We start from the raw sequence: 286,633 nt of genomic DNA, 5'->3' as shown, positions 1-286,633 counted from the left end.
GATGCCATTTTTTCCACTATCACAATGCCACTTACTAAGCAATGATCTGCTGGCAACTTGAAGCACTGCACAGCCTTAATTATAGCAGGTTAACACTGGCTGCAAGTTACCTAAACGAGTCTCTGATGAATAGATGAAATCCACCCGAGTGTCATCTGAAGGCATGCTTCAAGGAAATATGACCTCAAAGGAGTTAATTTGGTCAGTGCCCCACATTTGCTTATATTTGATTGCTGACCTAGAAATAGTGCAGAATCTTAAATATTTCTACGTCATTTTACATGACATAAATTCTTGAATTTTTAAATGTTTCTGAATCCTTAAACGTTCTGATTATTCCCAGCTTTACATGAAAATATTATAGATTTTCAGTGCCTTCGGGGGCCCACTGTATATTTATGTTTTGCAATATGCAAGCCTAAATTATGCACAGGCAACACAACTAACACTAGACAAACATGATTAACCAGTCTATTTGTGAATTCATCTCATCACTAACAACGATATATGTAAGCCTGACATGAGCTCTCATTGATACCAAAATTATTTTTATAGGGCCTCACCTTTTTTGCCAGTCTTTCTCATACATAAGGCATAAAGTAAGGTTTCCCAATTTCATTTAATGGCACTACCAAAAGCACTTACTTCACTTACTTATTACTACGGTATGTTAGAAGCTATGCCGTTTTAAGTATTAAAAAAAGATGACTGAGAGGGGAAAAAACAATCTGTACAAGCTTGACTGAGAGGCTATTTATAGTTGTGTGCGTCCTTTTCTGGGAATAAAGCATTCCTATTATGCTATCTAAACCATCACAATGGCAGCTGTTAACGCCTACCTCCTCCATTGAATTTATGCACGAAGCCAAGTCCTTGTTTACATTTGGCTTGACGTCTTCAGCCATGTGTGTAATTAATTACAATTTTCCTACATTTTAATATCGCCTGATCAAAGAGTAACCCCTAAGAGAGAGAGCTAAAAATAGTGTTGAAGTCACGTAACTTGCAGTCTGTTTTGCTGTTGTAGAGTAAACGTATAAAATATATTTTACATTTCTCGAGGTTGTGATTTTCTGCTGCACTTGCTGCTGCGCAGTTAAACCGCTGCTACAGACAGATCACCATGTAAACACACCCTTATAAATGATTGGTGGAGAGGTTTTAGCGCGGCGTACCGTAGCCAATCAGAGGATTGTTTTCCTTTCACGTCGGTGCACGGATAGTAAGCTAACGGATAATGCAAACACAAACTAAAATAAACAACGCAGATTGTCCCTAAAGACGGTATAGCACGGGAAGGTTTTACTATTTGTGCCGACTCTTTCTTGTTGGACTATTATTCGTGGAAATGTGATGCAGCCATCGCTGCGAGGACACACGCATTGGGTAACGTGAGCTAACTGACGTTAGCAATAGCCTGCTAATTGTTAACGTTCCGCAAGGCCGCGGAGACATAGGAGTGCTGCTTCCTCCTCCAGCTTCACTGAGAATGTAGGTAACATTACGACCCAAGGAACAAAATTACAACTAACTAACTAGCTAGTTCTGTTGAGTATTCGATTGCATTTACGTTTGTTTTAGCTGAGCTTGCGGGCTACCTAGCTTGTTAGCTATTTGGCTAGCTAGCTAGCATGAGTGAACTGACGGACTGCAAACAGTCCGCTGACTCTGCATCGAGGAAACGGTGTCCATCACCCAGCCAGGATGAAGGCAGCACGATTCCCAGCAAGTCCTCAAAAGTAAGTGACGCATTAAATGAAGCCGGGGTTACTTCGGAAAGTCGCAAAAACAGTGAAGCTGAGAGTAAAGAAGCAGCTGAGAGCGAGGGCCAGTCAAAAGATAGCTTGGAAGAACCAGCTGCCGTGCAAGCGTTTAAGGGTTCAGTTAGCACGGGTGGTACTAGTACATTTCCTGTCAACAACTCCAATGCTGACGGTCACGATGCCAGCAACAACGATAAACCACAGTCCTCAGGTGCACATGGATTTGCTGACGCAAAGGAAGTTGGAGAGAAGACAGCAGGATCAGAGCGGCGTCCCATTGCTCCTCTGGACCAGTCCGACTCAGCAGCCATAGCAGCTGCTGAAGCTCTCGCCAGTCTCACAGGGGGAGACGGTGAAGACAGTCAAGAGACTCCTTGCTCATCTGAAAAAGCTAAACAGGTTAAACAGGGGAGTAAATTCAAACAACGTGGGGGCCAGCATTCCTCCAAAACAGGCTCTAAAACGCAGGCAGCTGCAGCAGATAGCTCCACATCTGTGCACAGTACTGATAGAGAAGATGCAGATGATGTGCCTGAAGCAGATGAAGGTGATGAATCCATATCTGGATCTTCGTCCACGCCAAGCTCCTCTTTCCCATCAGACAATGAGGACAACGATGATGGGGAGTGTGCCATTGTGTCAGTTAAGATGGCCCCTGAGATGAGACAATCAGTGGCTCTCCTGGCACAGGTACAGATGAGACTGGAAGCCCTTGAGAAGAAAAGCGCCCGGCTTCATCAACGGCTGGAGCTGAAGATTAGTCGTCAGCGGCGCCCACATCTGGATCAGCGTAGCTCCATTACAAAAACCATCCCTGGCTTCTGGGTGACAGCTGTATCCTTAAAATGAAAAATGTCCTTCTTTCTCCATTCCTGCTTTGTGTTTGAGTGTTTAAAATGAACATATAATGGGTCTTTTCTTAACTTGAATATACCAGCTGTTGAACCATCCTCATCTTTCAGCTCACATTGACGAGACTGATGAAGATGCTCTTAGTTACATGACTGATCTTGAGGTAGGAAGTGTTGATGTTTGTTCTTACAAAGTCTGGCTGTTGTATATGCCTAGTAGCATAACTCAGACTTTTCCTTGTGCCTTTACCAGATCGAGTCTTTCAAGAATAACAAACTGGGCTACAGGATTCGCTTCCACTTCAGACGGAACCCATATTTCCAGAACAACATCATCATGAAGGAGCTGCACCTTGGGATGGGAGGTAAAAATGAGCATGTGGTGATAAAGTCATTTATATGTACATAGTTCTCATTCTCAATGAATGCATAGTGTTATCATAGTCAGACTTTGCATCTTGGCACTATTAATTCATTGTGTACAGGGGATAATCTGAATTCTGTACCAAAACCAAAATATTGTCATTTGCTACACACAGTTTGTTTTTTATTTGGTATTAGAAAGCGGCAAACCCATCTAAAACAATAAATTCCAACCAGAGGACATTAGGTCATATTTTGGAGTAAGAAAGTTAAATGGCAACACATTTCAGGGAACAACTATTAAAAAGTGCTGAGCGTGAAGAGCAGCTTGCCAGAAAACTGAGGAAGTTGGATTGCACTTGTTAACTTCACACCCACAATCGTCTAACAATGTAGCTGTACAGTAAAAGCAGCAAATAGAGGATGTTGTGAGAATATTTTAGTTGCTATTGCACAAACTATGGTCTCAAAGTGATTTATATGCTAATGTAAAGTAGCATATAAACTCATGTAAATTTTTATGTGATCATACACCTAACTTGATTAGCAGTGAGTATAAGAGGACAGTGTTTTATTACAGACACATAATATCAATCCCCTGTTTGCAATGACAAACAAGTGGTAATTACAATTTGAACTGTGCAGCAAAACCTAATATTTTGTCTCTCAAACTGATAGAGCAAGCTCTGACAGTACTTTTCATCTAAGGATGAGTTTTCGTTGTAATTTGAGGCTTCCTAAAAGCAACACGTCCTTTAGTTTCTAGGTCACCTTCTAATCCTGGGTGCTCATGTTTTCAGGATCCCCCATGTCCTTCTCCAACCCCATCCTATGGCATCGTGGACAAAATCTGACAGCCCACAGCGAACCCAGGAAATCGACACGTGGGGTCTATCAGACCTTTTTCAGCTGGTTCAGTGACCATAGCAACCCAGGACAAGATGATGTAGCACAGGTACAGATGACTGCATCCTCATACCAACATGGGCTCATGACAGTAGCGCACAGAGATCAGCAGGTTAACACTGCCATATTTAGAGGTTTGATTTGTTACCATTTTAAACAGTGTACTACTCCGGTGACATGTATTTTGTCAGTTTTATTATGATATGTAACATTTATGCCACTAGACAACAATTAATTGCACCCTTTATATGCCAGATGTGTGCTTGATGTTTTACTATTGCTACATACCCAACATTAGCATTAACAGCTGTTTACTCACTAGTTTAAAAGAAACATTGAGAGTTCAGCATCAACCTTCATTCCTTTACTCGCCAAGAGCTGTCTTCTATTTCTATCACTTCTTTTCCTCTACTGAAGTTAGCATGCTAACTAGCTAGTTTCAGCCTGTTCGGACCGTCGCGTCACTTTTCCGATATCGAGTCACTGTAGCGTCCAGTCTGCCCTGAAGAAGTACCGCTGCTCAGAGGACCTATTCTAACCTCTTGTATTGTAAATGCAACGATGGCTGAGGCTCTTGGCAAGACTGGTAAGTAAACAGCTGTTAATGCTAACGCTGGCCATGTAGCAATAGCTACACTTACAAACAACTCTTTTAAAGTCTGAATGGTTTAACAAAATGTAATTATTTCTTCATTTATTCAACTTTCGTGTTAGTTTATGATTAACAAACGATTCAGGAATATGCACAGATTCAGATTTTGTAATCACAAATAATAGAAAAAAAATTTTAAGGAATACAATTATGACACTTTTACCATATGTGCTACATGATACTCATACCTTTGTCTCGGTTTAGCAGGACTATGTATCGTGTATTACAACACTTAAAGAGAGCACATGCTCCAAACATATTTATTTATTTATTTGGATCCCCTTTAGCCACTACCAAGGTAGCAACTACTCTTCCTGGGGTCCACTCTGATTTCAATATACAGTGTTTTGCATTATGATGAAATTTTTACTTGAGTTTGCAGAAAGACAAAAAAATGTGAATGTATTGAAATAATCTCTGTTCTGATGTTTAGATACTTAAAGACGACCTGTACAGAGATCCACTGAGATATTACCTCACTCCACTCTGGGAACCGAGGGAGAATGGCAGGTACAACAAACACATTGTCATAGCTGTGTACATAAGGTGTAGTAACCGGGACAAACCACTAATTAAGCTATAAATTCTAGAAATATTCTCAGCCCCAGGGCGTTGAAATTATAGTTCATGTGAAAACTTTAACAGTTTCCTGACATTTTTTTCCCTGCTGGTGAAACCAGGTGGGATGCATACCGAAACAATGAGTGTGTTTACTGAACGTATGTATTTACATTTTTTTCTCCAGTAGTGGCAGCGGGACTAGAGCAGCTGACAATGGTAACGGTGATGAGTGTGTGGTAATATCCGACTCAGATGATGAGCCTGGTGAGGAGACTGGTGAGGCTGAGCAAGGCCACAGTAGGGAGGAGGAGGAAGATGATGAAGAGGAGGAAGAAGAAGAAGAAGAGGAGGAGGAGGAGGACAGGGGGCCAAGCGCAGGTCAGTGGTATAGTAGAACTTAAAAAGACAGCTAAAACCCCAAATTATACAGATACACATTTCTTGCATTGCATTTGATTTTATACAGAAATTATTTTAGCTTTTAACATACTTTGAAAGTTAGATGTCAGCAGATAGCTGTTGTAAAATGATTCTGTGTGTAAAATCCACAGTATTTGCTGTTGTTGCTCGTGTTGTGAATGAGAGGCCCAGGGCTTGTTAGCATCAAGCTGACTTGGTTGTGCTGTAGCTGAAATATAAATGTTTGAGTAATGCAGGCTAAACTGATTAGACTGAAAATATCTCCTCCTCAGATGAGAGCCCAGGGGAGGAGGATGATGGTGGAGAAATTGTGATCGACGGTAAGACACGACTCTCAACAGCAGCGTTGCAAATTCACCACGATCACAAACAACCAAACAAAGGGATAACAGTTCATGGTTTTCATATTTTCTACTTTTTGATTTCTGATTATCTTGTGTGTGTGTGTGTTTGTCTTTGTCTTTGAGGAGTAATTACAACCTTACCTTGAAATTATAGTTGTCTTACTTTTGTCCTGTAGGCTCTGATGACAGTGACCAGGAGGAGGAGGAGGAGGAGGAGGAGGAGGAGGCCTAAGAAGAAGTGAGGAGGAGAAGGTGGTATATGTGGAAGAAGGCGAGTCATCAAGGGACCAGAGACCAGGAAGATGAAGAGGATGCTGAGGTTGACTAAGAGTACCAGAGCAAACATTGAATCCTTCTTCCTGATGTTAGTCATTTTTATGCACAGAATATCAGTTTTTGGTTTTTTTATACCTAAAATACATAGAAGCATTTTAAATCAGGGTTCACTGTAATAATAAAGCCAAGGCAGCACGTCTCCCCTCTATTTTTTACATTCGGTACTGTGTATTCTGATGTACTCTCACCTTTTTTGCAAAAATTTGTTTTTTTTTTTCTACAACAGCTTCACACAAGTAGTGTTCTTCTATTTAACGAAGAACATAGAATGACAGCCTACACATACACACACACGCGTAGGTTAGATTTTGATTGCCGCTACTTGCTGGCATTAAATCTTGCATTTGCAAATCCTTCAAACGAATAACACTGAAACCTTCCGAGGCATTATTAGTGGTCATTTCAAGACAAAGTTTTGGCTGTTTTTAGAATTGACATGTGGTGAGGCCAACGTGTCACAAGCTGAAATTGATATAATGACAGTACATTTCAGATGCACTGAGTACTGAACCAAAATTTGTTCTCAGGGATGATCATGGTGGTAGTTTTATTGAAAGAACTTTACTGATTCTCAGACATTTACACTCTCTGGTTATTGTTGGCTGTGTATAAGGAAACGTGTACTCTACTGTAGTAAATAGGAACAGATATTGTTTTAATATAATACCTGTGTTTTCCCCTCCTCTATGTTCAGTCTTGTTATACACCATCCTCCAGCCCTCTTAACAATCTGTAAACCATCTCTGATGTTTAAAATCATTGCGTAGTTTGATCAATGTTTCTGTGGATTCCTACATTTTTGTAACACACTCCTACAATAAGTGGCTGAGTTTTGTATTTTTTTTTCTTTTCTTCTTAAATTGTAACTTAATTTGAATTTGCTTTCTAAATCATTTAAGGTTTGTTTTTGTGTTATGTGTATTAGGATTTGTTATCCTCTTTTTAAAAAGATGATATTTATTACGTTGTTTTTCTACACGTCCACATCATGGCATGCCTGTGAGCATGAAATATAAGTCAGGATGATTACATTACTTACAAGGCTGTCTAGAGGAAATAATTTGCGGTGCACAGTTGTCGAGTAAATGTCTTTTAATTCACAGAAACATTATGGGGTGCACTGTAACAGAACTAGTATTTGTATTTGCTTACTTTTCTTAGCAATGAACCTGTAAATAATATTTCAGCATTGTCTTTTGGATAAGACAGTACACATGTTTAATCCATGGATAAATTTATCAAATAATCTGGAGTTTTTTCATAAAACATGATCAGAAAGTTATATTTTGTGTGCTGTGTTTTATAGAACACTGTAGTTTAAAGAGACCTAATTGTTTGTTGCTTTGGTTAATTTTGTTTGCTTGAAGATAAATGTCCACCTTTTGACTTAGACCTAATAAAAAATAGGCAGTTGTTTCACTTTTGCTGTCTGTTGGTGCATTTACATACACTGTAGCTTACATATACTGTAAACTACATTTGTATATTCTCTCTAAAGTGAATTGCAATTTGCCACAAGATGGCAGTGTAGCTCAACTTACTCTCACACCTCTTGTTAGACTTGAAGGTGTTAATTTTGGTTATGTGTGAAAACAGAATGTCCTAAAGTGCATTAAATACTTGAGTACCAGTATTTAAACATTCACATCTGCAGAAATTAGAAGGAAAAAAAAGCTCAATCTTGCCTTTACTCAGCTGTTTCAAATCTTCAGCTCTAATAACAAAGCACATGTGTGACATATTTACATAAAAGTCACCTCTCACATGTTTGGCTGCAGCGTGCTCTTGAAGGAAAGAATCAAACAAAACCCGCAGAGATACAGCTGTTCTTTAATGTATTCCATCTCTGATATGACAGCAGTGTGTGATATCACTGACATTTTGAATGTACCACTGCAAATAGCCCTGGGCAAGACATTTTTGGACAGGCCCAGACAAAGGAACAGCAGTGGTGTTGCAATGGTACACTTAAACCCTTGATTCCACTTTTAATGCACAGCTATAAATATTCCTCTAGCAAAAACCTGTCCTGCTGTGGGCCCAGCAGCACCCAGGGTATGCAATCTAGGATGGGCATATACTATTAATACTGATGATGGAAACACATTATACCCCGTGAAATGATCCCAAGTGAAACACAGTGTTTGTCTCCTCTTTGAAGCGGCTTTATTCAGCCTACCTCAGAGCGCAATGTTTTTATAACTATGAATTAATAATGGGCTTGGTTCCTACAATATTGATCGTGACAAACTAAGTACAGATTGCTGGGACAACAGAACTGTCCTCGGGCTGCTTTGTGGTCTGAGGGTTGTCTGTGAAGCCTTTGTTATGTATGCGGTGGCAAAACCCTAAATGGATTCCCCACTGTAAACTACACTCCCCTGGGTTGAGCTGGTGTTGCTACTGTACACAAATCATCTTGTCATGCTGCTTCATGCTCTCACGTTTCACAAAGTAGTTTGTTGGAATCCGCTACTCAGACTGATTCACTGTAGACTGAAAAATGAAAAGATAACACACACAGGCTCATTCTTCATCTGTGTGACTGATGTCGGGAGTGTAAACGAAAAAGGGCTTGTGCTGCTTTCTATAGCGAGTAATGTGAGAGATTGAGGTAGTGCCCCTGAATACCAACTACCTGTCTGCGTATGTGTGTGTGCGTGTGTGTGTGTGTATGGTGTGCGTGTGTGTGTGTGTGTTTCTGCACATGTGTACATGCTTGGTGGTTTTGTGAAAGCTTGCATTCTTTCCTGCACCTCCATGCATGCATGCACATTTGCAGAAGCTGCGTGTCACACACGCATTTGCAGCTTTTGTGCACGTACGCGTGATCGTCAGCTTGTCGGCTAATCAAGATGAAGCACAGCATTTGAACTGTGCAGAGGGGAAAACAGAGAGGGATGGGGAAAGAGAATAGAGTGAGCATGATTGAGGGAAATGGATGAGTGCAGTGATAAGCAGAGCTGCCTGGGTCCTGACAGATACACACAGCAGATGGATGACTCTTATCTGGGAGATCACAGAGTGCATACTCGCGCCTAGGCCCAGTTACAGAGAGCCACGATCACACCAGACAGATGAATAGGCCTGCCCCCCACCAATCACACTGCACATACTGTACACACATGCACATGAGCGCACGCACACACCTACACACATAACCACTTGACAGAGTGAACAGATTGCAGAGCTTGCGTTACCTTCCTGTCTTTGACATTGAAATTCACCTGGAGTCCGGTGTCTCAAGGATGTGCGCAAGAGAGAGGAGAGAGCAAGGGTAGGGAGAGAGAAATAAGATAAATCAATTTAATTCTAATCCAAGCAGCAGAGCAAGTGCATGTGTGTTTGTGCATATTGCACACACTATACATGTATGTTGGCATACAATTTTGTCTGCCAGCGAGAGAGCCACATGCACTCTATTCTCACTTCTTTCAGCATGACAGATTTTTTCCCCTGATTTTCTGAGCACAAACAATGTCTGTCATAGAAGTTAAGATGGAGCTGAAGTCACACACGCTCAGAACAGAAAAAAACATTTGGGACTATTTGCACTGGGACACTTAATCGTTAACTGGCAATTACCAAAGGCTTGTGCGAGAGTGCTGACAGATTTACCTTTTAAGACACTGTACTCTCATCTGCCTCACATCCTCACCATCCTCCCTTTTCGTGTGCACGAGCTCTCACTCCCTCCCAACACACACCCCTTGTTGTATGGAAGGAGCTCTTCTTCAACAGCTGTTGATACTCCCAGCTGCATTTTATAGCAAGGGAGAGTGCCAGTCTCGTCTTCAAGGCAGATGGTGGCTGACTGGATGGTTGGCTGGCTGGCCGGCCTGGTGGACACGTGGCATGTTGGACGACTGCAGACGGTGCTCCATCTCATGGGGAAGCTGCAGTTACGGTATGCCTGTGCTGCGTTCTCTATAAAAACCTGCAATCACCTTACTTCCAATACAGAGTGAGGCGAGCAGGCTGCGACTGGAATGTGCGCCACGTACGCGCCCTTCATGTCAAAGATGTTTTCCAAAGTTGCTCTCCTTTGATAATCATTGGTGTGTGAAGTTGGTAGATGACACACGCCGCACCTGTTCCCTTATCTTACATTTTGATGTTTACATTTTTTTCCGACCTGTAAGATAATAATTAGAGGACTTGTAAAGTCATGTGAGAGGAGCCGTGGTTGGAAATAGAGAGCAAATAATCCTGGTGAATACTGTACCTTTATTTTCTCTACCCTATAATTTCCTCTCAAGGTCATGGTAGTCTATGGTGACGCCCTGGACTCTCTGTAGCAGGCATGTTCAAACACTCTTCGATTCATCAATACACTGTAGGAAAGACCATCAGTGGGTCAAATAATGGGTTGCTTTTCCTCGAGGGGACAATACCCTGCCCTTAGTATTGTCATGATTGATGTGTCTGGGGGCCCCAGGATTCATCAGCCTTGGGTTGGCCTACAGGGATAAACGTCTACCTCACTTTTCAGTTTACCTATCCATTAGACGAAAAGATCCTCCTGACAGGGCCCTTTGTGGTCCAAGAAAACACACTCTGTGTTTGTTTTCTAATCCACAATGTCTGTCTTCATGATACAAAATCCATCCATCACATATCCATCCATCATATTGGAGGTAACGGGCCTCTTCAACCACTATTTCCTGCTCCTTTTACTTACATAAATGGAGCAAAAAAAAAAAAAAAAAACCCTTCTAATGGCGAGTAAAGAGCTGTTGCTATCTGTAGCATGTTGAGGCAGTAGTGGGTGCATGCTGGTCAGATAAGACCCGGGCTGGAGGATGGTTCAGTGACAGATATGGATGACGTTAGTAGGTGCTTATGAAGCGCTGGGAGCTGGTCAGTGTCCGCGTGTCCATGGTCAAAGTTGAGCGCACACGGAAACTTGAACTTAGCACACACTCGTGACTCATTTCCTCAGCTGGAAACAGTGGGATGCGTCCTGTGGGGTGGGAAACAAAGACTCCCTCCTGGACACATCTTTGACACGTCACTGCTGGTACATCACATCTGGCTGATACCCAACTTGAGATAAGGTCGTTGCTTACATACTCTGCCTGTGCGCAACAATGAATCCAACCCAAGAATGTGCGTTAAAGATAAGTTCAGAAAGTTAGCTTTTTAAAGCCTGTCTTTGGATTGCCTGGGACTGCCCTCCTCTGTGACCTTTTCCAGACTGGCACACTACATCACCTCATGTGTTTAATTTATTTTACTGTCTCGCAGGGCCATTGCTCAGAATACATTCACCCTCTGCTTTTGTGGTTCTACCGCGTCACAGCTCACCACAAAGCCAGTAAGGCTGAGAGGCGCTCTAAAAGCTGTTTTAATTTCAAGCTCAAAGCTCTTTTAACAGGATGGATGTCCTTTACATCCAGTGCCCCCCCCACCCACCCACTCTGGTTGCTTTGTCACCGTTGTCATGAGCGCTGGAGCCAGCCACACAGGAATCTAAGGAATCTTTTTCGCCTGACCTGGCTCTCATGTAGAGCTAAAGAGTAATGGTGACATGGTCCAAGTAGCAGACCTCCTCTCCCTCTGCTCCTCTTTAATAGTGAATTTCAGCCCCTGCATCATGTATTAAGAATAGTCTCTAGCCCTTCCCAGTGCATGAGAAAAACATTCATATAAAACTGTGGCTGCACGCCCATCACCATTTAACTGAATTATTCAGGTTAAATAAACTTCGCCAGGAGAAAATGACTGAGCTGAACAACAGTTCACAGCAGAGTGGAGCAGTGTGCTGAACTTACCAGCAGTGACAGGGTTAATCATACCCATATGGTGTACCAAGAGGTTTGGTCCAATGCTGCTGTGGGCCAACAGGAGAGGGAAGGCTGGGTGGGGGCAGAACAGAAGGGAGAGGACAGCGGGGCAGACATTCTCCCAACACCTGCACCTGGTCACTAGATTCACACTCAAACAGCCTCAAACTCCCTTTTAAAGGATCCGCGGACACAACATCCTGCTCGCATCACGGTGATGGTCGCTGCCTTCCAGGCGTAAACTTTTGGATAGAGTGGAACAAGCGTTCAGGGATCAGCTGTGTGTTTTCCCCTTTTTCTTTTAATGTTTCATGGAAGAAATGCAGTCGGTTCTGGCGACTGATTAGACAGCGTTTTATTTATTTTTTCTTCTCTGGGGGAATTTGCAAACCTATCGGATTGTTTTGTGCCTGCGCAGTGCTGCTGAGAGAGATTTTTCCAATCCAGCTCCGAGGCGCAAAACGCGGGGAATGCAGCGGTAACATCCCGCAAGTTTTGGATCAGAGAGGCTCAGCGGCTGTCGAGACACTCAGAAAATCAAAGGTAGGACATTTAACTTCTCTCCGGTTTAACTTTTAACTCATGTTTAGTTACTCTGTATGGCAGTCTGAATGGAAGGTGACTGAAGTGCACACATTTGTTCGGTTCCTATTTCTGGATGTTGAGTTCACAGGTAAGTGCGCACTCCTCAGCGGAAAAAAAAACTAGGTTATAGAAATCCTATAATTATTTTTTAAAGGGGAAACCATATATTATTACATCAGAACTTTACTCTGTCCTGTCGTTACCACCCACCACAGAAAACCAGCAGAAACACCGTCATTCATGCAAAACTATACAATCAGGCCATCACACACACACACACACACACACACACACATATACAGCCCCTCAGGCACAGTATAATGTTTTAGTCATATTTTCTAAATGTCGATTTTAGATATCTAAAAGATATTTCAATTGGAATACTTACCTTTACATTCTTTTGACATAGATCTGACATAGATTCACCAGGCCATGGATATTTTGCCTATTGTTTAATCATTAAAAAAAAAAAAAAAAAAAATCAAGTAGGGGCTGAAAAAGTGTCTGTGGTGTTCATATTGCCATATGCCCTTTTTAACATGATTAGTTGAATAACATTTTATTCAAATGTAAATGTATTTATGTAATTTATATGAAGTCAAAGTGATCCGGAGCTGTTTTAATGAGTGATTCTTTTTATGCTGATTAATACCTGTGAATCATCATGGCAAAAAAAAGAAAAAAGAAAAGCATGTCCATATCATTTTGATTACACATCTCATGGTGCTTACATTCTATGAACAGCACTTCTACAGTGTTTTATAAGAGGAACAGAGATCAAGCCTCCCTGGTGAGAAGATATATGGCAACTGTGTGATTATGCCAGGAAGCCATGTGAGGCGTTTCCAATGGCTTCTGTTTTTAATTTCCAAATGCTCACCAAGCCAGTCGCTGCAGTTTCATCAGAATGTTCAGATTTTTCATGGGGACATATTTTTTTTTTACAGAATGTGTCACACGTGAATATTATTGTGAAATACAATGAACATTTTGTGAAATCTCACTAGTTTTTCCCCATGAATACCTCTCCCTAAAAGCCTTGTACCGTGTGCCACCAGAGGCCTTGCCTACATGGATGTCATGAGAAAAAAGGAAAAGCCCGTGGGATGGCTTATAGCCTGAGCAAAGCACACCTTCAGGGAGACAATTTAATGGATGTTATGGACTCAGCTTTTAGTATTCATAATTTATATGGGATCCTCTCCAGCAAAGTGCAGATACATAATGAATGCAGAGTTAAGGTCTAACAGTTAGGCTACGTTTCAACACCCCTAAACTGTCAGAGATGGTTTCAGCGACGACTACCTGTTTCTTTGAACTGTCATGTATTTCACTCGTCAACTTCTGAAAGTACGTAGACGTGCTTTGTTGAAAGACGGAGAGAGAGGCAGAGGGAATCACTGATGGGCATCGCGGTCTTGTTTTCATACAGCTTTCTATGAAAATGTGGATGAATTATGTACTTTAAGAAAATATAACATGTTTAATAAAATGTACAAGATGATGACAAAATGACATTGAACTTGTTTTTCAGACTTTTTTCCATGTGACTGTGCTTGCAAATAACATTATAGAGTCTTAACACATACCTCACTACATTTACACTTTAAATAAATAATAGGGCTGTCATATTTTCCAGAGCAGGTGTGAAGATTTTGGACGTTGTTCTCTCCTGCCAGACTATACCTCTCGCCTTGGAAGGCTTCAGGCCAAACTTCTGATCAGAGAGATCAGAGAGAGAAAGAGAGAGAGAGAGTCTCTTGCCTGTCCTTCCTTCTTTTTCTGTCTCGTATTTCTCATGGGGCACTCTATAATAATAGTTCACTCCTCTTTCTTTTTTTGTCCAGATTTAGATCTCTGTGGGCTACCTGCATGACTGTTACCATGACAGCATCTGGAGCCCAACTCCTCCTGTTAGCCTTGTGTGTTTACAGAGGCTCGGGCCTGCAGCAGTCTGCTCCCAGGGTTCGCCTCTCCTTCAAAGGTGAGCTCATACAGATTAACCAAAACTCCCTCTGACAGCAGGGATTGCCATAATAGTTTCTTTTACTTGGATGGTGTCTCCCACTAAGTCACACAAACTCACGCACACACCCACACACGTATCCACACCACCGGTTATGTTTCCTCTTCATACATATGTAAAGAACGTATTTCCTGCCACATGTCAAACAGTGCGACGCTGAAAACAAAAGGTGGATATTACGTGTGGTTGGTCACTGGTAGTGCCCTTCGACAAAATTTCTTCCCACACCCTAAACCCTCACGCACACTAGTCTGACCTGTCAGTTCTTCTTTGTTTTTGATGTCTGACACGGTGACACAAAAAGGAAACACCTGAAATCTGATCAGAAGAGCAAAGTGATATTTTAGAAGCGTAATGTTTTGCCTGCGAGGTGTAGATTCATGAAGGGACAGTGTTTTCAAATCCTTTTTTTGTGGGCTTTTTGGGATTTTCCCTGTCATCATTTACTCTAATAGTGAAGATTCATGTTACAGATGTGTGGATGACACCTTTGATCAAAACAATGCTGGATGATTACAGTTATTTCTGCATCTCTATCATGTCACTTCAAGTGCACCTGTGCATGTGGACGTGTACACTCACAAAAACACCCCCACGTCACACCTGAAGTACCTGTAAGTGAGAATTAGAGGTTGGAATCAGATTTTATAACATTCCTCAGCTCTTTGATGTGGAGGTGATTCAAAGCGCTCTGGTCCCGGGTCAGGTCTAGGCGGAGTAGACGTATCTCTGTCTTATCTTTTTTCTTTTTTTTTTGAACTTCCATAATTTAATGAGAAACATTTATGATTTTGTACATTGTAAACAAGAGACATCTGAAGCAGATTAGAGGTGAGCTATCATGAGGTCTGTGCTTAATATTTTCTGGCAGTCGTCATGCAGTGTTGTTCTGAATACAGAAAATTTTGTACGACTGAAAACAGCTGTGTACATGCAGTTGATGGTTGTTGTATACAGCGATCATTCCATTTGAGGCTTGAGAGGGTAATTGCAGTGCATTTTTATATGACCTTTAACACTAATACCCTTTCGGTAAACAGCTTATACACGCCAGTGCGTTTTCTTTTTTCTTTTTTTTTTTTTGCAGCAGGGTGCATAAAGTAACAGTCTGACCAATTACACAAGTTTGGTCTTGAACTTTATCATGTTCCTTCCTGTGTAGAATTCAGGAATTCACATTTGTACAGAGCTCTTCATGAGAGATTCATACACCGGAGCTTGTGTAAAACAGCTGAGAGGTGTTGAATTATTAGATTGTTGGTGAGCTCCTACAGGCCCCCGGTCACCCTTCCCCCTAATGCCAAACAAAAAGGAGAAAAGTTGGATTTACTCCCCAACTGTTTTCTGCCACTCCAAGGTTTTATTGTTCATTGTTTGTGACAGCGAGTCTCTTTGTTCCCTGAGGCGCCTGTGGAGGAGGTTTTGGGGCGGCTGGAGGACATGTGACTCCTGTGAGCGAATGAACCGGCCATAGTGACACTCTGGGGTGCAGGAGGCCTGCAGAGGATAGAGATCTCGTATTGTTTCCTCTGTCGCTGGGAAGTTGTGTCAGTTGTGCGCACTTCAAAGGGATTGACTGAGTCTCATTTGATAGAATTAGTCAGCATTGCTAGAGAGCAAAATGTGCAGTGTAATCGAGCCCATGTTTTAGGACCCCATGCCCTCATGGTGCTGTCACCAGTTTGTTCATGCTTGAGATAGGGCTGGGACTAAACAGCAATGGGTCATTAGTGCCTTAGTGACAATATGTTGTCAGGTTGTAACATGAGAGCTTATAGTGGCCCAGCTGAAGCTCCATACTTGAATCGTATGTCCTTCCCAGTGTTTCCCTATCAGTGTCAGAATGTTGTCAGGGGATAAGTGTTTGCTGAATGTTTACCAGATGATGGCAGTACATTGTTTGCTATTTTTGGAGAATGGAGACATGTATAGGGGTGTGGTGTTTCTACATTTAGCCTCTTCAGTGAATCCACTATGGCCCAGTGGAGCTCGGCCAGAGGCTTGTTATCCTGTGTTTACCTCTCAGGAGCAGAACCGGGCCTTGTCCCACCTCGGAGGCTCCATCCCGTGTCGCCCGGAGATCCGATTGCATCGCTTATTTTAGTGGCACCTTGACTGCATCCTGTTAACATTGACCTCAAAAGGAAGATGGCAGGCCCTTTGATGTAAATAAAGATTGCGCTTCCTCTCGAATCCCTGTAAGCCGGCTTCTGAGGGTCTGTGTGAACATTTGTCATTATATAAGCCTGCTGTCTTTAACATGCCTCCACCATGTCGCAGTGTGCACATATGGTTGTCAATATCTTGCACACACCACAGATGTGTGTGAGTGTGTGTTGTTTTTTTATGTGTGTAAAATGATGCAATGAATTTTTTGGATGGCAGAATGGAAAAAAAAAAAAAAAAATCACACTCAGAGGCGGAGTGCTGTACAGAGTCCATTTGTCTCGCAGCAGATGAAAATTGTTCAATCAAAGCTTTCAAGAGAACAAAAAAAAAAAAAAGGAGAAACATTTTCCACTGCAGCGTGTCTTAACAGGTTATGCTCTGCTGAACACAATCCTGATCTTAAGAATTAGCAGCGCGTTCCACTGACCGTGTTTCCCTAAGGGACCGGCTTTTCGGTCTCCACAAGGCATGTGGTGCCTTAAACTCAATCAGACAGTCAGGACACATAAAATATTGAGATCTTAAAAGCGAATATGTTTCCTAAAATGCTCTAAGTTGAGTTATATTTAATCAGTGACACACATTTTCCAGAAAAGAAGTGAGAACATCGAGGGACCATAAGTTCATTCAAGTCAGTAATGAAACATGTTAAAGGCATAAATGGAATGAAGTGAATAGTTGTTGGGAGGTGAACTTTGCTCCCCCTGCTGTTGGTTTTCCAAATAAAGTGATGTTTTCTTAACAGAGCTGCTGCAAACTTTTTTGTCACACAGAACTGATGGACACTCGGGCAGCACGGCCCTTCAGTTTCTCCTTCAACACCAGCGACTACCGCATCCTCCTGATGGATCAGGATCAGGGCCGTCTTTACCTGGGCAGCCGGGAATACCTGGTGGCTCTGGACATGCACAATGTCAACAAGGAGCCACTCATTGTGCGTTGCTTTTTCTTAAACCTAGTCTGCATTACATCTCTAAATGCAATGATCATTAATAATCCAGTATTTTTGGTGTTTTTTGAAAAAAAAAAAAAAAAAATAGATCCACTGGCCAGCGTCTGCTAAGAGAAAGGGAGAATGTCAGATGACAGGAAAGGGAAGACAGGTGGGATCATCTGTTTATATCCTGCTCTTTCAAAAAGAAAACAAAAAAATCACAGACCTGTTCTTTCATGCCGGGACGATGACGACAATGATGTTTGAATTCCATTTGTCTTACTCCTCTTTGTCCAGGGAGAATGTGCCAACTTTGTAAGGTTGATAGAACCGTGGAACCGCACCCACCTCTACACCTGCGGAACGGGGGCGTACCAGCCCATCTGCACATTCATCAACAGAGGCTGGAGGGCAGAGGTGAACACAGAGACGCTTGCAGTTCCCTGAGTGGGATTTACAGCAAAAAAAAAAAAATCCCTGAGTTGTAGGCCTGGAAAGATTTGCCCTGCTAAATATTTCAGGACTACAAACTGGGACACTGATTTGTTTATGATTTCCCCATGCTCCCATGTGACGTCTATTATTATGCATATTCTCCCTGTCTAATCTGCCTCTGCAGGACTACCTGTTTAGGCTGGTCCCTGGGTATGTGGATTCAGGGAAGGGAAAATGTTCCTATGATCCCACACAGGAGAACATTGCGGTTCTAATCAGTAAGCCATGCTTCATTTACAGGCGGAAAAAAACATATATATTTAAATCTAAATGTCTTTAAATCTAAATGTCTTATACCACTGAATCACAAAGTCTTACCTCTCTGTTCTCTCATTGGCTCACCTCTGCAGATGGTAACCTATATGCGGGGGTCCACATTGACTTCATGAGTACAGATGCTGCTCTGTTTAGGACCATGGGAGGGAGAACAGCAATCAGGACAGAGCAGTATGACTCCAGGTGGCTCAACGGTGAGTAAGTGTGGGTGTGAGGAGGTAAATGTTGCTGATTACAGGTTATGGTTCCTCTCATTTTATTTGACAACCACTTGCCTCAATCCTCTTTCTGCTTATCTGTTTTTATCCCACTAGAGCCTGTGTTTGTTCAGATCCAGCAGATCCCTGACAGTGCAGAAAGGAACGACGACAAACTTTACTTCTTTTTCCGTGAGAAGAGTCTCGACTCAAGCGGTGGGGCGAGCCCCAGCGTTTTAGCTAGGGTGGGAAGAGTGTGTCTGGTGAGCCAAACTGCATTGTGCATGTAGTGGAAAGATATACAGCGTACCTTGTAATGTGAAACGTGTTGTACATATTGAATCATGACCTAATTTCCTTCCTGTCTAGAATGATGAAGGAGGGCAGAAGTCCCTGGTGAACCGCTGGACGACGTTCCTGAAGGCTCGTCTTATCTGCTCAGTGATAGGAGAAGATGGAGTGGAGACACGGTTTGATGAACTACGTGAGGCCACGATAAAATAAGCACCGCGCTTAAACTGATTGCATTTTAATTGCAACCGCTTTTACACAGAGTTATTGAATTTGCATATCATTCTTCTTCCAGGGGATGTGTTTATTCAACCCACACAGGATGAACGAAACCCTATGGTGTATGCTCTCTTCACCACAGCGGGGTGAGTCGTTTTTAGAAGCTTGGTTAATTTACACCTCACCCAACCTCATCAACTCACATTTTTGTAGACGATTCAAGTTTTAATTTTAGGAGTTGGGTGCGAAGTGTCTCCAAATGCTGTCTCTTACCTTCACTGTTTCTGTTTAAGCTCTGTGTTCAAGGGCTCAGCAGTCTGCGTCTACTCAATGGCTGATATCCGCAACGTTTTCAATGGGCCGTTTGCCCACAAACATGGTCATAATTACCAGTGGACAGAGTACACTGGCAAGATCCCCTACCCAAGGCCTGGAACAGTATGTCTCAGTCATGCGATATGATCCATTCATACATAAACCTTTTTTAAACAATTTAAACACATATGTACATAAACAAACTCCTCCTCTTCTGTCTTCCCATCCAGTGTCCAGGAGGAACCTTCACCCCTGGCATCCGCTCCTCCAAGAACTTCTCAGATGAGGCTGTGGATTTCATCAGAGCCCATCCCCTCATGTTCCATCCCGTTTATCCTATCCACCGCCGCCCCCTGGTGGTGAGAACCGGCGTGGACTACCGCTTCACTGCCCTGGTGGTGGATCAGGTGGATGCTGTGGATGGACGCTACGAGGTGCTCTTCTTGGGGACAGGTGAGACAGCTGCAGGACTGGGGGCGGGAGGATTATTTTGGCAAGAAAAAGTAGGACTTGAATATAATTTCTTTCCCTTCTAGATCGAGGCACTGTGCAAAAAGTTATTGTTTTGCCCAAGGACCCGATCAGCATGGAGGAACTCACTCTAGAGGAAGTGGAGGTTTTTCGGGTATGTTTAGATGTGTGACGCTGAAATGACTGAAAATTCTCTCATTTCAAGATAAAATCGTGTTGATTTTTCTTTTTATTCATTTACAGACCAGGGCTCCTGTCAAAACAATGAAGATATCTTCTAAAAGAGTAAGTAAATTCCTCTGGAACATTTACATTTCAGTGCCTACTTCGCAACAGCTTCTTCACAGCCTCACCGAATTGGTTTTGTTTTGCTTGTGTCACCATAGCAACAGCTGTACGTGTCATCGGACGCGGGCCTGACCCAGGTGTCGCTGCACCGCTGTGGTGTGTATGGCAGGGCCTGCTCTGACTGCTGTCTGGCCCGGGACCCCTACTGTGCCTGGGATGGAGAGAGCTGCTCTGCCTTCACCCCCTCCACCAAGAGGTCAGGGACGCCCCACAGCTTCCCAGTGCACTTTTTCTAGAGAATAAGGACAGGATGTGTTGAGTCAACTTCATTCTTAATTTTTTGTCTCAGGAGGAGCAGAAGACAGGACGTTAAACATGGTGACCCACTGAGGCAGTGCAGAGGCTTCAATGCCAAAGGTGTGGCAATTTTTTTGTGTGTGTTTAAAGACCACATGTATATCTTTTTATTTCAAGCGATTGTCACTGTTTCTTCTGTGTCTCTTTGCAGTGGAGAAACGTCTAAGAGAAACAGTGCAGTTTGGGGTGGAGGGCAGCAGTACCTTCTTAGAGTGCCAGCCTCGCTCTCCTCAGGCCACCGTCAAGTGGCTTTTCCAGAGGGAAGGAAAGAGGAAAGTGGTGAGGAAAAGCATTAACAGTTTGGGAAGTCCTGCAGTTTGCATTCTTGCAGAGAGTTAGCTGAAAAAATCGCTACCACTCGGTATGACACAAATATAAGTCTTGTCGGCAGGAAATAGTCTTGTCGGCAGGAAATAGCACATACTCCCAAAATTTCAACCTGTTGTTTTTAGACTTGAAACGTTACAGATGCCAGCAGATGAATTTCAGAGCCAGACTGACTGTTTCCTGTCTTTATGCTAAGCTAAGCTAACCAGGTGCTGGTTATAGCTTCCTGTTTACTGTCAGATATGAGAGTGATATCAAATCTTCTCATCTAATACCCTGCAAGAAAGTGATTAATGATGAATGAATTGCTTTAAAGGGATCAAACACTTGCCTACACGTATTCTGTGTACAAATTCAAACACACACCTCCCTCACTTAGACTTTCTGCTTATTTTATTCTTTTTTCCACAGCTCAACCGTGTGGGAGGTCTCCTGAAGACCAACCACGGCATCCTCCTGAAGTCTCTCAACCAATCAGACGCGGGTCTCTACCACTGCCTCGCCACCGAGAACAACTTTAAACACACAGTGGCCCGCGTGGCGCTGCGCATCCTGGATCGAGACATCGTTTTAGCTCTCACTGCTCAAGATGAGGACGAAGAGCCAAAAACTCGCCAAGCGGGAACGTATCCACAGTCATCCCTCGTCTCCACGCCTTTCCCGCCTGAGATTAGACTGATTAATCAGTACTGCCAGTCCTACTGGGAACAGCTTAGTCCCAAACAGCAGCAGCAGCGCAAGCGAACCAGCCGCAGACACACAGAGAGCCAGGACCAAGGCCTCGGCTAGAGGACGGGGCTGACGCTGTCCAACACTGGCCTGTCTGGACTTTATGGTGGACTTTTATGTTTGACATGCATGTTTTGGTGTTACCTCCATTCATTAGGCTGGTGATGCTGTCATGCTGTCGTTAAAGAACTATATTGGTGGTTTTGCAGGTGTCAGCCTAAACACAGATTTTGTATGTTTTACATTACTGATGACCACTTTTCAAAGAATACTGTATGTTTCATTCGGGTATCGGTTCATGTTAGTTTGACAATCAAATCAACTCACAGACTTGATATTTGATTGCATATCATAGGGATTGTTTTAAAACTTTTTCTTGTTGGTACATTCAGGTGACTGTAGGAAATCCCAGCGTCAGTGACTTGAGAATCACTGTGGAAGATCAACATTTTTAGTGCAAGAAACCAAAAAAAAAAAAAAAAACACACTTTTTCACAATGTCCATGTTTGCTTATTATTTTTCTTTTAAATTGATCCCATGACAAAATAAAAGTTTCTGCCACTGATCATTAATTGCCAGATGTTGGATGGTCCTTGAAAGCACCACAAAGGAAGAGTTTGCAAAACACAACTGGATTACCAACTGTAATGTTACTGTGACAAAGGAAAAAAAAAAAAAAACATGCATCACATATTTCAGGCAAGTTTGTTGTTGTTTTGGAAAATGTTTGAATGTCATGTAAAGTCAATGCAACATGTAGTTAAGAGGCTACAACATGCAAAACCACAAGTATGGTCTTTTTAAGTATCTTGAAACAAAAATGTAATATATTGATTGTGAATATAATATATATGGTCATGATATGGTCATTGGATTACTCTTGTATTGTATGAAGATAGTATGATGATATAAATGCAGATGTTGCATGCTGTTGTATCTGTCGTTGTTTGTTGCAAGTTGTACATTTTACTGTTCTGTTTTCAACCTTGGTGTGTTATGATGTTTGTAAGGTGTAATGTATTCTGTTAAGCTAATTCCATTGGATGTTGTCATATAATGGCTCCCTTACTGTCCCGTGCTCTAGTGACCTGCAGTATGTGAGTGTTTAAGATATGTATAGCATACAGTGTTCTTCCAGTTATGCACTTTGTCGGTGGCGGTATTAGAGGGAATTTGGGGATCTTTGCACAGATGTATGAGAAAATGATACAGGAACATAATTTTCATGTACAGTATGTTATTACAAAAATGGGAATGAAACTGGCTCAGATTTAGTATTTGATTGGTGGTGTTCTGTCATAAGCTGTATTTACTTCTTTTTAAAAATGGCTCTTTTCAATGGAAGCACAAGGAACAATATATTTTCCAGTCAGAGCCACCATTCACCTTCATTGTGAGTAACACAGTGCTACGTGCTGTCATGCTGATCAATCCTACACTGGAAATGTTTGAACAAATATATAAACATTTCAGAATTCTCTTAAGTGTGTCCTTCACAGTCCTTTACGTTAAATGACTTGTTTATTTAATCGCCTACAGTTTGTCTCATATACAACTCATATTCCAGTTTGCAAAATCCAAAAATGTTGCTACCCAGAGTTTTCGCCCTAAAAATCACAGTTGAACTAACGTCAAAATCTACACAAACAAGAACCTCTGCATCAGTCGTCCCATTCGTCGTCGTCGTCGTCTTCATCTCCACCCTCTTCTTCACTTTCATCTGAAACAGAGGACAAATATAAAAATATGGGACTTTGTTTGGTTCCTCTTGGTTCAACTCATGCATGTATTTTTCTCTCTTTGCGTAAAGATGTAATTCATGTCTAATATTTACCAGAGGAATGGATGACTTTACTCCTCTTCTGCATGACACTCATGAGAGCACCAACGATGCCCTCACCTGATCCTGGAGACGAGGATGGAGCTGGATCAGGGCTCTCTGTCACCTGTAACACACACCAGGATGGGAGGACAGCATTTAAACATGAATGTCTGTAAGCAAAATTTTAATTATGACACATTGTAGCATGACAATTAAGACCCGTGTAATTATATATAGCATATGTGAAATGTTTTGGAGAAAAAGGAAGTTGCTTTACATTTCTGAGCTTCTTCCCCAGTCGGATCTGATCCAGCAGAGCTCCTCTGCTGTCTCCTCCTCCCGAGGATACAGGGGCAGGTGGTGCTGGGCCACCGGAGGGGGGAGGAGGTGGTGGGAAATCTGAAGAAACAGAAGCCTGAGGAGGTGGAGGAGGAGGGGGTGGAGGAGGAGGTGGAGCACCTCCTCCTCCTCCTCCGCCCACTCTGCTGGGTGCAGATGGGACTGGAGGAGGCGGAAAACGCTGTTGGCTAGATGGCGGCGGGGGAGGAGGCGCGTGGTGGGAGGACATCGGAGCTGAGGCAGTAGAGAACTTTGTGGAAGGTGGTGAGGACGCCGAGAGTGCAGGTGGCGGTGGTGGTGGAGGTCCGCCTCTGTTTGTTGGAGGGGGCGGGGGTGGCACACCTCCACGTGCTGAAGGTGGGTGAGCGGATGGGGTACCTCGTGAGGACTGGCCTGGGATGGGAGGCAGGGGGCCGGAGCGGCTTCGTGGAGGTGGAGGGGTCGGGGCAGAGAGAGTGGAGCCTGGCAAAGGAGGCAGGGGCCCTTGTCTGCCAGGTGGAGGGGGTGGAGGTCCAGAAGCTGTAATGCAGTGGAAGAAGATACTCATCACAACTCAGCCCAGGCTTTAGGCCATTACATCAGCCTGTATTGAGCAGTGTGATTGATAAGTAGGTAGAAAATGATGCTGTCTCACCTCTGTTCACCTCCCGTTTGACGGCCTCCATGCCTCCAGACTGCTCGATGACATTATAGATGAGCTGAGAGGTTTTTTCATCCCTCATCTCAGCTTCACTGATCCCAGCTTGGGAGAGCAGCTTCCACAGATCAGGGTCAATGTTGTTGGGATCCCACCCGACATGACTAACATGCCTGACATGAAGGAAACAAAAAGAGATATGATATTGCAAAACAACATCCTGTCAAGATATTTATCAAACGTCACTGCCTCAGAGATCAGAGGCAACACATTCATCGGCTCAAACACTCACTTAAATCCACTGGGTGCTCCTATGTCTGCTTTGGAGAGTTTGGGGCCCTTTTTCTTGTTCTTCTTGTCCTTTTTCTTGTCTTTGATGCTGAGAGATAAGGAAGAGGTTGAAGGTGTCGTGCGGTAGCGTGAAGACTGGATATCTGGGTTCTGGATGTCCACCGTGGCCATAGGAAAAGATCCAGGGCTACCAGATGATGCTTTTGGAGGAGATACAGAGAACATACAAGTTGGCACTTAACCTCAGGTGGTGGTAAAAGTCGAGTTATAGCTGAGACATGTTGAGGAGTCACGCACCTTTTTCAGGCGGGAGTCGAGGCAGGGAACCTCTGTCTAGAGTGACAGGAAACGGGAAAAGAGGAAATACCTATATTTACTCATACAGTTTGCTATACATGTAGATACAACAGCATGTTGCTGTGTTGAAGTTAATTACTATCTTACCACTAGGTGGCAGGGGGCGCTGTTTCTTGTCTGTCAACAAAGAGAAGAGAGAGATCAGTTTTCACCATAATCCAATATTTAATATATAAATAAAATATATTTAAAATACCCTTAAAACAATCATGTATTGTACCCCTGAGCCCCAAGCCCGCGCATGGGATCGAAAAACCACCTTTCTTGGGAAAAGCGCCTTAAATAAACCATTTATCACAGCCAGAAGCTGTAAAGACTGAGAGAATCGTCGGATTTTGAACTTCCAACTTGGACCGTGAATTAACCAGGTGTGACATACGCTTCCGTCAGAAAATGTGGCAGAATTTAAGCTTCAAATTGCAGTCTTTCCTCGAAATCGCTCCAGTCTACATGGCTTATTAAAAAAAATCCCTAAAATAAACGGTTTGCTCTAACTCTAGCTAAAGCATTTAAAAAACGGATAAATCTACGCTTCTCATCGCATCCACGATGACGTCGATGTCAGGTGGTCACGTCACACTAACGCACGGAAGTTGCCAGCATTTGTTTACAAAGTGCAGAGCGTGGATTAATAGGGAGACAAACACACACAACACTTAAAAAGTTTGAGTTGTAAAACAAATTTATCATGACACAAAAAGGATAAAGACTAAATATAGACTGAAGACGGTTGTTAGTAAGTTACTGGAAGATAGTTTGAGCTGCGAGAACGAATTAAACAACCGGATTTCCAGCGACTCCAGGCGAGGATCCCGACCTGTCTTGATCCGTGTGAGTAAGGCTTTTATCATCCTGTTTCAGACCTGTTTCTTTTTCTTTTAGCATGCTGTATCTCTATGTGTCTGGGTTATATTTATAAGTATTATAATAGCTTCTCACAGGTTTTCAAGACAGTCAGAGGGATTTGAGGAAGGGAAAGACCCATTTGAGGACATGTCAGTAGGTCTATATTTCATCATATTATCGTATGGTATCTCTAAAAATGTGGAAAGGTTGTATTTATACATATTATAATAGCCTGTAAGGTATTATAATACTAATATCACATATAATAAATTGTAATAAACTATTTATATTATAATATTTACAGTACAATGTCACCTGGAGCAACAGATTCTGCTTCTAATATATATTACATTATAAATACCTTGTATACATACATATATAAACTCCTGTGTGTATATATATGCATATATACATATATATTAGTGCAGAAAGTGTTGTGTGGCACTGTGACTGCATTAGACAGGAACTGATGCAGACTGGCATGACTATGGTTCCTCTGCATACTTGTAGTAGTAGTGTTGTATATAGTTGCTTTGAATGATATTATGGCACTATAAATATGCTATGCTGCACATTTAAAACTCTCCCTTCTTCTAGCCATTGTTGTGCTGTTTCCATTGAGGTACAGGACTTTATATTGCTGTGAAAAATGAGCCACAGTGGGTAAAAATGTGTAAAGTCATAAAAACGCCCAGAAACTGCTTGGGGTACAGGGGGTTAAATGAAAAAGTATGTATTTATTTATCAATTATGATTTATCATTGCACCAGCATTCTCACTTTTAAAATGATCAGAATTTGGCAAAAATCACCTCATTAAAGTGGATTTAAATTATTTTTTTTCCAGTATATATTGCAAACAATATATAAGCCCAAGAACATTTACAAAAACATGTTGTAGTGGTAAAGCTATGAATCATTAAAAATGTATTTCATGCTCTATAATTCTAAAAATAAACATTTTTGGTTATGACCTCACTGACCGTGACGGTTGTTTCTTTGGTCGATTTTCTCCTCCACAGCACTTTGGAAGGCCTCTGCTTCCTGTTGCTCGGCAAAGTTCAGTCCCACTTGACAATCCTGCATTGTTTAACGAGTGAACACGGAGTCAAACGCACACATATCTCAACCAATATTTCAAAGATTTGTGACCTGTTGATGTTTTGAACACAGATATTTGAAGGGAACCACATCCTATCAGTAATAGACAGTGATCAAAGTTGCAGGAAGAGGTGGAGTAAGGGTGTGCTTACATCTGCAGCAAAGGTATGAAAGTACGACTGTGGCGAGGAGTAAACAATTTGGTTGTAGAGCTCCTGCTCCCAAACCTGCCGCCCTGCCTGTGAAAAAAAAAAGTTAATATTCCACTGTCTCAATAATACTCCAGATCTGACCCTGTCTGGATTTGAGTCAGTCTGACAGGTTTGTAACGTTTCAGAGGGTCAACATAGACAAAGTGATTATCAGTCTGAAGAGGGCCTGAATATTCTTATGTCGGCTTGCAGTGAAATTCTTGGTACAAGGGCACCACTGTGCAAGAGATTACCTTCAAATCAAACATCCGTATGAAGTAGGAGCGCTGAGGGTTGTCTTTGACGAAGCACACGACTCCAGTGTGCTGCAGACTCCATATGGATGGACTGTTAGGCAGAGCCATGTGCAACTGTGCTACTGCAGTGGCCATGGACTGAACACACACAGACAACACATGCATGGAAAACAGTTCAGTGCTGATAGGACACTTGAGATCATTTTATGGCCGTTCACATGTAAATCTGGTGTTTTATGGTGATATTTTTAATTTGCCACTGCAGGTGTACAAGTCTTTAAAAAAAAAAGTGCAGTTCAAATTAGATTGTTTTGTTGTTGGTACAGCTGTGAACTTCAGTGACTAATACAGAGTCAGGAATAAAGCAACTTCTGCTCGACAGAAACACTAGACCCAATGATAGCGTCTAATTCTGACAGAGAGGAAGAAATGGTTCAGCCACCATTTCCTGATACAGCTACCTCCTTTTTTGATGACCTAATGTCAGCAAGTCTTTTCAAACTGCATTTGCATTAGCGCACAGTAAATTTTATGTGTTAAAATAAGACTTGAGTTCTTAGTTCTTTACCTGAATATATGTAACAAAAAATAAAAAGACAAGCAAATAAAGTAACGAAAAGCAGATCAGACAAGTGTGAATCTACATTACTGTTGTTACTGAAGTTAAATATATAATGTAAAAATCCTCAGCTGAAGTTTCAACTGTCAACTGTGTTCATTGAAATTCAGGATATAATGTTTAACCACCAAAGGCGAGAGAGAGAGAGCGAAAGAGAGGTCTTGAGGGCTGAAACAGTTTACATTGTTCTGTAGCAACCAGAATAACCAGAAGTATCTTGGATACCTTTTTCTTTTACTTTTACAATAAACTGTTCCACCAGAAAGGATACAAGTCAGGACAGACACAGATAGAATATCACCCCACAGTGGGCAACCCCCTCTCTGGTCAGCTCAGAACTTACAGCACACCTTCTGCCCAGCAGCTCCTCCAACTTCTCATTCTCCTGCAGGCTCAGCAGAGGGCTGCGGGCGTTCTCCATTTTAGTTTTAGATCCACGACTCATGGTCCTCTGATAAATCTCCTGCTTTATCTTAAGTGAATGTTTTACAGCATTTGAAAGAGCGTCAGCGCTTACAATAACGGAATACAAAGCTCTACAGTCAAGGAAGTTTCTCTTCTCTGTTCTGTGCACACATCATTTCAAAGCAGGAAATGGGCAACCGCACTTCTCTAACCCCCACTTTTCTTCTTTCTCTCAGACGCAGAGCACAAATGAATGTGTTACTTCCATTTTCAGAGGGAGGCAGTGCACTGTGAGTACTGAGATCACTTCTTATGCAGACTAAAAAGCAACTCAATACATATGTACAAATGAAAGACATATTTTATTGACAGGTAACAACATTCAAGTTAATTTAAAAATGTACAGGATGAACAGCAAATTTTTAAAAGACAAAAAAAAGAAAAAAAAAGTATCCATTTTAACTTGAATTCATAGGTCATTTTTCACCACACTGAACAGTTTCTGGGAGTGCTAAAAGAGACGCAGCATTTGTAACACTGGATTTTTATATGAGCAATTTGTAACTGGCCTTTGCCGAACGTGGTAAAAAAAAAAAAAATAGTGGGTTACATCCCATCTTAATGTGACACAATAAATATATTCTTTGGTTTGTAGCTATGGATGTTTTCAGGGACACAGAAACTTCAAAACTGGACAAACCACCTCTCTGTGTCTTTCTGTGTACGTGATTGTCAGTAACTGGCTGTCTGACCTTCATGAATAGCAGCAAAAACCCCACAAACTGCACCGTCTCCTTTTGGATTCCTTACGAAAGGTCATCCTGGACTCAGCTTTGAAGATGATAACCTTTATAATAGTCAAGTGTCAGAATATATTAACAAAATATCACATTAAACACAGTAATTCAGCTCCATAAACATGTCAGTGAAAATTGTAGTTTGGTACATTGGAATGGTTAGCGTGGAACTGAAGACTTAACCCTGGCTGGTCACATTGAGCTCACATTGAGTTTTGAAATTTGGATTTAAATGTGGAATGAAATAGTAACTGTTCAATGAACGAACTAAAATGTCTTCTTTGTGTTTGATAGAAAGCAAACTCCTGGGAAAAGGCAAGAACCTGCCTTATCAAATTTCTGCTGTGTAAACTCTGAGATGGTAGGGAAGTAGATTGGAAGGATTTTGGCAGTGACTGAGCTGTTCCAGGGAACGCTACACATCCATACTCTAAAATGGGATTTCCATTTGACTCATGTTGTTCCCATTCATCCTTAATGCTGTTACTCCTTTCCTCTCTTTTGCATTTCTTACACATGCCTCCAATAAAACATCCGTACTGCGACCTGTGACACAGGTTTTATCCAGTCAGAACACATTGCTTTGTGTTCTCACACATCCGTGTTTCCTCCTCCATTACAGGACCTTTTGTCTGCCCCATCACATCTCAAAACGCATTCATCTTTTCTTTTTTTTTTTCCTTTTTTTTTTTGTTGTGGTTGTAGGCGAAGGTCCTTCGCATATCCTTCGTCTTGTGCAGCCAAGCTTTACTGCTTTGGATGAGAACTCGGCAGATAAGGGGTAATTTAATGACAGGGAGTTTTGGTTGGCATTCTTTTCATGGTATCTGTGTTCAGTCACGGCAACTAGTGCCCGCCGACGCTTCGGGACTCTCCGGTCGACCAGTCAATGATGATAAATGACAAACTCATGATCATGAAGACGAATCCCAGCGCAGCAAAGCATGCGGCCTACAGGAGTGGAAGGAAATAAAAACAATATCTGTGTCAACAACACATTAAAAAATACAATGAAACAATGGATGACTAAGAGGAATTTAAAGTATCCTTAATAGCTGAAGGAATCAACTTGTACCTGAATCTTGGGTCTGGACAGAAAAGGCTCCTGTTCTTCAGGAACAATCCGGACGTAGAAGATTCCCGGTAGGATAAAGATGAGGCTTGGGGCGGATGTGGCTCCTACAGAAGAAGGTGGAGAATAGAGACGAAGTGAGTTTATTTAAGGTTGTACACGGGAAGTGATAACAGAGTTTACAGATGATGTAGTTGACAATACAAAATCTGAAAAATTTCTTCGTGTGTAAACATACCGATGAGGCCAAAGATGTCGCGGATGGAGGGCACGAAGATAACAAGTAGGTTGACCACGAAGATGAGACAAAATGCAATGGCAATGTGTCGGGCCCAATGGAAAGGCTTGTCAGGGAACAGGATCTGGAGCAAAGCCCTGCGGATCTGTAGAGGGAAGGAAGAAGTAAAGGAAGAAAGAGAGAATATTGTTTTTCTTTACAAATAAGATAATAACCATCAGGTTTGATAAACAAAATTATATACAAGTAAAGGTAGATCTACCACTGCAGGTAACCGTCTTATAAAACTGCCGTTTAGAAACTGTTGATCAGGTGTGTATGTCTAAGATAAAACTCATTAGCTTGACTCCAGCCCAACTAGCGGACATTTTCAGCGGGTATTTTCCATCACCGGTGAAAGGCAAAACATTTGCTGCGATACGTTAAAAGAGAGGGACATTCAGCAGCAGCTTTCTTCTCTCGGCACAGTAACACAATATTAAAGGAATAGTTCAACATTTTGGGAAATACACTTATTTGCTCCCTCTGGAGGAGTAACGCGACAACATGGATACCCCTGTCATATCTGTTGGTTTATGAAGCTGGAGCCAGAGTTAGCTTAGGTTAGCTTAACTTATCTTAGCTTATTTTAGCCTGGAAACAGCTAGCTTGGCTCTGTCCAGAGCCTACAGCACCTGCTCCCAGCCCCCTTGCCCCCCTTGTAAAACCAGAACTTGTTGTTTTTAAACTTTGGTTTTTGCACAAATTAGACAAACAAAATATAATATGTTAATTAGTAAACTTTAGATGTGCTGGTAGATGGATCTTTTAACCTTTGGACAGAGCTAGGCTAACTGTTTCCGTCTGGTTTCAGTCTGTATGCTAAACTAAGGTAACTGACATGAGAGCAGTATCAATCTTCTGTATCTATAGTATACAGAAGAAGTAGTATCTATCTGTCTGCAATAGCTGAAAAAGCATATTTCCCAAAAAGTCAGACTATTTCTGCAATCTGTAAAAGGTTTATTACTACAATATGTGTTTGTGGATAGTTTCCACTCATTTTAAAAACTGATGTTTTCTTGAAAAGCTAACTCTGGTCCCTTTTAGCATCTATAGATCATTGTGAAGTCTGAAGGCAAATGCTGAAAAGGCTCCATACAGTCAACACACTACTGAAACAGAAACAGCTGGTTTTGCTCTCAAATTCTGAGGCATTTTCAGTGCTGATAGACCACGACTCTATTGCGACTGTATCTATGCATAGATCCCTTTGGCAGCATCAGTTATGTGGTGTTGATGCTACATTAGTAGCATTTTGTTACACAGCATCCACAATGGCTTACAAATTGCATTTATTTATTGTTAATAAACATAATTATTATAACTACAGTTCATCTTTTAGAGACATTCACTTAGGTCAGGCCCTTCCTTTAAAATAAGGGTTGATTTAAAATTTCTCACTGAACTAGCATGATGGATATCTTACCGGGAAAAGAACCACAGGGACAGTCAGAGTGACGGCCACCAGCACGGCCAGACGCACACAGAGAATCAGGACATCCCGGGAGCCCACACGACTGTATGTGTGTAACAGCTCCGACTCCACAGCACCTACCCACAGCAGAAGCAGACACCCCTTAACATACAGTGTTTCACATGGTCCAGTCCCTCATTCACAGCATTGAAAAATGCATATGGGCTCTGGGTACAAGTGGGTCATTCATTTGAGATCTTGACATTCACAACATCAGAACAAAGCGACCTTTGAGTTTCAGGAGTAAAAAGTATCGTACCGTAAAAGGTGAGGTAACCAAAAAGAGCAGTCAGCAGGTACATGACAAACATGGCCAAGATGGAGATATTGGCAACACCTTGCATACGTTTCTTGGTGGGACTGTGGGTAAAAGCATGCAGAAAATGACATGAGCTTTATTTCTGCCAATTCAAAAAACACATTTGAATTTCTTGATATAGATGGCATTCTGACTTACTCTCGTAGTTCAGTGTAGATTGGTAGCACCTCTGGGTGGCAGACAAAAGCAAAGGCCAGAATTGGGATGGTGTATGCAGTCTGAAAGCCAAACACACCGAAGGTCAGTGAGTAATATGAGATCAAATGTTTATTTTATAACCAACACTGCTGTTGACACAGCAAGCTCTAGTACAGGACATGAGGCAGTAAATCTGCCGTGCTAACAAAGAAATAGGAAACTAGAAGCAGGCGATGTGAAAATGTTTTTCCTCTAACCTGCGAGTTGATGGTAAATAGCTTGGCCTCACAGAAGTCCTCTGTCACATTAATGGCAGCGTGGTGGTCGGCATGAGGAGTACTGTTATGATGTGTAGTGTCTTCGAGCGGACACAAGGTGTTGAATTTCTTGTAGATAACCTGTGGAGTCACGTCTATTGGTTAATCAAAGATAATTATTTTATGGAGGAACAGTTGGTCATATTGCATGTATGTTTGCTGGTTCTTTGCTGACTCACCGAAATGAGGAAAAACACCATGCAAGAGAGGGAGAAGCCACTTGTGTAGCCCAGGTAACCTGGATTGCAATGATAACAAGATGTTGCAAAATGATTTATGGGCACAGACAGAAGACAGATTCTGGGAGTGATGATACTTTAATTTCAGGACAGGACAGTGAACGCAACAAAAACAGGTAGTGAAGACATGATGTCTACATGAGAGAGTAGGGGGAATTTTTATAAAAAGAAAATGTGATGACAGGATGAAAAACATACCAAGTTGTTTCATGAGTGCTAGAGGAAGGATGATGAAAGCGCTAACAATGATGATCAAGACGTTTCCATTCAAGAACCACTCTCTAAGAAACAGTCAAACAAACAGATAAAAAAAAAAATTAGCACTCCACAAAACTAAAAACAGAAACTACCAAACTATGCATAAAATCAGAATAACTTGGACACTTGGACACTCACCCTTTGCTTTCTTGGTCATCGAGGAAAGCCTGAATAACCAGTGGGAGCTCAGACTTGATGATGAAGAGATAGCTGGACATCGCTAAAAGGAAGTGAAAACTATTTTAGGTTGTGTTACTTACGCATGTTTAATCTTATCTGATGAAATATACACGCTTTCACTGACAGATATCAGATATAAATATAAAAATAAGAGGTGAAAATGACATGAAAATACCTCCAATGTTGTGTATTGTAATAACACAGGCAGCCAGCATTTTTCCTGGGTGGCCGAAAGCCCGATTCCCAAGCTGCTCATAAGCTCGGATCCCTGAAAACACAAACATTATACATGCGTGCGATAAGTTAGGGATGCAGTATTGCCTCTGTGGCTACTTATGCTAAATGAGACCAGCCATGCCTCACCAACAACTCCAGCACTTTTCAGCAGGAGGTGAATCGAATATGCAGACAGAATGGCAATGAACACCAACAGGATTCTGAAAGACACAAGAACGAACAGAGATATCTTGTAATTCATGTCTGAAAATGACATGACAGAAAGGGTCTGACAAGTTTGGACATTATTCTGACTAGAGTTTAAACTGTGACCGAAAACTAAATAAAGAAAGAAAGAGAAATATAGTTGTTCTTTAGAAAGTACCTCAGAAACTAATTTCTGTGAATAAGCAATTCATGATTGTCATCATTGTTGTTTTTTCCACCCACACAAGAGAGAGTCTGGCTTTGAGAGACTGGCTCTCTCCAGCCACTCTCCGCCTCCTCCCCTCCGCCACATAGCACAGGACTGATCCAAGCAGGCAAGTCTTGGATCTGATCACTAGTGTCTATATTTAACTGCTCAAATCTGATTTAGAGAAGCTGCGTGTGTATGAGCTCTAATGTACATTGTGACAGATCAGGCTTTGTACAGTAGCGGTTGTGTGTACAGTTTTACACCTGCGGCTCACGCAGGTACAGACAGACGGAGACACGCACATATTCCAGCACAGAGCTCATTCCCCTGCCACCACACATACCTGTCCTTACACAAACACCACACTGACAGTCAGACAGATGATACACACACCGCTGTGGTCGTACTTCTAGCCTTATAAGGACCCTGTATTGACTGTATCCAAACTGTAACTGCTAACACAAACCTTAACCTAATCCTAATTCTGATTCTAACCTTAAATCAACATTCTAACCCCAAATAATGATTATTGATCTGTTTATAGGGCACTTTTCAAGCAAGAGGCACAAAGCTTTACAGAGTTAGGAAGCAACACACAAGCAATGGAAAACAATTATAGAACAGAGTAAAATATATAAATAAGTTAAATTCACACTAAAAGAAAAAAAACATACATAAATATTGAAATTAGCTATGCAAAAGCCATCTTAAAATAAGAGATAAAAAAAGTAGTGGAGAAAAGCTTAAGAAATGGCCGAAATGACTTCATTTTGCAAACATCTCCACTGGGTCGGTCCACAACTCATAAACTCAAACACACACGCCAAACAGCCCTGCTTTATCCTCACAACCGCAAGGAGTGTGCACATTTGGCTTTCCCCGAATACTAAATATACTGAATATAGTGTGTCCTCTTTGCAAAAGAGGGGACAATATTACAACTCAAAGGACAAGTGCTGTGAGCAAGTTCATGCATCTACTCCGGTAGATGCATACACAAACACACACACACACACACACACACACACACACACACACACACACACACACACACACACATTGACAAATACAGTCAGGCACATAGGGACTGCGTGTTTGGCTTGCATACTCACAAAAACAGAATGATCCCAGTGTTGGACATTGCAAAAGCCAGTCCCAGAATTCCACTGCCCATTATGGCGTTACTGAGGTTAAAGATGGACATGCCGAATGAAGTCTTTCCCTCGAACTGCAGAAAGAGATGTAACACAAATCGATTCATGAACAAAGATCACATGAACAGCATCAGTAGTATTTACTGTATCTGACTTTACCACAGCAGTACAACAAAGTGAGGAAAATCACTCACATCTGTGAAGTGGATTTCTTTCTTGCCACCAGTTTTATGTGGGAGAAACTCCTCGTGTTCAGCCAAGGCATCCAGCCCGTCAAACCTATAACAGAGGAAAACATTAGTGTACAACTCCTTTACTGTGATATGATGTAAATATCATTCATTACTCTTAATTTGTGAATCTTACCCCTCATCCCTGCTATGTCCATTCATCTTCTGAAGCTCCATCCTGGTTGCTGGGGTTGTGACTTGAGAGACTTTAAAGATCTACTTTTGCTGCGCTGAAAGAATCCTCCTCAAATTCCTCTGGGAGAAAGGAGACAACAACTGTTTAGTTTGTAAATTACTCGCTTACCAAAGTCCCCTGCAAATGTGTCCATTATTTATGCACTGCGAAGGTTTGATGTCAGCTGGGGGTTGGTTTTCCAGCCCCCCTCAGGCAGAGGTCTTGCCAACTTTCCATTATTTGTGAAAAAAAAAACCAGCAAGCAGGCTGACCTCAGCATGTGTCATTAGCTGTTATACATTGCTTCTGTATGCATCACTTTTTCTGAAATCGTGTCTTAACTTGTATCAAGTGGGACAAGATCTCAGAATGGCTCTTCCAAGGAGCTGTGTTGTAATGTAATATGTTGTAATACTTTCATGGGATGGCATTGGCTGTGGTCTCCAGTACAATAAATATAGATTAAGGTAACAGTGGCAGACTGGCAAGGTGTTTAAATACCCTGAGCTGTTTAAAGGTAAACATACTAGTTATTTGTACTTCCACAGAGGGAAGCCACAGCACTCCAGAAACAGTGAATATGACTAGTGCAATACAAACAGAAAATGCTATGTGGCCTCAAAAGGGCAGACCTATTTATAAAGTCTTGAGACACACCACTGTAATTTGTCTCACTTGCCAAATACAACAAGAATCTTGCATTTATGATGTTTTTTTCTTTTGGCATTGCAAAAATCCTTTGCCACTGCTTTATTTTGGAGTTCTGCCCCATACCTCAGATATGAGGATAAAGAAAAAAAAACAGTGATAGTTCACAACATAAAAATCCTGCAAAACAAATGTACAATTTTGCTTTTGGATCTAAGTCCATTTAAAGCTTGTGTGACATGAAGGGCTTTAAATAACAAATGTTGTCAGAGGACTTATGTTGCTCTAATCTGCCGTGGGCCACACAAAGCTGGCATGGACAGGCTCTGGGAATGAGCGTAGGTCTGTGCTGCTGCCACGGGGTCATGGGATACTTCCCCTCTCTGTGGGTCAGACTGCCTTCAGGATTTTCACATCTGACCCCTAAGGACACACTTACACTACATTGTTGTGCCATTCCTTAAGAGTTTTACACAAAACCAGACTTTTTGTATATTCCTACGCTCATCACTGAGCGGGCCTGTTGAAGTACAACAATCCATACAATCTGGTGCTTGATAGCAGTGAGCCACAGAGACAAACAAAGGGTTCCTGTGTAAATGGTGCTATTTAGTCTAAGTACAGAGTAGCCCTTTCCCTGCATACTGGCCTCAGGTCAAGTTTGGTTAGAGTAACTTTCTTTAGCTACATACCCGATGACTTTCCCATGGTCCACGGCCAACACACACACAGCCAACAAAGCATAGACTAAATTTCAGGAATATTTTGTAATCTAACTTTCATAAAAAGCCAGTTTCTATGGATGAATCACCTCCCTTACATTGTAAAAGGCAGATTTTCCAATTGGGTGTCATTTGCATTTTAATAGGGGGAGCTGAAGAAACTACACAAACCTGGTTAACTAGAAACTTGCTCCATGTTAGATATTTCATTGGCCACGAGGGTAGCTCTTAGACAGTGGAAACAGTAAAAAAGAGTGGAAAAAAGTAATAAAAACCAAAAGTGCTCCTGAACTTTCCATCAGTTTATACACCCATTTTTCCCAACAACCTACCCTGGTGCTGTTTACAATGTGTTCAATGTATCGTAATTAGAAAATCTCTTTAAACAATACATTAGATAATCTATATAATAATCCTGCCAATGAACAACACATGTGAAGTACAACACAATAGATATTAGTGTAGCCTTACTATGCACACCACATGGCTCTTGTCTGACGCAAGACCAGCTCACTATTGACAGTTAGCCCTTCCCTTCTCTTCCTCAACCTCTAAAACTCAAGGAAAGACACACACACACACACACACACACACACACACACACACACTTTTGTGCAACTTACCCTGGTGGTCACGCCTAGTTGTCTTTTCTGGATATTGAAATAATAAGTCCTTGTGCAAATTCACTCAGTTTTCTAATGCCAATGTTTATATATAGCTCTGCTCTTAGGAGTCTCTCCAAAGCTCCTTGGTAGTGAAGAGAGGAGAGAGTGAGAGAGATTAGAGGCTGGGAGGGAGTAAGCGGGAAATGGGAACACCCATACTTAACCCTTTGTTAAACCAGTTACAGGTAGTATCACAGTTACAAAGACACTGTAGGGATCCACTCACCAGGTGTCTGCATTGAAAAGGTGTGAAGACACATGAGAGCATAAACTATGGAAATGAATTGCCTGTAGTTTTCAGACAGTCTGCAGCTCAAGGCTGCAGGTAATCCCAGGAATCCGTCAAATCAACAGGGATTCTGGTGATCATACTGGAGACTAATTACCATGTCATTACGGTGTATGCGAGTTGAGAGGAGGGGCGAAAAAGTGAGTGTCATATGAGGTGGGCTTTGTTACAGCGTGGGCGGATACTCACTGACAGTTCGCATCCTGCTGGAAGTCACAGTGATGGTAATTAGCTTAGGAGATAAGTGCTTTTTTAAGATTGCCAACATGTGATGGTGTTTAAGACTGGAAACATTGTGCATGCTTACAAGTTATCATGTGCCTGATCCAAAACAAACAGAAAAGGCTGAGCTGACACGTAACAGTAGAAATGAACATGTCATGCAACATTAAACAGATCCTTTAAATATTGTTTGGAGTTTTCTAACATTTCATCTAGAAGACACCTCCATATTTAAACATCATACAAGGAGATGCTATGCAGCATAGCATGCTTCCTGAATCCAGCAACAAAAATGTGTACGCAACCTGCTGATGTGTCATCAGGCCTGAAATGTCATCCACTTCTCACAGAGGACGTTTCAGTTGGATGATAAAGTGCAAGTTAACTGAGATAGAGGGATTTGCTTGCCCACCCTAGAAACACCCATATGCTTTTTTCTTTATCTCCCTATGAGACAAAACGTTTACTGGAAATGTGTCTTTCTGTGCTATAAAGATATCATGTAGTGGAGTGCACACACTGACGGCAGATTTTTTTTAACACCTCTTATATAAGGGTTTGTTTCATTGCATTAGAATTAAAACGACATCACTTCCACATTTCAATAATTCTGTCAGGGTCAGGCTATTTGGAGAAGTTTGTCAGAAAAATCTCACAATGAAAGTTTTGTGCAGATTGGGGGAATTTGAATAACAAAAATACAATGATGACCTCAGTCACCTTAAAACTTAAACTTGTAAGTTCATCATGTGATTTGAAAAAAAAAACAGAACTAATTAACGAAGATACAACATAACATATATTTGTGAAATATAACTCATCAGGAGACATTTTGTGTCACGTGTCAAACACTTAATGTTATTTTAGTAACAAACAGTATGCCAGCATTTTCAGCCAAGATGATCTCTCATTTCAGTCATTACAATCCCCCCTCTTTGCTCTGGATACTGCCAGCATGTCACTAAAGGCACAGACTGGGAATGGGAACATAGATATATTCTCAGCTGAAAGGTTAAAGCAGAAACCAGCTGACAGGAAAAGAGTGTCATCGTAATTTCAACTGTGAATATACAGCACATAATCAGTGGAGATGGTGACAATAACTTTTGGCTGTATCTTTCCACATGTATGAATGAGAAATTGTGATGTGGGTCAAATATTGGAGCGGATGAAGAGAGGAGGCCTGCTCTATACGGACCTTCTTCTGGTACTCACCTCTCTGGGCAGACAGATGGATGTCTTCAAAAGTTAAAACTTGTTGGATGGTTCACGTCCAAAATCTGCCTTTCACAGAGCCATGGAGGTTTTTGCAGCTGTGGGAGAGAGAAAAATGGGGGAAGGAGGGAGGTAGTAATTGCGCGCGCTAAGAAATTTCCTGCCATGTCACAAGCCAAGCCCCTCCCCGTTCCTTCAGACTGATCAGGCCACGTGGTGCTTACTTTATGAAGTAATGTCATCTAATTGCATTTTTCTGGATATTCCCAGCATTGACCCTAGCTTTTTTTTTTTTTTTTTAATTTTAATGTAATGTAAACAAAGCTGACAAATAAAACTACATACTGATGAAATATACTCTGCTCAATACTGGCCTACATAACAGTGGTTATTCTGTGGCTGCGCAGCTGGTAGTGTCAGTAAAATGTGTCGCTGTGGAAAGTTACTTTTCATTTCTTGTCTGAGCTTTAGTTTTGTGTCACCATCTAGTGGACAACAACACTAAGGTGACAAAAAAAAATCACTCATCAGTAAACAACGACCAATAACAGCATCCAGAAGTGATCATTAAATGACATCTTGGAAAATCAGAGGCCGTATGACGTAGGGCAGTTTCATACTCTTAATACAGTATCATGCAATGACAACAAGTAGGACTGCAACTGACAATTATTCTCAGTCTCACGATTAACTGATTAATCTTTTAATCTGTAAAATGTGAGAAAATAGTGGAAAATGCCCATTTCAATTTTGTCAATCTATTTTTTGTTTTAACTTTGTTGCCATTTTCAAATAGTAAGCAATTAACATGACAGAACAGAACCACCTCGAGATTGGGCTTCACCTTACATATATGCACCTATGCATTAGTTGGAATAGCACCTTGAAGGAGTAGGACGTTCACACAAATACCTCTATTCCAATACGCATAAAAATGCATACACATCCATATACTCGCAGTCACGTTCATACATACAGGCATACATCCATACAAATATATCTACACACACATACACATATATACAGATACACCTACATAAAGTGAATCAATAGTGAGTCAATAACTGGTGCCCATCTTCCTCTAAAATTAGGTGACTGTAGCTGTAGCTGGGGAGTCATGTGTTCCATCATATAGACATGTTTGACCTTTTCTAGCCACTGGTGGATTGTGGGAGAGTTGGGCTTCATCCAATTAACAGTAATTGTTTTTCTTGCAACCATCAACAGAGCATGCAGTATGTGACACTGATGTGTATTAAATAGATCTTCAGGCGGTATTTCCAGTAAAAACAATAGTGGGTCCATGGGGATGTCCTTCTCCAAAATTTTCTCAAATTCTTCTTTGATGTTTTTCCAAAATGTCTCTATTTTCAGGCAGTCCCAGAATACATGGGTATGGTCCCTGACCATACCACAGTTTCGCCAGCATTTGTTGGTATAATCTTTTTTAAAGGCAGAAACTATCAGCGGGGTCCTGAAGAATCTCATTTTGACTTTCCAGTCAAATTCTTTCCATAGCTGGCTTCCAATCCCTTTGTGACATTTTTAAGCGCATGTTTTCCCAGGCATCATCGTCCACTATTGTTTTCAGCTCCAGTTCCCATTGTCCTTTAATATGCAGTGTGCTCTCAGATTTGTCCAGCAATAACTTTTTGTACATAAGAGATATTTGTGTTTTTGTTGATGTGGGTGTCAAACATAAATATAAAATGAGCCTCCATATTGGTTGATTCTCTCTCAATGATTTTCTAGTCTGCATTTTATGTGATATAATCTGTATATCTGATTTGTAGATATCTAAATAGGTAACTCTGCGGCAGGGCAAACCCAGCCCGGAGCTGCGAGAAAGATTTAAACATATTTCCATCAGACAATTGATTGATTGTTTTCAGCCCACCTTCATTCCATGTTTTAAAAGCATTATCATACATAGTGGAAGAAACTCTACATTTCCTACCATGGGCATGACTCAAGACAGAGCCATAGACCCCTTAAGTTGCTTTTGGACTGAAGTCCAGACACTCAACATATGCATGATCCATATGTTGTTTATTTTCATTTTTCTCAGAGACTGTTGCCTGAGAATTGGAAGTATAGCCAGTGGTATCCCTGGTAGTGAATTCTGTTCAAAAGATACCCACCCTGTCTCCACATCCCTGACAATCCACGCCACCACAGCTCTAAGCTGGGCCGCCCAGTAGTATAGTCTTAGATTGGGTAAACCCAGACCTTCTTTCTCTTTGGTTGACATCAATATTTTCAGCCGGATTTGTGATCACCCCAATGTGCATTGGGTTGGGTCTTTTTTTCTTTATGAATAACACTTATTGCTGCTTCTGTAGGATCACTTTCTGCTAGGGCAGTTATAGACTCTGCATTAAACTGGAGTTAACTAATTAACAAATATTTTATAATATTGTCCAGGGAAGCCATCTACCCCTGGATATTTGTTATTTTTAAGTTTAAGAATATTTTCTTTAATTTCTTCTTGTGTGATAGGAGATGTTATCATGTCAGCCTCCTCCGCTGTAAATGTAGTCAGATTTATTGAGTTAAGAAAAGATTCTGTCTTTTCTTTTTTATGAGCCTTATCTTCCTCTTTGTACAACTTTCTGTAATAAGTAGCAAATGCCTCTGCGATATCCTTTGGTTGGGTTAACATCTGATCATTACTTGGACATTTTATCATGTGCACTATTCTGTTGGATTGGGATTTACGTAGCTTGAAAGCCAGTACGCGGCTGGCTCTTGCCCATTTCGTAATATTTCCTATCAACGAATTGTAGATCTCCCTCTGCTTTATAAGTTAGTAAATTGTCCAGTTTCTGTCAGTATTTTCTGATTTTTGGTGCTCTGCCAATTTCAATTGTCAAGGGAACATCTGTAAATTCCTTGTTTTGAACAACCAACAACCCAAAACTCTAAGATGGTATTCAATTTACAATAATGTAAAACAGTCAAAGGTTTCAAATCCTCACATTTGAGAAGCTTCACCATTAATTAACAAAATTGTTTCAGCTCTAAGAACAAATAAAACCAAACAAAATAATAGAAAACTACTGTCTTTTATTATTTAGCTAAGAAAAACACACAGTTAACAAATTAAAATGTGTGAAATGATGAGCCTTACAGTACTTGTTTGAGCAAGAGAGACTAACGACTCAGGAAAAACAAGTTGTGGTCCATGCAGTGAACATGTCACTTTCCCTTCTCAACCCAGGCAAAGAAATTACATCGAGCCTCAGGGTTGGAGGAATGGCCCTGAGGACGAGCGCACACAAAGAACTGTTTGCCCATGTTCGGCCCCTCTTTTTTTACAGTACGAAGGACACAGGGTTCCCCGTGGACCTTACAGGAGGGTGGTGGAGGTGGTCCATGAAGCACTGACTTCCAAAACACAAGTGATGCCCCTTTGTTACTGTTTGAGTGTCCCACACTGGGCTGAGGGGTTGAATGTTTTGTCTTCACCTGTTTATCACATGTCTCTGTGGTGCTGCTGGTACACATCTGTGTGGAACCCTCAAAGATTGGCTCTGTATCTTCAGGTAGTCCGTCTGCGACTGAAGACACATTTTCTCTAGTTGTGGACGCTTTCTGGGAGTTTTGTGTTGGGGTCATTTCATCCAGGCTGAGTATTTTTTCACACTGCCTAACAGGCGCTTCAGTAGGGGGAACAGCATTTGTGAGTTTAGGTTTGAAAAAGGAGAGAAGGCTGCCTTGTGGCTTTGAGGAAGTGTTTACTGTCTTTGTCTTTTTCCCCTTTGGGACAACAGAATCTGATGTTAATACCCGTTTTTTACCAGAGACATTTCCAGCTCTGATTGGGTTTAAATTCTCCCTCCTTTCCTCCTCTTCTTGAGATCCAGGTAACACATCCCTCCGCTCCGACTGAACTGATTTTTGGTCCACCTTAACAAGGAAGCGGGACAGTTTCTGCTGCTTGCCAGCGAACTCTGGGAGGTAGCGAGTGCAAATGGGAGGAGGCTTGGAGCTGGGCAGGAGAGGGCAGCTCAGTTGCCCCCATACAGGGCAGTGGTCCGACCCCTCCACCTCTGGCATGATGTCTGCTCCCAAAAACTGATCCTTGGCTAGCTGGCAGTCAGCGAATATATAGTCAATGCGTGTGCCATAGTTGGTCTGCCGTGCTCCAGTGAGAGTGGACCAGCATGTGAATGCATTTGTTCGAGTTGGGTGGAAATAGCGAAAGGTATCCACAAATTTTCCACCGTGGATGGGATCTGTTTCAGATATCTCAGATTCTTCATCAGGTTCCTCCTCATTCTTGTCCTCTTCTGGTTTGTCACTGTGCAAAAAACCATTCAGCCATTTCCTCCCAGGGTTTTCACCAAAATCATCCTAAGTAATGAGAAAAACAAAGTCGGTAGCGTGTATGAATATGTGCGCAATACAGTGTGCAAATTTGGCAGAAACAAAACACTGGCATTTTAATGTAATATTATATTATTCCATCATATAAAAGAAAAAGTTTAATATTTTGGGAAACACTTATTTGCTTCTTGCTGAGACTGTTTTCACTCTCATGTGTGTTTGTTAAAAATTGAGGCTACAGCCAGTATTATAGCTTATTTTCCCATAAGCAAGGGGTAACCAGCTGGCACGTGTACAGTGAAATGTGTTTTTTCACATCTGTTCTTGTATGGATTAAGCAACAAGATTTTATGTGTTCATTAGTGAGCGTTACATGTGCTGGTGGTCATATTTTGTCTTTATGCTAAGCTAAGATAACTGGCTTCTGGCTATAACTTTCATTCATGTAACAGCATTCTAACATTTTACTTACAATATCACTGGGGTCACAGTGGTCTATTGGCCGGTGGGATGTATTTACATCTCCTAAAACGATCACATAGCTGAAAAATAGAACAGAAAAAATTAACTTCGATTGCCCATTTTTTTCCCCCTTTCAATTGTAGAGAGAATAATAGAGTTAAGTTAACATAACAATTTCATGATAACTGCATTTCAAATAGTTTTAAGTTTGTCTAAATTTATAAACCTGATATGAAATACATGTCAAATTGTATATAGCTGAGATTTTTTCACAAATAGACTGCAATAGAAAATGTAATTTTCTAAGCTAAAACAGTCATAAAGCGGTAAAAGGCTGAAATTTGAAAATCAGAATAGTTTCATAGGCAACATGTCTGTGATAAAAGCAGGATACACCTGTGTTTCATCTTTTTTTTTTCTTTCTAAGCACTCACCTGCCATCTTTCAGTATAGCTTCGGCCCGATACTGAAGCAGCTTGTAGAACTGCAGTTTGAACTGTTTTCGCTCTGGCTTTTCAGGGTCAGCCCGTGGACAGTACACATTGATTACCGTAACAGTTTGCACTTTGTTTTGACACCTGTGTGGGAAAAAAGAGGGTCAAAAACAGAACAGACGGTATAGATATCTACAATTTCAGCTCGACTGAACTGATGAGAAATCTATAATAGACTGCAAGAAAGATTGCATTGCGTATGTAGTTGCTCAGTTTTCTTTAATGTGAACGCTGAGATATAGAATACCCAATACAAATTATTTTAATACAAATACAAACTCCTCACAGAAACCTCAAAGTAGAATATTCTTTTCTCACATGATCCTGTGCTGTGTGATGACAGCTCGTCCTTCATTGTCCAAAAGCTGCAGCTCCTCACTTGAAAACTCAGTGTGGTCACCGTAGCATCCAACTGCCCCTTCGTGGTTGGTCAGCAAACCTGTGAGACCCTCCTCAGCAGCAAAAGGAGTAGCACTGTCCTTACAGTAAGTGGCAACCCCTGTGCACAGAGCAGGTGTAGTGCAGTGGTTACAGGGATCTTATGTTCAACTAATCACTAAGTGTCCATTCAAAAACATCAGTCAATCTTTTATTAATTAGAAGAGTGTGTCCTCTCGTCTGGGCACATTGAATGCAATTGATAAAACACAATGAAAGAAGGAACCACACTGTCATGACTCAAGGACACAAAATGAACTGTTATGACTATGTACTGAACCTGAATAGCCGCTGCGTCCTCGACTGTAGCTGAAATAGGAGTTGTAGCCGTCAACAATTGCAGTTCTTTCATCAAGCAGGTCTCCTGTGGGGGACAAATTGGGATTCAACCTTTTATTACTTTCATAACAGACTAGCAGACATACCTGGCTGGCACGTTGCATGTCAGCCCCCCTCTTTTTCCAAAACTCCTAAGCTAACAACTTACTTGTCACTTTTGTCTCCTGAACACAGATAATATCTGCGCCCAGTGAATCAAGAGCCTTTTTAATGCCGCCTCTGAAAGTCCTTATGCCATTTATGTTCCAGGTAACGATCTTCATTGTGAAAAACAGCAGTTGTTTGACTGAATGTGCACATTCGGAAGTAAAACGGAAGTAAAGAAAACAACGAGCGGAAGTGTATTTTCCCTAATCTTTCGTTATTCCGTTCACATTTAGTGTTTGTTGATAAATTATTATTATTCGATTTTTTTCATTATTGTTACATTTCTATGTCAGGATACCCAACATACACCGTACCCACGTAAGTGCAGAATGCAAACATATTTCTTAGTGTAATTGCATTGCGCTGTTGCCTAGCTAGAGGGAGTAAAAGTGCTTTCAGGTTTTCGGCGCGCTTTTGACACTCGACCTCCCGTGAAACGAGAGAACCGGGTGGGAGGAAGGGAAGCGGCTGTTCACACACTACCGGGCTGGTACCCCTGGCTACTAGCGTGATTAGCAACCGTTGCTACTGACAGCTCCCGGAGGACGTGCAACATTAACGTTTGCGAGCAACCGGCAAGCCCCATCTTTGAAATAAAACCAGAGGGTAAGTACATGGTTTTGTTAATGGTGGCTGTCTAGCGTTAGCTAATTAGCTTGTCTGAAAGGACCCGACTGGCGTTACGATAGAACGACACCATGAGTTGGGTAGTGGATGTCGTCTATACCGCTAAGCTTGTGTAAATTTGATTTGGCTTGTTACAAAGCTAGCTAGCCAGCTCACTAGATTCTTCAAGCCGAAGTTGCTAGTAGCATTGTGGTGTCATTTGCTGTGTGCATCAGGCTAAAGCTACTCATGTTAGCTGTCCGGGGCCGTGTCCTGTTTCCAGACCCGGTGTCGTCTTAGATTTGGACACGTTATCCCTGTCAGAATATTTTTCACCCTCTAGGAAGCAGCTTACTTTGGAAACAGGTTCACAATGTAGGCTGCCACAATGCTCAGGAAATCCTGTAATTTACTGTTATTTAGTACTATGAAGGAGTGGTACGTGGGCTAAGAGAAAGGGATGCATACGGGACACATCTTTTGGCACCAGGTCAGCCGGCGCCTGGTCTTTCCATCTTCGGGCAGAGAAGGGGACATGAGGAAATGAGGGGAACTCCGCCCCACCCAGTCAAAACGGGTGGTCAATGTAACATTAATCCATATTGTGTCGATGGATATTTTGTGGAGGACACTTGGGGATGTGACGCCAACATACTGTCTCATCTGTGTAGCCAACATTAGTAACTATCTGCATATTGTGATAGATGTAACGGCGCTGATGTTGAAAAGCAATAACGTTGGCCAGTGATATGTGGATCCCAGTTTAATAGTGAAAGCCTGCTAACTGTGGCGAGGTTTGGAATCATCATCAACGATATTTAAATGTCTTTGGCTAATAAGAGTATATTTAAAGGTGAATAGAAGCAATGGCTAGATATAAGCCCAAATTATTTATAACTAGTGGAGGAAGAAGTACACAGCCATTTTACTTCAGTAAAAGTAGCAATATCTTAGTGCAGAAATACTGTTACAAATAAAAGGAACTGTATTATCATCAAAATATAAGTATTAATAGTGACTCATTACACAGAGTGGCCCATTTCAGAATAATGGATATTATTTGAATATAAATATTGATGCATTCATGTGTTCATCACTTAAATGTTACAACTGGTTAATGATGAGCTAATTTTATTAACAACTTCATAAACTGCTGGGTAGTCTGTGAAGTTTTATCTTATCTCAATTTATAATAACTTATCTGCTGATTATATCATTGTATCACTATTCTGCATCTGCAAAGCAATTACTAACTAAGTTTATCAAATAAAGGTAGTGGAGTAAAAAGTGCAATATCTTCCTCTTAAATGTACTGTAGTAGAAGTATAAAGTAGCAGAAAATGGAAATACTCAAGTGAAGTACAAGTACCTTAGAACTGTACTGAAGGACAGTACTTGAGTAAATGTACTTAGTCACTTTCCACCATTGGTTATAGCAAATAAAATGGTAATGGTCTGGTAAAATATCCAGAGTTGAGATGGCTAGCTGGTATTCACGGGTAATACTACATTTGCAAACTGTATCAGTTAGGGAATTTATGGCTTGGATTTGCGTAGTGGCCCTTTTGGCCTTCTGAGCATAAGTAGAAGTGTTTTCTCATTCACCCAATCCCAAATTTAATCCTTCCCCATGCAGTTTGCTTAGCTGGTGTCACAATATGAATTATACAAAACCTCTTTGCTGGCCATTGTTCTAAGCAGTTTGTATAACCAGTAACCGCATCTTTGTGTTTTGTTTTTGCAGTGTGTAGTAATGAGAGAGGAGGAGTGAAGGAGGCAAGTGTCCCAGTGGAACATTGGCAGACAAGTAGGAGGCCAGGCAAGGATGCTGGAGGCAGATGCAGACCCAGCAGGTGCAGCAGTGGAAGGAGAGGGGGAGGCAGAGATGGGGAGCGGAGACTTGAAGGCTGAGGTGGTACGGCTGTCTCTGGAGCTCCAGGAGGCCACAGAGGAGAAGCTCCAGGCAGCCCGTTATGGCCTGGTGGTGCTGGAGGAAAGTTCTGCTCTCAAGATGAAACACAGGCAGCTGGAAGAGGAGCATGAAGCCCTCAAAGTGGAGCTACAGCAACTCAAAGAGGTAGGAACACCCAAGGCCTTCTAGTTGCATTTACACATTTAGACAACAAATGCAGTATAGATTTTTCTTCTACGCTTGTGAAGATCTTATTCTGCCATTTTGCAAGTGGTATTTTCCAATAACACACTACTGATTTGTGACCTTTGTTTTTCACAACATATTTCTTTTACACGGTATTAATTTGATTTATTGCCTTCATAAATACTCATGATTATTTTTACATCAAACTAATTTTGCTGTAATGATGTAATCTTTCTAACTGAAACAAGCATTTCTTTTATTCAAATTCACGGTGACTGTCTGATTAATACTAGTTGAGACCTGAGATGTTCCAAAAAGCTGCATTTCTCATGTTGACAGGTCTGATCAGTGTTATCTGGCCCAGCATGTATATTGTATTTTCACAGAACGTTCTTGGATGTCACTTTGTTCTCTCTTTGTTCAAAGAATACTTCAGGAGGAATGAAAACAATATTGATTGCTGTCTTTTTATATTTCAGAAACATGCAAGCAAATGTAATATACTGTTGCATTATTGTGAGACACTATAAACCATATACAACGGAAGAGTACTATCCTGTCTTTTTATAGTTTCATCTGCTTTACCATTGTCCAAAAAAGTCAGTCAACATTTCGAAGGGTGATATTTTATAAAGACACAAATCTCTCTGCTCATGCTGCTCATTTTTGATTAACAACTGAGGAGCTGCCTTGCAGTGTACCTGGTAGTCCTATAAAGATACCATTGTTTTCTCTTTATATGTACCAGTCAGCTATGACATGAATTTGATTACTCATCCCTTCATTGGTCACTTTCGGTAGCTGTCTTTCTGCTACTACAATATGCGTTCTGTTACTGATTGCATGCTAAGTCGGTTTTGTTCTTGTATACCATCTGATGCCGATGGCGTCAGAGAGAGAAGACTGTTCAGTGATTAAGACAGCCTCCACAGGATATCCAGTGCTTTCAACATGCTGCATTTTCTCTGTTCACCTTAAGTGATTTTGATACTTAACTGCATAGCATTAAGGATTGAATTAGGTTAGCACTGGATAGTCAAGATAAAAAGATTAGACCAATATGTCAAAGCACAGATTATCATGTAATCTATGCCTTTCACATATGTATTATGAATTGTGACATATGCCCCTCATTGCCTTCAAATTTTTAAACAAACTATGTGCTTCCTGGTAATTTTTTTAATTCAATCATTGTGCAGTAAAGCTGTCAACCAGAAGTAGTACAGTTTGTACTTGCAGTTAAGGTTTCTTTTTTAAAACTGCAGTTTGTGGAGAGTTGGTGGCACAAGGATTGAATATACACAAATTAAATTCTTGTGCCATCCTTATGCTGACATAGTGCCGAATGACTGTGTGAGTAGTTTATATTGTTTCCTGATGTATACATTGTCACAAGTACACCAGTTTGGCATTGGAGGTATTTGTATTGCTAGAACAGGCTTTCTAAAACTGGTTTATGTAAGAAGATAATCCTCTAAAATTCAATCCTATCATGTGGGTAGATTTTGCAATTCTTCTATCTACCTGTTTAAATTAAAGGGGAAATCATGTTTAAATCCTGCTTACAGGCCAGTGGACATGTAACAATAAATCTGTGCCAGAACAACACTAAAATTGGTCCACCCCAATGTTTTATAATCACATATTGAGCAAAGCTCTTTAGTTCTGAAGGGACATAGTGGTACAGAATTTCAGCTATTTTATATAATCTGCATAAAGCTAATTTCTTGGCTGTTTACCTACCTAGGCTTTGGCAGGGTTTTAACAAAGCTGAGTGGACTCATGTTGAAAATTAGCATCATTATATAACTGCACCATGATGTTCAGTTGAGCGTGTTTAGTAGCATTTGATTTCACTCTTGATTTTACTCCTTTTTTTTTTCATCAGTACTCACTGATGCATAATGTGTCAAGGTTACTGATTATGGCAAGCTGTGAAGAAATGCATGTAACTACAGTGTTAAGTGTAATGTATTGAGCTCATATAATCACATGGGCTACATAAAAATACACTGTGAAATGTGTGGAGGCTGTTGTTAAGGTCTAAGGTTTCTTGTTACCGAACCATAATGGGTATTTCCTCGTTGTGGTCAAGTTTCAGCTGATGGTTGCCAGGGAAGTCCTATTTCCTTTCCTTTGTTAATGACATTCCCGGTCTTGATATGAGTAGCACAGCATGATTTGTTTGTCTTGAAGCAGTGCAGATGTTGTTCCAATGTGTAACATCCTGTAGCCTGGCAGCTACTGCAAGTTTTGCCCATTCCTTGACCTGTTTTGTTTGTGTAAAGGCATTTGCAGATTCTGTGAGCAGCCAGAAACGTGCAGCTGCTGATGGAGAGTGCCGGGAGGAGAGCCTGCTGCAGGAGACTGCCACTAAGGAGGCTGCCATGGCAACCCGCATAGAAGAAGTGCAAGCAGAGCTCAAGCAATCACGCCTAGCTCTGAGCAATGCTCATGCAGAGATCGATAGACTGGGGGTGGTCTCCAACCAGCTGAAGAAGGTATGGTGTACTCAGTACACCTGTATAATGGTGTTTTACTGTAAACTATCATGCCCATGTCTTCATGATACATAAGCGCGAACCCCTTAATCACTTGAGGATATATTGGCTGTGCAGTTTCATTCTCAATGTATAATTAAATGTGTATGACATGAGTTTTGCTAGGTCTGCAGTTAAAGGTTTGTGCTTTGCACTGATTTGACAATGGGTTTTTTCCCACAGGAGTGTGAGTGTCTGGAGGCCGAGAAGGGTCATCTGAGGGATGAGATGAAGGAATATAAAGTACGTGAGCTACGCCAGTTGCAGGACAATGGCGAGCTTGAAGAGGAAAACATATCTCTGCAAAAACAGGTGTCTGTACTGAAGGAGAACCAGGTCAGTTATTACTCAAGCCACAACATTACACATTACATTGAAGTTCTACCTACTGGCTGTAATTGTAAATGAATGAGGGGTTAAAGAATAAAAATTGTAGCCATCCAGAGGAAATAAAATTTAACCTAAATATTTGTACAACTGTGTAATTAGGTGGAAAATAATTTTATGTGAACACTGAGCCATTCCATTGTGTTTCTTATTTAGTTCCATAGATTTGTTTTTCGAATTATACTGTTTACTTTTTGTATTAGTTAAGTGCATATAGGTGGGTGTAAGATTAAACCATATGTCAGTGTTGTAGTGCACTACCTTTTTCAGTTACATTTCCTGAATGAGAGTGAAGATCCTCTGCATGCTACAAACTTCATATCTCCCCCTCCCTGTTTATTAACAAAAGTTCACAACCGAGTGACAATTTGGCAAGTGTTGAAGAGACTGCCAGTTGCTGGGTGATTAATATTGTTATTTTCAGAAATCGAAGTAGCTTCCATAGCAGAGGACAATCATTCTTCTCCTGATTACCTGCTTTTTTCATTTGTCAGTGAATTCCCAGAATGGCTGCCTCCCTTGAGAGCCAGATACCATGTCCAATGAAACATTTTGCTGGCTGCAGAAAATAAATAATTATAGTTGCAAGTAGCATTATGGTGAACAGGTCCCATCTAGTAATTTCATGATTCACAAGCGATTGCAGGTCACTAAATGTCAGAATATTTCTTATGTTCTGGATGACTTGGAATGCGCTGAGAAATGATGTATTGGCCCAGAAATGTATTATTTTGTTTTTGTACTTTTAGCTGAGAGGGAACTGTCAGTCAGAAATCGTGAAGCAGTCAGCAACTGACAGGGCCATGTTCAAGACCAGAAAAGCTTCAAATGCCTGTTAATGGGTGAGATTCTACAGGCAGTGCTTAGTTATGTTGATGCCATGAACGTATCACAATGTTGTGAGCTACTGAACATATGTCACATGCATGTAATGTTAGCTTGCCTGTGCCGCATAGCACTTAACATAGTTAAAATGCTTAATGACACAACTGGTACAACTGAAAGCTATTAAGAATGCCACACCATCAGAGCAGAATATTTTTTGGGGGTGCCTCACATTTTAAGTTACACATATAAATCTTGTATTACAGACCTAAATGCTGCTCACATTTAATGCTATGTAAGTGTTTATGTGTCTTAAAACCTCTCCGCATTACAGTTCTTTCATGTAGGTCCATGTAGTTACCCATTTACTACGTACAACAGGATGCTGTGCAGGCAACATCAATTTCTTCTGAAATCAAAAGATGTCAGGGAGTTATAAAAAAAAAAAAAAAAAAATCTTATGCTATATGCTCGAAATGCTCCATAAAAATGTTGTGCTCGCCATAATAAAGGATGTTCAGAATTCATGTGGGTTGTTATGTAAAGTGGTTATGTGAAACTGTCATTGTTTAGGATTCTTGAGGGTGTGAGACAAGTGCTTCTAAATGCAGATAGGCTTTCTGTGTATATTGCAGCTCTGCCAAGTCAAATTGTCCATGACTACTTCTAAATGTAGCAGAGGTTTGTTTGTGTGTTCATGACCTGTTGACTTTTAGATAGAACCTAGTCTTACCTCTACAGTCTCTGTCAAAAATAATTATTTGTTGTTTTAAATGAAACCCCCAAACGATCTAAGTACTTTCAGTCATACACCATCAGCTTTAATGTTACATGTTGATCTTACTTCAAAAGAAAAAACGTTTATTGTTATTTACGATAGTTTATGTAAAGATTCAGGCCAACTTAACTACTGAACTTCCTTTATGAAATAAAAGTATTGTTTAAGGAAAACATACAGTATAGAATTTAAACTCTACATCAGTGGAAGAAACTGTACATAACATTAACAAGGGAAATTTTATCGGTGGTGATCATGAAATTATCGCCACCAATTATGATTTCTTTCTTGGAATTGCCATTTGTCTACTGAAGCCATCTAGGTGTGTGGCTGTGACATTATTATACCGAATGCATTGGTTTATTTGCATGTTGGGGCTAGAATTTGCAAATATATCTGTTACATGAAAACTCTTACATATAGACTTTCATGCAGTCATGCTCCTTATCACATTTCAGGTTGAGTTTGAATCGATAAAGCTGGAGCTGACCCAGAAGAACGAGGAGCAGGATGAGCTTCGAGCTCAGATGGAGGAGGCAGCAAGGCTGAGAGAGATAGCAGAGATGCAGCTGGATGAGGCCCTGGAAGCCCTGAAGGAGGAGAGGGAGCAGAAGAACAGTCTGCGGCGAGAGCTCTCTGCTCTGACCCTTAACCCCTTTGATGCTGTGGGGAACCTGGAGCTCCACTTGGAGCAGCTGGATGACAGCCAGGAGGAGGGCCAGAGGGGAGAGGGTGTAGGTGAGGGTGAGGGAGAGGACCAGGACAGTGGCTATAATAATGGTCCTGGGTCTGCTCCCGGTTCTGCTCACCCTCCTCACTTGGGGGGCTCCAAAACTAATGGCCTCATCCATCGCTGCTCTACTCCACACAACAGTGACGTATTCCTGCGTGCTCCAGCTTCTGGGCTGGTGTCGGACCTACTGAGTGAGCTACACTTTTCAGACAGTCAGAAACTGAAACAGCAACTCCTGCAGGTAGGCAACAGGACAATATGTGCCACTCTTTTAAATTTATTAGTATGTTTAAATTGTGGAAGTGCACCAAAAAGCTTGCTATGAATTTTTGCTCAGAAAAATTCATAGCAAGCTGCCTGTTTGTTTTGTTATGGGTTACCTTGTGTGCAAAGGTGACAGTTTAGAATTTGCAAGATAAAAGATTTTGGAATGGGTTCACCCCCTAGGGTGTATTAACTTTCACTAAGTTCAGTAATACAACAATCAGGTGTGGGTCACGTGTAAGTAAAAAATTCAAATGTCAGCATGCTTATTTCTGCTTCAATATAAAATGAATATGAAATAATGTACATGAACTTCTTTTGGTGCCAGTTAGCATTTTAGCACTAAGAAGACTTTTAAAATAATGTGGTAGTTATCATTTATTTATTTTTTAAATGTACTTGGAGCTTTAGACAGTGATGAATGAGCACAAAATGGTTTCTTCCTAATGGTAATGTACTATATATAGCCTGTACACTACTACTAACACTATTTACTCATTAACAAAGAACACAGTGTATATTGAAATTAGTCTTAGATGAAAGCATCTGTTCTAACCAGACTAATTAGATACAACCTTTTGTTAAGCTGAGTAGTGAGATTCTCATACAAGTTAGATTGTGTGACAAAACTGTTGACAGGGATTTCTGCTGCTTCCTGCTCTAGACCACATCCGTTGTATGTTAGTGTGTTGGCTTGTCTATATTAATAAAACCCACCTGGCACCACTTTACATAATCTACTTAACCAAGCGATTTAGTCAACTCCCACTCGATACAGTTATGCTTCACAAATTATAGGTAGTCAAGAAAACTGAGGATGTCTTGAACTGTCATGCCTGTCTGTCTGAAGGAAATATATTATTTATGATGCACTTAAATTGGGGGTTGGGTAACCCTACCCACCAGATGTTGAGAGTGTCGAGCAGAATGGGGTCAGCCTCTTAAATATGCATAAAAAATGCATTAAGAGTAAAGGAGGTTGGGGGGGGGGTTGTTATAGAAAACTGTCCTTTTGTTTTATGTAAAATAATCAAGAATCAATATAGAACTATTGCCCTGGCTTACAACTAAAATTGTTGATCAAATTTCATCATATTTAAGACATATCTGTTCATACCTCTCAAGAGTTTCATCTTTTGTGTATGTGTGTGTCTACCCAGGCAGAACGAGAGAAGTCCAGCCTGACTAGCAAAGTGGAGGAACTGCAGATGCAGCTGGTAATGTCCAAACAGGCACTCAGTCAGCAAGAGGACAAGGTTGGCTCTCTCACCCAACAGCTGGAGGCTGTGCAGAGCAGCCACCAGCACAACCAGGATGCAGACGACAGGGGAGATGATGAGACAGAGATTGGAGACGGTGACAATGGCGTCTTTGACTATGAGGTAGACACCAAGAGCAAGGAGGTACTGGAGGCGCGCATGCGTTCAGCCAGCGAAGAGCTTCTAAAGCTTCGAGATGAACTGTCTCAGGCAGGAACTCGTTATAACACTCTGGAGCAGCGATACAAGCAGGAGAAGGATCGCTGGAGGGCAGAGGCCCAGGAGCTGGCTGACAAGATCCGTCAGTGCATCAAGTCCAGTAAACAGGACCAGGAGCGTATCAGTGAGCTGGAGAAGGAGATTGGAGCCACACGGAAAGTGGCAATTGATTCAGAGGGCCACTTGAGTGTTGCCCAGGAAGAGCTGCTGGCCTTCTCTGAGGAGCTGTCCAACCTCTATCACCACATCTGTGTGTGCAACAACCTGACACCCAAACGGGTTACCCTGGACTATTACCGTGATAGCGCCAGGGCAAGTGGTGCAGGAAGTAGTGCAAGAAGATCACACCATGTCTATGCCCAGCACAACTCCCAGAAGAAGCCACGAGCCAATGACATGTTCATCTCCAAAGCTGCTGCATTGCAGTTTATGGGGGAGGTGGACAGTGCAGGAGCCAGCGCAGACTCTCCTAATTGCCCTGGCTCCCCCACCCTGGATTTCAGGGACCCTTCCAATGTCCGCAACTTGGTAGCAGTCATCCGCTGCCAGATCAAACACCTCCGGGTAAGAAAGTACTGCTTATCACTGAGGGCTATTCTACTACTACTTGATTGTTTGTGAACTGAAAGTTATAACCAGTGCACATTCTCTAACTCCCTCATTGTAGCCTGATCACTGAAAGCCTAGCTTTTGTTCTGGGTGAAGGCATTTCCTCCTGCACAAATTTCTCGCTGAACTTAATGCTCAGCTCAGACTGTTAAAAGTAGCTGAGTAGCTCCCATGTCTGCACAAATCCATTGCCTGGTGTGGGCCTTGTTGACACGTGCGTGTGGGTTTGAATCGATTGGATTATTAGGGGTCAAAGTTTAGTTGTGGCGTCTACGACAGACGGAATACTTTCAGAAAACACAAGTGTCTAGAACACTGGAAAGTTGTGTTTTCATGTTGCCAAACTCATTTTAAAACACATAGTTTGTTTCTTCATTTCTGAAGATGAATTTCACAGGTAGAATAATACTAATGTTAAAAAAACAGACTAGTTTAGACCATTTTAAATAATTTGTTTGGTTTTTGCCATTGTTAACAGTTTGATTTTTGGACATGCTGTGTTGGAAAAAAAACACAGCAAAACTATTTACTCTTTATAGAACAAATAGTTTTCCCATGCTGAAATTACAACAAAATTTTTTTTACCTAATTTTACCTTTTACTCGCTTATCTCACTTTTATGAATAATTTACTTTATATTCTTTCAGGTGGCAGTGGACCTGTGTCGTCAGAGGGGTGCAATGCCTTACTCAGGGCTCAGTTGCAGCGGAGAGTCAGAGCGGGATGCTGAGAGCCTCATGGAGGAAGTACTAAAGCTGAAGTCCCTTCTCAGCACCAAGAGGGAACAGATTGCTACCCTCAGGACGGTCCTCAAGGCTAACAAACAGGTAGGTCACAGTAAGCACTGGCTTGGTTAAAATGTTGCCAGTATCGATGCCAGCACGTTTTTTTGAAAGTTACGCATTTCAAAACAGTGACGTCAAACTGATGCATCTACGCTGGTGGAAAAAGGGGTCATGGCGGAGAGGAAGAGTTACATGTCCACTGCTTCTACACTGTTCGGACTCACAGATAATAAAACAGTTGCCTTGATGCCAAAAATCTGTGTGGGTCTGCTCTTTTCCCACACAGAAAATTGACCAGTAATCATGAAGGAAATTTATAATGAATTGGAGCAAATAAGCAGAATCGATAATGGCACTGGTATCAACCTGACCTATCAAGGATTTTCCCTACAATACACTCCTCTAATGTCCAAGATCAATGTGCATTTTATTTGTAGCTTGCCATTAAAACAAGCTTTCCTTTTTCCATTTTGGTTTATTCTGAGAGTCTTCAATCGTTTCTTTGTACATACAAAAAATCCAGAGAACAGCTACCTTAGTACACAGGGATTGTCTGTTGTGAAATTTAGGTTTTCCTTCTGCTGCCTCCATTTTTAACAAATTTTTGAAAAAATTGGTTGAATTCAGTATTTTTGATATTAAGGTGATTGTCGGGATAAGGTAAAAGAGCAAGTCTTCTTCAGTATTATCCATGGATAATCTTCACATAAGCAGTACTGTTGATCTGTATCATCAGTGTCCTGTCTAGACAATCCATTGTGCTCCCATGTTTCTGCACCTTGAGTACAGTGTGAGGTTGAACTCCTCTTCCCCCTCCTCTTTCGTGTGCCTCAAGCACTGCATGACCTGCTTCTGTCTTTCCCTGAGCTCTCACTCTCCCTTTTACACACACACATTAACACTCAAGGTAATCTGCTTGGCAGAGCCATCCTCACATACAGTAGTTTACCTTCTCAAGTCTGTGCATGTGATGTAATTATGGCATTTACATGTGCATTCAAGTCACAGACACGCGTACAGGGTGATCACACGAAAGGGGACAAACTGGGCTGAGGCCTTCAGCCACATACTGTTATCATAATCTAAGCAATGTTTTTTCATTGACCTTCCAAACTCTGATACAGATCTCTTTTAAACGGAGGACATGTTGCAGTCACATAAAATGGGATAACAGAGACACTAATGATGGCAGTTATACTGTAGCTTGTTTAATTACTAAGGTACACTCTTCAACACTATTCTCTCTAGAAATTCTGTGTATGATGGTGCTGTCGGTTTGAAATATGTTTATTGCTAAGATATTTTGTCTGTTCTGTACAAATCATGCAATTCACCCCACTCTAAAAGACTGGTGATGGTAGCATATTAGAATACAATGGTGTAAATGTATTTTTTTGTCAATGCAGACTGCAGAGTTGGCCCTGTCCAATTTGAAGACCAAGTATGAGACGGAGAAGAGCATGGTGTCAGAGACAATGATGAAACTGCGGAACGAGCTCAAAGCCCTGAAGGAGGATGCCGCCACCTTCTCTTCTCTCCGAGTCATGTTTGCCAGTCGGTAAGATTTTTGTTTTTAATTTGTGACAAAACTGCTCTATTCAGTGATGTTTTAAAGGAAAGAACGACTTGCATTCATTTTGTCCCGTAACAAAGATGATTTTTTTATTGCTTTTAACTTTCTTTAAATTAAAACATGTTAATTAGCTCTTATTGTCTGGTCTTTGCATCTCTGCTAACGTTATTCATGCTTAGTAATGGTGCTCTTGTTGTGGTACAGCCTTTGCTACCACTCATGTAATAAGCTTAACATGCTTATTACGCCTTTGGACAATCCACTGGTTCACGTGAAGATTACGAACCACATGCTCTGCCCTGTGCCGACGGGGGAGGAGGCAAGGACAGATTTGTCCCATCAAGCCAGGTCACCTTAAGGAAGGAGAAGCCTAATGTTGATGGGAGATGGGTGGGGCATTAGATGGAGTGGAAAGGTGTTATCAAGGGTTAAACCTCACTGACTAATCACTAACTTCTTCTGAGCATCAGTTGGCATGGTAATTGTTTGGAGGACTGTTTTTGTAATGTGTGATTGAGCTAATTGTCTGCAGTTGTCAGCAGAAGTATTTGCATTTTTGTTTGTTATTAAATGCTAGAGAATCTTCTTAGGCATGCATTAGCCTGTCTAGGCCCTCTCCAGACAGTTATGAGCTGGCATTTGATTATCCTTAAGAAGGATTGGAGAACAGACAGTGGTCAAGGACTGTCTGTTGCAACAGGCTAAAGATTATAGCTTAAAAAGATCCCCCTTGCTTATAATTAAGTTTAGTGGTGCCATCATGTGGATAACTGGGGTGACTGCATTTCTACTGTATATGAAGGCACTAACAGGCGGACCACAGTCCAGATCCTGACCGAGACACCATCCTATCTGGACCTGGACCTATAACCTATAAATCATTGAGAACAATACAATTTTGACGAAGTGTTTTTATTTTAATTGGTGCAGCTTTTCAAGTTTATTCGTACCGGTCATGTGATGTGACTGGTCGTGTATGTTCTTATTGCTGTCAAATTCACATGCGCCCCTATGTTCTTGCTCTCAAAATTGTTATTAGTAGTCAATCAATATTAATTGCTCATATCTCTATGTAATTTAATGATTACGTTTTTTTTTTTTTTTGGCAATAGCTTCTCAAACGTTGAGTATTTATGTATTTTTCTGTGTGATCCAAAAAACATAACCAGTGTTACTCAATTTGTCCGTTGGTAACTTGTGATTGTATTTGGTAATTATTTCAGTAGATTTAACAGGTAATTCATTAATTTAAAAACCTACTAGATTAAAAAATAATAAAAATAATCTTTCGTCGCAATACTAGTGTTTGGTCACAACTGGTGTTAAAAAATGTATGGCCTAGTCCACATGTGCACAGCTATTTTTCAGAACATAGCTTTTTCTGTGTGTTTTGTCCTTTAGTCCACACAGAAACCGCAGGTTAGGTCACTGAAAATGGACCTTTTGCAAAACTCTTTCCAGGGTGAAGATGTTCAGAAACTCTGACATGTAGACTGAGGAAAAGTTTTTGGTTTGTCATGTCATTGTTGAACCAGTAATAACTTTTTTTTCAGGCTTCTGATTGATCAACCTGGCTTCACAGTTAGGGTCATTTGCTGCCTGTTGGTTTGGCATGCTGTTGACAGCTCTTGACAGCGTGTTTTCATGTGAATTTTTTTTTAAAACGCCAGGAGGAAAATCACTGATTTAATCAATACCCTTGTGTGTGTGGCCTAGGCCTACGAGTCATGTTTAACATGTGTGTTGTGTCTCTGGTTTTGTGATTTAATTTGGTCTTGCCTGCTTGTGCATGTTGCACCTTTTGATTGTGTGTGCATCTCTCAGGTGTGACCAGTATGTCACTCAGCTGGATGAGATGCAGAGGCAGCTGGCAGCAGCCGAGGATGAGAAGAAGACACTGAATTCTCTGCTGCGTATGGCAATCCAGCAGAAACTGGCTCTTACTCAGCGTTTGGAGGACCTTGAGGCCCCTCTGTCTCCTCACAGCTTGAATAGCAGCCCTCGTCGCTCCCGGGCCAAAGAACTGGCCACCAAGTCAGGCAGGGCCCCTCGGAGTCCTCGAAGCAGTCCGGCACGGCCTCCACTGAGGAGCAGTCCACGAGCTAGCCCCGTTCTTGGCAGCAGCGTTCCCGCAATGGCCACACACCACCTGCGAGCTCTAACACGAAGCCTCCACACAAGCCCTGTAAGAACCCCTCTATCTCTTTGTGCTGACAGCCATATCCAGACAAGCAGCCGGTCTCGTAAAGGCAAGGGTCTCCCGCGAGACGCCACTTTCATTAGAAGTCTAAGTGTCAATGATGTTTTTAATGCAGAGTTGAGTCCTGGCTACTCCCTGACACGTAAAGGTTCCACCAGTTCTGTGAAAAGTGAAGTAATGGTTAAAGCACAAATTGGTGATTCAAGAAAAGGTGCATCAGGCCGGAGGGCTTCAGTCCCTGCACGTCAGGACACCTTCATCACAACTCATGTTGTATCTGCCTCGTCCACCAGGCTAAAATCTTCTTTGTTTTCTTCATCCACAGATAAACTAACCTCTTCCAAAGCTTTGCGTGTGTATCCTAACACATCTGAAGCATTGAGTGAAATTAAACAAAAGCCTGATCTAAAACCAAACTTGGATACTTCTGTGCGAAGAAAACAACCATTGGCTCACAGGTCTAATTCTGTACAAGCAGCAGCTGCATGCCGTAACACATTTCAGTCAGACTCTGTCTCTTCTCACTTGAGTGCTAAATCTTCAGTGCCCCTGACATCCACATCTCCCACTGTTCACAATCCACCTGGTAAGACCAGGATGACTGGAGTGTGTAGAGAGTCGAGACGTAGATCATCCACCTCCACAAATAGAACCACTGAAGAATCACACACTAATGTTAGTAAGAGTTCTGGTAATAAAGCTCAGGCCACATCTGGCAGGGCCCGGAGCTCACACTCGAAATCATCTCGCAGGCGATGAGATAAAGTAGCTAGAGGATTTATGCTCTATACTAAACTGCTTCATCTATATCTATAGATTATGTTAAGAAATCTAAATAAGATATATACTTATTATATTAAATATCTAATAGGCTATCATTAATATTTGGAACAATCACTTGTGTTTTTGCACAAATTTATTTTAGTACTAATTCTTATTGGGGCTAAAAAAGTTTCTTTACTTTTTTTTAATTATACATCTTTCTTTAATCAAATGCCCCTAATTTGCTGGTCCTTTATATGTTGTATTGATCTGTTGATCCTTATAAATTACCCTCACCTTTTTAAGTTCATTTTTTTGTTGGAACTAAATGTTTTCTTTTGTCTCTGTCTCACCTTGTCTCTGTAGCGCTGAAACACTCCTTCCATTACTCCAAACTCCCTCTTCTCCATAAGGACCTGTCTTCATGTTGACTCCCTGGCTCCCTCCTCCTTTCCTGACTCAAGACATCCTGTCCATCCCAGATACGATGCTACATTCCCCACTCTACCCACCAGAACCATGGAAAAAAAAAAAAAAAAAAAAGTAAAAAAGAAAAAAAAATTCTCTCATCCCACCCTCTTGGTCTTCTCTGCTTGGAGCGGAGAAACCTGCATGCAGCCTGGAGAAGGATGAAGAGACAAATGTGCTGCTCATTGCTCTGTGAAGTCATTAACTGTGTCTTGTCCAAAGTGGTTTCAGCTTCATCTGGTCTTGTTCAGGGCTTTGTGTTGTGGGGAACCACTGACAGTATTTATTCCAGAATGAGACTTTTCCTGTACAGTATTACTGTCTTTTGATTCAAGGCTATGATCTGTTTTAAGGCTGTATATCTTTACACTCTTGCCTTTAGTCTGGCATCCTAGTCAGGCCTGTCCTGCGTCTTTTAGTGTCTGTAAGCTATTAAATCATCTGTGATAGATGTCCCAGGTAGTGATTTTATAGAACAATGCAGCCTTACTAAAATAATTGCTATCCTAAAAGTAAAACGTTTGCTATAGTCTTGAGGTTTCTCCCTATTACTGGTGGTGCAGTTACATGCCCTTTTTTATCCAGTGACATGTCTGGCTCTATGGCTTCAGCCACACCCTTTAACTAGAGGTCAGTAAACACGCCATTTCATTGATGGAAATAGATCAGCCATAAGTTCACCACCTCAGGTCAAACACCGAGTATTTAGAGACATGATTTGGGAGATCTTTAATGTGCATCTTACTTTGCAAACTATGCAGACCAAGTCAGAACAGTGCCTGTATTCTTCCTGCTGTTCTTTAGAATCAGGGTGGGTTTTGAAACTTACCTTCGCTTCCAGTCAACAGTGGCTGGCTGCAGTAATTTTACAACAGCCATTTAGCATCTCTCACAATAATTAGCTTTGGGAATTCATCTGGGGGTGCATAGTGGCACAAGTGCAAGCATCCCATTGGCTAATAATGTACTCATCTGCGTGTTTAGCTGTGGGTTTTAAAAGACACTGTCTTATATAACTCAAGAATTCAACTGGCTTGGTTTTCCTTAGAACTAATACTAACCTGTTGGGCCATGCTCATTTCTGTCAATTACAAAGTTATAATAAGTGTTCCCATTCTGCTTCTGCTTTTCTCACTCCAGCTTAGCAACGATCCTCATGTTTTGTATATCATCATTTAATGTCACCATACTCATGTGTGCTACCAAAGTAAGCATGTTGTAATGAAGTAGTGTTACCGACAGCAAGCTAGTTTCTTCTCCTGTGGCTAAAGCATCCATTGTTTTCAGTTAGGAATGCTAATAGTGCTGGCAAGCTGCTGTTAGGGTTGCTGCTTATGAAATGAAATAACAATAATGTCCCATAATTGTTAAAAGCATTACACAGTGCTTTACATCTAGCAACCCACTATAACTTACAACAATAAATAAATAAATAAATTTAAGAAATTAAAACGTTTCAAAACAAGAAGAGAAACAAAAGAAAGAAAGAAAAATACACTTTTTTATTGTGGATGTACGCACATGTTCGATGATAGCCAGAACATGGGTCGCTTATAGAGTAGTTTGATGCCAGGCTTTGATTTGAGGACATCATTGCATATGTCAACATTGGCACTGTAACAACACCTGTCTGATTGAGTGCAGTTTAAATTCAAATTGAATTGATCTGATGTGATCAATCATGATCTTTAGAACACATTTGGAAACGGATGTTTGAAAAATCAGAACTGAAGAAAATGTTGGCATCACTTTTTTTTTAAAGCTCAACTGTCCTGTGGTTTAGTAAAAGGGGCCACATCCTGCTGATTGATTTCTTTTTTAATTATTATTTTTAGTGCCTTGGTTTTGATCTTGTCTGTTGTTTTAGACCACATCACATTTTCTAAATAGAGGCTACTTCAACACTGTAGTTGTGATTTCTTTTCTTTTTTTGAAGGTATGTTTTATCTGCTTCTGAGGAAACTCGCTGAGCAGTGTTAGCACTGAATAAAGGGATATCTCATTTTGGTAAAATATTTTCACTTTTTAGCTAGCATGCCTTGTATGAACTCATTAGTATTAACTAATGAATAATTTGACATGAGCTTACTGCTGTATTAACGGTCACCATCTTTATTTATTCTAGAGAACTGAGACAAGTTACTGTATAAATATTATGAATACAGAAAGCATAACATCAAAAAGTATGTACACTGTTACAATAATGTTTTAAAAATGATAATATTTGGGTCTTCAAGGGGGAGCTAGACTGTTTATGGTTGACTGTTCATTAACAAATAAAAGTGAAAATACTTTAACCTAATGTCATATTGCTTTGAAGGTTGTAAATGGATTTTTTTGGTCTATTTAATTCTCTGTGCAGATGTGTGTATAATTTAATTACCATTGTTGTATAATATTTTAACTGTATTTATGTGGTCTGCATACTGTGTAAATTGTTCTAGAAGACGACATGCACACACTCCGCATAACACATTTGGTGGTCCTCAACTTTTTATGTGTATGCAAGTTGACCTTTCATTGACCTGTGAACCACTTTTGTCATGAAGAATAAAAACAAGCCAACACTGAGTGAGACTGTGGTCTTTCGAGTTAACACGCAGCATTAGTCGTGTAACATAGATTTCTGAGATGCTTTCAGGTCATTATATGGGATTGTACAGCAGACTGCTATTCTTTTATGTAAAGTTGCTGATAAATACATTTGCGCTCTGTGGTGTGTGATGGTAAGTGCCCATTCTAAAATCTTAATGGATTATCTTCTCTAGTAGGGAGGAAAATGATAAAATAAACGGCGCCCAGTAGTGCAATTGCTACCTTCAAAAACTGAATTAAGCAGCATACTGCATAATTAATTTCAGTATACACCAGCATTGTTCATAATTAACTGCTTGACTGTTACACAATAATAAGAAATTTGCAGAAGAATTAATGCTATCAGTTAAAGTATCCTGAGAAAACAGACTGCGCACCAAACTAACCCCACAGCATGTGGACATGTTGCTGTTTCTGAATAAAAACCAGTGGACAACCTGTGCTGAGGACTGAGGTAGACCTGTTTATTTTATCTTGAAGTTTCATGCCAGTCCAACTCTGTTGTGCGAACAGTGGCCTGGCTGTTCACATCAAGTGTATTTCTCCGCACCGATCAAGAAGTGCTTCAGCTCCTCTGCTTTTTATAATAACCTCATGAATTTAAAATAGTATCTTTTAATCTTGTCAGTTAACAGTTAATGGTTGGTTAACAAGTGGTGGCTACCAGTCTACAAGAAGAAAAATCAAAATGAAGATCCCTACTGCACATTTTAAATGGGCTTTGTTGTTCAGAGTCATATAAATGTGACTCAGCTGAGCAGTTTGATGACTAATAACAGAATTTCCATCCTGGATAGCTAAACTGTGACACAACCAGATTATCGGATGGCATGGGGTGAGGACATGATTAAACTTGCGCAAATCTATGATTCATTTTTTTTGGGGGGGGGGGTTGTTTTTTTCAATCCACTGCAGATAATCTATTCTAATCTAAAGATACAGGCCCACAAAATAATAAAAACAGCACTCTGTACATGGATACAAGAGCCATCTTTTACACATTTAAAATTTTAAAACAAAAAGTAATCAGACTTAAATTGCAGGTAAACAAAGCAAAGAATTAACCAAGTGCAACACAATGCAAAGTTAATAATCACTCAAAGTATAACCTCTTGTCTGAAATATTTACAGCAAATATTGAAGCCCAAAATGACTTCTAAATTTCTCCAAAGTATTTAGAGACATCAGACTATCAAGCTTCTTTGTCTGTTGTAGAGCAATTCCTTGAGCATGGAATAATGTATTTTTCAGCAGACCTTCCAAGGTTAGTATTTACTTGGGCCTGTGTCTGCAACCAGAAGATAGAGCAGGTTTGATAAACTCCAGAGCTCCAGTCAGAAGTTAAGATAAATATAACAGCAGTCTATTTAGAAACCTTTGGCCATGAAGTATGTGTTCTTACACATTGCTTTTTAACTTTGTCAGTTCATACACATATTTAATAAAGGTTTCATGAAGAATGACAATTTTCAAAATTTCCAAATAGAGACATTTCATTGTTCTTGATTTAGATGGGAACATTTTGTTTTATCCACTGAAACTAGTTTTAGTACTTATGGCAATTCAAAATGTCAACTGAGAGTGTTGGAAGTCAATGAGAAGCAACTAAGGGATATATCACATTCAGGAATTTGCTGAGGATCCCAAGATTTCTCGTGTTGACAAAATGGCTTTAGCATATCTTCTTTTAGAATTTCTAGTACAGGCTACCAGGTACTACAACTACCCACTAAAGCTCTGTTTTTCTTGTGTGTTTCATAGAGTTAGATGAATGATGGTTGATGTGTGAGGGTTTTTAAAATCTGATCTGGTTGGTTTATTTATTTTTTTTTTTTTATAAAAACAAAGGTCTTGAGTATCTCAAAGACCACCTTCATAGGATTGTGGGAATTTATGCCCATCACACTAGAACTCCTGTTGTTGAGGTTGACTATTAACATGGGCACTTATCCTTCAGGTTCTGTGGAATTGGAATTTTGTAACCATTACACATTAAAATAAGTAACCAGTACAATTAATAAAAAAACGTGTGTGATTTAATGTCCTGTTTCTCACAGTGGTGGAAAGTATATTTGACTAAATGTACTACTACTTTACTTGAGTATCTCCTTTTTTTATTACTTATACTCCATTACATTTCAGAGACAACTATTGTTGTTTTCACTCCATTAAATTCAACTTGCATCTTTAGTTACTAGTTACTTTAAAGATTTTCCAGGAAAACATGTTCATAAAATTTTATGCATTGGTAGAGATTAATCTATCAAGGAGTAGATGAAGTAGAGTAGTTCCATCATGAGCCACTGCTAAAGTAAAATGCTATAAACACTCACAGTATGGTACTCACAATATAACACACACAGGGACTCTTTCTGCACTGAGTATTTTTACTTTTGAATACATTTTGCTAAACTTTCTTAAATACTTTTACTTTGTTACTTCGTACTTTGTAACTTCAATGCAGGACTTATACTTGTAATGGAGTATTTTTTACAATGTGTTATTGAAAACAAAGAAGAAAACACTCGTCCCATGTAAATAGGTATCCGTTATGATCACAGATATCACTATTATAATTGTTTACAGGAACTACAGACCCTCCCCTTTAAACCCTGGGGCGTGGTTACGATGGGCGTGGCTACATTGAAGACAAGGGCATGTTTTCATGCGGTCATCAGAGACGGTCTGCCGCTGCAGCAGTTTTTGAACGTGTTTACTTTATGCAGTAGAAATGTCTTTGAAGACAGTGGGCACAGCTTTGAGCCGCACTCTGTGGACTGGAGGAAATAGGACTCCTCCTGTTGCTAGAGCCACTAAAGTTAACAGACTTTCTACCTCAAGCAGGGTGCCTGGAGGAAGACAGCAGGGCACCGAAAAAACAAAAGAGCAAAGTTGCGGCTCGGACCCAGACAGGCCGGGTGACGACGTGCAGCCACTCAGCGAGTCTCCTCACAGATGTACGACTGGGGAGAAGAAGAGATCCAAGGAGCCTGTGCGCGCTCCTGGTGTTACCGGTGTAAGAAGGCGCTCATACACTTGCACCGCAGCTCCGGTGGACCAGAAGTCCTACCTGTGGGCTCGTTACAATGACATGAAACGGCTGGTTCACGGTAAGCAGAGGTTGCCCCCTCCTCTTGTTCCCAAGTCCCCCCCCATTCAGCAGCAGCATGTGAGGCCATCCACGTCACCATGGCTCCCTGTTCGCAGCACCAGTGGTGTTTAGCCGTTAGAGAGAAACATTTTGTTCATCTGGGGTTTCTTGTGCTCATTCTGTTTGCGAAGAGCATAGTCGATAGAGAGATGGCACATGAATGCTGTCGGTTTTAAGAAGTGTGAGCAGTTTTAATACGACGACAAGTCAGCAACAAGACAGGATGAAGTCTTCCTCTGTTTCGACGTCAAACAGCCCAAACTCACGTTAGCTTTCGACAAACACTACCTTGTAGGATACGTCGCAGTCGTTGCCAGCAGTTAATTTATCTTATTCTGAAAGAAGTCAGGTTCAGCAGTTCACCAGTTTAGTATCATTGCAAGTCATGTCATCCACATTTGACAGAAAGTTGAGGAGTTAGCTGTTTTGACATAGCAGCTAGTTGGCTACTTAGCCAAATGACAGTTTCCTGCAAAATGAAACGTCGAAAATACAGGACTTTTATTTGAAACATAAAGTGTGATCAAACTTCATAACAGCATTAAGTTAAATGGTGTCAAGTTGCTTACTGAACAGATGACATTGCAAAACTGTTCTCTGAGTTGGTTGTTGTTGTTGTTGTTGTTGTTTTTGTTGTTGTTGTTCTGTTCATATGGCCCAGCTCTACTTTTAGTGTTTTTACAGTTGTGGAAGAAATAATCAGGTTCTTATCACGATCATCAAGATAAGCATAAATACTTGTACAACTTAAATAAAAGTAAACAAAGCAAATAATTAAAATATAGTGGGGTCCAAAAGTCTGAGACCACAGAAAGTGGTCTCAGTACTTAAAAGTATCAAAAATAGAAGTTCTTACTATGCAGCAAAGTGGACCCTTTATTGCCATTATGATGTGTGAATTTTATTATTACTGATGCATTGTCATTCATCAACAGCATTTTAATGTTGTAAGTGGTTGAGGAGCTCATTTAGCTACTTTCTATACACTTAGATGTTTAATGTGTAACAATGCATGAACATTTGTAAACGTATCATGTGTTTTAATGTAACATCTTAGTCTGTAAAGTTAGTATTAAATATATCTGTAGGATAAATGTAGTGGAGTAAAAAGCACAATATTTTCATCTGAAATATTGTGGAGAGGAAATAAAAAAATGCGTACTTGGTTGCATTTCACCACTGGTTATGTTGTATATTCGTTTTCACTTTTCATTCTGCACTTTTTTTCTCCTTTAGTATTCATATGAAAGTTTTTCTCTGAATAAACTGCCAAAGTGCAAAGCATGAATTCTCCACCAATGGGTTTTAATTAAAGCTGTTCTTGCACTTTCGGTTAGACAAGTAATTTCATAGGTCTACGCTTTTGAAATGCGACTCAGCATGGAAAACAGAGGTATTTCCAGCAGCAGAGGCTGCAGGGAAACTAATCACCGGGTTGGTACATGCATGTCTGCTGTCCAGCTGCAGCCCTCATTGAACAGTCCCAGGACAGAAGGCCATGGCCCACTTTTTCCTATAGACAGTGACATTGTCCTGCGCTCATATTCCAGCCAGGGTATTAGAGACTCCAGACACAGATTGTGAACTGTTTGTTTAATCTGTGTCCATGTCTTTGCTGCGTGGCTGTTATCAAAATAGCGGCTTATAAAACTGACAAAGTAAATAATGACAATGACCTCTACTACAAGGGGTAATGAATGTTCTGCTTCCCATTCAGCTATACAGTTTATTAAATACTGTTGATTTTAGGTCTGGACAAAATGTTCTTTTTGGATCAACTCAGTTCAATGCAGAGTCAGTTGCCATCGTAGGAGCGCACATTATGCAACCTCCGGTTAGCCTGCCAGCCTCTCTAGATTGAAAACAGCCGTAGAATGACTTCTTTCCTCTGTAGAAGTGCGTAATCAGCAGGTTTCATCATAACACGGATTTTCTTTTACATTAAAATATGAGTCAGACAATGTGAATGGCCTAATCCTTAGTTACCTCAAATAAAAGTTTTGTCCCCTCATTTCGCTTACTCACTGGTATCTGTCTGATGTGATCTGTATTTGACTTGTATTGGGTTCATTTGAATGAGGGTGTCCCCATCTGCTCTCCCTGGCTCAGACCTGATCCCACCAGGTGCGTGTAACCTCCTTAACTCCTCCACCATCTACGCCAACAACGAGGTCAACCTGGCTGAAGTGGACATCTACGGCTTTGACTACGACTACACGCTGGCTCTGTACTCCAACGCACTCAACACAATGATCTACAACACAGCCAGAAGCTTCCTGATTGAACACTTCAAGGTGTGTTGTGCACTAGTTCCATCAAGCCTGTTGGAATCACAGCTGCTTTTAGATTCAGATGAACTCACATACTTTGTCCTCCTGCTTGTCAGTACCCTGAGGACATCTCCAAATATGATTACATCCCCAACTTTGCTGCTCGGGGTCTTCACTATGACATCCAAAAGGTAAATTCTTTTAAATCACAAACGCCCCATTGCAGGAAGAGAAGTGTTTACATTTTCCTGAAGAGATAGTCACAACTGAAACCCCTTTTTTTTTTTTTAAATCTTACAAAAGGGTCTTCTGATGAAGATAGATGCCTTCCATTACATCCAGCCAGGAACAGTGTATCGGTAAGAGGTTGATGCTGTGCTGAAAACTAGTCGGCTACACCGAAATGCTACCCACCAAACAATCATGACCATAACCTTTAATTGTTGGTTTGGATCCATATGTGCTACATTCATTTTATTCAGCTTCTTTATCTAAATCCCTGCTGCTGCTGCTGCTGCTGCTGCTGTGAGCAAAATCACTAGTTGCACTGTCTGATAGTGTTATGTGTGCTTCTAAGCTGTAGTGCATTCATTCATGTTGGATGTTTCCAGGGGCCTGAGCCCGGTGCCAGATGAGGAGGTCCTCCAGCTCTTTGGGGGGACTTACCATGTCCCCCTGCAGCAGGACAGTGGCTTCTATGGAAAGGTGAGGTGGATGGGTTTTAATTTTTGCAGAAACTATATCAGATATGTAAAATATCAGTGACTTTGAATGTTTGTAAGGTGGAGAGTGCTGCCTGACATTTATCACAGTTATTGCACTCTGCTCTCAGATATTTTCTGAATGTTTGTTTTTGGTTTGGCACAGATGAGAAAGACCTTCTTAACACTGAGGGCCCAGCACATCTGTTATAATCTCATCTGACCGCTCTCAAACAGGGACGTAGTTCAGGATTAAATCTGTAACCGTCCACAGAGATTTCAAATGTCAGGCTTTGCTTGGCTTTACTATTATATAAATCCCAATGGTGAAGTTTGTAATCTCATTTGTTCCGTTGTCGTCATGAATCAGCTCAAAGGCAGTGTTCCACTCCCTAAAAAACTGACCATGTTAACTCTGTGTCCAACAAACTTGTTTGTTTTTAAGTTAAGGCTTTTTACAAGTTGTACCCAAACAATTAGGAAAAGCACAACTCTCTATTGAGTCTGACGGTCACAAAGGGGAATCTGGCCTGTTTCCTAATTAGGAGCATTTTGGGGTCAGATGTTTTGAACATAATGGTTTTTGGTTTGTCAGGTCTTTTAAGTGTTTTCATGCAGCGGGAAGTATGCCTCTCCTTCTTCTAATCCTCCTTGAAGCAGTCCCATTAAAAATAATTTTGGCGTGGCTCTAATCTGATCTGGGGACTTGGCTTAGTGGGTAGAAGTTGTAGTGAAAATGTTTTTAAATGTGATTAAGAAGTCATTCAAAAGAGCAGAGAGGCACAATAAATGTTCCTTTTACCAGCCTTTACTGCCTCCCCTCTGAGACGAGCAGGAGTATTTATCAAGCATTAAAATATATTTTCTATCACAGGGACCAAAGGTGAAGCAGTTCATGGACATCTTCTCCATCCCCGAGATGACTCTCTTGGCTGTGGCGAATGATTTTTTCATCACCAATGACATTGAATATGATCCGGTTCACCTCTTCAAGGACGTCTCAGTGAGTGTGCCCCCTGTCTCTCACACTGTTTAATGTTACACTCCCATGTTTTTAGTTCTGTCCTCACCCTGTAGCTCACACTGAGAAACAAACAGACCTAGTTTATTACACAGTTTTCACATACTGTGATTCTTCAGCTGGAGTCTCGCGAATCTGCTGAGCTCAGTTAAAAGCTTGCAAAGGACTGTCATGGGTAGAACAAAGAACAATAACTGCCTCTCCTCTTGGTGCTGAGGTTTCCAGTTACGGGGCTCTACAGCGTGCAGTGCTGGGAACTTACTTTTGAAATATAATAGAAACTTTTTACTGAAAAGAATATATTCGGATGTAATTGCCTTTGTAATCACCTACATCTTGATTAGCAACTGTAATTTAATCACATTTTTTTTCTTTAACTGTAACAGATTACAATTACACTTATTTTGTAATTTAATTACATACCCCTGTTACATGTAACTAGTTCATCATAATATATGAAATCTTGACGCCAGGTTCTTCAGCATTTTCACATAATTATTTCTGAGCAACTTTAGTTGGGAACTAACTCTCAGCAAAAAATGCTCTTGATGTTAGATTGGGCAAAGTACCGTGAAAGTGTTGAATAACACAGATCTGCTATGAAAAACTTTTACCTCTGTCTAACACTTATTTAATCCCCAGGAAGCAATTGGCATGGTTCACCTCAAAGGCTACATGTACAAATGGGTCATGCAAGATCTGAGTAAGAAATCTATTTCTTATTACTGTCGACTCTGAATATTGTCTCACGTTCAATGACATTATCGTTTAGACTTCCTTCCATTTCTTCATAGATAAGTTCATTCTGAGAGGAGAGGAAACAGATGCTGTTTTACACCGACTGGTCAATCAAGGAAAGAAACTCTTCCTCATCACCAACAGCCCCTTTAGCTTTGTGTAAGTCTGATCTAAGGTCACTCTGACGCATAATGAGAGAAAACAGTTCTACTGCAGTCTGTTACACCAGTGTGTTTTTTTTTTCTGTCCACAGGGATAAAGGGATGATTCACATGGTGGGAAAAAACTGGAGAGACTTCTTTGACGTTGTCATTGTACAGGCAGACAAACCTCACTTCTTCACGGACTGTATCAAGTGAGTAAATGTTTTGGAGAAAGAAACTGATGAAGAAATAAGTTGGAAAAAGTCCAAAAGTCAAAACTTAGCAGAGCTCAACAATCACATCACACTCGATACATTCACTTCAGTTTCTTGGTTTGGAGAACAATCTCTGACATTGTTACTCTTACAGACCTTTCAGACTCCTGGATGGTAATGGAGACCTTCGCTGGGAAAAGATAAAAAGTTTGGACAAAGGGAAGATCTACAAACAGGTCTGTGTTACTGTCTGACTCCTCTGAAAACAAAGTTTCCTTATGTTCGAGCCTCCTCCTGGTCCTTTAATCCTAAGCCTTTTTTCTCTCCTTAGTTGATAGCTGTGTTTATACATGTTATAAGTGTTCCATGTTTTTACTTGTTGTATTCTGTGTCTTGATGAACTAAAGAGGAGAGCCGGTGGTGTGTGGTTTTTTCTTTTGTGTTGCAGGGAAACCTGTTTGACTTTCTTAGACTGACAGGCTGGCGAGGATCAAAAGTTCTTTACTTCGGAGACCATCTTTATAGTGACTTGGCTGTAAGTGTCAAACACAATTCTGAAAATTTCTGTTGTGGTATTTGGGTGTGGCCAGAGGGCGCTGCAGGGTGAACATTTCAGACACCAGATGGCAGTACAGACTGCCTGATATTGTTTCAGAAATGTAGAACAAAAGACATAGATTAACGACTTAAAAGCATGTATGTTCTTGAAGTACATTTTTGTGTCTAATCAGCAAGGAAAGCAAGGCAAGGGAACTTTATTTGTACAGCACAGGCAGAGTTTTTTTTACATAAAGCAAAGAAATGCATTAGAACAACATTTAACAACAAAGAAAACATAATAAAATCAGTCAAAACAGAGTTAAATGAGATGTAAATACATATAAATCTTAATTAACCATAAATGCAAATAGACAAATATGATAATAGACCAAAGATATAATCCACAGTGCAGTAGTAAAATGTAATAGCCGAGTTTTTAAATTAGATTAAAAAAATGTGTGGAGCACAGTAACTGAAAAAAAACTTCACAGTTTTTACATCTGAGTTGAATTTATTTTGGCTCAAGGTTGTTAAGTGATTTATAAACCAGCAGTAACACAGTCTATTCTTGAACTAACTGTTTCACTCATGAAGACATCCAGAGTGGGTGAAATGTAAACTGCCTGGTGATGAAATGTGTTCCTGCTCAGTAGATTTGATGTTTCTCCTCAGGCACATTAAATAAATATGCAGTCTAAGAGGGCTGACTGGTAATGCATCCCACCATAGGAACCAAATATGTTGCTATGGCTAAACCCCACCCCGGTAGTTTTCTGCTGTTTCTCTCTTAAATAAAGGTACTGTATGTAAAGTCTGTACACTTCACACACTGTATAAAGTTTCTCCCCAGCCCTCGACCTCATCTGGAAGCACGGCTTACTTATTTTAACCTTAGTGCTGACAGAAGATGCTGTGCTACTTGGTCTGTCTGGAATCTTTTGTTATGCACATGCAAACTTGTAAAAAGCCAGTTAGAAACCGGGTTAATTGTACGCATGAAAATCTAGCAAGGATTTCTTTTTAGAAATCGGCTGACAGGAGAAAGTTGACTGTAACCTGGTTACTTAAGCACATGTAAACACGTTTCACACTTTATTGCAGGACCTGATGTTGCGACATGGCTGGCGTACGGCAGCCATAGTACCTGAGCTGGAGCAGGAAACCAAAGTGGTGAGCACAGACCGGTATGCTCAGAACCTCACCTGGCTGCAGGCTCTGACCGGCCTGATGGAGCGTCTACAGGTGAGGAGTTAAGCCCAGGATTGTTCAGAGTTTTTATCATGGGCAAAAAAAAAAATAATAATAACAATGATGACACAGCAAAAAAGAATTGTCAGAGTTTTAACCAACACCAATCCAAATGTGTTCAGGGTAAAAGACTGTTGTTGACCTGCAGTTACTCATGTTTGCTAAACCTAAGATTGCTACATGAACTGACGGCAAAGCACAATCTGCACTGATGTTTGGTTCCAGCTATTTGTAATCTGGCTCTTTACTGGTATGATGACATGTTGACACAACAGGATGTCAAAAATGATCCATTTACTAAACTGCTTCTGAGTCCATGTAACTCATGTTTACAAGCCTCTGTTGGCCTGTAACTGGGTCGTGTGATTGAACAAAGTACAAAAATACAGCAAAAACAACCTTTCACTGTTGTTTACACCAAAGACTACAAACTGTGTGTTCACACCTTTTAAAGTGAGGATCAGATTATTCTTTGTATATGTATGAATAAATACTAGGTTTTCCATTAAATCTGAGTGTAGTGCAGTAGCTCTTGATGTGTTCATAGTGTTGTTTTTTTCATTATCTTAGACACATCGGGACCTGGACTCTAAACAAGTTTTTCAGGAATGGCAGAAAGAAAGAGAAGAACTCAGGTGAGTGTCATGAGGTGCCTTCCACTTAATGCGCACCTCTGACTTATCATGATGTGTGCTGGACTTAAAACAATGCATGCTGGTTAGATGTTTTGTCCGATTTTGGCCTGCGTGGCAGAGCGTCACCATGTCACATGACATTAAAACCTCATGGGAGTAAGACGGATGGAGTTTTCTGAGTCGGGCGTTGCTGTCAGAAGCACCTCTGTGATGACAGGATGTTGCCCTGATTGACTTACGGCTTCATTGACATGCATGATGTGTTCTACATTTTTATTCAAAGCACTTCAGATCCTTTATCTCTCCCAAGGGGATGCAATTTATTTGATCTCCTCCTTGTGGCAGCTTGTTTTTTACTTAAGGGCACCGACACTATAATTTTAATTACCACCAAGAGAGCTGTAAAAACAGTTTAGTTCAGGAGTTTGTTGTTGTAAAATAAGTAATGCCTTTGTGGGTCATATTTTTATATGTTAGATTTCTTTCTGCAAGATCAACCATTGTTGTGACCTCTCTGACGCAACGGGAAATAGAATGTGTCCAACTTGACGGCAGTCTTTTTATACTCCACCCCGTCCAGTCATGGGCAGTTTCGTTGACCCTCAAGTCAGCTGCAGTTGAAAACAAACTGATCTATTATGTTAATCTCTCACTCAATCTTCAGCACCTCCCAGTGAACCCAGTGACCCTGCTGTTATCATGTATATACTGTGGAACATTCATTAAGCACTCGGCTTAAGTAAAGTTCTTAGGTGCTCGTACTTTACTCGAGCTTTACTTTGTTACTTTGTACTTTGACTCCTCCATATTTATTTGACAGCTATAGTTACTTGTTACACTGTGGACTAAGAGTTTATCCTACAGGCCTATAATGAGCATAAAGTATTTATGCTGTTTGATTAAATTAAACTACCCAACTGTATATAAAACAGTTAGAATTAACTTCACCTCGACCAGCTGCAACATTCAAATGCTGTTTACATGTTCATGCATCAGTAATGATAGTTGAAGAACATATAATAATGCAGTCAGAGGCCATTCTGCTGGCATTATTTACTCTTGAATCCAAGACATTAACTTGTTAACTTTGTGTTGTTGCTGCTGTTACTTAACTAAAAGATCTCCATCACTAGGTATATGACTGCAGTCATACTTAAAATCATATTAACTTTCACCCTAAATCTTTCTGTCTCAGGGTAATGACAAAGAACTTGTTCAACCCTCAGTTTGGCAGCATCTTCAGAACATGCCACAACCCCACCTACTTCTCCAGACGTCTGTGTCGTTTCTCAGATGTCTACATGGCCTCCCTGAGCTGTCTTTTGAACTATGACCTCTCGTACACTTTCTACCCCCGCCGCACCCCTCTGCAGCACGAGGCTCCTCTGTGGATGGATCAGCTTTGCACAGGCTGCATGAAGACACCTTTTCTGGAGGAGATGTCTCACATACGATGAGAGCTGTGCTCTCCTCAGTGACTGATAGGATTTCATATTTTAGGCCTGGTGAACACTTGAGATAGATTGAGGATTTGTCTCATATAGCAGGGTTTCTTTGTTGCCAAGAGGGTGCTCAACATCTCCTTCTACAGAGCTAAGCAATCCTGTTCCACGTAGTGACCCACTTACCCAGTGAATTCACTAGAGGGTGCTGTAGAATTATCTGCTGTCTGGATAGCATGCAATTCAGTTAAACATGTGGTACAAGACTGACAGACACTCTGATTTCTCCCTCAGTCAAAGTGTTATGGAACTGCTGATCAATATTGAGCTACAGTCGCACAAATACAACAAATAAAGAATTAAAATCTGATATCATTTTGTGTTGATCTTTTACTAACCCAATTATACTGTACACATCACACTTTTATGTAAACGTAAGGAAGTTACATGGAAGCAAGTTACTTCAACATCACTGAATCATGAATAGAATCAGTACAACCTGAGCCTGAGACTAACCTTCAGTTATTAATTAAATACATCTTATGAGTTGTGCATATTTTCTTAGTCAGATTTCCTTGCGTTTATTTCATTGGGGGTTTGGTTGCTAGGCAGCGCAGCATCCATTCATCACCACTGTACTCAGCATCACATCATCATCAACTCATTCACTCCCAGCCGCCGGACTGAAGACGACAGCCAAGGTACTGTACTCTCTGCATGCTACAACCCGGGGGTTTGGCCACTGATATGTTCATGTAGAATGGTTGTTATTATGTGACTGTGGTGTACGGTAGTTGCTGCTCAATTCAAACCGCTGGAGCTGAGACAGTATCGCGGTCTTGATTAAGTTTTTAATGAGCTGTCCCGCGCAGGGATCGTTTGTGTAGCTACTGCTTAGCATTGCAGTGAGTCCAGTTTCGCTACATAGGCGCTTGTGTTGTTTGAAACGCTGTATTTTTGATGAGGCTAATTATTAATAAACACATCGCTCTCGACGCATGAAGTCACTCGATAATGTGTTGGTTGTTGCGTGGCAGAAGTCTTTGTTGTCGTCCCTTTGTGCATCTTTACTCCCACACTGCACTGTGACATCCAAAAGTTTGACTGCACGAGTCGCCATTCCAATCATGGTCTTTACAAGTCAGCTGTGAAGTTTTTTGTTTTTTTTCAAATTTGCATTTTATTGAAGAAAAAAATCCTTGTGTTTTCCATAATGTGTTTCTGCAGATGTGTCACATGTGGCCCTTTTTCACCTCTTTTTCAATAAGTATGGCTGAGTAATGTTTCACTCTTTACAAATTCTCATATCTGCATGTTGAAGTTCACAGTTTTATGTCTAAATAAAAGATAAGTTACATTCATAGGTCCATATATATATATATATATATTACTTCTAGATAAAGAGCCCTCAAGTGACATTAGCCAACACATTATTTTATATATTTATATATATAAATATAAATGTTTGTATATGTATACAAAAAATATAAAGTACATACGTATTAAATGATTAAATAAATGATTAAAACTTAGATCATTGGGCCTGTATTATTAAATGCAATTTCATCATCAGGGAGTTTTATTGGAGTTCATTTTTATTTCATAATAGTACAGAATAAAAAGGATTCTGAAATAAAAGATTTCCAGAATCCTTTTTTTAAGTGTCATACTTTTATTTCAAACTGTTTCATTACACTTTCATGACATTCAAGTCTTATTTCATAATGTCACTTTTTATGACAGTTGCTGCTGTCTGCAGCTCCTGCAGCTGTGCCTTCAGTTTATGATGATTATGATTTTTTTTTTTTTTTACCACTGTTTGACATTCAGTGATTAACTGCACCTCAACAAGGTTTTTAGAGCTGTGTGACCTTTGATGGCAGAGTGACATTTTCTGTCAATTTAAGTCATGCACACTATTGATCCATTCCTGGTGAACATGAGACAGTTTTCCTCTGGGGACTCGCAGGACGTCCTGTTTCCTTAGCAAAGCCCTGAGGTTGTGTTGTTTGACCCTCAAGCATGAGTAATAGACTGCATCTTTCTGCCCGTCATCACCTCTTCTGGTATACTGCTTGCTGGCTGCATATTGCATCCAGAGTTGAATACTCTTTGGGAGTGTTTTTTAGGATGAAACGCAATCTTCACTGTGTTTATTTATTCAACTCTCCCCCTCACTATGTTAGAGAATCTAACCTAAACAGTTCATTTTTTTCTGTTAGTGAGATATCTCATTCTGAGGTCAGACTGAGAAGGGGTATCAGTTTGTCTTTTTTTAGTGTCACAGGATATTCCTTAGTTTTCGATTTTAGTATTAGATCATTTTCCCTTGTGTTAAACTCTGTGATACCCACCGCCAGTGCCGGTATCAGGCCATATTGATTTCTCATGGCTGATGCTCAATTAACATAGTTTTGAATTTAAACACATCATAAACACAAGTGCTATGAGATGTGTTTTGCCTGTTTGAAAATGCTGCAGTGTTTGTTTATTGAATGCCTCACATATTCTTTAGTGATGCATCTGTGTTTCTGCAGGGCTGACTGGTGTTTCAGTCTATTTCATGGCTCTGTGCCTTCAGTGAATAAGCCTGCACCTGAGTAGCAAGAGCCGGCAGGACCAACTTTTTTCATATCTGCTGACCTCTAAAAATGTGTTTCTGTATTTGGAAAGAAAGCCTAAAGCCTCAATTTACCGAAAGACAAAAAGGCTGGAATGCATACATTTAATAAATCCTGTTTTTATTATATATTGTGATATAGACTTGCTTCAGTTGATAGAGGATCTTCTACAGGACGATCCGTAAATCAAATGATTGGACAGATTTTAGTTTCTAAAATCAGTCTCTCCCTGACCAGCGAGCTTAACACCCAGTCCTTGCAAAACTTTCATCCTTCAATGCCTCCATCCTGGATTTCTCTAGCCACACCACTCCTTCCATTTGCAGTTTCTTTTCTGCATCCGCTCCCTTTTATCTTTCTACCCTCCCCCTTTCCCTCCTCACTCCTTCATTTTCTCACCTCTAAGTCTCTCCATTCCTTCCCATGCAAGCCTCTCTTCCTTCATTTCTTTGCTTCCAGTTGAGTGCCTCTGTGTCTGTCACTATGCTGGCTATGGGGGGGGGGCTGTGCACTCAGAGGTTTGTGTGCTGTGGCAGCCCCCCCCCCCCCCCCCCCACACACACACACACACACAGCAGCCTCTTCTATTATTAAATGTAATGCGACTTTACTTTTACAGCTGAGCAATGTTAGGATCTCTGCTCAGTGCAGGAAGATTTCCCTGTTGCAGCTGATACATTATTCCTTCATCTGGCTTGAAAAACTAAAAGAACAGAGAGAGAAACCCCGCGGAGAAAACACAGACTTACATTGTTTGTTTGTCCGTATTATCATTCTTGTTATTCTACAAAAGCATTATAAAGCCACAACATCGTTGTTTATTCATGAAGATTGTATTCCATTTGGCCAGCCAACAAAGAAAAAGCAGACGGGCTGGGCTTACTCGGTTTGGAAATATAAGTGTGGGCCATAACACAGTCAGGGAGGATGAGCAGTGGAGAGAGGCCTCAAGACAACGGCTAATTGGCCCTTGCCAGTGTCCTGGAGTGGGGCAGTTGGTGTAATCACCACATGATGAGAGCAATTAGTCTGTATGAATAAGGTTAAATCATCACTATCACAAATTGGTTTTGTAGCTATTTTTTCTTTAGGGTTGTATCAAATGAATAACATGTCATACTCGTAAGGATAACTGATTCATTTGAGTGGCAGTGATTATGCAGATCTCAAAACCGGATGTGCAGTCATGAAATTTATATTTGGAGGTTTCAAATTTAACATTACGTAAATCTTTCATTATTGGTCTTTATTTGCATAATTATGATATCACATTAGAGAAATGAGAAGCACAATATATTAGTATATATCTGTTTCATGTACCAAACTTTACATCTATTCTACATGTAGGGACTTAAATGTGCAAAAATACACTTAATGGTTTAAATAGTAAAATGAAATTCCTATCAGATGGTGTAAGAGCGGTATGATCATATGATTGTATGATTGAGTGTATTAAGTGTTTTCGAGCATATCAAATTGTTTTAAAGTAATAATTTTAATAAATAAAAAGTGAAATTCAAACAATAGTAAAATCTTTATCATAGGCCTTAGTAGGTAAATTCCACCTGTGTCCAAACTGTTATTACAATATATTAAACCTGCTTCAAGACAGAATTTAAGTGTAAGTGTAAAATCTTATATAAAATCTTATATATCAATCACATTTGTTTCATCTCAGGCAAATTGCTGCAGCTGTAAGTGTTTTGCATTTCAGTGAGACACACATGTATTTATCTTTCCTTAACTTGACTACTGCTGTTTACCTGCTTTTACTGTGAACAGGCTCTACTGTGCTGAAATGCTGCAGCAGGCCTGTAACCAAAAATAACGGACATAACCATTTCTCTTTTCAGTGTCACTTCACTAGTTGGGTCTTTGTTTTGAAAGTGACCTTAAAGTTTAATTGATTACTTTGCAGTCTTTCCATGTGCTGGTGCGTAATGACCTACTTCAACTCATGATCTCGCAGGGTCCTTCTGACTGTCCCTATATTTCCCGGATAATTGTATTTCTGATTCACAGTCACATTTTAAATCACTTGTATTTATTATAAGCCCCATCTGTGGTCTTTGGCTTTTATTACATTTTTCCTTATTGTTCTGTTCAGTTCTTCCAGCTTCATTCCTTCATCTGGGACTCTTTGTTGTCTTTTGTTTTAGTCACTTCAACAGCCTCACAAAGGTGTGGAGAGCCTCACCCAGTCCGTTTCTACACACGCTTCGCCAGATTTCACATGGATTATTTATATGCTGGTTTATGTGAGGCCACTGGCTGCTCCTGACACACTTTGCTCTCTCATCATCATACATGTAGGAATGCCCCTTTGGCACTGTGTCAAACATGCAAGTCTGTGATGCACTCTTCGGTCCCTGCTGAGTTGCTGCCCTCTTATGCTCTACAGTCCTGGTCAAAATGATTCTTCATTCATTCATTTCTTCAGAAATAAATGCAAATGAACTTTGTTTATCTTTACTAAAATCAGGGGATCCAATAATTTTGACCTGGAACCCTTTTGTAAATTACAGCCCTGTCTGTGATCTCTGAAATACAAGCCTGTGCTGTAATTAACATAGTCAGCGGGCAAAGGATGAGAAGCTGTAATAAATGAAGGCGTATTGTGTCATTGTGAAGCCGGGGAGGCCTGTGTGACTGATTGGAACATGGAGTGAGAACGGTTTATGTGATTTGAATACAGCGATATTTTTTATTAGCAACTGGATTCTGCTTATTATCTTGTTTTTCATTTGCCCCCCTTCTTCGCCGACATAGAAAGTGTTGTACTTTCTTATGTGATATCCTAATTACAGAGCTATCCCAGTGCTTTCGTAGACACAACTAAACAAACAATATTTAAAGCTTCTTGTTGATACTTAAAGGCCTTTTTTTAGAAATTGGATGCATCATTTTCCTGCCTGTTGAATTATTCATCTGCAGACTGCATTTATGTGCGTTCTCTGCTCAGGGGAGGATGTCAGCTGGACCACTGCAAACAGCTTATTAAAGTGAAAGTGTACTGTCTCTTTGATGGGCTTTGAATGAGTCACCCACTCTCTGCCTCTGTATCTGTGAGGCGTCTATATTTATTCTTGATTTTCATCACATTTCCTTTGTACTGTGTTTCCCATTTAGTAGTTTCAATACCTACCCCGGTGTATAGGCATAATCACTGAGCTGCATTTGAAGTGGTTCACTCCGTGCTATACCTCACATCCGCACGCTTTGATGTTATTAACATTCAGCAAAGTGTCTTGTCATATCTCAAGTATGTTGGATTCAAGGCTCTGGTTTTTAGACTTTTATTTTACCTCTCTGGAGAAAAACAAAAAATCTTGTACGAAGCATCTGTCCTGTTCATCTTGCTTGACTGAGCACAGTAATCTCTTCATTAAATAGCTTCAATTAGATGTATGACTATTTTATGGTGTGTGAAGCTAGAGAAGCATTTAGATTAAAAGAATTGGTACACTATAATATTTAATAGCCACATTTAAAATACAGGGAATGTAGTAGAGTACTGTAAAAGTAGGCTTACTATGCTGCAGTACTGGGTTTGTATGAGCAAAATTTGCAGTAGTGCTTGGAAATACAAATGGAAACATGAATGATCCGGTCAGCTGCAGGCTACTATTCACGGCTGTTGAGATTGGATTGCTTTACACTTGTTCTTTATCGTTTTTCTGGAATTGAATGTATCAGATTTCAGCTTTTCATCACCAAACTATGAAAATCCAGAAAGTGTCTCTAAAATATGTAGAAATATTACTCAGGGATTCGTGGAAGAGTGACTTTCCGTGATCACATGTAGCACTTAAAGCATGTTAAGGTATAGATTAATACAACTTACCACAATTTAGCATGCACTCATCATCCGTAACAAATGGCCCACCTTCCTCAGATAGTATGAATATTCATGAACCTACAGGAAAAGGTTAAGCATGAAGTCGACATAAATTACGAACACTATGTGCTGTTCCTCTCTGTAATGATTTCAGATCATTTCTTCTCTGCACCACTAAGCTGTGTGACGGATAGACAGGGAATAGATACAGGGGAGGGGACCCCACACAATCTGGTGTGTGGGGCTCCAGTAAAGATGTTTTTTTTTGTTTTTTTTTTCCTGTAGTAAAATGGCTGTTAAGCTGCCATTATGACCAACGTGGAAGGAAATTTGCAATAAACTGCAGATCCAGATTTGGTATGGCATGACTCACATTTCCTGACTCATCAACACTCCTGCCCTCTGTCACACCACAGTGTACTTTTTCTGGGTGACACATGCAGAACTTTGTCTCTATTTGTGGAGACACCTGCTGTTCCCATGCAGAGGCTCTACCCCCCCGCCGCCGCCCCCACCACCACACAGCACTCCTCACTCCATCAGGTCTATATCTAGTTGATAATAAAAATAGACCTTACAGCAGACATTATCACAGTGTCAGGGTTTAGGTGATTTGGGTTTAATTCGGACCATCTTATGAATTTGTGAGCACAAACTCGTTTTTTAGTGAAATTAAAGCTCACCCTCAGTTCACAGTCTTCTCCTGGTTTCCTAAAACCTAACCTAAAAGAAAAAAAAACCAAACGCAGTGAAACCATGCATGAAGAGAGCATAAAGTTGTTCAATAATTTAAATGAGCATGTTCAATGACATTAAGGCACTCTGTCTGCCAAGTGTAGTAGCATAACATTTGTTACAAATTTCAAATCCCACTACAGCCTTTAGGACCAAACAAATGATGTAAAGTACCAGCTAAAATAAACAATGAAAATCCTAATTCTGATGTCCAGAAGTCAGATATATAAGATAAGAAATTATTTGTATTTTTTTTTTTTTTTAGGAAAAATAGATTATAAGTTTTAAAATACTAACATGATGAACAATTTCAGCTGTTAAAGTAAAAGTTGATTACACAGTTGACACCTGTGTAATCTCCCTAAGAAGAAAGTCACAAATTACAAGACATTAAGATTTGCTCTGGTGTAAATTGTTTAGCTGATGACTGTAATTTTTTCATCACAGTGTCCAGGAGAGGGCACTGTTACTCTTCCTTCTCCTGAGCACTACCTACATTGCAGTAATAAATGCACACTCATGTGGACTTAACTTTCTCGCAACATAAAAATCTCCACTTTGTTAACCAACTTTCTTATTGACCTTTTTCGGTGCAAACGTTTCTTGAATCCACAAACAGCTAATATTGAATTTGTCAATACTGCCGCACTGGTTAGTGGAAATGAAAGCTATCAAATTTACTATTCCCACTGTGAGTTGAAAGCAAAGGGATTAAAAGTTGCCCTTTAGCTTTTTGGCATTTCTCCACCTGCCAGAGGGATTTAAAGTTGAGTGCTGTCAGCCTGAGTCTGTCTCTGCTGTGGCGAGTCATCTATTGATCACCTGGCATGAAGACAAAGTCCTTCTTAGTTGCGGAGAACCATCCATCATGGAGCTGCCTGGGACACAGTGGAGCGATAGCATGGCGCTGAGGATCCATTATAACTGAAATAGATATTTTGCTGCAACAAAGATCAATGAGCAACACATCCCTGTAGCTGTTACCTTCGTCCTGCATCGGGTCATGATAGTCTGAAGAAGATGGACTGCCATGATTAACTGATCTCCAGACCAACACTTTGTTATTAATAACCTCCTTTATTAAGTTATTGGTAACTCTTTAGAAAATTAAAGCCGATGCCATTTGTCATTCAAAAAAATGAGGTAGATTGATGAAAACAAAAACATGAATAATGACTTTCTCGTCACCTACTGATGGTAGCCAGTCTCTCGCTAATCAGATGAGATAATGGGCACAATATAGGGAACTGATAATTGCATTCAAACCTCAACAGAGCAGAATATAAAGTGGGAAAGGCTCATTCGATTGGAGCACGTTGCAACAACACCTCTTTTCTTCTGCCGTGTCCACCATAATATCCTGGCCCTCTAATGAGAGGCTATGAAAGGCCACAGTGTGTGTGTGGCGTGTGTGTGTGTGTGTGTGTGAGACTGTTTGTAGCAGCTCTCAGGGGCCTTAGGGGCACGTGACCTCACTGGGAGGAGGACGGTTCAGTTGGCTCGCTCCACTCCTCCCACTCAGATAGTCAACAACCCTTACTGTAACTTCTTTTCAACGGTGTTATTTCCAGCCGTCCCACTCTCCATGTGTGTCTGAAAATCCAGGAGAGGATGTGAAACCGATGTAAGTTCTGTATTAGCTGAATAAAAAGTGACAATAAATGCTGTGTTACAAAGCAAATACAACACTAAATGTCCCTTCAGCTCCCCTCAAGTGGCAACAAAGTAAAGTGAAGTAATAGGTCTCGCTCTGTTCAGTGTGGCTCGACAGGAACCGTCCAAAACTAACAAATGGCCTTAAATAATTACATGTGCTGTAGCTTCAGTCGTGCCCTCTTGCGCTCAGTCACCCGCTGAAGCTGGTAAAGTGTAATGAAAACGAAATGCTCATAGAGATAAGGCTCAGCTTATTTCCTTGTGCTTCAAAGCACAATTGCCCTTTGAATATTCGCCCCCTTCAAATATTTGTGTGGCACCCCTTCCTCCGCAAACTCACCCTCTCCAAATAGCCCTGTCTATGTGTACTCCTTGTTCAGTCAAGTATCTGGAAAATATTTACAATGTATACAGCGGCCATAGGCACTGTGTTCATCATGATACAGTATAAATATTGTCACATGATTAACCTCGTTCTTTAAGGGGCTGTTCACCAACTCAATTTCTCCCTTTTTAGAGTGGAGGTGCTCTCCACACCAAAACGTCCACAGCTTTGCCCCTTCACCCCCAACATTAATACTTTATAAGAATCCCTCATAGATGAATTTAAGGAAAGATGCCTTTAGAATATGTAGTTGATTTTTGATCATCACACAAAATAATTACTTATGATTTCATAGGTTTGCCATAACTTCAGAAACTGGGAGTTTAAATAGGACTACTCACAGGATCTCATAGGATCACTCAATGCTCTTTCAGGGCCTATAAGTGGGTTATTTATAAATATATTTTGGGGCCATACAACTTCCTGCTGTTCTCAGTTGCTTCTGCCACTTCTAGCTGTTATAAACTGAGGATTATTGCTCTTTTGCACCTTGCTCGAAAAAGGCCTATTAAATAAAACTGTATTCATATTATTTGGTGTAAGAAATCATTAAGGCAGGGAAGGTTTTTTTCCTAAGTGGCTTGTGATGAGCCCTGCGCTGAAACCAGAGCTATACTAGGAGAATAAATAAATATTAATGAGAATAAAGCTGTATTGTTTCATTGTTATCTATTTGCATAAAGCTTATGTTGAGCCAACTTTGCGCTAAACCTCCTGTTGCTTTGTAGCAAAGTTGATTTATGATGTTTGTCCAGCTTCAAACTTATCAAACCCCTACATATAGAAAATTCAATTTCTATTTAAAAGGACTGAAATGATAAATTGCGATACACCTCCTTAACAAAAGGCCTCCACACATGTTTCATCAGGCGGGCACAATGCTGATTTATTCCTCAAGAGCAAATTTCCTGCCCCCATGAAAGCAGAGCTAAGGAGGAATGAATGATCTTTGCTCCGTCCACTCCTCGCTCCTCATAAACCACACACCAACTCTGCCTCCACATCCCTGTCCACAGCTGAGACTGGAGATAAATTATTGCGTTTATGGGGCCGTGCCCATTCACAGAACCAAGTGTGAGGAGACATAATAACATACATCAGTGTTTGTTTTTGGGATAACAATGTTTAGAATTTTAAGACCATGATTTTGATGTTGTTTATTCTAACTGCCATACGTACGCCAGGAAGCGTGAACTATATACATTTATCTTTGGGAGACAGAAGAGCTTTTCTGTGAAAGCTTATATGTAAACACAACTGTGTGTTGTGTTTTGTTTTTCGTCTGGATTTATGTTTTGTTGGCGTTGCAGTATCAGTGGTTTCTGTGGGTCTGACGACGTGGATATCGGGGAGGGATCTCCGCTTCTTTTGTCCTCTTAAGAGTTTTCCTGCCCATCCACTTCCTTTAAGACAAAAGAGGAGCCAGAGCTGCTCAGAGGACTGGGGCCTTGTTCCTGAGGTGATATGATTAAAGGCTTGTTGTCTGGACTGCACCCATTCAAATGCCTCGCACACGCCACAGCTGCTTTAGTTAATTGAATTGTCAGGAGAGCAGAGAGGACTGAAGGTATAGCACCAAGACTGATGCACTGAATCAATAGTGGCACTTAAATAAAGCTGGTGGTGCCAAGGAGCTGAAAAGTTGGCTGTTTGTTTAGATAAAACAAGTGATTCCTGATTTCAGCTAAGTGAAAGTAACTGAACTGCGTATTCGGTTGTAGATTTCTTTTTGCGATGGGTCAGATATCTACAGATTTTGTGCAGAGAACATGTTCACAAACAGCAGCTTATGGATTCTAATGAACTATCATGTGTTATACTGTGGCATTTTTCGCTGGTGGATGTCCATGGCACTATTTATTCATATTTATTTTGTTGTATTTGTGAATTCTATGGGATATGTTGTTTTATTCTATTTTTACGGTGCCTTTTTCAATATCTGGCCAGGAACACAGATGATAAATAAAACACTAGAGCACAATCAGTAAACAAGAGCCTACAGCCATGCTAGTGGGTGTCTGACAGGCCCAGCGGTGCTTTGAGCTAAATGCTAACATCATGCTCACAGTGACGGTACTGATAAATTAGATAAAATAAGATTTTGACGGTTAAGTCAACCGCGTGGTGGCACTAGAGGGAAAGTGAGGGGATCATCAAAGTCAGTCGGCTTCAAAACTTCACAGCAATACATCCAATAGTTTTTTTTTTAATTTTTGAAAAGTGATGGACTGACCGACCGACGGACAGACGGACAGACAAATGCCACTAGCAAGGTTAAACACAATTTGTCAGAAATGTCAATTAATCATAATAATCAATAATGACTATAATCAATGAAGACTATATGAGCCAAAGATCTGTCCAGTCAGATAAATTACCACATTAGACAAAGTCTGGTCCATTACCAACAAAGTCAGCCAAGGACTGATGCTGTGGTGAAATGTTTTTAGAAAATTGCAGTCCCAGAGGAAAAGGGGTGATGTAATTGTGGAGAGATGATGTAATTGTCTATCAGGATGATTGTGCTTGTTTGGTTGGCCCATTGATTAATTAAGTGCCTGTCTGCTCAGTTACTATGAGTGCTTTGCAGTTAATGTGATGAAGACATCATTGGCCCTCGGGGAGATCATGGTCCTAGCCTGGTGAGAATTTTATCGACTCATAATTTTTGGGTAAAATGAACTGTTATCAACTAAAAACTTTGCCACTCCCGTCTACCGCAGCTGACTCCGTCCTGCCTAACACTGACCAATGAAAACAGGAGTCTGTGTCATCCAACATAGTGCGGATGCTTTGGAAGTGAATGTCTATCAGTTAGCCGGCTGACGCTCCAGACCGCGATCCTCCTTTATTCAATAATCAAGCAGCAGCATTAATGCATTGTTGTCACTGCTGCCAGTTTATTGCACTCGACAACCTGCTACAGGAGAGTCTGTATGTCCAGACATTTACTCTGTTTAATCAATGCAGCTAATAGTATTGCAGGGAAAACTGTTGTGCTACATTAACCTTGTGTTTGTGTGCATACCAGAGGTGATGGGCTTACAAAAGAAAGAATTAGGAGGGAGATGAATGAACAGATTAGAAACTTGTTCAGAGGTCACCACCTACAGTATGCTAACCCAGGGCAAGGCTCTGTGATTAGGACTTTTGTGAAGAATGATGAACTGTTTGTCTGACGACTGCAGCTTGTTTGACCAGCTGTCTTCCAGCGGCAGAAAGAGAGAGACAGAGAGAGACAGAGAGAGAGAGAGAGAGAGAGAGAGAGAGAGAGAGAGACAGAGAGAGAGAGGGAGAACTAGTGTTACAAGTCTTGTTCAAAGCAAACTCTAACAATGCCAAGTGTGTTTTGCCAATAGCCATTTTTTAAAATGATCAAGTAACCAAGAATTTACTCGTGTGACTTGTGTCAGTGCTGTGTGCTTTTAGGGATTATGGTAAATTTAAAAAGAAAAAAAAAAAAAAACACCTGCCAGTGTGTTTTCTGTAAACTTGGTGCATGAGAGTGATGATCCAGCCTGTATACGTGAGACAGGCGGCCACCACACTCCTGGTTCCCCGGGAGACTGGCATGGTCAGCAGCAGCCCTCCCTCCAGCCCCCTCCCCCCACTTTCCTCCCGCATCCTCTCTCATCCTCTTGCCGTTTCTCCCCCTATTTGTGAAGGAGGCGTGCGACTGAGGAAGAGGCAGGGCATGTTAGCCAAGGCTGGGGGAGTGGAACTCATACATCAGGCAAAGCGTACAAACACACACGTTCACACCCACACCCACACACACACACACACACACACACACACACACACACACACACACACATGCTCAGTCAGCGTAAGTGACACAAGTGCTGGCTCCATTCAGCACTGAGTTGACTGACTCACTGCTATCCATTAGCCGGTATGCCGCAGAGAAAGAGGAGTTTCACTTTTGGAGCCTATGGAGGGTAAGAATGAATTTCCTGTAATAATCTGCTGAGAAACTAAACCTCTCCACAGCTCACATTTGTATGGTTGTGAGTGTTTGTTTGGTTGTCTGCCTCTGTCTCCCTGTTTGATGACTGTGCAGATTCTCTGTCTGTGTTTCTGCCTGCATGTTTGCCATGATATTTATCATAACAGCTTTTGTCTTAAATGTCTTAGTTGATATTTTTGTGGCTTTCTATTATAAATTGGACACGATAATGCTGCTGTTGCTGCTTGATGATGCATCACTAACAGCTGCATTCTGTACAGTCATGGTGAGGTATCAGACGTAGAAGCATAAACAAGATAAGGTGACAAAATTAACGGAGAGAAAAGTTACACAAGGTTCATGTTACAGGAAAGTTATTAGTGAGGCTGTGACAGAGGTGATGTTTGATGGTTGTGAGGCGTAGCAAACTGTACATATACTATAAATATATGCTGTCAGTCAGACATACAGCACCCAAAACACACACACAAAGATGTCACTGCATAGTTTGTTTCATGTGAATTCTCCATGCATTAACTTCTTTCTATGCTTGCCTCTGATATAACGTTAATTTACCGTTTATTTGGAATAAAAAAAGATACGTGCTGCATAGTTCACTGCGGTATGTATCTGCATTTGTGTGGCCCACTTCAGACTTTCCAGCAACTTAACAGTAGACACGCAGTCAGCAGAGTCTTTTTTTAATGGTCAAAAGGTGAACAGGTGCCCTGATGCGACTGCATGCCTGACTGCCTTTGCTCAAGGATATGTGTTGGAAGGTAGCCTCAAGAAAGTCTGGAAATATAACCATTAACTAACAACTAGTGCAGACACTAGTTACAGCTGGGTTGGGCTGTGCAGCAGTTTTAGTGTAGTAATTGATGTATGTATGTGGGCTGCTGGCCAAGTGGCGCCGGAACACAAATGCGCATGAATTATGGGTAGGAAGTGCATTCACAAGTGAGAGAACTTTGATAACGTTTTATTTCATGGGTCCACAGATTCCTAATAATTTAATGGGAAGTTTCTTGAAAAAAAAGTATATTACTTACTAATAATAAATGTTTAACTGCTTCACTTCATTTGCAAATTAGCATTGTCTTTAGCAGGCTTCCAGAGAGTCGACTTGAGCGTCCAATGACTTCAAGCCCTCTAATTCACCTCTAATTTAGCTGTTGCCAGTGCTAGCTGAGTTTCTGTCTTGAGTGAAGCCACCTCGTCCTCATTTGCAGATGTCTTCAAGCATGTTGCATTGGGCGTTAGCTTCATCTGTGTTACTGAATAAGCTAGCAGTTGCTTTGTTTGGTTCTGGTGGCATGATAAATAGAAATTAAACACACCCAAATGTAAAATAAGCCATATATAACTCAAGCTAAAATATTAAATCATAGTATTGCATTGGATTAATCAGTGTTTGAAGTATTTGTACTTGTCACAGACTTGCATACTCCACTGAAAGCCCCCTAGCCCCTTTAGTACACTTCTGATCTGTTAGTTCTAATTAATTTCTTGTTTAACCTGACTTTTAGTCAGTGCACAGTAGCTCAACTGGATATTACATACATATTACATATGTGAAGAATATAGTTTCCAATAAAAAAGAATAATTAATGTACATTTACTTGGGTTTTAAAGGAGGTTTTCTTTCAAGTAAATTGTTCCTATGATAAGAACCAAATTAAATATTTCTTTCTAGCAAACATCCTCGAAAGTGATTGAGAAATTGGGGAAGGTCTACATTAATGTTTTGGCATGAGCAGTTCTATTGGGCCACCGTGTCTGGATTCATCCTCCATTGTTTATCTCATAGTGGAGCAGTTGAGGAGTTGACAGTTTAAACCTCTTAGGGAAGCAGATCCACTTTCTATATGAAGCAAACAACTTTTCTGTTTTGTGTTTAGCAGCGGCCTTAAATGCCATTGTACTTGGCATTTCGATAGGTCAGCGTGATTGCTCACATCAGCGGGTGATCTGTAATACACTCTGCCCCCTGCATCACATTGGCATTCACTGAAGGAAACGCAGACCCTCTGTTCTCTGCAGATCGCTCTTTCTTTGACACAGCATGCTTCATAATTTTGGCATCAACTATGAATGGGGCTGCCACTCAGTTTGAACTGTTATGTGTTTGTGGGTTTTGTTTCACTTTTGGTTGGTTATGGTTCCTTTTCCTATTGCAGTACTTTTAACTGGCTATGTTGGATACTGTAATTTACCAGCAGAGATGTTACTTGGACAAATGTGACCATGATGTGGCAACACTGAGCTTTCATATCCTTTTAGTGACAAGTATGTGAAGTATTCCTGCTGCTTTTAAGAAAACACGCCTGTTGTCACATGAGAGATACTGTAGCTACTATACGTATTCCTGTTTGTCTACTGTGTAGCTCACAGTGACTACCTCCCCATAAACCATGAAATCATGGAACAAACACAGTTACAACCTGTGTGTTATAGACAAACTCAATCTCCCAGTGACAAGACCTTCAGGCAACGTGAACAATGATTCTGTATGTTATAGTGTCCCATAGAAAGACTGGAAGAATGCAGGTCAGCTCTGTTCAAAAACAACCAAGTGGAAAGCCCCATGTTGATGTAGTTGTATATGGCATTCTCTGGTCAGCTGATTTAATCACGTCATTTTTTTCAAGTAAACAAGACGCCAGCCCAGTGTTTCCCATTGTTAAACAGTTAATGGTAAATGTCCATAATAACATTGTCTGTATATATGAACAGATTATGGGTCATCTTTATCTCACGAATCAAGAATCCCCAATTGACTGTATCTGAGGTTGTTTTGTTTAGCTTGTGGCTCCCGCCAAATGGCATAAGAAATGTTTCATCGTTTGTATAAAATTATGTCTTTACGCTAATGAAATACTTTGGTTAATCTCACTCCTAGTTGTTTGAAGTTTTTTGCCTCTTTTTGATTTTGGATGATCTTGTGTCTAAGGCTTATTGTATTGAATGCTGTTCCATGGACAACAGGAAGAAAACACAGAAAGGGTCTTTTTGTTTGACAAAAGCAAATGTTTGCATGACAAAAGATGATTAGAGTGCAAGGCAGGGCTACTTGAGAACAGGAGGCCATTCAAGTACCTTTCCAAGGGCAGTGGCAAAACAAACAGGAGATGTAGGGCAACCAGAGGGCTCTTCAATTCCTACTCAGTCAGTTCACCTTGCATATTTACTTTGACATTCACATTCATATTCACAATAGCAAGCCATCTACGAAGAAGACTGGGGAGGGAAGGCATTGGGTAAGCTGCAGTTAATTATCTAATGCTCACCGAGCTGCCAATCGTTAACTTAACTTTGCCCTGATAAAAGAATAAAAACATAAGGGGTGTTTTATCACAGTCTTGCTTTTAAGTCCCCCTGTGCTCCATAGGTCCAGCTTGGCCTGCTCTGAACAGGTGTGTTGCTGCAGTCATGTCACATGGTTTAACTGCAACTTCATGCTTCATGACACAGTAACACCACAACAAATGGTGTAGAAAATAACCAAAAAGAGAGAAAAAGATGGTTCACTAGGTCACAATAAAGTAATTTATCTGGACACTGGTAATATAAGCCCCTGTAAAGTCACAGTATCACCAGATAGCAGTAAACAAGTCCTAAAGTAAAGTCCTTACGGAGGACATTTATTTAGGTTTGAATTTTTTTCTTTTCAAATGGAAATGAATACCTATAGTATCACCTGTTCTTCATCTTGCCAGTTCATCCGTAGTTGCTTCATTCTTAAGAAACAATTGGCCAAAAATATTTATATCTTGATGTGAACCAGATGATGTGCATTCAAACATGCAGGTCACAGTGAGTCATCAGCCTGACTCTGTCAACAATTCCTTTGACTTAACATTTACACACATTAACACAGTAATTCATTACAGATATGATGGCATAGCAAAATAGAGCACATTATGACACATTCCTAAATAAAAGTAACAACAGAAAACAAGGAGAGATACTCCAACACCTCCAAACTCCCACGTTAGGAGCAATAAAGGTACTGAAACCTGCACTAATTACACCGTCCGAATAACATCATTCTTCTGTGAGTCCACACATTTAAATAAGAAAATGACATCACATTTGTATTTAACTGGTTTAATGAAACCACATTGAGATAAATTCCATCACAAAGTAAAAGAACACTGATTGTGACACTGACAACAAAACAACAAAAAATAACATGTCATGTTTGTTTGTTTATGTAATAGACATTGCGCATGCTTGTCTTACTATATTTGTAGGGTCTCAAAACTCCCACTATACTTGTGGGGTCTTTACTTGTGGGGGTCTAACAGCATTGTGGGGACCGAACTACCGGACCCCAAAAAGTTTAAGTGGTTGTTTGAGGGTCAAGACTTGGTTTTAGGTTTGGGGTTAGAATTAGGTTTAGGTTAGGGTAAGCCATTCAGTTGTGAAGGTTAGGGTAAGGGGCAAGGGAAAGCATTATGTCAGTGACGGATCCACACGAATATAGTAAAACAAGGATGTGTGTGTCTTTTCATACACACTGTATTCTACTGTACTGTAGCTAAATGAGGACATTCAGCTACTTCATGCTCTTTTCTCTGTCAATGGGCTCATTCAGCCCCCACTGGGCTCAGATACATGATACAGTCTAGATCTGGTCACGTTCAGTTGTTTGACAATGTTTCTTATTACTACCCCGAGTGTTATTTTTAAAGAAATTGTTCAGTATTGCTCAAGGCCTTGTGTGTCTCTCTGTTTTTGACAGTACATTCAGAATGGCTAACAGCAAAGAATATGTGTTAATGTAGGTGTTAATGTGAGAAAGACCTTATTCTGAATAAAGTGAAAGGCACGTGTAATGTATCCATCCAGACATCCACCTTTCTTGTTTTTGCTGAACCAGTGTCTGTTTGGTCAGTCGTTCCACCTCTTTGGTCCAGACTGAAATGATGGGTTTCCCCAGAGGATTCATCCTACCGACTGGTGACCCCCGATTTTTCCTTTTTTTCTTTGCCTTTAGTAAAGTATATGGATGACAACTGGAAGGATTGCCAGTGAATTTTGTACACACATTTATGTCTCCCACAGGATGAATTGTAATTACTTTGATGATCCTTTAACTTTTTATCCACCGCTGCTAGAAACTCTTGAATCTAGTTTAACCCAAGTGGATTTTAATGCTATGATAATCTTCTAATGGTTATTTTCCTAGCTTTACTAGTACATCCAAATTTCGAATCAAAAGTGTATTCTACACTGGGTTGACCACAGGTAGGCTGTGTGACATTTTCACCTCTGTTTTAGTTGGAGAGTATTAAGCTCAAACTGAACAGCAACAAAGAACTTAAGTCAGCATGTTCTCAACTCGTGCTGGGTGAAATGGGTGTAACACTGACTGCTACTCCACCAGAATTTATTGTAGCTGTAGGGAAAAGAAATAATTTCTGTGCAAGCTGGGTTCTTGGATCATGTTCTTACCATTATTTTCACAGCATTAGTTAATACAAATGACTCTCATTTAAAACTTCTGTAATGCTACACAGCAGTGACCTTATACTTTTGTATGATGCCTCTTTTTCTAATGGATATTAATGTCAGATGGATATTTTCCAGTGTGTTTACATTCTTTAGTGTTTTTCTACTGGTGAGGGATCCTACAGAACGTAAATAAAACACACAGCACTTTTAAAAAGTGGCATAGTGAGAGTCTGTGGTGAATGGCTGGTCTAAGTGATCTTCCAGGTATGGTCATGGACATTTTAAGGTCAATTGGTAAGGGCTGTGTTGTTCTCCATTGGAATTATCCTAAATTTAGAGTGCTTCTTATATTTCAGATATAGAATTAGCACTGCTGCAGATTGGTGGCTAAACAACAAACTTGTTTGCTTTAAGCTGGATTTCCTCTGCCCTGCCTGGTGACCTACTTGCCACAAGCAGTGTTGCTGACTTCATGTGCACCACAGGCCTCAGCTCATTTCTGAAGTGAGGAAAATGTTTCAAAGTTTAGCAGGGGAGGAGGAAATTACGGGGCGCACTTAAAGTCAGATTAAGTTGAAAGAACTAATTGTGGCACGACTGCTGACACGGTGATGGCCCAGGGTTTCTGAGACCCGCCTTCAGCCTCCTTATCCCTCGCTGATGATTGTGTCCATGGCAACGAGCTTCTTCTTGATACCTAGCTGAGAGTGTAGAGGAAGCATGAAAAACAATTTGCCAGTATTTGGCTACCACCTACTGAGCTGTAAATCCTCTCCGCCATGTTACGTTTCTAAATGCATTTGTTTATCTTGTCTTGTCTTTTTTTTTTTTTAATAAAAACTAGGCCACACACTGTTTTCACTGTGCAAACATGAGTCATAACCAACAAATTCATTAGCACAGGAAAATTTGTTATAGCCTACTTTTGTCCACTCCACCCGTTGTTCTCCCAGAGAGGGACAGAGCATTCTTTGTCCCGCTGATAAGGTCGAGAGTTTTTCGCATCTCGCTGTTGTCAGCTCTCCCGCTTCTTCTTTATCTGTGCGCTGTCCAGCTCAGTCCAGGTTTGCTTTACTTTCATAATGAAATGTCTTTATGTCTCCCAGGGTTGAGTTAGATTTCCTGTTGATGGGAGAAGTGGTAAAGCATTTGAATGATTGTTGAGTGTATGACACATCTTTCCTGATCCCACTTGACACTTCACAAAATGTTTAGAAAAATTGAATTGGAATAAACAGTGACTCATACGACTGAAGGCGAGCAGGTTTACTTGTGGCTTCCAGCTTCTTCCTCCATGCTCTTGTCCCTTATCTGAAAACAACGGTCATCACACAGCTAACATACCCCTTCTTTAGCCTGTAGCAAGATGTCAGCCAAGTACAATATTTGTACGAGTGTGTAGACACATGTTTTAGCAGCTTAGCACAAAAGAGAATATAATGTTCATTTCATAATCTTAACAAATTGACCCCTTATCTGTCCCAGTATGTTGAAAGGAGGTCTCAGCTCTGGGGTATCATATTCTGTTTTGCTTTATTGCAAATTTCCTGTATTGGTTTTGCTATTTCAGTTTGGAGTTTTTATCCAATAATCTCACCACTCCCTCGTTGATTTCATTTTATGGGAATTCCATGAAACCTGAGAATGGGTGAGCAACACAGGATGAGGTTTAGAAAATGTTATTCTTAGTGATGCAGTACATATGAAAACAGCTTTGGCCTCCTCACACTCAGCTTCGCAAGAGCAGAGCCGACAGCCCTTAAGTATTTTGGCTCTCTCCTAAGGACCAGTATGCATTCCACTTAACTGCACACACATGACACAAGTCATCCTCAGTGAAACACTCAACACTGGTGGAAGATTTGAGATAGAGCTGCACCACCAAATCTACTTCACTGTCATTATAATGTCACATGGAGTCTTGGGGTTAACAATAAATGAGTGATCTTGAGCACTGAGGGGAATCAGGCGACGACCTACTGTAACAACATAAAGTCTGTTGGTTTGTGACTCCACTGTATAGTGAACAAATAAACCCCCCACAGCCTGCTTCCTCTCACCAACACCGTTTTCTCAGAAGGAGGAAGCTTAAGGCTTTCATTTATCTTTTGAGATTTTCTCACAGCAAAAGAAGAAGTACTAACGTTTTACTTTTGGTCCTAATGTTACCTCTTTGGGCATTCCCTGTAATCAATGACATTTAGAGGCATTTTTTTCATATGAATGAAAACAGAAGCTCCTTCTGTAGTCTAACTCGTGATTCTTCTGGCCATGACTCCAGGTCTGGCGATATCTGCTTGTCCATCATTTTGGTCCAAACTGAAATATCCGTCTGATGGATTGTCATGAAATTGTGTAGATACAATCTGGTGATCCCCTGACTTTTCTCCTAGGCGAGTTGGAGGTTTTAACTTTTAGTGAAACAACTACTGGATGAATTGCCATGCAACTGGGTTTAGACAGTCATGTTCCCGTCAGGATGAATTATAATAACTTCAGTGATCTTCCGACTTTCTATCTACTGCCACCATCAACTCAAAATTTCAATATTGTCCAATACTTTTGTTTATGCCTACATACCTGCTCCGTTAATGACACTCTGAGTTGTAGTTTGTGGTTAGCACACTGTGAACGTGATAGACGTTATACAGTACTTGGATGTTAAAGGGACTATTTGTAAGTTTTCTCTGCTGCCGAACAAGTTTTTTTGCTCAGAGCGGGTGGTGGTGATCACATGACAAGAGTTTCAGCCACTGTTGTCTTTATACTACAAGAAGTTATAATATGTCCTTTGAGCAGCGTTACATCTTCAGGGCAGAATGGAGGCTACAGTGAGTCGCTATCGGAAAGTGACAAGACGGGCCAGAGCTAGCTTGTTAGTGAGCTACTTCAGTCGAAAAAAAGACGTGATAGAGACAAGAGTACTAACATTGGCGTTGCTTTGCTGAGTAAAGGAATAAAGTTTGATGCTGAACTTGCAACGTTTCTTCTAGACTGCTATGTAAACAGCTGTTAATGCTAACGTTGGCTATGTAGCAATGGTAAAACTTACAAATAGCTCATCTAACATTATCATTGTGAGCATGTGATCACCCTGGTACATGCTTGTAGACTTTTAATCTTGGTTTTGGTTTTTACCCATATTTCTAATGCAGCAAGAGTGACACCTCTTTCCAGAATTGGTTGTTTGATCCTTCGGGTGTTGCTGCATCATGCAAGCTAATCATGTCCTGGAAAAGATGAGTAAGAGGTCTGAGCTCTGTCGGTGCTACAGACAGACACAGGGTGGACAGCAGTCTGAGGCCCCAATGGGGCTTGAAGGATGAATACAGTCATAGGAGACAAAATCAACACCATAAGAAAAAAAAAAACAATGTAAAATCAACTTAATAGCTTTGGGATTGTTTTTATTATGTATCTCCTTTCTGCTGTTTGGTGGTGTGTCAACCTGAGAATTTCTGAGAGGTCAACAAACAGCACCAGAGGCAGCTGCAGGAGCCCTGAGACACATACTAAACATTCCCATTCTCGTGTGTCACCACCACCAGCTATCACAAGGGGCAGGCCTGCAGCCATGAGTCACTCACTGGACAGCAGTTATCAGTGTCAAATAACTTTTGTCCCCAGAATCGTGAGGTAAAAATGCTGCATCTCAAGAGAAGCGGTGGCATGTGTTTATGTTTGTGATATTTCCTCATTAGCAGGGTCCTTTTTTGTGTGTTGGGTTGTTATCACCCTGTGTGGACTAAATATCATGATGAATGGCTTTCTGGTTGATGTTTGGTCCGGTAGTTTGTCGTGACACGAAGCTTGTATTTCTTCTGCACACACAGTGCCATCTGTTGGCAGAAACAGCATCCTGCGTTCTTATCTGTGGCACTCCCAACACTGCATCATCTGGCTATTGTTTCCACTGATTACCGCTCAAATCTGTTTATCCAGAGTGACTTAAGGAAAGATGATAGTTTATTCTCGACTGCTGCTGATTAATGAGACTCATAGCGCAGATTCAAACCAGGATAAGATTCATTTTGTCTCAGGAAACACAAGGCCAGTAATCATCCTTTCATCCTTGGAAATGCTACTTCAACAGATGGCAGGAGTTATTTCAGGGTAACCCAGCCCACTGCATATAGCCAACCTCTCTCAGTTCAGTGGACTTTTTATAAGTAGAGAGGATGGTCCATTATCCCTCTGCACTGTCCACACCTAAATTAGTCTGAGTAAACTTAGATGCATGCAGATAAGAACGAGGAAACTGTAAGTAAGTGTGGGAAGCAGTCATATGCCACCTGGTGCTGATGTGTTAGAATTTGTCATGTCTTTCTTGCTAATATGACTTATTGTGTTTTTTTTGTGATGTTGTTAGCATTTGGCTGACTTTTGATGTTGTATTCCTCACCTTGTTCTCATAGACTTTGAAATGGTAAAATTTTTAGACAATATTATTTTTTTTTGACACATTAACTCCAAACAAAGACAATTTGAATGTCATGACATTGAGTTTTAACTCATAGGTAGTTAGTACTGTTTATAATAGCTGTTTATCACTGTGTTTTTTTCCAGAGTGGACAAGACATTCTCCAAGGCCAGAAGCTTATGGTGAGTTATTCTGTGTCTGTGTTCTTTGAAAATCTAAATTATGACACAAAAGCACTTAGAGACTAAATTGTCCTCTAAGTTGTAAATTGCCTAAAATTCATGGGTTTTTTCATTTAAGTAAACACTTTGGACTACAGTTCTCTCTGGAGTGGCGTTCAATGTCATTGCCTCAGACTGGCCTTGTAGGTGTTAAATGTGTGAATCAGTCAACTGAGTAGAATGTAACTAAGATGAATGTGCCAGTAAAAGGTAGAGCAGATGGGCAGCAGTGGGGAAACAGATACCCACTCCATCCTGCCATTTCTGCAGTGCTGGCAAGGTTGACGTACTGCTGTGTGTGGCACGTGCAGACAGGCAGGGAGCCGAGCATGCACACCTCCTGCCACTGCAGATAGACCGCTCTGTTTCTGAGAGCTATAGGTGTGGTGGCACGAGAGTCTGGCCCTCAACCCCCCCTCTCTGTCTGACTGCAGCAGGTTAAACAGTGCTTCGCTGCAGTATCATCGGCTCCTTCCCTCTGGAATACAGATACAGGGGGATCTCTTTTACCAGCCAGGCCTGCGTTACACAGCAATGACTGGGGCTTGTTTGCGGAGACTGCAGATTGACTGTCGGGCTACTACTGCAACAAACCGCACCTCACGGTAAAGGAGAAGACAAGCGATACTGGCGGGAAGTAAAGATGAAGAGGAGAATCTATAAGAGGATATAAAACAGCACAGGAGAGAAAAGACTTGTGGGCGTGAAGAGGAGGAAGAAGGATAAAGGAAGTGAGTGGATGAGGTGACGTGACAGGAAGAGAAAGAAGAGAATAGTGAAGTGTGATGTCTGCAAAACAAAATGCATGCAGTGTTCAACAGAGTCACATTTGATCTTCTCAGCCATGTTCAAACAAGGAGGAATTCCACAGCTTGATGAATTTGGAGGATCCTTCCCACTGTTAATAGAACTTGAATTACATCACATAATCATCTGTGTTCATGCTCAGCAGGACAGATCAATTTCTACAGCGCAAGTGGCATCAGATATTTCACAAACAGCTGTTTTTAGAGACGATTCTTTGCTATATTTAGCCTAAGGACAGAAGTTAGATTAAAAAAAAAAAAAAACTAAAAAATCTACAAACTTGGAGAGCCAAAGTCAAAATCTTCCTTCAGGTACTGTGTGTTGGACAGGATGTGACTGGAAATTAGAGCAGTGGGCTAAAATCTCCCGACAGCAAAACTTTAACAGAGCAACCCTGCAAAAATGCCGTGCTCCCCTTTCCGTATTGGAAGGCCAAAAAAATTCTGGTGAGTTTCCTCTTAACCTGCCTTAAGATAGTTTTGATGATAATTGCATGACCCTGCAAGGAAACGGAATAAGGATGTAATGCACCTGCCCAATGTGTGCACTCCTCCGAAACTGTCCCATGCCAATATTCAAGAAATGATTCATGAGGCCGAACTTTGTGTATCAGCAGTATACTAAGGATTATCTATATCATTTCATTATCCCACTTTTGCATTGATGCTTTGTTTGATCATTTAGAGGTAATACGTTGTCAAAACAATGTATATGTGCCCCGTGAGCGATGACACCCAATCTGCTTCATGTGTTTGATGTTTCGGTTTTTATCCCTCAACTCTTGTCGTTGATTAAATGTTAAATGATCATCTTCCATCCGGTCATTGTGGGTCATACACAATAAACAGATGATCCTCAAGCCACGTCTCGGCTCTCTGCGGGGAAGGCCTGTAATTGGTTGTAATCCTGTCTTGCTAAGCTCCCCTGATGGGTGGAAATAGGAGAGGAGGGTTTGTGTGGATAATGGCTATACTGAGATGTTGTATAAGAGCCTCTCTCTCTCTCTCTCTCTCTCTCTCTACTACACACATGGAAACATATATCCAGACACAAAGTGCACTCTGCCTCTTTGTCCCCGCAGCACGATGGATTATTGTGGCAGGCTGTCCATTGTATAACTTCCTGCCCATTCTTTGAAACAACTTGGCCACTGATCCCACAGCGTTATCCACCTGACCTTCATGCAGGACAGGTCTGCAGTTTTGAACCACTTTTTTTTCCACCAAGGAAGAATTCAGGCTAGATGTTTTAAAAACTTGAAAACTTGAAAAGAGCAAGGAACCTTTTCTCTAAACTATCACACTAATTTTGTATCTTGAAAAAAAATATGTGTTTTTATTAAGAGGATGGTTGTGTTGGTGTTGGTTCATGACCTCTGCCCTCTAGTGGCAAAAGGTGAGAACATGCATAGTGCAGGTGCATGTGTATAATTTAATAATTAAATAATAATAATAGTAATAATAATAATAATAATAATAATAATGAGGTTGGATTAACTGGCAAATGCAAAATCTCAGAGACTTTTCCTCATGTGGCAGTTTTGACAGTGTTCCTTTTTTCTTTCTTTTACAGTTTTTTCTCAGTAGATAATGGCAGTCCAAAAACAGGTTATTTTAATTCTGATGAATGACCTTGCTATTTATTCCAAATTGTGTGATGTGACTCCTCATTCTATTTTTATAAAGCTGTCTAAATTCTAGGCCTATTTCATCCTTTGTGTCCTGCCTCTGCCCATAAACACTTAAGAGGTGTCACTGTAAACACTCCTCTGTTTGTGTTCACTCATTTCCCATGAGATGTCACTCTGCATCGTCCTCAGTCTGTCTCGTCCGCACATGCGCTCACCCTGCTTCGTAAACACGAAGCCGGCCCGGGTGTCAGTTTGCTTGTGCACGCTCATCTGTGTACGTCAAGCTGAGTTGTCTGGAAAAGCGGACATAGTGGGATAGCAAACTGTCAAGCCCAATCAGGCTATACTGGCTCTCTGTGAGTCTCCTGCTGTCTAACTAAATATAGCGCCAAAGTGACAAGCTCGCCCCTGGTTCTACCCGTCTCAATAATCCAAATCCTAACATGTCATCCACCATCCCGCACCGGCACAAGATGCCTTAAAAAACATAAAGCTCAGATGACAGCAGACCGTTGAGACGAGTGCCTGGGAAACGTTGACTGGACATTTCTCTTTTATTTACTTTATCTGATTCTTGGAGCTTTTCTGTGGCAAAGTTGTTCTGCCAGCTTTTTTTTTTTTTATTATTTTCTATTTTTTCAAGGTTCACTCCTTTTCCTTCTGTTGCAGCTGCAGGATCTTCTGGTTTGGAAGACAGACAGGGCTTCAGGTATTGAAGAGGAAGCCGAGGTCTTTATTCCGTGTGTGTTTGTGAATGGGTATATCCCTGAGTATATATCTGGGGATGTGTGTAACCATTGTGGAGCCTGTTTATTGACGCTTGTCATGCAGAGGATGGTGTGTTAAGCCAGTGTGAGGAAAAGGGTTGAGTCCAGGATTTTATGTACTGTGCTCGCATGTTGCTTTTTCTCTCTCATGGGAGAGGAAATTCTTGCCTGGTCAAAATCTTTTGAACTGCTCTGTTGGTTGTTCTCATCTTGATTGATAGGAGGGACGTGCACTTCATCAAACCGTATACACCAGTGGCTCTAATACCAAACACAAAAGAGCTCAGAATGATCCCACGGTGACTTTCTGTTGTTGAAATGGCACATCTGCATTGCTGTGATTTCCCCAGGGGGCTTGTTTCCAAGGAAATCTGGACAGTGATATTGTGAGAGATAAGCAAGCCAGGAATCAGGAACTATTGGTGGAGTGGCCATGCTTTATTCAAAAAGACCTGCTGTGCCCGGCCTTTTAATGCATACTGAATATGGCCAGCTGTGAAGGGAGATGTGAGCTCCAGAGAACCCATAAAGGAATCTGCTCACGCGTCAGATCCCACAGGCATTTTATTATTTATAATTCCTAGCATGTAGCATTTGATTGTACAGCCCTTTTGTTAATTATTACCTTGAATACAGCCCGATGACATAAAAACATGCTCATATCTTCATGTGAAAACAGCCAGTGTTTTCTAGTGTCTTGATAAGAAAAGCTAAATAGGATTTCCATATCTGCCTGTTTGAATAAAAGGACTTTTAGAGGTACAGTTCCCTTGGGAACAAACAGCCTCTCGCACTTATCTGCTTTTTGAATTTTGTCCAGTATTTGCGTTTGCCTTGATTGTGGCAGCACTAACTTTTATGGTTGTAGGACAAAAGGCCCTGATGGTGCAGCGTTTTCCAAAACAGACTGGGGAAAGTCATGAAGTTGTTTTTTGTTGCTTCCCCCTGCCAGCCAAATGGAGACCGACTCAAAAGATTGTATAAATGTTATGTTAAATACTACATACATTTATCTAGCAGACGCTCCACCAAAATAAAAGACTTTTGAGAGGAAATCACATCTTTTCATCTGGAAAGATTGCCTTTGAGGGTCAAAGTGCAACCATATACACTCAAAAAAAAGTAACTGATGCAAGCGTCACTCAGAGAGATGGTTTCACAGCAGGGACAATCATCCTCCCGTTTGTGCTTCAGGTCAGCGTGAGGGGGTTGGGAGGGATGGGGCAGAGAACAGGGCAATTCCAGGGTCTATTTATGTGATAATTCACAGCACATGTGTTCCTTGTATCTCAGGCTGTTGGAGAACTGATGACAGGCAAGGCAGCAGGTGCTGCTACTTCATGATGAATTTGGGAAAATCGGAACAAGGAGACCGGCTCCTAATGTGTCAGCACTTCACTGTTATCATTGTAATATATGAAGACACAGGGGGAACAAGATCACGGAGCAGCATAGCTGAAGGTGCTGGTGTCCGACCGCTGAAGCTAAATTTCACACATTTTATCAACAGTCAACAGTATAAATAAATTATGTTTGGGGCTGTCGACAGCGCTTATAAATTAATTGAGGTCAAACCTGCGGTTAGGCGGTAAGTAGGTGGATGCTGACATGGAGGTGAAGTTATATTACTCAGACACCATGAGAAATATCCATTTTAATTTATTCCCGATACAGAATTTAACCTTTTATAAGTCACACCAGTGGCCTGGCTCTGGGGATGGCAATGTTGGTCACTACTTTGGTCCAGACTGAAATATCTCAACTATTGAGTGGATTGTGCTGAAATTTTGTATAGAGAAATGTACTGACTTTGGTGATCCTAGTGCCACTATGAGGTTCATGTTATTGGTTTTTAGTGAAATATCTTGACAACAATTGAATCGATTGCTGTAAAGTTTGGTACAGATACTCTGGGGTGCCCAGAAATTTTACCACCAGCAGGTTGGCATTTTTGTTTTATGGTGAAATGGGAGAAAAAATTGTTGGTTGAATTGCCCTGAAATTTAGTTCAGACAAATATAATACATTATGTTCCCCTCAGGATGAATTAATAGCCTTGTCCATCCCTTTACCTTTCAACTAGTGCCACCATCAGCATAAGTGAATATGGTAAACATTAGTTTAATTTAAATCAAGATTCAAAGGCTGGTATGACTCTGTCTCTGTTTAGTTGACCCACCAGCAGGGGAGAATCTACCGCGAGAAAAAGAGATTGTAGTTAACATCATCATAAACATGCTCATCTGTCATATCTGCTTTAAGGCCCCCCTCTCATGTTGCCCCATTACCCAGTTCAAAACAAGGCATTTAAAAAAAATGCTGCATGATTATCAAACCAGTTACAATCACGGTCACAGTGGGATTCAGGTGTACTGCAGAGAAATCATGGTGGGGATGTAAAGTTTCTTCAAAAGTTAGGAAGCAGTTGGCACTCCTACTTTGCCTTGCAAACAAAGCTTGGGCTTGATTAAACACAGCCAATTTGTTTAAGAGTGACTGGGGGCGGGTTTTAACAAATCTCAAAACAGCAGGAGAACGTTCAGACCCACTATGTCCAACACTCTAAAATCTTTCTATTGCTTTAATTGTTTTATTTACTTCAGTGATAAATCAAAACGATAGAAACATTTTCACTGTAAAACAAAGAGAGTGCACAGTCTGTGAAAAAAAAGTAAGATTCGTCCCTATTTAAAAATGACTAATATGTTTTTATAATGATTATTTGTTCCTTGTGTCTGTGGGAAAATGCAGTTTAAAGCGAGGACAGTAAAGTCTGCTGGAACGGTGACTTCATGTACAGTCACGAGAGAGCTCATAAATTCAGCGTTGTTTTGCAGTCAACTCCTGCGGCTGCAGTTCCCCGCCCCCCTGTCCCCTTCACCCCCCCCTCCATGAGGTCCACCACCGCTAATTAAATCTCAACCTGTGGGAGACACTCAGTGGTTATGCATAAATAACCATTCATTCATATTTCAGAGCAGCAGCCATCTTGCCTGCCGGAGACCTCTGACATGCTGCGGGTGTATAATGTGTCTGCGATTGGAGACCTGAACCTTGAACTGGCCTTTGTGGTCACTGGCTGGTCACACACTCAGCCTCCCACTCACACACACGTGATGCAGATTACGTTCTTTGCTGCTTGCTGCATGGGCTTATTTTGGATCTGAAGGAACTCTCACTTTTATTTGTATAAATTCAAATGTATTACTGAAACTTGACGAGCAATGGACACATAGTTGCTGACTCTTGATTTTTTTGCTCTAATCCTTCGGGAATTACAGGATCCAGGTAACTTTGGCCATTATTCCCGCTTGTGTCTCGAAGGGTGTAGTGTTATTATTTAACTTGTCTTGGGTGAGAAATAGCTGCTAAGAAGCTGAAATTGAGAGACTGTGGGAGATGGGGAAATTTCAGGACAGCAGCAATTCTCAGAGGACATGGTGTGAGGGCAGGAGGGGAGGGGGCCACAGGCCATTTCACCAGGCTAATGGGATGGGAATCCCTGGCAGCGGGGCCGGTCGGAAAGGGATTTACTGTGGGATTCTGCAGGAGACACTGGAGCAGGGAGGACACTATCAATTTAAAACCAACTATCCTCCTCCACACGAGATAAAAATAAAGCTCTTCGTGGCTCAGGATTTATTCTTGCTCTGCTGTTGTTGTGTTATTTCATCAGCATACAAGAGTCCTCAGTGAGGTCCCAGACTGTTGTTCTAAATGCATGTGGCTTTGATTTGATAGGAACCAGCTGCAATGGGCCATGTTAAAACGCCACTCGGTGCTAATCAGATTTTAAGCAGGACATTTAAGCGAAATCTGCCTGCTCTTATCCGATAATCTGTTTTCATCTATAAGCACTATTGACAAAGCCCTGACAGACATGTTCTTTTTTTTTTTTAACCCCTCACTTCCTGGTTCTCAGCTCTTCCAAACAAAACTGAACCCCATATATACCATCTGCAGCTCAGGGTTAGAGACTATTGTCTCATCACAGGAGGACGTCTCAACAAATCACTGCTAATCTGGTCATTGTTAAAGTTTTGTTCAGTGACATAATACAGTTTTTTTTACTAGTAAGCTTTGGACAGTGAGAGGATCATTTGGGTTTGTTTATCACAATACACAGCTCTTGATGGTGCACAGTATGAGGACTGTGCTGTAATCCCTTGTTATCTTTTCATGTCTGACACATACAGTACACACACACACACACACACACACACACACATACACACACACATGCACACAAATACACACGCATTTACTTTACTCCTAAGGTGTTCTCTGAGAAGCTGTCAAAGGAAAGCAAAGATGAGGCGACGCTCTCACTGCATTAGAGTATTATTTAGCAGGGATTTAACAGGAAAAGGCGCTACTAGTGACAGTAGTCACAGGTCTGCTGGGAACTGTAGATGGTAGCTTAGTGGAACGCACATGTTCACTGGGGATTGAATGAGACTCATTACAGTAATTAAAAACCGTTCCACACATGCTTTCTCACCCTGCACAATGAGCACAATGAGCATTAAGGAGGTTGTGATGTCTGTTCATCTTTGGGAGTGTAATAACCTTGTTCAAGTCATATCATAATGAACATGAATGTGCATGTAAGTGTTTGTTTTTTTTTTGTTTTGTTTTTTACATGTGTGGCTGATGTGGTTGCCACAACAACAGCCCCAGCTGGCTCGTGAGGCTGGATTGAAGGCAACCCCCGTTACCCTAATCCTCCCCGCTTTCCCTTCTCTTTCTGAGCGGCAGACTGAAGTTGTCCCCTAAATAAAGGGTGGGGGAGGGTCTCCTGCTTTCACGGCGATAAGCATGGTGTGCTGGTGGTCGGGGGTCGGTGTGTGGTTTAGAGTTCGGGGGTCTCGGACAAGTAGCCTACCGGATCATGTGTGTGTGAGGTTGAGAACAAGAGACATAGGGGATGCAGATGGAGGAAGTGACAATTGAAGAGCGCATATGTGTGAGAGAGAGAGTGAGTGGGAGGAGAGAGAGAGAGTGAGGGAGGAGAATCAACGGCAGAGAGGATGCTCACTGAGAGTGTGCGACGGTCCGAAGAGCTGAGAGTGAAGCCAGCAGGTGAGCGACTGATGGGAAGCAGCAAGTGAGCTGACTGGACTTGCAGAGAAAGAGAGAGAGAGAGAGAGAGAGAGAGAAGAGTGGACGGAGAGAGAAAGAGGGAGTGAGAGAGGAGATAACTGTGAACGAGAGAGGGAGAAGGAGGGGGAGAGAGGAAGTGAGACGCTTAAGTAGAAGAGAAGCGTAGACTGTGAGTCATCTGCCTGAGTGCTGGTCACTGTCCGGACTTCCCAGGGAGCACCCAGCGCACGGCTGCCTCTGTGTGAGTAAGTTTGCCGCTCCGCTCCACGCAGGACGTCAGGTCATCCACATGACACGCTGTGACTTCTTCACACAGCTGATTTCTGTGATGCGTTGCTAACCAGCTGGGGTGTGTTATGTAATTTGTTGTGGTGTTGGGATGAAGCCGTGGCTTAGTGCTGCAAACTGATCTGGAGGAGGGCTTACATGGTAAAGCTACACAGAGGAGGCAGGTGTAAGTAGTGCACCACATGAGGAGTTTGTAATGGACAGGACAGGACATTTCCTCCTTTGATGTGTTTGACTGCTGCTTATTCTTTGCCGGAGTGGGATATAGGTTTGTGTCTTGTCACCAGTTTATGCAAATTATTATTTACTATGTTTAGTACTGTATCACTCTGGGCACAACACATTAAGAGTCTTTTGTAATATAATGCAACATCTATCTTTAAACCAACTGTTAGAAAAGAAAGCATTTCCCTTCTCATAAATAAGTCAGTGTGTATGTCTTGTGTGTGCCCTGCATCCATCTATTGTGCATCAGCTCTAATTAAGAGTTCAGGGCAGCTGATGCCTTATCGTGTCCTGCTCTCCCACGGGAGAGCTGCTGCTGAGGCTCCTCACTTTGCCTTGTTCATGTTTATTGAACCAACTGAGAGAAAGGCTCGTAGTCACTATTGCTCCCGGTTACATTTGGATGATGCAGGACCTTTCCTTGATTGAAGATCCATTTGTTGTGTAATATCATTGGTTAATGATTCATGCTTCTCTTTTTATATTTGACTCACTGAGTAAGTCAGCGAACATGAAAATAGATTTCCGTCTTATCCTCAGCACCAGACCAACAGACCTCCATACATTCACTCATATAAATAAATGCTGTGTCAGTGTAGGCAGACTCATTTCACTACTTACCTTAGAAAATGATTCGTTTTTGAGTTCAAAGTCTCATTGAGTAATTAAATGCACTGAACAATATTTCTCTATACATGGAGTTTGATGCCTTTTGCCCCCCCCCCCCGAATACACAGCACTCTTTAGAGCACAGAGATACGAATCATATTTCACTATGGCTGCTGTAGTCTTCTTCGACCAACACAAACAGCAATATACATATTTCACTGTGCATCGTCGCAAAGCTTCATGACCATCTCAGGTCCACTTTCATACTGATCGATCACTTTGTGTATTTGAAAGAGATTGAATTAATCAAACAAATTGAAAGCCTGCTGTGCAAACCAGCCAGTTGTCAGTGTCAATAGGGCAGCATATTCAGCTTCGATCAGGGATCCTGTGGGGATAAAGCCATCCTGGTAGAGATATTGAGTTTAGAGCAAAGGATGCGTGACAGTAGTGTGGCGCAGTTTTTCATTTGCAGCGTGTTACTCTCTTGGGTTCGAGACAAGAGACGCTCTGTTTGAATAATTGTGAAACTAAAATCGTGCCCCTAGATCCCCGAGGTGTTGGTGATTAGCAGTTGATGCAGTAAAAGAATTGAAGAACCTCCACAGTGGAATATGATTTGACATCTTCTGGGAATTATTTTTCCAGTCAGATATAACTCGCATGTTCCTGCTCAGTTATGAGAGGGAAGATTTTGGACTTGACATGAATGAACTTTGAAGTGGGGAAAAGCATCTGGGCAGTAGGTTTAAGCCTCTATCACTACGGCAACTGCATATTAGACAAAACAGTCAATTCCCTGTGAGAAAATAAACCATAACTACAGTTCCTGACTCAACCAATTGCATCTGTTGTCTGCGTTTCAAAGTGTTTTAAAAATTTCACTAAAACTAAAACTTTTCACTTTCTAGAGACACATAAAAAGAACAGATCAGCAGCACTGAAGATCATTTAGTTAATGAAAAAAAAAAGAAAAGAATAACAAGAGACCCTCACTTTCTCGGCTTAAGGCCATTGCAGCGCCTCAGACCACCGGTCCATACAAATGAGACCAAGAATATTTCCTGAGGCATTAGCTTTTATTGTCCTCTTGCTCCGTCTCAGACTGAGTGACCTTTTCTGACTGAATCTTCTCTTGCATCTGTCTGATTGTAGGAAACATGATGGGAGTGACCCCCGGATTTCTACAACACTAGAGCCCCAGCTGTTCCAGCCTACACTCCCATACACCACCTCACCATTCCACAAGGTAGGAGGAGAACGAGGGGGTGGAGTTGAGTTTACACTTTAACCCCTGACCTTATCGCGTGGACCTCTGTGTGACCTTTGTTTCTGTGATCTTTGTCAGGGGTCTCTGCTCATCTTGTCTCTACACCTGCTTCTGTCCGAATGCACTCGCACGGTGCTCTGTCTGTATTTAATCTCTCATGACTGTATTAGACCCGGACTTTCTCCATACAGTGTTACTTTGATTCTTATTCTTGTCTTCTTTTGTTTGACTTGTGTAATTAGAGTGCACAGAGCTCCGTGTCTTGGATAATTATGTTTGCCTGATTCAATTAATAGAAATCTATTTTTAGCTTTTATTCTGACAATTTCTCAACCGCAGCCTAACAAGTCTGACTCCATCAAAGCAAACAAAACACAGCATGTCTGAGCAAGTGTCGTTCTTAAACCGAAAAGGCAAACTTCTTCGCCCCCATGATCATCCAGGATGTGTCACCAAATTGGAGAATTGGTAGGTTCAATTGTTATCCAGCTGTTTTTATGTCATCATCCTAAAGAAGGAGCCAGCTTTACTTCAGTGTCAGTAAAAAATAATCAACCTGAAATCTTTTTTCAGGATTTTTATAAAGACAAGCTCAAATTTGCTGGTTTCTGCTTCCAAAGTGTATTTTTTAGCTTGCGATACATTTTCTGCCTCAGACTTTATACGATTCACTGCAAGAGGGTCTCACTCAATTAGTCTCCAGTTCACTAAAACAGTTTTAATGATTTTTCTGAGATTTTCAGTATTTATGAAGCAGCTCTGTTATTCTTCCTCTGCAGTGGAAAACATAAGAGGAAAGTGCAAGCTGTGATTTTAGACGCAAAATATAAAGGCTAGAAAATGAATTTGATTGAGGAGGAAATCATTTCAATCCATTTGGGCTGCCACAGCCTCTATCAAGTCCATCTTGCTGTCAGAATCTTCATGCCTACCTTTGGCATGTCTTATCATTATAAATGAGCCACTGGCCTGAAAAACCTGCCAGGGATATTTTGAGAACTTAGAGACTGAACAAAGCTGCGCTCTGTGGTGATTAAAAAGTGGATACAATCTCACTCATGCCAGATTGGTTTCATAAGGTCTCTCACACTTTGGACGGGGGGCTTAAACTTCCCCTCAATCTGACTTGATCTGAGTAGAGCAGAGGGAGTTGGAAGAGAAAGGGATTAAAGGAGAATTTGGAGAATGGGTTGTTTAACTGTCACTCCTGATCCCTGCAGCACACACCATCTGTAGGTGCCTCAGACTTACTAGTTGCAGCTAGTCAGACATGAGGAGAGGATTTGTGACACTTGTGTGCGCCTGCAGATTTCCATGACATGGAAGCCAAATATAGCCAGTAAAGGCACCGCTGAATTCATGGATCATAGCATTTTACCCTGTTTTTCTGCACATCCTAGAGGAGTAAGAGCGGGAAAAATGTATTAAATGTGGATTTTATAGTCAGACAGATGAAAACACTTGACTTTCCTGCACTTTAAAGGGTGTCAGCAGCAGTTTAAATACAGTCATATATAATATTAAACCTACCTCTTTCACCCCATTTTATTCAACCCCTTCAATTTGGAATCTAGAAAGGGGGAACATATCTGATGAGGATATTGAGGGACATCATGATAATGTGATGTACTGTAGTATAATAAGGGATTAGTGGGGCAAGACTCAGAGGAACGTATCACTTTAATCAGAGCCCTGTGAAAACCAGGTCAATCTGCAATTAACCCCACCAGGTCTTATGGTCACTGCCTAATTCAAACAACACTACAGTACTGTCATATTAATAATGCTGCATATTTCTGAGAGAAGTAACACAAACACATCATTTTCAGAGGATCCTGCATAACATACTTAAATCAACAACTGCGGTATACACACACATTAACCTTTGATATAGCACGGTCCAATGCTCATGGACAGTGTTTCCTCACTTATAGTAGGGAGGGGTTCCTAATGCAGACATGCATGGTGCTCATTCAAACCATAAATGCCAGCAGGTGAATTACAACCTGAGGGGAAAGTCATACGGACTCGGGATACAAGCGAAATCCTAAACAAACTAGCTGGAACCGAAATGCAGAACTAAGACCCACGGACCTACGGTGCATGAAAGAAAATGAACAAAGTAAAAGCCCCTGGATCCATCTGAAACATCTCTTTATTCTGTTAGAGCTGGTCAAAGTTTTTAATGAGCTCTGTGAGGATGCACAGAGTTGCAGCTGACAAGTCTGGAGGAGAGAGGGGATCTTGCACATTTAATTTGCCTCTTGTGATAATGACGATCCTATTAGCTCGCATAATGAAGGGTCTCAGCTTTAACACCTGCACATGTGTGCCAGCCTGACCCCCTGCGGATTCCCAAACCTCCTCCACTCTGGTCATTTCTACAAAATGTTTTTTTTCTGCTGAAATTAGACGACTTGTTTTTCCTCCATAGGTTGCTGCTTCGCTTTTTGTTTCCACTGCAGTTTGCATCTCCTTATTGTGCACGTAATTTTTGTTCACAGTTGGTGATCTCCTAATTTTTGAACATCATTTGTAGTCACTCTATATTTAGGACTGCCCATGCAGCTTGCCTGTGAGCAGGAAGTAGTTGAAGGACTTGACTATTAGAGTACAGGAGCTAGACTCCACCTCTGGCCATCAGCCTAAAGTCAAGATAGGATTAGTGATAAAGAGAGATGTGGACATATGTGGTTTGTATTTCCTCCCACAATACTTCATTCAGAGGATTACGGCTCCAAACTTCAAGCAATAACAGCTGCCTTTACGTGCAACCTGAGACATACACTTGCTGATAATCTTGTATGGATCTTTTCTCCAACCGTGTCCGATCCAACACTGTGCCAGTCATGGTTGCAGTTAGCAGGGAGGCAGCTTTACCTCGGGTGTCACAGTGGGACACAGTCGACTGTCTACCGTTGGACAAAGGCACAGCAGCCAGAGAGAGAGTTTGATCCGAACCTGTTGAAGTCAAGTCAAGTGGACACATCGTGTGATGCTGCAGTGCAGGACGCCAGTTTATGGGCAGTTAAAAATGGCTAAAAATCATGTCAACTACTTCTATGCTCCAATAGTGACAAAGACACACTGGAAGAAACCCAACCATGTAAGTAGCTTTACCTTAGCAATGCTGGATGGAAAGCATCGCTAGACGGCAAACTAAAGAGGGAATTTGGCAGCATTTTTAGCAGAGGCTTAGACAACTGTCTCTCCGAAGTGAGAGTCGAAAGTTGTTGCACAACCTGACAGGTCATATTGGTTGTTTATTTAGGAAATATGTCTGTATGTTTGTGGAGGGACATTTCTAGTTCTAATATCAGGTGTTTCTGTTAGCGTAAAGAAACAGATAGGACCTGATCTTGTCATGTATATGTCCATACGCATGGACATACAGTTTTATGGCTAATGGTAGTTGTTGTTTAAGCCCAAAGATAACATGAGGCTCAACTCTAAAGCTCCTCTTATTCTAATCTCTGGTTAATATTGTTGAAGCTGCGGTTATTTACTTTCAGGGTTTGTGGCAGACTTTTGTTTGCACATGGTGGAGGACTTTACTCATACTCACACTGAAAGCTAAGACACAATTGCTCTGTACACAAACTGTTTGACTATGTCAGGCTTTACTGGCTGAACCTTTCAGCCTTCACTTGATTACTCCAGACCGATGCACCCGTGGACTGTTGCAGTTAAGGATTTTCTCCGGTAGTTAGACTCGTCATGGTCAACGGATACATGCAAGTTTTGCATGTGAACATTTAAAGGACAATACCCCAGCAGTTTTGGTGGGGCTCTAAAGAATTGTAGGTAGGTGTTTATCGTGGAAAAGCAGGTCGGTCACACTTGACTCTGTAATAGTGTGACAAACCAGAAGGGAGAGGCAAGAGATGACATGCAGCAGTCAGGTAAATTGCTGATTCAGATAAATATGAATCTAAACTTTAGCAGTGTTTCAATTCATGGGAACAGCTGACAGAAAATATGTGCTTTACCAACTGAACAAGCTTTACTGTACAGCTCTGAATAATGGGACAACACTTGTCCTGAATGAAAACATTTGACAGAATTGTCTCAAGCAGGTAACCATAACTTTCTGTTTGGGGTCCTGAAGAACAAGAGCCATGTTTAACAGCTTGATATTAATTTTCCTCATTTCCAAATCAGCAAATTGCCGATGGACCAAAATTTGAGTAGTTGATGTTTCAGAAGCCCACTACAGAAAATGTTACATTACTTCTGTTTGGGATCTCAGAGATAACAGTTGTTATCACACAATTTTAAATACAATAGATTTTCACATGCTGGCAGAACTTTCTACACAGCACTAACTCTTCAAAGTCTATTTGGGTTCCTGTTTTTGGAGTTTTATAAGTTTGTTTATAAGGAGTCTTACAGAGAGTTTGTTACTATGTAGGAGAACATATTGTACATTTCTTTGCATGTGAATGAGTTTCTGGCAAACTAAACAAACTTATATATATATACTGTATATATATATATAAATATGTGTGTGTGTTCATGCATAATCCATATAACATTAAAAAACAAATATGTCTTTATTTGGTGTTATAACAATGCTTTATGCTCATCAAAAGTCCAATTAATGGCAAAGTGAAGAGTTCCCATACAGTATATTGTATTTAATAAGGTCAGAAGAGAAAAGAAAACTAATAAACTGTGATCTTGCAATTATTATCTTTTTTTTAATGCATACAGCAGTGCGGTCCCCGTGAGAATGCAGCGCAGTGACAAGAAAACACATGGGTTAAATGTGTTCTCCTGTCAATAGATGGAGTGTGATGGGGCTCCGAAAAATAATTGTTGTACTGTAGTTATCAGCCTCACTGCTGTAGAAATACATTAACCTCCACACCCAACAAGTGAACTCAAAACATTTTTATCTCACTCTCCTCTCTCCAGACCACAGATTTTTTTGAAATGATTGAAAAGATGCAGGTAAGATGATGCATTGATCTTTGTATTTTGTCTCAGGTTTCTAAGCTATATACTCACCAAGCAACTAACCAGTCAGTGTGTCTCCTAATGCTGCAGCACTTTGGCCCTCTCCTTGGCTACAATACTTATCTTTCTGCACATGAGATGGATATTGAGTCTGGTGATTTTCAGAGGAGAGTCGTCAGAGCGTTATATGTGTGTCTCCCCCGTCTCTGTTAACACTCTGGTTGTAACACTGTCTGACAGCACTATGAGCTTATTATCTCACTTCAAAAAAAAAAAAAAAAAACTGTGTCCTGGCTTCTGAAGGCTTTGGAAGGATGTTTGTTTAAACCATGTGAGTTTAAACACATTAAGAGTTTGACGATAGAGCTTATCAAAACTTGTCATCATGATCTCAAAGCTTTCAGTATCTCCAGTGTGTTTCATGTCTGGCTGCTTATGTCGGCATAAGTGACTATTTAAAAAAAAGAGGTATGGGATGTGATGCAGGACTGTGCTGCTTCCACAGTCAGACGCTTGGTGTGATGTATCGTCTTCTTTGACGCCAGGCGCCATCACCTATCCCTTATTTAGTGTCACTGCATCTCTTTGTCTGCATCTTTCCCGCTCACTCACTCTTTCACACATACACATATACACACACACACACACACCTCAGGTCCAATGGGTGTTTGATAGTAGGAGTGTTACTTAGCTCTGCATCTTTTTAATCCCCAGGGTCTTATTACCGCACGTCTTCTGTGTGCTAACAGACTTTTCAGTCACTCCCAAACGCCTGCTCTTTAGCATCTTTTAATTGTCTTTTGGTATCTGTGCTCCCAGTGTATCTCTATGTCTCTATGTACCTTTCCATCTGTCCCTCTCTGACTATGCTTTGTTGCCTGCCGCACATCTCCTGGGAAAACTGTGTCGTTATGTAATGAGGTTGATAATTTTCTCCTAGTCTATTTGTTTTAGTTGTTCATTTAGAACATGATCATCACACTGTTTATATCGTTCTTTTTCTTTCTTTTTTTTGTATTTCTAATCAATGACAAGTGCTTGAATTTAGGTATTTGTGTTGATTGCAATACCAGCTTCTGTGTTGATGACTGAGCATGACCCTTCTGTCTCTCTCTCTTTCTGGTTTTCTTATCTCATCCTGTCCTCTCACAGGGCAACAGGATGGATGAGCAGAGATGCACCTTTCCTCCCCCACTCAAGGTGCGGTTCTCCATGTAGAGACAGAGCGTTATTCACATTATGCGGTCATTGTGTCACGACTGCTCCACCATATCTTGCTCAGCCAGACAGGCTGATTACTTCAGCACAGAGTAGCACAATATTATTCATAATGCAGTGAAATGCTCTCAAGAGTTATTCAGGAGTCAGTATCATACGATGATACTGATGTTATGCTCTGCAGCCTGAATTGCTGAAATCTTAGTAACAAAGAATTTAACAGGATGACGATGATGTTAATGCATGATTTAAAACGATCAATGTGCCCAATAGTGGTTAATATGGATATGTACATGAATAATAATGGTTTTTGATCAAACATGCATTGATAACTAATTCCTATAGTTTCTGAACTGATTTTCATTGCATAACAGTTATGCAACTACTCTGAAACAGCGTCCTTTGGGATTATAGAGTTGGACTGTGTGGCTATTTTCTTCTTTGATGAGGAACAAACAGACAAAGCTTTTTTTTTTTCTCTCTCTCTCTATATATTTTTTCAGACTGAGGAGGACTACATTCCATACCCAAGTGTCCATGAGGTAGTGTGATGATTTGCTGCACTAGCATTTTTCATCTTTAGTGTTTGTGCGTTGCTCAGACATCAGTCCAGTTTCATTCCTGTCCTGACATGACTTTCCATCGTTCTGTGTATCAGCTACGTTGCTATTTTGCATTTTGGGACAGGTGCTGGGCAGAAAAAGCCCCTTTCCTCTCATCCTCCTGCCTCAGTTTGGGGGATACTGGATTGAGGGGACCAACCATGAGCTGAGTGACGCCGTGGACGCAGAGCAGCTGCAGCCCCTGTCCCCAAACACCCGCACCAAGCTGGAATGTAACACAACAGCCACACTCTACCGGAAACACTTCCTGAGCAAGGTTAGTCACAGAAAGAGATCACTAGATTTTTTTATTTTTTTTTTTTTATTATACTTGATCTTTTCATCTTGAAAAAGCAATAAACTGAAAAAAACAATATTTATGACAATGTATCCAAACCCAAAAACAACCTTTTTATAAAAAACTAAAAACAAAAACAAGAGCGGATTATGGGGGTGAACCAAAAAATACAATACACATTCATTTCGTAACACATAATTCAGTTACAATTTAACGCTTTAACTCTGGGCAAAATCTAAAAATATGACTAAATGAAGCACGGTGAAACATATTGATGTCTCTGCTAAGTTACATTTACCTTGTTAGATTGCTATGATGAAATAGCAGAAAATTGGATGCAGTCGTTGTATGCGTTGTTCTCTATATCCATCTTAGCTCGGCTTGTACATTTTCATCTTGTCCCTGCTTTTGATTTGTTTTTGTTTTTTATTTTTACCATCAGTTCATTCATAGTTTTTTCCATGTGTTTTTTTATGGTTACAATCATGCAATTAAGTATAGATAAGAAGATCAAATAACCATGTTTATTTGGTAGTAAAGCCGGATCTACTTAAAGAAAAGGTGTGTTCTGATACTGCTCATATTACAGAAGTCATAGTCATGAATATCCTCATTATAACAGCTTCCTTCCTCCTTAAATGAGCTTCATTACTCTCATAGAATATTCCACGATCAATTTCACTTCTTGCTCATTATAGTAATGAAATGAATCTGCAATAAGCAAATCCCAGTGGAGAAAACCACTAACAGTAACCAGCCTCACTGTTTGGCACCTCATACACTGTTGCTAATGAAGATGCATTAGGCTTTGCCACCTGTTCTTACACACGCATATAACACGAACAAATTTGATCTGCCTGTAGCAGAAGCGCAGCAACAGAAGAAAAGGCACTCAGATTGGAAAGATATGGGAAATGACCGCAGCGCATACACATGTGTCCTGCACGTGTGTGTATGTGTGTGTGTGTGTGTGTGTGTGTGTCTGTCTGTTAAGGGCAGATACTAATGGCCGTGTCCCTGCACTGTGCCCTCAGGAACACTTTAATTACTATTCAGTGGACAGTGCTCTTGGACATCTGGTGTTCTCCCTCAAGTACGACGTGATTGGTGACCAGGAACATCTCCGGCTAATGCTCAGGTAACGCTCATTATGCATACATAGTACAGCACAATGCTGCTTAATTTACAGAGAAAATCGAATCTTTAAGTCTGAATAGTGCACATCAGCAGCTGAAGTAATGAATGTGCAGGCTTAGACAAAATGTCACCTCTTTCATGATCAACATGAAATAGATACAGAATAATCTTTTTTGTTGTTGTTGTTGTTGTTGTTCCTGAAATGCTGGGTATTGACTGGATAAACACATCCTCCCAGCACGGGTGTTATCGCAAGAGTCGTAAAGCGAGAGAGAGTGTCAACAGCACTGTCATTTCCACAGCAGAGTAACAGATGGACTATTTAGGCCAGCGAGTGGGTGGAGAGGGTGGGGAAGTTTGATGATGGTCCACACCGGATCATCTCTTCCCCATCTGATGAGGTTCTGAGAAATGTTGCCGCACATTATATGGCTTTCAGACCACACTGATTGTTTTATGACTTCACCAGGACCAAACTGAAAACCTACCATGATGTGATCCCCATTTCCTGCCTGACAGAGTTCCCCAACGTGGTCCAAATGGCCAAGGTGAGACGAGTTGTTTTCATTTTGCAGAGATTTGTCTGTTGTGACAGTGTCTAAGCACATTCTGACATTTTTTCCCTCTGTTTTTTTTATTTTTTTATTTAAGCTTGTCTGCGAAGAGGTCAACGTGGACCGTTTTTTCCCTGTCCTTTATCCAAAAGTAAGATCTGTTTTTTTTTGTTTGTTTTATTGTAGCTGCTTTACATGTCCTTTCCAGTCTCACATGCCCATATGAAACACTGTTTGGGGAAAATTTTGGAAGATACCCCTTTTAATTTTTTGTCTTAAAGTCAGACAGTTGAAGCCTCATATTAGCTTCAGATAAACCTTTGAATACATTTTTGCATAGAATGAGGATTGTGGATTTTGTCCCCCATCACTTTCGATGGAAGCATGTCAGCAAGAGATCTCTTAACAGCTGGTTTGAACAGTAGGAGTTACTACAAGTCAAATCATTTTCAATGTTCATATGGGCACCGGACTAGAAAAACTGTGAACAGATCTTTTAAGATTTCTTGTTTTATCTATATTTATTTACAGGCTTCAAGACTTATTGTCACCTTTGATGAACATGTGATAAGCAACAATTTCAAGTTTGGGGTCATCTATCAAAAGTTTGGACAGGTGAGCTTTAAAGCCTGGGTTTAAGTTAACAGGAAAGTTTCTTGTGCATTCATCCTTTACATTCATTATATCCAGTCCAATAACAATTAGCATGTACTATACATATACACTGTCATTTCTGATATTCTCAAGGAAACTGATTATGCTCAGTCATCCCCAGTCTTAATTATGGCTTTCGGTCTGGCCCAGTCACTGTGGCTGCCTTCAACACTCCCTCTCATTTACTGAGGCAATCACAGCCCTCTTGTTTACTATGCGGCGGGCAGACGACCTATTGAATGCTTTGCTGAGGGCACTTGTACCTTTGAATGGAGACCTCTGTGTGTAGAGACCTGCACTGTCAATCCCTGAAAGCCCACAGAAGTTTAAAAACACTGTTAAATACATTGTGAATAAGCCAAGGGGCCATCTCAGGAAGGCAGTGAGGACCCTCTGCTCACCCTTCAGGACATTTTCTATTCAGGAGGTGGTGCTAAGCAGAGAAAGAAGTGATGGTTAAGTAGGCATAGCGCATACGGGAATAAAACTGAAACACTCAATAGGCAACAGAAGCTTCTTCTCAGGCATTGTTTCTATGTGTTCGTGCTGAGGCAGGCTTTTGTGTTCACATCACTACTCGACTGGCTGACAGTACACAATCAACTCTCCATCACAAATGATCATTATTGCACAAGCCTTTCTTTAGCCTGTCTCTACACCTCCTGTCATACCTACTGCTTTAATTGATCGAAGCCACCTTTGTCATCTCAAATGCGAATGCAGAGTGTTTGGACAAGACTGCCAAACACACATCAGATACACTTTACTTAATGGCTTCCAGTTATTGACCCCAATGATCTGTTGCTGTAAAAAACACCTTATGTAAAATACTCATTGCACCACTGGCAGTCTAGTATGTAGTTTTCATTCAGCTTCTCAGCCATTGTTCTTAATGCTTCTTTATTTGTAATGCAGGAATAAATGGAATTATTATTAGCATTTTTATTGGCCTCTACTGTACAAACCATCTTGAGTATTTTTAGCTTGTAGCTGCTGACATCATGTGGTCTTCTAAGCCTTGATGTTCATGAGGGCTTTTTACTGGTTACAGACTTCAGAGGAAGAACTGTTTGGCAACAGCGAAGAGAGTCCTGCCTTTGTTGAATTCCTGGAGTTTTTAGGAGAGAAAATTGAGCTGCACAACTTTAAAGGGTAAGGACCTGACTGTGTTTGCAAGGCAGTGTATATACTCTACCACACATTTTATAACATGAAACCAATTGCAGGTTACATGATATCAGGCTAGCTATAGGAATCATGGTCATGCCACTGCAGTAATGGTGGAGAACATCCTATTAGACATGGGTCTGTGTGCTTGCAGTTTCCGTGGAGGGTTAGACGTGACTCATGGGCAGACTGGCACAGAATCTGTCTACTGCAACTACCGCAGCAAAGAGGTCATGTTCCATGTGTCCACAAAGCTGCCTTACACAGAGGGGGACACCCAGCAGGTACTGTAATACAATACCAGACTAACACACCTTTTATGATTCACAGCAAGCGGTCAGACAGGTTCCCTCCGGGTATTATAGTACCATATTTTGCATGTACCTTCCTGTTGTGCCAAACAGGCGCAGCACATACAGTGGGGTCCAAAAGTCTGAGACCACTTTCCCATTCAAGTGATGGGAAAGTGGTATCAGACATTTGGACCACACTGTATTTGCAAAATAAAAAAACACTATAGTAAACATTAATCACATTAAATTTATGACTTATGCCTGCATATGTGAACAGCAGTCCTCCCTCACAGTGATTTAAAGCGGAGATGCAGCACTGCATTGCTCAGGCAGCCAAGTACTCCTCCTCCTCCTCTGTCTGACATATACATGCAAACACTGATTAATTAGCACACGCTTGCACACCATTTGCTACCCTGGTTTGCACAAACACAGATGAGGCAATGTCTATATGTTCGGTTTCCTGTGGTGGGTGTTAAACACTGGCTCCTTTGAGCCTATCAGTGCTTGTTCAAGCTGTCATCAGGGGAAACAGCACACCCTGGTGGTATTTCATGAACTCGCATTGCTTTCAGCTGTGAGACAGAGAGAGGGATGAATGAAGAGTAAGCACTTCCTTTTAATTATTTATAATTTTATAATTTCTGTACTCTGTACACAATATGAAAAGCAATGTGTATACTATATATATATATATACTATTTTTCCTATACTGCCCCTAAGTAATTTTATATCATTTATGAGCTGTTGGAAATATGCCGCTTTTGCAAGCACTGTGCCATCATTGGCATTAAAGAAGTGTGAAGTATTCTTTTAATTAGACAAGGCTTTGTAAAAAAATTAGTTGGAACTACAATAGAAGGAATTTTCATATTGTCTTTTAAATTCTGTTCCAGGCAGTATTAAATATGTTCTGAAAAAATCCTAAATATAGCTATCTGAAACCTGCAGATGACCAAATAACATTCACACATGAACATTCTTTCATTGTACCATTACTGTCTTGAGGGAAGCATACTCACATTCATTTGTCTGTAAATTAATTTTTTAAGTTGCTATGTGGCTATTGTGTTGCAGTTACAGCGAAAGAGGCACATAGGGAATGATATTGTGGCCATTGTATTCCAAGAGGAAAACACTCCCTTTGTACCAGACATGATTGCCTCTAATTTTCTCCACGCCTATGTTGTGGTCCAAGTGGTCAACCCGTGCTCTGACAAAGCTCTCTACAAGGTGACCTATTTTTCCTCTTCCTCTCCTTTACTCTGCTTCCAGTGATAAACGGTAATGATACTTAATCTCACTCTCTTATCATTAGGTATCAGTGACAGCACGGGATGATGTACCTTTCTTTGGCCCAGCCCTCCCAAACCCAGCTGTCTTTAAAAAAGTAAGAGAAAGACCTGAATTACAGCATTCTCTAGCCAATGCACTTCCCCCCTTTCTGTACTCTTTTAGTTTCCAACCTGATGTCTTGTTTCTCCACTCCTTTCTTCCCAGGGCCCTGAATTCCATGACTTCCTTTTTACTAAGCTCATCAATGCAGAGTATGCATGCTACAAAGCTGAGAAATTTGCCAAACTGGAGGTAATTGTCCAAGAGCTTCTTTTATTTTAAAAAATTCTGTCATTTTGTCATTGGCCAGAGCCATATAAATTATCATTTGCTTCCATTTGTTTCATGTCCCTTTTTGTGTATGTATGTGTGTGTAAGGAGCGAACGCGGTCGGCTTTGTTAGAGACCCTGTATGAAGAGCTCCATATGAACAGCCAGGCCATGATGGGAGTTGGAGGAGAGGACGACAAACTGGAAAACGGGAGTGGAGGAGGAGGGGGCTTCTTTGAGTCCTTCAAGGTAACTGGAGAGGCAGCAGCAGAGGCTGGGGCTTCAAACTGACAGCTTTACTTCCTGCAAATTGCTTCTTCAATGGAAAAAGTTTGAGAAGCTTAAATGAGTTTGCATAAACAAAGTCCTTTGTAAAGATTTAAATTCTATACTTACGTCAGCACTAAGACAGGAACACTGTTTTCACATGGACTGAAACTTCAGTTCAAGCTCAGACTTATCTCTATTAAAAGACTTTTGGGAACATTTGGGACATTTGGGAAATACGCTTATTTGCTTTCATGCCAAGAGTTACATGAGAAGATTGATATGATATCAAGATTGTGGATCTGTTAAATATTAAGCGATATCAAGCATCCATTCATTCCCTGCCATTTATCTGGGGCCGCGTCTCGGTGGCATGTTAAGCAAGGAAGTCCAGACATCCCTCTCCATGACAACATTTTCCCGCTCTTCCTGGGCATCCTGTGGTGTTCACTAGCCAGATGAGATATATAATTTCTCCAACATGGTCAGGGTCTACCCCAGGGTCTCCTACCAGGTGGACATGCCCAGAAAACCTCCAATGGAAGGCACCAAGGAGGCATCTTAATCAGATACCTGAACCACCTCAACTGACTCCTTTCTACCTATCTGTAAGGGTGAGCCCAGCCACCCTGTGAAGTAATCTCATTTCAGCCACTTCACGATCTCATTCTTTCGGTCGATTAGGGTTGGAATATAGATTGACTGGTAAATCGAAAGCTTTTTCTTCTGGCTCAGCGCCCTCTTCACCACAACGGTCCAGTACAATGCATTACTGCTGATGCTGCATCAATCTGCCTGTCAATCTCAAGCTCCATTTTACTGTCACTCGTGAACATGACCCCAAGATAGAAACTCCTTCACTTGAGACAGAAAACTCAGCAGAGAACCACGGCCTTAGACTTGGAGGTGCTGACTCTCATCCCATATGCTTTATGCTGCAAACCATCCCAGTGCATGCTGGAAGTCATCATCATCTGCAAAGATCAGTGACAAGGGACAACCCGGGTGGAGGCGAGCACCAACTGGAAATACACTTGACCTCCTGCCAAGAACATAAACACAACTCTGACTTGGGTCATATAGGGACAGGATGGCTCATAGTAACGGCTCAGTATCAAAAGAGTCGGTCCACTGTTCCAGGCCCAGGTCAGAATCTGCATTACACCTCCTGGATCTGAGGTTTGACAATTGGTTGGAGTGTCCTTTTGGGCACCTAGTAAAAGCTTTCCCAGGGAAGCTGAGCAGTGAGATACCCTGATTACCCTAATTGGCTTCAGGAGACTCTCAGGTCAATCGTGCCCTCAACTTCAAACAGCCCTCTCTACAATGGAAGCACTTAACATTGCCTACTCAGATTCAATGTCCCCAAACTACTCTGAGATGCATAAGAAGTGAGAGGTGGAGGAGGTGAGAATTTAAGGCCTCACTGACATGGGTCCCAGACAGGACACCATCATTACACGTTTGGGTTTACCAGGTCTACCAGGCCGGGCAGCCTCCCCTGCCATTTGATCCAACTCAGCAACAGGTAGTGATCAGTTGACAGGTCTGCTTCTCCCTTCACCTGAGTGTCCAAGACATACAGGCGCAGATCTGATGATACAACCACAAAGTCGATCATCGATCTTAAGTCTACGGTGTTCTGGTTCTAGGTCATTGCCCACGTGAGTACTGAAGTCCCCCACCAGGACTACTGAGTCAAGAGGTTGTGTTCCAGGACTCAGAGACTGCAAGAAAGTGGAACACTTCGAAGTGCCATTCGGTGTATAAGCACAAACAAGAGTCAGAGCCTTGATCCCAACAACTTGCTGTCACATAAATGACCCTCTCATACTCATGAGTATCCGCACATCCAGATTCTGGGCTCTAGAAAAGTAGAGAGTCCAGCCCGTCTCCTGGAGTTTGATCTAGAGCCAATGCTGTGTGTGGAGGTGAGTGCAACTATATATACAGCAGTTGGGACCAATTCACCACCCCCTGCACCAATTCAGTCTCCTTCCCCGCCAGAGAGGTGACACTCCACGTCCCTAGGACCAGTCTATGATGCCATGCGCGGCACGCCTAGGTCCCTTCCCTTGCCTGCCACTTGTATTGCATTGCACCCAACCCCAATTCCTATCTAGAATAGTGGGCCCACAGGGTGGTGGCTTAATGTTCGTTTATTCGAGTTCCTGAGGGAGCTAGGAGCTGGGCTGCTGCTCCTGCTCGAAAGGAGTCAGTTGAGATGGTTCGGGGATATGAACATGATGCTTCCTGGATAAAAATCTATTGGAGGTTTTCTGGGCACGTCCAACTGGTAGGAGACCCCAGGGTAGACCCAGACCACACTGGAGAGACTTTATATCTCATCTGATCTGGGAATGCCTCAGGATCCCCGGGGAGGAACTGGAAAATGTTGCTGGGGAAGTCTTGAATATCTTGCTTAACCTGTTGCCACTGCGACTGACTCTGGATACATGGCAGGAATGGATGAATGGATGGATCTTCTCATCTAACTCTTGCAAGAAAGCAAGTGTTTCTCTCAAAAATGTCAAACCATTCCTTTAAGTGTCATTATAAGACTAAAGTATTATAAGTATCATAAATGAGCCTGTAAAAAATTGGCATCTACAGTAGTCGTAGTAGCCACGTTTTGTTCCAGCTGTCAGATGTTTCCTATGTGGAATTTTCTTCTCTCTAGTAGTCTTTCAGGATTCTTGTCTATATGCAAGCTGTGAGCTGAAAGGGCTTCATCAATCTCTATTAATCTGAATGAGGAGAAGCTCTGCTGCTCTTTCCTGCTGGAACACACCACTCTTGGCTTCCCAGCTTTTCTTCCAAATGCTTTCTAGCTGTTTTTTGCTGCTGTGTTCTCTGCATGCTCCAATGTTCAGTCATTAGTAACTTATTTATATAAATCGGTCATCCTTGAATGTCACGATATCAAGGAGAATGGATAGTTTTCTTTCACCATCAGATGCCTCTGCGTCTCCACTCTGTTCCATGCCTGCAAAAAGGTGCACTGGGCTTTAAACGTCTCCTGGCTGTGTTTAAACTCAGTGTGGTGAGACATCTGCAAGCCGCTTGGCCCCTCTACTTCCCCTCTCTTCTCTTACCACCTATCTAAACATAATGACTCATCTGAACCCCCCTCCGGGCACTAAAGCTTAGCAGTGTTCTCTGTCGCTTCCTTGTCTGTCAGGATTAGCATCAGGCCAGTGCTCTCTGCCTGTAGTGGTCAGTGTTCAGGGACAGCCCCGAGGCTCCTCTCAGCCTATGAAGCCAAACAGCAATGCTGAGGGGTCACAGAGGTCAGCGCCATCTGAATGTATCTCCTCCTCCTCGTCTCTCTCTGTAGCGGGTGATCCGCAGCAGGAGCCAGTCTATGGATGCCATGGGTCTTACTTTCAAGAAGCCGCACACAGTCTCCACTAGCCTGAGCGGCAGCTTTAACCACAACCCCGCAGAGAGCCCCAAATTCCCAGGGATAGTAAGTACAGTCCCACTCCTCCTGGTCTTGAGTGAAGCGAGTCTCGCTTCTTCTACCTCTCCCCCGGCAATTCTATTGCGTTCATGCCCCCTCTTCCCTCACTTGCCTGCTGCACTAACTTCTCACGGAGAAGGTTGCACACTCGGTCCAGTGGAGCATTAATGCCTGGGTCTTAAACTTGGCTCTCACATTGCAACGGTTGCACATTGTCTGCCACCACAAGATGGAGTGACACATAGAAGTGAATAATTATAGGACACGAGGTGAATTTCTTCCCTGGGTTAAAGCTGCTTCTAATATTTATTTTTTTTCTTGAGTTCTCATTATTTAAATCCCCTGTGCATCTGCACTGTTTATAAGTGCTCTCTAGAATTCTAATGAATGTGGGTTGAGTCCTGTGTGTGTGTGTGTGCGTGCGTGCGTGCGTGTGTGTGTGTGCATGACTCCCATCAAAGTTTTGGTGATCACATAATTGTAATTATGAACAAATTAATATTTCTGTCATCAGGTGAAAACCTTGTATCATCAAATAAAATTTTTTTGCATTCTCAGATTTATATAACTTGTTCTGAAAACACAAAAGCACCAAATTTTTCCAACTCACAGAGGAGATAATCATTGTTCAGCTGAAAGTGAAACAAGAAACTCACCTAAACTTGTAGTTACAAGGTCTTCACTTAACAGTGACTGTGCACATTGTTGCTTGTCTGACATGTACTGTATATTTGGGGGCTGTGGGTGTGGTATTTTTTATGGACATTCTCTGATTTGTATGGAAATCATTATGAAATTTCATTTTCCTCTGTGCTGGGCACTGAACAGGATCTTTAGTCTTGTATGTGCAAACAAACATATATCTCTATACATTAATATTGTATTACTAGATCACATTCAAGATTACCTGCAAAACTAACTAACCCTTATTATTAACCAAAATGCTTTGTTAATGAATGTGACTGAAGCTTGCTTTTTGCCCATGACCTTGTCTTGATGTGAAATCTAATGTATAACATGCTGTGTGTCCTCCTCTGTTGTTTTTATCTGTTCTTCATCCTCTCTCTCACAGGCATATGGCCCCCATACTGTAACTGGCTCATCATTTCTCTCTCCCATTCAGCTGCCTGTGTTGCACCCATGGAGCCAAAAAATGTCCCTCCTTGTATTCTCCAGTTAACACGTGTTTTGTATTTTGTTTGAACATGACTTACTGCATGGAATCTCATATATATTTGTATATATCTCATGTTTTCTCTTCCCCTCCCTTTACCCTCTTCCTTTTGTTGTCTGTCATCATCACTCTGTTTCTTTCTTTCTTACTCTCTCTCTCTCTCTCTCTCTCTCTCCCTCTCTCTTCTTCCTGTGTGGTTCAGTCATTGCTTGTCCCAGGCAAAAGTCCCAGTAAATATGGACGTCGAGGCAGTGCCATAGGGATAGGAACAGTAGAAGAGGTTCATGTCTAATTATAACTTCTCTCTAACGACTCACTTCTCTTCTTTGCTCCTTTTGTTTTGTCTGCATGGGCCCACTGCATCATGGCCAAACACTTTTCTCGATACCTTTCAGCACCCTAGTGTGTATTCAACATAGTATGGATTGTGTGTTACAGACAGGATGTATTGTGATAAAAACAAAAGCAGATATACATATTCTTCTACACATTTTCTCATTAATTGATTTGACAATTTCAGTCTTTTGGATTGTACATACACTACCATAAAGAAAAAATTCAAATTCACAAGCGATCAGCAGCTCTGTGATATGAATGGAGCACATAGTCCTATCTGAAGGTGCCTCCCTTGGCTCCCTTCTGTATAATATATATGTTTTTTCCTGTACTTTTGTTTTCCTGTCTTGTTATTGCAGTATGTGTTCACCTTCTATAGTCTTTGCTGCTTATTTTGTAATTGTATTTGTATTTGTAAGTATAGTTAATTCTCTATTTGTTTAAAAATTATGATTAATAATTTAATGAACCCCTTACAGAGATATTATGAAAAAAAAGAATCCTCCTCTTGCTCTTTGAAGCCACATCGAATAAAAGGCTTTTTCAAGTTCTTATTTTGAGAGCTTTAAAAGGGAGATTGAATGAACAAAGCAGTCGCTGAGAAAGCATATTTAGTGGTGGGCCCTGGAGCCTTTAAATCCATCTTTCATCTCCCGCCTTAGTGTGCTCTACTCTGGCTGGAAGACTGGCACCAGGGCTTGACATTAAGCTGCTAAGTGCATATTTTAACTTTTTTTTTTTTCATTATAGTAACAACTCAAAGGGAGCAGTGTTACTCCTCAGCCTGATAATTCAGTGCAACATATTTTTGAAAATCATGTTTCCAAATGAATAGGCCCCATAATAAAGATGAATGGTTAAGTCTAGATAAATAAATATATTGATATGCTTATGAGATTAATTTAATATTACTCAAAGACATTTAAGGTATTAGAAGTATTTTTAACTCTGACGCTGACTGTCTGTCTTCTCTCCCTGGCAGTCGTTGATAATCCCAGGGAAAAGCCCGACCAGGAAAAAATCTGGTCCGTTCAGCTCCAGGCGAAGCAGTGCCATCGGTATTGAAAACATTCAAGAAGTCCAGGAGAAGAGGTGAGAGAGGACTTGTGCACATTCCTGCTGTATTTATTTTGTGTGTATCCGTACACCATGTGTATTTTCTGTGTCTTAAAGCCTTGGAGCTAATGTTCATAATTGACTATATTTTACTTGTCAATGCATGCACATTTACTGCTTTTCTCCATGTTATAGTCTATTTGCTTTCTCTGATATTTTATAAATATTTTTCTGTGTCTTTTGTTGCAGTAGAGAGAACTCCCCAAATACCCAGAAGACCCCTGACAGTGGCCACGTCTCTCAAGACCCCAAATCTGACAACTCTTCCAATCAGAGCTCCCCTGAAGTGCTCACAACCACCAAGAACAGGTGTGTATGATAGACAGGTTACAACCATATCTGTATATCAATACATCAGTGGATATATTGATCACATTTTGTGTCGCCTTACCTGTGTTTGTATAACCGCTGAGTTATCCTCGGCTACAGCAGCATGTTGAATGACTGTGTCTTATGCATAAGATAAAATCAAGTTTGGCTGTGCTGGAGAGTGGTTAACCCAGGGTTTAGTTCTTATCTCGGTGGCAGGGCCCCATCCATCCCTGAGGGTCACGACCTCTCCCGCTCCTCCTCCAACGCTAGCAGCTTCGCCAGTGTGGTGGAGGAGAACGAGACAGAGGCCACAGAGGACTATGACACAGGCATGGTGAGTTGGATATTCAGTGTGTGTATATGTATTTAAGTCATCTGTTTGTCTTCCAGTCTAATAGACATGTGTGTTTCGCTGTGTCTGTCTTCTGTGCGCTCCCTAGGAGAGTCTGTCATCAGCCGGGACGCCACACAAGCGAGACTCCTTCACCTACAGCACCTGGCTGGAGGACAGCATCAGCAGCACCAGTACCGCCAGTCGTGGGAGCTCCCCAGGTGAGAGAGGTGGAGACCTTTTAGCAGTATTTCTATTGTTCTATCAACATTACTCAACGATTCATATCGTAGCTGATCCAGGTTTATTATTGAAATGAGAAAATGTACTGGCAACATACTGTATGACTGGCTTCAATATCTTTCTTTGAGAATACACACACACACAGCGAGGTCCAGCTAGTCTGAGCTTCAGTCCAAGTCCTTCAGACTGAAACAGTGTCACACAACTCTTCTCCAATACACCGTGCTCACCAGATGTTTTAGGTTATCTCACCTTTACCAGGGTGATGTGTGAGGCTATTTCAGCCGTCCTTACATGCAGTGCGTTTCCTATGTATGACTTACATATTACATTGTATTACATTGGATACCAAATATACAAAACTTCACCTCTTAATTTTTTTTTTTTACAAAATACTATATTTACTCATAATGGATACAAAAAAATTCAGAAGATTGCTGAAGATGTTTGGTGAGCTGAACAAAGCGTGATGTAAGTTACTGGAGAAGAGTTGTGCAGCATGTTTCTTATTTTGATGGATGTATACAGAATCACACAGTTGTGACCTATCCTTCAGGGCCTGGTAAACCCGAAAGAGGAAAGGGGACAGACATCCGTATCAAACTGGAACGACCTCACGATCATCAGTCCTCATCGGTGAGTCAAACCCAAAGTAACACAGAAATCCAGACTTCTTAATTATCAGATGCCTCCAAATCTCCTTGGTTGCCGTGCATGTTTTTTTTTCCCCCTTAATGCTCAATTAACCCTGGCATTGAAAAAACTGACCAAGTACACACTCTGATGATGTGCTGCACTGACGCTGTGTAACAGTACAATCTCTGCTTTACTGCCCTGTGCTGTTGTAATGCTTTTTGTGTGCTGTTGCTGATGTTTAGTTCTGCTCTGTCTGTTTTTTATTGCTCTTTGTGCATCTCTGTGTGCAGAACTGTTAGCTCCACACACCTGGTTGTATCCTGGATCTCCATCTTCAGGTTAGACTTCCCTCAATACCTTGTCATGGTCTCTAATGCCATGGATTTAAACAATGGACAAATGGACCAGAGACAGTTAACTGATACCAAACCAAATGCTGCTTGTGCACATACACTGTATATTTAGGTGTTTTCTGTGTAATTGTTTGAATCAAAAGAATTGTTGTGATTGCTGAGGAATATGTATGATGTTTTGGCAAAATGAATATATGAATAGACTGCATTCTGACACCGTAATCTGTGTCAAGAGGTTTTTTTTACCAGATGTCTCTCTTATTCCCAAAGCATTCCCATAAGTCACAATCCTTCTGGGAGGTGAGACAAGTGCAGGCGTTCGCCATGACCAGTGATGCGAGGGAGAAAGCTGAGGAAGATGAGAAAGAAGAGAAGATGCAGGTGGAGCCTGGCCAGCCTGCTGCTCACTGAGGGGCAGAATGCAGAAGTCCAGAAACCTGGAGGACACTGGAGAGGATGACGCACAAGGAGGGGCCAGCTTTTGCACAGTGTTGTTTCCTTCCACTCTTTTCTTTGCCTGTTCACACATCTGTTGCCTGGTTGTATTTTGTTGTTTTTTGTTTGTTTGTTTGTTTTTTTTTTACCTATCTTTGTTTCAAAAGCACACATTTTTATCTACAAATGTAATAATTTTATTTGTAAGACTTGGGTTTAGTTTGTCTTGTTAAAGCCTAAGTGTGCTGGCTATACAGGGTAAATATAGTGCCACTGATCTCTGTGTTGAGACTGTGAGAAGGACGTTTGCTGCAACACAGAAGAAGATCATTGTCTGGATGGATTTACCAAATCAACAAAGGTTTTGGCTCAATAAAGATCTCTAATGTATACGTAATACCAAATATTCAGCATCAGAGATGAGTATTTTCTAACAAAATATCCAATGTGATATAGATTTATTCTGTTGGATGCTCTTAAATGTGATTATTTCCTGGGTAAAATCCAAACACAAGGACTGTATAGCTGCAGCAAAACAGTTGTACCCTTTCCTCTACCACTCTAATCTCCGTAACATTAGATTTCAAACTGAACATCACAAGTCACAGGAAAGATAGCAATGTTTCATAAATGAAATGAAATGGCCTTAAAACGTAAACATGCAATCTCTTTGTTCCTCCAAATTATTTTACCTCACTTCTTTGACTCACATGTTCTGCAGCCAATAATGGGACGGCAGTATTAGATAGAGATTAAAACTAATATATTCAGAATTCCTTTTAAGAACACTAGTTTCTTTCAAAAAAATGGTGGTGCAATGCACCAACACTGTCTGTACAGTCTGCTAATATATGGATATATCCATCCAATGACTGATTTAACTGCTTTGTCTGTCGTGTTTGCTGCTGTGGAGACCAGTCTCTACATTATGTTCGGAGTTGCTTTTTTTCCCTCTGATATATGTTTTTATTTATTGGTTTGGTTCCTATTGAAGTGGCATTTATGGCATATGTTATACCGTACCTCTATAGTGACTCCATCCAGTAACCTGTCATATACTTACTCTGTATGTGTTGCTTTGGAGTAAATTATAATGTTGTCATCTGTAAAGCTCTGTGTTTTTCAGGGGTCAGATCTCTTTCAGTGCAGTACATTTGCAATGCAACTATAATAAAACAGTGAATATTTATTTGCTAGTTAGAAAATAACTGCAAAATACAACTACTGATTTTGTAAATAGATATTAAGTTGGAGTACATAGTGTATAATGTATAGGCCATTTGTTTAAGATGGGATTGACCAACACCTCAAAATAACTGCCAAGATAAAAATTTATTGTTGTTGTTTTTTTCTCATACACTTAAATTTAAATATTATTTTGAGAGAGTTTTGTAGAATAAAAATTATTTTAAAAGCTATTCAGACTGTTCTGTAAAAGGGAAGATCTCACAGTACATCCTGCTGATCATTTCAGTTGCCTTATCATCACAAACTGATGATGTAAGTATAGATTATGAAGCAAATGTTTAACTGCCAGCAGGATTTACAATGAAATGAATGTTTTGTTGTTGTTGTTTTTATTGTAAATAAATGCTCTGACAACTTTAAATTCTATTGGTCTCATCATCTCTTGCCGAACATCACCCTTTAATCTATTTTTGTCAGTATTTCATGATTTTTGCACACTAACACAATATGCTGAATCCCACATAGTGAAAATCCCTGCTGTGACATGCTTACATACTGTAGATGTTCCATTTCCCACCGTCTTAATGAAAGCTAAGAGAGAAAGCCCCATGAATAAATGATTTGATGTGGCTGCCCACAAGTATGTAAAACTAGAGCAATCTAAAAGTGGAGGCTTCCCTGGTTATAGAACTGTGCCACATGGAAGAAAAACATATTCAGAGTAAAAACCAAGGCATGAGGTGGAAGGAACTGTCTGAAGAGCTAAGGGACTGGATTGTGTAGAGGCATTGATCTTGGGAATACTACAAAAAGTTTCTGCCGCATTACATGTTCCCAAGAGCACATTGGCCTCTATAATTCTTAAATGGGAGACACTTGGAACATCTGGGGGGGGGGCAAAGAGGGGTAAGAGAGGTGACCAAGAACCCGCTGGTCACTTTGGCTGAGCGCCCGAGATCCTGTGTGCGGATCATTGGGAAACTCTGGGAGTTTCCCAATGATCCACAAAACTTTACAAGTGTACAAAACTTGACCTAAATTTCAAGTGTCATATAAAGGGTCTGAATCTATGGTCTGAATACTTATATCAATGTGACATTTCAGTTTTTCCTTTTTAGTGAATATGCAAAAATTTCTAAAAATCTGTCTTCACTTTGTCATTAGGGGTATTGAGTGTAGATTGATGAGGGAAAAATATTTTTAAATATATTTCTTTTAATTTTAGCATAAGGCTGCAACATAAAAAAGTCTTGTTTGTGTATTCATGTATTTGTGTTATGTTCTCTCAAAGGTCATCTATACAGTTTATCCTACATTTATATTTCATTGCTGAGCAGTATTCAGGCAAACAGAAGGTGCAAACATTGCCCGAATCAAACTGATGGTGTATTTCATGGATTTCATGGTTCATTTCACACCTACCATTGCCACTTAACTCTCAACTTAGATTGTTAGTGCCCTCCAGTGGAGTCATTTAAGCTTTCAATTTATGAACTATATGTTGCTGAGCACAGAACCTCAGTAATTGCCATCATTATTATTGTTGTTATTTAAAAGCCTTATTAGTTTATAAAATCTTCTCCAAGTTTTATGTATCTGCTCTTGCGGAACCTTTCTTCTCTCTGAGAAACAGGAAGCGTACTGAATTCCGGTTGCACCTGCCGGAGCTGGGCTTCTGAAGTCACATTGAAGACGAAAACCCCGGTCACAGTAGTAACAGGTAATATAATATCGTTTTTAAAATGAGTACATTTATTGTGTTTGTGTTGTCAGACAGTAGGTAGCAGAAACATTCTTATTTTTGATTTATTAGTGATAATCTCTTGACTTTCACGTTCAAAGCGAAGCTAAATTACTAGCTAACATTAGCAACAACCGAAGCACTACAATGCTGTATGACATCTAATTATTACTTGATTGTTCATGTTAATATTGATCCATTTACATTCTCTCGGTAACGTCTGTGCATTTCATGGCTTCACTGTTGCTAAGGACATCAGTTGCCATAGATATCAGATAACTTAATCCCGAAGATGGACATTAAACTGCAATTGACAGTCAAGATCATTAACGTATTTTTACAATGAAAAAAGTCCTTTGGCAGTTTCTCAGAGCTGGAGGCGACGCTTCAGCTTTCTTCTTTTGTTCGACCAACAGTCTAAACCCCGAAGATATTAAATTTTTCAATATTGTAAAATCGAGAAATCGATATCCTCAGAATTTAGAAGCTAGAATCCAGCCTGATTTAGAGGGTTAACCATTTACATTTTCTGTTAATTTACTAATCTATTAATCTACTAATTTAGAGCAGCAACGAGTAGTCAATTAAGTCAGTCCTAAAAACAAATGTGATAATTGATTAATCGTTTAAGTAATGTATTAGTTTAAAATTCCAACCATGGTGTAGTTTCATCTTCTCTAATGAAGGGATTACCTGTTTTTCTCTGTCGCGTTTTTGAATAATAAATGAAACAGCTTTGGGTTTTGGATTGCTTGGTCAGTCAAAACACAAACTGTAAAGTTTCTACACTTTGGAAACAGTAGTTGGACAGAAAAATCTTGACTTATTGTCTAACTAACTTTCTACCTAGCTTTCAATCACACCTCACAGTCTTCCTCAGCAAAAGACGGTTTGCTAGACTTAGGAAGCTGCAACGATTAGTCATATAGTCAATTATTTGTTTGAAATAATATAAATTGCCAACTATGTTCATAATCATTGAATCATTTAACAGTTTTGTCGAGCAAAAACATTTCTGTAGAGGTTTAAACACTTGCAGTATAAAGACCAACTTTATTAACCAACAGGTTTCAACTTTCCAGGTTCCTCAAATGTGAGATTTTGTTGTCTTGTTTGTTCATGGTCTAACATAATAGTAAACTGAAAATTTTGGGGTTTTGGTTGCACAAAAAAAGCACATTTAATGTTGTCAACTTGTGCTTGAGGAAATTGTGATGGACAGTTGATAATGAAAATGGTCTGTTTCAGCCCTTAATGCCTGTTAATGCATTTTGTATCATTTTCTGACATTATATAGACTAAACCATTAATCGAGTAATTGAGAGAATAACTGTCAGATTAATTGATAATGAAAATAATTCAAGAGACTCATAAGACTAACACACAGTACTTTGCTCATACCCACAGAACAAGTGACCACTCAGCCCATTCCTGATGATTTTATTTGGATGATCATTAACGATGTTTACCTCAAAGGTTGTGCCTCGTCTCAGTCTATTACGTAGAGCAACCTGTAAGTATGAACAAATATCTGTCTGGCTGTCTGTCTTTCTGAACTGGAACTACCTAAGTAAGTAATATAACTCCAAATTACGTGATTTATTTTTTTCTTAATACCCAGCTGCACTTCAACCCCATGGGGACATTCTGAATGGATGTGTGCAGCCGATTGTTCCTGCTTACTGCTTTTCACTGAGACAGAAACAGAGAAACTACTCAACAGCAGCAGACAACAGATCTCCTCCTCGATGGATGCAGCTTGAGCCCGAACTGGACGAGGCTCTTGTGCCACGTAAACTGTCAGTAAGTCCTCTGGAGAGCTGGCTCTCCCTGCGCTACTCCCTTCCTGCGCTGCTGGAGTCCGCTCAGCCGCAGGAGGACGTAGAGCTTCTGGAAGAGAAGGTGCTGCCACCCATCTCTGACCCTGTTTTGGAGGATGAGAAGGGCTCAGCAACGCCCCTTAGATGTAAGAATGTTCTGAAGATCAGACGGCGGAAGATGAACCGGCATAAATATAAGAAGCTGCAAAAACGGATTAAATTTTTGAGAAAAAGAGTGCTGGAGGGCAGGGGGAAGAAGAAGCAGGTGAGAGCTTTCTCTAAAAGGATTCTTTTGTCAAATAAGGATCTGGTCATACTTAATATCATTATGATGTGTGATAAGAAAATTTACACTAATGGTGCTAGTATTTAACTTGTTGTTGTTTAATTGTTTTGCTCAGTGTAGTTGAGATATATATATATATATATTACCAGAAATAAAGTCAAGACTAAACTACAAAAGATGTTCATTTTGTCTAGAATTTGACCTAATTACATCTTTATCCTGTACAGAGAAAATTTGAAGATGATCTGAAGAGGATTTGGACAAAAGCTGGACTGAAGAAGGCTCCAGAGGGATGGAGTACACCTAAGATCTTCATTAAACAACATGGAAACAGAAGGCAGTGAGAAACACTGACAGTGGTTCGAGATTGTGTCGCATCCCACCCACTGGATGGCTCTGCACAACACACTTCACACACTGCAGTTAAAACAGTCAGCCTACTCTCTGTGTAACTGAAGCATGTGTCACTGATGAGGACATATTCTGTATGAGGATGGTATGTACTATTATTTTTAACAAAGTGTACATAATCTAATAAAGATTTTCTCTGTCAAACCCAAAGCATGGTGTGCTGTAGTTTTCTTTTGGTATTCTTTTAGCCTGATAGTAGTACAATAGAACACCTGACCTTTATCCTGTTCTCACTGTGGATGGCAGTATTGTGCAAAGTCTGAAAAAAGGTGAATTCACCCTGAAATTATCACTGTCAGGGGTCATTTTTATAGCACAACTAGAACAATAAGAGCATTGAAATGTAAGTCAGCATTTTAGATAAATTAAGCTGGCACAATAAAATCTCTTAATAGGCCACACAGTAAAATAATTTCCTCTGAGGACTTTAATCAAGAAACCAGACTTTCTAAAATCAAAACGGGGGGGGGGGACTTTCCAGAATCCTTATGGTTTACAATTTAAAGCAATTTAAAGCTTAAAGTTTCTCGACTGTTATATATAAACCTGTTTTACCTTGTGTATTACGCAGAAAAAATAATGTAAACAAATGTACAGTGTGATGTCTTCTGGCTATCTTGTTTCGCAGTTGTCTCGCATCTTGAATCCTACTGTAAGACCCCTAATGTGTGATCGATGGAAAGTTAAGTCCTATGTTTTGAGTTTTGACGGCGACCGGTGCAAAACTGTTTATTTAAACGATTGATTGCTCGGGGCAGTTTGCGTATGTATCTATATGTGCGTTTGTTATTGTTTTATCACTACATGTTTGTCGTGAAGAGAGCAACAGCGAAGGTGTTGGATTTCATCGTCTGGCGGAGGCGGAGCGTGTGAAGCCTCTGCACGGCAGCATTACAACAAAATACAGCTGAGCTGCCGCTCGGTGAACTTGAGGCATTTTGTCTTTTATCAATTGATGCGCACACCGCCTGTGACAGGCTTCCACCTCGGCTGTCAGCACTGTGAAAAAAGATGCACCTCGATATGATTCTCCTCCAGAGTAAGTTTTCTATTCATCTTGCTTTTAACAGAGAAAAATAACTTGAGGAAACTTTCTTTGTGCCATAATTGGATCCAGGTTAGAGTTACCCGTCGGGAACAAAAGCCGAAGACTGTCCAGGTCTCTGTTCTGCTCTGCTGCAAATATTTTCTCTTCACTTGAATTCAGTATTAGGCTACTTGATACGAATGTCTGCAATGTAAGCTTTAATGTTGACCCAACAATATTGTTTATTTTTTTAGTTGGTTTTAGTTGCAGTACCATTGTTAATTGTTAAAACCAGGAGTCCTGTTCCTTTTTTGTTTCTGTAATATTTATGCTTTTATTTGTTCATGTATTATTGACACAGTAAGAGTCTGCATGATGAGCTAATCGAAAATCATTTTCTATTTGTTTATTTCTTTGTATGGTATCTATTAACTGTTGATCCAACCGTCCACATACTGTTGTTTTATTATTATTATTATTAGTAGTAGTATTATTATTATTGTCATTGTTTATATTGTATTGGTACACTTTTTACTTTGACTGCTCTATCTATCTATCTATCTATCTATCTATCTATCTATCTATCTATCTATCTATCTATCTATCTATCTATCTATCTATCTATCTATCTATCTATCTAAATATCCATCCATCCATCTATCCATCCATCCTAATTTTAAACTCTATTTCCTGTGTAAGTACTGTGGCTCAAGATTGCAGTGTTTATTTTTTTTCGACAACTTTCACTCTGAAATATTCGGAGCATGGATAAGATATAAGATAGGCCTACATGGACTTGCAAGTGAAACGAATCAGTGCAGACAGCGATCGCTTCGCGGCTTTGACTTGCCCCGGCCTGTTGACATGGGGTACAGTGTGTATGTGGGATTTTTTTATGGCTTCAGCCCAATGTGTTTCTAGTTAACTGCGGTCTGAGTAGAGGAGTCAGCACAATCCAGCAGCCAGTCATTATATGTGTCAGTAATGAGTGTTTCACCACGAGTGGGCTGCTTTGAGTCCGGACGACGTGGAGGAGGGGGATTACCACTCCAACCATGTTTATGATGGGCTCTGTCTTAATTAACGGGCAACAACAACGTGGCATGGAAAAGAGGAAAACTGTTGTTTTGAAGAAAAATAAGATCATAGACATGTATCTACTCATTGGAGGCAAAACATAACAAGGTCACAGTAAAGTAACATGTTTGTGTTTTGGACAATTTCTGGACTTGTTGAGCCCACTGTGTTCAGCAGAATAGATTTCATAGAAGCTGGTTCCCACACACACTGCTCCCAGTATCTTGTTATGGAGTTGTCTTTACAGCTGCCACATCAAGCCATCATCAAACAAACATAAAGCATGAGAAAAAAAGAAAAAAAAAGGTCTATCACCCCTAAATGTTCTGAATTCAAATTCCCAGCCCAGGGACTGGGCCCTCCAGTGAGTGAGATAAATCTGTTTGGTCAGGAGATAAATAATGGGAAGAAAAGCAGAAAAACAAAATTCAGTTTGTTTTCATTTTTTTGACTTGTCTCTAATCTTTGCTTTTTTTGTGAGATATTAGGTCACTTCACCTCATTGTGCCTCGAAGAGTTATTTAAAAGAAACAATCTGAGATGTTTAAAGAGGAAACCAGTCTTTGGTGGAAGTGCTAACAACTCATAGCTGACAAGGGGTCCCAAGCAGACAATGCACTTTTGTAATTGGTCACTGGTTTAATCTTCAACAATGTGTTTTATTTTTTGAGGGTATCATGTTTTTTGTATGTTTAGTCTTAATCTGAAAAGTAAATAGTAACTGTAACTGTCACATAAGTGGGTTAGATGTATAAAGTAGGATAAAATGGAAATATTCATGTAAGTACAAGCACACAAATTGTGTAAATTACGTAGTTACTTTCTACCACTGTATAATGGTATAATATATACTTATGATGACTTTATGTGTACACATGAATAACTAAAAGTACCTGAAAATCTCAGCTGCCATTTACTAACACCACAGTGTACATACAGGACGGCCAACAGACTCTCCGGACCTCTGAATGTATCTTTGTATGTTTAGCTGAGTCTGCAACTGGACAGATTTATTTGATTTATTCTCATCCTGTGACGGAGCTGTGAGTAAACTTCACACACCCACAACACCCATGAATCACTGAAATTACGCTGAGTAAACTCATGCTTTACGTTTGAATCGTTCATATAAAACCTTCTTTTGTTTTACCTTGGGGATGGCACTCTGTTAAGTGATTCTCCGTGTGACTCCTGGGGTTACAAATGACAACGGTGATTTTGCAGGTCATTTGCTAAATGTCTGTTATTATCGCTGGTAATTCGATAGCACATTGTTAAGTCTTTAGTGTGAGTCACCAGCAGCCTGTGTGTGTCTGGAGGGGAGATGAGAGAAAATTACAGGGGCTGGGACACTTTGTTTTACCTTCTGCAGGAAAGTTTATACCCTTCAATAGAAAACCCACTAAAGTTTTCCAGCATGAGGCCTCCTCTATGATGCCAGTGTGCTGAAATCATTTCTCTCAGCTTGTAGTGTTATTATATACCGGTGCATACTTAAGAAATCACTGCATGCGCTGCGGGGTACAAATCACTGCATAAAAACACAGTAGCAGCTCTCCAGTGAATTATTATTTAAACGTGGTGAAATGAAACCTCTCTGCGTGCGTCTCCTGCCTGTGTTCACACCAAGTGAATCAAAAGTGAATCAAACATGTGCAGTCATGATGAGGAAAACAGCTGGATGGAAGGTCTTACAACCTGCATCAAACACATTTTGTGCAGCTTGCTCTTGGATGTTAGGCCATCAGTGTCAGTGATAAAATAGGCACTGTAGCATTTTTTTACTGTTTTTGTTGGCCAAGGTGGAGCTAATTTTACTACTTTATATACAGAGCTGTCAGTTAGATTCGTCTATAACAATACATCATACTTTATAAACCCATCATGTGTTTTGTAAGAAAAATCTTAATATGCCAAGAAACTGTAGCTATCAAGTGTAACCGGAAAAGAAAGAAGTGATATATTCCGCTGCATGTGAACTAAGTAAAAATGGCATAAAATAGAAATTCTCAGATTTGTATTTGGGTAAATGTGCTTTGCTACATTTAGGATATAGTGTTTTACTTACACTGGCTCCTAGTATGTTTTAGAATTGATTCTAAGATCTCATTAATTACTTTTAATGCTTTTCATGGCCTCATATCTTTGTATGCTTAGACCTCTTACATAGAACCACATGAGCCTGTGGATAGTTTGAGATCGTCAGGCACAGGTCTCTTAGCTGTCTCAGAGGCCTGGCTCAGAACTTGAGGGTGCAGAGTATTTACAGTCAGGGCCACGATGCTCTGGAATGACCTGCCTGAGGACAGCTGAGACAGCAACATCTTTTAAGACCCTCCTTGAAACATAAACATACTTTTACCAGAGAGCACATCTCGATTTCTGTTTAGTTTTGTTGTTTAAATATTTTACTTGAATTTTTTTTTTTTTATCATTTTATTTCCTTTAGCTTACATTGCTGGATTATATTGGATTTGGTTTTTATCTCTTATCTTTAGTGATTTTATCATTTGTTGATGCCTTGTGTGACACATTTTGTAACCTGGGATTTGAAAAGTGTTAATTAATCATGGCATTTTCAAATCTGTAAGATATTACTGCTATAAGATTTTTATTGTTCTCAATATATCCACACATTCAGTACATTAAAAAATAACACCACACTGAAGGATCTGCACCTCTGGCCTCTGTAGCTCACTGTTCCCATTACCAGTGCAGTAAAAATACAGGTGTCTGGTCATGTTCCTGGACTTTTGACACCAGGTAGTGTGACTGAAGTGAGCTGAATAGCAGCCCGGTTCTTCATCCCCTCAGGATCATGGCCTTGCAACAAGCCAGCAGCAGCCAGGATGAATAGAGTCTCTGTATGCTTTGGCTGTGTGCGTCTCCGCTGGCCTTTCAGTAAACAGACTATGAAATAGCACTGTGGGAAAAATGCATTAGAAATAGCAAATGCTGTGCAGGAAAATTTCCTATCTCTAGAGTGAGAAAACAGCAAACAAAATATATTTCCAGAGAATATTTTTGATACTGTGTATGTTTTTTCTGCTTTTGATGTCCTGTGTGGACCATGTCCTTGTTTCTTCAGTTTTCTGTTACTGTAAACAGTCCTCTCACTGAACCCACCTCTAGTCCAACTCTGAAATGTCTCTAATCTTTCACTGGTTGGGTCAGTCCAGGTCATATTGAAACTTTCCACCCACTTCAGCCATTTTTGCTGGCTTATCATTGTTTTTTTCTGTTTCAGTTGTTGCTGTGCTCTTCATGCCAGGAGGTAATACATTTTTATTTCTCTTAGCGCTGCCTTAATGATGACTGAATGTATTGTAACTTATGCTTTTGTGATGTCATTTCTACATTGATCTTCTGAGCACATGTGGTTATTTATTTGTGTCAGCATGGGGCCAGGGCAGCAGCACCAGTCTTGGTGTGGTAGTGGAGGCGAAGAACATCACCCTCCCTGCAGGGTCTAAGGCCGTTCTGCCCTGCCATAGCCCTCGCATGGTGTGGACCCAGGACAGACTGAAGGACCGCCAGAGAGTGGTGCACTGGGACTTGGTCCGCAGCAGCCCCGAGTATTCTGTAGAGCGAATCCTGGATATGTCCCCTGGAGCCCGCGAGAGGGTCTACAATGGATACAACAAAGGACGCATTTCCATCCCAGACTCTGCTTTCAATGATGGCAACTTCTCCCTCATCATCAACAGTGAGACTTTTATTATTCTCCAGAATCACCACCCACATTTCACCCTTGGATTTATAATTTCATCATTTCATCATTCATTCATTTCATCACATTGGTTTGGATGTTTTTCCTTTTCAGATGTGGTCATGACTGACAAAGGAGTTTACACTTGTAATCTCCACCATCATTACTGCCAGATTCATCAATCCATTCAAATCCAGCTCAATGTCACTAAGTCAGGTGAGGCCTCCTAATTGTACTGCCCAAAGTTATTCTATTAGTCGTGATGTATCACATACCATTGACGGCAATGTATTTCACACTCTTATGTTTCCAGCTCGGAAAGAGAAACGTTACTGGGATGGAGAGAAGACTGTATTCGTGGTCTTACTGGGCAGCTCAGTGGTATTGCCCTGCGTAAACCGGCGCCCTCTGTGGAGAGAGGGTCTCCAGGAGGACCAGCAGCAGGTGGCTCACTGGGACTTCCAGGCCCCTGGAGTGCGTCCTGATAGGGCTGACCGGCTAGTGGACCTCTATGCCTCTGGAGAGCGCCGGGATTATGGACCTCTCTTTGCCCAGAGCAAGATGAGCGTGGCTGAGGACGCTTTTACATTAGGGGACTTCTCACTGTCCGTCTCTGACTTGAAGCCCGTCAACAAGGGCCTGTACTCCTGCCACTTGCACCACCACTACTGCGGTCTGCATGAGAGACGCATCTTCAGGCTCACTGTGGGACCTCCGCTTCCATCTGCGCCCACAACAGCACCCAGAATTTTCCAGAATGATGAGCCAGAACCAAGTAAGCCACACAGAATTAAAAACAACAACAGACACCACCAGAACTTTGTTTTTCCAGACGCTAGTAAGGGTAAATGTTTTTCCCCATATGGTTTCCTGGCAGGATTGTGCATGAAGTGAGAACACTGCTCCTGGGTTTTTTCTTTTTTGTTATATTTATAGGCATAGTTGGTCAGTTAAATCAGTTCCTCTTCTTGCCAGTTCTTTCTCAGTCCTCTCTGTTTTTGTGTTTGAGCTGAAGAGTTAGGGAGGAGGTAGAAGGAATGTGGGAGCTAACCAAGAAAGAAAGAAAGAAAGCAAGAAAGAAAGAAAGAAAGAGACTGTTGACGTTGACTGTAAATTCACATTGCAAATTGAGAAGCAGGGTTTTTTGGATTCATCTATGTGCAGCTCCAACTTGAGATGCTGTCTACAGTAAACAGCTTTAAATTGGCTGCAGCGGAAGTGGTCTCATTTTCCTGGCCGACTTTTTTTCTTTTTTTTTTCATTTACAGCTGGAGACATTTTAACTACACTGAGCAGAGGAGTGGGCTCCAGCAGCCACTAATTCAGGCAGTGGATATATCTTGTTATTTCCTCCATTTGACCCCATTTTCAAAAAGACCCAACCACTTGTCTAGACTGGTTAGACTGTATCTCGGGTTTTGTTTATCCTTCTTTGCTCTCAGTTTCTGCTCTGTTTCTACTGCTGATGTGTATCAGCCTCTGGTTGAGGCCTGTTTACCAGCAGTCAAAGGAAGTCTGATACATCTGTTCAACATCTGGAGCAGCTGTGGCATGAAAGAGCAAAGTAAGGGGGAGGGAAGAAGGTATGTGTTAGACTATAGATCCTCCTCCCCCTTTAAAGAAATGACAGCCCATTTAATAACCGTTTAAAGTGTGTTGTAAAGAAATGCACATATGGATCGATGGCAGGTAGGAATTCACTTCTCCTTTGCACACCGCTGATCTTGTCTGTTAGATTAAGACCAAGTCGTTTGTGCTCACACAGGCGCCAGCGATCATCTTGAAATTACAAATGACACGAGAGCTTTCCACCCGATTGCCATAATTATTTACAGCAAGAACGAATACGACATTGTTTCTTTGTCACCGTCAGGGAGGCGTTTTGTGAGCTGTCAGCAGTTCAACAGAAATCTTTATCTTTGAGAACGAAGATGCATTCCCGAAGTTCATTGACTTGCAAATGATGCATATCCCGCAGGGAAAAAAAAGACAGTTTAACCTCTGTGCGGCATAAGTGAAATAACCGTTTACATGTGCACACTTGTCAGATCTGTCAAGAAAATGGAAATGGGCTACTGCTGGGACAACATGGCTGCAGCTCCGGTTGAGCTCTAGACACAATCACCTTGGACCTGTCTTTGCAGTTTCATGCATATTAGGTACATTAAACAATGACAGGCAATGATTACCAACCAAGTTCTCATTTAGGAAGGGGGTTAGGTTTATTTATTTATTTATTTATTTACTTATTTATTTATTTTTTCATGATTGGCTGGATTTGAAAGCATAGTCAGAGATGCTCCATTGCATGTTCTCCCTCAATAGTGTTTGATTGTAGTAGTGTCCAGCTTAACTGCTTAATCAGAGACCAGAGAGTAAATATTCAAGAGGAAAAGATTGGGAATTTTCCTGTGATCTGGCTTCTGTGATTAGGCTGCTTTTGAATTCAGGGAGACGCTGAAAGACTATAACAGCAACAGCTCTGTAAACATGCATCGAGTGGTTATTCTGCAAAAGTAGCCGTGGTACAGTTCACTGTGATTATAGTGGACATATAGAGCAGTTTGAAACTGATATGGTTTTGCATCTCCAAGTATCTCAGTATGTATTTTCTGTATTTGTCATTTTTTTAAATAAGTATTGTCAAGTATCTAGAAAATGTACACAAACAGTCTGGGTCTGGGTGCTGCCTGCAGTGAACTCAGATATTTACTCTGACTGGCCTGTCAGACTTTTTTTTTGAGTTTGCTGATGAGTTCTGCTGAAAGTGTCACAGATTTATTTTCCATGCATGCAGAAACTAGACTTCTGTGTTTGCGAGATGACGGCAAAAGTCCTAAATGGAAAACTAATACAGACACTCAGACAAACCACATTACAGAATTTGTCTCGTTCCTCACACTTCTCCTCCTCTTCTCTGGTCAGCCTGTGTTTTTCTGTGAAGAGAGAGAGAAAAAATAACAGCTGCATGACATCAGGTCTGGAAGTCATTATTGCCAAACGGCATTTTGACATTTAACTCCTGCCCTCCCTCCTTCTGTCTCTGGCTTCAGAACTCAAATGAAAAAGAGGAAGCCTCGTGGGGAATGAAAATGTTTAGTTATGTGGAAATGCATTTCAGTTTGATCCATGTTTATTGCCATTATATTAATCCACTGTAGCAAACCAATATATCCATGTTAAAATATGACCTCTCCACAGTACATCCCATTGTTACTGTATTTGAGTGTTTCTTGAGATCGCTTGTTATTTACGATGTGGAATATTTAGTGTTGGTAGGTGTTGTTTGATTGTTTCAATTTTCTGCCTTTAGGGACTGAGGAGGTGGAGAGTCCACGAGTGGTGAACGTCATCCTCCCCGAGCATCGAAGTTATTTTGTGCAGCATTTGGGCTACTTCCTGGCAACTTTCTTACTGCTGGCGTTCATCGTTGTCGCTGTCATTGTGCTGACACGACGACGCAAAAAGAGAGGTATTGTGTATGTGTGTTTGTTTGTGTGTGTGTGCATCCCATAAATCACCTAGTTCTTGGCTTGTATCTGACAACTTGCTTGCACTTTATAATTATAAAACGGCATATTCATTATGGTTGTTAGTGTAAGGGTCACATTTCATGGGCATGTGTTTGAGATTGTGTGTTCAATTTTTTTTTAAGGGCTGGAGTATGAGGTGCGGAGATATGAACGGTAAGACATTGCTATATTGTAAATTGAATACGATTTTTTCTATAAATTAAATCCAATTTTAACCAAAACCGTGTTCATTTTGTGCAGAGGAAGTGTGTACAGTGGAGGAGAAATGTCATTAGAGTGCACAGAGCTGAGGACCTGTAACCAAGAATCTCTGAATTCAGGTGCAGTAAACACACATGACCTACCTGTATAAAATAAAATGTATTTTCCTCTCTCATAACCCTTGTGTCTGCTACAATCCACAGAGTACAAAAACAACCTACTGAAAGAGAGAGATATGACCAAAGACTGCAATAAGGGTGAGCCGACATTCTTCAGTTAAATAGTAAACACGCTTCCAACAGTCAGTCAGTTACAGTCGCAGTGTAGCTTGAGATAAGAAATAGTATGTTTTATTGATACGATGTCCCTCTCCCACCTCGTCCTTCAGACTTTGATGGGAAGCTGTGGAAGTAAGTGCGATATTTCTGAGATGCTGCTGGCAGGTCCAGGGCAAACACCGGAAGAGTAAGGGACCATGGAGAAAAGGAGAAAAACAGGAGGAAACCCAGGAGAGGACAAGAGGAATACTCCCTCTGCTGTAATTCTAGCACACTAAGCTTTTTCACTAAAAGGCATCATCATTTTTTATGTGTTTTTTTTTTTATATATATCTTGCATTTTAACCAGCTGTTTGTAACAATAAGGTTAAGCATTTATTTGATCCTTACTCCTTTGCATTCATTGGTTGGTTTGTGTTGAATATTAGACTTTTTTATTATGCTTTTTTTAAAAATTTTAATTAAAGTGCATGCTGTTTATTAAAGTATGTTTTACATGTACTGTGCATGCTTACAGAACTGCAAGCTCACAGCTTTTCTTAATTGTTAAAATTTGATAACAGTATTTTTTTTTTGCACAAATTCTGCTGTACTTCAATTTGTAAAAGGTATTTCACCATGTTTCAAACTTAATTTACTGTATGTAGACAGTGTTTGGAAACAAGTAGAACACATTTTTAGCTATAGATGGCAAGAAATTTTACACACATCGTGGTACTTTTAATTTTTATATTTTTTTTTACAAAACTCTACTGTGGTGACAAAGTGACTAAATTTCAACTATTTTATGTATTTTAGAAATACTGTAATTCCCTCCCAATAGATCTATAGTCTCTTAGAATACAGGTGTTTAGTGATTTCAACTTATCGGCTGAAAAATAATGAAATTTTGCAACCATGGACTAAAGGCTCAGTCTAACAAAACTCAGGAAAAAAAACAACTTTTAACCATTTATTTGGTTTTTAATGGGCTGTGCAGTACTTGTTTGCATCAAGCATGTACAATGTATCCTGGTTTATAAAACACTGAACTTTCATGACTAAAACTGCTGGTTAATGATACATGTTGTTAAAAATCTTCTCAGCTCTGTGAGGCGTACTGCAGGAGGAAGTGTCTCAGTAATGCTAGATCACAAACTGCAGCTCTAGCCCCTTTCTTTCTCTCTCTGTCTCTCGCTCTCTGTCTTGCTCTCTTGCACACACTGTAATGTTGGTCTCTTCTAATAAAATAGTTCTTCTATTAAATATTCACAACAGCTGTCAGAGACTCATGAATCACTGTTTGTTCTAGTTGTTAGAGGGCGCCCCCCCCCAAACAAGAAACTATGATATGAACTTAGAATGTTACATAATAATCATATATATATATATATATATATATATAGTATATATATTATATAATATAATATATATATTATATATATATATATATATATATATTATATATATATGGAGAAAGACTTGAGGTAAGTATAACAATTGTATTGAAACAACAGAACAATGAGTGAGGCAGAGGAACAGTAAACTCTTGATTGAAAATAGTTTACATTGTGTTCCGAGGATCATAGTGTGTTTTTGTTAATGCAGTAGACACTGTAACTATACAGCAAGATTACCTAATGATTTATTGATTATCACTCTTGGCTGGGCTGATCGGTCACATCCACTAATAACGAAGCATTTACAATCCTATGATTGATTATTCTCTTACTGACTAAGCTCTAATTATTATCACCCTCACTGGTAATTAGAGACATATCTAATATTTAATATGCCCTTTAACTGCGGAAAACCCATTAGTCTATATAATCATCAGTTCAATCATGAGTTAGTGCAGCTTCTGCTTTTTTCTGGTTTTACTTCTCATTTTCATTTTATTGAATTTTTTGTTGTTAAATATTATTTTCTTTCATTATTTAATTCATGATATCATTTTATGCTATGGGATTTCATGGAATTTATGTTTTCATTTGGGTTATCACAACTAATTAGGAATTTGTCAAGGTACCAAAAATACATTTCAAACATTTTTTTTTTAATCTTTGGAATAATGTTTTAATTGTATATAATTGGATTGAACTAAATTAATATTGAGGTGAAGTGCTCCCTGACACAATAATATTTCGCGGTGGTGATTGCTATCAGTTAACAGAAGCTGATTATTACAAGAGGAAAGCAGAGGCAAGATCTCATACAGCCAGAGCACTTCCTCTTTGTTCTATGTTATGTCTGTACAGTACAGTGTAGCCTACGGTGTGAGTGTTTTATAAGATGGGCATACAGACCTGCGCACAGCCCAGACACACCACTAGATGACAGCACTGTCTAACCAATTAGCCTGTGAAAAATAGCAATAGCAATATTCCCAACTCCATATCGCAAGGATGTGGACTGTCCCTTCCTGTTTTAGTGCCGAGAGAGCCACCGTACCGACTCACACTGGAGCAGGAACACAGGCACTCATAACGCGATTATGTCTGGATTTTCGCTGTGTTTGTCAAAGACACGGAGCTTTATTTTCCACCGCGGGTTATACAGGTTTATGTATTAGGGAATGCTGTTATGTTATTCTACGGGTAACTGGTAACATAGCAGGCCCGTTCATTGCGCTGCCAACCCTTGTTCCTTTCCTGTGTCAATGATTGTCCTCCCCTTACTCTCATGGCGGAGACTAAAATAATATATCATATAGACGAGGAGGAGACTCCTTATCTGGTAAAACTGTCCGTTTCTCCAGAGAAAGTCACCTTAGCGGATTTTAAAAATGTCCTCAACAATCGACCGGTCAATAGCTACAAATTCTTCTTCAAATCGATGGACCAGGATTTTGGGTAAGTGGCCACCGTCGGCGATTATTATTAGCCTGTTCGTCTGGTTCACTGGCTATTTATTATTGCAGTGTGTGTTTAGACAGCTTATTACAGGCCGTAATAGGCAACATCAAACGATGCTGGCTGCAACCTTGTTACATGTGTGTGAAGTGTAGTGCCATGTCTGTGTCCATGCTCCTGGCACCTGCTCATTATTACAGGCTATCCTGTGCGCAGTGGAGGAGACACATGAGTGTTTGAAGTGATACCAGATCTGTCCAGAGCCCTAATGACGCAGCCCTGCATGCATTACACAGAGCCAGACCCCTGCTCCTCAGAGACGGTGTATTAACCCATAACAATGTCAGTATACTAACCAGGTGGAATATAAATGTCAGAGTAATGTTGACAAAGAGTCCACATGTTCATGTTCTCAGGTTTCATCTTGTTTTGTTTTGGTTTCCCTTTGCCTGGTTATTATAACGTGTGATTTTTCAGTGTGGACCATAAGAAACGACTATGTCAAAAAAATTATGATTTGATTTGTATCTGCTTATAACAGCCTGGAAAGTTGTCTTTCTTTAGAGACACATACAAATCCCAAGGGAATACAGCAACCACAAAGCCAGTGATTGTGACTATTAGATGAGCAATCATATAATCAGTGTTTGCATCTACAGTAATGGTCCCAGAGGAGAAGATCTGTCAAACAGTTACTACATCCTCATAACCTTGTTTATCTAGGTTTTCTATCAGTTAATTAATTATATGCTGTGTTATTACAGTGGCACTGATAATGAAGATTTTAAAAAAGAATGATGTAGTAGTAAATGTAGTTTAAATAAAACATGTTGAAAGGGCAGTCGTTTGACACCTCATCGCATCTCACAGTCCACTAGCTATTCAGTCATGTAAGACATGTAATGTACATATTGTAATTAATTGTGGTCAGGAGGGAGAGAAATGAAATGAGTGATTAAACCTACAGGCATAGTTTTACTGCTGATAAAGTTGTAGCTGCAGTTATTGAACCAGAACAGGAGAGTCTAATGATGCACAACATGTCGTGTAAAAGAAGGTTTTTTTGCACTAAAACGAAAATATTATTTCCCATGCTGAATTCTTCCCCAGAAAGTCATAGGAGCTTCCTCCGCTATCCACTGGATGCTGGACAAAATGAATAATAGAAATATTTCCTCCCTCTTTCTCTCCCTCTTTCCTCTTTCTCTCTGTTCCTCCCTTTGTAATCCCATCCTGGTTTTCAGGAGTAACACCAGGTTCCACAGAGCTCTTCAGCTCTCTTGGTCAGTGAGATCTACTTGTGTCAGGCCTCTGCTGAGAATGACATATTTGTGTCAGTGCCCGTTTCTCATTCCAATCTGAACAGTCATACATGGGCCCACGCGCATTAGTATCTAGCACTGTAATCGCAAACATGATTGGAGGAAATGCAGAGGCAGGCAGTGTCTATAGAGCCGAACGTCATACATTTCCACTGCAGCCTGACCTTGTGAGGGAAGCTGGCTCTTCCTGGTGGCAGGCTAGGCTTGGTTGCGCCGCTTTGTCCCCAGCCTCGGCTTCCTGCCTCTCTCTCGCACTGCAAGCCGGGCTGCTTGCTGGGCCTCAGGTGATCGACAAGCAGATTATGGAAACAAACAAAGCATGTTTGCTCTCACCACATGGAGACGTGGCTCCATGTTGCTGAACATGCCGCTACAGTAGGCCGACTGGCTCCTGCATGTGCATCAACAAAGCATGTTAAATTCACTTGTGAATTGGACATTGTCAAACGACTGCTCACACGGGGCTGTTATAGGCAGTTTATAAAAGCGTCTTCATGAGCGTTTCTGCCTTTGAGTTAAGGTTGACTATCCGGGCTCTGTGAGTGCCGTATGGTACTGGCACAGTATGGAAGCAAACCCAGTCAAAGGCACAGAGGATAGCAGTGCTTTGTGGTAGCCATGCTGGCTGTACTGCATACACACAGACAGTATGGCTGCTGGAGAATTAGCAAGGGAGGAATAAGACTGCTAAGCAGAGAGGGAAAACATCAAATCCCTTGCAGTTATAGACAGTGTTTGAAATGTAAATGAGCAGTCAGTGCAAGGTCCTCTGTAGTAGACCCCCTGCTGTGCAGGAAAAACCAGCCATTTTCTTATGGGATTTCTCAACTACATTTGTGCTGGCCATATCAGCTCTTTAAGCAATGGCCACACAAATTTGATAAACGGTGTGCCCCCAAAATGCCTCAGCTCACTGCAGTGAACATGCCGTTTCAGTTCCCTTTGGAATCAGTGTAACCGTGGGCTGTGGCATTTCCGTTCACACAACAGAGCACAGCAAATTAAACGATGACTGTTTCTTTGTGCACATTTCATACCTCACTTTTTTTTTTTTTCTAGTCATATTCATTCATTCATCAATATTCATAAGACAGGAAGCTAATTGAGGCTGGGTTGTTTTGAAGGAACCCACTTGGCTTTTCTTTTTTTTTTTTCCCGAGACTTCAAGGTGATGATATGGCATTTTGTCATTGCCACTGGTGGTGAGTGGGTTTGAGACCTCACTATAATGCAAGTCACAGAGGCACTCTGGAGCTGAGGAAGCAGCCAAGCTGAAGGTCTGAAAGAAACAGTCTTGTTTGTGCCTCAGAAAATAGGGGGCTGGTAGGGGGATCTTTCGTCTGCTGAGGAAGTGATGCCGAGCCCCTGTAGTTAGAGGACAAAAATCTGCAGCTTTTTTGCACAAATGCACTCATGCCTCACCTCACTTGTTTTTGCCATTTGAGGACTGTGACAGATTTGAAGGTTATACTGCACTCGGGTGTCATGGCATTAACAAAAATGCTCTTAGTGTGATAGTGACGATATAATATGTGTCTTGTAGTGACGTTATGGATGGAAAACAATAAAACATCTGAACTTTGTTGTTATGGTGCTGTGGAAACCACAGGGTTACAGTATTAAATGTACCATCAACAGCAGGTGTGCTATTTTAAAGTTTTTTCTAGACACAAAGTTGAATCAAGCTGTTTCCTGAGTCACAGTCTTTGTCTTATTGAAGTCTATCTTTTCACCATCTTAATCGACTACAAATATTTTGCTTCCCTGTTTATAGTATCATTAGCATCAGCCCACCAAAGTCCTTGGAGTGCTGGCCCGGTGTTAGCTGGCTTCTCCTGCCCCTGGTTTCTGGTTTTGGGCTGTAACTACCCTGCCCTCCTGTGTCTCTCACAGCATAAACAAACATGTCTAATCTTCCCCAGCTACACAAATATCCCCAGCAGTGGAATATTCAGCGATCACCAGGGTAAATCTTGTGTCATTATCCTGTGAAATCTGTTAAGACCTATTTAAGCTGTCAGCTCTAAGAAGTCAGATCTGTGACAGCAGCCCACACCAGACACATGCTCCTTTAGACAGGGCTTATGATTTGTTTGTGTGAGTGTGTGTGTGTGTGTGTGTGTGTGTGTGTGTGTGTGTGTGTGTGTGTGTGTGTTGTATTGTGTGTGGTGTGTTTGTTGTGTGTGTGTGTGTGTGTGTGTTTGTGTGTGTGTGTGTGTGTGTGTGTGTGTGCGCGCTTGGTAAGAGTTCAGGAGTGGTATGAACACTAACACTTTCCTGATATCAGATAGAAGCTGAAAAGAAAGCAGGCCAAGGGTATTTCACCGCATGTTAAAGACGTCATCTGTTATCATTGGATTTGTTTCTTGGTTCAGACAGAGATATGTTTAAGAGATTTATTTTGTAAAATACAGTCACACTGGCGAGCTGTGTGAGAGGAAGAGCCAGCCTTATTCCTGTCAAACATTAGGAAGAAGAAGCATTGCTGAGAGTTCACTCATACAGGCCACTCCCACATCCTCACAAGTCACCTTACAGCTGGTCAGCTTGAGAGAGAGGATGCAAACATTTCCTACCTAACACGCAGCCAGCAGAGTCAGCCCTCGCCTCCCTCCCTTTTCCTCCCTGAGGTGGAACAGGCCACAGCAGCAGACTCTGTGGTCGTCGGTTCCAGCCACAAGGCTACGTTATCTCCGTCCACCACTCCCTACAACACAGCTCCCACAGCAGCAGCACAACTAGCTTGGCTAATCATTTCAGTAGCAGGGAACTTCTGGCAAACAAGAGGTGGAAAAAGAAAGCTGTAAAGTCGCTGTCAGAGACACCCCTGCATAAAATCTTCTTAGGCTTTCCTGCTGCTCTCAAATCGTGCCTCTCCCTTTTCATGCACTGTGTTCAAAGCCAAGACGCTAATATGAGAGCTCCACAGAGTTTCCGAAATGCTCGCTTATACTGTTTCTGAGAAAATCCTTTGCGAAAAAACAAACAAACAACATACAATAAAGACATACAGGGAGTTATAATGAGAAAGCGGCATATACATCAAGACGTTTTAGCCCCATGAATGCATCGGTGTGTAAGGTGTTACCCAGCTCATCTCCTGCCCCTCAGCTAGCTTCAGGCTTGATCTATGTGACACGAGCCCTAGCAGGTGTGGTGACTGCTTGCCGCTGAACTGTGTCCCAGCAGGTCAAAGGGTAACTGGGAGGTATTTTTGTAGGGAATTTACAGCCAAAGATGAACACACCGAGGGAGGCTCACACACTAGATCACTCTATTAATACACGCTCCTGTGCCTTGACGCCCTGTTGTCGCAGCTATGAGGCTTTTACTACCCACACACAACACTCACACAGACACGTCTATCTATCTATCTATCTATCTATCTATCTATCTATCTATCTATCTATCTATCTATCTATTTGTCTGTCTATCTATCTGTCTGTCTGTCTGTCTGTCTGTGTGCAGTGGATCATTGTGAAACACCTGTGCAGGTTAACTATTGGAGCCATTCATTACAATTTAATGCCCCTATCTTTGCCAGGTTGAGTAGCCAGCCCCTATAACATTATTGTGCTTAGTGTAACCGGACAGACAGCCAAGATGTCCATAAATCACTGATAGAAACATCGCTGCTGCTCATTGAGCCTACCTGTACTAGCAAGGGTGCAAAGCTGGTTGAAAGCCATGTGGAAAATGTGACTTAGAAAGCACGAATGTCTCTCAGTATGTGTCACCTATGCAGGGAAGTGGAAGTGTCTCAAGGCTGTCCTGTGTTGTGTTGTTGAGCTGATTCTGTGTCCTTCTCCCGGTCAGTGAGACTGACTCTATCTGTCTGCCTGTTCCCCAGGGTTGTCAAAGAAGAGATTTCTGATGACAACGCCAAGCTGCCTTGCTTCAACGGGAGAGTGGTGTCCTGGGTAAGTGAGATGGATGGTGCACCCGTGATGCCCCTCTCTCTCTCTCTCTCTCTCTCTCTCTCTCTCTTTCTCTCCTGGCTGCTTGCCTGGCTGTGTGCAGCTTCAAGCTCTAACCAAAGATATGTGGAGCACTCATGGATCATGTAAATGTGTAACGCCTCCACAGAGCTTTTTAAACACTCTTCACCTTGAGCCCACTGTTCAGCTGCATTGTATAGGTGTGAGCGCTTCCATTTGATATTAAACTCAGCCACTGTTACAAAATACAACCAGAGGTGGTTGAGTTTAGCCACCTCTGGTTGAAATCATACCAGCTAGTTGTAAACTATCTGATGGAGATTACTGTATTGACTTGTGGAGATTTATAGTGCTTCGTATTACGGAAGATAAACAGTGCTCTGAGACCAAGTTTCCCTACTGGGACAATAAAGTATGTCAAATTAAATCAATCTGTCATGTTAGAGGAGCATTTACATCTTAATCATTGCTCTATCATAGCAGACAGAAACTCTGGTTTTACTGTAAATATTGATGATTAGTTTGACAGGCTGCTCATTTAATCTACTTTGGTGGCTTTTTGTCAACAATCTAGCAAATAAATATCATGCTTAATTGATTTCTGTGAGGAAAGTCATTACTTTGCTTGGCTTCCTCCACAGGGAGGTCACAGGTCAGAATCAGCCAAATAGCGGTGGCTATAGAGCTGTGAGGGACCGTCTTGTTCATTATCACTTAAGCATTGTCGATACCATCTAACAACAGGGCTTAAAGCCTGTCACTGTGCTGCACTGCTGCCCAGCAACCAGTTAGCCCAGATGTGCAGTATGCGTCTTTATGTTTCATTCACATTTGCTTTGCTCTATACACTACATCAGTGATTCACAAGTTGTTTTAAACCCTTTTAACAAAGAGATTTTTTTTTCATGGCGCCACCCTTTCATTACAGGTAATTTACAAAGATGTTGATGAATTTTAATTTTGCACATAATGTACCCAGTATATAATAATGTTTGATAATCTTATACAGGCATAATGTGATGTAGTTAGCATAAATGTGCTATTATATGATTCTGTGTGTATGGCTACTGTTTGGCTGCTTCACATAATATGAGGTTCTTGAAGAATACTTTCTAGAAAAGTATTTCCATTAGCAATACCCACTCTGGTACTAATTGATAGTGAATCCAACTGCAATGACAAATTTGTACATTGCTTGATCAGACATCTGACGGCTTGAAAGTTATTGCAAGTGTGAGTTATTACTTTACAAGTCTAAGCACGGAATAGTAGCATATTTAGTAACACAAACTTTTGATATGGTGATTTGGATATGTGCTGATATTTTTTTCCCATTTCTAAACAAATATAAAAATGTTAATACAAAAGTTGCCTAATTTTTCATGTGCTGAAACCTTATTAGAAAACTTACATTAATTAACAAACCATGTGGCATCCTTGGCCCAAGGTTTTTTTTTTTTGTTGCAGTAGGCAGTCCACAGCTCTACAGCGATAACTGGTCACATGTTACCTTCCATAAATTAGTCCAGTGAGCTCCACACATAGTTTTATAGAGAATTTAAATAATAAGAAATAGAGGGCAGTGGTATCAGATCAGGAATCAGTGTCAGAGAGAGAAAGTGGGATTGGTGCATCCTTAAAGTATGGGGCTATTTTTCTTTAATAGTACCATTAAACACAGAAAGAAGCAAAATTATTTATATAAAGCAGTTTTCCATAAATCAGGAGAACCAAGGGAGCGAAATTGACTCATTTTTAGTTGTTTGAGACAGAAAACCAGACGCAGACGGTGATGGAAACTGCAGAAATGCTTTCAGTCTTTGAGAAAGTAGCCAGCAGGGTTCATTTAAGAACCAAGTGACACCACAGTGACACCTGTGAATCTAAAGCTTGCATTAGAATAATCATATCCCATACAGTTGTTACTAGTTCCACAGCTGCCTGCTTTAACTTTCATTATTCTGGCTAAGATGAAAGGGGAGTAGCTGTATCTATGGGTCATTGTACATCATCCTTTGTACTGACACTCAACTGAGTAAAAGCAGTGTGGTCTTTTAAGTTTCTATGTCGCTGTGTTTCTCAAGTTGTTTATTCGGAGCCACCAGTCATCTCCATGCCTCTTTTCAGCGTCTCATTTCATAGTCTTTCCTCATGCATACTTGTACACAAGACGTGTCTGTCTCTGTGGTGCCAACATCGCTGTGTGTGTTTATCTTTGAGTGTCGCAGAGTCTGTTGAGGTTGTTTTTGATCTTCCCCCTCCACACCATGGGACCTATATCATTCAACTAAATATTTATTATTGTTTGTGTTTCTCTCAGAGCTGAATATGTCTGGTCCATAATGAATTTCCTTTTCTTCAACTTCTCTCTCGCAGTTGGTCCTGGCAGAGAGCGCCCATTCTGATGGAGGATCTCAGTGTACAGAGAGCCATCCAGAGCTGCCCCCTCCTCTTGAGAGAACAGGGGGCATCGGAGACTCGCGCCCCCCCTCCTTCCAGTAAGTAGGCTGATTACTGCTTGTCATATATGCACAATTACACACACATGCATGCATGTCGGCAGATGTATTCAAGCACACAATCCTTTGCACTGGGTGACCTTTTTATTTCACAGTATGCCATATGTGCTAACCAGAATGTGGATTGCTCATCGGGGAGGTTCATCATCAGGCTCGTATGGGAGGTGTAGGTGGTCTATACGCCCGTGTGTAAATATGGCATGTCCTAAAGCTCGAGAGTGGGAACAGGCAAGAGTGTGAGTGGTTTTCCCACTTGTGTGTATGTTCCCTGCCGTCCACTTAACCGTGGAGTTTGGCGTTAGTCCGCTCATCTATGTAAACATGATGCGTACGCCGCCAGTGCTGCTGATTCTTGAAATAGCCTTCACAGCATAAACATCCTCGGGCAAATCCTGGCACTCAGTGAGGCCAATTGTGTTCAGTCACTCAGAGCATTCATCCATACTTGCTTAATAAAGGCATATGTGGTTCAAAAAGACATTGCTGCCTAAAAGCTCAGAAATGGAGATTTTTTTTCTCCACAGCCTGATTATGGTTACCTGAGCCCAGAGCTTCAAACTGGCAGATTAGAGAATATCACTGCACTTGCTGAGGAGAAGTCCCACGCTAAATATAGCTGGAAGGGCTGGGGGGCAATGGGGGCGAGGGTTGTTGCCATTGCAGCGCTACAGCAATATGGCTGAGGCTCTATATTGAGAACAAGCAATCTGTCATGTCTCAGTGTATCTCTTTATCCAGTGTTTGACATCTCAGCTCGCTTTTGCCCTCTATGGGCTGCTCCCTGCTGTTTGGCTGTCAGCTGTCCTGATGATTTTATTGTTCCCAGCCAGCTTTCACCAGGATTACCGCCACCTTGTGGAGTGAAATGAAAGTGTGCCAGCACCCTTTACCCCCACGTCATCCCCTCCCCCCTCCCCCTGTCCCCTCCCTCACTCTCCCTTTCTGTTTCCCTCTTCCAGTCAGACTGGCAGGCCTTTCTCTCAGAGAAACAGCGTGGTGAATTCCCTATAGCGAACCTCCTCTCTTTCTGAAATGAATCCAGTCTTCCACCTTCTACCGCTCTCTGTAAATAGCTAGAATATTATTACCACTTCATTTTCTCTTTGTGCTTTATTCATGCATTTCATGTGTTTGTCAGCATGAATGGCTCTATTTGATGAGCACACAGAATAGGTGTTTTGGGCTGAGAATGGACGCAACTGATGTGCTTCTGCCTGGTAATCCGGATTAACGGACATTAAAAGCACCCATCTCCATTTCCCAAGAGGGAGGGGTTGTCGATTGGCAGCAGCGAGGGGAGGTAGTGGTGGGTGGGGGGTTTGGGTAGTGTGGGGTTGAAAGGGGGTGGCATTTGTTCACAGCTGCAGCCTAGCGCCTTGGATAATCTCCCCCCAGATCAGCAGACCTGCCGCCCGGCTGGTCAGCAGCCATTGACAGCATGACAGAGACGCAGTCACCACCACATCAATCATCACACTGCGTCCCAATCACTACCATTAGAAGTGCATCCGAAATATGCATCCTCAGTGATATTTGCATACATGCACTGACCTGTGCTGGTGAAGCCTGGCCCAGGTGCACCCATTAGTACCCCGCAACAGAAGCGTGTAAGCATGCCTCATTGACCATTTTATCCCGCTGAGTGAACACAGCAGACACAGCATCCTGTCTGCCGTTGTGTTTTTAATTTGCATTGATCATCCACACATTGCCACTGAGGTGTGCGAGAACATGTTTTTTTTTAAATACAGGATGATGTTTGTGTTTTATTCCTCTTTTGCTCTGTTTATGCACGTTGAACATGAAACTGTTTATATATGAGCACTGCCATTTGAGATTTGAGCGGGAGTGTGCATGAACGCATGAACGCAAGTGTGATTATTTATGCAGGTGTGAAGTACATGTTGCACACATGCCTAAGTGTGTGTGACAGACTGACAGGGGTGAGTAGATTTCTCACCAGCTTCAGGTTTCCTTGGTGCCTGGTGGCTGTGTAAGTCCCTTAACCTTGGTGCCCGAGGCCACAGCGTCTCCAGCCCCTCTGACAGAATAGCAATCTGCCCTCCAGCCCCTCCAGAACCCCCAGACTCCTCCCAGACCCCAAGCACACAGGCCGGCTTATTGCTCAGCCCACACCTGATCTGCCTCTTCTCGCTTTTTTTTATGCGATCTGTCATTCTCCCCTGTCTGTCTCTCTCCCAATCATCCTCCAGGCACCATCTGGGCTTTCAATAGGTCTCATTAATGCAAGTATTGTCCAGAACAGCTCCCTCTCAGGGTATCTGGTCATTAATGACACTTAGTGAAAAACACATCACATACCGCAGAACAATGAAACTCCTATTTTGGCCAGAGGGATTGAATTTGAAACAGTTATAATATGAGTTCCATTTTCCCCTAAGGCTGAATGGCAGGCGAACTGATATTATAGCAGACAGAAGTATTCTGTAGCAAGGGATTATGCTCAAGAGTGTTGGTCACAGGCTGGCTAGAGAATTAATATGAAAGACTTTCTGTGAGAGAGACAGTGAGTGTGTGTGTGTGTGTGTGTGTGTGTGTGTGTGTGTGTGTTTTGTACATCATTATGAATCTGACTTAAGTTTTCCGACGCGTGTGTTGCAGCGCCAACGCGGTGAGCAGTCGAGATGGCCTGGACACCGAGACGGGAACAGAGTCTCTCCTGAGCCACCGCAGAGAGAGAGAGAGAGAGCGCGCACGGAGGAGAGCTCGAGAGACCGAGCGTGAGTATTATCAGCCAGGAACAGATGGATCCTTAAAATGCAATTATCTTGTCATTTCCAAGTTATTACATTTCAGTGCATCTAACTTTCCGACTCAGCACACGTCACTCACCCCCTAAAAGCACATTTAAAAAAAAAAGAAGTGGACAGATAATAGACACGTATGAAAAAAGGCCCGCAGGGATCACATGGTGCGTGGTGAGCTTTAGCTGTGTCAGACCAAGAAACACACAGATATCCTAATTCTCAGAAAAGGAAAGAAAGCAAGAAATGAATAAGTTCACTGTGTGTCAGAGTTTATGGAATCCACTGTCTTGCCCAATAATTGTTCTTCTCTTTCCTGTCTGTGGCTCAGGTTTATGGTCAGAGGCTGTTTTCCACTTGGTAGCCACACTCCAATCTTGTACATGGATTATACCCTGTCAGAGGACACGAGTGTTTTGTGAAATATCAGAGGAGATTTTGTTTCAGCTATTGTTGAGATATAAATCCTGCCATTCGCAGTCTACCTGGAAAAGAAATTGTTAGGATCTTGGTTTTAAAAGCCCCTGAGAACTGTTATCAAGCGCAAACACATCTGCTTTGTTGTTCTGGCATTTGACTGAAGCAGTTTCTATTAAAATCACTTTGGTCAGAGGAGGACTGCTTTCTCCCTGATCCCTCAGAAGAACTGCTTCACAGGCTCTGTTTATTAATATGAAAGCCTGACAGGCAACGTTGCATGCCTGCACTGTCCACAGCAGAGAACAGGATATACTGGTGCTGCAGGAAAAGGTGTGTTTTGTTATCGGGATAATCAGACCTGCAATATTTTGAGATATCCGCCTCGTTCTATTCCTGTCCTCGCCACACAGAGATTTTGGCGAAATGAGTTGGTTTTATGGCAGGAAGTAATAAAGAAGCAGCCTCTGATGCTCGCAGTCTGCTGATGTTTGTACTCACAGCAAAGCCAGTTGTCTTTCTCTCTCTCTGTCTTCTCCTCCCCTCATCCTCTCTTCACAGCAAAGCCTGGCTCTTTGTATCTTGCGCTCCAGGCTCATTAACCAAATACTCATTAATTTATGTGGTGCAATTAGTATCACAGAGTGCAGCATCAGGTTGGGGTTATAGGAAGAGTAACTGTAACTGTCTTGCATGCTGGAAAACAGATTAACTTTATTCCAGCAGACTAACTGCATAATCACGTCCATTGATTTCCTCATGATCACACTCTTGGGACAGTGCTTTTTATTTTTACTTGGCTCGAAACATGCTGTTGGCGCTCGCCACATTCAGATCCACTGCTGCTAACTGCACATCTGCTGTTCTGTGGGTGATACGGAAATACCTCAAGTCTAATGAACTTTGCATCTGTCTGCCATCATCCTCCGTCTTCACTTACCTCAACACAAATAAGATGCTGTTACACAGATGACACAAAATAACGAATTTCTTAAGGATCGCCCCACGTAACCCTCTTCCTCTCGCTCTCTCTCATACACACACACACACACACACACACACACACACACACACACACACTTCCTTACCTTGCATCTCCTCGCCTGCTAGTTTGTTAGCTCTAATTAAATGAAACCATTGGGTGAAACTGGGTGTGTCCCTTGTGGTCTACCAGCAGTTTTGTGGCTCATAAATCTAGCAAAACCCAATGAAATGTAATTCAATTTGGTCTGGTGTTTGCTGTCACGATCACATGGCACTGGATGTAGAGACATATGAAGCAGGAGCCGGTGGCCCCGCCTCTTTACCTCACTGCCTGCAGCATAGGCAGCAGCAGGAATTCCCCTGTCACCTTATACACACGCTTCAAGTGATTCTGTCTCCGAGTGAATGCTGGCTGTTTCACAGTGATCAGTTAAAGTGCTCAACCCCTGGTAAACACATCCCTTGTTATTTTCTGTCTGCACTGCAGCGGTTGAGAATGAATGGATGAATAATGGAGCAGTTGAAAATTTTAGAAGGGTGAACAGGTGTAAGACCTTGAAGGCAGCATGGAGTTATGGGATATGATCTGTTTCGAGGCCGCAAGGTGCTGCGCATCTTAACCTGTTGTAAGACAAGACTCTAGTGTTGAGTTATTACACTGTAGCAGAGAACATATAATACCCCCCAAAAAAAACAAACAAAAAAAACATGCCACTGCATTAAGCATTATGCTGCTCAGTGCTGCTGGGATTTCAAGGTTGAGGTCAGAGAAGACATAGCTAAACCAGAGCACTTATGCTTGTGTTAAAGTATTAACACAAAACACACAGCTGGTGAACTTAAACTGTCCTTGGTTATGAAAAGTATCTTAAAATCAATTTCTGTGATGCGATGCTGCCGCTGCTGCTGCTGCTGCTGCTGAAAGTATTTGGCTTTTTAATAACCTGATGGTGTTTTCACCTGAGGCAAAGATGGGAGAGGATAGGACAGGACAGCGCATCATCTCAAATCCCATATTATCTCTCTCTGTTTTGGAGAATGCCATCATCTGATTGGTCAGAGGCAGATTACCAGTCATTCTATAGTTGCGTGCCATGGGAGGGAGGGAGCAGGCAATACTTTCTCCTGACTCTCTGCTCAGTTTCTCTGTGCATCGGATGAGAGCGCACTGTCGACCGTGGTGAGAGGGATTTGTTGTCTTATGTGCATTGATGGATTCTGACATTTGAATATGTTATATGATACAGGTGATATCATTTTGTGGTTCGTTTCCTGCAGGTCATTTTTTCTGTCATTCAAAGGTGACTGTTGAAAATAGCAGGGCTCTTGTTTTGCAGTGAGGAGACAGTTCTGTTTATCTGTTGTGAGCCTTTGTAGGGTGATGTTGTTTATGTAATGTTGAGAAATGATCAATTTGAATAGTTTCATCTGATGAGTGCATTGTCTGTTTATTTATTTCCTTTAAAATGTCACCCTTGAAAAGGTCATGAATACATTGTATATAAAGTTGCCCAGTTAGAGAAAGTGACTTTGCACTCACTTCTTGTTTTCGTACTTGCCGTTCTTCATAGACTATCTTTATACTTATTTCCTATTTTTGTCGCTGCCTCTATTGTAGATAAGCTGTGAAGCCTGTCAGCAGCCAGCCGGTGGGCAGAGACCGTCTGGGGCTCAGGCTGGGTTTGAGGGAACCACTAGCACAGACGGAGCAGAGCAACAAAGACGCAGATTTCAGTCTGACTTGGTGAACCTGCACACTTGTGTTTTTTTGTTTCGTCTGGTGGTGGCAGTCATCTGAGCGTGGGAGGAAATATGTTTGAGTGAATCCTCTCAGTGGATGTCATGTCCCTCTGCTGATTGAGTGCTTATGCGCTGTAGCTCAGCTTTCATAAGAGCACCGTCTGGGCGGAGCTAGAGATGGGAACGACCACATTGCTGGAATGTTTTGCTCGCTCTCGGCGAATACGCTGGCTGCCACGCCCTCTTCGCCTTATGAGACCTTTCCAGCCAATCCGCTGTTACCCTGAGACAGCACCACCTCACTGGAGATGTACGTATGGAGATAGACAATGCTGGGAATTTTGCTGCTGGGGACACAGCTTTGTCTTATCTTTCTGCTAGGAAGTGAACTGTTTACAGTAAGCCAGTGTATTGAAAATAAATCTCAAGTAGGTGAATACATTTTTCTATGACTATTTTGACCTTTTTAAAGCACTGACCCCACAACCAGAAATTGTTGATGATTTATGTCATTGCACCCACTCTTAATCTTCTCTAAAGTCTGATTGTCATCCCACTTCTGCTTTCAGTTCATATTTTCATTGATGACAAAATCTCCCATAGACGTCTTCCCTCCTTGTTGCTCTCTCTCTTTCCGATATGACCCTGCAATAAGCAACGTGACCTCCCGTCTGACTCACCGCTGCTCTGCTCTCTCTCTCTCCAGTCCCTCGCATCAACGGTCACTCTAAATCAGAGCGCACTGCAAGGGATTCAGCCATGGGTTATGACAGTGCCTCAGTAATGAGCAGCGAGCTGGAGTCCAGCTCATTTGTGGACAGTGAAGAAGACGAGGATGCCAGCAGGTAACATACTAACTACTACACGTCGTCATGCAGACTCTTAAATCAGCAGCTTTTGATTGTTTCTGACACTATAACAAAATCTCTGCAGATAAAAAAATCAAGCTAATTGTAGACACTGAAAAATGATGTTGTAAATGCAATTTGCAATTGAAAGAACATTCAACAGCACTGCAAACTTCTGCAAACAAAATAACAATTGAATTTTCACCTATATTTTGTCTACCTCCTGTACATCTACACAGACATTTGCTCTGTAAAAAAATTGTGCTTAACATATCAGGTCATTTTACCTTGTACCAGGTCATGTACTAATTATAAATTAACTTTTTTTTTACACACCCTGTCCATTCCATCCTCTCTTTGTCTCCCCTTTCTTCTCTTGTCTCCGTCTGTGTTTCAGGCTCAGTAGCTCCACGGAACAGAGCTCGTCTTCACAGCTGATGCGCAGACACAAGCGCCGGCGGCGGAGGCACAAAGTGGCCAAGATAGACCGGGTGAGCACCTCCAAGACACATCACTGTCCCTGCTGAAATTGAAATTGACGTTGAGTGTGAGAAACAGATGAGACAGCTGATTGATATAGACTTTCTGTCACTTTGACTACACTATGCTCCACTTATCGTATCCTCCTCCTGCTTTTCCAGTCTTCATCCTTCAGCAGTATCACAGACTCCACTATGAGCCTCAACATCATCACCGTCACACTCAACATGGGTATACCTGACACCTTCATCACTATAATGTTTATATCAAAATATAAAGATATATATGCATGACTATTATAATGTTTGTCAGACATGATACTGTGCTCTGAGTCATTCCCTGCTTTCTCCCTGACAGAGAAGTACAACTTCTTGGGCATCAGTATTGTTGGTCAGAGTAATGACCGGGGAGATGGCGGCATCTACATCGGCTCCATCATGAAGGGAGGAGCTGTGGCTGCTGACGGCAGAATAGAACCTGGAGACATGCTCCTCCAGGTACACAAGCAGATGTTTCCAATTTTACAAATTATCATCATGCATGTCGACGACAACACCTCTGCTGCTGCTGCTTTACGGTGTGAAAACTGAACATTACACACAGAGAGAACGCTGGGTTTCAATCTGAGGTTTTGTGGCCTATTAAAAACCAGTTCTGTTACTAGGCTGTTTTGTTAAAGTTGTAAGCCTGCCTCTCCTTTTCCTTCCTGTTGTTGCTTCTCTTTTTGATCTCTGCGCAGCAGCACTCTATGGCTCCACCAACTATAAAACACACGATGGCTAATTACAATTTGTTGACCAGCATTCATGGTATAGCTTTTATCATCAGTGGGTATCCCATAGAAAGTAGCTTAGGGTCTGCAGACATCTGAGCACTGCAGAGATTAATGTGTGCGCAGTACAAGTGGTTGAAACACACCTGCGTCCTCTGCAGAACTTCAAAGTAATGATTTAGTCATGAAAACACAATGTGTGATTAAGCCATGTAATTTGATATATTGAGTTAATTATATAATTTGTTGTCTGTCAACCAGGTGAATGACGTAAACTTTGAGAACATGAGCAATGACGACGCTGTGAGGATTCTCAGAGAGATTGTCTCCAAAACTGGGTAAGAGCTTTAAACTTAGCATCCGTGTTTATTCAACTCTCAGCTGCAGATCAGAACGAGATCATCTCGTCATCAGTCTTGAATCAGACAGGGTGTTTGTGGGTATTCAGATGATTTAATGAATTAAAGGAAATTGAGAAAAAGTCATGACTTTGAAATAAAAGCATGTCCCCACAGTTTATCCATCGTTGCCAAACTCTTTGTGACTTTTTGTAAAACGAGCCTAGTGACTTTGTGTTCAGCTTTCCTGTTGTGCTCTCCTGCTGGTTATACCAGTTTACAGCAAGCTTTAACAGTATGGTACTGTACACACTAACACTCTATGTATGAATATGCAGATTATCTTGTTGTGTCAACTAGTGTTGACCTTGTAAGTGATTTCCACTGACGGATTTCCACTCATGCATGAAATAGAAGAACTGATAAATGTCAGTCAGCAATTTCACACGTGACAGCTGTGTAGTACTGTGGTTAGGTAGATAATGTGCAGTAGATGGTGATTTCCTGTATGTTGCATTAGCTAAACCTAACTTATTTTCTATATTCCTCTCTAGTCCTATTAGTCTTACTGTTGCCAAATGTTGGGACCCGTCTCCACGAAGCTACTTCACCATCCCTCGTGGTAAGACAAACACGAGTGCTACTTTGTGATCACATGGATACATATCTACCAGATCAAACTTATTTTTATTACAAGTGGAGGACGATTAAACTGTGTCATTTTTTAGCGGAACCCGTGAGACCGATTGACCCTGCAGCCTGGATTTCACACACCACTGCCCTGACAGGACCTTATCCACACTACGGTAAAACTAACCAACCGCTGGAGTCACACACTGTGAAACATCCTTTCTCTAGTAACTATGATAACCTTACAACATTTAAAGAGTTCAAAAGTTCTGCTTGTCAGTGTTTTCTCAAAACCCTTCTCCCATCTCCCAGAATTTGATGACTTGCCTCTGTCTGCAAGTAAAACAGACATGGCCACCATCGTCAAGGTGATGCAGTTGCCTGACTCTGGCCTAGAGATCCGAGACAGGATGTGGTTGAAGATCACCATTGCCAATGCTGTGATTGGTGAGAAAAGCTGAGCTGTGTGGGCATGTGCAAAACCTTGTTTCTTGTAGACAAAGTTTTTTTTAAAAACTAGTTTACTGTAAGTTGTGTGCATGCTGCACTGAACATTGGTGCTGTGTACGAACAGCAATGCCCCAGTTACTCTTTAAAATTAACACCCCCCCAAAAAAAAACGAAGGAATTCATAGGTCTATTGGCAGTTCCTAAAGAGCACAAAGTTAAAATACAAATGTTAAATGTTAAAACAGAAATTATGGAAAATAATTAAATCTGTAATCACATACCAGCTCTTTATTATTCCTAAGTACAATAAGAGGTATCAGCCTAAATCTTTCTTTTTATTTCCAATCAATTTGAACTCTTTCAAGCAAGTTTCAGTTGTTTTTTTTAACCACAAAATCTTAAGTCTGAGGACTGAAAAGTATCCTGCACAGTTTTGACATTAACTCCACTAACTTTCTAACTAAAGTTCTTGCAACATTGTGCTGCTTGTCTGACTTGTAGCCACTGTGGTCACTGTGGTTGTGCATATCACGAGTATTTTTAGCATCTGTTCAACACATTAGAGCAGGAGCCTACATGTCGTTGTTGGTCTTGGTGCGTCTGGCTGTGTGTGGTGTGTGTGTGTGTGTGTTTGTGTGTGTGTGTGTGTGTGTGTGTGTGTGTGTGTGTGTGTTTGTTGCTGTGTCAGGTGCTGACGTGGTGGACTGGCTTTACTCCAGAGTAGAAGGATTCAAGGACCGGCGGGATGCGAGGAAGTATGCAAGCAGTCTGCTGAAACATGGCTACCTGAGACACACCGTCAACAAGATCACCTTCTCCGAACAGTGCTACTATACCTTTGGGGACCTCTGCCAAAGTACAGCCTCTTTCACTCTCAGTGTGTCAATAATGCATCTCTATGTGCCTGTGAATAGACGGATTGTGCTAAACCTTTCCCTCTCTGGTTCTGTTTTCTCTCCAATAAGACATGGCATCACTCAATTTAAATGAGGGATCCAGCGGTGGAGGCTCTGAGCAGGACACTTTGGCACCGCTCCCTCCCACCAGCAACCCCTGGCCCCTGGGCGGGCAGCCATTCCCCTACCCTCCCTTTCCCTCCGCACCCCCCAGCTTCCCGCCAGGATACTCAGACCCATGCCACAGTTTCCACAGCGGGAGCGCAGGCAGCCAGCACAGCGAGGGTGAGCAATGAGAAGGAGGGGCAAGACGGGCCTTTGAGTTTTCCATCAGCCTTTCATTAATTAATGTGATAATTTGACTCAACATGCAACATGACATTATCCCTAATCTTAGTACTCCTGACATATGACGTCAGTGTTAACAAATGTCTGACCAATGCTAATGTTAGCTCTTCTGGCTCTCTGGGCAGGAAGTTGACATTGGATTGCATTTTTTTCTTAATTATATATGTGTATTCTAAAACACGTCCTGTATTGTCAAGGTCAATCATGAGCATCTTGAGTCACGCAGCGGACAGCTCTGCAGTACTGGGTGTGTACTCAAAAAAAGAAAAAAAAAATCTGATCAACCATGTGATTACAAACCGCCAGCTTGAAATGATCAACGCCGAGTCCATCCCTCTCCATCAGTTCTCGAATGATCTTTTGTTTCCATTGTTGAATCAAAACGTGATAGTGCTTTGTGTGGCTGCTGCATGGTTTTTTAAATGTGCATTGAGGGAGAGTGGAGAACAAGAGGGGTTTTCAATGGGTGGCTGTTGATAGTGTGGCAGTAGTGTACATTTGAAACCAGCCAGTCCAGACAGATAATGGTAAGTTTCATGTTACCATGTATCAGTCTGATTTTCATGGTCTTGAGTGATTCATCCAGACATCGTCATGTCTCACTTTCAGCTGGTTGTCATTCTTTCAGTTGTTTTTATCTGCAACCTTTGGAAGGACAGAGATGACAAATTAAAGTTGTAGTTTTCTTTCTTTTGGCACTTCCAAACAAGGTTTTGTGGGTAATGATGTGGCTGCCTGCTCGTTTGAATGTATGCATGTGTGCATTTTTGAGGGGCAGTTTCTCCACAACTTCAAACATTTTTTTTAGTTGGGTGACAAAGAACAGTGACCAGTGACTGTAATAAAGTCATGAGCTTATGGGCCAGATGTAGAGGGGTACGTTAGATAGTGTGGGAAGGGCTGGGCCGGGAGGTGTGTGTAATTCTGTTGTTCCCTCTGTTTCTGCTGGGCAACGGTAGACTGAAGGAGGAGGTAGTCCCAGGACACTGGGGGAACCGGTAAGCCTGCTAACCCCCTCTCCTCCTCTGCTGCTCTGTCTCACCATTGATCCTCTCGACTCTTATCCTATCCCTCTCTCTTTCTCCTGTGCTCAACATTCTCCACCTATCATACTGTAGCTTTAAGGTTTTTTTTTTATTTATTTTTCCTCCGCCCGTCCCATGCGTCTTCCTTCGTCCGTTTGTATCCTGTGTGTGACTCTCCTGACAGTCCATTCTCCCTATCTGCACCTCTGGGCATGTGTTTGTACTGTGCTGGGAGGTGCATGATGCAGGATGATCACTCTACTCCAAGGCTTGTGCTATCATTCCCACTGACAGGGGGCGATCATGCACCAACTTACCCAGTACTGTTGGGCTCATTGCGGAAGGGGGAGGTGTGGAATGTTTGATTTTGCAACAGTGTGGTACACCTCTATCAGTATGACGCTGCCATTGTGCACCAGCACTAGGACGTGACACTAACATACATTTAAGACAACGACAATGTGACTGTAATAAGTCCCTTTAAGAAATCAGTTCTACTGTTCTGTATCATCCACAAAGTGTTCTGTAGCAGTGTCTTTCTGATGCAGGTGTATCGTGTTTATATTTCTAATCTGTGAATGTTTCAGTATTTGTATGAGCATCAGATGAAGCCCCTGGAATTAGTTGCTGCAGGTGGAAGTTGGGGAAGAAACCTTTGAGATAATCATGTTTTCTTGCTAGACTGCTTAAGAAATAACAAGTCACACCTTAAACAAAGTGCAGCAATGTATTTAATAACATAACATAAATTGATCAAATCTTTCACCTAATAACATGCTGTCTGATGGATGATGTCTGTAGCAGTTCATGAAGGCTTCATTAAGCTTTTACAATATATTTTGCTTAATGTGTGACTTTCTGCCTCCTTGCGAATCAGTAGCAAAACCAGCTGATTCTGAATCAGCTGTAGCTGATGAGTTGGAGCTGCTGACTGTGTATTTTTGTTAAGTGTTCTGTTGAAGACTAAGCTAAAATTTTGTTGTTTTTTTTCTCCTCTCAACAGGAAGCCGAAGCAGTGGATCTAACCCCAGTGCAGGCAAAGGTAGACGCTCCTCCCCACAGGAGAAGGGTCAAAGGTCAACATGCAGCGAATCAGAGCCCGGCATCCGTGGAGGGAGGCGCGGTGATCGGTCCGCTAGCCAAATGAGCCATCACAGCCACGCCGTCTCCAGTCACAGTCACGCCCGATCAAGTCTCAGTCACAGTCAGTCACACAGGAGCCACTCGCTCTCACAGAACAGCCACCCCTCCTTCACCTACAGCCACGCCCCGTTCACCCAGCCAGGGCCAGGCTCCTGTGCCCAGAGCGAGCGAAGCCATGCCTCCTCCTACGGCCCCCCAGGCTTGCCTCCTCCTTATTGTCTGGCACGTCTGGCCCCCAAGACCTCAGTCAGCAGCAGCACGCCCCCTGGAGCCCCTCCTGGGAGAGAGTTAGCAGCCGTTCCTCCCGAGCTCACCGCCAGTCGCCAGTCCTTCCAGCATGCTATGGGCAATCCCTGTGAGTTCTTTGTTGACATCATGTGACAGGACAGTGCCTTTAAAACTCATGGAGCACAAAATAATTCTCCCTGAACCCACATACCCCCTTCTCTCTTTCCTCTCAATCTTTTGCCTCTAACTGTCTCTAAGTTCAGAATGTAGACACTGACTGGCCCTCTACCCACCCCCTGCTATCTGTCTATCTCTCTGATGTTCACGCAATGGACTACAGGCAGCAAGAGCACAACAGGAGGGAGTCCTCTCACACTTACAAACACGGGTCCTCTGTGGCTGAAAACCCTCTTTTGTATTGACGTGACGTGTACAGTTTGTGAAACGTGAGTGGTATTCAGTGTGGTGATTCTTTAAAGCTGCTGCGCAGACATTCTCTTGGGAGTGTGTACTCTACGTAGGATCATTTCTGTTCTGCAAGACCTTTAAGCTGGCTGGGCCTGGATCTCAATCCCCCAGACCCAGACCGACACCTACAGCCCGCACTTAGGAACTTTTTTTCTGGGCCTAGAACTTGGACTGGATCTCCTGACTCATATGTGTGCATACTGAAAAAAATTAGCTCATTACACCAAACCTCTGGCCCCATTTCCTTTACGCTGTGGCACAGCCACCAGCTTACCTGCCAACTACTTAAAATTGACCATGATCAGTTCACAAACCGTGGATTTCTTCAACTTCATAAGGGAGGCCCTGTAGCCAGCCAGTAGTTAAACTAGGCTGCATATTGCATGACTGTCTCAACTGCTTTAAAGAAAAGAAATTTTATTAATACATTTCGTTTAAAGTATTACCATTATTTGGGGGAGGGGATACCTCTTACCAATGGTCTAAAGGAAGAATCCGTACACTGGATGATTTTTGTGATGTTATTTATGTGATCATGTTGCATTAATGGTGTCATACTTTGTCTACTACGGCTGACTAACAGACAATCAGACATCACCCTTTGTGAATCAGTGGCCAGTTTCAACTGTCCTCGCTGTGCTTTGTCGAATGTATCATTATTCCTGTCAGTGATTAGGCCCTGACACTCATAACACTTTGGTTTAAACACTTTTAACGTAATCAGATCAACTTACAAACAGGATTGCAAACAGTGCACACCCACCACAGCAGTGGACGCAAACTCACAGGGTTGACATGAGATAAACCACTTTGCTGAAAGCGTAATTGTCATCACCTTATTCGCAAGTGTGAGCTTAGATAAAAGTCAGTGCGATAAAAGCCAAAGCCTCACGTTGTGTGGTGGATATTTAGAAACTGTCTGAGATGTAAATCTCTGTCTATGATTTTCATCAGAAACTTCTCATTTTACAACTTCAAAGTGACTTCAAGGGGAATCCTGGCCTTCACATTCTGATATCCTTATGAAACAATGGCAAACCCCTGTTGTATCTACCTAGAATATAGTTACAAGAGGGAAATAACATGCACACACACACACACAAACACACACTAGATTTATGAGCACTTTTGTCATTTTGTCTCTCCCTCCCTTTAGTATGAAACACTGTTTGCAATCAAAGCTTTCTCTTTAATTTTGTTTCTTTTCAAAAGAAGAATAAATTGTACATAGAAATTTATTATATATATGAATAAAAATATATATGTTCAAAATGTTGTCGCATTTTCCATGATAATCCCCTGTAATGTTTTATTAATTGACATGTCTTACACTAAAATATTTTTTTCTTTTTTAGCAGGGCCACTAGATGGAGACATCCAGTTTCTAAATAACTCAAGTTTTATATGTAAAATGTATTTTTGAAATGGCTGCAGTCAGTAATTGCCTAATTTAATGAGGCATAATCATTTGAAATGTTTGAAGCATCCAAGTAGGTGGCCATTTCTCAAGACTGATGAGCAGTCATTGAGTAGGTGGTCATGATCTTGAAGTCTAGAAGACTATAAAAATTACAGATCAACTTAAAAGGTTCAATATCACCATAACACCAAATGTGTCAACTGCTCTTGCACATCATTGGCTTTGACGCTTAACAGTTAACACCCCTGAGTGGAACTTCCGAGCATCAGCAGTGCAGCGTGTACTTTCCCTGTGGGCTGATGTTAACTCTCTACAGGCTCAACTGCATACTCAACCCCATACAGACCCCCGGTCTGCTTGACCCACCAACCACAGAGGTTTAACGACTATTGTTTGAGAGTCCCTGAAAGTGACGTCCCACTCCCCCACATAAGAGGACGTATTGTGAGACATTTGTCAGGAAGGAAGTGATGTCAAAGCTTCAGAGTGACGCCCTCGTCTGCGGAGGCAGATTAAAAAGTACCATAGGAAAGAAGCTGCCCCCGGAGCTGATCACCTGCACCTGACATTCACAACACAGAGCATGAGGCAAAGCGAAAACATGTTCTGCCAGATTGACACCAACTTCTGTCACAACTGACATAGTTGCAGTTTGAGTATGACTGAGGCTGATGTCAGCCTACATGCAAATAAACACACACTCATTTACCAGCAGAATGAATGAGATCACTACACTACTTACCGAGCAACTCAAAAGTACTTCCCAAGTCAGTATGTTAATTGAGCTATTGGGGTTTACAATGCTTCTGAATTTTTAGGGGGAGGTTGAAGCAAGGGTGTAAGTTTGGTCTCAACATTGGTAATGATGCAGCAACCCTCCAAAAAAAGAGAATGACTTTTTAATGCTGTCAAAGGAATGGTTTATTAACATATAAGTTGTGAATTTACATTCATAAAAGCCTGTAAGCGAATGTAATATATGTACACGTGTTAAATTTCCGTATATGAAATATATGTACATATAAAGTAAAATCATATATGTATATACAACATAACCTATATATGTAAAATTCATATATGAAACCTGTAAGAAATTGGAACAATATCATATCTTGACAAATATAAGCTAATAGAAATATGTATTTTAGTATGTTTGCTTCTATTAAAGTTTTATATTATAAATATATGTTCCATAAATATATATCCATCCCAAAGCCTGTCAGTATATGTTCATTATATATAAATGGATAGAAAAATATAAAATATATAAAAAATAAATAGAAAAGATTGACATAATAAGTCATAAAAACATCATAGTATAGTAAGGCATGAAAATGTCAGTATAGTAAGGAAAAAAAAAGTCATAGTATAGTGATGCTTCAAACTGTCATTGTACAGTAAGGCATAAAAATGTTATAGTATAGTAAGGCATAAAAAAGTCATAGTATAGTAAGGCATAAAAACGTCATGGTATAGTAAGGCATAAAAAGTCATAATAATCATTTTATAGTAAGACATAAAATTTTATAAAAACGTCATAGTATGGTAAGGCATAAAAAAGGTCATAGTATAGTAAAGCAGGAAAAGTTCTAATAATGTCACAGTATAGCAAGGCAAAAAAGCATAGTGAGGCATAAGAAGTCATGAAAATGAAAAAGTATAGTAAGGCCTAAAAAGTCATAAAAAACGACATGGTATAATAAGGCATAAAAAGTCATAAAATGTCACAGAATAGTAAGGCATAAAAAAGGCATATAAACGACATAGTATAGTAAGGCATAATAAGTAATAATAACATCAGATTATATATCCAAGTACATTGATTGGAGGAGGGACATTCCATTAGTGCTGATACATATTGTAATAGCACTGGCACTTTTAACTACATATATCATTCAGCGACACAGGTTGTCCATTAACTGTTAATTAGCGTTAGATTGTTAGATTGTAACAAACTTTATATCTACAAATAACATTTGAATTGAAATAATGTCTGGTCATCAGAAGAGGATGAAGGGAAGAGGCCTGGATACTTGTGAGCATTCCAAAGTAGCAAGCTAGTGTGCACTGTGCCGGTAAGGAAAATGTTGTATTACTTTGCATCAGTTGTGTTTGCTTAGCCAAATAAATGATAAAATGAACAAACAAATCATAATCTTTGTTGCTTATTTAACTAATATGGAGCTCGTAGAAGTTTTTCTATAAAAGCAATATCACACTCGAGGCCGTGATGTTGTACGGAATATCAGCATGGCCATGATTTTCTTCGGTACTCGGCCTGCGGCGTCGTACTATGACGGAATCACAGCCGTGCTGATTCTCAGTACAAGTCAATCCCTCTTGAGTGATATTGCGTAAGTAAGTCAGAAAAAGGTCATAGTAACGTCATTGTATGGTGAGGCATCAAAACTAATAAAATCATTATAGTGTAGTAATGCATGAGAAAACAGAAGAGAACGTAAAAGTATAGTGTGACATAAAAAGTCATAGAAAGGTCATAGTATAGTAAGGCATAAAAACATGATAGTATAGTGTGGCTGAAAAGGCATAAAAACGTCACAGTATAGTAATGCATGAAAACGACATAGTATAGTAAGGCATAAAAAGTGATAGGATAGTAAGGCATGAAAACATCAAAAAACTTCATGGTATGTTAAGGCATAAAAATGTCAAAAAACGACATAGTATAGTAATGCATGAAACATCATAGTGTATTAAGGCATAAAAATGTCAAAGACTTCATAGTAAAGTAAAGCATAAAAAGTCGTAAAAACGTCATAGTATAGTAAGGTATAAAAATGTCAAATAAACATCATAGTATATTAAGGCATAAAAACTGATATATACATCAATGTATGGCAAGGCATAAGATGAAATAATACTATTAGACATAAAAAATGGCATAAAAATGCTAAAAAAAAAATGGCATAGTGTAATAAGGCATAAAATTGACAAGAAACGAAATACTATATTAAGGCATAAAAGGTCATAAAAACGTCACAGTATGGTTAGGCATCAAATGACATAGTAAAGTAAGGCATAAGGCATCAAATGACAAGGCATAGTAAGGCATAAAAATGCCAAAAAACATGTAAGTATACTATGGCATAAAAATGTCATAAAACGTCATAGAATATTGAGGCATAAAAGGTCATAAAAACGTCACAGTATGGTTAGGCATCAAATGACATAGTAAAGTAAGGCATAAGGCATCAAATGACAAGGCATAGTAAGGCATAAAAATGCCAAAAAAAGTATAGTATGGCATAAATCATCAAAAATACATCATAGTAAATTAAGGCATAAAAAATAATTTAAACATAACAGTATGGTAAGGCATGAGACGAAATAATATAATTACACAGAAAAAAGCCAAAAAAACGGAATAGTGTAGTATGGCATGAAACGTCAAAAATTCATTCAATTCATAATATATTAAGGCATAAAAAGTTATATGAATGTCCTAGTATGGCAAGGCATGAAACAAAATAATAAAATCAGGCATAAAAATGCCAAAAGACGTCATGGTACAATGTGGCGTGAAAATGAAGAAAAAAGTTATATGATAGTAAAGCACATAACTGGAAATTGAACCAATGACCTTCTGAGTGTGAGGTAGCGATTCTAACCTTTGTACTGTCCCATCACAAACTTCTTGTATTGCATGCTATAAAAGTGTCATAGTATAGTAAGGTGTAAAATTGCCAAGAAACGCATTACTTTATTAAGGCATAAAAGGTCATAATAACGTCATAGTATGGTCAGGCATCAAATCAGATAGTATAGTAAGGCATAAAAATGCAAAAAAAGGTCATAGTATAGTATGGCATAAAACGTCAAAAATACATCATAGTATATTAAGGCATAAAAGGTCATAAAAATGTCACAGTATGGTCAGGCATCTAATGACATAGTAAAGTAAGGCATAAAAATGCAAAAAAACGTCTAACTAAAGTATGGTATAAAAATGCCAAAAAATGTCATAGTATAGTATGGCATAAAACGTCAAAAATCCATCATAGTATATTAAGGCATAAAAGGTCATAAAAACGTCATACTATGGCCATGCATCAAATCAGATAGTATAGTAGGGCATAAAAATGCCAAAAAACGTCATACCTATAGTATGGCATAAAACGTCAAAAATACATCATAGTATATTAAGGCATAAAAGCTCTTAAAAATGTCACAGTATGGTCAGGCATCAAATGAGATAGTATAGTAAGGCATAAAAATGTCAAAAGATGTCGAAATATAGTATGACAGAAAAATGCCAAAAAACGTCATAGTATAGTGTGGCATAAAACGTCAAATATCCATCATATGGGGCATCATGTGGCGTAGTGGTCTAAGCATCGGACAACTTTTGCTGCATCTCATTCCCCCTCTCTCTGCCTCCCCATTTCCTGTCTCTCTTTACTGCACTATCAATAAAGGCATAAAAAGCCCAAAAAAATATACTTTAAAAAAAAAAAAATCCATCATAGAATATTAAGGCATAAAAGGTCATAAAAACGTTATAGTATGGTCAGGCATCAAATTAGATAGTATAGTAAGGCATAAAAAAGCAAAAAAACATCTAACTATATAATGGTATAAAAATGCCAAAAAACGTCATAGTATAGTATGGCATAAAACGTCAAAAATCCATCATAGAATATTAAGACATAAAAGGTCATAAAAACGTCATAGTAAGGTCAGGCATCAAATCCGTTAGTATAGTAAGGCATAAAAATGCCAAAAAACGCTTTTGCTGCATCTCATTCCCCCTCTCTCTGCCTCCCCATTTCCTGTCTCTCTTTACTGCACTATTAATACAGGCATAAAAAGCCCAAAAGAATATACTTCAAAAGAAAAAAAAAATCCATCATAGAATATTAAGGCATAAAAGGTCATAAAAACGTCATTGTATGGTATAAAATGATATAAAACGTCACGTCATAGTATGGTATAAAATGTCAAAAATAGATCATAGTATATTAAAGCATAAAAGGTCAGAAAAATGTCACAGTATGGTCAGGCATCTAATGACATAGTAAAGTAAGGCATAAAAATGCTAAAAAAAAACGTCAAAGTATACTATGGCAGAAAAATGCCAAAAAACGTCATAGTATAGTATGGCATAAAATGTCAAAAATCCATCATAGAATATTAAGGCATAAAAGGTCATAAAAACGTCATAGTATGGTCAGGCATCAAATCCGATAGTATAGAAAGGAATAAAAATGCCAAAAAACATCTAACTATATTATGGTATAAAAATGCCAAAATACGTCATAGTATAGAATGGCATAAAACGTCAAAAATAAATCATATGGGGCATCATGTGGCGTAGTGGTCTAAGCATCGGACAACTTTTGCTGCATCTCATTCCCCCTCTCTCTGCCTCCCCATTTCCTGTCTCTCTTTACTACACTATCAATAAAGGCATAAAAAGCCCAAACAAATATACTTAAAAAAAAAAAAATCCATAATAGAATATTAAGGCATAAAAGGTCATAAAAACATCATAGTATGTCAGGCATCAAATCAGATAGTATAGTAAGGAATAAAAATGTCAAAAAACATCTAACTACATTATGGTATAAAAATGCCAAAAAACATCATGGTATAGTATGGCATAAAACGTCAAAAATCCATCATAGAATATTAAGGCATAAAAGGTCATAATAACGTCATAGTATGGTCAGGCATCAAATCAGATAGTATAGTAAGGAATAAAAATGCAAAAAAACATCTAACTATATAATGGTATAAAAATGCCAAAAAACGTCATAGTATAGTATGGCATAAAACGTCAAAAATCCATCATAGAATATTAAGGCATAAAAGGTCATAAAAACGTCATAGTATGGTCAGGCATCAAATCCGATAGTATAGAAAGGTATAAAAATGCCAGAAAACTTCTAACTATATTATGGTATAAAAATGCCAAAAAACGTCATAGTATAGTATGGCATAAAACGTCAAAAATCCATCACAGCATATTAAGGAATAATAGGTCATAAAAACATCATAGTATGTCAGGCATCAAATCAGATAATATAGTAAGGCATAGAAAAGCCAAAAAACATCTAACTTTAGTATGGTATAAAAATGCCAAAAAAACGTCATAGTATAGTATGGTATAAAATGTCAAAAAAACATTATAGTATATTAATGCATAAAAGGTCATAAAAACATCATAGTATGGTCAGGCATCACATCCGTATGTATAGTAAGGCATAAAAATGCCAGAAAACTTCTAACTATATTATGGTATAAAAATGCCAAAAAACGTAATAGTATAGTATGGTATAAAATGTCAAAAATACATTATAGTATATTAAAGCATAAAAGGTCAGAAAAATGTCACAGTATGGTCAGGCATCAAATCCGATAGTATAGTAAGGCATAAAAATGCCAAAAAACTTCTAACTATATTATGGTATAGAAATGCCTAAAAACGACATAGTATAGTATGGCATAAAACGTCAAAAATCCCTCATATGGGGCATCATGTGGCGTAGTGGTCTAAGCAGGCACCCCATGTGTAGAGGCTACAGTTGCTTGCTGCAGGTGTCCCTGGTTCGAGTCCCGCATCGGACAGCCTTTGCTGCATCTCATTCCCCCTCTCTCTGCCTCCCCATTTCCTTTCTGTCTTTACTGCACTATCAATAAAGGCATAAAAAGCCCAAAGAAATATACTTAAAAAAAAAAAAAAAATCCATCATAGAATATTAAGGCATAAAAGGTCATGAAAACGTCATAGTATGGTCAGGCATCAAATCCGATAGTATAGTAAGGCATAAAAATGCCAAAAAACTTCTAACTATATTATGGTATAAAAATGCCAAAAAACGTCATAGTATAGTATGGCATAAAACGTCAAAAATACATCACAGCATATTAAGGCATAAAAGGTCATAAAAACATCATAGTATGTCAGGCATCAAATCAGATAGTATAGTAAGGCATAAAAACGCCAAGAAACATCGAACTATAGTATGGTATAAAAATTCCAAAAAAACGTCATAGTATAGTATGGTATAAAATGTCAAAAATACATTATAGTATATTAAAGCATAAAAGGTCAGAAAAATGTCACAGTATGGTCAGGCATCAAATCCGATAGTATAGTAAGGCATAAAAATGCCAAAAAACTTCTAACTATATTATGGTATAGAAATGCCTAAAAACGACATAGTATAGTATGGCATAAAACGTCAAAAATCCCTCATATGGGGCATCATGTGGCGTAGTGGTCTAAGCAGGCACCCCATGTGTAGAGGCTACAGTTGCTTGCTGCAGGTGTCCCTGGTTCGAGTCCCGCATCGGACAGCCTTTGCTGCATCTCATTCCCCCTCTCTCTGCCTCCCCATTTCCTTTCTGTCTTTACTGCACTATCAATAAAGGCATAAAAAGCCCAAAGAAATATACTTAAAAAAAAAAAAAAAATCCATCATAGAATATTAAGGCATAAAAGGTCATGAAAACGTCATAGTATGGTCAGGCATCAAATCCGATAGTATAGTAAGGCATAAAAATGCCAAAAAACTTCTAACTATATTATGGTATAAAAATGCCAAAAAACGTCATAGTATAGTATGGCATAAAACGTCAAAAATACATCACAGCATATTAAGGCATAAAAGGTCATAAAAACATCATAGTATGTCAGGCATCAAATCAGATAGTATAGTAAGGCATAAAAACGCCAAGAAACATCGAACTATAGTATGGTATAAAAATTCCAAAAAAACGTCATAGTATAGTATGGTATAAAATGTCAAAAATACATTATAGTATATTAAAGCATAAAAGGTCAGAAAAATGTCACAGTATGGTCAGGCATCAAATCCGATAGTATAGTAAGGCATAAAAATGCCAAAAAACTTCTAACTATATTATGGTATAGAAATGCCTAAAAACGACATAGTATAGTATGGCATAAAACGTCAAAAATCCCTCATATGGGGCATCATGTGGCGTAGTGGTCTAAGCAGGCACCCCATGTGTAGAGGCTACAGTTGCTTGCTGCAGGTGTCCCTGGTTCGAGTCCCGCATCGGACAGCCTTTGCTGCATCTCATTCCCCCTCTCTCTGCCTCCCCATTTCCTTTCTGTCTTTACTGCACTATCAATAAAGGCATAAAAAGCCCAAAGAAATATACTTAAAAAAAAAAAAAAAATCCATCATAGAATATTAAGGCATAAAAGGTCATGAAAACGTCATAGTATGGTCAGGCATCAAATCCGATAGTATAGTAAGGCATAAAAATGCCAAAAAACTTCTAACTATATTATGGTATAAAAATGCCAAAAAACGTCATAGTATAGTATGGCATAAAACGTCAAAAATACATCACAGCATATTAAGGCATAAAAGGTCATAAAAACATCATAGTATGTCAGGCATCAAATCAGATAGTATAGTAAGGCATAAAAACGCCAAGAAACATCGAACTATAGTATGGTATAAAAATTCCAAAAAAACGTCATAGTATAGTATGGTATAAAATGTCAAAAATACATTATAGTATATTAAAGCATAAAAGGTCAGAAAAATGTCACAGTATGGTCAGGCATCAAATCCGATAGTATAGTAAGGCATAAAAATGCCAAAAAACTTCTAACTATATTATGGTATAGAAATGCCTAAAAACGACATAGTATAGTATGGCATAAAACGTCAAAAATCCCTCATATGGGGCATCATGTGGCGTAGTGGTCTAAGCAGGCACCCCATGTGTAGAGGCTACAGTTGCTTGCTGCAGGTGTCCCTGGTTCGAGTCCCGCATCGGACAGCCTTTGCTGCATCTCATTCCCCCTCTCTCTGCCTCCCCATTTCCTTTCTGTCTTTACTGCACTATCAATAAAGGCATAAAAAGCCCAAAGAAATATACTTAAAAAAAAAAAAAAAATCCATCATAGAATATTAAGGCATAAAAGGTCATGAAAACGTCATAGTATGGTCAGGCATCAAATCCGATAGTATAGTAAGGCATAAAAATGCCAAAAAACTTCTAACTATATTATGGTATAAAAATGCCAAAAAACGTCATAGTATAGTATGGCATAAAACGTCAAAAATACATCACAGCATATTAAGGCATAAAAGGTCATAAAAACATCATAGTATGTCAGGCATCAAATCAGATAGTATAGTAAGGCATAAAAACGCCAAGAAACATCGAACTATAGTATGGTATAAAAATTCCAAAAAAACGTCATAGTATAGTATGGTATAAAATGTCAAAAATACATTATAGTATATTAAAGCATAAAAGGTCAGAAAAATGTCACAGTATGGTCAGGCATCAAATCCGATAGTATAGTAAGGCATAAAAATGCCAAAAAACTTCTAACTATATTATGGTATAGAAATGCCTAAAAACGACATAGTATAGTATGGCATAAAACGTCAAAAATCCCTCATATGGGGCATCATGTGGCGTAGTGGTCTAAGCAGGCACCCCATGTGTAGAGGCTACAGTTGCTTGCTGCAGGTGTCCCTGGTTCGAGTCCCGCATCGGACAGCCTTTGCTGCATCTCATTCCCCCTCTCTCTGCCTCCCCATTTCCTTTCTGTCTTTACTGCACTATCAATAAAGGCATAAAAAGCCCAAAGAAATATACTTAAAAAAAAAAAAAAAATCCATCATAGAATATTAAGGCATAAAAGGTCATGAAAACGTCATAGTATGGTCAGGCATCAAATCCGATAGTATAGTAAGGCATAAAAATGCCAAAAAACTTCTAACTATATTATGGTATAAAAATGCCAAAAAACGTCATAGTATAGTATGGCATAAAACGTCAAAAATACATCACAGCATATTAAGGCATAAAAGGTCATAAAAACATCATAGTATGTCAGGCATCAAATCAGATAGTATAGTAAGGCATAAAAACGCCAAGAAACATCGAACTATAGTATGGTATAAAAATTCCAAAAAAACGTCATAGTATAGTATGGTATAAAATGTCAAAAATATATTATAGTATATTAAAGCATAAAAGGTCAGAAAAATGTCACAGTATGGTCAGGCATCAAATCCGATAGTATAGTAAGGCATAAAAATGCCAAAAAACTTCTAACTATATTATGGTATAGAAATGCCTAAAAACGACATAGTATAGTATGGCATAAAACGTCAAAAATCCCTCATATGGGGCATCATGTGGCGTAGTGGTCTAAGCAGGCACCCCATGTGTAGAGGCTACAGTTGCTTGCTGCAGGTGTCCCTGGTTCGAGTCCCGCATCGGACAGCCTTTGCTGCATCTCATTCCCCCTCTCTCTGCCTCCCCATTTCCTTTCTGTCTTTACTGCACTATCAATAAAGGCATAAAAAGCCCAAAGAAATATACTTAAAAAAAAAAAAAAAATCCATCATAGAATATTAAGGCATAAAAGGTCATAAAAACGTCATAGTATGGTCAGGCATCAAATCCGATAGTATAGTAAGGCATAAAAATGCCAAAAAACTTCTAACTATATTATGGTATAAAAATGCCAAAAAACGTCATAGTATAGTATGGCATAAAACGTCAAAAATCCATCATAGAATATTAAGGCATAAAAGGTCATAAAAACGTCATAGTATGGTCAGGCATCAAATCCGATAGTATAGTAAGGCATAAAAATGCCAAAAAACTTCTAACTATATTATGGTATAAAAATGCCAAAAAACGTCATAGTATAGTATGGCATAAAATGTCAAAAATCCATCATAGAATATTAAGGCATAAAAGGTCATAAAAACGTCATAGTATGGTCAGGCATCAAATCCGATAGTATAGTAAGGCATAAAAATGCCAAAAAACATCTAACTATAGTAGGGCATAAAAATGCCAAAAAAACGTCATAGTATAGTATGGTATAAAATGTCAAAAATACATTATAGTATATTAAAGCATAAAAGGTCATAAAAACGTCATAGTATGGTCAGGCATCAAATCCGATAGTATAGTAAGGCATAAAAATGCCAAAAAACTTCTAACTATATTATGGTATAAAAATGCCAAAAAACGTCATAGTATAGTATGGCATAAAACGTCAAAAATCCATCATAGAATATTAAGGCATAAAAGGTCATAAAAACGTCATAGTATGGTCAGGCATCAAATCCGATAGTATAGTAAGGCATAAAAATGCCAAAAAACTTCTAACTATATTATGGTATAAAAATGCCAAAAAACGTCATAGTATAGTATGGCATAAAATGTAAAAAATCCATCATAGAATATTAAGGCATAAAAGGTCATAAAAACGTCATAGTATGGTCAGGCATCAAATCCGATAGTATAGTAAGGCATAAAAATGCCAAAAAACTTCTAACTATATTATGGTATAAAAATGCCAAAAAACGTCATAGTATAGTATGGCATAAAACGTCAAAAATCCATCACAGCATATTAAGGCATAAAAGGTCATAAAAACATCATAGTATGTCAGGCATCAAATCAGATAGTATGGTAAGGCATAGAAAAGCCAAAAAACATCTAACTTTAGTATGGTATAAAAATGCCAAAAAAAACGTCATAGTATAGTATGGCATAAATGTGAAAAATACATTATAGTATATTAAAGCAAAAAAGGTCAAAAAAATGTCACAGTATGGTCAGGCATCTAATGACATAGTAAAGTAAGGCATAAAAATGCTAAAAAAACGTCAAAGTATACTATGGCATAAAAATGCCAAAAAACGTCATAGTATAGTATGGCATAAAACGTCAAAAATCCATCATAGAATATTAAGGCATAAAAGGTCATAAGAACGTCATAGTATGGTCAGGAATCAAATCCGATAGTATAGTAAGGCATAGAAAAGCCAAAAACCTTCTAACTATATCATGGTATAAAAATGCCAAAAAACGTCATAGTATAGTATGGTATAAAATGTCAAAAATACATTATAGTATATTAAGGCATAAAAGGTCATAAAAACATCATAGTATGGTCAGGCATCAAATCCGTATGTATAGTAAGGCATAAAAATGCCAAAAAACTTCTACCTATATTATGGTATAAAAATGCCAAAAAACGTCATAGTATAGTATGGCATAAAACGTCAAAAATCCATCATAGAATATTAAGGCATAAAAGGTCATAAAAACGTCATAGTATGTACAGGCATCAAATCCGATAGTATAGTAAGGCATAAAAATGCCAAAAAACATCTAACTATAGTAGGGCATAAAAATGCCAAAAAAACGTCATAGTATAGTATGGTATAAAATGTCAAAAATATATTATAGTATATTAAAGCATAAAAGGTCATAAAAACGTCATAGTATGGTCAGGTATCAAATCCGATAGTATAGTAAGGCATAAAAATGCCAAAAAACTTCTAACTATATTATGGTATAAAAATGCCAAAAAACGTCATAGTATAGTATGGCATAAAACGTCAAAAATCCATCACAGCATATTAAGGCATAAAAGGTCATAAAAACATCATAGTATGTCAGGCATCAAATCAGATAGTATAGTAAGGCATAAAAATGCCAAAAACCTTCTAACTTTAGTATGGTATAAAAATGCCAAAAAAAACGTCATAGTATAGTATGGCATAAATGTGAAAAATACATTATAGTATATTAAAGCAAAAAAGGTCAAAAAAATGTCACAGTATGGTCAGGCATCAAATCCGATAGTATAGTAACGCATAAAAATGCCAAAAAACTTCTAACTATATTATGGTATAAAAATGCCTAAAAACGTCATAGTATAGTATGGCATAAAACGTCAAAAATCCATCATATGGGGCATCATGTGGCGTAGTTGTCTAAGCAGGCGCCCCATGTGTAGAGACTACAGTCCTCGCTGCAGTTGTCACTTGTTCGAGTCCCGCATCGGACAACCATTGCTGCATCTCATTCCCCCTCTCTCTGCCTCCCCATTTCCTGTCTCTCTTTACTGCACTATCAATAAAGGCATAAAAAGCCCAAAAAAATATACTTAAAAAAAAAAAAAAATCCATCATAGAATATTAAGGCATAAAAGGTCATAAAAACGTCATAGTATGGTCAGGCATCAAATCAGATAGTATAGTAAGGCATAAAAATGCCAAAAAACGTCATAGTATAGTATAGCATAAAATGTCAAAAATATATCATAGAATATTAAGGCATAAAAGGTCATAAAAACGTCATAGTATGGTCACGCATCAAATTCGATAGTATAGTAAGGCATAAAAATGCTAAACAAACGTAAAAGTATAGTATGGTATAAAAATGCCAAAAAACGTCATAGTATAGTATGGCATAAAACGTCAAAAATATATCATAGTATATTAAAGCATAAAAGGTCATAAAAACGTCATAGTATGGTCAGGCATCAAATTCGATAGTATAGTAAGGCATAAAAATGCTAAAAAAACATCATAGTATAGTATGGCATAAAAATGCCAAAAAACGTCATAGTATAGTATGGCATAAAACGACAAAAATATATCATAGTATATTAAAGCATAAAAGGTCTTAAAAATGTCACAGTATGGTCAGGCATCAAATGAGATAATATAGTAAGGCATAAAAATGCCAAAAAACATCTAATTATAGTATGGTATAAAAATGCCAAAAAACGTCATAGTATAGTATAGCATAAAACGTCAAAAATATATCATAGTATATTAAAGCATAAAAGGTCTTAAAAATGTCACAGTATGGTCAAGCATCTAATGACATAGTAAAGTAAGGCACAAAAATGCTAAAAAAACATCATAGTATAGTATGGCATAAAACGTCAAAAATACATCATAGTATAATAAGGCATAAAAGGTCATAAAAACGTCATAGTACTGCAAGGCATGAGATGAAATAATATAATTAGGCATAAAAAAAACAAAAAACGTCATAGTATGGCATAAAACGTCAAAAATACATCATAGTATAATAAGGCATAAAAGGTCATAAAAACGTCAAAGTATGGTCAGGCATGAAATGACATAGTAAAGTAAGGCATAAAAATGCAAAAAAAAATGTCAAAGTATACTATGGCATAAAAATGCCAAAAGAAACGTCATAAAATGTCAAAAATACATCATAGTATATTAAGGCATAAAAGTTCATAAAAGCGTCACAGTGTGGTCAGGCATCAAATGAGAAAGTAAAGTAAGGCATAAAAATGCTAAAAAATTTCATAGTATAGTGTGGTGTTAAAATTAAAAAAATGAGGTATATGACAGTAAAGCACCTTTCTGGGAATTGAACCCACAATCTACTGAAAGAAGGGTAGCTGTTTCAACCATTCTACCACAAGCTGCCCCATTATGAATCTCTTGTATTGCATGCCATAATAATGTCATTGTATAGTAAGGCTTAAAAATGCCAAAAAACACAATACTATATACAAGCATAAAAGGTCATACAAACGTCATACTAGGCATAATATGAAACTAGAAAATTCCAGGGAAATTTTGAGTGCCACGGGGGCTACTGCCGGGATGAGTACATGATTTATTTCCAGTGTTCAAAAGTCACCCTGATCATATTCTGGTTTTGAGAAATGTCTTGATATAAAAGACTCAATAAAACAATGTCACATCCCTCCATCATGTATTATTTGGGAAATATCTCATATTCTGTGTTGTTTTTTTTAATAAAACAAGAGGCAACATGTCTTCAAACTGGCATTTAAAGGGTTAAAATCCTGAAAACTAATAAACATTTGGTAGGTTTGAGCAGAACTGAAGTGGTTTAAGAGATGTATGCAAAAAAAAGCAGAAAAAAATATTGATATATGATGATTTTATAGCATTTTCTTTGTGTGTCCTTTTTTGGACACAAGGAACCCCAGAGGGTACAAAATGTGTTACCAGTGTATAATAGACCTGTAACAGTAACTGACATTAGATTTTAAAAATATGTCAAAAAAGACACTTTCTTGCAGAAATCCATACCTTCAGCTGTAACACAGCCAAAATGATCAGCAAATCAAAAAAGAAAAGTGAAGAAAATGTCCAAAAAAGGACAGAGGGTTACTAAATCCCATGAACCGCTATTTAAATTACCACTATTACGTTTTTTTCGGTGCTAAATTTAACATTACTGGGGAGGAGAGCAACGCGACTAGAAGTGACAGCGAGAGAAGGCTAGTAGCTTCTCCTCTCCTCTGTCTCAGCGTAGACCGTCACAACTTCATTCACTCATTTAACAAAACAAAAAGAAAAGCAACAAAGGAAGCAATAAATGGACTTACATATTTAAGACCTAATTAAATGTAATTTAAGACCTAACATGCGGCTAATGTAAAGCTAGCGGAGCTTGGAGAGTTGGTTATCTGGTTGCTAGGCACGCACACACGCACACAGGTCAGGAGCTGCTGTTGCCATGGCAATGTGAAAATCTGCCCAGAATTTGGCTTCTACATGGCTTAAAACAATTGCAAATTATGAGAAAACCGTTACTTCTTTTCAAAAACCAAAAACAACGTGACAGACACTGAAGCCAGAAGTTTCTTACAGTCTCTATTTTATTCAGATATTCCTTAAAATGAGTGAGTAAGCTCAGTACGAAGACAGAGTGAGATTCTTTTGAAAAAAAAAGCCGATTACATTAGGTGTCAATGAGAGTGAGACAGGTATTGCTGCCGGACTCGGCACCCCCATTTAAATTTTGTGCAGACCCTGCCTGTCAAAGTTACATTTTATGAATCCCAACAACTATGTCTACATTTTCAGAAAGAATTATTTGTCTCCTTTTTACGGTTTGGCCGTGAGCTCGAGTTAAAAATAAAAATAAAGGTTATTTTTTCAAAATATGTCAAAAAATGTCACAGTATTATAAGGCATAAAAAATCAAAAACGACATAGTATAGTAATAATTAAAAACTCATATAAAAGTCATAATATTGGAAGGAGAAAAATGGCATAAGAACAACATAAAAACGTCTCAGTGTTGTAAGTCATAAAAAGGCAAAAAAACAACATAGTATAATAAGGGATAAAAAAGTATTAGTATAGTTAGGATTAAAAAGTCATGGTATAGTAAGGCATAAAACATTTATAGTGTAATAAAGCATAAGACATCATTGTAAGGCACAAAAACATCATAGTATAACAATAATTAAAAAGGCATAACATTTAAGGCACAAAATTGCATCAGGATAAGGCATAAAAAATCATAGTATTCATGGTGACATTTTCATCGGATTTTTCCACAGAAATTCATCTCATACGTTCTTACATTTCATGTTTACTCCTTTTAGCAACCTCACAGCTAGTCTATAGACGACAGAAGCCAGGGTTAGTTTGCTAGTTAATGTTAGCTAACATGGTAAAACAACATCAGATGACATTTTTCTGGTGATGTTATGTACCACTGTGATATACTGACATGACGTGAGACTTCAGATACGCCCTTGGGTTGAAGGGTAAGTGTGGGAGGTGTTTCTTGGCCAAGCATGCGTAGGCAGATGAGGTGCTGACTTTTGACATCACAGTCTCATGTAACATGTATCTGCTCTTACAGTAGGCGAACTGTGGTAGGCTCAGAACGATGCCTTAAAATGTCAAAGGCAAAATCTGCCAAATGTCACTCAAATATACATATATGGATCATGATACAGAAGAAACATGACACAGCAGTCTGATCTTGTGGTTTTGATGTGTCTTTTTAAGTTCCTATTTTTTAAGTGTGACCTGAGTCACACGATAAAATACACAATCATCAAATGACATATACGTGTTGGACTGTGATATAGTCACCTACCATCTCATCATTACTCAGCCAATTTCCCCTGTTTTCCAACAGGCAAATCATTTACTGTCAGGAAACACCACTTCCTTTTTCAAAGGAAATAAATGCCATAAACTTGTTTTGGGAATTGACACACTATGAATAATTGAAGTAAAGGGACCCAATTGATAATTTATCTTTTAAAAGCTCCACTTTCAGTTTAGCATTGCATGACTGATTGTCATTCTTTCAACTGTACTTTTGGTTTCAGTTTCCAGTGTCCCTGTCCCTGGTGTTCTAGTGGTTTCCAACACTGGGAATCAACAGTGTTTATCATCAGACATAATAACAGCAAGTGGTCAAAGGGAGCAAAGGGGGAGTTTTTTTTATTTCCCCATGCCCTTTAAATAAGCTTGTGACATTTTGCATTGATAACTTAATAATAATGTCATCTCCAACATGACTCATCAGCATCAGTCCCAGTTGAGACGTTAGGGATTTAATGGACTCAGTAACAATACCATATTGGTTTTGTGGGTTTTCATAGGTCTTATTTAATGCATAACCTGATATAATGATAGGATTTTCAAACAAGCAGGAAAGTCCCTCCTCACAATGACATCAGCTCATACTTTGTTTACCAAAACCATGCAGATCAAACTTCAGAAAAATACTTCAGATTTAAGTACAGTGAATTTTACACATCAGGTTCAAAATAAACATAAAAGCTATTGTCTCTTTGTTGGTAACTAGGCTACTATAAATTTTGCCTTTCCAAAAGTAGTAAAATGTGTAACTGCAGTACCAGTACATAAGAAAGTTACAGTACAGCAATGATACGTGTAACAACTTAATTTACACCCATTTGTGACAGTAGTTTGCCCAGCCATACGTCAGAGTTGTGACTAGAATGGTCGCTTTGAGGGTAACAGTCAATTCAAAAATAAAACCAGGCAATGTTTTTAATTCCTACATTTGGACAAGTTGGAAGTCTGGCATATCAGCAACAGCAACAATACCATTTTGTTATTTAAAGCTTTAAATAAGCACCTTATTGTGGAAAGTCTGTCAGGCTGCACTTCTTAGAAAAAGCAACAATGTGAACTCCTGGAGAATTGTTATCTTTCTAGTTAGTCATTATTTAAATAAGCGGAGTGCAACTGATTTAATAACTAAGCAATAAAATCAGTCATCCAAAGCTGGTTCTTTATGAGGAGGAAGAGGAAAAGAACAAATAATTGCAAACTGATCGACTGATGTTTTTTTAAAACTATAACTTCGTATCATATATTGATTTTCACTGAAGGAAATAAGCTCCATCTATATAAAATGACTAAAATGAGAAATCATGTTACAGGCACGTAACAGTTTGCAATTTGTAGGGATTACAATGAAGACAGACAATGAATTAAAATACTTCTCAGTGAAGAAAGTCATTCATGTACCCTTTATCTCTTTCTTTCATTTTGTATGTCATTGCTCACGCTGAAGACAAATTTAAGACACGCCCCCTCAAGAGGATAAAAAAACCCATGACGATGAATAGCAGGCTCAGTTGGCTGTGGGGTGAGTTATGTGTTTGACTGCATGGGCCACAGCACAGAGAGGTTTACACCAGGACATTACAGCAAGACAGAATTCAGGTAAAGAAGACAGTTAAGGACTTTAATGCATTTAAGTCTAAATCTACAGATTTAGAGACAAAAACAAAAGAAGTAGATATCGGGGATATTTCTTGAACTGGATTACCTCACGTCTTCCCTCCCCTTTCCACAAAGCTGGAAAGCTGACAACAATATGGCTGTGATCCTATGGGCAATGGGACTCTCTCTGCTCATGCAGGGCTGTTTGTGCAGTCTCGGACAGACTGACAGAGGCTGCATGAAATGGATCGCAAAAGGAGATAATGTTTGCTGTGAAGACTGTCACCCAGGTAAGTAATAAAGGAGAAATTGAAAAGAACATTACTCAATTCCATATATATATATATATATATATATGTGTGTGTGTGTGTGTGTTGTGTGTGTGTGTGTGTGTGTGTGTGTGTATACATATATATATATATATATATGTATATGTATATATACACTGCTGTTATAGTGGGTTAAATGGTTTAAAGATATCAAGGTAACAACACTTGTTTTTTTTAACAAAACACTATACACTTACCGTATATATCCCGCAAGGAAAGGAGACAAGGTCCCTTCTGCTCACTTTCTTAAAAAAACAGCTGTCATATAAATATATTAACATTATCCTTTTACCTAAAAAGTAGTTCTAACTATTCCACGTAGTATCTAATAAAAGCAAAAAGCCAAGAGGTTGTGTGCGTGTGTGTTTTTATCTGTGGATGTAAAGACGTCATATTCCATATTCTTTGAGAAGTTCCTCCGTGGTGGTTGCATGTAACCAAATTTAGTTTCAGTGGTTTTTCAGCTAATACCACAACAGATAGAAAAGGCGTGGATGATGCAACTGATAATTCAAATAATCTGGAGCTGTGATAGATACTTGTATGTGTGATTAAAATTGAAAACAGTACTGTATTAATAACTGTTTCTCAAAGCATTCCTGTACTGCTTTATAGCTTTTTAAATTTTGATGGGGAAACTCACATTAGCTTGTGTATGAAGACCTGCTGTATCATTGAAGGAGCTAATCTCATTGGAACAAATGCCAGTTTATGTGACAGGGTTTACAGTATTGCAGTTAATGTTTCTTATGTGTGTGTTTGCAGGAAATCGCCTTGTCATACAATGTGGTCGGAGCCCAGAGGATCTTTGCACCCCTTGTGAACCTGAGACATTTACAGTGAATTCTAAAGACCAGAAGTGTACTAGATGTACACAGTGTGTAGGTAGGTTAGCGTGTCTTAGTGATTACAAAAACATTTCCTCAGTAGTGTACAATCTTGAGAATTCACTATAGAAATCTATAAAAATTGATAGATTTTGGACCTCTCTTTCCATCTCTTTGTATATTTAGGTGCTCAGGTCCTTGTGAAAGCGTGCACAGCCACAAATGACACACAGTGTGGCTGTATAGACGGACTCACCTGTGGTAATAGCCAGTGCTCCTTCTGTGTTAAGACGTGTGGCATAGGCGAGGAACCTACAAAGGATCGTAAGTAAAACTACAAAGAGACACATACACACTATACATGTTACAAAGATAAGCAAGTCATCTGAATGGCTTGTCTGTGCAGGTTCTTGCAGACCATGTCCAGTTGGAACCTTCAATAACCAAATTCACCAGATGTGTAAACCCTGGAAAAAGTAAGTTATACCCTGCTCTCTTTTGCTGTAGTCATTGTACTCACTGACAGATGTGATGAAAACTCAGAAAAATCTTTGGAATTCATTGTTTTTATTTTTTTTCCTAAGGTGTCCCAATCTGGGTCAGTATATCGATACCCAGGGAGATGCATCCCATGACATTGTGTGTGGTAACGTGTCACTTGATGCAACACACAACCCCAGCCCGCCTGGTAAGGCACAATTCTGTTCTTGTAATGAAGTTGTGCTTTCATTTTTATCTTTATATATACATTTTTAAAGCCAGGTATCATTTCCTGCTGTTTCTATCAGGTTCCGCAGAACCAGCATGGCTGGTCATATCTGTGCTCACAAGCATAGCTCTCATTAGCTTCAGCATCATCGTCATCGTCACTGGGGCTGTGAAAATTCTCCAGAAAAGAAAGAAGACAGAAAAGGCGATCAGAAAAACACCAATAATCAGAACCCCTACAGGTATTGTTTTACATCATGATAGATTATGAAGAGATTATTCTGACTGCAGTACCTGAATGATACTAATGATACAAGATGTTTATCAAGCCAATTACAGCCACAGTAGAAATATTTGATTTTGTCCTGTTTGTCTTTTCTTTAGATGAACCTATGACTTTAAGAGCCATAGAGTGCAGTTTTCATGAGGCCCAGCAAGAGCAAGGCAGCAGCTCAGAGTCACTGAACTCCAAAGACTCCTCAGACCCGCTCATTGTATGAATGGACCAGGGACCAGGCAAGAAATTGAATTGAAGTTGAATTCAGGTCAATAATAAGATGTGACCCTTCTCTGTGATGCTGAGCCACAAGTTTGAATGTTGTCTTTGTATTGCCAATTAGCTTAGTTCTAAATGAAACAAAGACAACACCATGTACACCCAGTTGTTTTTTTTACCCACCCTTTTTTTCCTTTATCCAGATAACCTACGCTACTGTGAAAAACCTTGATAGGTCAGGTTAGAGGTAAGGTTTTGCTCCAGGTTACAGTCTCTGTGATACAGTACATTTACACATTGGAGGAAGGGGAATTCTGAGAGGGAAAAAACAAGGTGGACTGTCAACAGTCTAATCATCATGTAAATTATAGCAGACAGTGAGGTTGTTTTTCCCCCTTTCACTTAAGCTTGAAAGATCAAGTAGTCCTAAAATAGCAATGGAAGGTTTTAAATCACCCAGACTGAGTTTGACAAAACAACATCTTACATTAAACAACAAAGTCTTTTGAAACCAGAGGAAGGTTGGTTAACTACTTCTAAACTACATTCAAACAGAGTAGTTGGACTTGTTAGATGCCCACGCTACTGTAGGGTTTGAATAAATGTGAGTGAATTTCACTGCACAGTTATCTGTACGTCTGAGCAGTGAAGCTGCTGTGTTACTCTGTATGAATGTACTGTACAGTGCAGGTGGGTGTTCAGCTCAGTGCAAAACATTTGACTACAGACAGGTTTTTATTGACAGCTAATGCTGAGCCCACACATTCCACCCAAAATAGATGTTTTGTTCTGCTCAGGTTCCATTGCTCTACTTAGTTAACTATTGTTTACTGCTGACTTTGTACATTGATAACCCTGTTATGTTGCAGCAGCCAAAGCAAGAACTGTGTCAATCAATGATTTTATGTGGTGAAACATGATTTATCAAAGGAAAGTTTCTTACTTTTTGTCTGTATTATTTAATTTTTTGTATGGATGGCAACTACTTTGTCTGATACATTGTGAAGATAATAAGAATAGTTTTGTGCACTATTGTAATGAAAACTGTTACATTGAAGGCAGTGTGGTATATAGCCTCTTCCACTCTACATTAGAAGGAACTATATGGACTTTCCTGCTATTGCTTAATTTAAATAGTCAAAAAGTCCAGTGAAGGGGGTTTCCCTTTCAGTGAAGTAATCCTACAGTAATCCCAATACATGTTAAGATAAAGCACCAGGGAGTCTACAATACAGTACTGAGAATGCATATCTACAGTACTTAGGTCTTTTTTTTTTCAATGAGGCAAAAATTTGGTTATAGTTCAGCAGCACTTATTTAGCAAGTTGGGACATGCCTCAAGAGTTTTGCAACAAGGCCTGGGTATCCCATGTATAATCTCCACAGATATTAGAGTGCAGATGTGATTAGTCACACGCTGCACCTTGATTTTTGAGATTCCTCAAAGTGAGTCATGTGGGAAATCCTCAGGACAACTATGACACACATTTGACAAACATACAAGGCATGCAAAATATGAAAATGTGGCTCAATGGTCATGTGGGAACCCCCCCCCCCCGCCAGTACTGCCTTTTACTTTTGCTTAGCACAGTGGAGTGGGCAGTGAGATGAGTCAAAGTGGAATGTTTTTTTGTTTTCTATTTCTTAACGTATTATTTCTTTTCTGAACTGTAGCAGGTGTATGTTTCTTCTGAAATGGAAAATTTTAGAAATATACTATGTGGGCTCAGAGTGAAAATGTTAGCCCACACCTATAGTAATGTATCAGTGACTACATTATTAGTCACAACTCGCGCAGAATAATTTCTGGCGGGAGACCACAAAGTTTGCAGGTGCTGCCTTGAGAAGAGTTACCACAGAACAGTCGAACAGTTATACAGTAAAATGTTCAGCTGTAGCACTTTATTTCACCTGTTAACTGACTCGTGTATTTCTGGTTAGCTTTATATGTGAATTTATCTCCATCTCATACTTTTTAAATGACTTGTTTTTATAATAAATGATGAAGTTGAACTTTTGATTACACTGTACGACATGCATTCTTTCACATTGTACTTTTATGACATTTTTAAGCAACCAATAAAAATATTTTTTTATTTGTTGCACTTTTATACATAACATTTGCATTCATAGTGGTCCACCTAAGCAGTGGCATATTTCATATGTAGAAAATGAAGCATGTTTTAAACGTGGGAATAATATGAACATACAAAAACAAACAAACAAAAAAACAGAATACAGAATGGTTATATGTGTGTAAAATCATATCCTTGTTGTTAGAGCAGGTTTCCTGTGCCACCAATAATGTTAATTGGCTCTGGACTGATAAAAACCCACAGACAAAAATATACAAAAACATGAGTTGGACGTTGTACCAAATAATCAAAGGTTAAAGATGCACTTGTAAAGTTTTTGAATCTTTGAAATACAGTTGAAAGCTCCAAAATGATCCATGCTCATGAGTTGGATATATTTACATTTGGATATTACAAAGCACTTCAACATAAAATTATGACAACTGTAATGTATTTTTCTAGCAAATGTGATATCCATTTAAATAAGAATTAAATACGTTCATTTGATTGTCACTGTGCTACTGTAAACAGGACTACAGTATGGCCAAACTGCTTTGAAACAAAGTTGGCCAACAAACCAACTGTGGATGTCTTAACGTAGCTTTGCTGATACCAACATCTCTCAGGTTCAAAGGTTATTGCAATAACTTCTTGTTTTCTCTTCTCGGTAGTCAATTGTTGGTTTTGTCAGAGCTATGGATGAGTTATTACCATGTCCTAAATAGTGTACAGCTCACGGCGTCTACCAAAAAATCCCCCAAGATATCACACTGCATTTAGGCAATTCTAAACTGACACTAAGGAAGTAACCAATCATTTGACCTTGGTTATTTCCTTTCAGTAAATCAGCTGTAGAGATAAATCTTCAGTACAATATAAAAGGAAAAAACCCCACAAAATTCTGCAGAAATACCTGCAGGTCTAAACAAACATGACATTTTGGATACTGACAAAATAATGATTAGCTAAATAAAGACAAATAAAACTCATCTTAACAATAAAAAAAATGTATACTGTTTAAATTAAACACTCAACACAAGCAATACCTCAATAAACCTCAGTTTTCCCTTTGAAAATTATAAAATGCATGAGTTCAAAGTGTTTTCATTATTCACTTAATCAAGAAATATTCTAAAATGTCACTTCTCTCAGCTCTTTCTCTTTGTTCCACTGGTTTAAAGTGCTTATGGGGGCAGAACTTAAGGTAATAAGTAATGAGAACTCTGTAACTGAACTGATATTTAGTGTTACAAGATATAAAGTTGCACTCCAACAGGACACTGTGCTGGACATTATTGTTGCTTGCAATTTTCCTTCTTTTCTTTTGGTTTAGTGCGTCCAGATTTTTCTGTTTGCCGCTTTGTGGGTGGGATGAAAGTAGGCTCCTCAAGGAAGTCATGTAAGCCAGAATGTGGCATGGGAAGCGACTGACAGGCTGGACCTATTATGGAGGAAAAGGATGTGAATATCCAGCCATTGTTTTACCAGTTTCATTTTGAATGTCACTGGTCGTGTTTACATTACCTGTTTGTCCCACTCGAAGGCTGTCTGTGTCTTGCCTCCGGGCCTGGAAGGTCGGGTCCAGCTCCTCTGCAATGTTTCTGATCTGCTGGGTTTGTCTGCAAATGCAGCAGTTATACATCAGAGTATAGTATATTCTATATTATCAGTTAAATATATATATGTTCAGGTAGAGACAATTACGGTAAAGTATAGGTGGGACTGGGTGGCTGGTTCTCTGGGGAGCAGTCCTCAGTGGGGGAAGGAAGGCCCTCTGAGTCAAGTCTCTCTCGCTGCACCTGAGGCAAAGGAGACTAACTCATTTCATCAGCTTATTTTTAAAATGCAGCTGTGCTAACAAAGATTATAGCAAGGCAATTGTTTGGAACATATGTACCTGTCTCTCTCTTGCAGCTCGTCTGTCATGGTGACTGATCATTGCTCTGTGTTCGCGCCACGACGCCGGCCCCTCCAGCTCACGAGATCTTCGCTTTGATTTAATTTCCTGCTTCTGCATAAAACGTGCAATTTCCTAGCACAAAAACACAGCATGGTGTCATTTTACAGGTGAATGTGAAACAAGAAATAAATGGGTACTGACAACATGTCAGTTCATCATCCTACCTCATCCTGCGCCACCTGCGCCACTCTGAAGTCTCCCTCTGGGTAAGAACTACATGGAGAGGGTTGGGAGCTCTGTGAGAACAAGACAGTGAATGTCAGAAAAAGAGAATGAAAGAGAGACGAATCTTCTATCCTTCCTCTTTGGCTCATAAATCACAGTGTGTCATGATAAACTGTTAGATCACTTACCCTCCTGACCAGCTTTTCCTCTTCGTCCTGCAGCTTGCGGGCTAGTTCTTCATCTCGTAGGACCTGATGCAACTCCCCAAGGTCCAGGCTTGCTTCACCCTGTTCTGGTTGTAGTGCCACTCCTAAGGGTGAGGTTTGATGTTATTAGAAATTAACTGGCAAATCAAAAGGTATTGCAGCAAATATGATGAAAAAGAGCATAGTGGTAGTAAAATCATAGAAAACATATCAGATGATCAGTGATGAATCATGTTGTGAAACAGCTGAAAGAGAAGCAGACAAAGACTGAAATCTGAATCACACTGATAAGAGGATGCAGCATGTAAAGGCACGTTCCTAGGCGCTGAAGGAGTCTCCAGAGTATTCATTCTCTCATGACATCAAGATTGAAAGATTGACAATGAAGACAAGAATGAAAGCACCTACTGAAGATTATTTTAGGACTACTGAAATTATAGATTTGGAAAAGGAAATCATCCCCAAATCACCAGTAAAACCCACTTTTGTCCAGATTAGATGGTGATTGAGGGAAAATGAGAGGAGCAGATGTACACAGATAGGAAGCACAGTTTTGGAAGCTTTCCCTCTACAGATCGGAGTTGGCTGCAGTTCTGGGTGTTACCTGCTGCCATGGGCCTTGACCTATCCCTGGTTGAAGCCCCGCTGCTGCTGAGGCTTTGGCTACGCTGTAGGGTTCTTCGAGGGGGCCACCCTATCCTCCTCTCCACCTCCTGCTCCTCCTCTGAGCTTAACCTTTGTTCAAGGGTGTTGTGCCCATGTCTGCGTTCGCTTGTTGTCCTCTTGACCCTGTAGTCATATGCATTCCTCTCCCTCTCGTCATCATTAATGTATCTGTGCTCTCTCCACCTTCTACTGCCTCGCCTTTCTCTGTTAGCAAGATATGAGTCTCTACTACTAATCTCAAATACCTCTCCGGCATGCTCCATATTATCATGGTGCCTGTCTCGGTCTTCTCTGTGATCTCTCCCACTGTTCTCTCGGTATGACGATCTCCTCCTCTCCCTGATATCTCCATGGAAACTGTGCCTGCTGGTGGCAGCTCTCTGGAAGGCTCTCTGATGTGGTTGGGAGTCGCAGCAGGAGACCTCACTCCCATGAAGCACCTGGCTGTCTCTGCTTTGAGGCCTTATTTGTAGTGGCGCCCCATTGCCACCAAACCTCACAGGCACACCCCTCTCTCTGAGGACCTGGCCTAGCATCTCCCACACTTGGCTGCTTTCATCCTGCTGCCTGTTAAAGCTTCTGCTATCGTCCTGAAAGTGGACACGTTTGTCAGGGTTGTCCTTATAGCTCCAGGTCCTTGCCAAGTCTCTGTTGCTACTCCTGTCATGTCGCCTGGCAGATTCACTGCGATGACATCGCCTTTCTCTCACCTCGACCAATCTAGAGTCTCTATCCTGATCTCTGCTCCTGTGCCAGCCCTCATACTCCTCTCTGTGGTTCCTTCCCTGATCCTGATTCCTAGGCCTCCTCTTCTCCCGTTCACCATTGTCATAACAGTCCTCGTCCCACTCTCCTCTCTCCTCCTCCCAGCTTCTGAGCTCATCTGTGAAGCTGCTGCGAGAGCAAAGACTTCTGTAGTTTCTCTCTTGCGAGTGATGTAAAGAGGCCCGTCGTTGAGTAGGTTCTGTGTTAAGTCTTTCATTCAGCCTCTTGGACCAGACAGAGAGTTGTTCAGAGAAATCTGTGTCTGACTCCTCTGAATCCTCACTCAAAGGCTCTCTCAACTCACTCCTGATTTGCCTAATGGAATCTGTGTGTCCTTGATTTGACCATGAAGTTGTGTTTTTCTGAGCTGCTAGTCCCCTGGGGGAGACAGCCCAAGGCCCAGTTGAGTGTGAATGGTTGTGAGAGGTAGAATATTGCCACCTGGTGGTGGTAGACGAGTACTGCTCCACTCCTTGGTGTGTGTGCTGGTGTGGGGAAGGCAGTGCAGGATCGCTGGGGCTGCCTTTAGTAATGCCAAACATGCAAACACAAAAGCAGGGAGGGTGGGTAAGGCTGTTAGCAGGTACTGTTAGAAAAGTGCAGTTATTGGCGAGGTAACACTTGGCATTAAAAATAGATGCATGTCACTTAAGTAAGAGTGTTTCTTACACAATTTATATAAATGTTTTAGACACAACTGAGGCATTCTATTAAATGTATAGATAGGAATACAGGCACACTGGCATGCATAATAGAAAATAGAAAAGACAACATGTTATATGCATGCAATTGATTCAGAACGCAATACATCATGGAGATGATAATACAGTGCAATGGCTACTGTATGTAGAGCATGTTTTGTTCATGCCGTAATGTCTGTGGATGACTTACATACAACAATAGTAAGCTGTAGCAGTGGAGCAAAGCGTGGTTAGAGAGAAGCTAAGCCGGACCTGGGTCTTGTCCTACTTTAAGTGTAAAAAATAATTGCAAATCTCTGCAAATACCCATACCACAACATATTGATTTAAAAAATTTAAACATCACCATTTTCCTTGAAAAGGATTTTGCATTATGTTGGGATTTCTGGCTAATGTTGCCACATAAGTATACAGGTAATAAAACAGAACAGAATGGGAAAACTTCAACTGTACCTTCACTGTGGCCCTCCTGCCCTCTGCTCCTCCTCCTGATCCTCTGCTCTTCCTCTTCCTGCATTCGTTTAGCTATTTCCTGTGGAGACATGGCAGTACTGTACTGATTGCTTGTTTGTATTACAAACCATAATGAGTAACCAAACAGGAATTTATGCTAAACTGAGATTACAGAGAGATGGAACTGTTCTGTCAAATAAGTAAATAAACAAAAGATACAAGTCTGATCCTTTTTAAGTTATGAGAAAAATTTCCAACTACATTTGAAAACTCTGTTCCAACTCCTCAAACTGTATCATTACACCATATTTAAAGCACTGTGAACTGGAACAGTCAGGTTAGACATCATGTATACTGTTTTCAACCAGCAGGTGGCAGCATAACATATTGTGTAAAGAAAGCAAGGCTACAATTTACCATGAGCCTGTCACTCAAAATGAAACAAGAAATGCCGTCTTTAGGAAACTTTTGATTAATTACTAAAATTTTATCCACCATGTGGATGGTTTCACTTTTCTATTAACTGCATTCCACAATTAAGAAAACACTAGACTTGTTATTCTATAGATTCTGCTTTTTTGCTTTAAACCTACTCAGGTCTCTCTGATTTGATCTATACATTATTAAAGTTCAAGTGACAACACAAATGTAACATGGACCAAACTCTCAGACCCTGTTTGAAGACTTAGTTTACATCCCATACATCTACAGTGTGAGCTACATCTGGCATGTCTGCACCAAATGCTGAGCCATGTTGGGTAAATTAGTGCCTCTTTGAGGTGATCCGAGATCTTATTAGTGGCTATCCAACACAAAGCCAGCTCTGGGTGGCCAAACTAAGCAACTATTTCAGGCAGTGCTGTGGCTGACTCAATGGAAACTACAAGACTACATGAGACAAGCAAACTTTTCATCTCTTCAGCCTGAACTCTGGAGCAGAAAAATGCCAACAGAAGCAGGTCACCAGGACTGTGTCGTTTTATAAGTAACACCTTGTCACTGGGGAATGCCTGCTCTTACCAGCGCTGCTATACTTGTCTGCTCTCTGAAGCAGAGCCCCCCCACCACGTCTCTGTGCTGCTTTTCTAGGAAAGGGCAAAACTAATAATGTTCCCTACAAATCAGCAAATTCTCCCAGTGAATTCTATGAAATATCTCTCTGTAGGTTGCATTTGCAACATAAATCATAACTAAGAGCTAACGCAGCTCCTTTTGCTTTGCAATCAGGGCGTTTGTGTCAGCCCCTTTGCCAGCATCAGCAGATAATTAGCAGCTTGCCATGGCAGGTTAGGCGTGGAGTGCCACGGGGATCTGGCATTTAAAAGTGCACAGCCTGGCGCCTTCTGTTCCTTAATTAAAGAGACAATCTACAGGGAGGGAAATATTGAATAAACACCTCTGATCAGCCAGTCATTAAGGAAGGTAGGCTAATGGGATTGTTAATAGTTCATCATTTGAGCCAAACATCAACACTCATAAAAAGAAATGGTTACACCCACACAGGAACAGATGTATTCACAAACCATATGCTGCATTACCTGGCATGACTTTTAACCTGTAGGTAAATGAGGCTTTACTGTTTAACTGAGTGCATTACACCTCATGAGTTCACACCAAACCCCTTTAATAATGATGAATGAACGCCACAGCCTCTGTGACCTCACATCCTCCATACAAGGAGCTTTTATGAGCCTGTTCAAGGCAGCGTCCTCTAAAAAGGAAACTGCAGGGTAAAGGAAAATATTATGCTGGAGCAGCCTTGTGACGCTCAGCACCAGCTGGGGAGTTATACAGCTCAACTCTTCATTTCTATTGGTGGGCAGTCAGATGATTTTTTTTTTTTGTCACGCAACTGATGTGAAGAAATGCATGTGTGCTGTAAAAATGCAAAGTGATATAACAACAAACTTTGAATGTGTGAAAATTGGAACGCATGTAATCTATATTTTTATAATTTGGTCACAAGTAGTACCAGCAACATTACTGAGATCTGAGAATTTTGTCATGAAAATAAAATATGGAGACACAATATATAGAATTACTTCTCAGCTCTAAAAATACTTAATTTAAAAGAATTATCCTTATATCAAACTTGCAATGCTGAATAAACACTGCACAATGTTTTACTTAACATGTCTCTTCCTGAAACTGCACAGTTAAGGTTTTACACAAGTCGACTGTGCAAATCCAGTGAGACTAATTGTGCAGCCATGAGCGCACTTTGTATGAGGAGGTTGATGATCCATGTCTGAATCAACCGCCACAGAAATTGCTTGAGCCATCATCCAGATGGGTAGCTGACAGGTTGCGTCTCTGTTTAACAGCTGACTTTGCTCATACAGTCCTCTTACGGCACAGTGGGCACATCAGAGGTTCAGAGCAGCACTTTGCTGCTATTCATTACGGACTCAGTCAGTCCTAAGAGAGAGCAAAGTGAACCATATGATACTCCCTCACCTGCTGGTAACAGGCACATAATTAAATGATATACAAGTATGTCCCGAGTGCCATATAAGTCTATGAGCCGCTTTGATGAATGTTCTTTTGCTAACTTTGAGGGTAATGCTGGTGCTATTTTAGGTTGATGCCCGGGTTTTGGCTGCACACAGTGTTATAGTTTTTAGATTCAAAAAATCATTCTTCTACCTTCACAAGCAGCTATTTTCTGCACCATGTGACACACTTCGTACAGGCTTCAACATGAGCTACTGAGCCAGGGAATCCATTACATACTCCATTACAGGAATTAACAGTCTGCTGTGTCTCAAACGTGGTATTGGTTTGACATTTTGATCAAATTTGTTACCAATGGAATCCCTTGTAACTGCAGTTAATTCAAGCTGAGCACAGCCTCTTCGTCTGTGAAGAAGGAAATGATGATCTTTTAACAGTCAGCTGTCATGCCCACAAGAAGTGAATATTTTTACTATTTTTGGTGTTTAGTATCACTCTGAATGGTTTTCTCTCTGTTTCTGTTTTATTACAGCCTTCTCCTGAATTAAAACTAATAAAATTGAACTTGTTCGCACAGTGTCTCACTTTGATCTGGTTACTGACAGCAACTTGACACCCACGGAAAGGGATTTGTTCCTCTTTCAGGAGCAAATCCCTCAAAATGTTTCACTTTACAAACTTTGCTGTCACGTCTGAGTTTTCTTATTACTTGAGACAGAATTCCGTTTTAAGCCAAGCTTAACATATTCGAGTTTTAAATTTAGAAATGACAACATGAGTGACTGGTAAAAGAACACTGATTTTCAACCTTGTTTCCATATATCAGTCATCCGAGGGGGCACGTGTATATTTTGTTCCCTATATTGCTGTAGCCACCTGTAGCATAAAACCACAAAAAGATCTGAAATAAAGACTTGGTCTCTTCTCTCTCTTTATTGGGCATTGGACTGATCTATCTCCACTGATCATATCATGTGATAGATTGCATGACGGCTTATTAGGAGTTTCCGCTCACACTCTTGAAATGTGCAAGATGCCTGGGATGGATAATGTTTTGAATGTTAAATGTTGCTACCCTATGTGCCAGTGGTAGAAAGTAAGCAGAGCTGTTGTGGATGTTAGCTGAGTCACCAGCCCCTTTTCATCCATACAAAAGCAGCTACTGTTCTATTGTTGTGCACAGTGAAAGAGGACACAATGCATATTGGTATGAAGTATTCATGCACAGATTGACTTGTCAGTGGGCAAATGTCTTGTGGGCAAAGATAACTGATAAAAACTGAATCATTTTATAAAAATATCTCCTTGCATTGAAGATTCATTTTTTTGTTCATGTTATAGTAAGCCTACTTTCAGTGTGCCAAGTATGAGGTCTGCTCATTTCAAGTAAAAATAGTACCCTGTATGTAGAGGCCTGCCGACTGAGAGATAATGGCTTCATGCAGATACTGATGGGTGCAGATTTCCAATTCGAAAAGATTTCTCACAATGAGGTGGGTGGTAGGTGGATAATTGATGAGTAAGTGTGGATTCAGGTGACGTCAAGTTGAAAACTGCATTAATATGACATGGTACATCACTGTACCAGTCCTCCCACTATGTCAAAATAGTGTAAAAAATAGTTTAAATGAACCATGTGATCATAATTGACATTGAAATTCTATTTTAAAACCAATTTCTAGATCTTTAATGCATTGATTAGAAGACTGTCAACTAGATGCAGATAGAATAAGATGTAAGGGCATCGTTATCCTCATACTGCACATATGTGTACTCACCTCATCATCCTGCTCCCTCCTCTGGGCCTCCTCAGCACACCGCTGGATCTCATCCTGAATGACACGGGCGTACTCAAAGTCTTGCTCCTCTCTAGGGAAGAAAATGAAATTTAGAGTTGAATTCTAAATTACTTCTTCTAAGAATAGAAGATAAATCTGCACAGCAAATCCACATTTAGTAAACTTGTATGTATAATATAAATGCAGATAACACACACACGTAGTAAAACCCACTAAATATCTATCATCAGTGGGTGTTTTTTGGAATTAGTGAGCCCATGCAGTGATGTTTGAATACTGCAGCATTATGAGCTGTGTTACAGTGTGTTTGGGGAGCAGGGGTCACCTACAGTTGTCTGGAAGTCTGCCTGAAGATGGCGCTCTGCTGGGCCCGCTGCTCCTCCTCCTCATCCTGCAGCCTCTTGGCTACACGGATGTCATTCTGCACCAGCTGGTTCTTCTGGATGTTGGTGGTATAGTATTGCTCGACTGTGAGGGCAAGGCAGAGAGAAAGGCAGAGGGTATGCCAATATCAAATGTGTGGCAATAAAGGACCATGTGTGATCTGGATTATACTGATTAATAATTACGATATTACTTCCAGTCTAAATCTGTTGATTTTTTTTATTCATAACTGCTGTGCTTATTTAAAATGAGCTTTGTGACATGCCAGACCAGTGCACTTCTGAGGAATCCTAAAAACAGACGCCAAATTATATGTTTCTTTGTTTGTTGAGACATACCACAACTACGACTGTTACAGCCAATAGCTAAACAAAAACATGTTCGATGTCACTACCTTAGGTTTCCCAGGCTGCCTTGGTGAGTAGTGGTGACTCCATGAGACTGACTGGAGAGCAGCTCCAGCTAATATAAATTACTACATGTTTGTAGTGTGTAGCTGTCAAATGGTAGCCTGACATTGTACTTACTCTCCTGCTCCTGCAGGTTATGTGCCAAAGCTCCATCCTCCAGCACAGCAAAACACTGGCACACTGAAACATCAGAGGACAGGAGCCCTTCAGTATCAGACCAAAGGTTACCAAGTGTTCAAAAGATGAATGGAGGGGGAATGTAGGGCATAGAAATGTTTAATAAAATGAGTGAAAAAAAAAAGACACAAATCTTAAATTTCACTTTATGGCTCTACACAGAGCCAGACAATGATGGCTGTTTATACAACACAGACAAAAGCAGAGGAGTGTGCTTTCAAACTTTAGAAAAAAGCAACCATCCACCACTCTGGCATGAATTCACTGTTAATTTATAAAAAGCTCTCAAAAAAGACTCTCATAAAATCCCGATCATAACAGGGCACCAGTGTTCCAGAACAAAACACAAGTGGCCACAATTATTACTGTCCTCCCAAAGTTGCTGAGTTCAGAAGCTGCACGAGATCCACCACATTCTAACAAAAGCAATAATTTGATTTGAATGTGTGTGTGTACTTGTATATGGAAGCACAATTTATACATGCATGAGTACAAAAGATAAATAGATCTTTAAAAGTGTTGTTGAAAGGATCTTGAAAGGATGAAGTACAAGCACATTTTTTTCTTTTACTAACTCACTATGAATACCAAATGAAGATGCAAACTTTAGGAGCTACCACCTGCAACCATTTGTACTGGGAAGCCGGTGCAGATGGTGCAAATGTATGTAGAGAGAAATCAGTAAGGCTGCTGTAAATCCAAAGGCTTTGACAAAGAGCTCTCCACACACCAGCTCTGTCTGGTTTTCTGTATCGAGTCATTCTGTTTTCTCTATCCCATGATCCCACAGTCTGGCCACCTGCTGCTAGACATAGTAATAAAACATATCGGTTTCATGTCATTAACACTCTCTGAGCCTTGTCCTTTTTTTGTCAGAAAGCTGACAAAGGCAGAGACTTGAATGGAAACACAAGGAACAATTATGTAATTAAAACGTGTGAAGTCAAACAAAGACATAATCAACAAGAGAGATAGTTAACTGCTCTGTTATGACTTTAATGCAGTTTAAAACCACAATCATAAGGTGATGAATATGCACAGTTCCTATACAGTGGTTTAAATAGCTTCAGCATTTGTGGACTGTTACTCTCATCTATAAACATACCATGCATGTTTTCAGTGGTTTTTTAATGAGCCACTACAGCCTCTATGCTGCAGCCCATGTGTGTTTAAAGTCTGTCAAACAAAATCAAAAATTACTCAAGAGAAAATAAACACCGACAGACAGCAGCACCATGGGCCCAGCTGTTTTCTCCACTTCCTTGATCTCTGCAGACACACAGCTCACTGTGAACAGACAAGACCGCTTCGCTATCTCACTGATTTTCTTCGGGGAATGCAGAATGGCTGACCTTTTCCTACAGTGTTGCTTTCAAATGCCAGGAGAAGGAAAGCAGACAGCGTTTAAGAAGAGATTCAGCTCCTTGCAGAAAGAAAAGCCTCCAGCCTGAGCCAGAGGCAGGGCCAATTAAAAACACCTGTCCTGCTGCTAATCCCTCCACTGAGCCTATCAGAGCAGGCTCTACGGCGTCTGTGGACACAAGAGCCACATTTACAGCCATGCACTTAATGCTGAGGATGCTGAAGTATCCAGTTTATGAGCTGGCATAAATAAATACCATATGTTATTTTTAATTGCCTGTTTAAGCTCTTAACCCAGCTATAAACCCAGATACACTTTATACTGCTGCAACACCATAAGCTCTTTTAAATGCCAAAAAAATAAATGTTAGACAGAAGCTATTTCTATATTATAAGTGGTATTATATCAACATGCAATTATACAATTAGTAGCCACTTTTGTAAGTACAACTGTACAAACTAATACAATCCAATACAACTGTTCTGCCATAAAATCGCCGTCGTTACGATGACTGTAATGTTCAGTTTTTTGACACCATCGTAGAGGTGTTAATTCAGTTGAAGCACTGAGGTCATAGTTAGTGGTGTGTTGTACTGGGCTGCATTATATTCAGAGGTTTTTCTAAAAGTCTGCTCCCCTCATGTGTGTAAATAAAGAGGACAAAAAAGTCATAAACACCTCTCAATATATTGCAGTCCAGTACAACACCACCTTTAACTATGTCCCCAATAACAGACATACAATTTACATATAATTAAATTTACACATTTACGATAATGTCAACGGAACATTATGAGCTTTGTAAAGGTAGGATATTATTGCAGTAGATGGTGCAGGTGTACCCAATAAAGTAGCCATTTTATTTGACAGCAAGTTATTACAGCTGCATAACACCGGTGAATTCCAAATAGGACTTTTGAGTAGCAAATATGATCTAGTATCTAGAATACCGTGCGCGTAAACCTGGCTGTCAATGTAAGGGAAGATGTAAAGGTTGGGGCATTCATTCTCACTTTGTTTGCTAAATTTTAAAATTTAAATTACAAATTTACAAATTACATATTTTAAAACAAAGAAACGGAAGAACAGGAGACAAGCAAAGATCCTGGAAATTTACTTACTAGCTGGAGATGCACTGGATGGTGTCATGGACGACAAGAACAAATGGGAGGCCTCGGGATTCATTCTAAGAGTGATATATTGAGCTTAAAGTCTACTGTGAAGTTGTGACCATCTGTGTGGCTAAGTGAGAACACATGAAGAATGCTTCTCTGCGACTGCTCTCTTGATAAGTTCTCCAAAGTCACATACTGACTTCCTTGATCCCTATCTTTTCACTATTTTCACATTCATCGTCTAAATCAGCGGTCCCCAAACTTTTTTCAGTGGGGGCCACATCAACTTTCCTTTCTGAGATGGGGGGCCGAGGTTAGTGTATAACAGGAAATGATATGGGCCAGGGTGACAACCAGTATTATTGTGGAGATTACAATGATAATTTGTTGTAGCTGCCCTTCGTTTGGCTTTGGCACCCCCTGTTGATTTGCAAAAAAAAAAAGTAATAAAAAGTCTTCACATGTGTTTATTTGAAGTACCACAGATACTCCATTTATTTTATAGAAAATAACAACACAAACTGATGGTATGCGGGGGGGGGCGGGGCCGGCGGGCACCGGGGGCTAGCTCTGCCTTGCTGGGCGCAATGCCTGTCGGGGGGGGGGGGGGGGGCGGGCCGGCGGGCCATCCGGGGGCTACGCTCTGCTTGCTGGGCGCAATGCCTTGTGCCAGGCGGGGTGGGGGCACCGGGGGCTGCCGGGGGCGGCTAGCGTTGCGTTGCTGGGGCGCAAATGCCTGTATGGGGGGGCGCCGGCGGGCCGGATCCGGGGGCTAGCTCTGCTTGCTGGGCGCAATGCTCCTGTGCCACCGGGGGGGGGGCGCGGCGGCGGGTCCGGCCGATGGGGCCGGGCGGCGCCGGCGGGCGGTAGTCTGGCTTTGCCTGGGGCGCAATGCCTGTGCCGGGGGGGGGCGCGCGGCGGCCGCCTATGGATCGTGGCCGGGGGCCGCGGCGGCGCGGCTAGCTCTTGCTTGCTTGGGCGCAATGTCGAATGCGTGTGCCGGGGGGGGGGGGCGCCGGGGGGCGCGCATGGGTCATTCTCTCATATCTGAGGTGCCACACCATTAAGAATAGTGTGAAATGTCACATGCGCGTATAGTTGAAAACGTCTCTCGAGGGCGCCCGCTTTGCTGCGACGATAATACAACTTTTGTCAAAAGTGAACAAATTGGGGTGTCTACTGGACGGTCTGGTTTCTCGCTCCATTCGTCTGAGTGTAACATAATGTCAGCCTAGCCTTAAAAAATAGAGACAGTCGCATCATCCTATTTATCCTAGATGGGCCGCCAGTCGGGTCATCTCTCATATGCTATGAAGGTGGCCAACAACGGGCATTTTGCGGTTCCTTCCAAACTTTTTTCAGTGGGGGCCTACATCAACTGTTCTATTCGTGAGGCGTCTTGGGGGGTCAGCGCGAGGTCTAGTGTTATAAGGCTTTCAGGAAATTGATATGGGCAGGTGACAACTCAGTATTATTAGAGATTACCATGATAATTTTTGGTTGGTAGCTGCGCCTTCGTTTGGCTTTGGCACCACTGTTGATTTGCAAAAAGGGGAAAGTATAAAAAGTCTTCACAATGGTGTTTTTTTGAAGTTCACAGATAGTCCAGTTTATTGTTATAGAAAATAACAACACAAACTGAATGGTATAGTTCAAGTAGAATGAGGTGATTGTGATTTGTTGTAACAGGTACAGTTTTTGAGTTAACGAACGGTAAGTGTTCTGGTCTTTACAGGTAGTTGAAATATATTAATACAGAATAGTGGTCAGAATCAGTGCTTATAGAACGATGTTGCCGCATATAAAAAAGAGCATTAATCTTCTATGTATGACACTTTTTTAATATCTATTGCTATTGAAATCAGTAGGCTTACGCATATCCGTGTGAGCTGTGGGCTTTGCTTTTCTGATGGTGAGGAGATCGATGTTCAGGTTTCCATTTCCAGTTACAGGCCAGTCTCAGAGACTGATTGCAGGTGTTGGATCTGTGAGACTTGAATTCTCTGTCGGTATTTTTTATCAGCTTGCATGTGTGAAAAAGGTTTGTCACAGATATATGTGTTTTCCCACAACTGTGGACATCTTTTGTTGCGTGCTTTCTTATGTTGGGGTAGGGTCTCTATTTGGGAGGGCTACATAAGTACTTGATGCAGACTTGTTGGGGCTGAATACGTCTTTCAGCCACATCACAGGTGCTGCAACTCAGCCAGAACTCAAATTTGAAGAGAAGGCAGGTGTCGTTAATGTCGGCGGCAGAAAAGGGTCTGGAATGTGCGGTATTTCTTAACGTGGCATGAAGCTCACGGAACGCACACGCGAACTCCGCCTCAGGTGTTTCCATGTGCGTCCTTGCCTTCTCGTTGGGAACCGGGACCGCCGGTTTCTCAGCTGAGAGGCTTCGAGTAGCAGGGAGATGGGTGAAGTCTTGTTTTTGCACCTGTCCAATAAGCAGCGCTAGTTTAAGCTCAAATACTTTGATGTGGGAATACATGTCAGATTAGTTTTCCCTTGCCTTGGAGCTGCAAGTTGAGGCCGTTTAAAATTTCTGACACATCTGTTAATAAAGGCGAGGTCCCATTTCCATTCTGTGTCGATCAGCTCTGGGACAGTTTTTCCCTTTGTCAGGAGAAAGGCATTGATTTCGGGTAGCAGGTCGTAAAAACGCTTCAAAACTCTGCCCCAGCTTAACCAGCGGACTTCAGTGTGGTAAAGCACGTCTCCGTGGGCTGATTCTAGCTCGGAGAGAAAGGCTTGGAACTGCCTGTGTTTAAGTCCGTTTGCTCTGATGAAGTTTATGCAGGACACAACCACCTTCATGACAGATTCCCACCTCAGAACTTTGCAGCTTGACGCTGGCTCGGTCACGATCAAAGTCACGTCAGAATATACCATTGTGTGAGGAGGTGAAGATGAGCAACTATTAACTATAAATAGCTCATAACTATGGTCAATTTTAATTAGAATGCCAACCTTTAAGTACGGATATGTTATGATAGGAAAATGCAATTTAATAAAAATTGGTTGATGTTTAGAGGGATTGTCTGGGATCGTTAAGTGGGCCACTCCAATTGCTTTGGCGGGCCGGATGTGGCCCGCGGGCCGTAGTTTGGGGACCCCTGGTCTAAATGTACAAAGTCCTCCTCTCTTTCATTATTGCTGAACCTTACCTGAAATCACTAGAGCCTGCTCTAACAACGCAATGTTAAATTTCAACATTTACAGAACTGGATCTGGGTTGATATAAGCAGTCAAACTGAGGATGTCTCCTCTTTGTCCCAGTCTGTAAACAAGGAAGTGAAAAAACATGACATGATTGTGATAAAAATTAAACTCTTTCTCTAAAAGACATTACTCTAAATCCTCCGAATGGAAAAAAAACCTTCTAGCTGAGAACACGTCTCTGATTATGTTTCAGTCTATTGGGCTCAGCAGTCAAAGTTCATGGAAATCACCCTGACGGCACTGGGCTATCAAAGGGGTCTGTTTACACCATAAATGACCCCACAAGTCTGCACTGAGAGTTAACCCATACCAAGAGAGACATGCATTACCACTTACACCTGTCGTGGAGCTTAAGAGACTATCCACTAAATGGATCTCCGACCTGCCCTTATGCGTCCAGTCTGTCAGTGAGGAGGGATTAAGTCAAACGCCTGGTTTTAATCCAACAGGACAAATTGACAGCCCAAAACACAAGTTTACTCTTAAATCCATTTCAGAAACAAGAACTAATGAAGGAAGGAAGGAGGGAAAGATTGAGGGAAAATGACAGTCTTTTCCACGTGAATGTGTATGTGTGTGAGTGGGTGTGTCTGCATTGTGGGTTAACTTGTTTTTCCAAACGCCTTTAAACTATGGTCACGTTACATTTCTAGGGGAGGGACAAGGAGACCGTGTTATTTTGACTGATGAACAGGTTTTTCAGAGAAAGGGTGGGAGGCATTCAGGGCCAACAGTAAAAACATATGTTCAGTGCGAGTCCAGGGCCAGTGTATAGTAAGCTTCTTAATAAGGAAAAGAGCCTGTGTCTGTTTCCTAAGAGGATAGTGAATCAAAGATCCAGCAGAAAACAGAAATTGGCTGTGGCATTTGAACACCAGTGGCTAAGCTTCACTGAGAGGTACGACTGTCTAAGAAAGAGTCCACAGCAACAAAAACGAGTAGAAAAGATTTCAAAATATTAGTAGCCACCTACTTTATAGCACAGTATGTTTTGCAGCAGTGTGTGCGGACTGGCTCTGCAGTGAGACTGGGAGAAGGGGATATTACAAAGCAGGAAACCACGACCTGTATGACCTGAGAGCCTAAACAGCCAAAACAAAGTGACTTATTTCCTATTTTAAATGCTTCTCCTACCTCACAAATATTCCCCATAAAAAGAAACAGAAAAATGACATGACATGACTATTTTTTTTCCTTTCTGCTGATGTAACTATAAACAGCTGAAAAACTCCCACTAACATTAGAGACCTGACAGCAAATCAACTAAAATAAAAATGATGCAGCGTGAGGGAGCAGCCGATCAAACACTGACAGAGATATTTCTCTCTCATCTTCACCGACACTTGGATAGCACCAGTGGCAAGTGCCTCTCAAACAAAGAAACTGGCAAAAGGAGAAAATGACAAGGGTTCTATTTTAGGCCAAAATCCCCCACCGACCGCCCACGCGCTCTCTCTCTCTCTCTCTCTCTCTCTCTCTCTCTCTCTAACTCTCTAACTCTCTCCTCCTCCCTGGTCTCTTCTGTTCTCCTGCTTGCTGCTTTTTGCACAAAATTCCACCATGAAGTGTCTGTCCATCCTACAGCTCTCTGTGCTGTGTTAGAAACCAGCCAGCTCATGAATTGGACTAGATTGTCATGGAGAACAAAAAGAGGTGAGGGGGGGTAACGGGACTCTGGGTCAGTTGGTGAGAGTGAGATTAGGAATTGGGGGGGGAGGTGGGGGGCGGGGGAATTCCTCTGGGAGCTGCATTCCCTCTGCACATCGGGCTATATCAGGAGCAACCAGAGGAGGGACAAAACAGGAACTGATAAGGGGGGCAGTGAAAACAAAGAAAGCTGACTTGGCTGAGACTATCGGATGGGGAGGAAAGTGAAAGAGAAGTGAAACACGGGGAACTACAGCTCTTGGGGAAATTGGAGCATAAACACCCACAATGGGACAATAAGTAAAGAAGCAGAGTGGCACAGAGAAGGACAACAGCATGGTCTGACAAATCCGTCTGGTGAAAGCAGAGGATGAGTGGAAAAAAAGATGACACTGACCAGACATCTGATTTACATACGGCGATTGTCTCAATGAGCAGTTTATAGCTGCTGTCACTGTCTTTGTTTGTGCGCTGGGCCACTGCTCGATAAAGCATGAAAATGCAAAGCTGCACAGTGGGCCCTTTGTGTGTGGAAACAAGAGTGGAGTGCTGAATTATCTCCCCTGATAAAAGACATGCAGACCTATTTCTATCCTAGTCATTAGTATGGACATGCCAAAGACTGAGTCAACGGTCTACACCCGGGCCTCAGCTTAGACATTCCCTACCTGTGAATATTTTCAGAGTTTCACATGCAACTCATTTAGAGCTGTGTTTTTATAACAATGAGACAATATTGTAGCTGTTTATGTGAATTTTTCCTTTTCCTGAAAAAACTGTTGGGTTTTTCTCAGCAGCAGGATTTTGCGAAGTGAATCTCCACTCTAAAGCTAACTCTTTCTCAGTATATAAATGTCTGCATATATTGGACAGCTCATTTATAATCGTAGTCTATAGTTCAGAGACCTTTAAAACTGAATTTCAATTAGCAATTTGACTTGAATTTGACAAGCAGTTCTTTGTATTGCAAGTCAGAAAAAAACTAAACTTCACTTATGTTGCCGTCCAAGTCTTCATCTGGAGTGATAGCACTTTCTTCCCCCAGAAATCACAGATCACAAACAGCTACCTCATTCCCTCCTCTTATCTGTACCCAGCAAACCAGACCCTGTGTATGATGAGAGCCATCTCTGTGCAGCTGTATGACTGAATGTGTGCCATTGCATATAGTCAAAACATGCACTGTAGCAAGCTACTTCTTATCTGAGCTAGACGCCAAGTACAGATCCCATGGAACTCAAGCACAGACACGCAAGGTCCATGGATAAAACACTGAATCCCCACTGGCTCCATGTCTGCAGTTCAGTAGCTGACCCTGACCTCTGACCATCCCCGTGGAGGGAGTGAACAAAAACAACTTTTCCCCAGGCCAGACCATGAAAGCGTGGCACATACTGCACATACTTTTTACACACTCTGTGGGGATGCATGGTTTAAACTTTCTACAAGCAAGAGCTGGTCCAGTTTGGGAGTGTGTTCTTCTTACCTTCTTGGACACGTGGAAGGTTGGACTGGTCGATCTCCAGCTCTGCCATCACTGTCCCTGTGCTGTCACTGACTCATGGTGATACAGAAGACCCTGACACGAGAGAGGGATTTTTTGGAACTTGTGATCTAGCAAAAAGAAGTGGATCCTTGAGACAATAAGAAACAAACCCCCCCCCCCCACACACACACACACACCCGCGAGCCAGCCACATGAAGAGACATTTAGTCAACATCGGTGTCTTTACTAGCATTACTAGTTAACATAAATGACATTCATGCACTAAAGCCTCTACCAACTGAAACCAGTGGCAGCCTTTGTTGACAGCAATAACACAGCTAGCATGAGTAGTACGGCTGTTAACATCGACTAGAGGCTACAGTCTAATGTAAAATGTGTATGTTTTGGAGGAGGCCACTTCTGTTTGTCAAGTAAAATAAACACCACACAAACATTCAATCAACTTGTATCCAAAAGAGTCCTTGTTTTATAACCTACCTGTTCCCAGCAGGCTGCCCACACACGCTCCAGTGTTGTGTTATGTACACACGACAACAGCCTATTCAACAAGTACCAAAAATGACAGCAGAGTGTCAACTTTAGAGTCGTCCGCACTTTCCCTCTCCCTCCCTTCCTCTCTTTTTGCCGTGTCTCTACAAATTATCCAAAAAAATGTCACGACAAGACAGCGTGCTTGACCGTTTCTAACGCCTGTACTTTTGGTGTGAATTTTTTTAAGCGAAACCGACAGTTGTTGTTCATCAATGAAACAAAGCCCCGTCGACTCGTGATGGGAAGCCAGGGCGGACAAACTTAGCCCACAGTCTGTCGCCCCGGCTGCTTCTTTCACAGCTCCTGTTCGGCAGCAGTGGGGGCGGTTAACGGCTGCTGCCTTCAGGTGCCCCTTGAAGCTCAGATAGATCTCTGCTAAAGTTTAACCACGAGTCACGATGTCCACCATTAAAAACCCAGATTCGCGTTTTTACCAGCTGTTTTATTGTGCATATGAAGAGGCAAAAATCCCTTCTCTTAAACCGTTTTGGAATTTGTTACACACAGAGTACAGGATCAGCGTTGAGAGACTGGTGAGGATGGTAATCAGGGTAAAAGATCAACCGACTCAGCGCAAAAGTATTAGAGTATGGCTTAAGCTGCTCAAAGAGATGAGACGCACGTTAGCAGATAACAACACAACAGTAAACTTAGCCTTTCACCTTCAGCTGGCAACACCTATCCCACATTATAACACAACTATGATATTATACAGGCCTACGCACCCACTTACGTGTGCACTCACTGAGTTGCAATTTGTCAAACGGTCAGTGAAGGCAGCACCTATCCAGCCAAAACATCCAGTCACTCAAAGATGATAACTGAAGTTTCCAGACTAATAGTGTTAAAGTCTGTATTTTATTAATCTTAAGAAGTAACTAAATAAAGATGGAAAATAGTGAAAACTGCATGGCGCTGTAAAGTGGCCATTCTGGCAACTCTTTTAAAGTCTTTAAGCACAATCTGATAATGGGATAAAAAAATAAGATGTTGACTGATAGTTTAAGACAATGATCTAAACAGGTTGACGTGTGAAAAATAACATTATCATTACCAACATTCGCTGCAGTGTGAGGCTAAATCACAAAGATGGAGCTGGAATTTACTCATTAATTCAGATGGGCAGGAAACTTTCTTGCTCATATGTCAAAATAATATCAAAAGTCTCATTTCTGAGCAGGATAATATGCTGCTTTTAATACTCGTCTTCGAAATGTCAGTGATGATGAGAATAGGCTGCCTTTTGGTTTTGAAGGCTGCAGGTTTTGTGGCAGATGCAATTTGCACTCTGTCAATCTTAGATCCTTTGAAGACTGATAAGATGAGGGGGGAACAAAGTTGTCTGTTTCCGGGGATTTTTTTTCTCTCCCTTGTGAGCCACACTGAAGAATTTACATTGTAAGCTAATTTGCAGACAGGGTGTAAAAGATGTCAGACTGCACTGCAATGTTGCCCTCTGCTGGCTGTATTTATGTCAGAGTGTTGTCAGTGAGTCACAAACCTGCCAGGTCACATAGCTGAAAATGATAGTGAGTGTTTCGGTGTGACGTGTGGCTTCGGGGTGAATGACTGTCATGAGGTTTAAACTATTTATAAGTCAGGTATTTTCACTGATAAACTCCAGCCAGGCCGTGTTAAGGTGGAATCAAGGTCAATAAGATACTGTACCGTCTGCATAATGTCTGGTGTGCATATGGGGTTACTCCAGTGGTGAAACGCATTGCTATTGTACACATTCGGTATAAGTCTAGATTAAAATAATACGCATGTAGCTGTATGTAATTCTAATGCAAGCAATGGTAGACAGAATTGTGCCTTTGTGTTTGAAAGTGACCTCTAAAGCTCAGCAGAAGTTAGTCAAATGAATTGAGTATCTTCCAAACTTACAGTCTTTTTTAGTGCAAAGTTCCCTTTTAGTTTTTCCCTGCAGAGTTCTGATAGAACCACAAAGAGGGACTTTTCTACTAAACGGTTGTAACTTGATTTGTCTAATTCAAACAGCTGAAGTCTTATTCTAGCTTCAACTGAACTCTAGTGTATATTTAACACAGAATGTGGATTTTGTCCCCTGTCAATTACATTTCATTTGCATATAGGTAGGAATCTCTTCTCAGCCAGTACTGACAAGACAGCAACCAAAAACTGTTTCAGTGTATGCACAGGCATATGACCTATCCTTTAAGTACTTATTTTGTAAGACATTATTCCTGCACTTGCTCAAGTACATTTAAAATATTTTTCTTTTCACTTTAGTCCATTTGTCAAACAACTGCGTTTTTTTATATAGACATTTTGTGTTTTTTAGCAAAGCAAATGTTAACTCACAGATTACAATGCATTTCTATGTTTTAAACCCTCCACATGGTGAGATCTAATCACACCAAACAACACTTTCGTCACATACATACGACAATAAAATGCTTACATGTTCATGCAGCAGCACCCTACACTCCATTTTTGACAACATCTTTTGCTATTTAAGTGTATGTTACAACTTTTTTTACATTTAACATTTCAAATAGGCTTTATTTATAATGTCATATTTTTCCACTAGGATGTTGCTTCTTAAACTTCAGGTAAAGATGCATTAGTTTATTTATTACTTCAGGAAACTGATTTAACTATGTGGTTTTTAGAATTGAGTTCAACTGCTAAATTCTGTTCATGTTGAATGATTATGATGTCGACAACCATCAATCTATATGTTACACCATGATTGGTGCTGCATTTCAGGTATTTTTTGAACCACTGCAGCTGTTCTCGAACAACCACACACTTACTCACATTATGCTGCGTGAATCTCAAGAAATTGCAGTATGTATCCACGTTTGTTGCCTTGAAGAAACTCCAGATTCTTCATGAATTGTAAAGCAGAGCCCATATACAGCAGGATAAACCTCAAGTACGGAAGAGACAACATTTATTTTAGAGGCTGGAATAACCTGAGATTGGCAGCGGGGCCTTGACTAATACAGAATATAAATCTTAATAGCTTTTCATGATATACAGCATCACTTAATGGAGTGTCTGGCCTTCTCACCATAAAATTAAATGTCACTGTCGCTTCGTCGACCCTCATTATCATACAAGAGACCGAACATTGACGTCAGGCTTCTAATAAATATACAAATTACATACAGAGGCGCACAATGTGACTTTGTAAATAGCTGTCTCCACCTGTTCCCCCAATCTCCCAACCAATAGGAGAGACCTTGTGACTCCGTCCACTGATGCTGGACACACTCATAAAGTGGAGTTTTATAGCATGACTACAAAGAAGTGAACACACAAACGTAGCATCTTACCAGAAAAGGGCGTCTAAATAATGTGCATGAATCAACCTAATCCAGTGACCCATTGAGAATTCTCTGCTGCTTCAAATGTCAGATGGCTTATAGACTACGAGGCCTTGAAATTTTTTTGGTGTTTCCACTGAACCTCTGTGCGAGTAATTAGGAATTCTTACTGCTTTATATGCAGGTCCAATTGTGGAGTTTTTCTGTGGGCTTTGAGCCAAGAGCATTCAAATGGCCCAAGAGTTTAATGAACTAGTGGCATTAAAACATCAGTCATTTGGCTGCACAGTCTCTCCACCTGCTCCCCTATGGGCTGTTGTTGAGAGTGACATCTGAAACACCTGCGTTGATCCCATTTACAAAGTCAGTAAAAACAGTCAATCAAGCCGAAGATGGTAAAACATGACTGCGCCCTTGAAGCATGGGCCACGGCACTTGTCTTTTTATTGAGCCTATAATTCACCTGTGACTTCCTGTTGATTTAAGACAGTTAGATGGGATGAGGCTGTGGACACTGCTGATGGCTGTTGTCGCCAGCGAAACTGCGTGTATGTGTGTGTGTGTGTGTGTGCGTGTGTGCATGTGCCTGACTGCTATGTGGCATACAGGAGGGGGGGATAGGCTACAGCTGGAAGTATATAACCCAGTTTGGACCGACAGAGCATGTACAAGTCTCTCCACCTGAGGACCTCCGTAAGAATCAGAGCCACTTCCAACAGCAGCGTCCTGCAGTGATGAAGTGTAACCATCTCCTGTCGTGGGCCTTCCTGCTCGTGGCCTCTGGCCCACTGCTGGCCCACCCCATCACAGAATCTGCTGAGATGCCCTATCCAGGACCTGGTAAGTGAAAAGAAACAACTCCATTGTACCTGTTATGTACTAAATCTATGTACGTTGATCAACATTTTTAGTAATAAAACTTAATTTGTGAGGCTTAATGATAGATAAGCCTTGAAGTCATTACTTTAGAGTCTCAGTGTCATGACAAAAGTGGATCTGTACTCTCTGTGTTTACTGGTCAGCATAAATAACTTAATCATGTCTGCAGATTAGAAAATGTACCCTGTGTGAATCTATACCTGTCAGTGGTTTGTTACCAACTGTGTATGGTTTGTTGGGTTGTCCTCAGTGTCAGTGGAGGACAGAGGAGTCAACACTCTGGATGATCTGTCTCTCTCTGAGCAAGCCTTCCCTCCTCAGGACGGTGCTGGTCTCAGATATTCCACTCTGATATCTGGGGAGATCAACAGAGATGGTAAGAAACATGCACACTTCATGTTTGCATGAGCTCTTCATATATTAAACTTTTATCCAGTTGGAGTTGGAGGTGTTGATCATCCACTCTTTACTTCTATAACCTTTATTCTACCACTGCACGTGCACAGAAATGTGGCGAATTGGCTCATGTTGTATTTTCTCTCAGGTGTCAGAACAACAGGCCTGCTTCCTCGGGGGATGAGAAGAGAGGTGGGTTTTCTACGAATGCTATCCCTAATACAGCCAAGAAAAGTAAGCTGCATAATGCAACTAAAATGTTTATCGCTCCTACTTTATCTTCTCTTTCAGGCCCTACTGGAGAAACAAAGTCTCCTAAATCCATTCAGCCGTGTGTTCGGCATCCGGAAGCAGTTCAGGAAGAGAGCAGGGAATTCTGAGTGTTTCTGGAAGTACTGTGTATAAAGCTGACAACAGGCGTTAATGCTACACACAAGAGACAGGGCTTGCACTAAAACAAAAAACCCTTATCTTGCACTCACATATGTACATGCAGACAAAATCTACACCATGCTTGCATATACTTTATGTGGGCATAAGCATGTCTAGTGCATGTACTCAAATATACATAAGCAGGTATGATTGAGACATGTTGCTTGGAGACTTTAAGATGATTTATTAAGATTGCTCTTATGTTTATTGGTGTACACACATTTCTTAAAAGTCCTCAGTTGACTGATGTATGACCAAATGTCTTTTAAATGTGAAAGTCAAAAGTAATACAGCACTGTATGCTGAACAGAAATAAAACCTATATTATAAAAACTGTATCTGCTAATTGTCTTTTCTTGATGGTGAGAATCATACTGACAGCTGGAGGAACCACCAACCCTTTCTTCAAAGTAAAAGAGGAAACAAAAAGACGTTGCAAACATGGTTCTCGAGTTTTCTTCATTTTTTCCTTTTTTTATTATTTTACAGCAGAAAGAATATAAAGCATTCAGAAAACATCTTCCATATTTTAAGGGCAATTCAAAACGTTTTGCATGGCTTCAGCAGCTGAAATCTCTTTTTTTTTTCTTTTTTTTTTTACATATCCATCGAGTCAGTGACGCTTGTACATGCACAATTACAAAAATAAAACTTACAAACAAGAGAAGGGGAGAAAAAGGAGGAAAGAAAAACACATTAGGAGAACCAAGAGGAGATGAAATTTTGAAGGGCAGGGGTCGGGAGCGGAGAAAAATTGGGTCACATAACAGGGAAAGACAGAGAGAAAGACAGCTATAGAGGAGAGGAAAATAGATCTAACACTAGTTCACATGCAAAGTGTCGAGGACCCGTAACTTTCTATCAAAGCAGGGCCTTTTTTTTTCTTCTTGGTTTGGAATTGATGAAAACGTGCAGTTCAGTAAAGGGTGCCATATAATTGCTGTCCATAAACTACTGAATGCTTGTCTTGCAATACTGGCATTTGCATAAGAGTAAGTCGACTACATGTGTCCAATCATTTTAAACTTCACTAGGTCTATAGGTCTCCACAAAATAGTTCTTTATTGCTCTGTGTCCACAAGTGGAATATGTTGTAAAACTGTTTCTGTTCTGTTGTCCTGATGTGCCTACCTTTCTCCGGTTTGGGTGCTTGGGAAAAAGAAGAGGAGGAAAGGCAGATTCCCAGGTCAGTTCACAGAACATCTTGATAATACTGTATACTAATGCAGAGAGCTCTATCAGCTAACCTGTCATCCCATTCATAAATGGCAGTAAAACAAGATTTGCAGGTGAACTTTTCATATAATTACACTCTTAATCTTAAATACCCTCTACACTTTGTCACTTAGATAAATTAAAGGCCTAAAGAACTGGCCAGAATTATACTATGATTTGACAGGCTTCTATGAAAGAACGTCAAATCATTTATCTTAATGAGCTATATATAACAGGACTTTATTCCAGGGCTCCACTGGTGTCGGTGATGTTCAACGATACTGAGAGGAAATGGATTATATTTCATATTCACTCATTTCAAGGACTTCAGTATCGTAGTGGTGAACCTGTCTGGCCTAGATTCTTTACCAGAAAGCACTGCTGAAAGATTTTTCAATTTCAGCGTCTTCTGCTGTGAATCACGTGTCCTGCTCTGTTTCCTCCTCCCCATTTTGGCACCCTGAGTAAAAATTACAGAAGGGAGGTGAACCAGTCCCTCGGCCCGGAGAAGAGCAACGCTGCCTTCACCGCTCAGTGTACAAGTGAAACTGACACCTTGATATATCTGCATGTGTGCTGTGCGGTGTCTTGTGCGTGTGTTTGTGTGTATCGTGTGTCACTTAGCTAATACTTGCTATATATATACTGTCACAATGGTCTCCAACCTTGTCCATTTGTTCCTATTTGAAGTTGGGAGCACACTGATCAAATCTAAATGAATCAAAAACTAAAGAAAAGGTCTAAAAAGTTAGAGCTTGCTCTAAAAAAGAATCCTGTCCTCATGCTTTGCCATGAAAACGTCAGCAGCTACTGAGTATTGATCATCGGCTCAATTTGTAGGTCTGCCGTCTGGTCACATGCCCTCTGTCTTTCTGAGTTCTGTGACACGTCAAACCAACGTTCATCGTTTTACAGAACAGTAATTCTTTTAACAAGTCTATCTGACTATCGATTCTAGGAAAATAAGCATGCTTTAGGTGCAGTTGTGTCACCCTGTTAACTATTTTACCCATGCAAGCATAATAAATCCTTCTCCTTTTTGCCACAACATTGCATTGGCTATGCATTCTAACCACAGACTTGAGGATGAATGCAAGGCAACAAACCCCAGTAGTGGCATTTCTAAATGTGAGATTTTAACAAGCTGTCCCAGTACAAAACAAAAAAAAAAAAAAAAAACGTAGCATGTTGACAAGCTGGAGTGCTGTACTGATACTGGTGTGAACAGGGAATATCATATTGTTGCTTTGGTGAGTGTAAGGTGATGGTGATCGTGTGTGTTCATGTAGAAGATACAGCACTGAATGTGGGTGACCATGTTCTCTCAAACTTTCTCAGCCTCAGGTACATTATATGCATTCTGACATTAACTTGGCGTTACCAGGATATGAATAGGCACTTTCTACATAAACACTCAGGAAATAATGTTTACATATCAGATGAGTGGAAAAAAAAACAACAAAACAACCAGTCAGTCAAGGAAAAAAAAAATTGAGAAAATACCTATTAAGCCTAATAATTATTTAACAAACATGACAACACTTCAATAAACAAAAAATCAAGTTTTTCAGTGGCACTTGGCTGAATAATCACATGTCATTACTTGGATACAGAAAACACTCTCTTCTAGTTCTGGTAGGAATATAATATAAGAATTGGACAGCAACTGGCAGGCACCTCTAGACCAGCAGCTCGAGTGGGTTCTCTCTCGGATTGTTCCTACAGCCCAGTCATTACTGCTATATACAAGACACATCCTCTGCCTCGCAATTATAAATGGCACCAGTGCATTACAGTCGTTTTGGCTCACTGACCCTGCATCCAGGTGAATGACAACTTTCAGTGCTGTCCTTCTGGATAGAATCGTTTTAGCACCTTTGACTGTTCATTTTGCAAATGTGTTTTCAGCTGCTTGAACAAGAAATCCAGTTGTGCACAATATGCTACACGTGTTTTTTTTTTTCAATGACACATCTTTGTTCTTTTGGAATACAAGGTATATTTTGACCCTGGCAGCCTTGATCAAGGAGGTTTTTTTCATTCACACGTATTGTATTAGGAAAATCTGATCACCACTGTAAAACAGGGATTGATAAATCAGTGCTTGTGGTGCAACATCGAAAGAGGTGAATTCAATCTGTTTCCATGACAGAGCACATAAAATGGATTACTTTATCGGGACACCATGGGCAAGGCTGCCATTTACAATCTTTAAGATCAGACAAGATACCTCAGTTACACGTCACATTCCATTTGCAATGACAACAAAAATAAAAGTCAAACTTTGCTATGGTGTATTCAGTGATGGTAAAATGCTGCAGTTACCTGTGGGAATGGTGGAGACATGAGAGACTTATATGCTTTCTGCTTAAATATGACTCCCTCTGCAAACTGTGTACCTTATTGATCTGATGATCCTCTGCCAGTTGTGATCTTATGGTCTTTAGTGCTAGTGTGTATTTCACTGTATGATTATCTGTTCTGCAAAAATTAACTTAATTCTCTTCTTAAGCTATATAGCATTCACAAACCTTGGCACCATTGGCAAAAGATTCTTGGTAGCCCAAAAAAAAAAACAAAAGAGAAAAAAAAGTAAACATAACTGTACTTGTTTTAAGATAATTTTGCAGACTTCTCCTAACTCTAAATACAGTATTTTTTTTTTTTACTTTTTCATATTGCAATAATATCATGCTTTAGCAAAATGTTCTTCTCAAGAACGATCAAAATAAAATAAAATACTCTAATAGTGAAATAGTTTTAATTTTACAGAGCATAGCCACTACTGCTTTTGTTGTTTTTTTTCCCTTTTGACTCTGTTCATACTTTTCATGCACATAGCTCATTTTTATCCCAGGTATTTACACTATATACAAACAATACAACCATTCTTCTTAGGCATTCAAACAAAACTATACAAATATTCTGTTTTTGTCTCGTACCTGTTTTTGACCCATTTTTAATGAATAAAATAATATATTTCTAAAATACAATCCCCTTTGGGTAAATGTTTTTTCCTACGTACTTTCAGCCTTCTTTATATACAGAAATCGCTCAATTGTCAAAAATATGGATTTGTCAAACCCCTATTTTGGGACAAGCTTAGGGACCCCTCAAAGAATCTCTAAGACGTCAAGGCAATGTATGTGATCTTCCCCTCAAAAGCCTTCACAGGCTCTGAAGTTCATTTAAAAAAAACAGTAATAACCTGCATGACCAGAACCATTACAACACAAAATAGGCAAGTTCGTTTTCCCTTGTTTTAGGATTCAGAGGAGCAATCAAGGCAAACTGAAACAAAAGCAAAAGAAACAGGACAATACAGGGATAGCTTCATTACTGAGATGGTAGAACTTATGGAGGAGAGGATGGGTATGTGCACCACTAGAGTGGAAACAAAAAGAAAATCATAGGATAGGCTGAAAGACTAGACCATAAGCACACAAGCAAAGACTTTTCTTGCCAAGAAGTCATGCATTTTTTCTTGGCAGGGTTCAACAACATAGAGTCTGAAGATACAGATCATCAATACATTAGACTTGATGGAACAAATACATTGGACAGTATGGAACAAATTCAAGTAATAAAGTGGCAATATATACGGTAAAGCATAGGGTTTTTTTTTTTTTTAAGAAATGGCAAAACAGAAATATTTCATCCCCCATCTGCATCCGCATGTTTAAACCCCCCGACTACATTCATTTGTAGCTCCACCCGTGTGGGCAGATTGGTGGGGTAGAGCACAGTGGGACAGAGGAGCTTTTAAGCTAAATTGAATATTATATCATCTACAGCAGTGGATAGAAGTGGGTGTGTGGGTTAGCAATATATTTGGTTAAAAAAGAAAAATCCTTCTTCAAATGAATTGATTGGTCACTTAAAAAATTATGAAATACAATTAGAGCCCAGAGTGTTTCTGCATGGTCTCCCTATCCTCTGAGATCTTCTGCAGCAGCCTTAATGTACGTCTCTTCAGGTCCTCACATGTGACAGACCTCCTCGGACGTGTCCTGCGTTCGCTTCCTTGATCGTCCAAAAACCTTTTCATATCCAAAAAAGACAAAGCAATCCATGAAAAAGTGCAAAAAATGCCATGAAGCAAATGTTCTGCACCCCCCCACCCCGACCCTTAGAGTTTATAATCCCGTAGAAGTTGCCACTCTCCGAACAAAATCAAGTCAGTGGAAAGAATAGATATGTGAAAAAATGCTGTTGTACATGTAATAGTAGTTGAACCAGTAACACTGCAGAAGTAGTAATAATTGCAGTGCTTGCATTGATGTTTTTTTTCCATTTCTCTTGTAAAATGTCTCGGGTACAAACAAAAAAGAAAAGAGGAGTCAGGAGAGTGATGTCACATCGCGAGGGGGCTCTTCTGAGGGGTCTCATGTTCCCTGGCCCTTTTCAATTCTTTCACCCTGGAACACAGACAGAGACAGGCGTCCATGAATACAGCAACCATGACTTGAGCGTCAAGCTTATCAAGACACACACAGGCTGAACAGCATCACACTGTTCAGCCAGAACTATCAGAACAATATCAAGTCAGCCCAGATCATCAGGAACTACGGCTGGTCTGTGAAAGGAAACGTTGGTCAGGATTGAGCTGCACTTGCACTTTGGAATGAACAAAATGGGATAATTATGGCACAATTACAGAATCATTATTGTATTAATTTATTACATTTCACAAAATAAGTACAAGAAATCCTTGTCATGAAATGCATTTAATTTGAAATGTTCCAAAACAATATGGTAATTAAATTATAGTTATTATACTTACAGTTATTCTAAATTGATATTAGTCATTTCAAAGTGAAAATTGGCTCTGAAAACGCAGCCATGTGACACTAATGTGACGACCTCTGGTTACGACAAATGAAGATTAGAAAACAATGTAGAACTGTCCTGGTACATTTTTAAATCTAGTTAGTGATAGACAATCATTGGACTAAATGTTTATGGTCAAGGTAGAGGTCCGTTCCACATTAAAAAACTGAAAGAACTAAGAAGTCAAAGAGGTCAAGACTGAGAAGAAATTCTCAATTTGTGGAAATATAAAGCGACTGATTCTCTGTATTTCATGTCTTCTTCTGGCAGTTCTCAAAAGAACACCACCAGAAGCTGGTGTGGGTTCATAGAGGAGACATGCGTCTCAAGTGTGTGAGCAAAAAATGGTCAGCCTGTTAAGTACACAACACTCTTTATCCTAAAAATGGATTTTAACACATCAACCACCAACATGTTATAGATTTAGACCTACCCTGGCAGAAGGTAAATACTGCAACATTTATGTAGTGAAGAGAGGCCGACCAGGGGTAGATGCATGCTTAGATGCAGTGTGTGCACACACACATCCTGTGCGCGTCTGTGTGTGTGTGTGTGTGTGTGCTGCATCCTCTTAAGCTGAGCTGGTGTACTCCCTGGAGGTATGAATCCATTAAAGCTGTGTGCTAGAGTCCCAGTGGGTGAAGGAACCTATTGTTTGTTTTTTCACTGTGACCTATATGCTATCACAGCTTCCTAACCTATTATCACAGTGTAACAGACGAGGCCGCCATAAGAGCAGCGTACATCAACAATGTCACCTGCTCTAAAAACACGGTTCCCTCATTTAGGGCAGTATACAACAGATACGGAACATAGTAAAAACATGTAACATGAATGTCAACAGCAAGGAGGTTCAAGATTTAACCAAATGCTCAAACTTGTATACATGCTATATATGGTGTTCATAGCTTTTTCCCATTCAGCTGTTTCTTTTTGTACTGTATTTTTTAATTTGTTTTGTTTTGATGAACCAATGGGCGGATTCCATTCAACAGTTTGACACAGTTTTAGAAAGTGGAAATCAGACGGAATAAGTTCCCCTCTCAGTCTGTTGAGTGGCTAGAAACAGGACACACAGCCAATCAGACAGACAGACAACTACTTGAGAAACAGCAGGCCCATAGCATGCCTGAAGGTAGAAGAGCAAGGCCCATAGTTGTCACCACTTGACATGCAGCAGAATAAAACATGATCGAGAAAAAGCTTCCCGTTCTCTCACACTGGCTATCTGCATAACCACACAAAACCAAAATTAACAAAAAAAACAAACAAAAAACCAAAACAATAAATAAACAAAAAGTAATTTCCAAGGAGAGAAAGACAGAGATAAAGAGAGTCAGAGAAGTGCCTGTTAAGTGTTGCAGTGATATTGTCATTCATAAGCATTTTGTTAGTTTGAGATAGGTTCTGCTCTAAATCTGAGCTTCTCAGTCCACCTGTGGCTCCAGTTGGCAGCCTTCATGCAAGCAGGCATCAAGCAACAGTGATGGAGAAGGAGGCAGGGTGGGTGGAAAGGTGGGAGAGAGAGAGAGAGATAGAGAGAGAGAGAGAGAAAGAGAGAGAGAGCAAAAGAGAAAATCAGAGTGAGGGAAGGAAGGAGAGAATGCGAAGGCCGAGACCTCAGGAGGAGATAATTGTATTATTAAAGAGTGAGAGCGAGAAACAGACTGGGAGATAAGAGGGGGAGAGAGAGGCATAGAGAATAAACAGGGAAAGAAGGAGAGATAGAGAGAGTGAGAGAGAGTGAGAGAGAGGCACGAACTGAGTTGCTGAGGCTGCACTCACCCGCTTGAACAGTCTATGGTCCATCAAGGGGCTTGGCATAAACAGCAAAACAATACCAGACAGCTATTAGCACACAGTAGGCACTGTGAAGGAGGGGGCGAGGACAGGTGGGGGGGCCAAATACAGTGAGGGGAAGGGAGGTGGAGCTTAGGTGTTGGAGACATTTCTAACCACCCAATTTTTCCAACAAAGGTAAATCAAACACATCACACCGAGTAAAGAGAGATGGACAAAATCATGAAATCAGTGGTAGTTTCTACTATGTCTTTACCGATTAGCTCAATGGGATATTATTCTTCTAGACCATGAACCAACCATTGACGTGTTGTTTCACTTATGTAAAATTGTGTGTGTGTGTGTGTGTGTGTGTGTGTGTGTGTGTGTGTGTGTGTGTGTGTGTGTGTGTGTGTGTGTGTAAATATGTGTATGTTAGTATGTGTTTTAGTCAGTGTCGGGGTCTACCTGTGGCGACAGCGACGTAGGAACCTCATGATCTTCCTGGCAGCCTGATCCTGCCTCTTTGTGAGCAGACTACCTCTGTAAAACAGCAGATAACAGTGTCATACTGTGTTTATCTTATTAGTAGTAGTAGTAGTAGTATATTCAAATATTTGGCCTTAACACGTAGCTGAGTATCTACCTCAGTTTGTGCTGCACCAGGGCTGCAGCTGCCCCGCGGTGGTGGGGCTTCAGCCTGCCAAACTCCTTGTAGCTGCGGTAGTATTGCTGAATGAGCACGGCGGCCCTCCTGCTCTGCTGGAACTTCTTCTGCTCATGGTAGCTGCGAAATTTACTCTGGATAAGGATGGCGGCCTGCGTCATCTTCTTATAAAGTGCATACTGTTGACAAAGAACAAAACAATATGTCACACTGTGTCGCGTGTGAATACTCCAATGGTGCTATGGGATCGCGCTGTAGTAGTAGAAGAGCACAATCTGAAGTTTGGCAGTGAATTCAGCTGAGTGTTTTACCTTCAAGGCTATCCATGTTAGCTTGCAAACAGAAAAAGGGAAAGATTGTGAATGATGCACTAAAACTTAAAATGCTGAAAAGCTTCACTGGTATATTTAAGAGTATTGAGATTCATTCATAGATCTGCCTCCTAAAAAACCGCAATATAGACTAATTAATGAATTAATTGCGTATCAGGAACACTTCAACACTTTGTGGTTACCTGTTTGTATTTCTTGTAACATCGTTGAATAACAGCAGCAGCTACTTCCTGTTGTTCTCGGAGCGGCCGTCCCTGTTGGAGAGTAGAGTGGGATAGGTCAGAGGTCACAGTAGAACCTGCATTTCGCCACAAAGGAAATTAGTTGATCTGTCAAGTCTCCCTGAGGATCTCCTGCTGGCGGGCAAATGATTGCCACCCTGGAATGAATCCAAACCCTGGTGGACTGGCCCCCATGTGAGCAGTGGGGAGCAGGAGGAAAGCTGTGGAGCGACAGAGAGCCAAAGGTCCACCTCAGTATCAGCTGGCACAACAGATGACTGTAAACAACAGCGAAAAGTTTGTCATATGAACACTTTGGTAGCTGGGGGGTGGGTAGCAAGTTGAGGAATGGGATCGGGCAAGGGGGGGTGGGGGTGGGGGTGGGGACTGGTGTGTGGAGAGCTAGTTAAAAACAGGCAGTAGCAGGCTCCAAACACCTAACTGAGAAAGAGAGAGAGAGAGAGAGGGAGAGAGACAAAGAGAGGAGAACATAAACTTAATCGTGTCTAATTGGAGCANGTAGCAAGTTGAGGAATGGGATCGGGCAAGGGGGGGGGGGGGTGGGGGTGGGGACTGGTGTGTGGAGAGCTAGTTAAAAACAGGCAGTAGCAGGCTCCAAACACCTAACTGAGAAAGAGAGAGAGAGAGAGAGGGAGAGAGACAAAGAGAGGAGAACATAAACTTAATCGTGTCTAATTGGAGCAGGGGTAAAGGGGACAATGCATCGTTCCTCTAAGCAAGGCCATGCTCTGCTCAAGCCACCTTCCCATGCTGAAACCACAGGGACATATTTGTATATTTCTTTGTTTATGTTGTCATGTGTTTATGAGCAGAGAAACAGAGAATGAGACAGAAATAGAGACAGAAAAATGTGAATAACATTATGATTAGAAACTCCATCTCCACATCTCCAGATGAAAGATGTTAATGAAACACGTCACAACGGCAAAAATCAGAGCTCCATAGCTTGGAACCAAATAAAAGTGAACCCTTCAACATCTCCCCCAAAAGCCCAAAACAAAACCATCCAATTACTCCAGTCCTAACAGCACAGCCCTGCCACTGCAGGCTGCAGTACACACAGCATATGGCACCCGAGCGCCAGGCCTGTACCTTGTACTTGCGGAAGGCAGTTTGGACGAGGCGGGCAGCCTCATACAGCTCTCTCTGCTCTGGATCTGACAGAGTCAGCTGGGCCAGGTCTCGCTCCACCTTGCTGTTGGAGGCATTGATGAACTCGCTCCAGTCAGCTGGGGATGGGAGTGTGGACCTCTCCAGGGGTCCCTCTCTCAGCGGAGACCCGCCAGGACTGAGGCTGGGGTTGGATGATGGGGTCAGGGGTTCGTTATAAAGAGATCTGAGGAAAGAGGATGACAGACATGTTCACTTCTTTTCAGACTTCTTTATTATTATTGTAGAAATGCTGCAGGTGGTGATTATGCAAGCTTACACTACACCTGTTTACTTCACACTTACACTTGACTCTGACCTAGACCTCTAATTTGGCAATGCATGCACTACGCATAAATGTGCTCTTCACCCATTTTACTCCAACAATGTAGCAACCTTTTTGGACAATACCACAGTGTAAAGTAAAGAAAGAAAAGGACACACACAGACTCTACACACACCCACTTACTGGCTATGCAATATGCATATCTGCTGTTCCCTGCACGATGGCGCTCCTTACCGTAAGTGTAGGATGCTCGGGAGCTGTTCCACATCTCCCAAGTAGTTGGCCAGCCAGTTCATGGTGTTGCTGACCCCTGACGTGTCTAAGGGCACAGCGTCTGCAGCGGTGAAGTTCTCCCTCTTGATTCTCTCTGGTGTTGCTTCAATGATGTGCTCTGCCAGAGTCATCATGTTTACCTGTTTTGTTGAAACAAATGGAGATGAGTTTACCACCACATATAAAGTATGTTAAGAAACAATCTAGCTTGGAGATTGTGCATGGTCTGGACATGCAGGGTTAATTGCTTCACTCTATGACAAAAATGTTGGCTCTAATGTCAATGGAAAGGGTAATAATGATGAGAGTGATATTGTTGTAGGCTAAAATTTCTAATCCAGCTCTTCATCGTTTGGAGGAGCAGTTAGACTGAGATGGATGGCTGGAAGAATCCCTTGGCTATGGAAGTGGATCAATAGAGAGAGTTTATTATGCAGTGATGGTCATTAACAGAGTGCCCGATTAGCCTGGTGTGTATCGCCCACCCGATACAGAGGGCGGACATAAAAGAGGTGGTGTGGTACTGTTATGTCCAATTTAAATGTCATCTCGCCATGCTGTATTCACTGGTGACTGTACTGACAGGCACGCCATTTCAAAAAAAGTGGTGCCACAGAAATATCCATATCACATCGTCACTCTGATAGTACACATGCTTTATGTGCAAAGTGTATTATTTGTATTTGTATGGAGGTTTGGTTTTTATTGTTTTCACCAACTTTTACAAAAACAATGTTTGAAAAAGGAGATCAGTTAACACTGCAACTTTTCTGCTAGGTGTTTATTATGTAGCCGTGCTTTCTGCTGCTGTACTATGTGGTATACCATTTAGATCAACAGCAATTAAATTGGCCCAAAATGAATTCTTTGGTAGCGCTGGTGCTTGGTTCTGTACATTAAGCTGACTGTTTTGTTTTTAATCACCTGCAGGTCATCCATCTGTGTGAGACAGTCCTGGTTCTCCAGATCGTCCCGATAGGTTAGCAGTTCTGCATCAGCCATTTCTCTGTCTGCCATCACGAGCATGCCTAGCTGTTCCCGCTGACGCAACCGGTTGACCAGTTTCTCCTTCCCCAGGCTGGTGCCTCCACTGACCCCCAGCGCCTTCCTTCCCAAGCCGCTGCTGGAGAACGTCTCTCTTGAGGTCCATCTGGCTGTCCCCGTGCTGCCTCCTGTAGACAGGCCTTTCTCTGAGCTGAGGCCTTCTGAGGACAGGCTCTTGGGGCTAGAGGACAGCTTGTGGAGCTGTTGCTGCTCCAGGCTCAGAGGAACAGACATGGCCTTGTCAGGCCGAGTCTGAAAGAGTTCTGGGTTGGGTTTATGTTTTTTAGCTAGTGGGAGGTCTCTTTGGCCCTCGCTGCTGTAATAGTTGGAGGGCTCCGATCTGGGCCTTCTCAAGTCTGCAAAAATCAGAGCATGTGACAATTAGCTGCATAATACATAAACAAAGACTTTGTCATACACTAACAGAAGAAAAGGGATCTTCTAATCAATGACTTTTCTTCCAAATGTAAGAGACATTCATAAAGAAAACTCCACTGACCTGGATTGAGGCTGGTGGTGGTGGATGTGGTTGTAGTGGTGGCAGGACCTCCTTTCTTGCCATTGGGTGCGACTACACTGTCGTTTGCCCAGCTGACCATCCAGCTGTCAGTGGTGGGGGCATCGGGACCCGGGGAGAAAGACATGCGAGTCGTGGGTGGTAGAGGGGCTGGTGGCTGCTGCTCTTCCCTCTGTAGCTGCTCCAGACATTCGGCCAGTTTGGTGTGGCCACGAGAGCGGGCAATTGACAGGGGTAAGCGGCCTAGAGAATCAGGGATAGCTAGGGCACGTCTGTCCCATTTGTACAGGACCACTGCTGCCTCCAGGTGACCCAGAGCACACGCCCACATCTGGATGGAAAACAGATAAGAAAAGGTAGAGAAATGGAATTGGGAGGGGGTGGCGGTGGGGTGAGGTTAATACAGTAGATTGTTCGATCTACACCAGCTACAGGTTTCACAACAGATCACACAAACTAGGATTTTCTTCATTACTGCTCTAAAGATGTTCACTTCACTCTTACCAGAGGTGTGCAGGAGAAGTGATCCACATTCAGCGGGTCCACTTCTAACTCCAAATCAATACTATCAGCATGTTTGGTGCTGAATAGAAGAGAGAAAACGATCAGCAACTCACGGCCACTTAGTGTGGCATACAACAATTACAAACCAAAGCATCATTATATAGTATCTTGAGTATTTTGTTCTCACCGCCACTTGATGAGTGTTTGGATGAGGGTAGCGTAGCCCTGGCCGGCAGCCAGGTGAAGGAGTGTCATGCCTCTGAAGGTCTTGGAGTGGATTAAATGTTTGGACTTGGCCCAGCAAGCTCTGCTCATCATCTTCTCACAGACCACCACGACGCGGCTCTCGAAGGAGCTGCTCGCTTGCATCTGGCCAGATACACACTCACATAAACAAAAGAGCAAGTCGTTATTGGTTGTTCCAAATTCCTCTTTAACAAGAACAACAAGAACAACAAGAACAACGAGACCAACAATAACAACAACAACCAAACTGATTCATTTCTCAGTCAATCAATAACAACACAATGTGCTTGCTGTGTGCTGTCACATGTTCATATATCTTAATGCACAACATGTTAGTAGCGTGATGTGGCTTTTTACCTGTGACTGGCTGTTGTTGTTGCCTCCCCCTCCACCTCCTCCGCCTCCTCCCCCTCCCCCTCCCCCTGTTCCCCCTGTTCCTCCCCCAGCTCCGCCACTCCCTGCACTGCTCGTCTGCTGGTGGCTGGCCATCTCTGCCATCCTCCTCTCCATCTGCTCCAAGCGCTCCAGGATAGACATTCTGAACTGGTTATCTGGGCAAAACAGTGGGACACAGAAGAAGAAGAACACGTCAGCACATAAGTAGCATCCAGTGTACAAAAAAAAAAAAAAGGAAAAAAAAGAAAGATGTTTGTCTTTGCTGTTACCAGCACAAACAACCCTGTGTCCTGACAAGACAAATTATCACACAATATGCACCACAAGCTGTACTAAATATGTTGCTCAGAGCAGCATTGAGACTGTCGCAGTGACTTGGGGGCTTAACATCATGAGGCATGCAATCAACACTTGTATTAAACTAATTTCTGAGATACTGCAAAGCTGATGGCAAGTTAATTTCCTACCTTCAGCTACAACACACAAAACCCTGATAATCATTATTAATCTCCCCAGAATGTGAGTGAAATAGCATCAATCATTAACTTCATCAAAACAATCGGCTTTACTAAAATAACCTTTAAAGCCCATCAATCATCTGCTAATGGCTCCCATCACTAAACTCCTGCCGCCATCTCTCCTCCACCACTCAAACACAGCCACAGCAGACTATAATACAGGTTGAATGATTGGCCAATGAGTGGGGGCATGTTAAATATGTCCACCCTTCCATACAGGGCTTCAGACACGCTCTGGGGGAGTGTGCAGCTGAAGGCACTCTCCAGCTGATTAAGTACAGCCTATTATGGCCCTAGAAGTCCCAGCCCACCCCCGTTCTATGAGCCTGTATGGTAGGAGGACCACAAAGCTGACAGTACTGAATCAATCACAACTTAAACCTATCCACAGTCCTTGAAATCCCAGCCTATCCATACATCAAGATGGATGGAGGTGCATGAGACTTGGGAGTGTTTAAATGCTGCTTAGGAGGCAACTACTGCGTCGTACCCAGTGTCAAAGAAGTTTTATGGGTTGTCTCTGCTCAAATTTTCAGCCTCGCAATAAGAAAATCTATTTTCTATGTCAGAGATATAGAACATGCTGCATAATGCAAGACCTGAGTGAGCAAAGGGCAGAGCAAATGACTTCTAGGCAGTGAACATATTTTAATTGAAACAAGCACAAAAAATAAACTGGTTGTAACTGGAAAATTAAGCAGACTGTAAAATTGCCAGGCAGGTTTTGAGTAATTAATATTAAAAAGTCCAAACACTTATAAACACTGCAATTTAAACTTGCTGTAATATGTTCATGTAAGATTATGAGACGCAAAGCTCACTGAGGCATTGAGGAAAATCCCCCCCCCCCCACAAACACTCACCTACACACTAAAAAACAACAAACACTTGAGAGTATGAGTGCGCGCGCGCGCACACACACACACACACACACACACACACACACACACACACACACACACACACACACACACACACACACACACAAACACACACACACTCAAAGTATGCTGTGTACAGACAGTGGAATGGGATGGGCACAGAGAGCCCACTGCAGCAGGGAGTATAGAAGACTGCATTAGCATTCCCCATTTAGCCACTATGAGGCCGTTTCTGTGGCAACCTGCTGCCGAACGGTAACTAGGCGACAGGAACATGGCTGTGTGTGTATGGTCTGCCTGCGTGCTATTGGCTTATTGATGAAGGGGAGGAGAAGGACTCAGTACACCAGCAAAAAAAAATGGTGAAGGAAAGGCAAACAATGAAAAAATAGTCCATAAATCTTCTTTGCTGTGCTTTTGTGTACTTTGCCTATTCTCTTTTCTCAGTGTTGATGCCGTAGGTAGGGACCTAATGACTCTAAGTGGGGAGCCTTCACAGCACGACCTGGTGACATTTGCGCTTTACGGTATCTTGGCAGTCACGGCTCAGGGCTCCGTGGAGAGCTAATGTCACAGTCAAACCTCCTATAAGCCACTGTAAAAGAGGTCAAATAACTGCTATCATTGGACAGAAAAACATAATGTGGCTGGCTGCTACATTACTGCTTTCAGCGACAACATGCTGCGCTGTGGATAATGGAGACCTATCAGTTGAGGTCTCTGCCTTCGATCCCTGTGTGCGCTATCGACTGTGTACGTGAGCGTGCTGTCAGATCAGCAGATCACTCTCATATCAAGCAGGTGGGAATGTTTGCCAAGGCTCTTCTTATGTGGAAACCATCTTGAGACAGGTGAGGTGAAGAGTTGAGAGCTTGTACCAGACTGAGTGCTTGTGTCAAGAGGGGAGTCAGAGGGCTGAGATAGGTCACAGCACTACAACCTGCCTTGGTACAAGGCTATGCTCTTCCTCCCCCTCTGGCTTACAGGTGGGGAAAGACGTAGACAAGAGAGATGAAGAGAGAGAGAGGGGATAGTTAGCGGTAGGCTGACATGTCTTTGTTCAGACCCAGTGCTGCAGTGTGCTGCAGTGCAGATGATGTCATCTCCACCTGCTGCCTGCTGCTCCAAATGCGATGCACGTCCACTGCAGAGGGAGGATGGGGGTAGAGACGAGTGGGAGGAGAGAGGGAGGAGACAGGGAAGGTGAGCAGCCAAACAGAACTGTAACAACACGGTGACGTTGTTAACGCCCTCCCACTCTCCGGTTTACTCCCTTGTGACGGTGTGTGGCAGCAGACGTGGTCACTCTCACACATTTAGGGTAGACTGTGACAAGCTATTTTAAACAAGCAACTAGGTGCAAAAATGAGCAGCACTCATTATATTTTGAATACTTAAAACGAAAGGTGATTTGTCATCTGAAGTGTAAAATTACAGCTGTCAACACACAAGTACGCCTTCCAAAGCCAGGCTAAGTTTCTGCGGGTGAGCCCAGTTCCCTCTCTTGTGGAGATTTATTAGACATCTTCCCTCTGCTTTTGTTGCTGTATTCACCTGCAGGACTTGGACCCTTGCTAACTCTCCCCATCCAAATTGAATATAAAGAATACAAAAGGAGAGAGAACTCTTCCCTCTCCTGTATAAAAACCTACACCGACTTTCATGCTCTATCAATTCTCATCTCTGGTGTGGGTTCTCCTGTGGAGTGCAGAGTGGTATCTACTGGGGGTTATTTTAATGAGAACAGCTAACAGTTAAGAGTGAAGGATATTTTTTTCTTCTTCTCTACACTCTGTTACATAACAATTGGAGTGTGCCTTTTGAAATTACACTGACTATGTTGCCAAACGACTTGTCTCCCCGTAGAAGTGAGAGCACCACCTCTCACCTGTGGGACGAAAGAATAGAGAGGATGGGGAAAAAAACACATTTAAGGGTGTTTTAATAGAGCGACTGTTGCCTTAGCAGAAAAGTGAACACTATGCATCAAGAATGTGAAGAAAACAACCGTGTTACACTCTGTGCCAAAGGTCTTGAACTTTTATGACTGATAACCCAAATGAGTAATTTTGTCGCTTGCCTTGGGAACAACGCTCATTACAGTAAATGTCTAGTGTTGTCTCAGTGGAACCAACCAGACACTGGCCTGTGACCTGGTCCTGTAATATAGATAAAGAGGCTGGGCTCCATAGGGAAAGTCACAAGTCTAGTTTGGGAAGTCACTTTTGCACGAGAGCCTTAGCAGAAGTACTGTAACATACTTCCTGCATGATAAAACTAGTGCCTGATCTCTGCAGAGTCAGTAGTGTTTCTTAGCGTGTGATGACTCTTCTGTGTCACTGTGGCTCTGCTGTTGCTTCATATTAGTTTCTGTCAAAGGACATGGATATCCTCTAGAGAATCAGAGAGCACAGGACCTGGCAAGATGTGCATTGGGTTTCAACCCACACGGCGTCACAGCCCTGCCCCATGTGATCTATCTCATCTCCGGGACATGGCAGCAGCTTCTCATGAGACAGGTTGACATACAGACGGATAAGGGAGGGAAGGACAGGGCTGTTTATTGACACGCAGTGGAGCACAGTGGGAGTGAGAACAGGCTGAAGGGAGGAAGAAGACAGCAGGAGAGATTACAGGTAAGGACAGGACAAGGATGAAGTGAGATGAGATGAGAGGACAGGACGAAGGTGATGGAGAGGGGGAGAAATAGGGAGGAGGGGGTCAGGAGAGAGAGGACATGCCAAGGCAGAAGTTGTTATAGAGACAGGTTGGAGAATTCAGTGGTTGGGTCAGGTTAGCGGGCAGCAAAAGGCAGCTTTTCTGTCCCTGCTCGGAAATGTCAAGGATGAGGGCAAGAGGAGAACTATTATTGGAGCCCCATTATCTTGGAAACGTGTGGGCGCTCGTGCACACAAACACCTTGTATTTTCATCCTTGGACCAGTAAAATACTGAGTTCAAGTACAAGAAGCTTGTTGAACATACTGTAATATCAACACACAGCAGCAGTCAGGGTCTTAGACAAACAATATAGACTGAAATACACAGTTGTGTTAGAATCATCGAGTGTCTGTTTTTCTGATTTTAGCTCAAGAAATAGTTCCTCTGTCCTTGGTCATCACAGACTGTATTCTTTATTGAAAAAGGCAAACTCATCTTTTATCCTAGAGTGGCTTACAAACGTATTCATAGAGCAAACTCTCCATAGAGTGTGGGAGGACATCTTTAATCCTCACTTCTGAACCTCTGGTTGTGTTCATGCCAATCAATTTAGTGTTAGACCTCATTATCTCTCTGCAGCCAGTCAACTTCTCACATGTAACCCAGTAGAAAGACCGGAGGCCAGCCTCCCTCTGGGTCTCTGTGTGAGCTGACTGACAGGGGTTGGTATTTGTGACCATGCAGAGGAAGGGGCCAGGCCATCTGGCAGCAGCCCTCACAGCTGGAACACATGGGTGTCTGTTGATTAGGCCGACTTTACTTGACATAGTGTAATGACTGGTTTTGGTTTTGTTCTGTCTACTATTGTTTTTCCTTCCTTTTTTCTTGTATGCAGAGTGATAACAGAAGACTGTTCTGACTGTTCAAACAATAATATTGTACAAGATAAAGACGTCTTCTGTAGACTCTGTTATTATGGCATCAAATCTATTTGAGGATCCCATCCATCCATCTGCTCTACTGCTTATCCTGTTCAGGGTTGCAGGGGGTGGGGCTAGAGGCAGGGTACACCCTGGACAGGTCGTCAATCCATCACAAGGCTAACACACACAAACTGACAAATGCATTCACAGTCACACGTAGGAGCTAATTAGAATTTCCAGTGCACTTAACCTGTGAGTCTCTGGACTGTCAAAGGAAACTGAATCACCTGGAGGAAACTCCTCAGACATGGGGAGAACGTGCAAACGCAACACACATAAAAAGGACAAGAAAGGCAAATAAAATGACCACTACAGATCCAGACGGATTTAGTTTTGCTTTTTGTCATTTTAGCTGTAAAACATTTTTGCTGATTCCTCTCTGTCAGATGATTTACCATGCTTTCTATGTCCTGGTCCTCAATCCAAAATTATTTTGTCAATGGGCAAATGTTCTTTTAGCTTTACTGGCCTTGCTTACAACAATTTGTATCCTGTACACAACGGAAGAAATCCTTCATGCACACAGCAATCAGATTTGATGTCAGACTAAAAACAAAAGTTAAACCAGCCACATGCTTGCATCACTGCTAAATTCCTCTTGCATTTCTCTAACAATCTACAACAGCAACAGTTGGGTAAAACTATAATATTAGGAAACATTATGTTCTGAATCCCAACAGTTTCCACAAAGAAATAATTTATTCCCAGCCATATACTGAAGTTTAATAACTGCAAACAAAGGTCACAGTGCTTGAAAGATACTCTTCTGTTCTGCCACAAAGGTGAAGCAGCTCTTAACCTACTGGCATTTGCCCAGATATATAGGTCAATATGAGAACAGTCTGAACGCTGAATAGATACACATCGTCACATTGTAGGTAAAATGCCAAGAGTGCTCGCCATGGGGATTTACTGTCATCTGCTATCACGTTAATAGAGTGAGGCAGTATTGGCTTTTTGTCTTGGAAAATGGGGTAGTTTGATTTTTTTTTTTTTTATAGGTGTTCAATTGATACAGTAACAAGTACATATCATTAGCTTCCTATTTGCATAAACAACTATATACTGCTTGACACAGGAGCTGCAGCCAGGAGTGCAAATGAGAGATGAGTAGAGAAATAATTTCAAAGATGAATCAATCTGATATAAAACACCATGGCCCAAGGGACAGGACGTCTCCAAAGCTTTCCATTAATAGTAAGACAACACAGTTAGACTGAATGCATTCACAGGATTCTCAGCCTGTTCTCCTTTTTATTTTCTCCTCTCAGTCGTTTTTAATACTTTATACTTAGAATCACATTTCAGTCTTTTGTCATATACTGGAATACTGTCTACAGAATACTGTAGCAACAATTGTAATTTCCAACTGTGGACACACAGGAGAGTGAGCAGAGACATAGACATGAGATTTACAGCCATCTGATCTTGAATGTGATATATGTTATGCTTTGTGTGAGACTATGCATATTACCCCCCTCTATTTTAATTTTTTATCTCATGACAACTCAGAGGGATACAACTGCACAGCGCGCTCAGGGACTGAAGCTGGCTTTGATAAGCACGTTAGCTGAATGACCCACAAATGCAAAGCAAAGCTAACAGCAAAACATAAGCTCTTTCCCTGGATTTTAGTTATTAATATGCAGCACAATTAGCAGAGAATAGGGAAAAACATATTATCCTCTTATGCTTTATAGCAGATTGGGTCTTATTAGGACAGAGGTGGGCAGCTAAATGTACATTTCAAATCACAGCACTGATATATTCTGATTGATGCATGACACAATGTGACCTAGTCCATACCACAGACTACAGCCTCAAAACTGACCAAAGGCTCTACTAAATACCTCTTTGACAGTCCCACCTCAAACTACACACAATAAGCTTCACAAAGGTAGTATCCATTTCTCGACTATTATGTGGGATTACATTAGATAGACATGGTGTTATTCTCTATATCTACTATATCTTGGACCTTAATTGATTTTAAAGTGGATTATTATAAGGTTGGATAAATAAATTGTCACCATGTGAGAAAAAAAGAAAATTAACAAATCAAATTAAGTGTAATAGTCAGGGGTCTTGGCTGAGTGAAATTATGAGGGAAACTTGAACTGAGGCACATAAACAGCCAGAAATGTTGTGCTCCCTCTAAACGACTGTTTCTCTGTAAATGTCCCCGTCGCTTTATACCCTCTAGTATGGGGTGATCCATCACCTCCAGGTGTAAGCATTCCCACATCAGTGCTGCTGTTGCAACAACTACTACTATTGACATTGCTCCTGTTATCAATATCATGGGTAAAGCCACAGCAGTAACATTGTTGCCTAAAATATTATAACAAGAGATTATACTTCTGTTATTTTTGATATTATTAGTACAATAAATCTGATATACCATATTATAACTTCTCATGTTAGTAAAATTTCCACATATAGTAAGGTAGACAGATAGAGAGATAAACAGTCTTTATTGTCCCAGGTGGAAAATGTGTTTTCACAGCCCCATGCCTCTACATGTATCCCCAAATACACTTACATACAGTATATCAGTATATACAGTCACGTATAGAGTGTTCAGTGGGGTGTTTTATTTAGGGCTGCTGGAGCACAAGTATTACCAAAGTGAAATGATCAGTATTAACATTGCTACCCATGCTGCTCCTGCAGCAAGCACGCAACTACTACAAGCGCTACTCTACTGCTAACTCGACTACCACTATGACAACTAATACATGATTTTGTGAAGTTCAACCAAGACACAAACTGTTCCTGCTGCTGCCAAATAGTATACTATGATACACCATTTTGCATTAAAGTGGCCAGTAAACAGCGTCACTTGGTATTACTGCGATGAATGCATGTGCGGAACACCTTTGTACAACAAAGTTGTGTCGTGATTCAGCCAACATTTGCAAAACATCATCTACAAGACTTTGCAACTTTGGTCTAATTGTACAGTATCTTATACAGCGCTGTCAGAGGCTACTATATGGGCGATGTTTCTCATTCTACGCCTTGAATATAGAAAAACTCTAAACTTCACAGACGAGCAACAGGTACATAAATGCATATCTGCAGCTGTCTCGCTTTAAAATATTCTGGAAAGCTCTAAACCAAAGCATCGTTTGAAGACTAAACAGGGCTAAAGTGAAGTCGCTGTTCATAGATCCGTGCTGCTGGAAGTTGTTGTCGGCGGCAACACTCGATGGACTGCTGTAGCAACGTGTAGTTAATTGTTTAATTGTGTCTTAATGGTTTAATTGGTCCATGCTGTTGTTATAGTCAGCCCCGAATGCAATTCTGAACCATGAGACAACAGCACAAGTAGATTTCACCACCGACACACTGGCCCCGATAACCTGAGCAGCACTCAGGGCTGCGACAAGCCTCTAATGCGCTAGACAAGAGCAACTACCGTACTTTGAACAACACGTGAAACAGCACTTGCAGCGTGAAGACACTTGCCTGAGTGGATCACAGTGACCACACAGTTCAACAGACAAGACACACAAAAACTGCCAGGAAACAGTCATGAGTCCTTGTAATGTTTTGACAAAAAGTACCTAGACTTGGAAAACAGGCAGAGAGCTGTGAGTTAACTTCCTTTACTGTTCAAAATGCCAGGACATCAAATATTTAGTCACTGAAGGCGTCTTAATGAGTCTCTAATTTGCCCAAGCACTAGTCGTGAGTCAGGAGTTGGCTACTATCAACGTCAACTCTCCAGTGTTCTGCAATGAGGCAGAATCACATGAAACACTCGAAGAAGCATGTGGCCAAAACAGACTATATCAAACTCCGCTACAGCACTGAGACAGTGTGACCACATGAAATCACAAGAATCACTTAGCATGCGGGCTATTCCAAGAAACGTGGAACTTTAACTTCTTGTGGCACAGGCTTACACGAGAAAGGCGCAGAATATATAAATATATATATATATATATAAATATATATATATATATATATGTAAAAAAAAAAAAAAAACAGCCCAAACACAACACAAACACAGCACAGCACAGCACTATAGCCATAGGTTGAACTTAACACTTCTAACCTTCTATTTTATTTTCCATTGGTAGAGTCCACCTCAAAGCCAAGAAATACTGCCTCTTTTGTCTTTTAGGAAATGCAGGTGTCATTCACTGGCATCCTGACCCAAAGGAGTCCAACCAAAGCTGCATTTCACTCAATTTGCAGTTTAGCCCCCTCAGTCTGACGGTCAGGCTACTGCATGGTCTTATATGGAGAAAAAATAGTAATAAAAAAAAATATCCTTGGTGTAGACTGAATCTCAGTCTCAACAGAGCACTCGTCAACAATAGAACAAAGTGAGGGAAGAGAGCGACGTGAGGAGAGGGAGAGAAAGAGAGAGACAGAGAGAGAGAGAGGAAGACCGCTCACTACTCTTCTTCCTCTAATAGCCCCCTCCTCCTCTTCACTTGTTTCACCTCACACACATACACACTTTCCTAGTGTTTCTAGTAGTCGCTGCTATACCAGCCTGCAGTAAAATGACAAATACCGCTGCTAGGAGACGTTGTGCGCACGTGCCGCCGGTAAACAGACGCCCTAATTCCCGTTTGCTGCCTCCTCCGCGAGCCGTGGTCCTGCTCCTGAAAGCTCGCTCCTTAAATTATTGTTGTTATTGTTGGTTATCTGGCCTATGATAGTAATGATAATAATTAGTATTATTATTCAAAAGGATCTACTCTGCTCGACGCGTGTGGCTGCTGATTCGGTTCACTGTGCGCCTGCACGGCGTCTCTCCCAGACTGGAGAAAGTCGGTACAACCATTCAAAATACTACGACTGGATTCGCCTTCTCTCAGCCTGGCTGCCGTCTGAAACTAAATCTTGCTCTGTTTGCGGTAGTTTACCATGTTTACCCAAACACGCCCACTCCTCCGCTCCTGCATTGTGTGTACACGGTCTGCCGTTTGTCACGCCGGTGTAGTTGGGCTCAGTCAGTACTGTCAACACGCTCCCCTGAACACTAACAGTCAGTATGCCGCTATGCGGGGCTGTAATTTGGCAGTTCCCAGCGAACCTCTCCCGGCTCGGACCGTGGGATTTGAGCTCAGGGACTTATTGGGGCGGACGGTGAGTGCTCTGCAGCTCCGACAGCTTTTCTGTCCTGCCCATGGCTCCGTACCTGCAGTGCTGCAGAGAAAAGCGCCCCTTCCCCCACTCTGCATTATGACAAATCAAGGCAGGCAGGCAGCTGTGCCATTAGCACATCATAGCACAGTGAGTCTTCCATTGGAGAACAAACTCACAAAGCTGTAGGCTATAGCACACCGCTGCGGACTCAGACAAAATAGCCTATTGCACGTATGACACGTAGTGTCAGCAGCCTACAGTTAATCAAGTGACTGACCGAAGGGGTTAAGTGGCGTGAGTTTGTACAGTCAGGAGTGTAACAGGAGTCTTTTCACACTCGTATTTTGGAAGTGGGCAACTAGAAGGTTAACAATCATTACTAGAATAGATGTGCAGCGCTCTTTGCTTGTTCAGTTGTGCTTCAAGACTGTGCGCATTATCGATGAGTACACATATCCCAGTGATTACATTCTGCCCTACTTCTGAAGTTATAAGGTCTAGATACCACAGTGGGAATTTAATTTCTCTGTGGGCAATCAAATTTAAACATTTACTTTTCCCGGAAAAACATTCTAGTATATAAACCTTCATGGATTTTAAGGTGCACTTTGCGCCAGAGTCGCTGTCCACAGTGCGGTGGTCCTGAAGCTGCACACGACTGGACACACACGATTTTGCCACAAGGAGGCTATTTGCTAAATCCTGGAGGGACACTATTGTTTTGGAGTAACGTGTATGTGATGGCACTTCTAAATATTTCAAAGGAAACAATCCTTCCCTTTTGGTTTGGCTAACTCTCTCCCCTCTCTCTCTCTCTCTCTCACACACACACACACACACACACACACACCCACACACACACACACACACACACACATACACACAGAAACTCACCTGGGATCACATCAGCTTGATACAATATTACATAATTTGTATAAAGCAAACACACACATATGTCATATTCCTTTAAAGGAGCAAACAATCTCAGAATTACAGATCTACTTATTTTTTGCTATTTTCAGATACTGCAATTACACTTTCCCATGTTACATGTCAGACTGTGGATCTCCTTCTCTAATAAGTTTTGGAACAAATGATTCATCAGTAGCAGGATGCATCAGAGCTAAATTAAAATGAAATCCACCAGAACTTTAAGAGTGAAAATTCCAGTGCAACCAATGATTTTTGTGGATCGCTACTTGTCTTTACCATCCTCAAATAAAAGATTGCAGATTACCATGAAACAAAGTGCAAGATAGCAGGCAAGGGGTTAATATAAGTAAGGTAATAGGGTGGGCTGTGTTCTTCCTGAGACAGTCAGCTCCTCCTTAACTGGTTCTGTGAATGGGCCAGTGAGGCAGTAGGGTATGAATGGCGGAGGGATCCACTGGTACTGCTGTGCATGGGAGCCGCCAGCTCTCGATTACTCACTCCCACTCCCTCAAGGGCCGTCTGCAATGCAGCTGTCCTGTGAGCCTGTGCTTCACCGTGCCCTACTTTATCCTGTCAATGCTCAAGCACTGCAGCAACGCTTCCCCAGCAGCACAAACACACGCACACATAAACATACAATGACTTACATTCTCATTACATTCTGCTGAACATGTCTACAGTAGGTCTCCTGGCTCGAAGACTTAAGATGAATTTAAACAGAATGGAGATTTTCCAGCCCTGCAGCATTTAGATTATCTAAAATGCTGATCCACAAAAGCTTTCTTATTCAAAGGGGGGGTCACACACAGCAATTTTGATATTATTGCAAATAGTCATGAACACCAATGTCCAAACCTGCCATTGCATTTGCACTGCTGTATACACAAATAGCTATCTTATTGTCTGATTGTAACATAATTGAGGTGAGACAACAAGCCTTTCTTTCCCTGAACTGATCTAAAAAATAAAAACTTTCAATATGACGATGATGAAAGTGAAAATGTCCCACTCAACACATCTTAAGACAACAGAGATAACTCTCAAATCCGTTTCTCTTGAGCAATACCAAGTGGGGCTGGGCAGTATGGTTGAAATCTATATATCACAATATTATCAAGAATATCTTTCTAATATTACTGGGCTGTAGAGTATAACACCCTTATTCAAAGTCACATTTGTTATAGTCTAAGGTCAGATAATATATTTTTTAAGGGCTATTAGAGTTGAAAAGCAGCCCCACTACTAAGAAAAGGCACTTTCCAAAATCTATAATAGTAAGGTTACAGCTTCTATAAGGTCTTCACTTCACTCCATCCTTACTGTACAGAAGCAGCAGACTCAAGACCCAGGCAAGTTCATATATACAACTCATTGCACATATCTTTGTTATTGTTCTACCACTGTACTCCTGTCAAGGTGGTATAACATTAATCCAAACCAAATTTCAATCCAATGCAAAAATTTCTGCAGCATTTAACATTACCCATAAACATACAATGTGTGAGTTAAGTTGCCCAAGTGCACAAAATATATATAACATGTTGTTACTACATATGTGGACACATACTGCAAGTGTGTAAAATGGAAGACAACAATTTGTCCTTTGGCACTTTTCAAAGCATTTTATAATGTCTTGCAGACTTCTTTGGCTCCGGGGAGAGCTGATGCATATGAACGTGTAAGTTGTGAGAAATTTGGTTAAAGCCAAGCAAGAGAGAGGATTTTTTATATATGATGATTTAGCAGATCATTCATCAAAATTAAGGCAAGACACAACAGGTGATTACTTACTTGATTATTTACATTAAGACAATTGTTTTTTGCACTGCACAGTTTTCTGAAATTACAGGTTTATATATGCAAATGAGGCATTATCAAATTAATCACACCTTAATTTGCATACATTTCCAGGACAGAAATCTGAACGCTGGGTAAAGCCAGGTTCAAAATTCTCAATAATGTCATTAACATATTAGAGTCAACGATTTTTACTGAGGGGATATCTCCTTTTTAACTCATTAATTTAGAAAATACTGTCAACAGCCATAAAAAAAAAAAAAAAATCCTTCAGAATTAAGATAGGAATATAAATGGAAAGCTTTTCTATGAAACCTGTGATGACATGATGCAGGCAACTATTGCAGAACTGCATATTGTGTTACAATGCTAACTTTTGGTGAATTTAGGAGAAATCTACAGATGCAAACAGACACAAACCGCAGGAAAATAAACACCTACATTTGTATTTTGGATGTTTTCTTTCCACTAGTCTGAAAGAAGACATGTTATGGAAGCAAAATAGCCTAAAATCTCAAAATTGAAGAGTGCATGAAATAACAATATTGCCTGCCGTGTCTCACCGCAACAAAATGAATAAGGCAACAGGAGATTTGAAGAGAGAAAAAAAACTCAGATATCAGATAGAAAGAGTCAAGCTAATGTAAAAGTGAGAGAGACGTACCATCCAGCGAGAGCCAGTCGTGCTGAGATGATGGCAGTGAAGGAAGAGCGCGGGCCTTGTACTCAAACACCACAGAGTTCGAGATGATCTGGTTACTGACAGCCACCTGCAGCGTCACCAGACCTGTGTCATGAGCTGGAGAGAGGGAAGATAATGAGACTTCAGCGCATAGACAGTACACACAATGTCACTATGATGTGTGCAGATTAATTTATCGGTAGTGACTGGCTCCATTTTCCGTGCACAACTACTCTTTGTGTAAACAGAAATATGATTTAGGGCTTCATTTACATAATGACATTATAATTGAAATATTATAATAAATACAGTGACTCACATGGTCTTCAGGTTTAACCTGCTTTATTTCAAATTCATTTCAGTAAAAATTCATTTTTGACTGTTTTGACATACAGTAGCTTAATATTATATCTAAATATTACAGAGATTCACTTGTAAAAGCAGCAACACTTTCCTTTAAAATGTTAGTGTAGAAAACCATAATACACACACAAATTGACCAGGTCAACTGCATATTATCAGCCCACAGACTATTAATTCAAACAAATACATTAAAGCTAATGTTATTTATAATAGATTAACATTTTATTAATAAACATAAAACTCAGCTGCACACTCATGCACCCAAAAATAGAAAAAAAGTATTAACTGTATAAAAAATGTAAGATTTTACTACAGAGGCAGATATAGTTAAAAAAAAAAAAACTGAAACACCAGTAGTAAATTTGAACACGGTAGACACTCCTCCTCATCAACATCCTTCTCTTGTTTCATGCATGTGATCTTTGTCCTGTTTTATGTTTTACCTGGGCAGTAGCAGCGCAGCACCCCAGGCTGGATGAGAGAGGCTGGGACTGAGATCTGGTCAAACAGGCAGCTGTAGTTTGAGCTGGCCTCCTGCCAGGGCCCAGTGATCAGCACCTTTACTCCACCCTGCAAAACAGGTGGGTAAAACAAACTCATAACACTCCTGCCAAGTCAGGTTTAAGTGTCCCTGATTAACAGCAATTGTTTTCACCACGCCATCTACAGTGCAAAGGTAAGAATGGCACCAAGGAAAAGAAAACACCTGCTCTATTCTGATCTCTGCTGCCATCATGTGGACAACCGCTGTTATTTTACTACACCGATTTTACTAAAACACCCAACCAACCCTGACATTAAACTATTATGCTTCCCTCCAGAGGCTGAAGGAGGGTATTACTACTGACAACATAATCATAAAACTGTGCATTATGCAAGAGAGAAGTGAAAAGGGAAATCTGGTGCTGAATATATTAAGAGGTCTACTTATTATTTTGTAAAATATTTCAGTGAAACATGTTACATCCATTCTTCTCTGCTAGCACAGCTCACAATTGTTTTATGATACATTTATATTTCAAACATTTAGCTGATGCTATATATATTTACTGAAAGCCACAGCAACACGCCATTATGCTTATACACTGCCACTACAATCTCCACATGACTGGTGGTATACTTGTCAAATTCGCACTGGCTCTACAATAATGGCAAGAGCCTCTCATCAAGATTATGATGCAAAAAAATTTTTTTGTCTCTTTAGGGAACATTTCACATATCCATACTCTTTCCATTTTTTAAACTCTCTTTTAATTTATAACTATTTCTTTAATCATCAACAGTCATTTTGCACAGTCATCATTGTCTTCACTCATTCAGTGTGCTCATTATTCACTGCTTTTGGTTTTGGGGATACATGAATTTAAAGTGACAGTGTAGCCAAAATCTATCTTTAGAGTATCGAACTCTCACCCCAATTAGGCTTGAAAGGTGGCTCTAAACCACATCTATCATTCCCTATCAATCTGGCTTTTTTGCTTGTGTGAAAACCTGCTATTGGAATTCAAATACAAGAGTGCAGGTGCAGTATAACATTGCTTGAATGTACGTTGATATAGAGGACTTAAACTTTATGCCAATGTTCAATGTTCTATAGGCATCTTAACTGAAAAGAGCAGTGCTATTTACTGCTGTATCTGGTTAATATTCAGTGCGTTTTAGGAGAATACTGACTATAAATAAAGTAAAAACTATTTTTTTTCAACCCAAACAACATGAAGAGGAGGCCACAGTATGTTTTTCAGCCCCTTGGTAGTGTCTGCAGCTCTAACAAGCTGCACCAGTCAGAGGGTAGGGTAGTCTGTTCACAGCCTGACAGGCAAAACCTGTGGCAAAAAAACAGCAAAGCACTTGCTTCTGCTTGTACAGCTTATTGCTGTGAGCACACAGAAATAATTGAAGGCAACCAGAATGAGTTCATAACATTTTTCTTGAGTCAGAGCTTCTTTCATCTGGATTATAGCACCAAGACAGTAAGTACGAGGACACGTGTAAAAGGGACAAAAATAGGATTTAAAAATTTTGTCATGACATCCCCGTTGGATATTATTCCCTAGGAAAAGTGACATGGATTCAAGCTGACCACAGCTGCAGTTGTTTATAAGCAAAGTACAAACCATCTCAAGCCTTGGTATAAGGCTATAGGGGTGAGTGTTTGATAACCAAAGGATAAGAAAATATTGATTAACCCTCTCAGGTCCATTGTTTTTTTTGCTGCTGCATGAATGAAGCATGGAAATATTTTTTCGACTTGTGTGTGTATATTTAAGCTAAAACTTCAGTTTGCCATCTGTCTCGTCACTATTCTCTGTGTCTGTTAATGAATACGCAAATAAACATACAATAATATTGTTGTATTAGGAGTACAACTTCCTGACTGAAGACAAACATCCTTGAATAATCATTTTCAGTTCATAGAGAATTTTTACTGAAACATTTGGAGAACAAGCACATCAGTTTAAAACGTAACCGTGCATCCAAAGGGCTTTATATTTTTCCAGACACTGGTAAAAAAAACACCTCAAATGAACTTAAGTCTGGCTGTCACAGATCCAGCTGCACATTATCTAAACCACTTTGCTGGAAGTGAAAATGGTGATTGTATATGAGCTGTTCATTAAACTTACTGAATATAATAGGTATTTACATTATTTAAAACCCATTGGGCTGCTCTAGTTGAAAATGAAGAACTGACTCTTTTGAGTGGAGTCCTTGTGATCCAACATCTTAGCAAACAGGCTGGCACATAATTGTTATAATGAAAAGGAATGAAGGGCTAAAAAGAAGCCCCCAAAACACTGGTTGTGAAAAAAGAAATTGCCCCGTCACTCACCTCAGGGTAGGACCACTCAGGAGAGTAGTCAGTGACCATGAAGAGTCGGCCTGTGGCCTGAAGCATCCCCAGAGCCCCTTGGGCCACAGCTGCAGAAACCACCTCTGCTACATTCATGTAGGACAAGGAGCCTGCCTCTCCTGTGTTTCCCCCTGCTCCGGCCCCTCCACTCAGAGACTGGGGGCTACAGCAGGGTTGAAGGCAGAGCTCTGAGCTGTTGTAGCCCGAGCCCCTGGCCCCTCCATCTTCCTGGCCTTGCTGGGGGGCCCCACCAGCTGTGTTCTGACTATCGGAGCTGTGGGATGTGACGAGCTGGTGAGCATATAGGGCTCCTCCGGCTGACATGGTGGTTCCACTGCCATCCACTGAGATGAAGTCATTAATGAGGTCAGAGAACTGGTTTCCAAAAGAGATGTCAAAGTGATCCAGACTGATCTCCATGCCTGCCCCCCCTGCTCCTCCATTGCTGGCTCCTCCACCGAGGCCTTGGTGGGTGCTGACAGCGTTATAGAGTCCCTGGACCATGCTTGTGCCTTGGAGGAGAGGCTGCAGCTGCTGTTGCTGCTGGGAGCGGTTGCTGCCATCACTGTTGCTGTTTCCGTTATGAATTGCTACCCCTTCTCCTCCACCTCCAGTCCCTCCTCCGCCACCATCCGAAGCCTGTTGCAGGTAGTGCTCTGCGCCCCCTCCCTCTCCATTCCCTGCCCCACAGCCCTGAATGTGGTCTCCTGGCTTGAGGAGATTCTCAGATCCATTCTCAGTGGCTCCAGCCTGAGCTGAGTTCACGCTTCCTGGTTGCTCTAGACCCACCACCTCCTCATGCTCAGTGCCAAGCCCAGGAAAGGTCCCCTGGTACTGGAGCAGCTGGAGAGAGCCAGCTTGGCCAGGACCCTCTGTGGGTGAGCCTCCATTACAGTTGGCCCTGTGCTGGGTCTGGTGAGCCTGGTGGTGGTGGTGGAGGTGGCCGTTACTGCCAGGGGAGTCTGTCTTCACCACCTGTAGCCCCATATAAGCTCCAGAGTCGTGGGAGTTGTGCTCCATCAAATGTGTTTTCTGGCCCATGCTGGGCCTCCCCTGCTGAGCCTGACTGGTCTGAGAGGTGTCCTGGAGGAAGAAGCTGGGTGAACGATTCTGGTGTTGCATGTGAGGACTGGACATGGCTTGACCATAGCTCACTGTGGTTGCATTGGAAGTGTAGTCCTGCTTGGCATCAATAGCACTGAAATCCATCTGCTCCAGTGTGGTGCTTGGACTCAGACCCCCACCAGAGGGAAGCAGGGAGCCCGCAGCGGTCAGAGTAAGGCTGCCCTGGCCTGAGCCAGCACCAGATGACGCAGACACCCCACTGCCACAGTTTACTACTGCCCCCACCTGGTAGCCACTCTCCTTTGCCAGCTGCTGCTCAAAGGATGTGTCTTCTGTCTTGATGTTCTTTACCAAAGCTGAGCTGAAGGTGTAGCCGTTGTCTGCCATGGTGGGGGAGCGCTGCAGACTGCCGTTGGTGCTACTGCTGCCACCGGAGGAAGATGAGGTTGAGGAAGAGTTGCCCTCTGTCTTCAGTGCACTGCCTCCATAGGTCTGGCCCTGTTTGGGGTTGTTCAGGAAGCAGTCGGGGTCAAAGTTCATATTGGTCTCTGGGATCTTGATGCTTCCAGAGTCCAGACTGCTGGAGAGCACCAGTTCCTCAGACACCCCAGCTGTAGACAACATGGAAAGACTATCTCCTGCTGCGGTAGTCCCAGGTTCCCCTACTCCTCCACTGGGGAAGGCAAATTTGTGACGATCAGAGGTCACAGACAGCACCAGGCCCTGTGAGGTGGCATCTGCACCCATCAGGTGAGTGTTTGGACCCCCTGTAGGAGACATGCTGTAGACAGGATCTCCAGTGACCTCAGACATAAAGACACTCTGGGACAGGCCAGACATGACAGAGGCCACGTGGCTCATCCCTGTCACCACGGGGCTGTCAGCCATGTCTGGATCGCTGTTGAGGCCGCTGCTGATGGAGACAGGGGAGTTCTGCGTGGTGTCAGGGACCTCAACCTGGTTGGTGGATGACACCTCTGTGCTGTTCTGGTGCAGCAGGACAGGCTTGTGGACTTTGCCATTGCGTTTCTCCCTGGCACTGCCCCCTCCGCCTCCCCCAGAGCTTTTGCCTCCACCGTGGGCACTGTGCTCAGTCTTCCCCTCCGACACATCGTTGTTTTGTACCTCAGAGTGGGCACTGCTGTAACCCCCTGAGCGAGGGTCCACTTTAGGGGAGATGATGCGGTGTTTGGCGCTGTTGCATTTGTGGTGCACACTGCTCCCTGCACCTATACGAGGACAAACAGAGCAAACCACGTTGGGGATTTGGATAGGTGAGGAGGGTAAAGAAAGGGGAAAAAGAAAAGACAAATATATTGATTTGCATGTACTTAAGAACTGGATAATACTACTGTTTACGGAGTAGAGACAAAGATGGATGATCTGTTTGTTTTTGTATTTATCAGCTTGTGAGAGAAGACTTAAATAAAACTAGCCTTTCTTTTTTAGTACACAATGAGTGAAGCGTATGAGAAGTTTTGCATGGCTTGTTACTTTAACTCTTTAGAAATGAAAATGCAAACTGGGTTATCCAGAGTCATTTCTTTTCATAAATCAGTGAACCACTGCTCTACATTGTTTTCCTGAGTTACAGCCTGGTGAAATTACACAGATTAAAATAACTGATTGACTAGCATGACATTCGAGAACAGCTGGGCTATTTCAGATATGGCCCTGATATGGTTATCAGTAAACAAGAAATAACAAAAAAGGCAATAACCCTGAAACTCAATTTCAGTGTGAATCACCTACCATTAAAAGACCTCTACCACCTTGTCTGATCTACCATATAACAAACAGTATCTTTATTGAGCCTTTTTGCTTATCTCACTGAATTTTCAAATTCTCTCTTGAGAACAAACTCCATCCCACCCGCTAGCCCTTACCCAGGGTGCCCGTGCAGAGGCAGTTGTGAGTCCGGGGAGGTGGCTTAGTTTGGTGGCTGTCCAGAATCTGTTGCACTAGCTGCTCCACTGAGAAGCCAGAGCTGCTGTTCCCATTGCTGCAAGTCCACTTGATGCCATGAACTGCCGGGAGAGAGGAGGAGACAGAGATGTCAGCCAGCCCAACAGACCACCAGCCACGCCAACCCCCCGCCCCACCCACTGTCCTCTCTGTCTACCTGCCAGTATGCCTCGTGCTGCTCGCTGGACACCTCTCTAAAATGTCCAAGATAAAATGGTACAATAGAAAAATTCATTTTCCTGGTTTGACCTGAATGGAAACAAACAACCTGCTGAGTAGAATTTGAGTGGCATTACCTTTGGTTTTATACATGCTCTGACTATTCTTCATTACCACGTTCTCCGCCCTCTGAATAACTCTAAACTCCAGTATGTGTCCTGTTTTCTTAGTCCAGAATTGAACAGTAGTCTCACCTCTCTGGAAAGTCAAACCTTCTGTAGTGCACTGCTGATTCTCTATTGTGCCTCTTTACCTCCCATGTGTCAGTGTCTGTTGCTACTCCGTGGCCTCCCCTCTGTGAGTGCTGATGAAGGTGACAACGAGCTCAATCCTTCCACCCTCCACCCTTACCCCCGACCTATGACTCTGTTCTGACAGGGAAAGCCTCTGGGGAGGAACGTCACCTAGCTGCTGCCGGATCCGCTGCTGCACCAAAGGAAAAAGAGAGGCTCTCTCCTGTAAAGCTCCACTCCCTGCCTGAGTCACACCTCGCTAGCACCTCCTAATACTTTTCTTCGCTCCACTTGCCAACCCGCCACCACTTCTGATGAGACAGATAGTGGTTTTAGTGGCTGTAAGGTGGTAGGAGACACCACTGAGTGCTGCAGTGCTCAGGCTCTCAACCGGGAAAAAAGGTAATATTTCAGAAGTGAAGCATATTTAGACTATCAAACAAAATCAAGCCAGCTTTAATTCAAGTTCCCTACACTTCAGTACCTCCTTTAGTTAAATATTCAAGAGAGAGAGAGAGAGAGAGATATGTAAAGAGAGTGAGCTTTTACAGCATGTATGAAAAACAGTAAGAATTTCTTTCTTGCATGTCTGTTTGCATATGAGATAAAAGGAAATGGAAACAGCGTAAGAGGGTGAGGGTAATGCAGATTAAAGAGAGCGCTAGTTAAAGCAAAGTGAAAAAAGCCAGGGAACATGATTGGATGACTGTGATAAGGATCTGACTTGAAAGCTTTAAGATGCTTTGGCAGATTACAGGCTGGTCACCAGCAGATGTCAGCAGAGCTGCTGTGATCAAGCTCAGATCATATGCTCCACAGACAACTCACTGTGGGAGGTTATAGAAACATAAACAGAATTCATTTTGATAAATTATGAAGTCAGATTTATTCACCCATTAATCTTCAGTGAAAAAAAAAAAAAGATTGGACACCAAATGTGACAGGAAAGTTTCATCTAATGTCATTATAATTACCGCACAAATGATTGTGTCTGTCTGGAGACCTCATCAGAGAGTGCGGCTTGAGTCTCCATTCACCTCCTGACAGTGTGTAATGCAAACAGTACAAATGAGATGATGCTAGTATTATTAACACGAAGATGATAAGGCCATTGGAACACGAAAACCGCCGTCATGAATCTCCTTCCGTGACCGAACCAGTAGGGAAGCTGCAGGACAGAAGAGCATCCGTTCTACTGATCTGACTCAGGGAGGGTGACCAAGCACACTCAAAAGATATTTGCCTTATATTTAAGATTATGTATTTTAATTGCACACATATATATATATATATATATATATATATATATATATATATATAGAGAGAGAGAGATACCAGATTTATATTGCATAAACCTAGTTATTAAGCATTTTAAACACATTGGATTTATTATTACTATTACATAAATCTCATTCTTACACGCTTCATTTATGTTTGACTGACAAATATGCATCATATTAAATTTATTAGTTTGTTTATGTTAAAACTGTGTAATCCAAATGACCATTAAAATATATAAATCTGAAATATTAGGCTATATATTTGTTTGAGTGCAAGAGTGAGAGCCTAATGTGACAGCTTACATCCACCATGTAGAGCCATCCCTATTTGTCCAAACAATCTTGTCTCCCCTCCACCCTGATCCCTCATGCCAGAATTGCCACAGCCCTCTTCATCCAGATGGACATCACCCCCGGAGACTCTGGGTTGTTGACGTACAGTTACCACCGTGTCTGCCTGTCTGCTTTTCTCATTGAGGGTTATGTTCCAAAGCAGACATGACAGGAGCAGTGCCACTAGGCTTAATCCCAATGGCAGCAGCAGCAGAGGCACCAAACAGCAACCCAGTCACATCATCATCCTGATGACTGCATCCTGTCATGAGCAGCATCACATAGCCCTAATGACAAATACAGTTGATCTGTGGGACACACGCATATCCCATCTGGTTGCCTCTGCACCGCTGGGCACTATATGGGACAGTGGGATACAACAGTTTACATGATGGCCAGCCCTGTCTGTCTTGCCTTGGTCTTTTCTTCTGTGGCTCTGTCTGTCTGGCCTGGAGACAGGCCTTCTGTCTGTCTGAGTGTTTGTTAAAGCCGCTCATGCACTATCTGTCAGCAGGCTGGGGGCATAGCTGGGGAGAGTGCTGCGTGTTTATAGCATTAGACCAAAAGAGTGAATCAAGCTGGCTGCCTTGTCTATGGAACTGTAGCGTGACTGAGTAGTGATGCCACTCTCTTACCCCCCTTCTCACCCCTTTGCTTCTTCTCTTTCTCATCAAACACTGTAGGGTGGTAAGGAGGACAAGGTCAGACAAGGCCATGTTTCACAGGGCTTATATTTGAACTGCTGCGTGTGAGCATCCGTGCATGTGAAAGTTTTTGTGACTGAGAGCACGAGTGCACGCATGTGTTTTCGTCGTGGGGAGACAGAATAAGCTCAACTGATCCATGAAATCCACATTTTTCCTTTGTTGTTTTTTTTGTATCATTAGAGGTGTCAAATGGCTTGTGTGCTGAAATATCGTGAAGAGAATAACAAAAGGGAAGAGCAAGATGGAATAGGGCAATTATACCGCAAAAGTTGACATTGTTGTGGAAAAATAACTATTTGACATGAATCCGAGGTTCCTTAGCTGACAAAAATCAGCTCATGAAATAGGATCCATCATCATTATATAACAACAGTTCACTAACGTACAGCCACACACGTACCATATATGACCCTGTGTCAAACTGTGCACTGATGCAATCTTGCACTCTGCACTCAAGTCAGAGTCAAACTATGAAGTCTGATTCTAGATAAAGGGAAAAGGAAAATCTGTTCTGCTATTTTCCTCTGAGGAATCATGGAAGTTCTGCTATTTACAGAAAATGAACCATAGCTCACATATAATATTCCTGTGCAGTGCAAAAACATATCTGATAATACATGCATGTTGTATGGTGAGAGCTAATGTATAATTTAACATTAAATAATGCATGGATAATACAGCATGACTTTATCACAAGTATGTGCTCCCTACATTGGGATTGGGGGGGGGTCGTTATCTCACAGGACCACTAGATGGCAATGTTGTTCCATCACTGAGCTTGTGTTGACATGCTGGCTGCTCCAAGAAAAAGAGACAGGGATAGAGAGGAGAAGAAAGATAGAAAGCAAAGACAGAAAGCACGAGAGGGATTTTTTTTTTTTGCTCTTTATGTAGCCCCCTCATGTAGCCTGGCAGCTAGAAGGCATCTCACACTCTCTCCCTCTTTGTCCCAACAACTCCCAAAGTTAATGACTTCACGCATTACTGCAAATTGTGCTTGGTTTTTACATTAAGCCATAGACGTAATGAATACAGTAGGCCGTTGTTGCTCATCTGCTGTCCTGAGGTAAGACTTTATGTTAAAATATTTCCTAAAACTGATAGCGAGCACAGCAGTGAGGAGGATAACAAAATGGCCAAGATCTCAGTGATGATGGTCTGGACTGCCTTGTCAGTATGCAGCCAGCATGCGTGTGTGCTTGTAAAGCTGCTGACACGTTCCTCTTTACCTGGCCACATCACCAATAATTGGCCATCGGAATATCAGTCACAGCCCTGCTGGCCCCTGCCAGACACACCCGAATCACAGTCTGGTTGTTAAAGGTATCTTAACAGCTCTCTGAAAGATTTTCAATGCCCCACAAGCCCCGTTTGGCTATTATCATCATCAGACAAACCCTGACTTTTTCCAAAACATTGCCTCATCCTTTGGGCAGGTCTAGAGACTCATAAAAAAACACATAGTGCATCTCACAGAGCATTAGTAAAGCTGATAACAACAGGGATCAATCCATTGAGGGGGGAGAGAGACAAGGAGAGCCAGAGAGAGGGTGGATGGGGGATTTCTGGTGAGTCAAACATTCTTGCTCCCACGCACTAACATGAATCAATAACCAGCCTGCCGCCCTTCTCTGCCTTGACTTCCTTCACGGGCCAGAGAGGAGGTGCACTCTCAGCCTGACCAGAGTGGTGCCAGAGGTCTAGGGGAAGAGCTGAACTTTGACCCGTAACTCGCAGATGGCTCCAGGAGGAGCACAGAGTCATGTAACAGTGTGGAAACACTGGGCGAAGATGCTATTCGACTGAGGTGCTGAGGGCACTTAGTGTACTAACTATCAGCAAATAGGACTGGACATTAAATCCTCAGACGAAAACAACAGCCACTATGTTTAGTCTTTTTATGCATCAGACTTGTAAAAACTATCAAAGCCTCTAAAAAGGAGACAGCAACTGTTTATATCTAAGGCTATGAATAAACGTTGGGACTGGGATGATAACAACTGATGAATGGATACTTCTGAATGGGATTTTTCAAATACTCACACATGGGCTTGAGCTGGCCGATCAGCTCCTCCTTGGTCCACTTGGCCCACTCCTTCTTGTCTGTATTGATGGAGCACAGGATCGGACCACATGGTTTCCCACAGTCCTCAATGGCTGGAACATTCAAATAGTGGACGAGCACAATATCAGGGTTCTGTGGGGGGAAAACAGAGAGGAAGGGTGGGTGGGTGGGTGCGTGTTAGACGAGATGTCACACTAGGTAGACTCGGTTAGATAGGGAGCGCAGTTTCTTGAAAATACAATAGTTGAGTGGTGGTGACACTTAGATAGTGTGGCTCAGCTGTGAGGGCTTTTATGTGGAACATGCCAGCTGGTTGGAGAGAAGTAAAATGTTGCTGGAGTATAAGCACTGCGTGGTAACCCCTCACACAGACAACAGAGCCCAGGAACAGAGGAGGAAATGCACAACTCAAAACACAAGCAGGGAGCAGAACAAATCTAGGATCAGAAATCTGCAATAATCTCACTCATTACGTGACTATCTGTATCTCCAAATGTGTGTGCGTGCGCGTGTGCTTGGATGCGTATACTAGTGTGTGTGTATTTGTATGTGCATATGTGTGATAATTACAATGTGTGCTCATGTAACACACTTATGGCATTTTGTCAAGTCCTCCCACATGGTGAGCTGATGCCCTCAATTAACTCTGCCTGTATTTACCAAGTCAAATCTCAACAATTTGCTGCCTGCAAATTGTTACTGGGTTACCTCTGCAAATTCCCTAAATTGACAGCTTATGGATAATAGGTAGCGTTTAAAGGAATGTTGGTGCCGGCATGAATAACATCAATTCGCTTCTGTAATCATGAAAAGCTTTGATTACGGGGCATGGCAAAAAATCACACAAGGAATGTTCCTGTTTCAGTCCTTATCGCTTCCAATTTATCATAAACATCCGATCCCACACAAACCTAGCACACGAAAAACAGTACAACATCCCCACAGTGACACATAGGATACAAGTAAAAGCTGCACTGATTACAACAGACCTGGAGGCAGCCAAATATAAGCAGGTACATGTATACAGTATATGGAAGAAAGATTGTAAACAGATGTATGAATCAAGTACGAGCGCGCACGCAAACCCACACTCACGCACGTGCACGGACTCGCAGCTAAACAAGACGCAAGAATCGACAAACCAACAAAGACCTTGATAGAGAAAAATGCCGTGACAACATGTGTGCGTGACTGCAGTTTGAAGCTTCATCAGTACTAAGTGGCAAATAAATCACAGCGCTGCTACTGTAGGTCTGTGCTCCCTCTCAGTGTGTACCATTAATCTGGGAGAACACCAACACCCCCCCCCCCTTCTCCCCTTTCATCAGACAGGGGTGTGGTTGGGGGCAAACACATCCACATAAACAATTACTTCTGTGAAAAAAAACCAAAAAACATCCCAACAACCACCAGCATCTATGACGTGTCTGGCCAGTCACAGCTCCAGCAGAGGAACAGGAACAAGGCATATGTAAAAGCAGTCTCAGCAGGACACGCTGGAGCTGGACATTGCACTGCGTTATCTCACTCTTCTCCTTGTCCCCTGTCATTGGTATGGACACTAGGTGACGACTGCTGCACTGTTTGGATGGAGATGGCACAGGGCGGTGTGCGATGCACCCAGATGGCACCACCAGCTGTGTCAATAGCTAAGAGATGCCCCTCAATCTTTACTAGGAACGAGAGCGGCGAATGTAGAAGGCTTCGTTCAATTACGAGCGCACATGAATGTATGCGGATGTACGGGTGCAAGCGGGAACATGCACAGACACACAGCTCGAGCATGAACACACACACGCACAGACAACCACACACACACACACACACACACACACACACAAACAGACTGAGCATGGAGAAACACATTAGCATTCTATAACAGACACATACTGTATATAATACATACTCAAAAGACACACAAGGGTTTTCTGAACAAAATCACACACGTGGTTACAAACGGTCTCCTCCCTCCAACACCCACATGCCCAGCTGTTTCCTACCTTTTCACACATACTGTAGCTACACAAACATGCACACACATATGGACTAAACACCAAGGGAAGAGAGCATGTGGCAGCCCATCCAAACACACCTAATCTTTGTCTCTGTGCTTTACTATTAGGAATCTGCTATCTGTTGTAAACCAAGGAGGGACCCAGAGGCGCCTGGAACTTTCGCTCTCCTCTCTCTCTCCAGTTCCTGCTTCGCTTCTTCCTCTTGTCTCACTTTACAGCATGTTTCACGGTTCTCTCCCAACTCGAGCCCACCTCCACTTTGAGAGGGAAACAACACAATGAAAATGTAAAGCGTCACATAAATCTATCAGGATGGTAATTTAATTTAATTTCCTGCTGGCTGCTTTCTTTTTCCACAGTGTAATATCAGGACTTGGTTCTCCAGGAGCAGGTGAAAAAGGCTGAGGGGGAACTTTTTGCCTGGATACTATTTTCTGGAGAAAATGAGGTCTCATTAACTTATTGATTAATTGTGTAATGTAGTCTTTTGGTTGTTTTTTCACTCGTTCCCCACGCGGCGTCTAGGGCAGCTTTCCAGGCTGGGCGGGGGGGGGGGGGGGGGGACTGGGTTACGGTTGCAGGAGCCTGTGGTGAGTGTGTAGATGAGGATGAGAAGCTGTTTGCATCTGTGTACATGTGTTTGTATGTTAATATATGTGTATGCGAGCTTGAGCCTACAAATACATACGTGTCAGCATGTTAGCAATATCTGTAAGCATGTGCGTCAACAATTCACATGTAAGGCGTGAACGTATCGCTTATGTGTAAAGTGTAGCATGTCTCCAGCCAGCGTTTTGATGTTGCTGTGTTGTGTTAATGTTTACTGCGCCTCCCTAGAACAGATGGATAGATGTTGAGCTAATTACTAGCAGAGTCTTGGGGAGTCAGCCATGGGGGCGGAAGGCCTGCTGAGTGGGTGGTGGAGCTCCTTCCTGCCCCTCCTTTCACCACTCTCTCACAAGCACACACGCACAAATACATCAGTACACAAAGACTATAAAAAAGAACGCACAGTCATGCAAACACACACACACACACACACACACACACACACACACATGATCGCAGTCTAATACAGAGTGCAGGAGACACGCATGAAAAAGTTGGCGTGCCAAAACTCACACACACATTTGCACACACATGCATATGCGATATCCAAGACATCGCCATCGCAACCGGAGGATAAAGGTGCTGTTGTAGCCAGGCAACAGGTTTCTCTGGCACCCACGCACTTAGAGGCAGCCAGTGCTCCTACGATCTCTCAGTGACTGCCTACCTCGTCCTGAAGTCATACACCCTGTTCTACTCCAAAAGACAAGGAGGGAGAGAAAGAGAGAGAGAGAGTCGCTAATGGAGCTGAAGACACACAAGGAGTTAGATGTCGGTGGAGACAGATACAATGACCTTCTATTCTGTGTGGAATGTGAGGCAGTGGATGTGTATGTTCAGCTGTAGCTGAGATATAACTAACTGAGACTCGAGTACAAAGCACATATATTGGTGGAATCTGTGGTATGAGTGGTCAAGTAATGTGTCCGCTGTCTTGTTAAATCTTGGTGACCTCTGCCATTCTCTTGCAACACCTCCATGTAGCTGCTTCTATGACAAAAGCCCCTTTTATACAGCCGGTCCAAAGCAGGAATGGCCGCCTCACCGTTCTGTATAAAAGGTATGAACCTGGAATGGGTTGTGTGTGTGTGTGTGTGTGTGTGTGTGTGTTTGTGTGTGTGTATGGGGTTGGGGGGCACATTAAGTCGACAGCGGAGGTTGTCACAGAGCTGGATTGACGTCTGTGTAAAAGGGAGAGCTGTTATGGAGGCACAGACGCTGACGTCACGTTTCTGATTCCTGAACGCCAACATCTAAAATCACACACTGGGGCAACAATATGCCGACTGTTTGTACACAAGCATAACGAGGGGTCTTCTTCATGGCAATTTAGTGGGATCCCTGTTTAAAAGAGGCTAGAGAGAGAGTTTTCAGATAGAGATATGTGGAAAGACAGAGAGGCAGAGACAGTAAGAAGAATGAGAGTAACAGCTCTTATATTGTCAGGCAGCCAGCTCTGCTCCATGGTTGTACTCTAACATAGTAGGCCTCGCTTTCACAACCCGTGCACAAGAGCGATAAGAACACCATTAACATGAAAGGATCTTAATTGAGAGGGGATGCTTCATGGAACGTGGATGAGGCGAGGAGTGCACGGGGAAACCTTGTTTCTCTCTGATAAAATAACCCCCACCGAGGAATGGGGGCTTCAAAGTCTGTCATAGTGAAGGAAGGAGCAGAGCAGACAGGGGCTCAGGTATGGGAAAAGCTCCCTCCTTTTCCACTTTTACTCTGAGGAAGGAATAGTGGAAAATAAGCAAAGGAGGAAAGGAATGAGACAGCTCTTCATGGGAGAATTGAACTAGCACGCTACAGGGATATCCATTTCAATACAAAATATCATGAAAGCAGGAGCAGTCAATTGTTTTGTCACAAACATTCAGCATCAAGGCATAAATACAGAGGGGAGGTGCATGTGTTGGTATATTTGTGTTTGTGGATCTATCTGTGCCTTTGTATATTTGTGTCTGCCTACATTAAATTATAAATAGCGTGTGAATGAGTGTCTAGAGGCAGATTTCTGTATGTTGGTTGGCGTACGTACATCAGTATGCATGCAGAATGAGTGCAATGAGCTGTGAGTCTCAGTCTGAGTGCATCTGCTATTGTAACTGCATATTCATGCTATTTGTGCGTGCAATGCATATTAGAATTTGTGGTGTGCATCTCTTCAGATGTCTGTGCAGTTTCATGTGCATACGGAACATCTGTATGTGTGTGTGTAAATGTGTGTTTGGTGTCGTGTGCTGTGGTCCGCTGAATGGGTACGAGGCCCTGCTCTCTCGGCTATGCGGGGGCAGTTGCCCTGGCAGTGGCATGGTGATGGATGGCATGGGGTGCCAGTCATTAGGCAGCCTCCTGGCCTCTGGCACTGAGGTTGCACTCTTAAACACCGCCCTCCCCCGCCTGTCCCCAAACACCACTGCTCATTTCAAGGTCAGCTGCCTCTGTGGTGCTGTAAGTTCACCTCCATAAGGCACAAGACTTCTTCCTTTTGTTTGGAACCTTTATCGCTCACTGCCAACGGGTGTGTTTTAGACTGTGGGGGTGGCTGGCTGGTGCCTTGCCTCGTGCAGACACACAGAGGCACAGCCACAAACACACACACACACACACACACAGTACATGAACACACACACACACACGAGGTAAACAAAACTCTACGTCAAACCTGCCCAAAAAGGCAGCAAACAGCCTGAAGCTCCCGTCTAGGTAGCAGAGTAATCCCCTATCTGAACCCGCTTCCCCCCACTCTCTCTCCAGGTCTTCTATGACAAACTCTTTGTTTAAATGTTCCCAGTTTAGAATACAGACATCCTAATTGGGGTGTCTGGAGTCAACGCTCAACTTAACTGCTACAGTTCACCCTCTGCTGCACGCGGCTCTCAACCAACTACAAAACTGCCTGAGTGCCAAGCTAAAACGATTCCTGGGGTGGGTACCAATCCAGGGGTAAGAGTCAGTTTACAGCAGGTTCCTTAATGTGAAGTGCCTCAACTGCCTCTGTCCAAAGTCTGTGAGAGGCACGGGAGGCATAGCAGGAGATCCTGATTCAGGGAAGATTCCTACTGCACCTCTTTACCTCCACTACCTAGTGTACTGGCTGGGAGATATGAAAGGCAGAACTTGGAACTTTTGAGGAACAGGAAGAGGCCAGCATGTTTGAGCGTGTTTCAGAGGAAGCCAGAGGCTGAGGCCTGTGATGTTTAATTCAGTAGCACATAATCACTCCGATGGAGTTGAGAGCGGGGCTTTAAATAACTCAGCTTAGAGGGGCAGAACTGCTTCACTCTGGGTGGGGGAATGCAAGTCTGTGTGTGTGTGCATGTGTGCGTGCGTGCGTGTGTGCGTACATGTCTGTGCACTTGTGTGTGTGCGTATGTGTGCGCACATGTCTGTGCACTTGTGTGTGTAATTGTGCAGATATGTGAGTGCATTCCACATTTCTACATGTTTGTGAGTGAGTATGCAAGAGAGTGCTCCTCTATTTTTGTGTGTGGCTCCTCCCTGCTTTGAAATATTTTATTTGTGCAGTGCACCACAGTAAAAGGTGGAGTGTGTTTGTTGCTGTGCCAAGCGTCTGCATGCATTACAATAAAAGTGCAAAAGGCCAGTATTCAGAGCCTGAATATGGAGGAGCATTCTGGATGCCAAGCAGGCAGGCAGTAAGTCAGGCGGTAAGCCGGGCAGTGAGGCATTGAAGCCCCTTTAGCTGCCACAACTCAACTCACAGTTTACAGCCCACTTATTCTTCCTAAAGCCCTTACAGAGCACACTACCCTCTCCATTAGTTGTGGTGGTCCCAAGTGAGAGGCCACGCTGCCCAGGGGCAAGCAGAGAAAGGGCCATCAGGAGCCCATCCGGCTGCCATAATGGCCTTGGCTGAGCCCATGGCACTGATCCTAATATTCAGTGGCCATCCAGGTGACACTGAGTCACACTGGAATAAAGGAAGGGAAAGGAAGTTACTGAGCCCTCTCAGATGCACGGAGGATTTAACCGTGTGCTCTCTCTTCATGGTTCTTTTCTTTTGTTTCCGCCTCACAATACCTCTCAACCTCTGGCTTTCTCTGAGTCTTTTCCACTTGCTTGCTCTTTCATTTTCATCTCTTTCTCTTAGGACATAGTGCAATTCATTTGGAGGAGGAAAACACAGCTAATGCCATCTCTCTCTCACTCTGTCTCTCTGCTCCCTCTCTTCTGCTCTCGATCCCTTTCATATCAGTGTTGAGTCTGATTTGTTTGTGTGCGTCGTCTTTCTCCCCGTGCCAGTCGACAAGGCGGGCTATTTATGTGCCTCTGCCCATGTCTGTGAGCGAATCAGGACTTCATAGGAGCAGCCAGGGGAGAGAGATGTGCTGGTGCATTTCTAAACAGGGAGTCACAGGGAGGACTGATGTGTGTCCAGCAGCAAGACAGTCCAACCTGGCCACTATCTGCCTCTGCAATGGCCCACTGAACAATAATAGATAACACTGGTTGTCAGCATCGGCAACAACAACAACTGTTGATGTTGTAACAGAAAACGGACCCAGTCATCTCTCTCTCTCTAAGAGCACAAATGCACATATATGTAGATATGTCCCTCACCAGACACACATCAAGAGACTTACACACAATGACGACAGCAATGGCCACAGGACTGCTGAGGCTGTATGCTCAGTCAAACATGGTGAGGGGCTCATTATTATTACTGGGCTGGATACTGGAGCAGCCCCAGAGCTCAGCTTGGCAAGACCTCTCTCTGGAGACGCACACACACTAGCCCTCTACACACACTCATGCACACACACACACACACACACACACACACACACACACGCACACGCACACGCATACACACCATACAAATGGGTAATCAAACGTCTGCCCCTGGGAAAAAATGCTCAAATGGTTTCCTAGCAACCAGTGGTGTGTATTGGGTCCACATGAAAAATGAAAAATAAAGACAGTGTGTGAGTGTGCGGTTGTGTGTGAGACAGAATGAAAGAATGAGGTTCAGATAAACAGTGCATATTAGAGAGAGATAGAGGGGTTTATGGGGTGAAGTACGGAGTGGTCAGAGATAAGAAGTCGTGAATGGGATATGAAAAGGTAATGAAGAGAGAAAGAGAAAAGGCGCCATCAGAAGTCTGCCAATCTGATCGACAAACAAAAGCATTTCCCCAGCCTCGCTGCAGGGGCAGTGTTGACTGCGAGTTGAGCAGGTCTGCAGACAGTTAAGGTCATGGGAATGTGTTGTCAAATCACAGCTCAGAGAGAGATCATCATGGGAATAAATCAGTATCTTACACACTGTTACAAATATGTAGCAGCGCTGCAGGGCAGGGGATTATGCAAGAAGCAAAGCATAGGCTTTGGAAAAATGGCCTAAAACGCAGTGCTGCATATCACAACGGGTTCAAATGCAAATCAAAGGGGGTTGTGCTGTACCAAAGTCACACAATCAGGTGAGAGTAGTGGTTTGTAAAATCACTGCAGAGCACAGTACAAAGAGGCGTAGCTGAATCTCTGGGGCTCTGAAGAGTTTTTTGATCATTGCTGAACATTATAACCAAAACACAGAAAGTCCCCTTTAAAAAACGATTCGACAGAAAGTTACATTTTATTTGTTTATCTGTGTGCAAGTGTGTGAAATGTGAGGAGCAAAACGGCGTGTAATAGTGTGAGTGTGTGTTTTCCATAAGATACTAGTGTGCGTGTGTGTGTGTGTGTGTGTGGGTGTTGTGTGTGCATGTTTGGTACTTCTCTCTGTAAAATTGTGTGCGTGAGGTAGTGAGAAGCATACTATCTCCATCCAGCAGCTGCCACAAAGAGGCTTCCCAAAACAAGTGCGGGGCCGTGACAGAGACAGAGCGACCGCAGCCTTCTGGTGGTGTAATAGGAAATTAATTGAGACCATCAATATGGTATTAATCATTAAAGCACAGGTGCTGAGGTGGCACTTTGCTGACTGCACTACTGTTGGCAGCACTCGCACATACACAAAGTAAAAGTTTGACCTGCTGTTTTGCAAAAATGGAGGTGGGGACAAAAAGAGAGAAGTAGAGACGGAAAATGAGAAAAAGGAAAGTGTGTATCGTCCATTTAGACACACAGAAACGGTGGAGCAGTTTTTATACACAGTCATCCAAGGTCATTCTTGCTTTGCCCTGAAAAGTGTTAAGTGTTCACCTCTTTTGAGCTCCCTCTGATAGTGACTAAATAGTGAGACAGAAATTGAATAAGAGGCGGTATTTTGAAAGATGTTCAAATCGGAACATGTCAGGTAAATTTGGGGGAAATATTCATCAACTCCCTTGGAAGCAATGTTTCTTATAACACCTAATCCTTCGTGAGGCAATGCACAGTGAGGACGGGAGTGCCGGTGTTAATCAGCCAGAGGTGAGCCAAATTGCAGCAACTACATTAAGCCGTTAAGCACACCGCGTCTCCCAAATTGTTGAAGGTGTCTCACTGAGATGAATGCTTCTTCTTATGAATAATACATCACACGCCGGCATACACACAGACAAAACCAGACACATCCTTCAAATATGTGCGCATGTGACTGCACATGAACACAGACGCACGCATGCACGCACACACACATATACACACAAAAAAAAAAAAACATGCACCACTGTGTGTGCGTGTGTGTCTATGTGCGTCTCGTGCTGAGACAGTGCGACAGCTGTGCATGATGGGGTTTGTAGTGTGTGCGGCAGAGTTCGACAGGCGCGATATTCGCAATGCTGTCTTTCTTCGGACCCTGTGAAGTTCAGTTTCAACTGGCCTCCACAGGCACGTTACACCAAACCCTCACCGCCCCATGTCTGTCAGTGTCAAGGCTGAAACCTATGAAATGTTTATGATTCAGGAGCTGTAGATAAGATGGAGATTGATCTGGATCGAAAGGCAAATAAGATTGCCAAAGCCCAGAGTCAGCTGAAAAGGAGGCAGAGGGAGCAGAAGGGGGGGGGGGGTTGGGAGAAAATGCATTAACAAAGGTCTGGGCCTGAGAGAACGCGGAGTAATGAGTACTTCCTCTACGCACATTGAATAGGGGGGAGAGAGTATGGACACAACATCATGACCAGCTGAATGATGCTCCTTGTGTGTGTGTGTGTGTGTGTGTGTGTGTGTGTGTGTGAGTGTGAGTGTGTGTGAGTGTGTCTGTTTTCGGTCCTTTTGCCTGATTGCTGCCATGGCTTGAGACTTGCAGCTCTTGACTACTGACACTATCTGTGTTCAGCGATGTGTCTGAGAGGCTGGGCACGCCGAGTGATGCCATCAAAAAAAAAAGAAAAAGCAAAAAAAAAAAAAAAACAGCAGCTACATTCAGGCTATTTGCTGGCAAAGATTAAAAATTTATACGTTTGCCTTTGAGAATTAGCTGGATAGGACAGTGTCAGGAGACAAGGGAAGGCACTGCATCTGAAGTTTTCAGGTGCAAACATGTTAAAGAAAGTGACACATGGACATGGCTACGAGCCAGTAGCACTGTGCAAACCATCAATATGGGAATTCATGGGAGAACAGAAAGCTCTGGCTCTCTTTAACACATGTGCGATAACATATCAGCTTTGATTTGCAATGTCTAACAGTGGAACAAAAGGGAAAATGATGTAATCAAATAGAACATTTTTCAAAGGGCCAGAGGAATGCGTGTGTATGCATTAATATGTGTATTTGCGTGTGTGCATATTGGATGGATGGAAGGATAAGACCCTTTGATGTATCTCCTGACAGCCACAGCCAACTTGCAGGAGGAGAACAGAGCAGAGGCCACCAGAGAGTTGGGGCCCGAGCCCCGGGGCCTGTTCCCTCCCTCCCCCTCTCAGCCTGACTTCCCCTCCCTCTTCTGATCAATACTGGGTGCTAATCACTGAGGACAGTATGGTAGCCCTGTCTTTCTCTCATCTCCTCTCTCACTTTTTCTTCTCATGGTTTTACAACCTCTGCTTCTGCCATGCTATTGCTAGCTAGCATAGATTACACACACCTCCTTGTCCTGCGCGTGTGTCTATGTATGCGTTTGTGTGTCTCCACATGTGTCCACACCTTTGCATGTGTCGGCCACACACACACATTCTGCCAGTGTCTCTATGCATATTTGTGAAAGGGACTCAGTTTGAGTCTCTGTAAATATGTGAACAGGCTTATACAAGGCTGTTAAAATGTGTGCATGTGTCTGTGTACAACAAGATAAGAGAATATCCTTGAAAAAGCAACAGCAACATAAACCCCAGTGAATTATGAGCAGCATGCATAAACTTGAATAATAACACATCCCCTCATTTCGGTGGCTTTATCCCAGTTATCTAATTGCCCATGTCTTTCTTTTTTCTTTAATAAACTAATGAATGTGGCTGGGCAGAGGCCTGGAATCATATAGGCAGCAATAAGTAGCACTGCTTTAAACCCCAAACTGCATCAGAACAGCTGAATAATTTGTAGGAGAAATAATTACGGGGCAGAAGAGCAGACATCAATCCTGGAACACCGACAGTGCCCTCGCTGGAAACTACCTCACCCATAAGCCAAGGCTCCATTAGGTATTGTCTGGGGCCTACAGGCTAATTTGTTTGCATCAATAATACATTCAAAGGATTTATCTAACTTGCAAATGAGTGTTCATTTACTGGTCCAGGAGGCAGGGAGGAGAGCAGGCAGCAGGAGAGAAGGTGTGAAAGGCTGAAACAGCTGGTTGGGGCTATCTGGGACACAGTTAACCCTTTGCATGGCAGCAGGATGTAGGTCCACATCTACCATTTAGTTAATAGTATTCAGAAATGGTTGATTCTGACATGCTTGGATAACAGCCAGTGTTTATGTAGGGCAGAGACAGGCCAAGGTGCTGATGACCAACCCTTGGAATGGCATCAAAAATGAAGCAGAGAGCCCCCCTCACAGCCACAACATATTACCTGCTGCACAGAATATTCTCTGATCGTATGCCAGATGACAAAATGACAAAGAGGAGTGTGCGTGTGTGTGTTTCTGTTAGAAGACGTGGGGACGTGACAGTAGTGAGACATGGTGGGCTGTCCTTGGGGGGCGCCAGGATCCCCAACGCCCCTTTGATCTCTGCACTGTGCTCTCTCCCACAGGTGATACAAAGACGCTCCAATCCAAAAGAACTGGAAATAAAATGTGGGGGAAGAAAAGATGAGGGTTATCAGGAGTGAGCTACAGAGAGAGAGAGAGAGAGAGAGAGAGAGAGAGAGAGGAGATGAGAGAGGGAGAAAGATGGGAGAGGAGGAAGGAAGCTGGCCATGAACATATGCTGCCTCTCTGTGCCAAGCCCCACTGGCTCAGGCAACCCACGCATACGCTGCTCTGCTGCTGCTGTTGCCACTCCAGCCCTCTCCAACACCAACACCATGGCACTACTTAGTCAAACAAAGCTGGAGAGATGGAAAGAGATGGGGTCTCCCCAGTCTCAGCACTGCCAGGGTAGGACTGCTTGGCTTGGATAACACAGCCTGATTATAAATACAAACACACGCACACACACACACGCACACACACACGCACACACACACGCACACACACATATAGTGGCTTTCAGCTGTTTAGCTAGCCAACCTCATAAATTGTGATACGAGATAGATTTTATAATCTCTTCATGGGCTCGACTACGATTCACTTTGATTAATTATTGGTAGAAGCTGCAAAATATTAATTTGTTAATGCCAGGCTTTAAAACTAAGCAATACAGTGGGGTATGAAAAAGTCATTTTTAGTATTTTCTTAATAAATTTGAAACACTGAGAAATAATTTTCCAGTCTTTGTAGGGGTCAGGGGTCCTAAATTTCCACATTGGTAACCGTCAGTTGTTGCCAGTTAGAAGTTAGGGACCATTACACTATACTTTTTGTCATTTAGTATTGGAACCTACAGGACACACATGCATGTCTTCAGTCAGCTCTGGGCCTGGTCATTACACATCATACATTTAGTGAGATGTGAAAAAAATCCTGTGTTAGTTGAGGGGGTGTTGGGCAGGGAAAATGAAAACTTTAATGGTTTAATGGTTAGTACAGCTGTGTGTGTGTGTGTGTGTCTGTGTGTAAATGTATGTGGCAGACAAGGACAAGGTCCTGTGTGGTACTGTGATGTTTGATGCACTGTGCACCTAAAGGTATCATTAACACTGACAGTCTAGAGGGTTCAATTCAGTTTTCATTGCTTAAACATTTTATAAGCACCAGACTTAAAATTCACAGAAAGGTCACACTAATATTTTTACACAATACTTAATAAGATTTTAAAGTTATATCACTTATGTATGAAATATTTAGCTTAATGAGGGTCTCACATCGCTTGATCTGCTGCAGTGCGGCTGGGGGGTTCCACAAAAATGTTGCAAATAATGACTGACCATGTATTTGATTTAGCCATGTTGTTAGAGAGAAGGAGAGTGTGAGGGAACGCAGAGAGTGTGAGGGAGAGCTGGATCTGAACAGCTTTGGAACTGTACTGAACATGGCTCCCCACTGGGATTCAAACCAAGGGCAAAAAAAAAGAAAAAAAAAAAGAAAGAAAAGAAAGAAAAGAAAAAAACAAGGCAAACATCAACTAAACTGATTCAAATTGCTAACACACACACACACACACACACGCACACATGCACATGAATGCACACATTCACCATTGCAGACTTGTAAATCCACACAATTCTACACATGTAATAGGCCCATACAAGAACGCAGACACACAAACACACTTAGATGCCCAGATATATAAAAACAAATGCTTGTATAGCACAGAAATCAAATTCAGGGTTCATCTTGCAATCCGAGCCTCGCAAACTCAATTCCCCTCTGCTGTCTAGCCACCTCACATTCCACGCCTTTTCCATGTGAACGAATGGGGTCAGTATCGTCACATAAACATTATCCTCTGCTGCCCCCCTCCCTGCCCCCCTTTCTCAGTGAATGGATGCTGCGCGCTGGTGCATATCTACGCAGGGATGGCAAGGGCACCAAGGAGAGAAAATCAATACTATATCTCACCTCTAAGCACAATCCCAACCAAAAGCAGCTGGAGTTTGCAGGTTGCTCCATAAACTGGACGGCTTCATCTGGCTGGCCGCTGTGTCGGTGGATTGCTACAGTAATGCACTACAGCACAATGGCCTAAGCCAGAGCCTGCCAGACACAGAGGTACACAGAGGTACACACACACACACACACACACACACACACACACACACACACACACACACACACACACACTGAGACAAACTGCACACTCCCAGGGGCTCGGGAATAGCAACAGCAATGAGAAAAACTCTCATGAGGCAGGAACAGGGTTGACAAACACACTTTCCCCTCCTTCACAAGCGAGGAAAAGCACCACTGGACCATTTAGTCCACCTTTACACAAGCACATGCACATTCACACACAAACATATACATATGCACACACACATACACAGAGGAGGGCCCTAAAAATACCCGCTCTAAAAATAGCAGGCGGGAAGCGGGAAACGGGACTGAGGCTATTATTATTGCGCACACGTCCTGCCTGGTCCCACCAAGGAAAGGGAAGAGACTAATGATTTTCCTGGTGCAAGCAATTAAAAAACTATTTGTCACCTGCCAGCCTGCATATGACGTTAGGGGCCTTGGCAGAGGACCACAGAGTAAATCCACATATTCGCACTGTACACACACAAAGTGGATTGCACCATAGAAAACGGTCCAAAGGCAGAAATGGTGCATAGAAAACAGGTGAAGCTAAGGAGGGGGAGGTGGTTTGGGGGGGGTGTCACAGAAAAAAGGGAAACAGAGGGAAAATGAGGTAAGAAGGGAGGAAATGGTGCTTTGGATAGAGGAACAGAGTTGAGTAAACGGCTGATTTATCTGGACAGGTTAATACCAGGCCAGACAGCACCTCAGACAGCACACTGCCATCAGGAAGTCATGTAATATTTAGAATCCCGCCAATGAAAGTCATTCTCTCGCTGCTGGGCTCCTGGCTAAAATAGAAATGTATATTTCCCCTTCTACCTCACCCCCCCCCACCCCCCCAACGCCCTGAGAGCACAAGAAGCGAGAGTCCAACTTTCTACCATCCATATCCCTGACTCTGTCTGTCTGTCTGCCCCTCTCTCCTGGGCTGCCTCCCCTGGAGAACAGTCTGAAACATTCAGGTTTATACGCAGGTTCATTTCAGCTGAACTGCTGCAATCCCTGCTGAATTTGTCTAAATGGTTTAAGGAATTTTAGTACACCAAAAAAAATTTCATTGAAAATGAACATTTTAATATAATTTAATGACTCACTATTCCTGCAGTTTCTGTATTGGAGGTAAACACTGTAAACACTACAGGGAGATGAGGAACAGCCTGTCAAATCTAGAGTTATCTGAAAGGGTCACTGGGAGGTCACTTTTTTTTTTTTTTTGGTAGCTCCCCTGTTTGGGTAAGAGAGGAGGGGAGTCTATCATTTGCAGACTGTATGAGGGTTGAGATGCCACATGGGGGAATTAATAAATAAAACTTCCAACTATTTATAAGGAAATGTCCTCAGATGCTGCCACAGGAGGCCAATTTTGGGCTCTGGGGCAAAGGGAGACAAACTATATAATTTGGGACGGGGCAGTAAATAACATGAAGACAAGCGTTATGCCTCCCTTGCACTACGTAGCCCTATCCAGATCCAGCTTCAAGCATACACTCGGCTCCAGTAATTTACGAGGCAGCTCGTTAATGTCGGGTGATTTGCACTGCTCGTTTGCTCCCGCTCATCTCTACCAAATGATATCATCTTCTACCTCTAATCTTCTAACTCTAATCCTCCATTCTTAAAGCACCTCCACCCCACCCACCTCTTGTTTCCTCGACTCCTGCCATTCCTCCTCTCCTACCCGTCCACATTTTGCTTTCTCTCTCCTCCGCCTCTGCCCTCCTCCACTCAATCTCTGTGTCTTGTCAGGTTTGCGTGGGTGAGTTTTGAGGGGTGGTGGTGGTGGGGGGGCACAGACAGAGCAGAGATAGGAGCAGAGCCATCCTACAGAGGGGTGTGTGTGTGTGTGTGTGTGTGTGTGTTCAATACGACATCTATCCAGATCAAAAAAGACTAAAAGAAGTCTGGTTTGACTCTGAAGGCTTTATGTGCCCTTGTAGTTACTTTTCCACTGCCCCCTACTGAGAGAGAATGAGAGCAAGCCCAAAAAAAAAGGAGAAAGATTTTCTCTCAAAACTTGCAGAGGGGAGAAAGCTCAGCAATCCTGGGGAGACACATTGACAGAGAAAAATAAAGACAGAACAGTTGGATGTGGGGTGGGGGGTGAGACCAGAACAGTAGGCAGGAGTGAAAGGAAAAGAAAAAGAGGACATAAGGGAAGACACAGATGAAAACAATGTTCATAACAGAGAGTGTTATTGACAATTAAGGAAACAAATGGCATTGTTTTTATCCATAATGAAATACCTTTGAGGCTCCAAGAACCTCACTATTCACTTCAACTACTAAACTGTTTTCGACCACACTGGCCCAATACTTTATCTTTATCTTATATCTTTTCCACCAACAGTCCTTAGTCTCTTCATCCCTAACCCACAGAGAAATCAGCCCGTCTCAGACCAGATGCAGCTAACACCCTCAGATAGACAGATTTTCACAATGAAAATTGCCAATTATAGAAATTGCAATCAGAGCTGGTGTGTTGTATGTTGATGAGTGGTAGATGGTTAAAGGGGAATGGAAATCGATATCTGAATGAATGCAGAGTGAATGACTCTGGCCTTATATCACTAGGGCTTTCATACCCCACTCCCCTTTGCTCCTCTCCTCTGTGGAGAACACACACTCTCCCTGTCTTCCCCCCTTACCTCTATCCTTTCCTTCCCTGTCTCATCTTTCCCTCTATGACACGTCCAAGTGATCGTGTCGGGATGTCAGCCCTCATCCACGGCTAATTGGGGCTCAGAGGAGTAATCAGGGCAGGACAAATCGGACAGTTCTGGTCATTAGCTGTGACCAGTGTTCTCTGGGAAGCTGGGAGATGCGTGCAGTCTTCTGCCATCACGCCTGAGCCTGCATAGTGACACAGGCAGAACCGTGCCTCGACATGACTGGAGACATAGAGATTGGCACAGCACAGCACGGCACAGCACAGCACAGCACAGCACATAGTCTTGAGCCATTGATATCCTCTGCTTTCTAAGACACACAGGCAAGTAAACACAAATAAGTCTGGCTGGTGACACTGTGCACAGGGACTCTCTTATTATCTAATATGGGAGACGCAGCAAAAGACTGCTGAAGAAAAAGCTCATCAAGCACAACACAGAGGGTAAAATCAAATCAGGATCATGGTTTGTCGCAACACTCTTCAACAAGCTTACACACTCAGAGCCACTTAAATCACACAACAACACTCACATTACCAGCGAAGGACTCAGACATTTGTTTCCTGCTCTGGTTAGTGAGCCGGTTCTCTCTGCTCTTGTAAGCTGACCAGAGGAAAGATAGCAGGGATAGCAGAATAACATGTAAAATATTGGTGTCAATAACAATCTTGGGAGTCTCAAAAATGTAAACATGTCGATGGCTGCTCTTTCTGAAAGTGGGGTGCACGACTCTGGAGCAAGATGAATGTCAATTTGTCGTACTGGCAGAGCCTTAACCTTTCAGGATAACTGAATTATTTAAGCACCACATACCTGTTGTGGGCCTCTGTTTCTCCATTTGGGCTCAGACTGGTTAGGAGGCTGCATGAGTCTATGGCCACGCACGGCTCTTTGGCCGCAGAGTGAAAATGGCAAGACAAATGCGGCGGGGGATTTGTGATAATTGGCCGTGCTGGTGGGCTAGGCGACGGGCCTAGAGAAAAGGTCGCAGGCACTGAGGAACAGATCAGTCTGCCAGAAGGAGAGGAGGCTCTGTGCGTCTCAGGGGTTTAGCTTGACTTCTCTCTCTTTCATTGTATGGGGAGAGAGCGCTCCAGCAGGGGCCATTAATTAAGCACCAGAGTAACTTTCAATTTGTTTAGAGGTCAGATGCCCCAGTGTCACTGTTTTGGGCAGAGACCAACTCAAACCTAACACATTCTCTCTCTGAGAGGAAACAGAGGATAGCAGAGGTGTAGAAGAAAAGTGATAGCAGGGAGGGAGACATGTTTCAATGTTTAGGAGTAGAGAGGCTGGAGAGGGTTAATGTCAGATGCACTGTGTCTGTGACTGCATGCAAGGAGGAGGAGAAGTGAAGGAGATGAGGGGAGCCACGGGGACATGGCTCACACCCCGACATGCTCGTGAAGCAGCTGTTCTCCTCATGGCAGAGAGTGGGGGCCTGCCAGCAGCAGCATGCCGCCGAGAGCACCGTGGTCTCCCACCATAGCGCAGAAACAGAACGGCACAGCCGAGACGCACATACACACACTCGCACACAAATACAACCATGTGCACACACTAAGAGACACACAGACACACTCGCCATGCATACGCCGCCACCCATTCTCCTGCCAGTCCAGTGTTGAGGTTTTCGAGTTGAACAGTAATGTCAGGTGTTGGGAGTCAAATTCATATGCTACAAATCTGATCTCATACTCCGTAGAGGTGCATTTCCATTTGATACAAACAACAGCCTGCATAGCTAAAGGCAATTATATTTCTACTGCCTCCGTTTGCCCTGAGGTTGTAGACAGCCAGTCAAAACCTCGCCAGGTTTTCCTGCCTCTCTACCTTCTCACTGAAATCAACAGAACGGTGCCCAGACTCATCCATGATTTATCTCAGTGAAATATTCATTATGTAGCCTTACATAGTCTGGACGTATCTGATGTGAATCTGGACCTGACAGCTCTGCTCCGTCATCACACATCACCTGAGCCACTCTGACTCCGGCACCTGTCTCCCAGCGCGCAACACAGAGGCAACTAAACTGATCCGAATGAATAGAAGACTCTGGTAGATATAAAGAATCCATCTGTCTGCCTTTAGCCTGCAGGCATGTCCGCTCTGGGTCTGCAGCTACTGTATCCTGCTTGCACACCGACCTATGACGGATCACCACAGCAAAAAGAGCTACTCAACTTTTCCCATTCAATTAGCTAGAGAGAGAGAGCGAGAGCGAGAGCGAGAGAGAGAGAGAGAGAGAGAGAGTCCTGAGGAGTGAGTCATGATGAGTACATGTGTTGGGCCCTACACATGAGCTGCTGACAGCATTGGCCAGGTGTATTGATCTTTGGAGATTGGTGAGCTTGTTATGAGAGGTGAATAGCACGGGAGTTCAAAGGTACTGAGTGGTGTTTGATAAATCAATACAGCCCCCCTACCACCACCAAAAAAAAGGCTCTGATGTGGTGAACAGTTAGAAAGGTGAGAGAAGAGTAGGTTTCGGCAGCATGAACAGAGTTCTCTTTAATCACAGAGTTATCACTGTGCCTGTCCAATTAAGTAACATTTGAATTATTCCATAAATTCCATTATATTCCATAAAACTGCTGAAATACTGTCTAATAGTGCTGGAATGATCACAGGGACAACAGTTACAACTCATTTTCCTATATAACACTAATTCAAGTGGTTCCAAAGTCATTATACTCTGAAGGACTAATGTTATAAGAAAAATGTAACTGCAGTGAATGGTGATATTAATAATGTATTCATGTGAGACAGAGACTGGAGCACAGTGGCCCAAGCTGAGGAAGGTAAGAGGGAGAAAGTGATAGCTGTGAAGAAACAAGGTCGTCAGCATTCCCTCCTGCCTTACCAGTCATTTCATTATCTCATCCCTCTCTCCTCCTCTTTTAAAGTAGGAAAAGCAGGAGAAGCTATTGACCCCTCTCTGTGTTCGTGGCAGGCAGCAGGACAAATGAAGTTTCCCCTCAGACCCCCTCCGTATTAATATCATAATTATCCCCACCTCCGTGCCCCCGCCGGCCAGCGCAAACTCCACTGTCTGATTTGATGGAGAGGCGCAAGCGGGGAATTACATTCGATTAGCACTAAACAAGAGAAGGGGACATGAAGCGATAGAATCAATCAGTGCCACCAGGACAGGCGAGATCCTTTGTGTCAATGAGTGTGTGTCGTGACAGCTCTTGGCTGGAAAGATTGTGCGTAGTGCTTAACTCATACAGGTATGCCTTCAAGTATCAGGTTTTGCAAACTCTAAAAACTATTGACGTCATTTAAAGAGGGGATGTATGTTTTTTGTCAACAGCATTGAGAATACACCACAATAGGACACACAGCCCCCATCTTTTTTTTTTTTTTTTTTAACGGATCCACTGAAATGGGACCTTTTTTTGAGTGACAAACCACACAGCCTGCTCTGGGCAGCTCTCTGTCTCAGCAGCAATTTGGATTCATTGTTTGCAACCCCAGATAACTGCGGCGGTACTTTTCTTCAGTCTCAGCCATTTGCGGGGATGGGCCAGACATTTTAAAGTGGTCTAATGCCATAGAGAGGTGGAGGTAGTGTGGCGGGGATGAGCAGATTGAGAGTGAGAGGTGAAAAGAACAAAGGAAAATGAATGGAGTGAGAGAAGACCCCCCTCGCAGGTCTTCATTCCTGTCCCCTGTCTCATTACCCAGGCTTTGACTCAATAAAGAGTGGATAAAGAGTGGATAAAGAGGCACACACCCACAGGCTAACACCCCCACCCCCTCCTCCGCCCCCTCCCTAAAACACCTTTCACCAACCCCACTCAGTCTGTCTTTCTCACTTCTTGCTTTCTGGCTTTCTTGCAGTGTCACACACATATCCAAAAATACACACAGATACACACTGTCCCCTTTCTCCCTATTCTGCTGTATGTTTTTTTTTTTTTTTTTGCTTCAAATCTTTAAATCTATCTTCTTTCCAGCTCTCCCTTCAGAGTGTTTTTTTTAGCCTAACTTTTTAAAAGTTGTGTCCATCTCATTCTCTCTCTCTCTCTCTCTCTCTCATTCACAGTCTGTCTCTACCCCTCTACCCTCTCTGTCCTCTATGTTCCCTCCCTGTCTGTGCTGTGTAATAGGAGTTATTTTCATCCCTGTCTCTCCGTGACTGTGGCCGCTGGATGGCTGAATATTTACATTTTTCACTCACTGGTGACCTTTCCCTGTTGCCGCTCTGGGAGCTCCAGTCTCCTTGCTGCTCTGCTGTTGACAGACTACTGCCTGCAAATCTCATATGGACACAGCAAATGGTACACAGGGAGTCAGGGACAGAGGGTTCAGAGACTGGAGAAAGGTGGGAAGAGAGAGAGAGGACGGGAGAGAGACTGTTCTCATAGCAGGGCTGACTGTCAGCTGACTAGAAAATGGTTCGAAGCGACAGAAGTAGTGAAGGTTTATCTGCATCTGGAGAGATACGGACAGAAGCAGTGTAATCTTTTACCTCCGATGTCATCGTGATTGTGGTCTCCTGTCAGCACAGATGGTCTGCAATAAACTGCCTGAAAAGAGATGTAAATCTGGGGTCTCAGGAATGCTCACTGCTAGAGAAAATACTTGGTTGTAAATAAATGTTTTTTTTTGTTGGGCAGCAGAAGGTACTTTTTTTTTTTTTTTTTTGAATGAGTGGATGTATTAGCTGCACACCAGGACCTGTGAGTCATGCAAGGGGATGTGCTCAGCAGTGAGAGAGAAGGAGAGGTGAGGGCCAAGGATTCAGTAACTGGTTGTTCTTAGCTGATGGTCTGCAGTAACAGGAAAGTAAAGTTGAGTCAGTGAACTCCTCAAAGTTTGATGAGTGTTTATGTGCATGTATCCTGAAACTGACAGAGAGAGAGGAGGGATGAAAATGAACGCTGTACTGTCGTTTTAAAAAGGCAGTGACCCAGTGTGACCCCAGATCTTTTTGCTATTCACTCTCTGTGCAGTGTGTACATATGTTTCTGAGTGTCTGCATGTGTCTTTATGTTATTGTGTGTGTGTGGCCTGACTCTCCCGAGAACTGTGGCTGTGTCTCATCAACCAGTCGTGCTCCTTTTGGCCTGAATTTGACTTCAAGGATAAGTTCACCTTTTTTAAGTCTGTCTTAAAACAATACCCACAGGCCCATATGTATGTTGAAATAGTTGTCAGTGACTGAAAAGATTCTTGCAATTCCATGTAAGTGATTGGAAACAAAATCCATCGCCCTTGTTCTGAGCTAAAATGCATGTTGAAGTTCAGCTGAGGCTAACATGAGGATTCAGCTATCTGAATTAGTCATCCCTACACTGCAGCTCAGCAGGAAAACACTGTGGAAACAAAAAGACTGTAACTTTACTTGATACCCACTTCATCTCACTCATATGAGTTTCTTCTGAAAACTAGTGTGGTGTGGACATTTAGCCTTATGTTTTAGGTTTAAAACGCATCTCTTTTGCTACGTCTACGCCTGGTGTCCACACTACTGCGGAGTTTTCTAGCGCCTAAAACAGGGAACTTTTGGAAACACAGCTGGACCCATTTTGGTTTGAAAACTCAGGGCTTGTGTTGTAGTCTGGACAGGCAGAAACTGAGACTTTTGGAAATGATGACGTAGACACCCCCGGTCACCCTCTGGTTGGGGTCTCATCAGCCTCGACTACCAGTGGTGATAACAACATGGATAATGAATTACAAGCATTTCTCACCTTGTTGTCTTTCCTAAATTCTGCATTTTAACGCCACAACTGTCTTTGCTGTTCCTCGTTCGTAGTATTTTTTGCAACCAATCAACTGAAGAGTAGACAATCTGCTTCCTGTTGACACATGCTCGCGCATACCCAGTGTACGTGAATGGTCATGCATGTATGCGCTTTCAGGTGTGATAGAATGGATGGAGATCATTTCTGATGCTGAGCTAAAACAGTTGTCTGGACGGAGATATTAGTGTGGATGTAGCCTAAGTGGATCTGGAGGGGATGTTTTCCTGGTGAGTATGGACAGACGGAATGATCACAGCAACCAATAACTATTTCAATGTACACATGTGAAGGTGAGTAATGTATTACAGTAAGTAGGGGTGTAACGATTCTGAAACTGAGACAGAAAGCACAATACAAACGTCCACAATCTTCACAATCTTGTATGGTGATACCAGGGAATGAAACTGCACATTACAACCTTCCAACTGCACAAGTCACCTGACTATTTTGGTCGAACCATGATTGACTGATCACGCCTGCGCTGAAAGTTAGGCTAGTGTAATTAGCTCAAGATGGTTAATAACCCTGAGACCCCTCCCCCCCCAGCACATTCAAGTCAGCATTGTGGGAACATTGCGAATGTGAACCTGTCTTTTAAAGGATGTGCTAATGGAACCATACAATGACTCCAGAAAATCAACACAAGATTTCTCTAACAGTTTGCAAAGGGGAGCAGATTAGGGATAATATTCACCTTTACTAAACAAAACAAGCACTGTGTCTTGTGTTATTTCAGATTGATATATTCTATATACCATTATTTCATAATTTTTCTTGCCTCCATTAGTTAGGAATTTTAATGATATAATGTACCTGTAATCATTTGGAAAACATATTTAAGTGAAAATAACCTGAGTGGCTTAGCTGATTGAACTCAGCAGAGACAGGAGGAGACACACGCTTTTTGTCGGTTGGTGTTGTTATTACTGCCTGTGACAAACACAGTGCCAACAGAGAGCGAGAGAGAAATAAACAATTGTTGTTTGAAAGCTTTTGTTTGCTGTGGGAACACTCTAATTATTTTGATTAGTATTTAAGCATTGTTGAGGCCAGTTTTTCTCTTTTGTCTTTTCCCTACCGGTCTGCTCCGCTCTTGTGCTAACAGACATTGCAAAGTGGGGTTGGTTAGACTACAAATGGATTTGTCTTGTGGGTCTATTCAGTACAGTAGAGATTTTATGAATCGACAAATCTTCTCTTCAGAAAATACAACATAGAGAAATGGAAGTAGCGGCACGGTAGCCAAAGTGTATTTATCCCAAAGATGGTTTTTCTTCATATGTTTTATACTAGAATATAGTGTATGATAGATAGACAGCCAGAGAGATAGACAAAAATAGCAGCATCTCCACACACCCCTGTTCTCTGTGTGCTTTATGCTCCCTTAATATTGTGTGTGTGAATGGTTGTACGTATCAGGCACCTTCCAACAATAATGGCTGCCATGCTAAACGAGAATGATGAGATGTATTGGGGAGGTGATCAAAGGACTACTATTTACAACCACTCTCAGCCTGCGGACTTGATGACCCACTGTAAGCGCACTATACTGTACAGGGAACCTCTTCCATCATGCTTTTACTGCCCATCACTGCAGCTGTTAGACAGGGGAGATGGCAAAGCTTTTAGCAGACTGAGATACCGTCCCTCTTGCTGGACGGCGTGTATGGGCAATGCCATCAGAAAAGTGAATGACTGGGAGAGATAAGGGAAATGGAGGCTGGGGAGAGAAAAGGGTAGAAAGAAAGAGAGGTGGTGGAGGGGGGGATAGGTTGATGTCTGCCTGCCGGCTGTCAAAGGAAAATGCTACGGTTAAATGGAAACTGATATCATGCAACTCATTCAAGTTCTTCTGGATAGGCTGGGAGTGAAACTAAAGTGTGGTGAACTGTAGAGGAGGAAAAGAGGAGTTCTTACCTGGAGCAGCCAGTAGCACCTACGGTGGAAGGTGGGGATGATGGAGGAGTGGACGTAGCAGCCATACAGACACTGGAAGGAAGGGAGATAGCAGAGGAAGAGAGAAAGAAGGACAGAAAGAGGGGGCATTACACTACAGTAAAAAATGCAGACAATAGGCTGACCTCTCTACTGACCATGACAGCTGTGACCTTTGAACCCCTGACCTATTCCCTCCTTACGATAACTCCCACATGAACCTGCTGGCAGATGGTCAAGCTATTGTTTCCTGAAACAAAGACAGTGACCTGGAGGGAAAGTGGACGGGGTTAACCAGTGAACACCTCAGCACTGTCCCAGCATCACCATATGACTCCTTCCTTTCCTTCCTCTACCTCCCTCTCTCCCACTTTTATCCTGTCCTGTTAGGAGAGAGCCCCGGACAGAACGACTCAGGTGCTCTTTTCTCCCCAAACCCCCCCCCCCCAACATCACACAGGGCACCCCCTCACATAACTAGAGCACAATGTTATTAATATCCTTATCGTAAACAGATAATACTGTGCCTGGGGGCTTGTTACCGTGGAGAGAGCTAGGCAGGGCTGATAACGCCTCCTGGTATCTGGCAGAAGGGCCAGGAGACATTTTTCACCTGTCGGCAGCAGAAAAAAAAAAAAAAAAAAAAACGCAGCGAAGAACGGTGCAGCGGGGACCGTGAGCAAGGCAGCACTTATCCCTTCCCCCGCCCTAGCGCTCCCTCCTCCTCAATCCTTCTCTGGAAGACTCACGGCCCTGGCTCCCAGGTGACCCAGAGGGATGGCTAGCCCGCTTTTGCTTGTTTACAGCAACAACAAGAGTCTACAGCACTCTACCCCCCCCCGCCCCTCCAACCACCCTCACCAGCTCGGAAATATTGGAAAAAAATTGCTCTTAAGTCAGGAAGCTTGGCTTTTACAGGAATAAATCAAACAAGCAGGTCAGAAGGGTTGAGCTTCACTCCACTTCCACTTTGGTATAACTGTTTGTTTAGAAATCTGGAGAAAACACAGCTGGTGTGAAACATACACTGTGAGTGCACGTGCAGACTTCCACACACGTATGCTGCCACAGCATCAGTATTCAGGAGCCGTGTGTTCAGTAAGTAAAGCTGGGTTCCTTTTGGTGCTGTAGATGTGAATGGGTGGGTGCTGGGGAAGGGGAGGAGGGAGGGGGGGGGGCGGGGGGTGCCTTGAAGTGTGCTACTGTATGTGCTCATTTAGTTTAAGTAAAACCCAGTTAAGAAGAGCAGAGCCTGCAGAAGAAGTCCGTCTGTATAGACACAAACCACCTGATTAATTATACCAGAGTGCCACTGCAAAGCTGCACGACTGGGCACATGGTGAGAGTCACATTACATACAGTAGCTAAAACAAACAAACAAACAAACAAACACATCACACAGGTGCACAAACACCAGAATGTGGCTGTGCGCGTCCCGACACATTCGCACACAGGCAGACATCCTACGACCAATTCAGAAGCAACAAAAGTCACATCAGCCTCGACCGCCTCTCCAGGTGTTCCATTGTTCCAATCTCATCTATTGTGAACTGATTTCAATACTACCAAACTCTGCGTGTGAGAGTTTGAGATAGTGAAGGCATGCAGACTTCCTCCTCTTATTTTCTGCTGTACTCTCATCCATTACAGCTGTCTGAAATAGGATGTACGCCTCCTCCCACTCCCATAGCTCTGTTATCCATTACTCCACGCTGGCAACGGACAGACACTTCCTCCCACTCCCACAGTGCATTGAACATCACATTACTACAGTCATCTACAGCTGCTACCAGCTCACACATTTCTACTGCGTAGTTTTGTGAGTCTTTATGTCATACACATTATTTTGTGCTCTTTTCAGGGATTAGGCAGCTATGACGCAATACATTACATTTGTCTATAAGGCATTAAACTGTTTATGCATTTCATTACAGTCATGTGTTGCAATGCTTGTGTGGAAGGTGCTTACAGACAGAAATGCTAGCATTCTGTCTGTTCAATATTTGACTTTAAATGTCAACACCAACGCTGAAAAGACTGTAGCTCCCCATTTGTTTTCACTGCACACACAGTAAATGGCAGACTTTTAAAAGCTGCTTGTGCGCTAAAAAAAAACAAAAAACAAAAAAAAACTTGCTGTCTTGTTAATTCTGATTACGGAGGGTTTATTGATATATCATGTTTAATACTGCTCTAGCCTAAAGCAGTTGGCCTACTGAGAGTGGGCTGTGGCGTGGCTGTACGCACTTGGATGAGGCTGTGGCACGCTTCTCAGGATTGACAGGTGGGCCGGTGCAACAGGCCTCTGTGACTAGGGCGACTGGGGAGTGAATAAATTAGCCCCCAGGCTGCTTTCCTCTCCCTCTGTTTACTCCATTTCTCAACCACACAAAGCAGCGTGCCAGACAAACAAGCAGCTTAAAGCATAACACAACTGTTGCACCTGTCAGTGCCGATATACAGTAGGCATCAAACACATCACATAGCACTCCCACCAACCCACTCGCGCACACATACACACATACACACACATGCAGAATTAGAGAATAAACACAAAACTACACTCGCATTCACACATGCACAGACGCATGCTGCTGAACGCATCGCTATGCACACTTACACAGACAATCACAGCACACCACGGTAGAAAGGCAGGCCGAGATACTTTTGAGAGCGCAAGCACGCCCACATACACAAAGCTCATCATACTCGAGCGCTTATCAGTAATTCAAGACGCATATCAGTTACTGGTGTTTCTGCTGCTCTCTGCATGCTGAGCGTCTGGGTGACAAAGTGATGGCAGCAGAACCATTATTTGCTGTCTTTGGGCTGTGACAGATGACAGCACATCACAGGGAAAGCAATTAAACCATAATTATACACACATACACACATATCCTCTCGTAAAAAGTGCAGTTTCCCAATGCGTAATTTTGAAGAGCTCTCGCATGCTGACACAGACACAGTGAAACCAACACACAGGTGTGCGTGTGCATACACACGCGCGCACACACACACACACACACACATTAACACGTGTTAATGTAGTGTTGGCGCACTGTCGTGTTGGGGGTGCAATTGAGACACAATAGAAGAATGATACACAACAGTTAATAGAAGTATTCACAAGCAGGGTGTCCATAATGTATTCATGTGCTGTCACTGCGGACAGCAGGAATAAAGAGTTACAGCGACGTGTGTCCTCCAAAGTCAGACACTGATGCAGCAAATTCATTTGGTGTTGTCACTCAAGCAACTGGCCAAGGCGATGGAACATTGGCTTGGCCCAATGAGAGGGTGTTATTGCCTGGCCTAAACCCCCCCTCCCCCCCGTAAAGTGGTCCTGAGTGGAGCAGGATCGCAGTTTGCACAGGTCAAGCAGGCCAGACATCCCGGTGATAAACAGTTCGACCTAAATAAAGCCTTCAGATATAAAGGCAGGGCCACCAATGGTTACCTGTCCTGCCTCTGGAGGCCACCGCTGCCCCTGGCCTGCCTGTTGCCCTGGCGACACCTCACTTACATTCATCCATCATGGCTGACAGGTGTCAGGCACAGCAAGAAGATGGGTTAGTAAAATGCAAAGTCTGTGAAGACAACACCGGCAAGCAGACACACAGTGATAGTGAGACTGAGAGAGAGGGGAAACTCTCTCATTACACCATAATGATGTGTGAAGACAGTCCTAATCAGAGCGTGGCACCTTATTTATGTTGGCAATTTGCTGTTTTCCTGCAGTGATGCAAACGTCTCACTGTCAGAGGCTGCCACATATTTATCTGTCTGTTGGATTGTCAGTCCGACTGGGAAGAGCGTACACACACACACGGACACACACACACACAGACACACACACACACACACACTCACACACTCACTCACTCGCTCAAAAATGGAAATATGCGCATGCATGAACAACATGCTTGGCATTTTGTTAAAAACTCCTACTTCCTGATTCTCCCTTCCCAACTCCCAGTCTCCATCAATCAAGTGGAGCGAACTCTTTCAAGGATAGTTTTCCCTCTGACTCGCGTGTCCTCTAATGCTTGCTTAGCTAACATTTGTTCACACACATCATGACTCTGGATGTGAATAATCTACAGCTGGATCCCATATTAAAATTGTTCAGGTCTCACTGTATTGAGTGACTTGCTTCACACTATTATACAGTTGTTGACATGGACATCCACCTGGTAAAGTCACTTCTGGCTCACTGCTTCATTAGAGAGAATGTATCATTTTGTGTGTGTGTACTTCTGTTTGTGTACATCTTTGTGTATGTCTATTCACATGGATGCCTGGGGCAGGTGATTCAGCCTGGGGCACAGCAGCATAAATAGAGCTCACGCAGCAGCCAATCAGGCAGGACTATCAAACCCCATCCGTGGAGGGAACGTGAAAATCCATACTCAATAGAGATTCATGGACCATGCAAGATTCAAACTACCCTGGCCATTGACAGCATCCATGATGACTATTGATCAACCAACGATTTCTGGCTCTATATAGACGTGATTAGATGACTTACGGCTGAAAAGTGC

General features: G+C 41.5%; 15 protein-coding genes across 34 annotated transcripts; 10 read left to right on the top strand and 5 right to left on the bottom strand.

Moving 5' to 3' along the window:
- Window positions 1-1,200: 1,200 nt before the first annotated feature.
- On the top strand, window positions 1,201-6,043 carry LOC111234855 (testis-specific Y-encoded-like protein 4). The gene is made up of 8 exons (XM_022763052.1): window positions 1,201-2,597; window positions 2,701-2,778; window positions 2,868-2,979; window positions 3,778-3,932; window positions 4,969-5,045; window positions 5,281-5,474; window positions 5,789-5,861; window positions 6,037-6,043. Exons 1-8 carry the CDS (start codon window positions 1,632-1,634, stop codon window positions 6,041-6,043), a joined length of 1,662 nt encoding a protein of 553 aa, XP_022618773.1. The 5' UTR covers window positions 1,201-1,631.
- Window positions 6,044-12,017: 5,974 nt separating this feature from the next.
- Window positions 12,018-22,342, top strand: LOC111235010 (semaphorin-3F-like). Of its 2 annotated transcripts, XM_022763292.1 has the most exons (19): window positions 12,018-12,262; window positions 12,401-12,525; window positions 14,415-14,551; window positions 17,536-17,696; window positions 17,803-17,865; window positions 17,994-18,113; window positions 18,316-18,409; window positions 18,542-18,661; window positions 18,782-18,927; window positions 19,034-19,148; window positions 19,251-19,320; window positions 19,468-19,612; window positions 19,720-19,942; window positions 20,026-20,114; window positions 20,204-20,245; window positions 20,347-20,504; window positions 20,598-20,665; window positions 20,757-20,884; window positions 21,344-22,342. In XM_022763292.1, exons 3-19 carry the CDS (start codon window positions 14,440-14,442, stop codon window positions 21,719-21,721), a joined length of 2,232 nt encoding a protein of 743 aa, XP_022619013.1. In that variant the 5' UTR covers window positions 12,018-12,262; window positions 12,401-12,525; window positions 14,415-14,439; the 3' UTR covers window positions 21,722-22,342. The 2 variants fall into 2 exon arrangements, with proteins under 2 accessions (XP_022619013.1, XP_022619011.1); XM_022763290.1 differs by having other exon boundaries at window positions 12,018-12,525.
- Window positions 22,164-28,724, bottom strand: was (Wiskott-Aldrich syndrome). The gene is made up of 11 exons (XM_022763293.1): window positions 28,465-28,724; window positions 27,500-27,640; window positions 27,207-27,293; window positions 26,937-27,033; window positions 25,196-25,225; window positions 25,049-25,084; window positions 24,753-24,951; window positions 24,458-24,633; window positions 23,762-24,342; window positions 23,497-23,608; window positions 22,164-23,382 (listed from the first exon to the last, which is right to left on the bottom strand). The coding sequence occupies exons 1-11, from the start codon at window positions 28,564-28,566 to the stop codon at window positions 23,324-23,326; spliced, it is 1,620 nt and encodes a 539-aa protein (XP_022619014.1). The 5' UTR covers window positions 28,567-28,724; the 3' UTR covers window positions 22,164-23,323.
- Window positions 28,725-28,869: 145 nt separating this feature from the next.
- LOC111235009 (sodium-coupled neutral amino acid transporter 3-like) lies at window positions 28,870-39,674 on the bottom strand. Of its 2 annotated transcripts, XM_022763289.1 has the most exons (17): window positions 39,555-39,674; window positions 37,787-37,910; window positions 35,755-35,873; window positions 35,583-35,667; window positions 35,347-35,462; window positions 33,964-34,037; window positions 33,776-33,868; window positions 33,559-33,640; window positions 33,361-33,443; window positions 33,103-33,161; window positions 32,864-33,004; window positions 32,607-32,686; window positions 32,409-32,509; window positions 32,102-32,226; window positions 30,634-30,778; window positions 30,399-30,502; window positions 28,870-30,274 (listed from the first exon to the last, which is right to left on the bottom strand). In XM_022763289.1, exons 3-17 carry the CDS (start codon window positions 35,793-35,795, stop codon window positions 30,170-30,172), a joined length of 1,434 nt encoding a protein of 477 aa, XP_022619010.1. In that variant the 5' UTR covers window positions 35,796-35,873; window positions 37,787-37,910; window positions 39,555-39,674; the 3' UTR covers window positions 28,870-30,169. The 2 variants fall into 2 exon arrangements, with proteins under 2 accessions (XP_022619010.1, XP_022619009.1); XM_022763288.1 differs by lacking the exon at window positions 37,787-37,910.
- A 2,962-nt stretch (window positions 39,675-42,636) lies between these two features.
- apex2 (apurinic/apyrimidinic endodeoxyribonuclease 2) lies at window positions 42,637-45,907 on the bottom strand. Its single transcript, XM_022763134.1, has 6 exons — window positions 45,765-45,907; window positions 45,558-45,641; window positions 45,158-45,338; window positions 44,780-44,923; window positions 44,356-44,425; window positions 42,637-43,910 (listed from the first exon to the last, which is right to left on the bottom strand). Exons 1-6 carry the CDS (start codon window positions 45,877-45,879, stop codon window positions 42,753-42,755), a joined length of 1,752 nt encoding a protein of 583 aa, XP_022618855.1. The 5' UTR covers window positions 45,880-45,907; the 3' UTR covers window positions 42,637-42,752.
- Window positions 45,908-46,173: 266 nt separating this feature from the next.
- LOC111234917 (protein bicaudal D homolog 2-like) lies at window positions 46,174-64,440 on the top strand. Its single transcript, XM_022763133.1, has 10 exons — window positions 46,174-46,369; window positions 48,114-48,446; window positions 50,756-50,968; window positions 51,191-51,343; window positions 53,456-53,971; window positions 55,155-56,036; window positions 56,729-56,908; window positions 58,273-58,424; window positions 60,264-60,624; window positions 61,768-64,440. The coding sequence occupies exons 2-10, from the start codon at window positions 48,195-48,197 to the stop codon at window positions 61,771-61,773; spliced, it is 2,715 nt and encodes a 904-aa protein (XP_022618854.1). The 5' UTR covers window positions 46,174-46,369; window positions 48,114-48,194; the 3' UTR covers window positions 61,774-64,440.
- A 2,686-nt stretch (window positions 64,441-67,126) lies between these two features.
- On the top strand, window positions 67,127-76,938 carry nt5dc2 (5'-nucleotidase domain containing 2). The gene is made up of 14 exons (XM_022763294.1): window positions 67,127-67,574; window positions 69,725-69,909; window positions 70,002-70,076; window positions 70,189-70,244; window positions 70,497-70,590; window positions 71,461-71,589; window positions 72,250-72,310; window positions 72,402-72,504; window positions 72,599-72,700; window positions 72,858-72,939; window positions 73,152-73,238; window positions 74,345-74,485; window positions 75,062-75,126; window positions 76,322-76,938. Exons 1-14 carry the CDS (start codon window positions 67,196-67,198, stop codon window positions 76,581-76,583), a joined length of 1,821 nt encoding a protein of 606 aa, XP_022619015.1. The 5' UTR covers window positions 67,127-67,195; the 3' UTR covers window positions 76,584-76,938.
- Window positions 76,939-89,664: 12,726 nt separating this feature from the next.
- Window positions 89,665-133,299, top strand: rap1gap (RAP1 GTPase activating protein). Of its 13 annotated transcripts, XM_022763281.1 has the most exons (26): window positions 89,665-89,744; window positions 99,779-99,814; window positions 110,438-110,531; window positions 115,470-115,505; window positions 116,664-116,711; window positions 117,233-117,271; window positions 117,417-117,608; window positions 118,664-118,767; window positions 119,236-119,314; window positions 119,418-119,471; window positions 119,852-119,935; window positions 121,026-121,126; window positions 121,296-121,425; window positions 122,512-122,667; window positions 122,753-122,824; window positions 122,935-123,021; window positions 123,148-123,288; window positions 126,644-126,775; window positions 128,146-128,223; window positions 129,262-129,371; window positions 129,585-129,704; window positions 129,906-130,041; window positions 130,148-130,259; window positions 130,838-130,917; window positions 131,208-131,255; window positions 131,541-131,631. In XM_022763281.1, exons 1-25 carry the CDS (start codon window positions 89,701-89,703, stop codon window positions 131,214-131,216), a joined length of 2,274 nt encoding a protein of 757 aa, XP_022619002.1. In that variant the 5' UTR covers window positions 89,665-89,700; the 3' UTR covers window positions 131,217-131,255; window positions 131,541-131,631. The 13 variants fall into 13 exon arrangements, with proteins under 13 accessions (XP_022619002.1, XP_022618996.1, XP_022618994.1 ...); XM_022763275.1 differs by lacking the exon at window positions 131,208-131,255 and having other exon boundaries at window positions 129,588-129,704; window positions 129,924-130,041; window positions 131,541-133,299; XM_022763273.1 differs by lacking the exon at window positions 131,208-131,255 and having other exon boundaries at window positions 129,588-129,704; window positions 131,541-133,299.
- A 1,226-nt stretch (window positions 133,300-134,525) lies between these two features.
- On the top strand, window positions 134,526-137,301 carry aurkaip1 (aurora kinase A interacting protein 1). Its single transcript, XM_022763388.1, has 4 exons — window positions 134,526-134,613; window positions 136,042-136,147; window positions 136,256-136,719; window positions 136,968-137,301. The coding sequence occupies exons 2-4, from the start codon at window positions 136,096-136,098 to the stop codon at window positions 137,082-137,084; spliced, it is 633 nt and encodes a 210-aa protein (XP_022619109.1). The 5' UTR covers window positions 134,526-134,613; window positions 136,042-136,095; the 3' UTR covers window positions 137,085-137,301.
- Window positions 137,302-138,067: 766 nt separating this feature from the next.
- LOC111235022 (matrix remodeling-associated protein 8-like) lies at window positions 138,068-148,225 on the top strand. The gene is made up of 10 exons (XM_022763307.1): window positions 138,068-138,190; window positions 142,503-142,529; window positions 142,653-142,961; window positions 143,079-143,180; window positions 143,278-143,739; window positions 146,278-146,436; window positions 146,620-146,650; window positions 146,738-146,817; window positions 146,902-146,955; window positions 147,087-148,225. Exons 1-10 carry the CDS (start codon window positions 138,163-138,165, stop codon window positions 147,110-147,112), a joined length of 1,278 nt encoding a protein of 425 aa, XP_022619028.1. The 5' UTR covers window positions 138,068-138,162; the 3' UTR covers window positions 147,113-148,225.
- A 1,214-nt stretch (window positions 148,226-149,439) lies between these two features.
- On the top strand, window positions 149,440-172,334 carry dvl1 (dishevelled segment polarity protein 1). 2 transcript variants are annotated; one of them, XM_022763370.1, is made up of 15 exons: window positions 149,440-149,807; window positions 154,980-155,049; window positions 157,444-157,565; window positions 160,209-160,327; window positions 164,199-164,337; window positions 164,738-164,831; window positions 164,982-165,051; window positions 165,178-165,317; window positions 165,854-165,930; window positions 166,485-166,552; window positions 166,659-166,736; window positions 166,873-167,007; window positions 167,699-167,866; window positions 167,976-168,191; window positions 170,283-172,334. In XM_022763370.1, exons 1-15 carry the CDS (start codon window positions 149,638-149,640, stop codon window positions 170,801-170,803), a joined length of 2,187 nt encoding a protein of 728 aa, XP_022619091.1. In that variant the 5' UTR covers window positions 149,440-149,637; the 3' UTR covers window positions 170,804-172,334. The 2 variants fall into 2 exon arrangements, with proteins under 2 accessions (XP_022619091.1, XP_022619090.1); XM_022763369.1 differs by having other exon boundaries at window positions 166,659-166,787.
- Window positions 172,335-190,819: 18,485 nt separating this feature from the next.
- LOC111235018 (tumor necrosis factor receptor superfamily member 9-like) lies at window positions 190,820-195,271 on the top strand. The gene is made up of 8 exons (XM_022763302.1): window positions 190,820-190,840; window positions 190,976-191,130; window positions 191,935-192,054; window positions 192,183-192,320; window positions 192,403-192,472; window positions 192,581-192,684; window positions 192,785-192,946; window positions 193,089-195,271. The coding sequence occupies exons 2-8, from the start codon at window positions 190,995-190,997 to the stop codon at window positions 193,202-193,204; spliced, it is 846 nt and encodes a 281-aa protein (XP_022619023.1). The 5' UTR covers window positions 190,820-190,840; window positions 190,976-190,994; the 3' UTR covers window positions 193,205-195,271.
- Window positions 195,272-195,280: 9 nt separating this feature from the next.
- LOC111235016 (coiled-coil domain-containing protein 50-like) lies at window positions 195,281-215,080 on the bottom strand. 4 transcript variants are annotated; one of them, XM_022763298.1, is made up of 12 exons: window positions 214,747-215,080; window positions 214,249-214,376; window positions 205,356-205,418; window positions 204,774-204,912; window positions 204,424-204,514; window positions 200,192-200,270; window positions 197,589-197,710; window positions 197,400-197,471; window positions 197,173-197,307; window positions 196,980-197,089; window positions 196,800-196,894; window positions 195,281-196,716 (listed from the first exon to the last, which is right to left on the bottom strand). In XM_022763298.1, the coding sequence occupies exons 2-12, from the start codon at window positions 214,295-214,297 to the stop codon at window positions 196,568-196,570; spliced, it is 1,104 nt and encodes a 367-aa protein (XP_022619019.1). In that variant the 5' UTR covers window positions 214,298-214,376; window positions 214,747-215,080; the 3' UTR covers window positions 195,281-196,567. The 4 variants fall into 4 exon arrangements, with proteins under 4 accessions (XP_022619019.1, XP_022619021.1, XP_022619020.1 ...); XM_022763300.1 differs by having other exon boundaries at window positions 196,980-197,074; XM_022763299.1 differs by having other exon boundaries at window positions 214,249-214,341.
- Window positions 215,081-218,830: 3,750 nt separating this feature from the next.
- On the top strand, window positions 218,831-219,776 carry LOC111235107 (urotensin-2-like). The gene is made up of 4 exons (XM_022763436.1): window positions 218,831-218,936; window positions 219,226-219,351; window positions 219,520-219,563; window positions 219,663-219,776. The coding sequence occupies exons 1-4, from the start codon at window positions 218,831-218,833 to the stop codon at window positions 219,774-219,776; spliced, it is 390 nt and encodes a 129-aa protein (XP_022619157.1).
- Window positions 219,777-225,260: 5,484 nt separating this feature from the next.
- On the bottom strand, window positions 225,261-233,424 carry LOC111235006 (calmodulin-binding transcription activator 1-like). 2 transcript variants are annotated; one of them, XM_022763287.1, is made up of 13 exons: window positions 233,352-233,424; window positions 233,245-233,309; window positions 232,829-233,025; window positions 232,642-232,720; window positions 232,120-232,468; window positions 231,501-231,661; window positions 230,538-230,716; window positions 229,961-230,204; window positions 228,809-228,880; window positions 228,274-228,473; window positions 228,096-228,170; window positions 227,634-227,664; window positions 225,404-225,436 (listed from the first exon to the last, which is right to left on the bottom strand). In XM_022763287.1, the coding sequence occupies exons 1-13, from the start codon at window positions 233,422-233,424 to the stop codon at window positions 225,404-225,406; spliced, it is 1,758 nt and encodes a 585-aa protein (XP_022619008.1). The 2 variants fall into 2 exon arrangements, with proteins under 2 accessions (XP_022619007.1, XP_022619008.1); XM_022763286.1 differs by lacking the exon at window positions 227,634-227,664 and having other exon boundaries at window positions 225,261-225,436.
- Between the last annotated feature and the right edge of the window lie 53,209 nt (window positions 233,425-286,633).

This window comes from Seriola dumerili, unplaced genomic scaffold (genome assembly GCF_002260705.1).
Source record: "Seriola dumerili isolate Sdu_G_001 unplaced genomic scaffold, Sdu_1.0 BDQW01000468.1, whole genome shotgun sequence".
Lineage (NCBI taxonomy): Eukaryota > Metazoa > Chordata > Actinopteri > Carangiformes > Carangidae > Seriola > Seriola dumerili.
Note: the sequence above shows the minus strand (reverse complement) of the source record. Positions and strands in the feature narration are given on the sequence as shown.

Coding starts and splice junctions, on each gene's coding strand:
- LOC111235006 (XM_022763286.1), bottom strand. CDS start 233,424: ATGTCTATCCTGGAGCGCTTGGAGCAGATGGAGAGGAGGATGGCAGAG. Junction 228,881..229,960: donor CTGCCTTCCGCAAGTACAAG/GTACAGGCCTGG, acceptor ACTCTCCAACAG/GGACGGCCGCTCCGAGAACA. Junction 228,474..228,808: donor GTTACAAGAAATACAAACAG/GTAACCACAAAG, acceptor CTTTGTCAACAG/TATGCACTTTATAAGAAGAT.
- LOC111235107 (XM_022763436.1), top strand. CDS start 218,831: ATGAAGTGTAACCATCTCCTGTCGTGGGCCTTCCTGCTCGTGGCCTCT. Junction 218,937..219,225: donor GATGCCCTATCCAGGACCTG/GTAAGTGAAAAG, acceptor GGTTGTCCTCAG/TGTCAGTGGAGGACAGAGGA. Junction 219,564..219,662: donor CTCGGGGGATGAGAAGAGAG/GTGGGTTTTCTA, acceptor CTTCTCTTTCAG/GCCCTACTGGAGAAACAAAG.
- rap1gap (XM_022763272.1), top strand. CDS start 89,701: ATGCCGCAGAGAAAGAGGAGTTTCACTTTTGGAGCCTATGGAGG. Junction 123,022..123,147: donor AGAAATTTGCCAAACTGGAG/GTAATTGTCCAA, acceptor TGTGTGTGTAAG/GAGCGAACGCGGTCGGCTTT. Junction 130,918..131,540: donor ACGATCATCAGTCCTCATCG/GTGAGTCAAACC, acceptor TTATTCCCAAAG/CATTCCCATAAGTCACAATC.
- apex2 (XM_022763134.1), bottom strand. CDS start 45,879: ATGAAGATCGTTACCTGGAACATAAATGGCATAAGGACTTTCAGAGGC. Junction 44,924..45,157: donor ATCACACAGCACAGGATCAT/GTGAGAAAAGAA, acceptor TTTCCCACACAG/GTGTCAAAACAAAGTGCAAA. Junction 44,426..44,779: donor GCTATACTGAAAGATGGCAG/GTGAGTGCTTAG, acceptor TCTATTTTTCAG/CTATGTGATCGTTTTAGGAG.
- LOC111235022 (XM_022763307.1), top strand. CDS start 138,163: ATGCACCTCGATATGATTCTCCTCCAGA. Junction 142,962..143,078: donor CTTCTCCCTCATCATCAACA/GTGAGACTTTTA, acceptor TTTCCTTTTCAG/ATGTGGTCATGACTGACAAA. Junction 146,651..146,737: donor GAGGTGCGGAGATATGAACG/GTAAGACATTGC, acceptor CATTTTGTGCAG/AGGAAGTGTGTACAGTGGAG.
- LOC111234855 (XM_022763052.1), top strand. CDS start 1,632: ATGAGTGAACTGACGGACTGCAAACAGTCCGCTGACTCTGCATCGAGG. Junction 5,046..5,280: donor GAACCGAGGGAGAATGGCAG/GTACAACAAACA, acceptor TTTTTTCTCCAG/TAGTGGCAGCGGGACTAGAG. Junction 5,475..5,788: donor GGACAGGGGGCCAAGCGCAG/GTCAGTGGTATA, acceptor TCTCCTCCTCAG/ATGAGAGCCCAGGGGAGGAG.
- was (XM_022763293.1), bottom strand. CDS start 28,566: ATGAGTCGTGGATCTAAAACTAAAATGGAGAACGCCCGCAGCCCTCTG. Junction 25,085..25,195: donor GCGCCCCCTGCCACCTAGTG/GTAAGATAGTAA, acceptor CTGTCACTCTAG/ACAGAGGTTCCCTGCCTCGA. Junction 24,634..24,752: donor GGAGCACCCAGTGGATTTAA/GTGAGTGTTTGA, acceptor CCTTCATGTCAG/GCATGTTAGTCATGTCGGGT.
- nt5dc2 (XM_022763294.1), top strand. CDS start 67,196: ATGTCTTTGAAGACAGTGGGCACAGCTTTGAGCCGCACTCTGTGGACT. Junction 70,077..70,188: donor TTCACTATGACATCCAAAAG/GTAAATTCTTTT, acceptor ATCTTACAAAAG/GGTCTTCTGATGAAGATAGA. Junction 73,239..74,344: donor ATCTTTATAGTGACTTGGCT/GTAAGTGTCAAA, acceptor ACTTTATTGCAG/GACCTGATGTTGCGACATGG.
- LOC111235010 (XM_022763292.1), top strand. CDS start 14,440: ATGACTGTTACCATGACAGCATCTGGAGCCCAACTCCTCCTGTTAGCC. Junction 18,662..18,781: donor TGACTCCAGGTGGCTCAACG/GTGAGTAAGTGT, acceptor TTATCCCACTAG/AGCCTGTGTTTGTTCAGATC. Junction 20,115..20,203: donor AGGAAGTGGAGGTTTTTCGG/GTATGTTTAGAT, acceptor ATTCATTTACAG/ACCAGGGCTCCTGTCAAAAC.
- LOC111235009 (XM_022763289.1), bottom strand. CDS start 35,795: ATGGAGCTTCAGAAGATGAATGGACATAGCAGGGATGAGGG. Junction 35,463..35,582: donor AAGAAATCCACTTCACAGAT/GTGAGTGATTTT, acceptor CTCTTTCTGCAG/TTCGAGGGAAAGACTTCATT. Junction 32,227..32,408: donor TGGTTACCTCACCTTTTACG/GTACGATACTTT, acceptor TGCTGTGGGTAG/GTGCTGTGGAGTCGGAGCTG.
- aurkaip1 (XM_022763388.1), top strand. CDS start 136,096: ATGTTTACCTCAAAGGTTGTGCCTCGTCTCAGTCTATTACGTAGAGCA. Junction 136,148..136,255: donor TCTATTACGTAGAGCAACCT/GTAAGTATGAAC, acceptor CTTAATACCCAG/CTGCACTTCAACCCCATGGG. Junction 136,720..136,967: donor GCAGGGGGAAGAAGAAGCAG/GTGAGAGCTTTC, acceptor TATCCTGTACAG/AGAAAATTTGAAGATGATCT.
- dvl1 (XM_022763369.1), top strand. CDS start 149,638: ATGGCGGAGACTAAAATAATATATCATATAGACGAGGAGGAGACTCCT. Junction 149,808..154,979: donor TCGATGGACCAGGATTTTGG/GTAAGTGGCCAC, acceptor CCTGTTCCCCAG/GGTTGTCAAAGAAGAGATTT. Junction 157,566..160,208: donor TCGCGCCCCCCCTCCTTCCA/GTAAGTAGGCTG, acceptor CGTGTGTTGCAG/CGCCAACGCGGTGAGCAGTC.
- LOC111234917 (XM_022763133.1), top strand. CDS start 48,195: ATGCTGGAGGCAGATGCAGACCCAGCAGGTGCAGCAGTGGAAGGAGAG. Junction 53,972..55,154: donor TGAAACAGCAACTCCTGCAG/GTAGGCAACAGG, acceptor GTGTCTACCCAG/GCAGAACGAGAGAAGTCCAG. Junction 58,425..60,263: donor CGAGTCATGTTTGCCAGTCG/GTAAGATTTTTG, acceptor TGCATCTCTCAG/GTGTGACCAGTATGTCACTC.
- LOC111235018 (XM_022763302.1), top strand. CDS start 190,995: ATGGCTGTGATCCTATGGGCAATGGGACTCTCTCTGCTCATGCAGGGC. Junction 192,055..192,182: donor TAGATGTACACAGTGTGTAG/GTAGGTTAGCGT, acceptor TTGTATATTTAG/GTGCTCAGGTCCTTGTGAAA. Junction 192,473..192,580: donor ATGTGTAAACCCTGGAAAAA/GTAAGTTATACC, acceptor TTTTTTCCTAAG/GTGTCCCAATCTGGGTCAGT.
- LOC111235016 (XM_022763298.1), bottom strand. CDS start 214,297: ATGGCAGAGCTGGAGATCGACCAGTCCAACCTTCCACGTGTCCAAGAA. Junction 205,419..214,248: donor CCTTCCACGTGTCCAAGAAG/GTAAGAAGAACA, acceptor CTGATGTTTCAG/TGTGCCAGTGTTTTGCTGTG. Junction 197,711..200,191: donor GCAGGAGGGCCACAGTGAAG/GTACAGTTGAAG, acceptor CCTCACCCTTAG/GAGTGGCACTACAACCAGAA.